Below are 272,146 nucleotides of genomic sequence, written 5' to 3' on the forward strand. Positions count from 1 at the left end.
AGGACAGTTCAGGCCTCTGAGTTTGCGAGCTGATGTCACTTTTGCAATAGGACTATCTTTCTCTAATACCCAATGAACTAAGGTCCACCATGGGGTTTTTGCTTAGAAAAATCACAGCAGGTTTTCCAGTAGCATTTTCTTAAACTGTATGTGCAAGCAGCTTATCTATTCTCTTTGCAAATAAATATATTTGGATCTTCTACAGGACCTAGAAAATGCCTTATACCATAGGTGCCTAACATAGGTTTGTTCATTTCCACAATTTAGATCTTCTTGTTGCTCCTTACCGTAGATGGATGAAAACCAGAAGCCACTATATGGGATAAGCCAAAAAAAAAAAAAAAAAAAAAAAAAAAAAGAGCTGTAATTAATTAATTCATTCATTCACCCAACATTTACCAAACATTCAGGACATACTAGGCTCTGTGGGCAGATATGGAGCTGGAACAATGTCACTCTGCATTCATCAGGAACCAGTTAGGAGACAGAATCCACACCATCATTACAATATGGAATGTTTAATATAAAGGATTAGTGTAACAAAGGGTTCACTAAAGAGAAGTAAAGATAATTCTAAAGAACACAGGAATAATGGACAGGGTAGCTTTAAATGCTGTGCTCGCCCCCTCCCACAATCACATCAAAATTAAAACTAAGTTATAAAATGACAATCACCTGAAGTCTAGCTGAACAGAAGTCCTACAACTAAAAATATAATGAAGAAGCTGCATCAAAACTGGTAGGAGGGGTGGAGATGCAGAAAAGACAGGTCCCATACCCACAATGTGGTGATTCAGAATTGGGAGGGATAGCTTGACTGCAGAGTTACCCTCTCAAGAGGGAGGGGTCCCAGCCCCACAATGGGCTCCCCAACCCATTCAGTGACAGGGCATCAGTAACAGGAAGAGGAGTCCCCATAATATTTGGCAGTGAAAACCAGTGGGGGTGGCATTGGAGATAGACAAAGGGCTGCTTAAGACTGAGGCACTCCTCTTGAGGGGGCCTGTGCACAGACTCACTCACTCACAAACCCACTAACTCTAGGCTCCAGTGCAGGAGCAGCAGCTCGAAAAGTGTTGTGACATATGGGGAGGAACTAAATTGACTAACTTCAGAGAGAGCCACTCTCTCTGGGGATGGAAATGCTGGCAAGAATCATTGTTCCTTTGTTGAGTCCTCCCCACACCCAGCTGGCCTGGTACACGCAGGTGCCAAATTTGTGCTCTCCATTAACCTGGCTAACAACATTTGTCCCATTCTGATGATTCACTGAGACCCTACCCCACCCAACTCACCCGTCTGGCCCAAGCCTCTTCCAGTGGCTCCTCCATATAAGTCACCTGCCTTGGCTTGTGCTGCAGACTCACTCCAAGGACCACAAACTCCACACGAGAAATGGCTGCTCTCAGCTTGCACTACAGACTCTCTCAAATGTTCACAAACCCCACACAAGCAGCTGCTGGCCTCAGTGTGCCTTGGAGCTCATGCCAAGTAGCCCCAAGCCAAGCACAAGTGGCAACAAGTCTCCACTTGCATTCTAACTCCCATCAGGTGGCTGCAAACCTGGCATAAGCAGCAGCCAATTTTGGCCTGTAATATAGTGCCAACTAAGTGGCCACAAGCCCAGCACAAGTGTTAGCTGGCCTCAGCTTGCACCATAGTACCCACCAAAGGATCCCAAGCCAAGAACAAGTGGCAGCCAACCTCAGGTCACAGTGTAGCCTCTCGCAAGCACCTCTAAATCCAGCACAAGGGGCAATCAACTCTAGTTCACTTTGTGCCTTCTACCAACTGGCCTCAAGCTTGGCACCAGTGGTGGCTCAGTTTGGCCTGCACTGGAACCACTTCCTAGAGGCTCCAGAACCAATACACCTGGTGGCTGGCTTCATACCACACCAGAATCACACCTAACCAGATCTGCAACCAACACACCCAAAGGACATCCCAGCTGGCTGTTTAAATTACTCCTGCTCCATGGAGTCAGGAGACACACAACAGCTCATCCACTGTAGCCTTGGCCATTCCTCACAGCCAGTAAGCCTGAGGGCCAACATTACCAATGGACATGCTGGCAGCAATCAAGGCCCAACTACAACAGGAGGGCACACACAACACATACAGGGGACACCCCTGGAACACCGGAACAAGTGACCAGGGAGACTGCACCACTGAGCTCCACAGGACACCTTCCACATAAGGCCAATCTATCAAGACTGGGAGATGTAGCAGATCTACATAATACATACAAACAAACACAAGGAATCAGCCAAATTAGGAGAAAAACAAACATGTCCCAAATAAAACAATAAGACAAAATTCCAGAAAAACGAAACAAAACAAAATGGAGACAAGCAATCTACCAGATACAAAGTTCAAAACACTGGTTATAAGGATACTTAATGAACTTGGGAGAAGAATAGATGAACTCAGTGAGAACTTCAACAAAGAGATAGAAAACATAGAAAAGGAGATAGAAAAAATAAAGAAAGAACAAATCAGAAATGAAGAATCTAGTAACTGAAATGAAGAATATACTCAAGGGAATCAATATCACATTAGATGGAGCAAAGGACTGAACAAGCAATCTGTAAGACAAAGTAGCAGAAAATACCTACTTGGAGTAGCACAAAGCAAAAATAATTTTAAAAATCAGGATAGTTTAAGGGATCTCTGGGACAAAATCAAGCATACCAACATTTTCATCATAGGGGTCTCAGAAGGAGAAGAGACTGAGAAAGGGATTGAAAATCTATTTGAAGAAATAATGACTGAAAACTTCCCTAACCTGGAGAAGAAAATAGACATACAAGTCTGGGAAGCACAGAGAGTCCCAAGCAAGATGAACCCAAAGAGGCCCACACCAAGACACATCACAATTAAAATGCCAAAAGTTAAACACAAAGAGAGAATCTTAAAAGTATCAAGAAAAGACAGTTAGCTATATACAAGGGAGTTCCCATAAGACTGTCAGCTGATTTTTCAACAGAAACTTTGCAGGTCAGAAAGGATTGACATGAAATATTCAAAGTGATAAAAGGCAGACACCTGCAACCAAGATTGCTCTACCCAGCAAGGCTATCATTTAGAATTGAAAGAGAGTTTCCCAGACAAGAAAAAGCTAAAGGAGTTCATTATCACTAAGCCAGCATTACAAGAAATGTTAAAGGAACTTATTTAAGAAGAAAAGAAGAAAATAAAAAATATGAATAAGAGAACAGGAAAGAAAAAAATTTTCACTGACAAAGGTAAACACTTAATAAAAACATTGGATCAACCAACTTTAAAGCTAGTCAAAATGCTAAAAGACAAAAAGTAGGATGCTCCTGTGTAATTACAACAATAAGTTAAGGGACACACACACACACACACACACACACACAAAGTAAAAAATAATGACCAAAACATAAATGTGGAGGAGTGAGTAAAAATTGTAGTGATTTTAGAATGCATTTGAACTTAAGTGACCATCAACTGAAAATAGACTGCTATAAACTTAGCTTGGTGTATAAGAACATGGTACCCACAAACCAAAAATCTACAAGATATATACAAGAAATAAAAAGAAAGTCATCCAAACACAACCCTATAGAAAGTCATCAACATATAAGAAAATAATAAAAAGGAACAGAGAAGAACTACAAAAACAATCAGAAAACAATTAATAAAATAACAATAACTACATGCTTATCAATAATTACTTTAAAAGCAAGTGGACTAAATACTTCAATCAAAAGACATAGTATGGCTCAATGGATAAAAAACAAGACCCGTACATATGCTGCCAACAAGAGACCCCCTGTAGATTGAAGGATACACACAGGCTGAAAGTAAAGGGATAGAAAAAGATATTTCATGCAAATAAAACTGAAAAGAAAGCTGGGATAACCATAATTTTATCAGACAAAATAGGCTTTGAAACAAAGGCTGCAACAAGGACAAAGAAGGACATTTCATAATAATAAAGTGTTTAATTCAACAAGAGGATATAACTCTGGTAAACATCTTTGCACCCAATGTAGGAGCACCTAAATATATAAAGCAAATATGGAAATAAAGGGAGAGATTGACAGTAATTCAGCAATAGTAGAGGACTTTAACATCCCATTGACATCAAAGGATACATCCTCTAGACAGAAAATCAAACAAGGAAACAGTGGCCTTAAATGACACATTAGACCACATGGATTTAATAAATATTTTTAGAACATTTCATCCCAAAGCAGTAGAATATACATTCTTTTCAAGTGCACATGGAACATTTTCCAGGATAGACCACATAATAGGCCACAAAATAGTCTTAATAAATTTAAGAAGATTAAAATCATATCAAGTGTCTTCTCCGACCATAATGGTATGAAACTAGAAATCAATTACAAGAACTGAAAAATACCCAAACACATTGAGGCTAAATAATATGCTACTATGCCATGAATGGGCTATCAACGAGATCAAGGAAGAAATCAAACAATACCTTAAGACAAATGAAAGTGCAAACACAATGTCAAAAATCTGTGGGACAAAGCCAAAGCAGTTCTAAGAGGGAAATTCATAGCAATACGGGCATACCTCAAGTAAAAAGAAAAATGTCAAATAAACAATCAAACAATACACCTAAAGGAATTAGAAAAATGAGAACAAACAAAGCCTAAAGTGAGTAGAAGAAAGGAAATAATAAAGTTCAGAGCAGAAATAAATAAATAGGGACTAAAAACAGAAATCGGAAAGATCAATGAAACCAAGTGCCAGTTCCTTGAAAAGAGAAACAAAATTGATAAACCCTTAGCCAGACTAATGGTTTAAGGAGAGAGAGAGAGAGAGAGAGAGAGAGAGAGAGAGAGAGAGAGAGAGAGAGAGAGAGAACAAATAATTTAAATTAAATAAGTGAAAAAAAGTGACAACAGACACCACAGAAATACAAAGGTTATAAGAAAACACAAAAACAATTATATGCCAACAAATTGGACAACCTGGAAGACAACCTGTTTCTAATAAATTCTAATAAATTCCTAGAAACATACCATCTTCTAAGCCCGAATCAAGAAGATACAGAAAATCTGAACAGACTGATAAATACCAATAAAACTGAATTAGTAATCAAAAACTCCCAACAAACAGAAGTCCTGAACCAGATGGCTTTACAGGTAAATTTTACTGAACAGTTGAAGAAGAATTTACACCTATTCCTCTCAAACTATTCCAAAAAATTGAAGAGGAGAGAAATCTCCTGAATTCATTTTATGAGGCCAGCCTTACCCTGATACCAAAACCAGACAAAGACACACACAGAGAGAGAGAGAGAGAGAGAGAGAGAGAGAGAGAGAGAGAGAGAGAGAGAGCCAATATCCATGATAAATATAGATGCAAAAGTCCTCAACAAAATATTAGCAAACCAAATTCAGCAATACATTGAAAGGTCATACACCATGATCAAGTGGGATGTATTTCTAAGATTTAATGTTGGTTCAAAATCCATAAATCAATTAATGTAATACACCAAACAATGTGAAGGATAAAAATCATATGATATCAAGTGATGCAGAAAAAGCATTTGACAAAATCCAACATTCATATATGATAAAAACTCTCAGCAAAGTGGGGATACAGGGAACATACCTCAACATAATAAAGGCCATGAATGACAAAAACACAGCTAAGATTATACTCAAAGGTGAAAAGCTGAAAGGTATTTCCTTAAGATCAGGAACAAGACAAGGATGCCCACTTTCACACTCTTATTCAACATAGTATTGCAAGTATTAACCACACCAACAGACAAGAAAAATAAATAAAAGGCATCCAAATTGGAAAGGAAGAAATAAAACTGTCATTCTTTGCAGATCACATGATGCTATATAGACAGAGCCTAAAGATTCCACCAAAAACTATTAGAACTGATAAATGAATTCAGTAAAGTAGCAGGATATAAAATTAATATCCAGAAATTGGTTGCATTTTATACACCAAAAATTATCAGAAAGAGAAATTAAGAAAACTATCCCCCATTTACATTTGCATCAAAAAATAAAATAAAATAAACTACCTAGAAATAAATTTAACCAAGTTGGTAAAAGACCTGTACTCAGAAAAGTATAAGACACTAAAGATAAAAACTGAAGATACAAACAAATGGAAGGATATATCGTGCTCCCATAGCATTATTAAAATGTCCATGCTACCCAAAGCAATCCACATATTCAACGCAATCCCTATCTGGGCATTTTCCCCAGAATTAAAACAAATAATCCTAAAATTTATCTGGAACCACAAAAGGCCTCAAATAGCCAAAGCAATCTTCAGAAACAAGAACAAAGTTGGATGTATCACAATACCTGATATCAAACATTACTACAAGGCCATAGTAATCAAAACAGCATGGTACTGGCATAAAAACAGATACATAGATCAATGGAAGAGAATAGAGAGCCCAGAAATAAACTCATGCCTATATGGTCAATTAATCTATGACAAAGGAGACAAGAACATACAATATGGTAAAGATAGTCTCTTCAATAAACGGTGTTGGGAAAACTGGACAGATATACACAAAAGAATGAAAATGGATCACTTTCTTACACCATATACATGAATAAACTCAAAATGGGTTAAAGATTTAAATGTAAGACCTAAAATCATAAAACTCCTAGAAGAAACCACAGGCAGTATACTCTTTGACACTGCTCTTAGTAATATATTTTTGGATATGTCTCATTGAGCAAGAGAAGCAGAAGCAAAAATAAACATATGGGACTACATCAAACTAAAAAGTATTTTGCACAGCAAAGGAAACCATCAACAATCTGAAGAAATCAACTTATTGAATGGAAGAAGTTATTCACCAATGATACATCTGAGGAGGGGTTAATATCAAAAATATATAAGACACTCATACAATACCAAAGAAAACAATCAAATTAAAAAATGGGCAGAGAGGGCATCCCAGTTTCAGGTGAGATAGCTGTACTTTCGCTTTAATAAAAATCTTTGCTCCTCTAAAAAAAATTTTTTTTTTTAAATAAAAAATAAAAAAAGAGGATCTGAATAGACGTTTCTCCAAAGAGGACATACAGATGGCCAATATATATATGAAAAGATGCTCAACATCACTAATCATCAGAGAAATACAAATCAAAATCACAAGGAGATACCACCTCACATCTGTCAGAATGGCTAGCATCAATAAATGAACAAACAAGTGTTGGTGAGGATGTGGAGAAAGGGAACCCTGTGAGCTGTTCATGGGATTATAAACTGGTGCAGCCACTAAGGAAAACAGCATGGATATTCCTCAAAAAAAAAAAAAAAAAAAAAAATAGAACTATCATATAACTCAGTAATTCCGCTTCTGGATATTTATCCAAGACATCCAAAGCACTAATTTGCAATTATATATGCACGCTGTGTTCATTGCAGGCATTATTTACACTAGCCAAGATATGGAAGCAACCTAAGAGTCCATTGATGGATAAATGGATAAAGCAGATATGGTACATATATACAATGGAATATTACTTAGCCATAAAAATAAATGAAATCTTGCCATGTGAAACAAGGTGGATGGACTTAGCAGGTATTACGCTAACTGAAATAAATCACACAGAGAAAAACAAATGCCATATGATTTCACTTCTATGTGGAATCTAAAAAACAAAATAAATGAACTGAAAAACAGAAAAAAACTCATAGCTATAGAGAGCAAATTGATGGTCGCCAGATGAGAGGGGTGTTGCTTGGTGGGTGAAAAAGATAAAAGGGATTAAGAAATACAAATTGGCAGTTATAAAAATAGTCACGGGATGTAAAGTACAGCATATAGTCAATAATATTGGAATAACCACGTATGGTGTCAGATGGGTATTGGACTTATCGGGGTTATCACATCCTAAGGAACATAAATGTCTCATCATTATTTTGTACACCTGAAAATAATATAATATTGCATGTTCCCTATAATTGCAAAATGAATTAAAGGTGTAGTCATATAACAGCCTAGCCAACTGTCCCCCGTGTCTTTCCTTAAGGAAAGAAGAGTCTGTGAGACTGTGCCTTCCTGGGACTCTGTTCCATCCTTGTGTTTACACCTTATGTCTCTCTGTCTGGTCCCCAAAAGATGGTTTGCAGCCAAAGACGGGTAAGATATCTCACGTGAGATACAACCTAAGTTAGGCGGAACCGAGTGGGGACCCCCAATGAGCTGCCTTAGAAAAATATGGGAAGGGGCCTTGCCTCCCCGTCCCCCTGCCTGGGAAAAGCTGTTGCCGGCTCTGGCTTTTCCCTGGCACCTGTTTGTGAGAGAAGTCACGAGGACAATAAAGGTCAGTTCTCTCTACTTGTCTCAACGGAACTGTTACAATATAGGAGACTTGACCCTGAGAAGGTACATACCTTAAGACATCATGGGACCTTATGCTTCGGCAGTTTACAGACAAAGGGTGATTGGAATAAACGTTTTTCTGCTATGATGTATGAGTCTCACAGACCGTGTAAGAAACAATGTTACTTTCTTGTATTTGTATACCTATCAATAAAAACCTCCAGTCGGCCTTATTCTGGGCTCCAGTCCTCTGAGACTGAGAGACCCCTGGCCTTCGGAGAGATTTAACTGCATTAAGTCTCTGTTTGTCTCTTCCTTAAAAACTTAACCCAAGCCGCCCCTTCTCGCACCCTCACTGCCCGTGTTGCGCTGGATGTGCGACATAAAGGAAAAAACAGACACAGGAATAGCAAAATAGGGAGCAGCCTCTACTCCCAGGGTGAGATGGAGCGTCCAAGGGAGACACCCTCCACCCCCGCCCCAGCCCAGACCTCACAGGAGAGGGCATGGTTGTGGCAAGCTGCTTGGCGGAGGAGTCACTGAGGGGCGTGCCAGCAGGACTTGCTGAAAATCCACCCTCTGGTTCACCAGCGGAAGCCAGCCACGGGGGGTGGGGTACCATGTCTCAACCACCTAATAAGCCACAGGAGGACTTGCGCTGTGTTTGCATACTGGATACCATGGTAAGGAAGAATCTTTCTGATGACTTGAAATTTGAGCAGAGACCTGAAAGAAGTGAGGAAATGCCCGTGTAGGTATTGAGAGGAAGAGCATTCTGAGCAGAGGGAACAACAATTGCAAAGGCCCCGAAGCAAGACCTGCCTGAAGCATTCAGGAAACTGCAAGTAGCTGTGGGTTGGGGTCCAGAGAGAGGGCAGATGTAGGAGATGTGCTCAGAGAGACAGTAGGGACAGATGAAGCACGGTCTTGATGACAACATGGGAATGTCGGCTTTTACTCTGAGTAATACACATGCATTTCAAAATAATACGTCACAAGTATGTGTAACAGGTTATGGGAGTTTAGAAGAAGGAAAGATCGCTTCTGGCTTGGGGAGGGGCTGATGAGAGGAGGAGGAAGGAGATTGGAGAAAAAGTATTGATAGGCCAAGAGGAGGGAAGACAGCATTCAGAGAGGCCAAGTCACTGCCTCTCTTGGCCTCTGTGAGCACAAAGGTTTCCTGAAGCCCTGTGTTGACCTTGGCAGGCTTGCGTTAATGAGATCAGTACCATTTGACAGAACTTTCTGCGCTGTCAGTGTGGTAGCCACTGGCCATGGTTGAAGCTATTGAGCACCTGAAGTGTGCCTAGTGGGACCAAGACACTGAATTCTAGTTGACTTTATTTAAAGTTATATTTAAATCACAGCAAGAGGGCAGTAGATACCACATTGGAAAGTGCAGTCTAGAGCCTCCCGGCTGCGCTGCATAAACCTGTCCAACCTGGTGGCTCCCCTTTGACTAGCTGTTTGGTCTGGGCCACCCAGAAACCCTCAAGGTCAGCTCATCACCACATCTCATTCTGTGTTAGCAATCAGCAGATCTTTCCATTCTATTTGAAAAATTATTTCTGTTTACACATAAATCTTGTTCTTTGCCTATGCAGTTAGCCATTTGGTCTCACAAACATCTGTTCCTCATGAGAACGGTCGGAAGGAGCAAGTCAAAACGAAAGCCCACGGCCCGCCGCAGATGGGCCTGTCTGAGATTAGTATCTACCTTTTCTACCAGGAGCTAAGAATACTTGGGTTGCTAATTTGAACCCAAATAGTGAAGTTCTCTCTCTCTCTGCTTTGAGTACATATTCTATCATTTCAGTTTTCAAAAACAAAACCCTTCTGTATGCAAAATTCTTAGAATGGTTGTGGTCTCCAGTAAGTTCCTTGTAAAACAAATGCACTTTGCTTGTGGTTGTACAAAGTTTCATGATCATCTCACGTAGGAGTTGGGCAGTTTTGAAGGAAGGCAGACACAAAGCTACACGTGAGAGGAGTCGGATATGGAGTATTTTAGATCAGGGACTAGTTGTAGATCAGAGCTTCTCAACATCAGCACTATTGGCATTTGGGGCTAGACAATTCTTTGTTGTGTGGCTGTCCTGTGCACTGTAGGATGTTTGACAGCATTCCTAGCTTCAAACCACCAGATGCCAGTAGCTATGGCCCCCTACTTACCCCACCACCTACACTACCATTGAGATGACCAGAAGGGCCTCCAGACATTGCCACGTGTTCGCTGGGGGGCAGAATTGCCTTGGTTGAGAACGCCACTGGTGTAGACAAAACCTGGATGAGAAGAGAAGAGGGAAGGCTAAGACCTCTGAAGTCACCCATCTTGGGGATAAAAGTGCAGACTCTGGACCCTCAGCAAGTGAGCATTTCATTAGACAGCATTGCCTGAGAGTTTGTAGGCCTTAAGCAGGAAGATTACATTCTGTGAGAGACTCGTGCCAGCATTCTTCTTTCACTCTTTCATATACATTCATTATTCTAAGTGTCAGGTACTAGGGATGTGGCGATGAATACACAGATAAGCTTATTAATTCATTCAACAAATATTTATTGCCTATTATGTGTCAGGCACTGTTGAAACACTGGGTGTATAAGTCAAAATTCTCCAGAGAACCTAGAATATCCAAAACAACTTTGAAAAAGAATGAAATTAGAGAACTAACACTAGCTGCAGTAATCAAGAGTGTGTAGAGCTAGACAAACAGATCAATGGAACAGAAGAGAGAATCTAGAAATAGAAACACATATTTGGATGGGTGAATTTCAACAAAAGTGCACAGACAATTCAGTGAAGAGAGGATAGTCTTTTAACAAACGGTACTAGAACAATTTGAAACCCGTATGCAAAAAAATTAACTCGAATCCATATACAAAAAATAACACAAAATATAGTTAACATGTCATATACAAAATTTAACCCAAAAGGGATCGTGGCCCTAAAGTTAAAACCTAAAGTATAAAACTTCTAGAAAAAATATTTGAGAAAACCTTGGTTAGGAAGCCTTCTTGGATATGACACCAAAATCATAATCCGTAAAAGAAAAAATTAATACATTGACTTTATTCATATTAAACACTTCTGCTCTTTAGTAGATGCTGATAAGAGAATGAAAAGACAAGCCACAGACTGGGAGGAAATATTTTCAAGTCATATATCTAATAAAATACTTGTATTCAAAATATATAAAGAACTCTCAAAACCCAATAATAAGAAAACAACCTAATTTTTTAAATGGGCAAGAGATTTGAACAGATACTTCATCAAGGAAGATATATGGACGACTAGTAAGCACATGAGAATATGCTCAACATTATTAGTCATAAGGGAAACGAGAGCTAAAACTATAACGAGATATTGCTACATGGCTATTAGAATGGCTCACATTAAAGACTCGCCATCCCAAGTACAGATGAGGATGTGGAGCCACTGGGACACTCATTCCCTGATGGTCAGAACATAGACCGTGAGACCATTCTGGAAAATAATACGGCAGGTTCTTGATATTTTAAACATGCACCTACAGTTCTACTTCTAGACATTTACTCAAGACAAATGAAAGAATATGTCCATGCAAACATGTACATGCATGCCTATAACAACTTTATGGAGAATTGCCCCAAACTGGAAATAACTGAGGTTTCCATCAACAGGCAAACTGATATACCCGTACAATGGACTATTACTCTACTAAAAAGGAACAAGACTATCCTGAAGGAATTGTATTCCTGAGAACCTTGTGGCCAGGATTTTAGAGATGGAATAGCCACGTCCCTCAAGGTTTCCCATGGCTCGCATCTCACCCAGGAAAAACTGACTTTCTCACCACTACCAAACAGCCCTCTGCACTGGATACTGTTTCCTCAGCTACCTCATCTTCTTCCACTCTTTCCCTCCTTCACTCCTCCCAGACCTGCCGGCCTGTCTGCTGTTCCTTACACTTGCCTGGCCTGTGCCCTTCGCACTTGCCGTTCTGGGATGTTCTTTCACAGAGAACCACGCAGCTCCCCTTCTTTCTGCTTCAGGTCTTTATTCAAACATTTTGCCATGAGGTCTCCTTTACTACCTATGGTAGATTAAATACGGACCCAAAGACATCCAGGGTCCTAATCCTTGGAATCTCTGAACGCTTCCTTAGATAACAAAGGGACTTCGCAGATGTGATGAAGGTCAGGGTCTTGAGATGGGGAGATGATCCTGGATGATCCAGGTGGGCCCTAAATGTCATCTCAAGTGTCCTCACAAGAGGAAGCGTGGACACAGAAGAAGCAGGTGATGTGACTGAAGCACAACGCTACACTGCTGGCTTTGAAGATGAAGGAAGGGGCCACGAGCCAAGGGATGCAAGGAACACAGTTGTAGAAGCTGAGAGAGGCACGATGGGCCTCCCCCGGAGGCTCCCGAACGGCCAGCCCTGCGACGCCCCGACTTTAGCCCAGTGAGAGTGGTTGTGGACTTCAGAACTTTAAAACCATGAAGGAATAAATGTGTGTTGTTTTAAATCACCAAGTTTTTTATTTCTCTGTTTATTTTTTACCATCGCAGCCATAGAAAATGAACATACTACCTTACTTCTAGTTTCCACACTTGGAATTTCTGTCTTCCTTCCCTGCCTCATTCTCCCTCGTGGCCTGTATGGGAAAAACCCTACTAACTCTTTCTTTCCTGCGAGTCTCATTTACTACTTACGCAAAACACTTCATTCTGACACTTCTGGTCACCAAATGTGTTGGAGGTGTTTGCCCACACTAAACAATTCTCTGTGACACCAGCTGGGTGTCCTAACATTTAACTCGATTCTGACACTACCCAGAGACAACGTCAGACCCCACAGGTTAAGGGCTGGGTCCCATAAGATTGCTGCTGCCTCCCCCCCCCCAAAAAAACACACATAAAGACACACTTCGGACACCAGTCACAAGTCCAGGTTGTCACCTGTGTTTCTGACCAATCAACTGTATATTGGAGGCTCCAACGACTGCTCCTTGGGTTCAATTAATTTGCCAGAGCGGCTCTCAGAACTCAGGGAAACACTTACGTTTGGCAGGTTTTAAAAAACTATGATAAAGGACACAGATGAACAGCCAGATGAAGAGATACATGGGGTGACATCTGGGGTGGGGGATCCCGAGCTCAGGGGCTTCTGTCCCCGTGGAGTTGGGGTGTGTCACCCCCCTGGTTCGTGGTTGTGTTCACCGACCTGGAAGCTCTCCGAACCCCATGCTGTTGGGATTTTACGGAGCTTCCTCACGTAGGCACGATCGATCATTAACTCCATTTCCAGCCCCCCGCTCCTCTGGAGAAATGGGGGGTGGGGCTGACAATTCCAGCTTCTAGTCTTGGCTTGGTCTCCTGGTGAGCAGCCCCCACCCAGGAGCCACCCAGAGTCACCTCATTAGAACAGGAGAAACACCTAGTGCTCCTATCACTTAGGAACTTACAAGGGTTTCAGGAGCCCTGTGCCAGGAACTGGGGACAGAAATCAAAATATATATTTTCAATCTAGTTGTGCCCTCCACAATGAGACTGAAACAACTACTTGACTTGGAGCTGATGGGTCCTGGAAATAAACACTTCAAAAATAAATTTAAAAAAAAAAAAAAAAAAAAAAAAATATATATATATATATATATATATATATATATATATATATCCCTATTATCTCACATGGCCCTAATCAGCCTCTGGCACACGATATATTTCATTTGTTTATCTTGCTTATTGCAAGTCTCTCCTGAGTAGATTGCAAACCCCCAGAGGGCAGGGATACTGGTCCGTTTCATCACGCTATATACACCAAATCCTGATATAGCATCAGGCTCTCCAAACTAAGTGATGGAATTCAATAGTTGAACAAATGCATAAACTATTTTAATATTCAGAACAGGGCAAGAAATAATTTACTAAACACCCAATGGGCCTTATTTACAACTGGTCGCGCTTGCTCCATGTTTTTCTGACACAAAGCATTGCGCTTAAAGTCACAGTCCCTTTGGACCAAGTCCACAAGCATCATTGCCTTTCTTGTGGGGAACAATTCTTGGGAGTGTAGTTGTGTGTTTCCAGTCCATTTTCTAATATTTTACGTATGTACATAAGTGTGCATGAATCATACCTAGTGCTGTTAGAGGCCTGAATTGACAATTCACACAAATGGAGCCACACTGTAACCTGCCTTCCTTCCCTCATCATCGTGTTTTTTCTGTTGTTGTTTTGTTTTGTTTTTTTAAGGAGGGCACAGCTCACAGTGGCCCATGCGGGGATCGAACCGGCAACCTTGGTGTTATCAGCACCACGCTCTAACCAACTGAGCTACCGGCCACCACATCATCGTGTTTTTGAGAGACCATGGTGGAGAGACACTCATGGATCTGGCTTATTTCCTTTTCCTGCTGCACAACGTTCCGCTGTAAGAACATATTACATTTTATTCATCCATTTCCCCATTGATGTGTCAAGCAGAGTCTGGGCAAGAAACAGATGGAGCTCAAAACAAAAAGGAACTGAATGAAGGAACTCTTTAGAAAGGTGTGGGCAGGGCCAGCGAAAGCAACACACTTATCTGTCCCATTGTCTGCTGCTTCAAACAGTGCTGTGGCAAATGGACAGAAGCTTCTCCAAAGTCTCTCATGAGGGACTGGTTTTTCTCAGACCCAATATTCCTCCAAATCGAGTTTTACCTAAGTACGTGGGAATGACTATTTTGATCTGCAAGTGAATGCACCTCACCAAAGAATGTACCCTGACTCACCTCCTCCTTCAGAGTCACCAAGGAGGACTCCCCCTGGGGCTTCGTTCCACAGTCGTTTCTACAGTTTTGTCAGCAAGACCTTATTGAACAAATTATTATTCACAGAACTAAGAATCCTGGGTCCAGCCTCAGCACATTCCTTGTTAGGTGTGACTGTGTACTTCTGTCTCTTCATCTGTCAGCAAAGCAGCTGGAGCCCTGCCTTGCCAACCGCACAGCGAGAAGCAGTGGTGGGTGGTGGGGGCCAGGGCTGTGCTGGGCCCTGGGGAGTGCCTGGCGGGTCACCTCAGAAACAGTTCTTTTCTGCAGAAAGAACAAAAGTGCCCGCCTTTCTCTCACTTCCTTTTTGGAGCCTGGGAGTGTTGGTCTAAGAGTGGCCAGCTGCTATTTACAAGCCTCAGCTGCTGTGTGTGAAACCCCAGTCCCTCCCGAGAGGAAAGAATGGTGGGAAGGGGGGTAGGGGAGGCACCAGGTGACCTTGCCTTTGGTCTGGGGTGCCACAGGCCTAGGTGCAGCAGTTACAGTCTCAAGGAAACCCGCCCTGGAAGTTCAGGGTGGTCCTGGCAAGGCAGGTTTCCTATTAGATAAGCACTGTGGCGTTCTCTTTATAGATGCTCAAGACATAGGATGGGGCTGCTTGTTGGATGACAACGTCCACTCTCCCTGATTCTGAGAGAAGGGGAAACTGAGGCCCAGGAGGTCAAATGCCTGGTCTAAGGTCACACACTTCCCCACCCCCCAACCATTCCAAGGGTCCTGGGTCTCCCGGGATTGTCTAGAGCCCCTGGTGGACAAGCAAAGAGGGGGAAGGGAAACATGGTTGGGAGAGGCAGAGAAGGGGCTGCCTGCACATGAGACTCACCTGCACTGTCCCTGGGGTCTCAGAACCTTCATCAGGGCGGAGGAATAGAGCTGTCCTCCCTCCCTTGCCCACCCCCACTCACGTTGGCCTTTTTGGGATTTTCTATTCGAACCATCTGGGTTGCTCTTTGATGTTCACTGTAGCCTGATTTCACTGGAATAAAAATGGCTGTGTGGCCTTCCTCCTTTGCTCCCTCCTTCTCCGCTTCCATCCCTGTGTCCTTCCTTCTCTCCTCTCTTCCCTCCTCCCTTCCTCCCTTCCTTCCCCATACTTATTGATCATGTATTATGAGCCAGACACCGTTATAGATGCGATCAGTGTTGTCCTCATTGACAAAGCAATATTTGAAAAAAGATTTGTAGGCGCTGATGTGTTACCCAAGCAGGTATCTGGGCAAAGAGCGTTGCAGGCAGAGAGAAGAGCAAGTGCAAAGGCCCTGAGGCAGGAGCACGATTGACATGCTTAGAGCTCAGAGGGGAAATCCCATGTCTGGGTTGGTGTAGCAGGCAGAGAGCAGCTGACAGCTGAGAGAGAGAAGGGCTGAGTTTAGTGACCTGCAACTGCTGTAAGGATTTGGGCTGTCACTCAGAGTAAGCTGGGACAGCAGAGGACTCTGCACAGAGGAAGGCAAAGCTGTGACTTTTAGGTTAACAGGTCACAGCGCCCTAGGAGGAGGTCACATTCCTGAGGGGTATGGGCAAAGGAGGAGAGGCTACCTGGCTTTACCAGCTAAGTGAGGGAGGTGGCTCAGACTAGGTGGGGCGGGGAGGACGTGAGACGTGGGAGTCTCAGAATGAGCGATTTGCTGGTGGGTTGGATGAGAGTGGCCTGTGGAAGGAAGAGGAAAGTCCAAGCTCACCGACCCGTGTGCAGGGGCCACACTGACCGGGCTGTGATGCCGGCCCTGCTCGCAGCTAGCTGTGACTCCACCGTGGCCGAGCCTCCCTGAGGTTCCGTTCACCACCTGTAAATGAACCAGAGCACCCCTCAGGCTCCAGGCCGCACATGTCCTTCCCTGAGGTGCGCGCGCCTGCACGCGGCAAGTGCTTGGCAGGCACCAGCTCTGATCACAACACCAGCAATTGGCATTCACTGTGACCTTGGTCAGTCCTCTCATTTCCAAGTCTGTCTGTTCCTTTGTGAAATGCACACAGCCGCTGGGCACTTCCAGAGCTTCTAGTCTCCCCTTCCTGGGAAACGTCAGCGAGCTAGAGCAGGTCCTTGCCCTCGGGCTAAATTCCCTCCTAGGAGACAGATGACGACCGCTTAGTGGCAGGAACAGGAAGGGTTGTAAGCTGTGAGGAGGGCATACAGGGGCTGGGAAATGGGGTGAGGGAGTGGGGTGCACTTAGAGAAGGTGGCCAGGAGAGGCCTCCCCAAGGGGGCACATTTGAGCTGAGGCACAAAGGAAGAGAAAGCGCCAGGCTGGCTGAGGATGGGAGGGACAGTGTTGCAGGCAGAAGCAACAACAAGGGCTCTGAGCCGGGTCAGGGCCCTGTGTGTGAGGAACTGAGAAGCATGTTTTGTAAGCGCTGGATGAAGGCACAGAAAGGAGTTTGTAGGCGGAGAGAAGTGCAGTCTGGGTGGGCCCAGTGGTTGTGACACAGAGGTGGGTGGTAGTTGTCACACACAAGTGGGCAATGTGTGTCCCTTGTCCCTAAAGTGGTTCAAAATAGGGTGGTTCCATGTTCCCATAAACACAGGTCAATGCAGGGCAGAGAGCAGGTGGGAGGGATACTGCATAGCTACAAGCTGTCCCCTGCCACCCACCTGGGGCAGCAGGTCTTTCCGGAGATGGGTGGTGCCACCGGGGGGAGGTGGCTGCGCTTCAGGGCCGGGTGGGGCAGGGCCCTGTGCCACTCTCATGTGGGACTAGCTGGGCTCCCAGTCACGTGGGAAGACGTGTACGTCTGGCAAACACAGCCCCTTCTCTGCATCTGGAGAAGTCCACGGGTGGGGAGGGAACATGAGCTCTGGGCAGCTCGGGACTGTCCTGATCCTAGAGGTGGTTGTTTCTGGAACAAAGATTCAAGGTTTATCATCCTGAGACAGGTGAGACCTGCCACCCCGAGTCCTTCCCAGGGTCTCCTTTCTGGGTGATTCTGAGGAAAGGCGGAGTCTGTCACTTGTGGTGATCAGCACTGGCTGAAGAGCCGGATGTGCTTCGTCTCATCCAGTCCTTACAACAGCCTTATGAGGTAAGGACCATCGTCATCCCATTTTGCAGATGAGAAAACTGAGGGTTGGAAAAATTACATGGCTTGCTCAAAGTGTCATAGTTACTAAGTGGCAGGGGCCTGTCTGATACAGCCCAAGATGTGTTGGAACATGCATGCACAGTTAGTGGCATAGGCCTTTGGGAAGTAGTTAAATGATTTGGCAGCATTCACTAAAGCTAGACATAGAACTCCCAGGAGCTAGCAACTTTACTCCTGGGTATATGCCCGACACAGATGTGTCAGTTCTCTCAGGTAAAAGAATGTTCACAGCAGCACTATTTGTAATAGCCCCAAACTAGAAACTTCCCAACTATCCATCAACAAGAGAACTGTGGTATATTTATGGAATGCAATATTATGCGGCAATGAAAATGGATGAATTACAGCTACATATCACAACACAAATGAATCTCAGACATAATGTTAAGTGAAAGGAGTTAGACCCACAAAATTAGACACCGTGTGATTCCATTTATATGAAGTAGAAGATCGGGCAAAACTAATCTTTAGTGATAGAGGTTACATGGCAGGAAGGGCAGGGCATTGAGCTTTCTGTGGGCTGGAATGCGTGTTCATGTGGGTGCTGGTTACATGGGTATATTCATATGTAACATGTCATCGAGCAGAACACTTACGATGTGTGCTCTCCACTGTATTTCAATCATCCTCAATAAAAAAGGAAACATCTGTACTCCTGACCACTCTCTCCCATTGTCCCAGTTGGGCTGGGACTCACACACATCATAGGAAAATGAATCCCGGGCCCAAGGTGAGTTGCTGACTCTCTAAAGATCCTCTACCGCTCCCCAGCTCCTCCCAGCACATACCCAGTGTGCCAATGGGGAGACCCGAGGTGGTAACCAGGGACCACAGGGCTAACATGCGGCTGCAGGAGAGGAGGGGTGCTTGGGGAAGGAATTCGAAGAGCTGAGTGTCTGGAACTTTCCAGAAAACCCACCTCAGGGGTGCAGAACCAGCCTGATGCAACTTTCAATTGTGTTCCCCTCTGTCACTTGACTGTATTTAGTAGCGAACCCTTCTTCTGTTCCTGGATGAAGACTTGAGCCACATATGGCTTTCTGGTCACTTTTTGATCATGGAAAGTCCTCCGGATACTTTAGTTAGGAAAAGTCCCGCCTCAGTAATTAACATGCTTAACTCCAAGCAGTGGTCACAGCTCAGGGCCTGACTCGACTTGGGTGGTCCATCACGGCCTCTTTCTGCAGGATACCTCCAGGGGGACACCGGGATCTTCACCTCTCCACCCTCTCCCTGACTTTCCTCTTGGCCTGCTCATCAGCCCCATAGGCGGGACATGGTGTCCACACACTCAAAGAAAACCCCGACCAGGCTCCCAGGAAACCCCTTTTGAGGAACAGGTGAGGGGCCAGGCACCTTCCAGCTGGCGTGGGGAGGAGGCAGAAGCCAGGTTATATGGCACAGCTTTCTGCAGAAGTGTCCTCCCACCTTGTCTGGGCCCTTTCTCACCTGCCCTCTCTCAGCCCCCACTGGCGGTAGGTCCTTGGCTCTCTGAGAGGCTGTGCGGCCATTTCCTTTGTCAATATGCTCACAGCCCCCCTCTGAAATCTTTCCTGTTGGTGACTCTGTGCTGCTCCCCAAAACTGTACAGGAGAAACAAGGAAAGACAGAGAACTGTCACAGATCAGAGGAGACAGGACAATTAAACTCAGTGTGTGGAATTCTGGATAGGATCCAGAGATAGACATTTAAGGATAAACTGGTGAAATCACATAAAGATGGCAGTCTTTACTATTTCGTTAATAACAGTTTCGCTAGTTAACAGTTAACTTATTATTTTACCAGCGGCGCTACACCAATGTTGACACCTTAGTTCTGACAATTGTACCATGGTTCTGTGAAATGTCAGTGTTAGGGGACGTTGCATGGATCTGGGTGAGAACTCTCCGTGGTATCTTTTCTGTAAATCTAAAATCATTCCAAAATGGAACTTTTGTTTAAAAGCAGAGGCGGTTACCATCGTGTTTATGTGCCGTGCCACACCAGGCCCGCCTATGGTTTGGAAGTCAGAACAGTGGCTGCCCTCGGGGAGGGCTGAGGCTGGGAGGGCTGGGCATACTCTGTGAGAGTCTGTGGGAGTCCTCTGAGCTGTACACTTACAATGTATTAAATCATAGCTTAATGAACTTTCACCATTTTAATTAACGAAAAACCTGCTTGGAAAGAGTCTGTTTTGACTGTGGGCCTCAAGACTTTTGCAGCTATAAGTCCTGGCCTGGGGCTGCCCACAGCAGCTCTGAAAACATGGGCCTCGACAGGGAGAGCATTAGCCCAGAGCCAAGGGCCGTGGGGACATCAGGAACTGTGGAACGGGCTTGGGAGGGGGGTGCCGTTTTAAATAGGAGGCCAAGGAAGAATCACCGAGAAGGGAACATTTGAGCAAAGGGCAAGAAAGGGAACTGAGACAGGTGTTGGACGAAGGGCATTCTGGGTAGAGGGACAGGCCAACATCAAGGCCCGGGCAGGAGAGTGGCTGGCCTGGTTCGGAAGCAGCAAAGAAGACGGTCTGGGTGGAAAAGAGAGAGTGAGGGGAAGTGAGTGGAGCAGTCAAGCTTATGGAGGGTCTGTGTGCTTTGCGAGCACCAGGCTTTGCCCCACGCAAGGTGAGCAACGTGGGGTGGGTTTCAACACCAGAGGGGCAAGATCTGACAATCTTTACAAGATGCTGCCCTACCAAGTGCTGAGCTGAGAGCAGCTGTGGCAGGAGGGGTGAAGGGCAAGTGGGGAGCTGGGAAGACCAGTGAGAATCCAACTGACATGATGCAGGGGTGAGATGAGAGTGGCTTGAAGCAAGCACAGAGCAGGTGGCGAGAAGAGGTCAGGTGATTCTGGGCATATTTTGAGAGCAAAGCCAATAGGGTTTCTTCCTAGATTGGTTGAAGGGATGGAGAAACAGAGAAAGAGAAGTCAAGGATGACTGCAAGGGTTTGGGGCCTGAGCAACCAGAAGTTCAGAACTACTGGTTACTGAGATGGGGCAGCCAGCTGGGGCAGGCCAAGGAGGTAGGGCTGAGGTACGTCTGAGAGGCCTGTTAGGAAGCGAAGAAGAGGCACAGAGGAGGCCAACAGGTACCCAAGTCTGGGTCTAGAGGGGAGGCTGGCTGCAGATGTGGATTTGGGTGCTGTCATTATTATTACATGCATTGAATACAAACCAAGTGTATTAGTCAGAGTTCTCTAGAGAAATAGAACCAATATTTGGGAGTGAAGGGTGGGGGAGAGGGAGATAGAGACAGTGAGAGATTTGTTTTAAGGAATTGATTCATGCAATTGTGAGGCTGGAAGTCCCAAATCTGCAGGGTAGCCAGCAGGCTGGAGACCCAAGGCAGAGCTGGTATTGCAGCTTGAGTCCAAAGGCTGTCAGGGTACCTGTGTCTTTTTCTCTCAAAGCCTTCCACTGATTGGATGAGGCCCATCCATATTGTGGAGGGTCATCTGCTTTACTCAAAGTCTGCTGATTTAATTGTTAGTCTCATCTAAAAATACCTTCACACAGCAACACCGGGACTAGTGTTTAACCAAATACCTGAGTACCGTGGTCCAGCCAAGTTGACGTGTAAAATGACCCACCAAAGTGGGCAGATTGGCAGGACAGAGGTGTCAGAGAGGCAGGTGATGCGTCCCAGGAACAGGCCCACTTTTCTTTTGGTTCTTTCCTGGGCTTATCAGGATCTCAATACAGGTATTAGACACTTCGAAATCCGACCAGGGCCTCTCATACAACAAGGCCCAAACACTGGATCAAGTGGAGCCCTTTGAAATACAACACTGTAAGACTGTACAGAAAAATCAAACTGAATTACCTTCTCTGCCTGAAACCCTCCTCCAACTTGATGGCCCACTGTGCGCTCTTGCAACCAGGAGTTGAATTTATGTATTTTTGTCCTGACTATTTCTACTTAGACCTGTTCTTTTTTTATCCAGCTCTATGCAGAATGATATCTTGTCCTCTCAAATGGACAGGGGAAGCTGTGAGGGTAAGGCCCATGTTTTCTTCGTGAAGAGCAGTGACGGGGAGCTCACTCCTTAGCTGGGGCAACCTTTGAATGGTGCTGACTGAAGGAGCTCTCCTCCCAGTTGTGCTGAAGACTTCTTGCCCCATGGAGTCTGCAGGATGACCCCCAGGGTGGCCCTGGGGTATGTGAAGGCTGTCACTGCACCTTCTGTTCTCCATTGGATAACAGTCTGGTTTTTCACGAGTACAGGCTCCAGGCTGTTGGGTGCCCTTCTCTGCTTACACACATTATGGAAAGCCCCTTTCCACCCTCTGTGCGGTCTCGCAACAACTGTCTTTAATAACACGGTGAGCCCATTAGGAGATCTAAGTCCCACACTGGCCAGAGTTCTAAAAGTTCTCATTCAACAGTATTTATTGACTTCCTCCTCCATGTCAGGCTCTGTGCTTGGGGCTGTGAATAAAATGTCCCCAAAGCAAACACAATCCTGTCAGTGTCCCTGGCAAATCCCTCTCAGGCCTTACTGCTTTATTGTGGCCCAGATAGCTTCCAACTGCTGGGGGTACATAGTTCTAGTTGTGGGGGCTGCTATGCCTGCTGCAGGGCACAGCAGACGTGCCAGGGAATAAATATCACTAGAAGAATCCCTCGGCCAATACAACTGTTGGGAATTGGTATGTTAATGACCCAGGCCCCTTGAAAATCTTTCACACCATTTTCCAGAATTTTCCCCATGGGTCCAAGCTGCAATTGTCCACAGTGGTAGCCGGCATAATAACATACCCTTTCTTGGCTGCCTCCCTTTCCTATTACCTGCAATTCCCAAACAAACAACCAGCGTGTAATCTTCAGGGTCTGCTTATGGAGGAGCCCAAACTATGATAAGCTCAAGCCCTTGCAGGACTTCCACCCAGTGGGAAGGCAGAGAGTCAGCAAGTAATCACAAATCAATATATAACTTAAAATTACAGGAAGAGGTGTAAAGGAAAGAACAGGATGGATAGATAGATCAATAGATAGATAGATAGATAGATAGATAGATAGATAGATAGATAGATAGATACAAAAAAATGTACACACATTTTAAGAAAAGAAAAAACTGTATTAAATTTGTAATATGATGAATGATGCTAGCATTCATTTGACTAACACCATCTTTTGAGTGAACATCGTACTACACATTGTTACCATAATTCAAGTTCAAAAAGTAATACATAGATAACTTCTCTTAAAATGTATACATTTTTTGGCACCCTCGGTACATCAGGTAGAGAGATATGAGTGTATGGCTTGAATGCGATAGAACGCAAAGTCAGGAAAAGCCTCTCAGAGGAACTGACATTTATTTATTTGTTTGTTTGTTTGGAACTGACTTTTAAACAGGGACCTGGAGAGTGAGGTAAAGGAAACGTTCTAGACAGAGGGGAGAGCACGTAAAATGGTCCTGGGGCATGAAGGAGCTTGTCATATTCGAGTTACATGAGAAAGCCCAACACCTCCCTACAGTACAGTGAGCGAGGGGGATGGTATGGCAGGAAGTCGGAGGGCTACGCAGCATCTAAGCCACGTATTGCCTGGCGGGCAGCACAAGAAGTGTTTCCTTTTCTCTGAAGATAATGGAGGGAGGGGCCTCCAGCAATGGTGGACTAGATTGTTTCTGCTGCTGAGAACACTAGAAAATTGGACAAAATCATAAAGAGAAATACATCTATTTGAAAATGTCATCGGGGCAGTGAGAATTTATGGGAATTATGGGGCCAAGATCTAGGAGAGAATGGGGGTCCAGAGAGGTGGAGCTGGTGGTGGACACCACTTTTCCCCTCGTGGTGATGACTGACTTGAAAGCAACATCTGAGAGGCCCGAAACTGAGTAGAGCTTTCATCAGACTCATGGAGCTTGGAGTTTAGAACCTGCCAAGGAAGAAGGGTTTATTAAATATCTAAGGCTTTGGTTTGGGACCCTTAAGGGCTGATATTAAGAATAAAGATGAACAAGAAATAAAACAGCCCTCACAGGGACTGACTCTGAGATTCAAGCCATTTCAATTCCTCACTGGATTAAGGTGATTTGGGACGGAAGGAAGATGACATCAAATTATCTCTACACATTTTCATACTCAGTGTCCAGGTTTACAAGAAAATAAGACTCAGCCAAATATCAGATGAAAAACACACAGACAAACAATAAAAACAGACTCAACGGAATACGGATAATGGAATTATCTAACATGAAATTTAAAATAACTGTGAGTAAATATTCAATGAATTAAAAGACAAGATGGAGAATTTTGATAATGAATGGGACTATAGAAAAGGGAATCATAAAACTAAACATATTCTTACTATATGATCCAGCAATCGTGTTCCTTGGTATTCACCCAAATGTGGCAAAAACTTATGTCCACACAAAACCTGCACGTGGATGTGCATAGCAGCCTTATTCATAATCACCAAAAACTTGGAAGTAACTAAGATGTCCCTAGGTAGGTGATGGATAAATGAATGAACATCCAGACAATGGAATGTTATTCAGTGCTAAGAAGAGTTATCAAGCAATGGAAAGACATGGAGGAACCTTAAATTCATATTACTATGTGAAAGAGACAATCTGAAAAGCCTACATACTGTATGATTCCAACTATACGACATTCTCTGGAAAAGGCAAAGTCATCAAAACAGTAAAAATGCCAGTGGTTGCCAGGAGTTAGGGTTCAGGGAGGGATGAACAAGCAAAGCCAGAGGATTTTTAGGGCAGTGAAACTATTCTGTACGATACCATCATGGGGGATACATGTCATTAGACATTTATCAAATCCCAGAGAATATGCAACACCAGGAGTGAGCCATAGTGGAAACAATGGATTTTAGGTGATGATAATGTGTCAATGTAGGTCCATCAATTGTAACAAATGTATTACTTTGATGTGGGATTTTTTTTTTTTTTTTTTAAGATTTTATTGGGGAGGGGGAACAGTGTGTACTTCCAGGACTTTTCCAAGTCAAGTTGTTGTCCTTTCAGTCTTAGTTGTGGAGGGCGCAGCTCAGCTCCAGGTCCAGTTGCCGTTGCTAGTTGCAAGGGGCACAGCCCACCATCCCTTGCAGGACTCGAGTTGTTGAACCGGCAACCTTGTGGTTGAGAGCCCACTGGCCCATGTGGGAATCAAACCGGCAGCCTTCGGAGTTAGGAGCACAGAGCTCCAACAGCCTGAGCCACCGGGCCGGCCCCTGATGTGGGATGTTGATAGGGGGATAGGCTATGTGTGTGTCGGGGGGACAGGGGATATGTGGGAAATCTCTCTACTTTCTGCTCAGTTTTGCTTTGAACCTAACCCTGTTCTAAAAAATAAAATCTATTATTGAAAAAAGAAGATTGGAAGAAAATAAACCATAAAGAAATAAAGAAGAAATGGGGGAGTCAAATGGAGATTGTGGACCTGCAAATTTCAGTAACTGAAATTAAGAACTCAAAATATAACTTTAATAGCTGATTAGATATGTGTGAAGAGAGATGTAAGGAATGAAAGGATAGGTCAGAGGAAGCTGTCCAGACTGAAGAGACAAAAGAGCACAAGAAATGTATGGATCATGGTGCAACAGGTCCAACATACGTATAAATGGAGTCCCAGAAGAAGAGGAGAAAGTATTAGGCAGTGGTAATAGTTTCAGAGATAATGACTAAGAATATTTTGAAATGAATAAAAGACATCAAGCACTGGACTTGAGAAGGACTATGAATCCTTAGCAGAATAAATATAAAGAAAAACACATCTAGGCACATAATATTACTGGAAATCAAAGAGAAAAATCTTAGAAGTAGGCAGAAAGAAAATAAGGTAAATGGGAAGCCATTAGAGAGTTTCCATGAGGGACTGTTGGGATATATGATTTATGTTTTGAAAAAATCATGTGCACCTGCTGGAGGAGGATGGGTGGTACAGGTGAGTGGCTCAGCAGAGAGATGATGGTGGGGACAAGGAGGGTAATAGCAACAACAAGTGGGGATGGGGAAGAAACAGTCATGTTGAGGATGGTCTATATTTTGGGTAAAGGGTAGGATGTGAGAGTGAGTAGAGGAAAGAATCAAGAGTTATCTCCAGGCTTCTGGTTTGAGGAATTTGGTAATGGTGGTGTCATTTACTGAAATGGGAAAGACTGGGAGAGGAAGTGGTTTTGAATGTTATGTTTAGGTGATTTCTTTTCACTGAGCCTCATTTTCCTCATCTCTAAAATGAACCCACCTCATAGCTTTATCGGCTATTATTATTATTATAGACATTCAAGTTGAAATGTCAAGTAAACAGTTCAGAGCAAGCAGCTGGAAGCAGGATCATACAATTTCTACTCTGCAGCCCCGGTGTCCCTGGCCACTTTGGATCCAGAGCCGAAACAACCAGGCCAGCCCTGCTGTGTGGCTTAGGGGCCCCAGAGCTGGTTTAGCCTCCTGTATCAGAGCCAACTTCTCACTTATCAGCAAAAAACGGGGAAATGAATTAGCCTTCAATAGTAGCAGGAGATTAAGCTCAAATCCTGCTACACGAAAGGTCTTAAGCACTTTTTTCTCCTTTACCCAGAACTTTTAAATTCTGCTTCTGCAATTTGAGACTTGCTAATCTGCCTTACTCCATCTGTGAATATTGTATTGGTTTGCTAAGCACTAAGAGATTAGCATTCACTCTCATTCTTCCTGGAGGGAATTTTTCTGTGACACAGGTTGCACCAGAAACTGTTTTTTGTTTTTTCCAAACAGAGCATTGATCTGATTCGATTAGATTCCGTTCGATTCGATTCAATTCAATTCAGATATTCCTGGAGGGTCTTCTCTGTGCCTGGCACTGAGGGAGCCCCAAATGAGAAGTCAATCATTCATTGGTTCAGTAAACATTTCTCCCTTGCCCCCCATGGCCACCACCATGGGCCTTTTTCCCATTTTGTTGATATGATGAATTCGCTCACTTCTAAGTGCACCAACTGCCTGCACTGCCCTTCACCCAGGCCTGTGCGAGCTGCCTGTCGACCCATCCAGGCTGCCCCAAACTGCCACTCCCAGACACTCCTGATCCTGTCACCCCATGTTACCCCAGCTCAGACTAGTGTCTGATCTTCTGTTATCAATTTACGGGTATGTTGTTGTCCTTCCTCTCCCCTAAACCTGGACGGTGAGCCCCAGGAGTGCAGGAACTTTGACTTATGCACTGCTGTATCCCCAGCACCCACCCCACCAACACACACAGTAAGGGCTCAATTAATGCTTGTGGACTGAATGAGAGAATAACTCTGCTTCTGGGCCCACACGTCCTCTCTGAGAGGGTTGGGGGTCACTGGGCAGGAGAATATCAGGGTCAGACAGGAGCTTGGGCTCAGATTTGGGACTTGATGAAAATTTGTAACAGCCCCAGCTGTTTCAGCACCCACTAGCAAGAACATGGTTCTGGGGTCAGACATTGTGGGAGAAAATCTCGGCTCTGTCACATACTAAACTACAGGCAAAATGCTCGGTCTCTCTAAGCCTTGACTCCCTTTGTTACAGGAAAAGAGGGCCCTTGGCTTCATGTAAGAAGAAATTTGAGTGTGAGCTGGTACATAGTTTACAGTGAAAGTAAGTTCATTTAGCAGAGAGTAGGTAAGGAAAGAAAGGAAAGGCTACCTCACAGACAGAGTGGCGGTCTCTAATCGCTAGTGGAAGAGAGACCCCCGTCCATCTGCTGGGCTAGGGTTTATATGTGTTTCTTGTTTCCAGGGAAGACTTCTTGGAGTGGGGAACTTCTGCAAGGCACAGAAGAATAGGGGCGGGTTTACCTTTAACTTTTGTAAGGTATAGCCTAGGGTTTCCAGGCGGGAATTCCCGCCCGTTCTCAGGACTTGTTTTCGCTTTCTCGTTCCCAAATCCCGAGATACAAACTGTTTTCTGTTCTCCACAATGAATCGTTTCCACAAAGTGACGGCCGATACTACCAACCACCTGGGTTCAAGGAGCTGATTTTCCCGATTTCCTGACCAACTTTTCTCGGGATTTGGGAATGGAAAAGTGAAAAAAATTCCTGTGAATAGGCGGGAATTCCCACCCGGAAACCCTAGAGATAAATAGGAAAAATGTCTAAGAGACACACTGTGAGTAGTACGTTTATTTCCCATTGTGGGTATTACTGGGTTTAGGAGCAGATTTTCCCAATTTCCTGACCAACTTTTCTTGGGATTCGGGAACGCAAAAGCAAAAAACATTCCTGAGAACAGGCGGGAATTCCCACCTGGAAACCCTACAGCCTGTGACCGTGTTACCTGAGAGCAGCCCTTCTCCACAGGGTGTCCAGGTTCTTGGCACCTCCAGCAAAGAACTGAATGAGACACAGAAATAGTGGTGAATGAGCAGCTTATTAGAAGCGAACGTACACTCCAAAGAGGTGGGATTGGGACTGAGCACAAAGAAGTGGCTCAAGGGCCCCGACTAATGGGGACTTGGTTTTCTTTTCTTTTCTCAAGAATGGGTTACTCTTCTCCAGGTATGGGGCCACTTGATTGGCTCCTGTGATTGACAAGAGGCTATTACCTCATCTTTTTAGACTGTGCATGTTCCTTCCCAGAATTCAGTCTGTTATAATGATATTAATGAACTTCCAGGCATATGCATGATATTATAATGATGGTATAATGAGGCTAAGGTGAAATGAGGGTAGTTGTAAACTTCACTGCGCATGTGTGACTGACCAGTCTAATCTAGTTAGGTAGTGTCTTCACAGTGGTTAATGGTTAAACCCTAACCCTAACCCTAACCCTAATATGGCAGATAAGAGAAAAATGTGGGTGTAGAGGGGAGTTTTGGGGAGGTCTCTGGGTGTTCGCTCTCCATAGGCCATGTTGAACATGCAGGAATGTCTGGAGACCCCATTACTATCTCCAACTCCTGCCTCATGTCCCCTGAGAGGCATTAACCCCCTAAATCTCTATGCAAAATTGAGGGACAGGAGATCTCTTCTGTATCTGCTTCCTGCTGAATGTGGCCATTGTCCCTGCCTATTGGGGATCCCTGGGACTCTCACCCTATCTGATCTTAGATGAGAGGAAGGGGTCTTGGCATCTTTGGCCTCCTTGGTTGGGGTGCACTAGGAGCCTTGCTGGGTCATCACTTGTATCCCGATGGCCCCTAAATGAGGAGAGATCAAGTTTGGTCAATAGATTAAAAGCGCTGGCCCGAGGAGCAGGACTCAGAGCTCCTGACGCAGGGTGGAGTCCATTTTAGCTGCACGGGACTTTAACTAGTTACTCGGGTGGTGTCCTTTACCCAGGAGTTGGGTCCAGAAAGGCCTGGAGAGAATGCGGGGCTACAGTGATTACAATCAACAAGCTTAAATCACAGCCTTCTGGGTAGTTATTTGAAGCAGGGGGTGAGAGACATTCTACGATTCAGGCTGGGAGCAATCTTTAAGATTAAGAAACTGATTTAATTTAAGATTAAGAAAGTGATTAAAACTAGAGATTAGGGAACTAAGAAACTAGGGGAAAGGAGACTTAAAATTTCTATAGTGGGGGGCTCTCCTGTATCAGCTAGTTTGTAATAGTTTTCGTTATGGGAATGGCCATAATGGAATCTCTTTGCTCAACAGGCTTCGGCTAATCTGTTCTGTGTGATTGATTAACGTCTGCCCAAGTTGGTGTCTGGCAGCTCGCAGGCAGCAGGCTTGGAATCCCCTCCTAGTTCCTTCTGTGAAACTAGTGCTCATGCTCCTTCCTGTACTATCTGATCTGTAATGAGGGGGTCGTGACAGCATCTACCTTATTCTGAGGTTGAAGTGCTTTAAAAGAGTCAACTAACTGTGGTCACTTATTAACCACCTAATGCTCACTCAACACACACACGTGCACTGTGGGGACAGAGCCCCAGAGAGCAGTTTCCAGGCTCTCGGCCTCACGTGGAAAGGTGCTGGCTCCGGTAGTAGATGGCCATCAGCTGTGGCTAGTTGGCCGTCAGCTGTAACCATTGAGTCATTGGCCACTAATATAACTGCTGCGGCTGCCGAGGAGAGTCGAGGAGAGTCGGTTGGTTGGCAGCAAAGCAGACAGCAGGTCGCACGTTGTGTGAACCCAGCCTCCAGCGAGACTATAGTGGTATGACTCCCTTACCTATGGCTCCGTGGGTGTGCCTTTTTGGCCTCACCATATCCTGCGTTCTTGTGTGGGGAGCAGGAGCAGAGATCCTGCAGGCCACCCCGCACGACATACACACACACAGTCATGCGGGAGACCCTGCTCGCTGCGCCATTTGTCGTGCGGGGAGGCCTGCAGGGTCTCTGGTCCCGCTCCCCACATAACGCAGGATATGGTGAGGCCAAAAAGGAACACCCACGGAGCCATAGGTAGGGGAGTCATACCACTATATTCTCTCTGGCGGCACTATACTCTCACTGGAGGCTGGATCCACACTGTCCACAAACCGCCATCCACACTTGCCAGCCCAGCCGCCATCTTCTTGCTAGCCCCCATTTTTTCTCTTTGACTCTCCTCCTAGCGTAGCCACAGCAGTTATATTAGTGGCCAATGGCTCACTGGTTACAGCTGACGGCCAACTAGCCACAGCTGATGGCCATGCAATCACAGTTGATGGCCATTTACTACCTGAGCCAGCACCTGTCTATGTGAGGCCGAGAGCCTGGAAACTACTTTCTGGGGCTCTCCCCCCCCCCCCCCCACACACACACCATGACCTTCACTGTGAGGCCCCAGCCCCTTTTCCAGCTTGGGCTCCTACTGCTTGCAGATACGAATGCCAGAGGCCTCAGCACAGAAACCAGTCCCTAACCCCCTTCTTTCTTTCATTCATGCGGCAATCTGTGAGGTGCCTTTCACGTGCCAGGCACAGCTCCAGGGGCCAAGGACATGGTGACATGAAGATGAAGCCCTTGGCCTCCTAGAGCTTATGTTCGAGTGAGGAAGCAGCTGACCTAGCAGTAAGCACACAGAGAAGCTCGCCCATTCTAAGCACAAGTGCTCAGAGGAAAGAAACCAGATCAAAGTGGTAGGGAGCGGTTAGGGGGGCACCTGGCCGCGGTGGATGGGAAGCCCTCTCTGAGAAGGTGCTGCTAGAGCTGAGACTCAGTCATGCAAAGAGCCTGCGGCTGAGTGTTTCTGGCCAGGGCAACAGCAGGGGGAGAGGCCCTGAGGTGGGACCATGTCTGGCACAGAGTAAACAGGAGAGAGGTGGGAAAGGAGAGCCGGGAGGCAGTGGAGCCAGGCCACGCGGGGCCTTGTCCAGATTTTGTTGCTGGCTTGGTACTTCTTTCTGCACAGGAGGTCTGTGAGTCAGTGGGTGGTGGGTGTGAATGCTCGCTGAGTCACTGATCGCTTCACTGCGGGGCTGGCCCCATCTTCTCATGAAGGACCTGGTTCATTGATTCTCCTTCCTCAATTGGTCACCTCAACCCAGTAGAATCCAAAGGAACCAAAAGCTTAAGGGTTTTGCTTATTTTTAATTTTCGACTTTCTCATCCATTCATTTATTCATTCAACAAGTGTTTTAAAATGTATATTGTCCACTCAATACTTCACTGGGCTCTGAGGAGAAGTCAGACATTTTGATGCCCTCGAGCCTCCCAGAGCCTAGAGGTTTCAATGCCTCAGCTTTCCCATCTGTAAAACGGGCAGGCTGGACCTGAAGTCTGTAAGATACTGCTCTTCTAGAGTCTTTTGGCAATGGAGAAGTCTGTGAATATGTCTGCTCAACATTACATGTACAAAAGAGGGCTTGGAGGTGAAAGAGAGAGAGGGAGAGAAAGAGACAGAGAAAGGAGAGAGAGAGAAGGAGAGAGAGAGAAGGAGAGAGAGAGAAGGAGAGAGAGAGAGATTCTTTTTAACCCAAATTTAAGATATAACTAGTTGTTAAGTCTTATAGCTCTATTCCCTACCCACCCTGGCTACAACCAATCCAAAAACTGTAATATATTAAGAGATCACTAACCCATCTGTCCTTCCTGAGAAGCAGTAAGAGAGAAATACTTTCAACGGCTTTCTCTGTCTCCTGATGCAGAAATTTGGGCCAGTGCGCTGGGAGTTATTTGCAAGGTTGCCCTTTTGATTAGTAATTTCTGTGCTCATAGCCAGAGGGGTGGGGCAGAAAAACCAGAACCTGACTTCTTCTTTCAGTAGGAGCCATTTTTCATTCTCTCTGGGAACTATCTGCGCACGTGGGAGGAGTGTGGAGAGGCAATGCTGTACAGAGGGAAGGGTTTGGGCACTGGAGGCACATCACTTACCAACTCTATGACCTTAAGCAAGTCAGTGTACCTCTCTGACCCTCAGTCTCCTCTTCAGCAAAATAGCAATAATACATGAATTCCTGGAAGGATTACATAAGATCTGTACAGTGCCTGGCACATGGTAAGCCAGCAAATAGGTGGCAAATATTATTATTAATAGAAAAGTAGGAACATTATAAATTGGGAATAATTACGTTCCCTCCATGATATCCACCTGAGGCCAGCTAATGTAACGCCTCTACTGGTGTAGGGTGGGCTTTAGGTTAGGGACACCAGACATCTCTAGAGAAGATTCTCAGAGCAGTACAACCCCTCATGTCTCTTGTTGTCACACACATTCCTTCCTGGTGAGTGACTGTAAGCCTTCAAGAAGCACCTCCTTTTCCCAGTGGCCAATAAACATCTGTTCACAGCTTCGCTAGCATTAGTGACATGTAAATTAAAGCAACACGATACCATTCCTCATCTATGAGATTGCCCCAAACCTGATACTAACTGAAAGAGTCTAATGCTGTCCTAAAAATATGGGGGAATGGGGATAATCACACGTTGTTAGTAGGAGTGAATATTGGTCTGGCCAGTTTAGCAATAGCTACTGAAACTGGGGAAGTGCAGTCCCCACAATTCAGAGTCCCATGTGAGGACATCCAGCCAAGAGAGACTCTCAAATGTTTGCACAAAGAGGCACAGCTCTGCCCAGAGCAGCATCACTCATGACAGCAAGGAATCAGAAACAATGTTTCTCAGCCGAGGAGGGAAGGAAGAGGGGCTGTGGAATACCACACAGCAGGTCAAAGGAGTGGACCAGCTATAAAGGAATTAATCTGCGTTGATCTCAACAATGCTTGGTGAAAACAGGAAGACGCATAATGATAACATACAATACACTATTTATACACAGAGTTTAAAATAACTCATGCAAATTAGTGCTAATTACTGTGTTGTTCATAGATAAACACATACTTATAAAGGTATAAAAATAAGCCTGGAAGACAGAGCTATTTCATGATGGTGGTTCCTTACAGTAAGGAGAGGAAAGGGCGGGGGTTTTCAGAGATTTCACTGTCATGTTTTCTTTCTTAAAAGAACAATTTGAAGGTGAATATGCCAACCTTTTAACTCAGTGATGAAAATAAGAGTTTTGTTATATTATTTGTGGTTATTTTCTGTATATTTTTACAAAAAAAGGAAATAAAAAAGTTCTCCTTTACAGAAAACACTGGCTAAGAAATGTAGAAGGAAAGATACATTTAGAAAGTCACCATCTTGCAAGTGTTATGCTTATTTCAGCTGAGAACCCTCAGTGAATGTGACAGCTATCTACCCAAAGGTGATTGGGGACCAGGATACGCAAGGTGCCACGTAGCACCTGCAGGTGACACTAACTGCAGAGGGGCAGGGTGCCTTTTCATGGGGACATGGGTGTGACCACCGTCACAGGTGATCCGATTTGGCATCACTGTGTTGGGATGAGCTGACATCAGATACCACTTGATGAGGTTCAATAGGAAGTCCACCCCAGCACCTCGGTGGTCCCCCCAAAGTGTGTAACGTGAGTCTGTGTGTAGACCCAGCATTTGGTTCTAGGAATCATGAGGCCAGAGGAACAAGTCATAAACCACACAAGGAGGAAATGGTCAGAGATGCATATGTGGGATATTCTATAAGCCAGAGGCTGAGTCCATGTCAAACAAAAGAAAGGAAAAGAAGAGAAAAGAAAAACAGAGCAGGGAGGGGACTATTCTAAAGGAAAAATGACTACAGAGACATAATAATATCAAATGTAATATGTAACCTGTGGCTGGATTCTGATTCAAAAGCTGCAGCCATGAAAAACTTCTTAGGACAACTGGGGAAATTGAAATATGGACTAGACATTAGGTGATGTTTCTGAATTGTTATTGATTTTCGTAGATGGGAGTTGGAAGTCCATGTGAGAGAATATGCATCTTAGAAGACGTCCGCTGCCGCCTTTCGGAGTGAAGAGTCCTGATGTCTGTGAGCACCTGCAGGTATCTCAGCAGAAAGGTGGATCGGGAGCTGTTGACGCCCTTGTGGATAGTTGTTGAGTCTTGGTGGAGGGGCCGTGGGTATTCATTTTACTTTACTTATAACCTTTCTATGTGTTTTGAAATTTTCGCAATAATAAGTTTTGAGGAAAAAAATTTAAATGGAAAAAGAAACTAGGTCTTCCTACAAAAGGTTGGGAGCTCTTACTGTAAAGAAACTACTCTTTGCATCTTTCAAGTGGGTTTTGCTAAAGTAATGCTATCTAGCATTTATGAGAAATGAGTACAAGCTGAGGGAACGGGTGTGTGAGCAATGTAGGAAATTCAGCAGATCTGAGTGGTATATGTAAATTACAATCATGAAAATCAGGGCTTTCACTGCAGTTCTAAGAAATGTCCTTTTTGAACGTGATTGGTTTTGTTTTACATCTTAGAGTCTGTGGGGACAAAGCCCCAGAGAGCAGTTTCCAGGCTCTCGGCCTCACGTGGAAAGGTGCTGGCTAGGGTAGTAGATGGCCATCAGCTGTGGCTAGTTGGCCATCAGGTGTAACCATTGAGCCATTGGCCACTAATATAACTGCCGCGGCTACGGAGGAGAGTCGAGGAGAGTCGGTTGGTTGGCAGCAAAGCAGACAGCAGGTCACACGTGGTGTGAACCCAGCCTCCAGTGAGACCATAGTGGTATGACTCCCCTACCTATGGCTCCGTGGGTGTCTAGCCATATCCTGCGTTCTTATTTGGGGAGCGGGAGCAGAGACCCCGCAGGCCGCCCCGCACAACAGGCTCTCAGAGAAGGTTCAATGGCATGACCTCAAGTGGGCCACAGTAGGGTGGCAGACAGCCCGTGAAGGAATCAAGCACTCCCTGCCTCAGAGAGACCACAACACCTAGCGTGGGCAGGAGCCTTGGGGCCAAAATGTCACAGACGCTCTTGTGTAGACTGGAATAGTCTCATTGGAAAATATGGATCAAGATAACACTGTTCCTTTTGACCAAGTAATTCCACTTAAGGAACGTAAGCCATCTGACGAGACATGAAGACAGAATATATGTGAAACGATGTGTGTGGAGTGTTTAGAACAGTACCTGGAACACTCGTAAGTGCCTGCTGTTATTATTCCTAATGAGCATTTAAAGAGCTCATTTACAAAGAGAAGGACTAGGGAGCATTTGATATCTTGCTCCCCAGCATGTGCTGTCAATTTGATTCAAATAAACTCTTATAAAAATAAAAAAAAAAGAGAGAGAAGGACTCATTGATAGGCTTTTTAAGTGAAAAAAGCAGCATGGCAACAGTGTGTTTAATCTATATAAGCCAGCAAGTGTGTAAAAAGAAAAACGAAAAACGGGGGAGGGGGATGAAGCAGTATCTATCATTCAATGACACACACATGCTGGGCTTTGCTGGAGGGCTGTGTGGACAGGATCAGCTGTCTTTGAGTATGGAGACAGCGGTCTAGGGTATCCAGATGGGAGAGAAAAGTACTTTGCTCTATTCCCTTTCACACTGCTGGAATTTGTCTTTAGCATGTGCTCATTGTAACTGTTTAAGCATACATATGTGAATGAACCAGTTCAAAAACCTTGAGGTATACAAGGTATCTCTATTCTGGGTTCCAAAGTAATTCTGTCACTTTGATTGTGGAACTTAAAATGAAAATCCTGTGTTCCCCTGGAGACAGCTCAGAAAGTGCTGTTTCAATGAGGTTCAGAAACTCCATCGCCTGTTCTGCTTGCAGCCGGGCAGCGCGGGAACAGGGTCACAGTGCTTTCACCTGTGCTGTCTTGTTTGATCTTCCTGTCCATCCATTTGGGGAGAAAATGAGGCCCACGAGACTACACAGCTTTCCCCCGAAGTGCTCCACAGTTTTGTTCTGCCTGGTTTAATAAAACCTAATGTCAATCAAAAGAAGCCAGAAGAAAGTAGATGATCCCATTTGTGTGTTCCCATTTATACAACGTTCAGAAACAGGCAAAAGGAATCTATGGCGACAGAAGTCAGAATAGTGGCTAATCTGGGGAGGGATGTCCCACCTGGAGGAAAGGATGAGGGGCTGCACATGTTCTAAGCCTAGATCTGGATAGTGTGGCCTGGGTATGCACATATATAAACATTCAGTGACCGGCTCACTTAAAATACGTGCATTTCACCGCAGGTAAATGACACCTTTAATTAAAGAAAACAGAAAGCAAGTAAAATCTATTATCTGTAAATGGTGTTTGAGTAAAAGCATTAACAAGCAATGGTCAGCAATGAGATGTTAGGGAATCCTACCATTCAATTCTCAGCCACCCCAAAAGTCAGGTTGCAGTTTGTTTTCCATTTCACACCCAACCTACGCTGGCTTCAGACTCCAAAGGGCTACCTCATTGGCCAAGATAATGCATGTGGCTTCACAGAGCAGCATTCAGCCTAGTGGGTCCGTTTAAGGACAGCACAGTCTGCTCAAAAGATGGAGATGAGCTTTCTAACGGTCAGAGCTAAACCTCCGGAAGCCAGCTGCTTTGTATGGTGGTCCTAAAAGGGGTATGCAAACAGAAGGCAAGGAGGGATTCAACAGTGACTCTGGGCTTGCCCTGTTTCAACAGGCAACAGAATCTATGATTGCCTGCCTCTGGCTCCCAAATCTACCTCACCAGCCCAGCTGTGGTTTCATTACTTTTCATTCACACAAGTAATACCTGATTATGTTCTCCGTGTGAAACATTAAAACATTACAAATAGGGCTAAGGTCCCCTCTACCGTCAACCCTAAGCCTGGGCCCCTTTTGCCCAACCTGGAGGCAGTCGGTGTCGTCATACCTATCCTTTCAGACCTCTGTACCACCTGCACAGGTACCGTGTGTCTCCAAAAATAAGCCCCAGTTAAGATCATCAGCCAGACGGACGCATTTAGTACGTTGTGACAATGTTCCAGAAGAAGAAGACATGACTGTATTTGAATAAACGTAGATTGTTGTACATGAAAAAATAAGACATCCCTGAAAATAAGCCCTAATGGAGCAAAAATTAATATGAGACCCGGTTTTATTTTTGGGGGAACATGGTAAGCGATCACAGACTATCCAGAGCAGCTTTGTGTGTATCCCTTTGTGTGTGTGTTTGTTTTACTTAAAGGCATCTTACTGTAAGTATCATGCTGGAAACTAGTTTTTTCAACTCAACAATCTGTCTTGACAATCTTTCCCATCTCAACAATTTTATAGATCTATCTCATTCTTCTTACCTGTTGCATAGGACTCCGGGGTATGATCTCTGTACCTTGCTTATTCAGCCATCCTCCGCTGGATGGGCATTTACATTGTTCGGGTTGCTCGGTATTGTTAACTGTGCTTCGGTGAACATTTGTGTGCATCTGTGGCGTATGGAGAAGAATTTCTGGGTCATGGGTTAGGGGTATGTTCACAGTTTAAGTGACCCTGGCAGATTGCCCTCCAAAATGGCGGTACCAACTCCTCCCCCCAGCAGGGTGTGAGTTCACATTTCCCTAGATTACCTCCGGCACTTAACATTATCAAATTGTAAGACTTTGCAAACCTACTGGATGAAAATTAGTTTTTCATTGTTGTTTAAATTGTATTTTTCTGAGTATTGATGAGTGATTTTCAGGTTTATCAACCATTTGTGTTTCCTTTCCTCCTGGGCTCATTGTCATCCAAATCAGCCTTCAGCTTTCCTCCGTCCTGCCCTCTCACCTGTCCCAAAACCTTCCCTCTTTTTCTCCACCTGCCTGAATCCTTCTTCCCATTCCTCAAAGTTTACTTCCTAAACTCCACATGCTGTCTATGACTTCTAAATTCATCTCACTCCAGCGTTAAGCTACTGGGCTTCCTATCCCTGCAGAGGTTTCAGAGGAGTCGGGGAAAATAGAATAGAAATAAAGTTACAACAGTGTAATAAGCCTTACAGTGCTAATGTCGTTTATTGAGAACTTACTATGTGCCAAGAACTTGCTCTAAGAATTTAACTGTTAGCTAATTTCATTCTCATAACAACCTGTGAGACAGGTACCGTTATTATACCCATTTTACAGAAGAGAAAATGGAGGCACAGAGAAGTTAAGTATATTGCCACCGAGACTGGTAAGTGGCAGAGCCAAGATTCAAACCCAGGCTGTCTGGCTCTAGTGTCAGCCTCTTGAGTTCTTTGATAGGGGTAAGAACAGGCCTTAGGAAGCACAGAATGGGCTCCTAACCTGGCCTGGAGCAGTCAGGGATGTCTTCCTGGAGGAGTTGGCACCTGAAGAAGAAACAGGAGAGTATCAGGCAATAAAATATGAAAAGGTTGTCCAGGAAGCGGGAAGGTGCCTGAGCAACGCTTGGAGGCTGCAGAACTGGTTCACCCTGGCTGCAGCGTGGGGTGCGTACACTGGAGCAGGAGACCCGGCCCAAATGATGGGCCAAGGCCAGATCTGGGCCAAACTAGAGTTTCAACCCCATCCTAAGGCCAAGCCAGCTCTTCCCCGGCTCTTTGCGTCCTTGTGGGCACCGTGAGTGCAGTGCGGCTTCAGCAAACAGCACCAGACCCAAGTCCTGGAGCGTCAAGTCCACCCACCTCAGCCCCTGAGACAGACTGCGCAGGCGTGGGGGTGGGAGTAGTTTCTGCTGATTTACATTTTACAGGTTGTGGGGAAAACCCAGGAAGTGCAGGCTAGGCACTAATCAAATCTAAGCCTAATAATAACATCCTGAGTAATGAGTGGCCTGGGCCGGAGCAGGCGAGGTGGCTGGAGCGGGGCAGGCCAGGAGGAGCCATGTGAGTAACTGCGGAGGCAGGCGAGTGGGCGCGAGGAGGGCTTGGCCTGGGGGCCGGGTGTGGGTTCAGTGGGGTTTGGTGGGCGTGGCGCCCACAGGAGGTAAGCAACCTCAGGCGGTCCAGGGGCCTCCCCACGCCCCCGCATGTGCAGAACCCCGAGTCTGGGCCTTTGGGGGTCTGCGCCTTGTATTCCAGGAAAGGAGTGGTGAGGCAGGAGGGTGAGCCACGCAGACAGGAATTCCCTCCGTGACCCCCACCCCACTCCAAGCTGGTCCCAGAACCCAGAGCCAAATTGATCAGGACATTTTAAAAGTATTTTCTTTTGAAGTTGACACTTAAGCAAAAGTAGAGAGGAGAGTCTAACACACCCTCTTGCATACATCAACCAGCTTCAACAATTATCAATATATGGTCAACCTTATAATATCCATGTCCCTCATTTACCGCCTTCGGCCCTACTGGGGGGCGGGGGGGCATCATTTCAAAGCAAATTCCAAACACCACGTTGTTTGATTTGTAGATACCTCAGGATTTATCTCTTAAAAACAAAAACTATTTAAAAAACAAAACCAAAAAAACTAACCGTCCATCATACCATGACCACTTCTGAAAAGAATGATTCCTTAGTGTCACCAAATAGCCAGTGGTCAGACTGTCTCAGTTGTCTTATCAATGTCTTTCCAAGTGATTTGTTCAAATTAGGATCCAAAGACAGCCCACACTATACATTCTGTTATATGTTTTAATCTATAACAATTACCATTCTGTCTCACTGTTCGTTTCCTTGCTTCTTATTTCTTGAAGAAACTGGATCATTTATCTTGAGGAATTTTGATCAGGGCAGGTTTTAAAGGTTTGTTCAGCACATAGGTTGCTAAAGCAGATGAGCAGGTTCAAGTCCGTCATCTTGCAGAGGGGACCCAAGGCCGGATTTGAGGATGTGTCGTGGCCATGAGTGGCATGGCCTGGATCTGTATGCCGCTCCCTGCTGCTTTGCCCCCTGCACCTTAGGCAGGGAGGGCATCTTTTCTCTGATTCCCTCGTATTTCCAGCGACCACAGAACCCCAGACATGTCCCCAAACTAAGGGCTCAAATATATAAAATATCTGAGAGTTGGACCAGGCAGTTTACAGAGATTGCCCGGGACCGTGAGTCAGGAAGCTGTGACCTGGTGCAGTAGAATCAGCCCTGGCTGGGAGTCAGGAGTTCCAGCTCCCGCTGTTCACAGATTTGCTGCATGACCTGGGGTGATCCCCTTTACCTCTCTGGGCTCTGTTTCCTCAGCTGTAAAATGAAGAAGGGCCTCTGTCACACTAGATGTTCCTCAAAAACATAAAAGCGTCTTGAACCTACCGGAGCCCCATTTAAAGATTCACAAGCAAAGGGTCTCAGAGGGGCTGCAGTTATAGTGCTTTGACCTTTAACCCAATGATTTTCAAATTGATTTGACCACAGAGGTCTTTCTTGATATAGCACCTATTAAGGGGCCAAATACGTGAGGAAATACAGGCCGGAGGCTCCAAGCCGTCTCTTCTGGCTGCTGTCTGGCCTCAGCGTGCAGGAGAGCCCAGGGTGTGAGCCGGGCCCACACAGGAGTTCTTCCCCATATGTTAATGGAGCTTCTTTCTTAAGCTTCTGTTCTGCCTGGCAGGTGTCAATTTGGGGGTGTTCCTGCCCCTCGTTGAGGCTGGATGATGGTTCTGGGATTTTATGTAGGTCCAGGTGGTGGTGGAAGAAGGGGGAGCAGGGACAGTACCCACTGGTCAGCGAGGTGTCTGCGATCTGGCCAGTTGGTACAGATGTCCCCTTTAGGGCCAGTGGCTTGGTTGCTTCCCGATGACGAACAGGTTTTGAAAGCTCTCTAAGGCTTCCCTTGTCCGAGCTAACCCACTGTCTACCCACCCATCGCTTCCCAGTTGGTTGGGGTGGGTGGCAGCTTTCTCCTTCTCCTCCCCCCAAATGAGGGGAGCGGTCGGGTTTCTTTTTAATTTTGTTTGATCCTCTTATTTTTAAAATTTGCTTGTTGAATATATAGTCGTTACATGTTGGAAGACCAGAAAATATAAAAAGTTATATAATAGAAAGCCTTCCCGCCTTGTCTTCTGTCTGCCCAGTTCCTGCCTCCCGTAGAATACACAGCTTTATTTAGTTATAATTTACATGTCATAAAGTTCACCTGTTTAAAGTATACAATTCCATTTCTTTAAGAAGATTGGCAGAGTGGTGTAACCATCACTATAATCTAATTTTAGAACATTTCAGTCATCCCCAGAAGAAACCTGGTCACTCCTCGTGCCTCCCCACCCCCAGCCCTAGGCTACCACTAATCTGCTTCCTGTCTCCATAGATGTAGGTATTTTGGACAAGTTATAAAAATGGAATGTGGTGTCTTGTGACCGGCTTCTTCTACTTAGCATAATGTTTTTGAGATTCATCCGTGTTGTAGTGTGTAGCAGTACTTCATTCCTTTTTATGGCCAAATATTCTATTTTAATGGATATGCCTCATTTTATTTATTCACTCGTCGGCTGAGGACATTTGGGTTGTTTGTACTTTTTTGTTATTATGAATAATGCTGCTATGAACGTTCCTGGACAAGTATTTGGGTGGATATGTTTTCATTCTCTTGGGAGTGGAATTGTTGGGTCATGTGGTAAGTCTGTGTTTAACATTTTGAGGAACTGCCAACCTATTTTCCAAAGTGGCTGCACTGTTTTATAATCTACTTACTGCCTGAGGGTTCCAGTTTCTCAACATTCTCGTCAACACTTGTCTTTGTCTGCCTTTTTCATTATAGCCATCCTAGTAGGTATCTCCGTGTGGTTTTGATTTGCATTTCTCTAATGACAAATGATGTTGAGTATCTTTTCTTGTGCTTCTTAGCCATTCATGTATTTTTTTTGGAGAAAATGTCTATTTAACTCCTTAACCCTGTTTTAAATTGGATTACTTGTCCTTTCATTATTCAGTTATACGAGTTCTTTACATGTTCTGATACAAACCCCTTATCACATACATGATTTGCAAACATTTCCTCCAAGTCTGTGGATTGTCCTTTTATTTTCTTGATGGTGTTCTGTAAAACATAAAAATTTTAATTTTGATGAAGTCCAATTGCTCAATCTTCTCTTTAATCATTTGTGCATTTGATGTCATTCCCTAACCCATGAGATTTCTGCCCCCCTTTTTAAAAAAGCGTTGTCTAGTTTTAGCTCTTACATTTAGGTCTATGGTCTACTGTGAGTTAGTTTTTGTGTATGGTGTGAGACGGGTCCAAATTCATTCTTTTGCGCTTGGCTATCCACTTGTCTCAGCACTATTTGTTGTAAAGACTATCCTGTCTCCCACTGAATTGTCTTGGTACCTTTGTTGAAAATCAATTGACCATAAATGTTAGGCTTTATTTTTGGACTCTCAATTTTATTCTGTTGATCTATGTCTATCGTTATGCCAGTGCCACACTGTCTTATTCACTGTTGTTTTGTAGTTAGTTTTGAAATTGGCAAGTGTGAGTCCTCCAACTTTATTTTTTCTTTTTCAAGATTGTTTTGGCTCTTCTGGGTCTCTTGCATTTCCATATAATTTTAGGATCAGCTTGTCAAATTCTGCAGAAAAGTCAGCTGGGATTTTTATTGGAATTGCATTAAAGCTGTAGAACAATTTGAGAAGTATTACCATCTTAGCCATATTCTTTAAATTAGGTCTGCTTTTATTTCTTTCAACAATGTTTTATAGTTTCCAATGTACAAGTTTTTAATTCTTTTGTTAAATTTATTCCTAAGTAATTTATTCAAAACACTGGTGTGTTTTTTTGGTTTTTGTTTCTTTACAGTGTTTCTTTATGTAAACACCAACACTTATGCATTTACAGATTAGAACTTTCCCTTTTGCAAGAAGGAAGGAAGGAAGAAAAAAAAAAAAGGAAGGAAGGAAGCCTATGAGCCATGCTGTTATATACCTTGTTTTGTATTTTTGTTTTTCCACTTAATATATCTTGGAGTTCTTTCCATAGCAATATATAAAGAGCTTCCTCATTTCTTTTTTTAATAGCTGCATAATAGTCCTGCGCATAAGCATACTATAATTCAGTCCGTCAGTCCCCTATTGATGGATATTTGGGTTATTTCCAGTCTTCTGCTATTACAAACATTGCTGCAATGAATTTGTTATTTGGCACTCTGGGATAAATCCCAGTTTAGTCACTGTATTAATGGGTAAATGCATCAGCAATATTGACAAGTGTTGCCAAATTGCTTTCCATGAGGGTTACTCTTACTTCCTTTCCTCCCATAATAAATGAGAATGCCACTTTCCTCATGACTGCCAATACCGTGTTTCCCCGGAAATAAGACCTAGCCATACCATTAGCTCTAATGCATCTTTTGGAGCAAAAATTAATATAAGACCTGGTCTTATTTTAATATAATATAAGACCGGGTCTTATATAATATAGTATAGTATAATATAATATAATATAATATAATGTAATGTAATGTAATGTAATGTAATATAATATAATACAATGTAATGTAATGTAATGTGATATAATACTAGGTCTTATATAATATAGTATGGTATAATATAATATAATACTGGGTCTTATATTAATATTTGCTCCACAAGACGCATTAGAGCTGATGGTCCGGCTAGGTCTTATTTTCGGGGAAACACGGTAGGTGCTATTAAGCTCTGGATTTTTAACAATTTATTAGGTGGGAGATGACATCAGCGTGGTTTGAATTTGCATGTCTCTTAGGAAAAGGACCAGGCGTCTTTATACTGTCTGTGAATTGTCTGTTCGTTGCCTTTTCCCAGTTCTCTGTTGGGTATCTACTCTTTTCCGTTCTGTTTACTCTTTAGATATGAGTTGCAAATGTTTTGTTCCCATTTTTCATTTGTCGTTGGACTTTCCTTAAGGTGTTTTTTATCACGCGGAAGTTTTTTGTTTGGGTGTTTTGTGTAGTCTATTTATCAATCTTTTATAGATTTTGGTTTTGGGGTCATAGTTAGAAAGGTCTTTCATACTCCAAAGTTATAAAGAAATTATCAGATGGTTTCTTCTCTAGAGCTTTTAATAATTTTATTCATTTTTCACATTTAAATCTTTAGGCTATGTTTTTCAATCTAGGAGAAATTATTTTCTGTGCTCGTTTCTGGCCCAGTCACTTTGTACCAAGAATCCTTTCCCCTAAGTTATGAAAGCAAAAGCCAGGATTTCTACTTTCCTCTCTCCCCACCCCCCAACCGGGACACCTCTCCCCGGAGTCCTACTTGAATAGAGGAAATGCAAGCAGCGGAGGGAGCAGAATAAAACTCAGATATTATCTCAGCCTAACTGTGTGTAACACAGTGCAAGAACCAAGACTGCTTTTCATTCTACAAGTCTTTACTGAGGGCAACTATGTATAAGATATTTGGTCATTTTTGAGCATTTGTCAAGGACCTACTATGTGCCTGGTATTATGGAAGTCAGTGGATTCAGAGATGAATGAGACCGTATAAGGAGGCAGAATGGCTACACCCTCCAATGTCGAATTTTAAAACAAGGAACATCAGCAGGTAGGGGTGCTCACGCCACATAATCATACTGGAAGGCTCAGAGGAGAGGCAAGGTGACAAGGCAGCTATGGGGACAAATGTCTGGAAAATTATGATGCTTGAGCTACAAGGTGAGGTTCTGGATAGCAGTTCTCAGGCCTGGAGTACTACTAATTTGATGTAATATAAATGATTATAAATAATCCCTTATATTTTATACCACTTATATCAGTACAATAACTACCATTTCGCGATCATGTCTTGGGCCAGTTATGTACTTGTCATGTCCTTGAAAAAACTTTCTCTGCAAAGGAGAGCCTATAATCCCCATTTTACAGGCCTTTTCCCAAGGCGATTCGGTGGTGGCTCAGGTGTGCTCTCCCCACCACAGGCACCTTTGCTCTCACTCACATTATGTCACTGAACTGTGGCAAATCCTTTTTTTTTTTTCTTTCTAAAATAAGTTTTTATTTTTAAATAATAGTTGACATATAATATTATATTAGTTTTAGGTGTACAACATAGTGATTAGACATTTATATAACTTATGAAGCGGTGACCCTGATAAGTTCAGCATCCATCTGACACCATACAGAGTTCTTCCAATATTATTGATTATAGTCCCTATGCTGCACTTTACATTCCCTGTGACTGTTTTTATAACTGGCAATTTGCATATCTTAATCCCTTCCCCTTTTTTGCCCACCCCTTCAATCCCCACCCCTCCCATCTGGCAACCATCAAAATGTTCTCTGTATCTATGAGTTTGTTTCCGTTTTGTTTGGTCATTTAATTTGCTTTTTACATTCCACATAGACGTGAAATCATATGGTATTTGTCTTTCTCTGTGTGACTTATTTCACTTAGCACAATACCCTCTAGTTTCATCCATGTTGTTGCAGATGGCAAGATTTCATATTTTGTTGTTGTTATGGCTAATATTCCATTATATACATGTACCACTTCTTCTTTATCCAGTTGTCCATTGATGGACATTTTGTTTATATCCATATCTTGGCAAGTGTAAGTAATGCTGCAGTGAACATAGAGATGCATACGAGGTATGATCACAAAATATAGTGAATGCTGCTGCCATCCAATGGAAAGGCAGGGATCTTCAATATGGGAAGCGACACGTAGAACCTTAGTAACAATGTGTGACAAGTTTCAACTTGTTTGGTGCAGTCAGTTCGGTGTGAGCTACGGTTGAGAGAAGAATGTTTTAAAATGTGCTGTAAATCATCCTCCATCATGACAATGCTCTGTGTCACACATTGCTTCTGGTATATGGCAATTTCTATCAAATAAAAACATTACGGAATGTCCTCATTCACCTTATTCACTGAATCTGGCACCATGCGACTTCTGGCTCTTCCCCATAGTCAAAATGATTCAGGACATCAAGGCAGCCATGACAGCACAACTAAAGACACTCATGAAAGAGGACTTCCAGAACTGCTTCAGAAAGTGGCAAGAACAATGGGATAAGTGTGTTTGAAGTAAGGGGGAGTATTTTGAGGGAAATTAATGGTAACATGTCTTTTACTGTAATAAATTTCTAAAATTTAAACATTCACCATATTTTTTTATCACACCTCGGATGTCTTTTCAAATTAGTATTTTGGGTTTCTTCAGATAAACACCCAGAAGTGGAATTACTGAGTCCTTCTTTGCCTCTTGTTATAGCCTTTGTTTTAAAGTCTATTTTATCTGATAGAACTATTGCTACTCCAGGTTTTTTTTTTCCAGTTCCATTTTCATGAAGTATCATTTTCCATATCTTTACTTTCAGTCTGTGTGTCTTCCAATCTGAAGTGGGTCTTTTGTAGGCAGCATACATAAGGGTTTTCTTATGCATTAAGACACCCTATGGCTTTTGATTGCAGCTTTTAATCCATTTACCTTTAAAGTAATTATTGATAGGTAAGTAGTCATTGTTACTTTATTATTCATTTTTTCTATCTTTTTTCTTCTTCTTAAAGAAGTCCCTTTAATATTTCTTGTAATACTGGTTTGATAATGATGAACTCCTTTAACTGTTTCTTGTCTGGGAAGCTCTTTATCTGTCCTTCCATTATAAATGATAGCTTTGCTGGGTAGAATAATCTTGGTTGTAGGTCCTGACTTTTCATCAATTTGAATATTTCCTGCTAATCCCTTCTGGCCTGTGAAGTTTCTTTTGAGAAACCAGCTGATAATCTAATGGGCGCTTCCTTATAGGTAACTAACTGCTTTTCTCTTGCTGTTTTTAAGGTTCTTTCTTTGTCTTTAAGCTTTGGCATTTTAATTTTGATGTGTCTTGATGTGGGCCTCTTCGGGTTCACCTTGTTTGGGACTCTCTGCACTTCCTAGACTTGTATGTCTATTTCCTTTGCCAGGTTAGGAAAGTTTTCTGTCATTATTTCTTCAAATAGCTTTTCAATTCCTTGCTCTCTGTATATTCCTTTGGATGCCTATATGATGTGAATCTTGGTATGCTTGATGTTGTCCCAGAGGCCCCTCAGTTTTTGAATTTTGTCCTAATTTTTTTTATTCTCTTTTATATTCTGGTTGGGCTTTTTCTGCCACCTTATCCTCCAAATTGCTGATTCGATCCTCTGCTTTATTTAATCTACTATTGATTCCCTCTAATCTATTCTTCATTTTGGTTATTGTATTCTTAATTTCCGTCTTTTAAAAAAATGTTTCCTGTCTCTATTTTTATGTTTCCTATCTCTTTGTTAAAGTTCTCCCTGAGTTCATCTACTCTTCTTCTAAGTTCATTGAGCATCCTTATAACCAGTGTTCTGAACTCTGCATCAGGTAGATTGCTTGTCTCCATTTTGTTTAGTTCTTCTGGAGTCTTGTTCTGTTCATTCATTTGAGACATATTTCTTTGTCTTCTCACTTTGGCTGCCTCCCTGTTTGTTTCTATGTATTAGGTAAAGCTGCTGTATCTCCTGGTCTTGGTAGTGTGGCCTTATGTAGCAGGTGTCCTGTGGGGCCCTGTAGTGCAGTATCTCTGGTCACCTGAACCAGGTGCTCCAGGTGTGTCCCTTGTGTTGGTTGTGTGTGCCCCCCTGTTGTAGTTGAGTCTTGATTGTTATTGGCATGTCAATGGGAGGGATTGACCCTCAGGCTGACTGGCTGTGAGGACTGGCTGTGACTACAACAGAGGAGCTATGTGCTGGGGCTGACCCCACGGAACAGGATTCATTTTAGTGGGGCTCTGGTGCCTGTCAAGTCCACCCTTTTGGTGTGTCATTTATGGAGGTGATTATCTGGTCCTCTGGTATGAGCTACAAAGTAATCTATAGATGGTTGCCACTTGTGCTGGGCTTCGAAGTGCCTGAGAGGGGCTAAGCTGTGAACTGAGGCTGGCTGTCACTAGTGCTGGGTTTGGGGCCACTTAGCAAGAGGTACAGGGTATGCCAAGGACGGATGCTATCTGTTTGGGGTTTGTGAACCTTTGAGACATTTTTGGGAAAGTCCCCAGTGCAAGCCAAGACAGGCTGTTTGAACATAAAAGCCACTGGAAGCAGCTTGGGTGGGCCTGCAAGTTGGGCGGGTCTGGGGTCTTAGGGAATCACCAGGGTGGGGCTAATGGTGATTAGTCAGGTTGATGGAGACTCAGATATGGCACCTGCCTGCATCTGCACACTGGTTGGAGGGGAGGGTTCTAAAAAGGAACAATGGCTTCTGTTAGGACTTTTGTCTGGGAGAAAACTGCCCCTCTAGCCCTCTCCCTGATGTCAGATAATTCAGTTCCTCCTCATATGTCCCTGACACGTTTCAAGCTGCTGCCCCACCTTGGAGCTCAGAGCAAGTGAGTCCATCAGCATATAAGTCTGTGCAGAGCCCTTTAAGAGGAATGTTTGGGACTCCAGCAGGCTTGTCTCACTCAGCCACAATCTCCACTGGTTTTCACAGCCAGAAATTATGGGGACTTCTCTCCCTGGTATTGGAACCCTGGGCTGGAGAGCCTGGCGTGGGGCTGTGACCCCGTATTCCTCAGGAGGGACTTCCACAAAATTTACCATTTTAGTCATTTTTAAGTGTACATGCCCTATCTTGTGCTACCATCACCACTGTCTATACCCAAAACTTTTTCATTACCCAAACAGAAATTCTGTAACCATTAAGCAATACCTCCCAAAATCCCCCAACCCGTAGCTCCTGGTAACTTCTAATCTACTTTCTAACTTCATTATTTTGACTATTCTAGTTACCTCATCTGAGTGGAATTATACAATATTTGGCCCTTTCTGTCTGGCTTATTTCACTTAGCATAATGTATTTAAATTTCACCCATGTTATAGCATGTATCAGTACTTAACTCATCTTAATAACTGAATAATATTCATATATATCACATTTTATTTATCCTTTCATCTGTTGATGAACACCTGGGTTTCCCACCATTTGGCTATTGTGAATAATAACTACTATGAATATTGGTGTACAAGTATCTGTTTGAATCACTGCTTTCAGTTCTTTTGGATTTGGAATTGCTGAGTCATATGGTAGTTCTATGTTTAAAGTTTTAAGGAACTGCCAAATTGTTTTCTGTAGCGGCTGCACCATTTTACATTCCCATGATCAATACATGAGGATTTGAATTTCCCCACATCCTCTCCAACCCTTGTTATTCCCCTCCCTTTATAAATAATAGTCATCCTAATGGATGTGGTATCTCATTATGGTTTTGCTTGAGCACTTTTTTTGTATGCTTATTGGCCATTTGTATATCTTCTATTGAGTAATGTTGATTCAAATCTTTTGTGCAGTTTTGATTTTAGTTGTTTTTTATCATTGAGTTTTGAGTTCTTCATATACGGTGGATATTAATCCCTTATCAAAGATACGATTTGTAAATATTTGCTCCCATTCTGTGAGTTGACTTTTCACTTTCTTGATAGTATCCTTTGATGCACAAAGGTTTTTTACTTTGATGAAGTCTAGGTGTCATATCCAAAATGTTATTGCCAAATTCAATGCATGAAGATTTCCCCTTGCCTTCTCCCAAAAGTTTTATTGTTTTAACCCCCACGTTTAGATCTTCCATACATTTTAAGATAATTTTTGTATATGTTTTCAGCTAAGAGTCCAACTTCATTCTTTTGCATGTGGATATACTGTTTTCTCAGCACCATTTAGTTTTGGCACCCCTGCTGAAAATCACTTGACTGTATATGTGAGAATTTATTCTTGGTTTTTATTCTATTTCACTGGTCTGTGTGTCTGTCTTTAGTCCAGTATCACACTGTTTACTTTAACTTTATAGTAAGTTTTGAAATCAAGAAGCGTAAGTCCACCAACTTTGTTCTTGTTATTCGTCAATACTTTTTGGCATGTTTGGGGTCTCTCACAATTCCATATGAATATTGAGAATTGGTTTTTCTGTGTAAAAAAATCATTGGGATTTTGTTAGGGATTACATTTATCCTATGGATCACTTTGGGTAGTATTAACATCATCACAATATTGTTATTATCATCTTCCGATCCATGCACATGGGATGTCTTTTATTTAAGTTTTCTTTAATTTCAGCAATGTTTTGTAGTTTTCAGGGTATACTTCTTTCATCACTTTGCTTAAATTCACACCTAAGTACTTTATTCTTTTTTTATGCTTTTGTAAATGGAATTGTTTCTTAATTTCCTTTTAGTATTGTTCATTGCAAATGCTTACATAAATGCAACTGATCTTTGTGTGTTGATTTTGTATCCTGCAGCATTGCTGAATTCTTTTATTAGTTCTAACAGGTTTTTTTGTGTGTGTAGGTTTTAGAGAGTTTACATATACGATCATGTTATCTGTGAACAGAGATCATTTTATTTTTTTCTTTCCAATTTGGATACCTTTATTTCTTGTCTAATTACTTTGGCTAGAATTTCCAATGCTATGTTGAATTAAAGTAGTAAAAGCAGGCACTCTTGTCTTGTTGCTCATCTTACGGGAGAAGCTTTCAGTCTTTCACCATTAAGTATAATGTCAACTGTGGGTTTTTCATACGTATATGGCTTTTTTCATGTTGAGGAAGTTCTCTTCTATTTCTATTTTACTGAGTGTTTTTATCATGAAAAGGTGTTAAATTTTGTCAAATGCTTTTTCTGAATCAATTGAGATAATTACTTAGTTTTTAATTCATTCTTTAATATGGTGTATTACACTGATTAATTTTCATATTTTGAACCATCATACAATTATGGGAATAAATCCCACTTGGTTATGGTGTATAACCCTTTTAATATGCTGTTGGATTTAATTTGCTAATATTTTGTTGAGGATTCATACATATATATTCATAAGGCATATTGGTCTGTGATTTTTTTTCTTTTGATGTCATTGTTAGGCTTTGGTATTAGTGTAATTAGCTGACCTCATAGAATGAGGTAGGAAGTATCTTTCTTCTCTTCAACTTTTTTTTTGAAGAGTCTGAGAAGGATTAATGCTAACTCTTCCTTATATGTTTGGCAGAATTCACCAGTGAAGCCATCTGTTCCTGGGCTTTTTGTTAGGAGGTTTCTGATTACTGATTCAATCTCCTTACTTGTTATAGGTGTATTCAGATATTCTTTCTTCATGTGTCAGTTTTTGTAGATTGTATGTTTCTGGGAATTTGTCCATTTATTTGCATTATTCAACTTGTTGGTGTATAATTGTTCATAGTACTTTCTCATAATCTATACCCTCACTTTCAATTCTGATTTTAGTAATTTTATGCTCCTCTCTTTTACTTAGTCAGTCTAGAAAAAGGTTTGTTAATTTTATTAAACTATTTAAAGAACCAACTTTTGGTTTTATTGATTTTCTCTTTTAGTTTTTATATTATCGATTTCATTTATCTCTTCTCTAATATTTATTAGTTCTTTCCTATGCTACTTTGGGTTTAATTTGCTCTCTTCTTTTTCTAGTTCCTCATGGTATACAGTTAGGTTATGATTTGAAAATGTCTTCTTTCTTAGTGTATGCATTCACAGCTACAAATGTGCCTCTTAGCATTACTTTCACTGTATCCCATTACTTTTGGTATGTTGTGTTTTTGTTTTCATTTATCTCAAGGTATTTTCTAATTTTCTTTGTGATTTGTTCTTTGACCCATTGGTTATTTAACAGTGTGGTGTTTAATTTCAACATATTTGTGAATTTTCCAGTTTTTCTTCTGTTACTGACTTTCAGTTCCATTCCATTTTGATCAGAAAAGATACTTTGAATGGTTTCAATCTTTTCAAAACTATTAAGACTTGTTTTGTGACCTGGTATGTTATCTATCCTGGAGAATGTTCTGTGTACACTTGAGAAGAATTTGTATTCTGCTGTTGAGTGTAGTGTTGTCCATATGTCTGTTATATGTAATTGGCTTATAGTGTTGTTATATGTAATTGGGTTATAGTGTTGTTCAAGTCCCCTCTTTTCTTATTGATTTTTTGTCTGGTTCTGCTATCTATTACTGAAAGTGGTGTATTGAAATATCCCAATATGATTGTAGATATTATTGTATTTTTCCCTTCAATTCTGTCATTTTACTTTCATGTTTTGGGGCTGTGTTGTTGTGTGCATATATGTTTATAATTGTTATATCTTCTTACTGTATCAAACCTTTTATCAATATATATTGTTCTTCTTTGACTCTTGTAACACCTTTTGATTTAAAGTCTATTTTGTCGACAATAATATAGCCACTTCAGCTCTTTTGGTTATTATTTGCATGGAATATATTTGTTCACTGTTTTATTTTCAACCTCTTCATGTCCTTTTATCTAAAGTAAGACTCTTGTAGACAGCATATTAGAGGGGTACTGTTTTCTTTTTAAATCCAATCTGACAATTTCTGCTTTTTAAAAGGGGAGCTTAGTTCATTTACAATAATGTGATTACTGATAAAGAAGGATTTACTTCTGTCATTTATCTATTTGTTTTCTGTATATCTTATATATTTTTTTTATTCCTCAATTTCTCCATTACTACCCTTTCTTCTATTTAGTTGATTACTTTTAGTGCACCATTTTGATTCCCTTTTTCTTTCCTTTTCTGTTTTCTGTTTTTGTTTGTTTGTTTGTTTGTTGTTATTTTCTTAGTGGTTACCTTGGGGATTACAATTAACATTTAAAAATTTTGAATAATACTAACTTAGTTTGAGTAGTATACAAACACTCTCCTCTTATATCTCTGTCCCTTCCCATTTATATTGTTGTCACAGATTGCCTCTTTATACATTTTATGCCCGGTTGCATAGGTTTATAATCATTGTTTTATGTACAGGCCCATTAAGTCATATAGGAAAAAAGAAGAGTTACAAACCACCTAAAAAGTACAATAATACTAGCTTTTATATTTACCTATGTAGTTACCTTTACCAGTGTTCCTTATTTTTTCTTATGGCTTCAAGTTATTGTCTACTGTACTTTCATTTAAGCATGAAGGACTCCCTTTAGCATTTCTTGTAGGGTAGGTCTACTGGTAATGAACTCTCTTAGCTTTTGGTTATCTAGAAATGTCTTAATTTCTCAATTTTTGAAAACTAGTTTTGCTGGATATACAATTTTTTTTATTAAAGTTTATTGGGGTGACAATTGTTAGTAAAGTTACATCAGTTTCAGGTGTACAATTCTGTAATACATCATCTATATATCACATTGTGTGTTCACCACCCAAAGTCAGTTCTCCTTCCATCATCATATATTTGATCACTTTTACCCTCATCTACCAACCCCCTCCCCACTTACCCTCTGGTAACCACTAAACTATTGTCTGTGTCTATGAGTTTTTGTTTCTTCATTTGTTTGTCTTGTTCCTTTGTTGTTTTCAATTTTATATCCCTCATATCAGTGAAACCATATGGTTCTTGGCTTTTTCTGTTTGACTTATTTCACTTAGCATAATAAGCTCAAGATCCATCAATGTTGTTGCAAATGGCATTATTTCATCTTTTCTTATGGCAGAATAGTACTCCATTGTAGATATATATACCACATCTTCTTTATCCAATCATCTATCAAAGGGCACTTTGATTATTTCCATGTCTTGGCTACTGTAAATAACGCTGCAATGAACATAGAAGCACATATATGTTTACAGATAAATGTTTTCAGATTTTTTGGATAGAGAGGGATTGTTGGGTCATATGGTAATTCTATTCTTAACTTTTTGAGGAACCTCCAAACTGCCTTCCATAGCTGCTGCACCAATCTGCATTCCCACTAACATTATATGAGGGTTACTTTTTCTCCACAGCCTCTCTAACACGTGCTATTATTTGTCTTGTTGATGATAGCCATTCTGACTGGGGTGAGGTGATATCTCATTGTGGTTTTTATTTGCATTTCTCTGATGATTAGTGATGTTGAGCATTTTTTCATGTGTCTACTGGCCATTTGTATGTCCTCCTTGGAGAAATGTCTCTTCAGGTCCTCTGCCCATTTTTCAATTCAGTTGTTTGTTTTTTTGTTGTTGTATTGTGTGAGTTCCCCTTATCAATCAACGCTTTCAATAATGGATATACAGTTCTTGGTTGACAGGTTTTTTCTTTTTTCTTTTAGGACTTTAAATATATCATCTTATCGCTTTCTGGCCTCCATGGTTTATGATGAGAAATCAGCTGTTAATTTTATTGAGGATCCCTTGTATATGGCAAGTTGCTGCTTTCATAATTCTCTCTTTGTCTTTGGGTTTTGACAATTTTATTACAATGTATCTCAGTGTGGGTCTCTTTGAGCTTATCCTATTTGGAGTTTGTTGAGATACTTGAAATTGTATATTCCTGACTTTCCTAAGATTTCATCCATTATTTCTTCTTATTATTAATTTTTGCCCCTTTCTCTCTCTCTTTTCCTTCTGGAACTCCTCTAAGCATATAGTGATATGATTACTGGGGTCCCACAAGTCCCTAAAGTTCTGTTCATTTTCCTTGTTCTTTTTTATTTCTGATTCTCAGACTAAATAATTTCAATAGTCTTATCTTTAGGTTCAATAATCCTTTCCTCTGCCTGCTCAAATCTACTGTTCAACCCCTTCAATGAGTTTTTCATTTCAGTTATTGGACTTTTAAATTCCAGAATTTATGTTTGTTTTCATTTTTAATAGACTATTTTTAGAGCAGTTTGGGGTTCACAGAAAAGTTGAGTGGAAAGTACAGAGATTCCCATATACTCCCCTACACCCTCACGTGCACAGCCTCCTTCACGATCAATGTGCTGCACCTTCTGGTACATTTGTTACAATCAATGAACCTACATTAATACTTCATATCGCCCATAGTCCATAGCTTACATTAAAGTTCAGTCGGTGCTGTACCTTCTATGGGATTTGACAAGTGTGTAATGACATGTATCTACCATGGTAGTATCATATAGAACAGTTTTACTGCCCTATGAAATCCCTTGTGCTCTGCCTTTATGTCTCCTCCCCTCAAACCCTGACAACCACTGATCTTTCTACTGTTTCCCTAGTTTTGCCTTTTCCAGAATGTTATATGTCTGGAATCATACAGTAGCCTTTTCAGCTTGGCTTCTTTCAGTTAATTATATGCATTTAAGGCTCTTCCATTTCTTTTTATAGCTTAATAACTCATTTCTTTTTAGTCAGAATAAATTCCATTGTTTGGATTTACCACAGTTTGCTTATCCATTCACCTACTGAAGGAAACCTTGGTTACTTCCAAGCTTTGGTTCCTTTCATACAACTTGTATCTCTCTATTCATATTCTCATTTTGTTCATTATTTTCCTGATTTCTTTTAGTTCTTTGTCCATGGTTTCCTTTAGCTCATCAAACATATTTAAGACAGTCGATACAACCTCTTTGACTAATATTTCCAGTGTATAGGTTTCCTTGGAGATAGCTTTTCTGTGAATGTGGCATGTTTTTCAGTTTTTTGTATGTTTTGTAGGTTTTTTGGGAACTGGGCATTTTGAGTATTATGTTGTAGAAACTTGGGAAATCTGGTTCTCCCACTCCTCAGGGGTTGCCGAATGTTGCTTTTGAGGGCTGAAGTCCATTTGTGACTTTTCCAAACTAATTTTACAAAGTATGTATTCCTTTTGTGTGGCCACTGAAGTTTCTGTTCCTTTATCTTTGCAGTCAACCAGTGACCTGACAAAAATTTCCTTAAATGTCTGGTTCCCAAAAGGTATGTGTGGGCAGAGAGTACTATTGCTTTAAATCCCTTGGACACGACATCAGCCCTTGGACCACCAACAATGGCCACCAACTTTTATGCTGGCCCCTTAGTGATCAAAAGCAGCAATTGGCAATCAGAACCCACAATCCCAATAGATGGTGGGCAAGGTCCTCATTGCCCATCCAAGTTCCAGCAAATTGCACCAGCAACATGAGCCACTGTCCACACTGCTGTCTACAGGGGGCTGGGGACTGGGGAGTGGTAGCAACTATGTTCAATAGGCTGAAATGCACCAAAATTTATCAACCTCTTCAACCAGCCCTCCCCTGTACAGCTCCAGAGTTCCAAAAATAATTACTTCAGAGAGTGGCTACCAGTTCAGAAAGTGAACGGGCAGATTACTGGAGCGGAAGCCGTCTTCCCTGATGTCGTTCTCATATCCTGGTTTTGATGTGATATTTACGCTGACTTCCTAACTAACAAAGCTCTGTGGGTAACCTGCTTGTTCTCAAGAAGATTTTAGAATTTGCTCGTACTCTCTAGTGCTCCACATCATTTCATGATGAGGGTGTTGGTTTGTGCCAGACACCAGATTGGCTCTTTGAATCCAGAAGCTAATGTTTTTCAAATCTGTTTTCTCAGAATTCCTCTTAGTCAACTTTTGGACTTCCTAAAATGATTCCATAATTTTCATATCTTTTTTCTCCCTATTTTCTGGGAAATTTCTTCAGTTACATCTTACAATCCTCCTACTGATGTTCTTACTTTGAGTATTATATTTTTAATTTCTAGTAATTTTTATTTTATGCCTATTATTTTCTTAAAAATAGTACACCATTCTTTTTCCTGAATGTAGGAATTCTCATATGTTCCTGAGGATATCAGTTGTCACTGTTTTTGTCTTTTTATTTTCTTCTGTTCCCTGCACTGTTTATATTGACTCCCATCGTGTTTCTTCTGCTTGCCGTGTTGGACTCTCTGGCATGTAGAGGTGGTGCTTCAATATTAAATGATCCTTGGCTGTTGGTTCACAATTCAGACTGAGACTCTAACAGCTTATTGGAAGTTCTGGGTAAATGAATGGGGTTGCTAATGTAGAAGCTTTGCTCTGGGATGGTCAGGCAGCAACGTGGTCATTTTCTTGAGAGAATCTCCCAGTCAGTGCCTCCAGGTCTTTTCCTTTGGGTCAATTTTCCTAGAGCAGAGTCTTCTAATTTCCTGCCAGTTGCAGGAAGAGAAAGGAGACATTTTTTAAAACCTGGCCACCACACTTTTTAGGTAGTGGCTGGAGGAGAGTGGATTTTAATGCTACCCTCAGCTGTGTCTGAGGAGACTCCTAGTTTTCTGCCTGGGTGGACAAGGGATTGTCACCTGTCAGAGTATGAAATTCTGGCTGGAGTTAAGCCCTCTTTGTATAAGTTCCAACAAGTTCTTTTTTTCATTGCTTTACCCTCCCATCCACAACTGTTAGAGATACCTGGTGTCTCCAGTCCTGGAAACTTACTGGGATTCTGTGGCTCAAATCAGTTTCCTTACCCCAATGGGTTTCAAAGTAGAGAGGTCTTAAACTGAAGTCACTCACTCTGGTCCACCTGCCTTTCATCTTCCAAAATGTTGCTGACGTCTGTCCCCTGTTACAGTAACTTCTTCCATTCTCTTATCTTTGAGGACAAATATCTTTTCCTGTTCTCTTAGTAGGGTTTCAAGAAGGAAGGAAGATAAATCCATGTATTTAAGCTGTGATGTTAAACTGGGAGCCACTGTTCTTTTCTAAGCTTGCTTTCATTAAAGAATAAATGAATGCCTTGCAGGACGTTTTAAGGGAGAAGTTGTCGGAGGAAGCAAATGTCATGAGATCAGACAGAAAAATATGGGCGATGAGATGCATTCATACAGTGGAAAACTCACCAATAAAAAACAAACTGCTGACAGACCTTAGCAGGGAAGCGTCTCGGGGAGCCAATGAAACCAGATGCAAAAGTTCAAGAATGGGCAATATGAACAACCTACAGTGATAAAAGTCAGAATAGAAGTTACCTGTGCGAGTGGGCGTTGGGTGGGAGGGGCCCCGAGAGAGTCTTTGGGGTGCAAGAAATGTTCTGTATCCTGATGTGGGTGGTAGTGACGCATAGCACAGCAGTGCCCCTTACATGGCTTCACTTCTTGTGGTTTCAGCTAGCCCCCCATCAACCAAGGTCCGAGAATATTAAATGAAAAATTCCAGAAACAATTCCTAAGTTTTAAATTGTGCACCATTCTGAGTGGCGTGATGCAATCTCACACTGTCCCTCTCCATCCTGCCAGACGTGAGTCCCTTTGTTCAGTGACTCCACGCTGTGCACACTCCTCGCCCATCTTAGTAGCGTCTCAGTTATCAGAGCAACTGTTTTGGTATCTCAGTGCTTGTGCTCAAGTCACCTTTATTTCACTTAATAATGGCTGCAAAGCACAAGGGTAGTGATCCTGCCAATTTGGACATGCCAAAGAGAAGCCAAGAAGTGCTCGCGTTAGGTGAAAAGGTGGGTACTGTGCATAAGACGTTTTGCGAGACAGAGAAACATTCACATAACTTTTATTACGGCATATTGTTATAATTGTTCTATTTTATTATTAGCTGCTGTTAATCTCTTACTGTGCCTAATTTATAAATTAGAGTTTATCATAGCTATGTGTGTATAAGAAAAAATAGTATATACAGGGTTCGGTGCTCTCCGCAGTTTCAGGCATCCACTGGGGGTCTTGAACATATTCCCTGTGGATAAAGGGGGACCACTGTATACATATGGAAAAATTCATCAAGCTATACACTTAGCATCTGTGTACACTACACATGACATTGCATGTGTCTCATACCTCAGTAAACAAGGAAAAACAGAAGGAAATTGCCAATTATTGAGTGCTTGCAATATGCTAGGCACTAGCTAGATCTGCTTTTCTTTTTATTCATTTAAAGAGCAACTACTGTGTCCTAGGCACTCTCTAGGTTCTCAGGACACAGCAGCAAACAAACCAAATTAGACAGAGCCCTGCCCACATGATGTTTATAGTTAATGGGGGAGACAACATCAAATTATCACACTCATGAGAGTAAAGTGACAACTAAAGGGCATATAAGCGTGCAGAAAACAGGGTGTCTCCTTGTCTGTGGGGAGAGTCAGAAAGGCTTCCCCAAGGAAATGACGTTGAAACAGAGATCTAAAGGATGAGGAGGAAATAACCAGCTGAGAAGGTGGGAAGAGGGCATTTTCTGCAAAGGGAACAGGATGTGCAAAGATCCTGTGGTGAGAAGAGGCGTGGCAGGGAAAGTGCCAAGCAGGGCGTGGCTGATGTGAGGGAGGGGCCTCAGATAGGCGTTTTCACAGATGGGGAAACTCGGGCTCAAGGAGGTGAGGTGGCTGCCCCAGGTCACTCAGCGGCTACAGCTGCGGTTGAAAGCCACTTTTGTCTGGTTCCCCCTCTGCTCACCGAGACAGAGTGGGAATATGAGCAGGAGAGCTGCCTGGGTTCCAACCTCCAGCGGGTGCCAGCTGCCCTCACACTCCCTGCCTCTCAGCTCCGCAGGGCCTGCACACGAGGGTGACCATGAAGCCATGCCCGGAAGAGCAATACTGGGATCATCTCCTGAACGACTGCCTATCCTGCAAATCCATCTGCAGCCGTAAGATTCCACAAACCTGTGCAGACTTCTGCAGTGAGTTCTGGGACCTGAGCCCAGGGGATGACTGGGTCACCTCCCTCCTTTCCTCCCAGAGGTCCCTCTGGCCCCACCGCACTTGGGTGCCTGAGGAGGGGGTGGTAGAAGGAGAGTTACAATGTGATACCCCATCACCCCTCGATCTTCTGCTCTAGCCACACTGGCCTCCTTGAAGTTTCTTGAATATGTTGTATTCTTTCCTGCCTCAGGGCCTTTGCACTTGTTGTACCCTCTGGATGGAAAGCACTTCCTCATTCTTCTTCCCTTGACTCCCTCCTACCCAACCTTAAGGTCTCAGCCCAAATGTCAGATGTCTTCTCTGACTGCCCAATCGAAATTAGGCCTTCTTTTATCCTCTGTTCTTACTTTCTATTAAAACTTTTTATCATATAAGTTATTAAACATAGACAGGATAGTATAATAAACCCCTGCCGACTCATCATTGGCTTTAAATTTCTGCCGTTTTATTCCCCCACCAATTTTTTTCTTGTGTATTTTAAAGCAAATTCAAGAACTCGTATCACTTTACCTGTAAATACTAGATCATGAATCCCTAACACACAAGGACCTTTAATATGTAACCTCAATATCTTATCACCCCCAGCAATAACCCCTTAACATCATCTCTACTCAGGCCCCCAATTTTCTCTGATTGTCCTGAAAAATACATTTTGCTTGCTATTCTTTTTCATAACTTGTTCTTGTCCTTAATGGAACTTATCCCAATTTGTATTATGTTCTTTTGTGGGGGTTTTTTGTTGTTTCATGTGTGTCTCAACCACCAGATTGTGAGCTCCTTTCCTTACCTGAGTTTAGCACAGTGCCTGTCACATAGTAAGTGCTTCATAAATACTGGTCAAGTGGAGCTCAGAGAGACTGAGTGACTTGCCCAAGATCACACAGCATAATAGTGGAAAGCTTAGGAACCAGAACTCTTTGATTCCAAAACCATGGCATTTATTGTGTCATTCTGCAAGTATTCATGGAACTCTCTAGCCCTTTGGAAATAAGAATCTCACATGACCCTTAAGGAAATTATCATCTAATGGGAGATTTCTCTACATTTCAAAGTAGAAAGGTAAAGTACCATAAAATGCCACAGTTGGGAAAGACTACATCCAGCTCTTGGGTTGGGGAACAGGGAAGTGTTCTTGGAGGAAGTGCCCCCTGAGATGAAGTGTTAAGAGTTGGTAGGTGAGGAAGTCAGCTGAGGAGGACGGCACTCCTAGGAACGGGACCAGTGTGATCAAAAGCAAGGCCCAGAGGAAGGTTTGTGAGGTCAGGCAGTAAGGGCCGGTGGCCAGGGGCGGTCAGGAACCAGCTGCGACAGCCACACTGTGGTCCCTGAGGAGGGGAGGAGATCACACAAAGCCCCAGGAGCACCACTGCCATTAGGTTACCTCTGCCTCGTGAGTGGCAGTCCAGTGGTCCTGAGCAACTCAGCGGAGCCCTGGGGCCAGGGCAGGGCCAGGACAGCGGGCGGTAGTTGGTTTTATAAGGGCCATCTGAGTCTTCCCTAAGGCTTCAGTTCCACCATCTTTCTGGCCTTTTTCTTTATTCTGTCGAGGACATAAGGATTGGTGTGCTGCTGTTGCAAAGAGGCACAAGTGAATATCCTACTGTGTTTCCCCCAAAATAAGACTGGATCTTATATTAAGGTTTGCTCCAAAACACGCATTAGGGCTTATGTTCAGGGGGTGTCATCCTGAAAAATCATGCTAGGGCTTATTTTCCGGTGAGGTCTTATTTTCGGGGAAACACAGTACTTAAACCTTCCATTAACTGATCATTTATTTATTATGTGCCAGGCACTGTGCTGGGTACTTCAAATCCTCAAAACAACCTTAAGAAGTAAATATTATTGCTCCTCTCTTTGAAATGAGGAAACCGAGACACAGAGAGGTTAAGACCCCACAACCTGCAAGTAGTAGAGCTAGGGGTACCCCAACCCCATTTGGCTTTGAAGTCTGTGGTGTTAACCTGTGTCTTGGCACCGCCTCTGAAATGTGCTCTTAGAATACCCTATGTGAGTCACATTTTCATGTAAATCGAATCTTATTTTAAAGACAAGAGAAGCTGCCCTGTAAAAGTATAGATTTCTGTTATGTGCTCAAAGTTGCTCTCTTAAGGCAAGTGTGGTTAGACTTTATTTTGCTTGCTTCTGCTCTTTGGCACTGATACCTGTTTAACCTCTGGTAATTCTCATTTATTATTAAGACAGAAGAAAATAATTTGAACTTTGCCACCTTTTTTACAGCCTCCTCTCCCAACTTTCCAAGGAAGATTTTGGCTTTCCCCTCCAATCCTTATGTTGACATGAAATATGTTTCTTCTTTCTGAGGCTTGAAAAATGCAAGTAAAGAAATTTAGTGACAATGTAATCACCTAGATATCAATTTTAAAAGATAACAAGAAAAATCCTTATATGTGTAGAAACTAAAGAATGTACTTTTAAATAATCTGTGAGGAAGAAATAATGAAAAGTAAAAACGTTTTAAACTAGATATAGAAAAAAGACTACATATCAAAGTGTGTGTGATGTGGCTAAACCAATACTTAGAGGACAATGTATAGCCTTACCATCGCATATTGGAAAAGGACTTGGATTACCCTGGAATTGATTTGGGGGAAGTAGATTGATTTTTTTAAAAACTTTGATGCTCTTTGAGGTTAGACACACCACTCCTACAGGTCTCTTTCACCCAGTAGCATCAATCATTTCTGTCTCCCAGAGTCACTCAGTTGCCGCAAGGAGCAAGGCAGGTACTATGACTTGCTCCTGAGGGACTGCATCAGCTGCGCCTCCATCTGTGGACGTCACCCCAAGCAATGCACATACTTCTGTGAGAACAAGTTCAGGAGCCAAGTGAACCTCCAGCCAGAGCTTAGAAGACAACAGATAGAAACCAGGTCAGACATCTTTGGAAGGTACCAAGGATCAGAGCAGAGAGGCTCGGAGGCAGGTCCAGGTAAGCCACCTGTGTGGTTTCTGAGTGAGTGGAAGGCCAAGCACCAGAGCTAAATAAGGAGGGTCTGCAAAGAGGAAAGTCCAGGGTCCAGGCAAATAGCCAGAAGAGTCAGGGAGTTCATCACAGGATAGGAAAAGATCCGGGCAAAATATCCAGAAACCTGTGGGCAGAAAGAAAGCAGGAAAAGAAAAGACTTGATTGTTGAGAGGCTTTTTCTAAATTAAAATCTTTTTTCAATTACAGTGACATACAATATTATATTAGTTTCCTATATGCAACATAGTGATTAGACATTTATATAACTTATGACGTGCTCTCTCCAATAAGTCTGACACAACACGCAGTTATTACAATATTATTGATGTTCTTTGTTCTGTACTTTACATCCCCATGACTGTTTTTATAACTGGCAATTTGCACATCTTAATACCTGCCCCCTTTTCATCCATCCTCCAAACACTCTCCCATCTGGCAACCATAAAAATGTTTTCTATATCTATGAGTTTGTTTCTGTTTTGTTCATTTATTTTGTTTTTTAGATTCCACAGAGAAGTAAAATCACATGTTTTTCTCTGTGTGACTTATTTCACTTAGCATAATACCCTATAGGTCCATCTATATTGTCTCAAATGGCAAGATTTCATTCATTTTTATGGCTAAGTAATATTCCATTGTATATATATATACCATATTTGCTTTATCCATTCATCCATCAATGGACACTTAGGTTGCTTCCATATCTTGGCTAGTGTAAATAATGCTTGCAATAAACACAGGGTGCATATATAATTGCAAATTAGTGCTTTGGGTGTCTTTGGATAAATATCCAGAAGTGGAATTGCTGAGTCATATGATAGCTCTATTTTTAATTTTTTGAGGAATATCCATGCTGTTTTCCATAGTGGCTGCACCAATGAACAATCCCATGAACAGCTCACAGGGTTCCCTTTCTCCACATCCTCGCCAACACTTACCTGTTGATTTATTGATGATGGCCATTCTGACAGGTGTGAGGTGATACCTCATTGTGATTTTGATCTGTATTTCCCTGATGATTAGTGATATTGAGCATCTTTTCATATGTGTACAAATACTGGCCTTCTGTATGTCCTCTTTGGAGAAATGTGTACTCAGATCCTCCGCCCATTTTTTAATTTGATTGTTTTCTTTGGTGTTAAGTTGTGTATGTTTCTTATATATTTTGAATATTAACTCCTTATCGAGTGTATCATTGTGAATATCGTCTCCCATTCAGTAGGTTGATTTTTTCAGTTTGTTGATGGTTTCCTTTGCTGTGCAAAATACTTTTTGTTTTGATGTAGTCCCATATGTTTATTTTTGCTTCTGTTTCCCTTGCTCAATGAGACATATCCAAAAAAGTATTACTAAGAGCAGTGTCAAAGAGTATACTGCCTGTGGTTTCTTCTAGGAGTTTTATGATTTTGGGTCTTACATCTAAGTCTTTAACCCATTTTGAGTTTATTCATGTGTATGGTGTAAGAAAGTGATCCATTTTAATTCTTTTGTGTATATCTGTCCAGTTTTCCCAACACCATTTATTGAAGAGACTGTCTTTATCCCATTATATGTTCTTGCCTCCTTTGTCATAGATTAATTGACCGTATAGCCATAGGTTTATTTTGGGGTACTCTATTCTGTTCCATTGATCAGTGTGTGTTTTTATGCCAGCACCATGTTGTTTTCATTACTATAGACCTGGTATACTTTGATATCAAATAGCATGATACCTCCAACTTTGTTGTTTCTCAAGATTGCTTTGGCTATTTGGGGTCTTTAGTGATTCCATATAAATATTAAGATTATTTGTTCTAGTTCTGTGAAAAATGCCATTGGTTTTTTTGATAAGGATTGCATTGAATATGTAGATTGCTTTGGGTGGTATGGACATTTTAACTATATTAATTCTTCCTATTCATGAATATGCTATAGCCTTCCATTTATTTGTATCTTCTTCAATTTCTTTTTTCAATTTCTTATAGTTTTCCAAGTACACGTCTTTTACCAACTTGGTTAAATTTATTCCTAGGTATATTTTATTCTTTTTAATGCAATTATAAATTGTTTTCCTAATTTCTCTTTCTGATAGTTTGTTATTAGTGTATAAAAATGCAACCAATTTCTGACTATTGATTTTATATCCTGATACTTTACTGAATTCATTTATTAGTTCTAATAGTTTTCTGGTGAAATCTTTATGGTTCTCTCTATATATAGTATAATGTGGTCTACAAATAATGACAGTTTTACATCTTCCTTTCCAATTTGGATTCCTTTTATTTCTTTTTCTTGTCTGATTGCTGTGGCTAGTACTTGCAATACTATGTTGAATAAGAGTGTGAAAGTAGACATCCTTTTCTTGTTCCTGATCTTAAGGAAATCCCTTTCAGCTTTGAGTAAGATCTTAGCTCATATGTGGTCTTTATTATGTTTAGGTATATTTTCTGTATCTCCACTTTGCTGAGAGTTTTTTATTATAAATGGATGTTGTATTTTGTCAAATGCTTTTCCTGCATCTATTGATATGATCATATGATTTTTATCCTTCACTTTGTTGTATCACATTCATTGATTTATGGATATTGAACCAACATTGCATCTCAGAAATAAATCCCATTTGATCATGATGTATGACCTTTTAATGTATTGCTGAATTTGGTTTGCTAATATTTTGTTGAGGGTTTTGGCATCTATGTTCATCAGGGAAATTGGTCAAGAATTTTTTATTTATTTATTTATTTTTTGGTGGTGGTTTCTTTGTCTGGTTTTGGAATCAGGGTAAGGCTGGCCTTGTAAAATGAATTTAGGAGCCATCTCTCTTCTTCAACTGTTTGGAATAGTTTGAGAAGGATAGGTATTAATTCTTTGAATTGGTAAAATTCATCTGTGAAGCTGTCTGGTCCAGGGCTTCTGTTTGTTGGGAGTTTTTTGATTACTGATTCAATTTTGTTAGTACTTATTGGTCTGAGTCAGCGTTGGAAAATTGTATGTTCCTAGGAATTTATCCACTTCTTCCAGGGTGTCCAATTTGTTGGCATATTATTGATCATAGTAATCCATTGTATTTCTGTGGTGCCGGTTGTCACTTCTCTTTCATTTCTGATTTTATTTATTTGGTCCCTCTTTTTTTTTTTTTTATGGGTCTGGCTAATGGTTTATAAATTTTATCTTTTCAAAGAACCATCTCTTGGTTTCACCGATCTTTTCTATTGTTGTCTTAGACTCTATTTCATTTATTTCCTCTCTGATCTGTATTATTTCCTTATTATTATTATTCACTTTCGGTCTTGTTTGTTCTTCTCTTCTAGTCCCTTTAGGTGTGAGGTTAGATTGTTTATTTGAGGTTTTTCTTGTTTCTTGAGGTAGGCCTGTATTGCTGTGAATTTCCCCCTTAGAACTGCTTTGACTGTGTCCTGTGGATTTTTGAGATGTTGTGTTTTTCACTTACATTTGTCTCAAGGTATCTTTTGATTTATTCCTTGATCTCATTGTTAAGCCATTCATTGTATAGTGGCATGTTATTTAGCCTCCATGTGTTTGGGTGTTCTTCATTTTTTTCTTGTAATTGATTTTTAGTTTCATACCATTGTGGTCAGAGAAGATGCTTAATATGATTTCAGTCTTCTTAAATTTATTAAGACTTGCTTTTTGGCCTAATGTGTTGACTATCCTGGAAAATGTTCCATATGCACTTGAAAAGAATGTACATTCGCTGCTTTGAGGTGAAATGTTCTAAAAATATCAATTAAGTCCATCTGCTCTAATGTGTCATTTAAGGCCCCTGTTTCCTTGCTGATTTTCTGTCTGAATGATCTATCCATCGATGTCAATAGGATTTTAAAGTCCTCTACTATTGCTTCATTACTGTTAATCTCTCCCTTTACGTTCATCAATATTTGCTTTATATATTTAGGTGTTCCTAAGTTGGGTGCATAGATGTCTGCAAGAGTTTTATTGTCTCTTTGGATTGAACCCTTTATCATTATGAAATGCCCTTCTTACAGCCTTTGTTTTAAAGCCTATTTTGTCTGATAAAATTATTGTTACCCCAGCTTTCTTTTCACTTTTATTTTCATGAAAAATATTTTTCTATCCCTTTACTTTCAACCTGTGTGTATCTTTCGATCTGAAGTGGGTCTTGCATTTCTTAAAATATGTACAGGTCTTGCATTTCTTAAAAATCAAATCAGCCACTCTGTGTCTTTTGATTGGAGCATTCAGTCCATTTACAGTTAAATAAATTATTGATAGGTATGTAGTTATTGCCATTTTGTTGTTTTCTGATTGTTCTTGTAGTTCTTATTTATTCCTTTCTTATTCTTTTCTCTCTTCTCTTGTATGTTGATGACTTTCTATAGTGTTATGTTTGGACGTCTTTCTTTTTTTTTTTCTTGTAGATTTTTGTTTTGTGGTTACCATGTGTTTCATGGTAGGTTTATTTTAAGGTGATCATCACTTAAGTTCAAACACATTCTAAAATCATTACAATTTTTACTCCCTGCCTCCATGTATACATTTTGATCGTTATTTTTAAATTTTTGTTCATGGGTGTATCCCTTAATTTATTGTTGTAATTACACATGCTCTTCCTACTTTTGCCTTTTAATATTTGTACTAGCTTTATAGTTGGTTGATCCACTGCTTTTACTAAGTGTTTCTCTTTGTCAATGAGAATTTTTTCTTTCCTGTTTTCTTATTCATATTTTTGATGTGTTTTTTTTTTCCCTAAAGAAGTCCCTTTATCATTTCTTATAATACTGGTTAAATGGTAATGAACTCCTGTAGTTTTTTCTTGTCTGGGAAACTCTTTATCTCTCTTTTGATTCCAAATGATAGTCTTGCTGGGTACAGTAATCTTGGTTGTCTGTCTTTGTCTTTTGTCATTTTGAATGTTTCCTGACAATCCCCTCTGGCCTGCAAAGTTTCTGTTGAGAAATCAGCTGATATAATCTTATGGGAGCTCCCTTGTACATAACTGCTTTTTAGATTCTTTCTTTTTCTTTAACCGTTGGGATTTTAATTATGATGTGTTCTAGTGTGGGCCTCTTTGAATTCATGTTGTTTGGGACTCCCTGCACTTTCTGGACTTGTATGTCTATTTCCTTTGCCAGGTTAAGGAAATTTCCAGTCATTATAGCTTCAACTAGGTTTTCAATTTCTTGATCTCTCTCTTCTCCTTCTGGTAACCCTATGATGTGAATGTTGGTATGCTTAAAGTTGTCCCAGAGGTCCCTTAAACTGTCCTCATTGAGTTTTGTTTTCTTTTTTCTGTCCTGATTGGATGCTTTCTGCTACCTTGTCTTCCCAATCACTGCTTTGATTCTCTGCTTTATCTAATCTGATGTTGATTCTTTCTACTGTCTTCTTCATTTCAGTTATTGGTATTTTTCAGTTCTGATTCTTTTTTATGTTTCCTGTCACTTTGTTGAAGTTCTCACTGAGTCTGTCTATTCTTCCTTTAAGTTCTTTGAGCATCCTTATAACCAGTGTTTTGAACTCTGTATCCCATATATTAATTGTCACCATTCATTTAGTTCTTTTTCTGGAGTTTTCTCATGTTCTGTCATTTGGGAAATGTTTCTTTGTCTCCTCATTTTGACTGTCTCCCTGTTTATTTCTATGTATTAGGTAGATCTGCTACATCTCTTGGTCTTGACTGAGTGGCCTTATGTAGTAGGTGTCCTGTGAGGTCTGTGTCACAGTCTCCCTTGTCACCTGAGCCAGGAACTCCAGGGGTGTCCCCTGTGTGGGTTGTGTGTGCCCTCCTGTTGTAGCTGGGCCTTGATTGCTGTTGGCATGTCAGTGTGTGGGAGTGACCCTCAGGCTGAGTGGCTGTGAGAGCTGGCTGTGACTACAGCAGACAAGCTGTTGTCCAGGGACTGATCCCACAGAGCAGGAGTGACTTTAGCAGGGTTCTGGGGCTAGTTGAGTTCACCCTTCTGGTGTGCCATTTGTGGAGCTGGTTAGATGGTCTTCTGGTGTGGTCTGAAGCTGGCCACCAGCTGTGTTCGTTCTGGAGCCTCTTGAAAGGGGCTTTGGTTCAGGCCACGTTCAGCTTCCTTTTGTGCCAGGCTTGGGCCTACCTGGTGGGAGCTACATGGTGACCTGTATGTCCCTCAGTCTTTTTGAGCTGCTGCCCCTGCTGGAGCCCAGAGCAAGTGAGTTTGTGAGCAAGCGAGTCTTTGTAAGGACCCCTCTAGAGGAATACCTGGGACTCTAGCAGCCCTCTGTCTCACTCAGATGCAATCTCACTGGTTTTCACAGCCAGATGTGATGGGGACTCCTCTTCTTGGCACTGGTGGCCCAGGCTGGGGAGCCTAGTCTGGGACTGTGACTCCTCAGGGGGGACCTCCACAGCCAAGATAGCCCTTCTAAATCTTAATTTACACTCTGTGGTATGGGACCTGCACATTCCATGTCTCTGCCCCTCCTACCAGTCTCGTTGTGGCTTCTTCTTTATATCCTTAGTTGTAGGACTTCTGTTCATCTAGTCTCCAGGTGCTTGTCAATGATGTTTGTTCTATAATAATTTTGATGCGATTGTGGGAGGAGGTAAGGATAGTGTTTACCTACTCCACCATCTTGACCATAATTCATTGAGAGCCTTGTAATGGAGGTTGACTGAGTTCTTAAAACACAGGCAGCAAGTTACCAGCAGAGCTGACTTTGTGAGCAAGATCTCTAATTCCATTCAGAGGCAATGGGGACTTCCTAAGAATGAGAAGGGAAAAGTATTGCAAAAAAGCTTATTGTTGGGTTTAGCCACTTTGGACATGGTGAGGATAGTCCTTTGGGAAGGGCATCTACCAAGTGCCATACATTGAAAGGATTTAGTTATCCGCCCAGAAAACACCTCTTGGCTCACCTACCATACTCTGTGGTGTCAGAAAGGATGGGAGGGGTATGTCTTATGGATCCATAAGCACTTGGTGTTTACTCTGCTCTTGGTTGGTCAGTGGAGAGACAATAGGCCTGAAGCTCCCAGGGTGCTGATTGGTTTCTTTCCTTTACTGTGACTTTCCTCGTGATAACATCAATTCTGTGAGGCCAGGCCCTAGTACCAAGATTCCGGAGGGCAGGCCTTATGTGCTCTGATAATGGAAGTTGCCCAGTTCCAAGTTCTATGCGGTTAGACTGTTGTCTCTTACTCTTATGCTCTCTTTTAGTGAGCTGTTGCCATGTAACAAACAGCACCAAAACTCAGTGGCTTACTATTCCTCATGAGTCTAGGATTTGGCTGGGGGTAGCTGTGTCCGGCTCTCTCAGCTGGAGGTGGCTCTGCTCCATGTTTCTCCTCCTCCTCCTGGGACCAGCAGACTGGCAAGGCTTATCCTTCTAATGATGATGGCAGGAGTATAAGAGCCAGAAAATACAAGGCCTCTTGATGCCTACGTTGGGAACTCGCATTATTACATCATTGCTTCTGCATTCTATTACTCAAGTTGCAAAGCCAGCCATATTCAAGGAAGGGCAAACAGATGCCACCTCTTGGTGGGAGGAGAGGCAAATAATTTGTGGCCATGGTGAGTTTGTGGCTGCCTCTCTCTCGTGAGGAGAACTGCAGACTCACATGCAGAGGGCATGGCTACAGAGGGGAGGACGAACCACACCGTAAAGATGGGGGCCACACCTGCTCCTCCAGTGTCTGGTGGCTTGTACGTCTGCCCTGCCGTTGGTGACATATGTGATTCTTCCAGCCAACCCGGATCCTTTCCCACTTCTGTTGCAATAGATTCCCCTTCAGATCAATCCTACCCAGATCAAGAACCTAAGTCTCAAAATTTGGAGTGACTCGCTGAGAGTTGCACAGCGAGTGCATGGCTGAGCTCAGATTCAGGCTCAGTCTGTGGGTTCTCAAATTTCTTTACGCCGCAAGAGCAAAAGTCCTCGAGCGGCGCCCATGGGATTGTCACTCCCTGAGGGTAACCTGCTGCCTGTGGGACACACTCAGCCTTTCCTGTTTGTGACCACCAGCCAAGCCCCATCCTTGGAGTGCTTTGGGGAGAAGCTGGGAGCCTCACCATGGCTTCAGGGATGGATCCCTCAGGATGAGTGGATGAGGGTGTGCAAGGACATGTCAGGGAGCCAGCCAGGTCAGCATGAGCACGCCTGGTTCTGCATTAGCTGTTGCATTCGTACCGTGGCACGGCTAAGGGCCACCACAGGCCTTCTCAGGGCCTCAGTGGCTCACTGTGCCCTACCCCTGCCCTGTGTGTCCCCAGTGGTCTGGGGTTTAGGTCAGTTCTGCTGTCTTCTCTGACACCTGTGTGTGCTGGCAGGGCAGGCGCTGGGCTTGGTGTGAATCGTAAACAGGAAGTACAGGGGTCACATGCCTAGGGCAGGGGCCAGGTGTGGACCTGTTTGAAGGCAGGGGCTGGAGGACACCATGTGACCAGGCCGCATCCAGCTGCACATAGTGGTGGAGCTTATCTATCCCCTGTCCCCAATGTGGGCTCGCCAGATCCTGCCATCCCCCCACTAACTCCCCATTCTGTCCAGGCCCCAGCTTAACCCCACTTCAGGTCTCTCATTCATCCCTCTCGGACTGTCATTTCTCTATTTGATGCATAGCTGTGCATGGGGGAGGCAGCATGAGCAAGGCAGATCCTATCTTGACCCCATGGAAGTCACAGTCTGATGGGAGGGAAGAGACTCATGCAAATGACAAATGAATCCCAGTGCATGGTGGCAACATAACCCAGCTAGGGGTGTTATGGGGAGCAAGGAAGGCTTATCTGAGGAGAGGCCTTTAAGGCAACTAGGGTGACGGTGTAGACTTTGGACTCAGACCCAGGTTCCATCCCTCACTAGCTGTGTGATCTTGAGCAAGTTACTTAACCTCTCTGAGCCTTGGTTCTGTAAGACTGAAATCATATGACTTCATGGACTTGTGAAGATTATAAGAGATCAGTCAGTGAGGATCAATGAGAACCCACTCAACATACGCATATAGTAACTGCTCATTTATAAAGAAAATACATGTTTAAGAGACAAGGTGGAGGAAGGCTGTTCCAGGCAGAGGGAATAGTACGTGCAAATGCTGTGAAGTGTAAGGGAACTGTGGAGGGGCTGGGAGGAGCTTTGTGCTAGCGACAGGTGACCTGAGGAAACCCCCTAGGCTGGACACCAGGGAGCTCCAGGCTGGGCCAGTGTGGTGGCCACTCTGCAGAGTCAGGGGGACCCCCACCTAAACTGTTGGAGGTTTTGGATGTTGAGACTGATGATGCCACACACTGGCCAAGAGGCTGTGGAAAGGCTTGGGACCCACATGATGAGGCTTTCAGGAGTGAGAGCAGGGCAGTCTCCCAAGCTTGTCTGAAAATGGCTGCGAGAGCGAGGAAGGAACCCAGTCTGGGTGTTATTGTGGTTGGGAGTTGGGTGGGTGAGTGTTCTCACATGTGGGAGGGATTTGCATAGTCGGGCTCTCCCACTGGCACCAAAGGAGGGAACACTTAGGCTTTCTTGCCAGCTTGCCCCGATGTGGGAAGGAGGGAAGCCTCAAACATCAGAATATGGAGTCTGACTGTTTACTCCAGGGAGGCAAACAGGTAGAAGACTCCAGGCCCACGAGATGAGCTCCCTGCCAGGGTCAGGGGCACAGTGGGGAAAGCCTCTGCCTCTCCCTAAGGAGACTGCACAGGGAGGGGCTGCATGGCCGCACCCCACAGCAGGAGGAGTGCCGTGGGCAGGCCGGTAGGCATCCTTGTGGGCAAGGTCGAAGGCCTAAGATGGGACAGCAAGCTCACAGGAGCGGTTGGAGAGGGCCCTGGGAGGGATCAGACAGCAGGTGACAGAGGGACCTGTCTGCCATACTGGGGAGAGTGACGGCTTCTGCAGGCAGGGCCAGCCTGAGCTGTAGGGAGGTTCTCCACGGCCCCCGGGGCACAGATAGTGGCTATGGCAGCAGGGACCCTGCCAGAGGCTGTTTCTGGCAATAACAGAAGCCACCAATGACAAGCACCTGGGATGGAGGCAGAGGGGTGGTACATTGGCACAAAATTGATGGGGTGGAAAGGCCCTCATGTTGGGTCAGCTATGGAGGCATCGCACACAGCAGGGTCACCCAGCCCCATTACACCTTGGCCCCAGGAGCCCATGAACCCCTTCTTGGAAGAGTGTTTTAAAGTGCATTAAACACAGCACATGGTTACAAAGAAACCAATGATGTGGAGAGATTGTCAAAATAGGATCTCAAAATATTAAACCAAATTAAATATTAAATAAATGTTACCCAAACATTGCACAAATGGTGACGCCAGAATGATTCTGCATGCCTCTCTATCAGTGCATTAAATAGCAAGGTGGATGGTGGGCTGGGTGGCGGCAGTGACTCCCGTGAGCACAGACGACACTTGGGGCTGTGTGACATCACTGCACTTAGGTATGGAAATGCCTGTGATTCTGCTCTCGACAAAGCCACCGTCGCTGCTCATATACTGGGGATGGTGGCCTCTGCGTACAGTGGAAGCGAAGGCTAAATTTCAGTGAAAATAAAGATTTGCTTTTCTTACCCAAGTCCACGGAGCCCCCACACTCTGTCCATGGCGCCCTGGAGTCCCAGTTTATGAGCTCTGGGGGTGTTGCAAGCCATCCTCGCCAGCCTGCCTGCACCTGGACTCCAGCGCCTCCTCCCCGGGGGACCTGGAAGTTTCCGGCCCACTCGTGCCTAACCATCCCCACAGGGCTCTCACGGGGCCCGAATCACTCTGGGTTCTGAGACATAGGACTGCACCTGGCATTTATGGGACGGTGGCTTCTGTGGCTGGGAAGAGCGGAACGAGACTGTCAGCTTCCCGCCGCTGCTGTAATACGCCACAAACTGGGGGACTTGAAACAGCACTAACATATCTCGCGGTTTTAGAGGCCGGAAGTCTGCTCTCAGGGTATCAGCAGAGCTGTGCTCCCACTGAAGCTCCAGGGGAGGGTTCTTCCTGCCTCTTCCAGCTCCTGGGGGCTCCCGGAGTTCCTTGGCCTGTGGTCGCACCCCTCCAGTCTCTGCTGCTCTTCACAGGGCTTCTCCTGTGTCTGCATCTGTCTTCTTTCCCTCTCTTCTAAGGACAGTTGTCATTGAAATTAGGGCCCACCCTAATCCAGGATGAGTTCATCTCCACACCATTAACTTAATTACACCCACAAAGGCTCTTTTTTTCAAAAAAGGCTGTATTTGCAGGTTACGAGGGGACATATCTTTGGGGCAGGGGGGCACCATTCAGCCCTTTACACGGGGTAAGGAGGAGGGAACCCAAGAGCTCTGAGTTGGGTCCCTCTATGGTGATGCCAACCTTGGGGACACGTGGGACCACCACATGGATGGGAGCTCAGGGGAGCATCTCACCCAGAGAACCTGGGTTTCATTGGCCTAGAAGATGGCAGTTGTGATCACAGGAACGGGAAAGGTTACCCAGGCACCCAGCAGGTATGAGGGGAGAAAGGACTGAGGTGGAAACACTACTTGGGGGAATCTGCATCCAAGGGGTCAGTAGAGTGTCCACAGCGATGCTGGGAAGGAGCAGAGCTTGAAGGGCTGTGTGTTCATGAAGACAAACAAGGAGGAAAGTTCTAGAAGGAGGTGGTCACACGACAGAGAAGGGTGCAAATGTCCACTAGCTCTGGCCATAAGGAGGCCGGGGACCCTATGAAGGGCCACTTTCAGGCATCCCCAGGTAGAGGTGGCCCTTGACCAGAGGAAATGGGCAGGGGCTGCAGGCTCTCCCACCCGTCTCTTACCGTCCTTGAGGCCAGCAAGCCAGGCCTCTTTCTCTCACTTCCCCATTTAGCCTCGTCACCTGTCATCAGTCCCATAACAGACTCAGGTCCATTTTAACTGATTTCCACCAGACAGGAATGTGCAGGGCAAGGCCCGTCAGGCCCCACTTGTCCCCCAAACAGCTCAGGGTGCCCAGCCTGGGCCCAGAGCCCCATGGGAAGATCTCAGATGGTGCAACTGAGGCCAGAGGAGGGCACGTGGAGGAGCCGGGAGCTGGCAGTGTCCCGTGCGGCAGGAGAGCACTGAGGCAGAGTGCCCACACCGAGCAGAGAGGGTGCAAGGCGGTCAGAGCTGGAGGACCAGCTCTCCAGACAGGAAGCACAACGGGCCTTTGAGGAAAAGAAACACAATGTCCAAGGTTAATCGGTTTGCAAGTCGTCTGTGCAGGGTGGGAAACAGCTGCTTTCTTGCCAAGGTCGTGTCCATAAAAGTCAGGGATCAGCACTGCAGGTTGGGATAACGCTGCTTTTGTCCCTGAAGTGCTTGTGGTTTCCTTTCTTCTGGGAGCTGGAGCTGAGCAGGCATCCCTGCTGTTGGCCGTAATTGTTGGATTTTTGCTTATTTATCGCTGGGTGTGCAGTGTTGTCTCTCTTGCCCCCTATCCTCTTAGACCCCCACGTGACTTCAGTGTGCGATGTCACAGTGGAGGCAGCCCCATGCCCCTCTGCCTCCCAGGGCTGAAGCCAAAGTCTCTGGGCCCAGGCCCCCAGTGAGACCGCCTGATAACATATTGGGGGCAGAAGACAGAGGAGAAAGTGCATGAGTGGAGGTGAAGTAAAGGAGGCAACTCTCTGGGGAAAGAAGGCTTTGAGGGGAGGAGAGCCACCGGCCGGAGCTGGAAGACTTGGGGCTGAGGGCACTTCCTTTGTTAACTGGAGAGACAAGCACGTGCAAAGGCTCATGGGACCGAGCCAAGTTCCCATGGGACTGAGCCAAGGCCAGGGAGAGGGCTGAAGCAGCCACAGCTGTGTAGGGGCCATGTCTCCTCCTTCCCTGTCCTGCTGCAGCCCTGAGTGCAGCTCCCAGGAGAGGTGGCACCAGAAAGAATGGGAACTTGGCCTCGATTGGGTGGTGAGTAGAGTGGAGGGTGGGGCATTCTGGAAACAGCCTTCTCCTCCTTTCCTGAACTTACCTCTAAGAATTATGCAGGCAAGTTTCTCTCTCTCTCTCTCTCTCTCACACACACACAGGAGATTGGGGAGGGGTCCTCTATGGGGAAAGGCCCACAGATACCGACATTTGGAGGCCCCCTGATGACCTGATAGTGAGGTTTGCACTCACTGCAGGAACACCCCTCTCAAGTGTGAACATTTGACTGAACAGCACTGTCGTGTGTGGAACTCAAGTCCACCTCCGTGTGGAGGTGGCCCACAAGCCATATGTGGAAATCTGTGTGGGAGGAGAAGCAGAAAGCCTTGCGTGCTGGGAGCCACCCCTGCGGCCTCACCACGCCCCCATGGACAGCTAGCTGAGCTGTGGGGGCCTGGGGATGCCTGGCCATTGGCCAGAAGGTTCCACCTGGGCCTAGCTGCCTCATGCAATTCACAGTATTCCTTCCAGATGTCAAGCACCTGCTGAGAGGTAGGAATATCCTGTGCCATTTTACAGAGAAGAAACTGAGGCCTGAAGAAGTTGAGTAAAATGTCCAAAGCCACATTCAACCCAAGCAGTGTGGCTGCAGGGCCCAGGATTAAAATTCTGCCTCCCTGCCCTGGGTTACACACAGCTGAGGCTGGGATGCCTCTGATTCTTGGCCCAGCCCTGTCCAAGACCACAAAGTCCGCTTTACTCTGCCCCTAAATGCAAGTTATAATGCTGCCCAGCTGGCCAGCCCAAGCCTGAGCTGGGGCAGCAGTAGTCCAGGGCAATTCTATTTTTAGGTGAGACAGGGCTTCGAAAACAGTACAGAAACAAAACAAAATAAAAAAAACAGCTTGGAAATAAACTGTCGGCTGGGGCTGGCTCTATTTTTAGGTGAGAGAGGGCTTTGAAAACAGTAAAGAAACAAAACAAAACAAAAACAAAAAAATAGCTGGGAAATAAACTGCCGGCGGGCTCCCAAGCAGTGAGAAGCTGTGCGTGATGCCCCCTGGTGGTGGTGATCGGGAATTGCACCCGCAGTCCAGGTGCTGTCTCCCCAGGACTTAATTTTCAGACAAGGGCAGAGAATGCCTCCTTCCTTTTCTGACAAAACTTGTGACTGTGCTCCTTTGCTCTTGGGGTCAGCAGACTGTGAAGCAAGTGACAAGACCTCTGTCCCGTGGGGGCCTGGTCACAGAGTTGACCACCCTCCCCTAGGAGAGTCTTGGCACTCATTGCCGCCAGAGCTAGCGAATGGGCCCCTCCAGGGCGTGTAGAAAGAAACATGGGGTCAGCTTTCCTGTTAGTGTCCCCACGACCACTGGGCCTTTGACTTCCTCATCCTCTGATCAGCCGCAACCCGAGCCTTTGCAAGTGTGAACTACCACAGCAGCTTTGAGGTGTTTTTCTGTTTTGAATATGTGATACACAGAGACCATTTTTAAAAGAAGGTATTTTTAAAAAGGTTTTGGAAAAGAGTCTCCATCCCACCTCCAGCCACCCAGTTTCTCTCCCCAGAAGCATGACTACTAGCAGTTTTTTGTCCTTTCACACATGTTCTTATCTAAGGCATATTTGCATTCGTATGTGTTTTATACCAATGGCAGCATTGAAATGCCCACCTCTCCGTTGTTACTCCGTATCTCTAGGGGATGGGTCCATCTTAGGCGCACGGACGTGCCGCACTCATTCTAGTGACCATGCTGTGCACATTCCACTAACGATGGGTGGCTAGGCCATCCCTGGCTTTTGCTGTTGCAAGCAGAGCTCCAACGAAAGCCTGTGTCTGTGAGGGGGTCATGTCCCTGGAATTGAAGTTAGTGAGTCCACAGGAGTCAGGAAGGTGCATTTTCAGTGTTGGTAGATGGGTCCAAATGGCCCTCGAAGGAGGCAATCCCTCACCCCCCACCAAGGAGTGAGGCCCCTGTTTTCCCATGCCTTTGTGAGATACGTGGAAAGTGACATCTTGTAATTTTAATTTGCTTTTCTCTTATTCCAAAGGTTTTGAAATGCATGTTTAGGGGCTGGTCACCAGGCAGAAACTAGTTGCATTTCCCACAGGAAACCTCAAATCACTAGTCTGGGCAGAGGGATGGAGAGAAGCTGGGACAAGCCCTTCACGCCTTCAGGAACAGAGAGTCTCTGCTCTGCTTGTCCACCAGGGCACCTGAAAGCCGCCCAAACTTAGTGGCCTGTGAAAGAATAACAACCATTTTATTGTCTCCCACGGTTCTGTGGGTGACTGGGCTCAGCTGCGTAGGTCTCCTGCTGGTGTTGCTTGCAGCCTCCGTGTAGTTGAAGGCAGACAGTGCTGGGGACACATCGCCTGGTGGCTTGGCTTGGATGGTGAGATGGCAGGCCTCACCGTTTTCCCCTCTAGTCTCAGGGCTGACCCCGCTCCATGGGCCTCTCCACGTGGCCTCTCCATGTGAACTCTCCAGCTGAACTTCTCATTTGGTGGCTCAGGGCTCTCAGGGGAGCAAAAGCAGAGGCTGCCAGGCCTTCTGAGGACATGGGCCAGGACTGGCACAGTGTCACCTCCACCTCATTCTACTGGTTGTGGTGAGGCCCAACCCAGCCTGGATTTGAAGGGCAGGAAATGGGGAAGTGGTTCTTTGGGGCCATCTCTGAACACTCACTGCCACAGTCTAAGAGCTGGTCTGGATGCTAGAAATCATGCTGAAAACATTTGAAATATCCAAATGTTTACTTTAGTCTGTCTCCTTGAATAGACACGACAGTTCATTTGTACTTCGCAACAAGCTGGTAGCTAGGCATCCCGTCTCTGGTGTGAAGACTGCTGGCCTCTCCCTGTTGATCTAGCCAAGGCGATGTTTTCATTTTATTCCAGAGGCAAGTACGAGGTGAAGAGATGGAGAAACCTGGGAGTAGGGAAACGTGGATGTCACTTTGCTCTGCACTATGGGGATCCTCTCACCTCTTAGGGTCTCAGTCTCCAGATCTGTAGCACCAGCATTCCGTGTGCTCCCTGGGGGGGGGGGTTGCTTCCCCCTCCCCATGGCCCTCGGAGCTCTGGGCGTGGGGCATGAAGGTCAGCTCTGCAGGCCTGGGGGTGGTGATATCAGCCCACCCAGAGCTCCTGTCCTCCCCATGAAACCTCAGGGTGACACCTGCCAATTCTGTCACTTTATCAAACTCCTGACCCTAGGAAGCTTGTGTAAGGAAGAAGGGCAGTGCCCACCCTCGCTGCCTCTGTGTGGCAGGCCCAGAGCACTGGCCGGGAGTACGTCAGACCAGTTCCCAGGTGCAGCTCTGTGACTGGGAACGTGGGACTTTGACACTTGGCTTTGTCATCTGTAAAATGCAGTGTAAAATGGTGTAGCCCCTGTGGAAAACAGTCTGGCAGTTCCTCAGAAAGTTAAACATAGGGTTAACTTATGACTCAGTAATTCTACTCCTAGGTATATATACATCACACAAGAACTTGTACACAAATGTCCATAGCAGCATTGTTCATAATAGCAAAAGGTGGAAACAACCCAAATGTCCATCGATAGATGAATGGATAAACAAATGAAGTATATTTACAATGAAGTATTATCTGACCGTAAAAAGGAGTGAAGTCCTGACCCATGCTGCATGGATGAGCCTTGAAGACATGCTAAGTAAAAGAAGCCAGACTCCCAAGGTCACCTGTAATCTGATTGCATTCATATGAAATGTCCAGAATAGGCAAATCCACAGAGACAGAGAGTAGAGTAGTCATTGCCAGGGCCTGGGGCGGGGGGTGGCGAGTGACTGCTAGTGGGTATCCAGGGGATGGAAATGCCTCAAATCAGGTAGTGGTGGTGGCCGCACAACCTCATGAAAGTAATAAAAGCCACTGAGTTGTATACTTTTAAATGGTGAATTGATGGCATATGGATTATGTCCATTTTTTAAAGGAGGTGATCAGTCCTCCTTCCTAGGAGCAGGAGAATTAAAGGACACACTATAGGAAGCGCCTGCACACAGAAAGGGCTCAGTAGGTGATCCACGGCACGAGTATATTACATACACATGCACGTGGGTTCCTCTGTTCTTCTACCCCGGGGCCTAAGGGAAAACTCCAGGACCCAGGAAAAGCTTGGAATGGGGAGAAGTTTCCAGGGGAGGGCTTTGGCCCTGGGCTGAGTCTTCTGCCGGCACCCAAACCAGAGGCTCGAGGCCCCGAGATGTACAGTGACTGGGGCCCCATTTCCCAAGGCCCTCCTGGTTTACACCTGCTGTCCCAGACTCATTAGCGGCCACACCTGACTCACTGTCAAAGTGTGCGCTCCCTCAGGAAGGCTTCTCCCTGGGGGAAGGCCCAGGTCAGGACAGACGGACACACCCACCCTGGACTATTGTCCATTCATTTGTCCACCCACCTTTGGCACTGTCCCCTTCTACATCCCCAGAGCAAGCAGAGACAGCAAAGAGGACCAGCTTGAGAAGTGTCCCGCTCTGAGGTCCTGGAAAAACTTGCTACCAGCCTCAGATAGCGGGACCTGGTTTCCTCCAGGGTGCAGAAAGCATGCCAGCCAGGCCTCAGGATGAGGAAGGGACCAGCTTCTCCTGGAGTCAGGCCCACAGCAAGCGGCAGCTGGGGCTCGGCCCTCTAGGAGGGTGGGGGGACGGCCATGCAGCTTGGTGGGGCCTAAGGAGGGGACACAAAGGCTATAGGGCAGCGGGCTGCTGGACTAAAGGGTGGGAGCACTTCAGAGAAGGGTCCTGGGCAGCGATGGGCCCCTCCTGAACTCAGGGCCTCACTGCTGTCTTGTAGCCCCTCCAGGGCTGAAGCTGAGCGCTGATCAGCTGGCCCTGGTCTACAGTACGCTGGGGCTGTGTCTTGGCACCGTCATCTGCTGCTTTCTCCTGGCCGTGGCCTGCTTCCTCAAGAGGAGAGGGGACCAGTTCTCCTGCCAGCTCCCCCCAGGGCCATGTCAGACCCGGGCCAAGTCCTCCAAGGGTGAGCATGAAACAGGGGTCCTCACCCTCCCACTACTTGTGGGACAAGCCGCCAGCCTTCCCTCTGTCGCCGCACTGCCGCTGCTTCTAAATGGAGAGCTGCTTCCTGGGAGAGGCTGGAGGCAAATCCCTGCAGTCTTTTTCCATGTTGGTGAGACGAGGTTCAAACATAAGAAGAGATGGGGCACCTGAGTAAGGGCAGGTGTAGGGTAACTGGAGTGTGCCGGGCTAAAATCGGAGGCGGTCTCTCCGGGTTTGGGGGGGCACAGGACGAGTGTCAGCCAAGGTGTGACAGCCTGCTCCTGCACAGGTTCCCCCAGGCGGAAGGGGAGCTGGCACGGGCAGCAGGCTGGGTGGAGGAGGGCACGGCAGGGTGCAGAGAGGTTTACGTCTGCGAGAAGCACCTCATTCTCCCGACAGTCCACAACCCAGCTGGCGGTTCCTGGGTGCAGGGCGGAGGAGGAGGGTCGGGACCAAGGCCAGCGCCCTCTCCCCTTTCCGTGCAGATCACTGGATGGAAGCTGGGAGCGCGGCGGACGTGGCGGACGGGCCGCCGGAGCCAGTGGAGACCTGCAGCTTCTGCTTCCCCGAGTGCAGGGTGCCCACCCAGGAGAGCACGGGCGCGCCGGGGACCCCCGGCCCTGCGTGCGCTGGGAGGTGGGGGTGCCCCGACCCGACGGTAGCCGGACAGCTCTGCGCGGTCCACCCAGACAGCAGCCTTGAGATCGTGTGCGCATCTGCCCAGGAGGGGGGCCCGGCCACATGAAACGGGTGGGGGTGGGGGGTGCGGGGGCAGGGAATGGGGGGGAGAAGACCTGGGGGAGGGAGAGAGGTGCCAGGGCAGCAGGCCAGCACTGCCCTTATCCCAGGTCTGGGTCATCATCACCTAAACATCAGAATAAAGTCGTCTGCATTTGCGGGACTCAGTCCCCAAGAGCCCTTCTATGGAAATAAAACCTTCCGTGGTTGTCTGCTCCTTTCTGTCACTGGTTTGGATCACGTGATGATTCTGGATAGTTCCACTGTCACGCTGCCTCCCTCGGCTGAAGGCTCCAACACAGCAGCCGCAGCCCCCTGGTTTCCCAGGACTTACATGCTGACTGTCCAGCAGGCTTGGGAGAGAGCTTGTTGACCTGTGGTGTCAGAAGCAGGGGTCCCCACTGGGACTGCCAAGAGGGAAAGCTAAAGCATGGCCCGTAGAAGTGCGTGCGTGTGGCCACACCTGAACTAGAGCTGGGCTTCCTTACATTTCATCTAGGAAGTAATTCCTCACCATGCCTCCTCAGGGAGGGCACAAAGCACATTGTGTGTGTGTGTGCGTGTGCGTGTGGAGTGGGCAGGAGGGGGCAGGCAGGCTGAGCCCAGGGATGTTCTTATTTGCACCCCTTTGGTCCCATCTAGCCACCAACCTGCACTAGCAGTTGCACAGTATTTTTCTTTCCCTTAATTCTCCTTTTCTTCTATTCCTATTTTAAATACCTCATGCTGAATTTTATGGACTCTGAGTGACAACACTAAGCAATTCAGTTTTAGATGTTACCTATACTGTACATTTTTATTAGCATTGAGATTTATTTTTAAATAGCATTTAAACCTTAAAATGCATGGTTCTTAGAAGCGTTGTTGCAGTAAGGTAAACACATGGTTATGTAAATTAAAATGATTCTTCCCATGCTATCCAATTACCTAGCGCACACCTACAGGCACAGAGGTTCACATACCGTATTTCCCTGAAAATGAGACCAAGTCTTTTACGTGTTTCCCCGAAAATAAGACTGAGTCTTATACCATATTTCCCTGAAAATAAGACCGGGTTGTATATTAATTTTTGCTCCAAAAGACGCATTAGGGCTTCTTTTCAGGGGATGTCTTATTTTTTCATGTACAACAATCTACATTTATTCAGATACAGTCATGTCATCTTCTTCTGGAACATCGTCATAACGTACTAAATGCATCCGTCTGGCTGACAATCTTAACTGGGGCTTATTTTCGGGGAAACACGGTACACACTGGGCGGTACAGACAGGAAGCCTGAGGATGCTCTGACCACAATCCACGGCTGCCAGGCTGTACCTGCTTCCTGGGGCTGCTGTAAGAAAGTACCACGACCTGTGTGGTTTAAACAACAGAATCTTCGCGTCTCACAGTTCTGGAGGTGAGCTATCTGAAACCAAGGTGAGGGCAGGACTAGTTCCCTGAGGGACTGAGGGAAGGACCCGTTCTGACCGTGTCCTCGGCCTGTCTTCTCCCAGTGCCTCTGCGCCCAGCTGATTTTTTTATAAGGACACCAGTCATACTGGATGAGGCCCCAGCCTAATGACCTCATTTTAACCTGATCACCTCTGTAAAGACTCTCTAAATAAGGTCACATTCTGAGGTGCTGGGGTTCGGACTTCATGTGAATGTTGGGGGACACAGTTCAGCCCCTAACACAGGCTGTCCCGAACCCACCCCTGCTTCATCTGTCTGCGGGTAAGCTGGATTCTAAGTGCCTGCCCAAGCAAGACGTGTGTCTGAGCCGCTCACCGTCAGCCTAACAGGCCAATGGGGACGTGTTGGCTGTAGTTTCCCACCGCCATGCCTAGTGCAAGAAGCTTCTGGTCTTACTGCAGGACTGGCACTAAAACCCCGTAACCACAGACAGCAGCTAGGCGCTGACAACATAATAGCACATTTAGGTACTGCCACAGTGCCCCTTGAATGCTAAGGCTTGTCTCAAAGGCGTGCAGTCTTCCATTCCTCTGTAGCGTTCAAATTCTGCTCACTGGACGCCAGGGGCTGAGCTGGGTGTTTCTGGCAGTGTGGGAGGGGTCGGGGACCGACTCCCCAACTCCAACTTCCGTCAGATAAAAGTAATCTGGGTTTTTGTCAGTCTTTCAATTGCTCTTTTATGTTTTTCTGTTTAAAACAGGGATCCCTTGCTAGAAAGACTATCTGAGACTCTAAATACTGTCCACTTCATCTATGCTCTGTCTCTTGGTTCTCTCTCCTAAATATATTGATTTCTGCCACTCACAGCCTCTTGAGGCTGAGCTCCCGTCACGTCTCACTTGGGTGACTGCACCAGCCCCCGGCAGCCTCCCTGTTGCCACCCTGTCCCCTAGCCCAGGGCTCAGCAGGCTGTTCTGAAAAGAACCAGATAGGAAGTGTCTTGGTCTCTGGTGACCACACAGTGCCTGTGGCGATGGCCACACACCTCGAGTCGGCTGTGGCGCACCAGCCTTTGATGACAAGTACACAAGCAGGACAACCGTGCTCTGGCCAAACGGCTTAGGAAAACCGGTGGCAGGCCGAATGTGGACCATGGGCCGTAGCTTGCCAAACCACCCTGCTTCATGGCAACACTGATCTTGTTTTTCCGAGCTTCGTTGAGACAAAATTGACATACAACATTGTGTCAGGTTACGCTGCTGATTTGGATACATTTCTGAGGGACATGATCACCGCCAGGCCAGTAACTACCACCTCCGTCCTCTCACATGATTACCGTCTTGTGGTGAGAACATTCAAGATCTAGTCACTTAGCAACTTTCAAGTATATACTACAGTATAAACAGCTATCATCACCATGCTGTACGTTACATCCCCAGAATTTGTTAATCTTCTAAAGGAGTTTCTACTCTTTGACCAACATCTCCCCATTCCCCCCACCCCCACCCCCAGTCCCTGGAACCACCACTGTACTCTTGTTTCTCCTAAAACTTACCTTTTATTTATGCCTCTTTCAAGTTTTTAATGGTTATTTATAATATACATCTTTAATCGCAGTCAACCCTCAAATAACATAACATTTCACAGAGTATAATAAACTTACAATATATTCCCAATTCCCCCCATCTTTTGTGCCACTGTTATACATTTCACTTTTCACATTCTATAAACTCACAATATATTGCTACTATTTTTGCTTCAGAAATTCAATACCTTTTAGAGTGATTTAAAGTAAGAAAAAATAACGTCTTTTATATTTATCTTCATTTCTGGAAATCCTCATTTTTTTTGTGTAGATCCAAGTCTCTGTCTGGTATAATATTGCTTCCACCTGTTTTTGTGGGGTTTTTTTGTTTGTTTGTTTTTAACATCTCTTATAGTGCAAGTCTGCAGGATCTGAATTCCCAGTTTGTATTTGAAAAGTCTTTCATTTTTGAAAGATTTTTTTCTGGGTATAGACTTTGGGGTTGCCAGTTTTTTCCCTTTCAGCATTTTAAATGGCTTGTGTAATTTCTGACAACACATCTGCTATAATTCCTATCTTTGTTCCTCTATAACCTGTGCCTTCAAAATTTTCTCTTTATCTTTTTAGCAGTTTGAATATGTTGTGTCTAGGAGTTTTTATTTTGGTTAGGTTTGTGATTTATCTGTTTGTTTTTAATATTTTATTAGTTTCAGGTGCACAAAACAATGTAATAGACATTTATCATTTATATCCCTCACACAGTGATAACCCCCCTCCCCCCAATCTACTACCCCTCTGACATTGCACACAGCCATTACATTTCCACTGTCTCTATTCCTATTGCTGCACTCCACTTCTTGTAACTATTATATATATATAAAAATTGTAGTTGATATTCATTATTGTTCAGCTTCAGTTTCAGGTGTACAGTGCAGTGATCAGACATCTACATCATCCCTGAGGTGGTCTCCTTAATGAGACAAGTGTCCATCGGGTACCCTACAAAATCTTTTACAACATTATTGATTACATTGCCCAAATTAACTTTCGTGACCCCGTGGCAAACTTGTGGTTACTGACTGTGCTTTCTAATCCCCCCACCTTCCCCCTTATCCCCACCCTCCTCCCATCTAGCAACCCTCAGTTTTTCCTCTATGTCTCTGAGACTGTTTCTGATCATTCATTTATTCTTTTCTTTAGATTCCACATGTAAGTGAGATCATATGGTATTTGTCTTTCTCTGTCTGACTTATTTCACTTAACGTAATGTTCTCTAGGTCCATCCATATCATTGCAAATGGTTAAGATTTCCTTCTTCTTTATGGCTGCGTAATACTCCATTGTATAAATGTACCCAGTTTCTTAATCCAGTCGTCTACCGATGGGCATTTTGGTTGTTTCCATGTCTGGGCTATTGTGTATAGTGCTGCAATAAACATTGGGGTGCATAAATTTTTTTGAATTAGTGTTTTGGATTTCTCCAGATAGATACCTAGGAGTGGAATTCCTGGGTCATAAGGTAGTTCCATTTTCAGATTTTTGAGATACCTCCATACTGTTTTCCACAGTGGCTGCACCAATCTGCAATCCCACCAACATGTGTTTTGTGATTTATCTTGCTTGGCATTCTTTGAGATTTCTGGATCTGTAGCTTGATGTTTTTCATTATTAAAAGAATATACTGCAAATATAGGGTGATGGAAAGAGAACTGACTCTGGGTGGTGAACACACAATGTGATATATATAGATGATGTAATACAGAATTGCACACCTGAAATCTATGTAACTTTACTAACCATTGTCACCCCAATAAACTTAAAAAAATACACACACACACACACACACACACACAGAGGCCATCTCTTCAAACTGTTTGATATTGTCCCGCAGCTCTGATGCCCTGTTATTTTGGGGATTTTCCCCATTCTTTCTTTTCTTTGTGTTTCAGTTTGGGTAAGTTCCATTGACCTTCAAGTTCACTGCTTCTTTCCTCAGTTGTGTTAGTTCACTGATGGGCCTGTGAAAAGGCATTCTTCATCTGTTATCGTGGGTGTTTCCTCTAGCCTCATGGTTTGACTCTTCCTTACAACTTCCCTCTCTCTGCTGAAGTCCCCCATCTATCCATGCAGTGGTCCACATTTTTCATGACAGCCTTCAACATATTAACCTGAAGTATTTAAAATTTCCTGCCTAATAGTTTCACCATGCGAGTCATCTCTGAAGCTGGCTCTGTTAATAGGTCTCTTGGCAGCGGGTTGTTTTACTTGCTCTTTTGAGTGTCTTGACATTTTTTATTGAATGCCAGATCTGAGTAGAGATTGAAGTAGGAAGTATTTATGCCTGGAAGTGGGCACACCTTTTTCCTGCCAGGCTGTGTGAGGGGTGGAGTCAACTGGGTGGTGAGCAGTGCTTGGTTTGGATTTTGTTGCTGTGATCACCTCAGGGTTCAAATTCCTGGAGTGTGGCCATGTTCTTAGGTGGGGGCTGGGTTCCCAATATTCCTGCTACACCTTCAGCTTGCTGACCTAGGTGGGGAGGCTGGCAGCCTCCATCTCAGCCTCGGACAGGCTCTGTGCTCCTGGGCTGCAGGCGGCTTTTGCAGTGGTCCTTTCCCGGGAGTTGGAGCTGGCTCATGGCTCAGGCCCAGGACAGCTTCCTGCCTTCCACTGCACGGAAGGGTTTTCCTTCCTCCCACCTTCACTGCGTTTCCACCTGTATTCTGAGGCCTACAGGTTTTTGCTGCCCTTTCCCCAGTAGCTTGTGGCTTTCGTTAGGGAAACAGTCTGAGTGGGGTTGTGTGTTCCTCTGCCACCATGGCTGCTCCCCTGCCCCAGGCCTGCATCCCTGGGGGAGGCACCCTTTGGTCTCCCACTCTTTGCCTGATATTTGTTGTTTTTATGAGGGTCCAAGGGAAGTCTGTGAAGAACCTGCTATGGTGTCAACCCCCCCTGTCTGCAGTTTCCAGCTCTACGCTCTCATGCTAACCGACACCCAGCCGTTAGCAATTCTGGGAAGCATCTGCGGAACTGCTCTCATCCCCTCGCATGGCCGCTCAGCCACAGGGCCGGGTGCACATCACCTCTCCTCGGAGGCACGTGCCTTCCTGAGACTTCAGGCTCACTGGCTGCCCTGCACCTTCACCACGCGGATGTATTCAGCAGAAGACATGATTCCGTAGACTACCCAGCTTTTTATTTCTAGGGGAGCAGTGGCCTGTCAAGCTTTCTACTCCTAGCTGGCAGTTGGAAGCCAGAGTGATCTTTTCAAAACATTGATCACATCATGTCTTTTCACTGCTTAAAACCTTCTGGTGTGTTCTTGATACAAAATAATCCAACATCTTACAAGGGAAACGACCAGTGTGGGCTAGACTCCACAGTAGGTTGGCGTGAGCACGCTCTGGCGCCCTCTCAGCCTCAAGTTTCAAGGGCAGACACGCTCGCTGTCCCTTACACCTGGAACGCTCCAGCTCTGATAGCTCACGCTGGGTCTGTCCTCATTCAGGTCGAAGGCGTCCGATTGGACAGCCTCCTCTGACCGCCCTGCGTGCGAAGCCTGGCACCGTGGCTGTGCGCTGGGGCTCCCTTGTCCCTTCGACACAGACTTACCACAATCTGATGCATACTTGTCCCCCACCAGGCTCTACCCTATGAGAACAGGACGTGGGTCTCTCGCCTCCCGGTGTCCAGCGCCGCACCTGCACGCTGTGGGGCTGCCAGATACTGCGGAAGGAACGACTCAGGAGCCTGGCTGATCATTCTCAGTCTCTTCTAGTTTTAACATTGTGCAGAAACTTACTTACATTTAGTCCTCCTCTGCTGGCTACTAACACTTGAATCCACTCATGGCTCACTGGCATGACCAGCAGAAGCAGCACAGAGGAAATAGCTTTACATTCATCCATGGCGGGGTTGGAAAGAGACTTTCCAGACCACCCATGTTAACCTCTCTCTCGTCCCATCTAACAGAATAAATGAGTATTGTCTGACCTGCTTAGCCTTAAGGGTGGGTGTGTGCAGCAGCCATAGTGCAGATGGCATGTACGAAGAGAGTTTGGACATGTCCAAGGAACAGGAAATGACATGAGCGGTGGCTCGCGCTTTCCCCAGACACTGGTTGCATGGCACCAAGCGTTCCTTGTGGCCAGATGACTGAGGATGGTCCTACAAGACCGTGGTGAGGAAATCCTGAGTGGAACTTGGAGGCAGACATCTGCTTACCCACCTTGTCTGGAGCGAGATGGGAGCAAACATGCTGAGCTACATCCATTTATGGGGAGTTGCTAACAGCTTGGCTGGATGGTCAGACTTGGAATACGGCTGGAAGATTCAGTGACAATATCTGGATGGGTACAGATCTCTCAAAATGGGCACAGGCTGTATGCCCATGAGAATCCCCCCCGAGGGTGCTCTTAATGACTGGGAGACAAAAGGCATGCCAAGTGGATGGCCTCAGCTTCCTGCCCCAGCCACCAGGCTTGCTCAGTGGAGTCAAGACAGGCTCAACGTCACAGACGTGCCCTGCCCAAGAATCGCCAGGCTGACGACGGGCAGCGTGCCTAACCGGCTAACAAGAGACCAGTAGCACTGACTCCCTGGAATGGCATTTCCTAGGGGGCCCAGGAAGCCACCTGCTTCTGGGCCTCTTCCATCATGGAGGGGTCAATCTGTCTTCACTGGGATAAACCAATATTCTGGCTATGGATTTGCCGACCGTGTCAGCGCCACCATCCACTAGTTCAACATTCCATGTAGTATCGCTTCTGATCAGGGAACCCAACTCGCAGCAAAGGCCATGCAGCACGGGGCTTGTGTCTATGGAACTGTTCTTCCTGTTACCACCCACCACCCGGAAGCAGCTGCGCTTCCTGAAGACTGTTCTGGTGAAGGGCTGGGGCTCTTCTCTCCTGGGATGACTTATGTTTTTAACCAGAGACCGTTAATGGTGCGCACTCCCCCACAGCCAGGACATACTGGTCCGAAGATCAAGGGGTGGGAGTGAGATGGCACTTTGCAGCATTATTACACTTAATAACCCCATTACACATTTTTCTTATTCCTGTTCTGGAAAACTTGGGCTTTGCTGACGTGAAGGTCTTAGACACCAAAGGGGGTGCTTCCCCTGGGGAAGACAACCCTGGTTCCATTTAATTTGAAAAGACTGCTGCACAAAGGGGCCAGGAGGACGAAGGCCGGAACCCCCAAGAAATGCTCTGGCGTCCCTTGGTGTTGCTATGTAAGAGAAGCAAACGAACTTGCACCAGTGGCATCCAGAAAAGGCCACTTCAGAAATGAAGGTTTGGCTCAACCAGGTGAAGAGCAGCTAAGGTTTTGAGGGCAAGGGAAGTGTGCAAGTGGGAGGAGAAGGCTGTCACAGATGTCAGCTGCAGCCCTGTGGCCAGTTACAGAATCAACTGCCTATCTTCTCGCTCCTTTATCTTAGATGCCGCCTCTCGCCCCTGCCGCCCCTCTGGCTGCTGGTATAGGAAGGGCAGAGACGGCCAGTTTTCAGAATAAAATGTAGCTTTATTATGACATAGGAAAGACTACAAGCCATTAAGGGAGGGCGAAGAGTCAAACAGTTCCTCAAAATGACAGGTAAAAGAGGTGTAAACATCTCGATAATTAATCCACAGCACGATCACTGGAATCTTCTTACAATTTTTGTTTTCAGTTACAGCAAATGAAACAGTCACTTCAAAGGTCAAAAAGGGGGCAGTTACACAAGGGAAGCATACACACCAAGCCGAACCACAAATGCTCGAGTTTATATGGTACAGGGGCCGCTGCGGAAGGTGAGTCCTGGCACGTTCTAGCACCCGACCAGAGAGGGGCCGCATGGGCCCGAGGAGGGCACGGCATGCAGCCCTCAGGCTGCTTACCGGGTTCGGGCCCTGAGCCACCGCTCACTACACTGCTCGGAACCCACTTCTGATATCTGAAGAGCGGAGGGCCACCGTTTCACTGTGAAGCGCTCAAGCGACGGTCAGCATCTGAGAAATACAGGTAATGTTCCGCACACTGGTGGGGGTGGGCTCATTCAGTGACTCCTTGGTGGTCAGACACACTAGGTAGTGATCTGAACACCTACCTAGGGTGTTTGTCAGCAAACAAGAAAACCATTTTCCTGGATCAGGAGCTTAAAAAAAAAGAAATTCCCAAACCTATTATGTACCAATTTGTTCCTAATGAGACAAATTCAAATGAGCACAGCAACAGCAGGGCCTATGGCTGAGCTGGCAGCGCAGGGACTGGGCAAACACCACGGTGGCAGAAACCCCCTCCACACTAGTTCTTTCAGTCGGAGGGGAGTTTCTCAGCAGCAGACAGAGAGAGGTACGTGCTTAGAACGCCAATGCCAAAGGGAATAAAGAGAACTACTTTGGATACAAAAGTTTAAAATAACGTCTACAAAAGATACACATGGCCCCACGGTGTTTCCCGGTCCTCGTGGCAGACTTCTTTGGGAAGCAGGCTGGCCATACCACAGGTAATCTGCCAGAAACTCCAAGGCCATTACAGCTGCTTTGTCCCCACACTGCATTTAGGACACTCCAGGAAAGCCAGGGGGTCACAGGTGGCAAAGCACAGGAAGACACTCCGTGGCTAAGAACTCTGCAGGCCAACTTCAGTCACTCTCCTTTCCATTAGTCTTTCCTTATGAAAGTCAACACCTCTTTCTAGAAGAAATCTTCATAGCAGAAAGACACACACACACACACACACACACACACACACACACACCCTGGGACACATGGGGCCATTTCTGAAAATCTGAGCCCATCTATATTTCTCTGGTAACGCCTGCTGTTTTAAAACCTATGCTCCTTAAATGCAGAAACATAAGAATGAACTGAGCAAATGAGCAAGTGCCTAAAACACCATCACTGCTGCACACTTGAAATTAATATAAAATAATACTGAATGTCAACTGAAGTTGGAAAAAAAAATCAGAACCCCTATCACTGGGATTTTTCCATATATGATGATTCTACAGTATGACTGTTTCTTTGCATAATCTAGCATTTTCCATACTGAGTAGTAACTACTCAACTACCTGCTGTGACTACCCTACCTCCTAACTTAGCTAATGAGCTAGATCTGGTCCACTGCCTGATTTTGTATGGCCTGTCAGCCAGGAATAGTTTACACATTTTTAAATAGTGAAAAAAATTTTCTTTCATGATATGTGAAAATGATATGAAATTCAAATTTCAGTGTCCATTAATCAAGTTGTATCGGAACACGGCCAGGCTCCTTTGGTTACGTATTAGCGCTGGCAAGACCATCTGGCCTACAAAGCCTAAAATATTTACCATCTGGCTCTTGATGAAAAAAGTCTGCTAACCCTGAAATAGATGATTCTACTCTTCTCCAGGAATGAATATTCATCAGTTCAGGCAGACTGGGCACCCAGGACGAGCACAGCTTGTTTCACAACTATACTAAAGCAACTTTCTCTCCCCTGTGTCTCCGGGTTGCAATTTCTCAGAAATGGACAAACCATGTAAGTTTGGGTTTCGATAGCTAGATACATGCAAGATATCTTACAAACAACAATGCATACTGTTCTAGCTCCTCAGTCAGCTCTTCCTACAAGCTCCTCACAGGCACTTTTTCCTGCTACAATTTCAACCACACTGAATGCAAAGCAGAGCACTCAGCAACGTAACACAGTCTCCACTGGAAGCTACTTCAGCTTCAAGCCCAGCGACAGGGACGGCAGGTGGGACAGGAGGCCAAGAAGAAAACAGGAAGGGAAGCAATGAAACCACCGAGAAATGCTTCACGTACTCAAACGATTAACGTCACAGAGACAGTGAGCTGCAGCCTGATTCTCCTTTGCTGGTCTGGCAGCTTTCACCAGGACACGCACGCTTCCGGGGGTGGGCTGGGGTGGGGTGGGGCTGCAGCGGTGCGCACGCAACCAAACAGCACCAAAAGCAAGAGTCACTCTCAAGAATAAAGGAAAAACTACCTAGATTTCAGTACGAACTCAATAATTCATTCACGTTACTATCATTACATTTATGAAATTCACCATTGTGGACAGAGAGGAAAAGGGAGGGGGATGAGAAAATGCCTATTCCTAGAAAACTGAGGGAGAACACCCAGGCTGATATTTCCACATGCAGTTTGATGCTACGTTATCTGCAGAACAGACGTGCTTGGAAACCCCAGTTAGTGTCTTCAGTTCCACAGGCTCTGGGGGTGGGGGCTGGGGGTGGGGGTGGGGGGGTCTTGATATCTGCAGACAAAAGAGAAGCTAAGAGTCCCACACTACACATACTCAATACTTTACCTCACAAAGATACTCGCAAAGTCCTCCTTGCACAGAATCTTTGACCTCTCTACTGCTTTAATGGACCCATAATTGTAAAACAGGCTGGCGCCTTTTAACTGTCATGCAACGGAACTGAAGCACCAGGGCAAGGCTGCTCCATGCTGTGGGGGGTACCCCCACCCCAACTGCTCACATATCTGCTTGAGGAGCAAAGGAGATACACTCATGAAATATCTACTTGGCCCCTTCCATGCAGAATACACCCCTCATGTGATATTTTGATTGTGCAGTTCCTGGAGCCACCTCCCACCGCAGCGCGTGTCCGTTCAGAGCCCGGTCCTGGGCCCAGGCCGCAGAAGAATCTGATGCTTTCGGGGCACTTCTGTGTGGGTGGTGGGCTCACGATGTCGGGGAGGTCGGGGTTCATTCTGTGGGGCTGCCAACTCATGGCCTTCATTTTCCAGACCAGCTGAGGGTAAGGCTACTCATATTCCAGGAACTGTTTGTGGTAGAACAGCAGGTATCTGAGTGGGCAAAGAAGAAGCATGGTTGTGTTCGATGTCACAAGAGGTCAGGCAAAACTGCCGCTCCCTCGCCAGAACCCTGGCACCATAGCCGTCTGCTTTCTTGGTTGGATGGGTGCTTAGTGAGGTAGTGGCAGTGCCCTACCAAACGCCCAAGGCCGAGCCCATCCGCCAGGACAGCGTGAATCCTGCCAGTCCGGCGTCTCCTGCGACTGCCACTGCCTGTGCCGGGGCCCGCTGGTAAGACAGCGAGGTTCGCTGGTAACAGATCCCGGCGAACCCCTCTGCTCTGGCCTCCTCAGCCACAAGGCCGTCCTCCCCAACACAAACTCCTCTCCACACTCTCCCAAGGGGGCTCCCCCACAGCTCAGAATACACCGTCCAGACGCGCCTCACAGACTCATGGCGGGTAGCTCGTCCCTGGGGCTAGGAACCTACTGACTGTCTGAAGACTAAGGATTTGGCAGAATTAAAGGTGGATGATAATGTGCCACAAAAGAAAAAAATGGGAAAGAAAAGAGGAGCCACCAAAGAACGTATGTGTCAGCTCACGACGCAACTGAAACACACCACACCACACCACACCACATTCCCTGGCATCAGGACTGTCCTGCCAGGTGCTATCTCGGCGCTGGCATCCCGTCCAGAATAAGCCGCCTTACTCCCGCCACCGCAAGTGAACCTCCTTGAACGGAACCAAGCGCAGACGCGGCTTTGGATTCCATGTAATCGAATCGGGGAAACAACCTGCACCCCAACATACCCTTCGCTGTCTAGCACGTCCTCAATGCTGGCCTTGGTGATGATGGCGTCATCACACTTGAACCACTGGTCCTTGTGCTGCCGGATGAAGCTGGTGTAGTGGCCGCTCTCCAGGGTCCCTTGGTGGTTAACAACTGCAAACAAGGAGTACCTGGTGTGGGAGGAAAGGAGTGGGGAGAAACACAGCTGGTGACTCCACTTTGCCACTAGCAGTCAGAAGCCTGCGTAGTGAGGCGTAGCTCACTGAGCCCAGGAACCAAAGCTGGTGCACAGAAGGCAGCGAGGAAAGCGCCCGTGAGGTCTCCTCTCAGCTCTCAAGCTCCTTCGCTGGAACCACATTTAGTGGAAGCGGTGAGAGCAACTGGTGTTGGGAGACATCGTAACCATTCTCTCTGCCATATCAATGGTAAGAAGGACGGCAAAAAAAAGAGCACAGGCCTTTCCAATGCCAGTGAAGGCAGATGCCGGGCTGCCGGACCCTCAGTTACACAGACGCCAGGAGAGAGGGGTCAGTCTCCTACAACAGGAGGGAGTGTTTATAATAAAGGTGTGAAAAATCCTTTCCTAACAGAAGGCCTACGTATTCTCAACAGAGATTAGTGGGCAGAAAGCAGGCCAGTGGTCAAAGGAAACGCTCTGCCACTGCCCCTCATAAATGCAGTCGTCTCCCCAGGAATGCAGGCGGGGCCCTCCCTGCAAGTGCCACCAAGAGCCCCAGGCTCCTGACCAGCCTGAGGTGCCCGGGGCACCCCCAGGGCACCACTTACTTGTTATCATTATTGAGACTATCCGCTGGCTGCTGGTACTGCCCATTCATCCTGCTTTCCTTGCTGTGACAAACAAAGGCAAAGCTCAGCATCATTTAAAATAAAGAACCAAACAGACGCACGGCTCGGATGACAACACGGACACTGCTGGGGCCTGTACGCCAGACACAGTCTGGACCTGTGCTGCAGACGCTTCCCAGTTCCTCCAACCATCCTTGTCAGGCAGAGACTCCCCAGCCCCACGCCAAGGTGAGGAAACTGAGGCCCAGGCTGCTGGAACGAGCTGCTCAGAGCACAAGTGCTGCAGTGTGGAGCCAGCCCAGACCTGCCTGGCACACCTCCCAGCAGGGAATGGAACCACCCTGGGTCCTTCCAAGGAAACAGACCTGCCAACACCTTCTTTGGTGGCTTGAAGCCACCAAGTTTGTGGTAATTTGTTACAGTGCCCCCCGGAAACTAACATGTGTCCAATATATTAGCAAGTGTCATGTTTTTGGAGGGGAGGATAAATTTTATGGACTGTACAACTGCAAAATCAACTATGTTTATCTGTATCCCAAAATCAGTTTGATCAGCTAAAATACTGTCTTCTCGCTGTGATCCTATCTTGATGAATATCCAGGTCTGAAAGGTGGTGATAAAGGATTGCTTGGGAAAAGCCAACGCTGAAACAGGACATCTGAGGAAAAACAACTCATTAAACTAAAATGTGTCTTGGGTTAAGGTCAGGTAATAATTCAGTTTAAGCAGGTGCAGTTACATCCATGTTCTGTCAACTGCTCATCAGGGAGCTGGTGCCAATCATAGACCTCACAAAGCCACACCCTCCAGACAACAGACACGGGGACAAACCCTTCCGCACCTGGACGCCATGAAGGGGGTCATGTCCAGCTCCAGGGGGAAGGACACATACGTGGTAATCTTCCGCCGCAGCTTGGCTGAGTGTTCAAATCGCTGCACAAACGGGGGAGAGAAGGCAGAGGAATGAAGCTGCCACGGGCTTCTCTGTGCACACCCCAAAGTGGGTTTTTCATTCCTGTTCTGATCACCTCCTGGCCATGTCTGGAGCTTACAGATTCAATAACACAGTAACAATCCCTAGGAACCTAATTTATGGGGTTCAAGTCAAGTCTTGAAATGATGTCATAAGTGTACAAAAAAGAAAACAAACCCAGCAAAGTACAAGATATAAAAGTAGAGACAAACACCCATAACCTCTGAAAGCAAAAAAACATACTGTCTCTTTCATTAGGTACGAGACATTCCTCTGACTAGATCAGGGGCCACCAAATCCAGTAAGCAGTTAGAAATGTTTTCTTTTTTTTTCTTTTAACATTTTTAAAGGGTCATAAAATAAAACAAACAAGAATATGAAACAGATCATATCGCTGCTAACCCTCCAATATTTACTACCTGACTCTTTTACAAGAAAGAGCTTGCTGACCCCTGGACTAGATCACAATACTAGGCATCTCTGTTTGCTGTTAAATAAAAGAAAAACTGAAGTTTTGAGGGAGGACGGAAGAATTTAGGCAGGAGTAGTGGAACCTTAACAACCTCCACCCCCAGAAGAGCAAGTCCCATCCTGTTTTCATTATGCAGCCATCACTACTTGATCACCACAGCAGACTTCTCGGCAACAGAAGACAGGGAGTTACAGCCTATTTCCCCCTTGTTTCTTTAGCGTTCCTTACAGAGTCACTGCAATTATAAAATGTACTCTGTACACCAAACCCACAGGCTGTACAGCTGTACTAGGAACTAAAAATTGAGTCTGCCGCAGAGTTTTGTTTCCTGGGAGCCTTACTTTGAGATGAAAACAGGCTACAATGGGCAGTTTCTTCATGGTGAGCTGTTTAGTAGACTCCTGGTAGCTATGGCAACCACTGCATTTGATCTTGGCACTGCTTCCCAGGTGCTCCGGTCTGGTAAATCTACAGGCATTTAAAATATATTTTTTTAAGAAAAAAAGATGGGAGAGGTTAAGAGGGAAAAGAGTTACTTCATCACTTTCAATAGATTAATTTCCTTACTGAAAATATACATACAGTTAGGGGTTTTTGTAATTTCACAAAGGAAGAAAACCTAAAACTACTTCCTCTACGTTCTCTCCTAATCACTTAAAAAAATATTTATCTTAAATTTTTTTAAATGCGACGTCTGATGAAATGCTAATAATTTTCTAAGTACTATTAAGACCCAACAAACAAATTTGTCCCAGAAAAATGAAAGTTTACATTCACACAAAACTGTACACAAATGGTTACAGCAGCTTTATTGTAAGAGCCCAAACCTGGAAGCAACGCAGCTGTCCTTCAAGGGGTGAGTGGTGACACCAACTGGTACATGACACCACGGGATACTCGTCAGCAATCAAAAGGAACAGACCATTGATAACCCAACCTGGATGAACCACCAACGGGCTGTGATGAGGGCAGGAAGCCAGTCCCCAAAGGTTACACGTCGTATGATTCATTCCTGAGAGGTGGAATCCATAGAAATGGGGAACAGATCGGGGGCTGCCAGGGGTGAGGCGGCAGGAGCGGAGGGAGGGCTCCTGCCATGATGGAGGGGCCCGCAGCTTGTCTGCACCGATGTCACTGTCCTGGCTGTGACACTGGGTGTCATTTTACAAGAAGTTACCACTGAGGGAACCTGGGTGACGATACACGGGCTCGCCATTGATCACTTCTTACACTGCGTGGGAAGCTACAATCATCTCAAAGTTAAAAAGTTTAATTAAAAAAATGAGACATTTGGGGAAATGGTAACTTTCTAACGATGAAAATAGGTCATGAGATAGAAAGGCTGCACCAGAGAGGTCGGCAAGCATTTCTGGCACAGGGTGGTAGCTACCAAAGATAAAAATCCATGAAACACACGTTTCAATATGGTTTATGCCCAACTTTTAAAGTTTAAAGCTGAAAAACAACCAGAAAATTCGACCTTTTCACAACCGGGTCTGGAAATCCTTGTTTATCCTTTGGAATTTCTGCCATCTCGCCCCGGGAAACACGAGGCCCCCTGCGCAGAGCTGGCCGTGTACTTGCTCACAAGGCGGCCGGGAATGAACTGTGAGAACAGTTACATCTCATGCAGGAGGGAGGGTGCAGCAGGCCTCCTAGCATATTCACGGCAACCTGCAAGAACCAGCCCACACGCGATCGGCAAGGTCCAGAGTGCGGGAAATTCTGTGCACAAATGACCAAGGGAAGAAAGGGGGGGAGCTGAAGCCTGGATTTATAGAGACTTAGGAGGTCATTCAACCAAATGTCATGTGTACACCTACTCTGGATCCTGATTTGAATAAACTGTAAAAAACATTAAAAGAAAAAAACCATCAGGGCAGTTTGACAAGGACTGGATCCTCGACAGCACTGGGAAGAATGTACCCAGGTACCAGTGAAGACTGGGGCACACACCGGCGCTGCCACATTACTCCATCACCCAACTCTCCAATTCAAAACACAGTTCTGTTCCACCCCAAGCGTACTGCTCAGGGGCCAGCGGCCGCGATGGCTTCCCTAAGGTCTCAGCAAGCTTCCTTCCGGTCTGTGGCAGCGGCAGCAGCAGGAACAAGCCCTCAGCTCGGTGTCCCTAGCAGGCAGAGGACTGTGCACAGAGGAAAAACACTTCATTTTAACTGAAGTCCAAGCCAACCGCAGCTAAAATGGGGCCTAGAACTCCTACGTCCCTCAAGCATTCCGAGTTCTGAGCAGGGGACAGAGGGTAGAATGCAGGTGCCTGAGGCAACGAACTTCCAAGCTAAAAGGAACACTTCCCTCAAGGAGCCCGAGGGCCTTCCTCCAGTGAGCAGACGGCAGGGCCCTGAGACCTGCTTCAGGACCGCCTTCCCAACAGGTTCGAGCTTCCTGAAGTCCGTTCTGGGGCTTGACAAGTCAGACTGGGGCTGCCGATATTCTACTTACCCTCGAATTGTGATTCACACGCTTCAGCCAATTATATCTGCATTGCTGACTATTATCAATGAAGCATCTGGTCAATAAGCAGACTACTTCTCATGATGATACACATTTAAAAAAATGTACACCAATGCAGTGCAAAGTGCTCAGCAGTCAAGTCATCTCTGGATGTTTTCTAACCTTTTATTCATCCCGAAGTTCCTGATAATTTGTCATTTTTCTTTCCATGTGCAGTGCCCGCCCCCAAATCACTGTCATCTCAGCCAAACTAACTTCCTGCCACGAAAGCTGCTTCAGTACCCCAAAAACATGCCGAACAAGTCCTACAACGTCAGACACGAAGAGAATTTGACTTCAAATTCATGTAGTTATATATACAGGAACTAGGGGAGGAAAATGGAGCCCAACTCACATACCTTCTCGGGTACCTAGCCACGCCTCCCTGGCCCCGTGCGGGGTTTCCAAGCCAGCGGGAGCAGGGCCCACCTTGCATCCGGGAAGGTGACCACAAGAGCCAGTACTTGCTCCTCCCACCCCAGCAATGCAGGCACCGACCCAGGCTCGGCCAGCTGCACACTCCTTATGGGGACTTTGTCCCTGGAATAACTTTTCTGAAGAAGCAGATGTGGGAAGATTTTTCAGGAGCGGCACGCTGACTGCACCGGGGCAGCCAGGTAGCGGGGGCTGCGTGTTGCTGGGTGTGGGTCCCAGGCCGCCCATGGTCACCACCAACTCGCTGAGCTGGGTTGTGGTAGCTTCCCCGCGGATTCTCTGAGCTACCCGATGTCCCCACCTGCTTGAGTTCACCAGGGCAGCGCCTGCCATTTGCAACCTTGCAACAATTCTGACAAGGTAAAGGCAGGTCCCAATAGCCGGTTAGTGCCGTGGGGACAGTTTGAGGCAGTCTCCTCCTCTGAATGCGTTGTATTTCAGTCCCGATTGAGAAAATACAACACACAAAAATAAAAGAGTTGAAACAGCAATGAGGCAACAAAGCTCGAAGGGTACACCACGGGGCCCATACAAAGAGGTGGGAGCACGGAACCCTGAGGGAGGCAACGCCTCGAGGAGCTTTGCCCTGTTACTAGGGCAGCGTTCTCAGGGCTGCCGAGTCCGTCTCCTCCACAAAGCGCTCCAGGCGCTGCCAACAGTGACAGCGCCCACCAGCCCTGCCGTCCTCACCCTGAGATACCCCAACACCTGGAGGTTCCAGAGCTACAGATCACACGTACCGTATGCTCCCTCCACCAGCTCTGGGATCTACCCTCAATATAACTTGAAAGGGACCCTTTGCTGTTGATAAAAACTAGACACAAACAAACCCCACCTTTTCTCAGCCAGTTCCACCCTGACACAGACAGCTTCCCAAGCATTTTAATGTCCCTCGTTACCTGCTTTGTGGGCAAACATGAAATTTAATTTTGTTGTCAATATTCTCTTGAAAAAACTCTTTTTTTTTTGGTTTTGATTATTTATATGCTTGTCTTCCAAATTAAAAATCTGATACCTCATTTACAACTGGATCTATCAGTGTAACAAAGTAAATTCTTTTTAAAACCTTAAACATGTACTTCTGGGCCTGCTGACTATGCAACAAGGTAAAAATCAAGAAGCGTATCCATCTCCATAAGGAATATTTCCACCAAACAAGGACTTGTCTGCAGCGGCCTTGAATTCATGAAAGTAAAAGAAAATAAAGGTCGTAAAACACTACACTCAAAATACAGTTTAGGAAGGGTTTCCGGCCCCCACCACAACTGTATGTAACAGCTATGTAAATACACTTTATAACAACTGCATCCTAAACCTAATCACTTCTCCAAATCAATGTTGTAGCAAATGCACGAATGTAAACACAAGTGTAAGTGCACCCAGCACATCACAGAGATGTTTTCATCACCTGCAGCAGGAGAGGCCAGCTGTTTTAGTGCCGTCTCTGGCATATGTTATTCGCCACAAAAGGTGAGGGAGCTTCCAAGTTTTGCTCTCTGTTAATTTACATGGGGGGTGGGGTGGAACAGTAGCTGTGATACAGACATCCTTCAGCGCAGAGCTGGGGAACAGAATAGCTAGTCACCTTGCAAAAATGTGACAAACTAGCATGAGCCACTGGCCACCACTGTAGCTATCAGTAGACTGTCGTATCTTTTCTCATGTCCTACACTGGACCTACTGGGACCCTGGGTGGTCCTGAATTTATTAGGGCTTCACTCTGATCAATCACTGCTCTGAACAGCCTAAGGCAAGGAGAGGCCACGGTCGCTGACAAGAAAAAACGTTTACTTTACTACAAAAGTGCTGGCAGGTTTCTCACCTTCTCAAGCAGTCCGTAAGCGTAGTGGTTCCTGATACGTGGCTTTCCCCGTTCACCACGCTGCCCTCACTCCCTGGGCTCAGGGGCCAGAACGGGGTGGAAGAGCCAGGCAGATCTAAACTGATGTCCCAGAAGGGGTCTATTGTGGTGGAGACTCCACTAGAAGCAAAAGACAGAAACACAGGAGAATTGACAACCACACACAGCTTCTGAGGTACCACCTTGTGAGTGTATCTCAACCTTCTTTCACAGCTCTGCCCTTTTATCCAAATGACATCCCAGCTCAGAAAAATATACGCTCACACCCAACACATCCTGGGCTCTCAAGGCCCCACGGAGGGGCCGTGTAAACCACCTCAGGCAAAGGCTGCTCCTAAAGCAATGGATTACACACCCGGAAGGTCAGCACCATCATTTCGGGCCTTTTTTCGGGGCCCCATGTCCAGAGGTTCTGAATCAATGGATTTACCTCAGCAGCACCTGGGAACCGGGAACTGCTGAGCCTAGGTGATCACCTAGACCTCTAAGCATATTTCACATACTGACTGCACCCCATCGGGGCAGAGCCCGCGCTGAACAGCAGCATTCTGCAGCTAACGAAGCCAGTTCTGTCTGGGAGATTTATTCTAAAATATACAAACAGGAAATTCCCAGATTGGGACATTTACTACAGAAATTTCCACAGGATGTAAACCTGAGACAATCTCCCGCTGAGGGAGTTCAGCAGTCCAGGGCCAACAAGGCAGTTATTTAAAGCCGTGGTCTAAACCGCTTAGAGTGATGGCCCATGACGATACGTGCTACTTAACAGAAAACTCATTTACGACACAGGCAAACTGACTCTTTTCCAATATCTGGTTTATTCTACAAAAATGACAAATGGTAATCTATTATAGGTTCTGAAATGTCAGTGGACAGTGACCAGGGTTTTTTTAAAAAGTTGTAGTGAAATAAAAACCAAGGGAGTGCACTGAGGGTGAATGAAATGGTTCCTCTAACCTCACCACCAATATACTCTCTTCCTGGTAATGAAAGCTTTGGGCTCTACGCACAGAACAAACCTGTGAAGAATTCAGGGACACTACTTTGAAGAAAATGGAAAGGAATCTGTGAAATAACTCAAACTGACACACTTTGGGGTACGTCTGTCCAGTATCTGAAGGGGGCTCATTCTTTGGCGCCTGGTGGCCGGGGCTCTCAGGAAAGCAAGCACGTGGCAGGGGCTTCAAAACACTGCTGGGTGTGGGCAGTGACAGATGCCTCACAACCCGTGGGGACACTGCCCCAGTGACCTTCACATCAGGGTGACCTGTTCTTTTTTCTTGTTTTTTCCATTGGAGCTATTTTATCCCAACGCATGCCAGCAGCTGTTTAAACAGAACTGCTTCCCATCTGGCTGTGCTGCCGATGCCCCACTGTAAGACTCACTCTACTGACACGTCAGGAAAAAGGCGTGACTAAATGTCATGTTGCCAGCATCTAAAAATTCTAAAATCTTCTCAGAACACAGCAGTCTGCTGACAGGCCGCACCCAGGGAGTCCATCTCTCTGACAGAACCCGGGGTCCCTCATTATGGTCTAGCTAGCGTGGCCCAGAAGGCACTCAGTGTCCACCGGAAGCCCCTACTTACTGGCAGACCTGGCAGGTGACGTCCGACTGCAGCCCGCCTGTGAAGATCTGGTCGATGATGCAGTTGCAGTGGTTGGGGTTGTTGGCCTTCTTCCCGTTATCATCACCTGGGGAGACCAGAGCTCTATGATGCCCAACTGCACCCACCCTCACCCTCCAATGTCAGCAAGTTTCCAAGAGCCACAGACCCAAGGCCTGAGGCCATTCACCCACAGAGGCATCATGGAAGCTGAGATGTCGACACTCGCACTAAGACGACACTAATCATTCAAACAACACACTTGGCGGGGAAAGTGAGGATGACCCAGCCAATTTGCCTTATTTTCTACTTTCTTCTTCTCCACGCCCTAAGAAATCCTTAGCTTCTATCTTGGCACCAAAAGGTATCAAATGCTCAGTAAATGGGAAAAGTTACTGATTCCTTTTGCATTTACAGAATAACTGAGTATTTTCTAGTGAGGTGGCCCGACATATGAGGTGTGATCAAACGATATGGTGAATGTTTAAATAAATAAAAAAATCATTACAGTAAAAGACACATTGCCATCAATTCTCCTCAAAACACTCCCCCTCGCTTTGAACACACTTATCCCATCATTCTTGCCACTTTCTGAAGCAGTTCTGGACGTCCTCTTTCGTGTGTTTAGTTGCGCTGTCGTGGCTGCCTCGATGTCCTGAATCAATTCAAAACGTTTACCTTTCAAGGCCATTTTGACTTTGGGGGAGAACCAGAAGTCACACGGTGCCAGATCTGGGGGATAAGGTGGGTGAGGAAACACTGTAATGTTTTTATTTGACAGAAATTGCCGTACCAGAAGCGATGTGTGACACAGAGCCGTTCCATTGTGATCACAAAATACAGTGAATGCTGCTGAGTGTCATCCAACGGAAAGGCAGGGATCTTCAATACAGGAAGTGGTGCATTGAACATTAGTAACAGTGTGTGACAAGTTTTAGCTTGTTCAGTGCAGTCGTTTGGGTGTGAACTACGGTTGACAGAAGGTGTGTTTTAAAGTGTGTCGTAAATCATCTTCCATCATGACAATGCTCCGTGTCACACATCGCTTCTGGTGCGGCAATTTCGGTCAAATAAAAACATGATGGTGTGTCCTCATCCACCTTATTCACAGATCTGGCCCGTGCGACTTCTGGCTCTTCCCCAAAGTCAAAGTGTGTTAGAAGTGACAGGGAGTATTTTGAGGGAATTAATGCAATGTGCCTTTTACTGTAATAAATTTTGTTTTACTTAAACATTCATCAATGTTTGACCACACCTCATACTATGGGTGGAATACTTCCAGGGAAGCCTCTACTCGCACTCCCTGGACTAAATGTGTCCTTACTGCAGAGAGCATCCCTGCAGGACTCCCGCTTGTCTGTTTTTCTCATCAGTTCCCACATTCTGGAACTTCAGGAACTGCTGTTTTCCAGTCAGTTGTATCTAGATAAGTATAGTTCCCATCCTTCGTAGTTCAACACACGTATGGTTTACAGTTGACCCTTGAACAAGGTGGGTTAGAACTGTGCAGATCCACTTATACGCAGATTTTTTTCAATTGACCTCGCAGTTCAAACCCACACTGTTCAAGGGTCAACTGTAACTGACGGTTAGGAACCCCAGTATATGGAGGGCCGACTTGAGTCATACCCAGAATTTTGACTGTGAAGGTGGTCGGTGCCCCCAAGTTATTCCAGGGTCAACTGTATAAATAATTTGGGTGTACATACGTGAATATAAAACTTATATGGTGAAATTAATATAATATATTCGCATGTATCCTATATACATTCCATAAAACTGTCATTCAAGTAGACATGGGAATAGAATGTGTGTGCCCACCTGTATATAAATTATATATCAAAAAAGTTAAATTATGACACAGGAATAAAGGGTGGCTACAGTCTTCTGACAGCAGTTGCTTAGAGAGATTAGGGAGAAAATGCCACCCAGAAGGATCTCAAATTCATTTATGGGACAAGAATGTTAGGATACAGGAAAATACATACAGGAAGACACAAAGAAAAATAAGCCACGAGATACCTGAGGGTACGTATCTTTGACGTTCACATACAAGAACACGTATGCACGTGCACAGTGGGCTTGGCTGAATGGCCTCCCCCATATGCTGTGAACTAGCGACCCTGATGAACTCAGGATTCAGAAAAATGCTGGTGACTGACTGTGTTTTTAAGAAGAGCCTTACATTTCTTCCCAGACATTTCAAAAGGAATTATGTCAGAGAATAGATCACAACGGTTTCTTCATTTTTTCTGTCATATGAACATTTTAACAGCAATGCATTTTCAAACAGAGGTCTCTTAATTATTCTCAAGTGCTTGGAGTAATAACTTAATAATCTCTAACATGGCTCTTTTCTGTTTGTATGTTATACTTTATACTAGGAAATTAAACCTTACCTAAGGTGTTAGGCAACTTTTATTTGATTCCCAGGGCAAATATTGAAAGGATCATGTGTACGTTTTCATGAGAAAGAAATTTAGGTACAAAAAAAGCTAGACCCCAAAGCCATGACAGTTGATCAGAACAAGCTGATTTATCTCACGTTTGGCTTGTCTCTGAGCTGTAATCTCAGATTCCACAGGGCATTTGTGAGAGCAGCTCAATGACCCGGGACACTGAAAGGCAGCAGCATGAAGGCCGTTCAACAAAGTGACCTGGAAAAACAGGACTTTGTTCTTGAAGGACCCCCATGTAAGGGGAAAGCGGCCAGGAGGAAATCACCCTTGACTAGCTGCACCAGCCTAGAGGCCACAGGTAAGCAGGTAACTTGTTACCTGAGCATGCTTCACCTACACTTGAAGAGTGTGCTTGCCGAACCAGCGGCATCGCCTAGGAACTCATTAGGAACGACAAATTCTGAACTCACTTCAGAGCCACCCAACAGAAAGGCCAACTGAGTGCTTTAAGGAGCCGTCCAGGTGATTCTGAGCCACACTCAGCCCTCAGCTGATACCTGTCAGTTATACTTCAGCACAGGGCCTTCAGACTGCGAGCCCCACAAGGGGCAGGGCGGGGGAGGAGCCCACCGTGCCTATTGCTCAGTCCTCAGCTCCTGCCTCCAAGTCCTAGGAGCTGCTGCCCGCGGCCCCTCCGCTAGACCATCGAAACCCACACACGTCAGAGAAGCCTATGCAACGGGAGGAGTCGAGTTCCAGGGAGATCGTGAGAGAGACTTGAAAATAAAAGGCCCTTGGTTGGACAGTGAACCTGCCTTAGGGCCAGGGAAGTACTGGCAAAAATGCAGGCTCAGCTCTGCGATCCTAGTCGCTCTGGCTGCTCTAGAGCAACGATGGTCTTTTGGAGATTCCCCAGGGAAGGGAGATGGTTAGGCTGTGTGCAGAGCACATTCAGAAGCTTCTGGCCTGACACAGCCGTGACAACCAGGAGGAGCTGCATGTGAGGCCCTCACATCTCAGGCCAAGAGGAAGCTGGCAGCAGAGGACTCAAGGCAGAGGCCCATCAAGGACAGAGAGCTCACTATTACGCTGTACAACACCAACTGCTACCCTGCTCCATTCCGGGAATGGTCAGAGAACAACACTAGAAACTGTTTCCCACTCGTAAGAACAAACCACGAAGAACCCGAGATAATTGCAGTGTTTATCTTACCAGGGAAAACCTACGATTATAACACAGCCCCAGTGTAGCTGTCAGGCGTGCGCACACCTGGCCCCCCCTTGTCCCCCTCCCTCCCGCCCCCCCCCCCGCCCCCCCCCCGCCGTCCCGACATGCACGCTGGGGGTGCAGGCGCACACCTTTGCAGTGCCGGTGCAGGACGTCCAGGGCTGCAATGAGGAACTCGTGGGCATCCTGCTGCTCATAGCCTGCGAGGTGCCGGGCGTGAGTCCACACCAGGTGCAGCAACTTGTACGGGATGTGGGGGGACCGGTGCCCAGAGTAAAACTGCTCAGAGGGAAGGCAAACAAAAATCACTTGTCAAGACGAAATGCTACCCGCTGAACACAAAGACACACGAGGAAGTTTACCAGCTGCCTTGTGGGGAGCCATGGTAGCAGTTAACTTTAAAGCCTTAACAGAATGGCTCAGTTTATGCTTAACCTATTTCCTCCCCCCTGAGGCAATTATCTCTGCCTGCATCTGAAGAGTGCTTGCATGCTGCTCAGGAATGTGGTGGGAGTGGCCAGTTCCCAGAACAGAAGGCTGATGCCTATCAGGGCTATTGATAAGATAATTACATTTGGGAGTTTCAGTAAATTTTGTGTCTCCTGTGTTAAAGTTAAAGATTCACTGTTAACTAGGTAATGCATTTTTGTACTTGTTAAACTGCACGTCCACAGAAGGTATAAATTCTGGGGACAGAATAAACTCAGCGTCTCCAGGAACACTGGGGTCCGCGATCACCATCATCAAAGTGTGAGTGTCTTTTTTTCATTCCCACTCCCCTTGTCAGGAACCGTTCGACTCGTGGCGGCAGGCCCGCTGCACTGCCTCGAATTTGGACTCACTGGGCTGAGTCTGCAGGTCCTCTCTCCCTTCCCACTGTCTAGTTTTCTACGCTAGGCTTACAGCATGAATCATGACATGCGTCTGTCAAGAGAAATGGATCTCTACGCTACAAGGTGAAGTCTACTCTTTGTAAGTTATACGTTAATAGACCCAAACCTATTTGAATTTATCACCCAATAGTGCCCAGTGAAAATGGCTGAAATCCATGCATGGAAGTGACACATCCACCCATTGGTTTTTCAATTGCACCTGCCTTTCTCCTTTAGGCCCAATGATTTTATTGAGCTTGCTCACTGCTGCAACCCCAGTAGTTCCTGGCATGCTGTGGGTATGAAGGAAATGGGTCAGGCTAGACTAGAGGTCGGCATACTTTTTCTGAAGAGGACCAGGTAGTCAGCGATTCTGGCTCTGCAGGCCAGGTGGGCTCTGTCGCAGTTGCTCAACCAGGCCTCACCTCCTCCACATCAATGCGAAAACAGCCTGTGCCCAACGTGTGGGCCAATGGGCGTGCGTAGACTGCCAGCAAAGGTTATCACTAGGACAGACCAGGCCGAGTCTGCAGGCTCCTGTACTGACACCTCACATATGCCCAGGACCTCTCAGCAACCTACGGGGCAGGTAGGGCAGGTAGCAGCCCCATTTTGTGGTAGGGATGGCTGAGCTGCTTCAGCTCTGAGAGGCTTTTCTGAGGTCACCGAGCTGAGTGCAGAGAGTCCAGCCCAAGGCTGCCTGAGCTGTCAGCGCTGGTTAGGACAGCCACGGACAGGACAGACACGAGTGTAGCCTACAGCCCATCCAGGGGAGCAGAACCTGATGCTCAGGACAGATGGTAACAGAGACACACGTGTGCAGCACTCAGCGGTCCAGCAACAGAAAGGAAGCTCCACGCTCCTTGGGACACACAGGGAAGTGGCCCAGGCACATCCACACACCCAGTGACTGCGGACAGCGGACAACAGGGAAGGCCGAACCCCACAGTATTCACGAACACTGCCCACCAGCTATGCCACTCTCTAAGGGCGCTGTCTCATCCTCCAAGTCACTTGTGTGCCTCGAAAAGTAATGCCAATAGTCTTCTAATGGTTCCTTTTGGAAAAAATGTGTTTCTTCCATAATAAATGTACATAATACATATTTACTCACTATGTAAGATTTTAGAAATTTGCCCCTTTATTATGTTGTAGTCAACTTATTTTTTTACGAAGGGGGGAGAAGCAAACATAGTTCCAGAAATGTTACACTGCAGAAGGCAACAGTGCTCACCTCCTGAAAAAGGGATGACATCTCACAGACCAGACAGGAGCTGGGGCTCTGCATTTCACACCTGTGCCTATCAGAGAGGAAGAAGTCTCGCAGGAGCGGCGTGTGGGTGAGCGCCTGGACGATGCAGTTCATGAAGCACGTGTTTCCAAGGTTGATGAGCCCTCGCAGACCTGGGAAGGAGGCAGACAGGAGAGCGGGGGTGACCCGACCCCGAGCGGGGATACCACTGAACCCCAATGGAATCACAGTGGTTCCTCTACATTTATGAGTCCATTTTGTTTTTATTCATTCATTCAAGAAGAAAAAAGAAGAAATATAATGCCGTCCTGATTTTTACACCACTTTTCCATAAACTGCACTGAGGAATGTTCATCACCACCCCTCCCCCCTGGTCCCACCATTCAAAACTTCAGCCATTGTTAAGTTTTGATAAAATGACCCAAAGATATTCTTTAACAACAGGCAACAGGACAGGTCAGAATGCAGCATCTCTAACAAACAAAAGTATCTTTAAAAAAGTTTTTAAAATGTCTTTCTTCAAGTCTTGGGAAACCCAGAGAACAGGCTCACACATATATTTCGCTCCCTAAAAATTACTGTACGCTGCCTCAACCTGGTGAGAATAAACTTGAGCCTTTTTACACAACTGGACTCTAAGGGACAGGGACTATTTCCACCCATCACTGCACCCCAAGCCTATCGCAGGTCCCCACAGAGAACAGGAGCTCGAGAAGTGGCTGGTAAGCAAACGGATGAATGAGCTATTCAGGGGCTTAGAGGACTATGTTAGGAAACCTACATTTTGACATCTACTCATTTTAAACCCTGAGAAATAAACCGACCAGGAACCAGCCCACAACTCCGAGCACTGCCACCCACCTACCTATGGTGCAGTTCGAGGTGATCTTTCGTCTTTTGGGGTTGTGTTTCAGCAGTTCAAGCTCCCGTTTGGTTGGTTCCCAAGTTGAAAACTTCTCTCCAACACCTAAGAAGATGAAAGACAATTCCAGGTGCTGTTAGCTAAATTTTCAACAAGTGAGTTTATAAATGAAAATGGTGGTGATACACTATTTATCAGGTTGTATTTCAAAGAGGGACATCTGTAACACAAGGTCTTTCTAAAACCCTACTATGCTATGACAGGCTAACAGAACACTTACAGGAATTTCCTTTAGAGAATGTGCTGTGAATAAGCTGTTTCCTGCAATAAGGAAAGCAGTACCTCCAATTAAAGCTACCCTGACATTAACGCCAAGATGGCTGTTTTCTCACAGCCTTTGATCCTTGAGGAGAGAGAGACTGTGGCATCAGCACCAATGGGAAGTACTTGGCGACTTAGACGACGCATTCTCTGGTGAATGAGTCAAGCTGACAGATAGAAAACGCATTGTTTTTGAAATATATTTTGAAAAATGTATCTTGTTGAGCAGTTGTCCCCATAAGAGATGTAAACCAGAGACAATAAGGCTATAAATGCTAATTAGTACCACATTTCATCCTAATACACACCCTATTCACTCTGAAGTGCTCGTTCCATGTTACCTAACATTTCTGCACCTTTCAATCAACTTTAATAGACTAGCATCTCACTGACAGGTGGAACTGCGGAAGGATTTTAGAAGAATTCTACTTGACTCTGGCACACACGTATCTTAGCCTTGTGGCGTAGTGTTCTGCACAAAGAAACAGTACACTCAGATCAATGTTACTAAATTTTTGAGGGAAAAAGAATATGAAGCTGAAGTCCAAGTGGTTGTTTTCCAGAAAAGATTTGTTAAACACAAACAGTTCTCATCACCGAGAGTAACTGTTTCTATTCTTCCTTTCTCAAAAAAAAAAAAAAAGGCATTGTTTTTAAAGCAGAACAATTAAGGCAAAAATGTGTAAAACAGATGCTTGGTTATATGTTCTCTTTGTAAACAGCGCCGGTTCTGCTAGTTGAGAAATGCTCAGGGTCACATGGGAGAAACTACACCTATCACTGTCGTAACAGCATGAGCACATGTGGAAATGAACTAAAAAAAAAAGGAAAACAAATCAGGGAAGCCAAACAGAACTACGTGAACGCTCAGGAAAGGGGTTGCACAATGTCTGTGTACACCCCTGACCATGTGCCGATGGTGGCAGCATGTGTGTGGAGGTGACAACAAAAAAGGAGCCACAATGGTCCCACGGCCACGGGGCGCTACACACAGGAGAGGGAAAGCCTAACCTCTTCACTGCATTAACTGATTTCAAATTAGTTCTCCAAAATGTGTCAAAAATAATTACAGTTTCTCTATTTTTCAGTAAATACAGTTAAGGTGCTACATTTTATTAAAATAAATGATTAAAGTATAAAAATTTCCTATTGTTCTTCATTCTTGAAAAACACAAACATATAGAAAAATGTACACTGCTTTCCGAAACTTCCTTTGTGGACCACTGAGCTCGTGGGGTCAAGGTGAACGCCGCAGTCAGCGGCATGGGAATCTCATTCGACTACACACGAACGTCACAGGGAAAGTGCTGAACTAGGGTGCTGAAGGGGTACTTCGTTCTGTTGACACAGATCAAACACAACCCAAGCAGTTAAGAGCTTTATAAGAGATTCTACAATAATGTAATCAGAAAAGTCTGCCTTCCTGGAAGGAACCAGGTGCATTTTAAATATTTTTTTTATATTTAATTTTTAAATATTTAACATTTTTAATATTACTGAGGAGAGACAGTTTTCTGGAACGCTGGAGAGCTCAGGGCAAACTATTCTTCAGGGACTAGATGGGGACGTGGCCTTGCTGCTGCGGTACCTACGAATAAGCCATTAAACGGGAGGACATTAAGTGCTGGTGCATCGTCTCTACCCCAGCAGAGCCCCCCACAGCAGCCATGGCCTGTGGGAGACATGCAGCAGAGGCAGCTCCGGGAAGCTGCGGGAAGCAACGGGCCTTTGCACCTGCCCGGCTAGTCCTCTAACCTGCCTGTCCTGGAGCCTAGGCTGGCTCCACTGGGAGCCTACAGGAGGGAGCCAGCAGGACTGTGGGGGGCTCTTCCTACCTTCCCCTACCTCCCTACACTGACTCTCTCCCTTAATATTGATCTTTCTTTCGGTGAGTTTTGCGCTTGACAAACATGAGGAAACGCAGGACTAAGAAACAAATCAGGCGCGTCAATCTAGGCAAAACCAAACCTTGCATTTTCCAAGCTTTCCGTTGTTCCTCTTTGGCAATGATTTCCATGTCTCTGTCGTATATGTAGTCCTGACACAAAAAGCAGTAGATACCTCCATACATAAGCTCTATGGCTAAAGAGACAAAGGAGGGAAGAGAGACAAAATGTAATTAAAATCGAAAAGGTAATGCTAAAGAACACAAATTAGACACGTACGTTTTTAAGACGTTGGACTGTTTGTACCATTTCTCTACTCTCAAATTATAGAACCCTGTTACTACAAAAGGCTTTCCTCCCTCTTCAGACAGTGTATCCTAAACAGAAGAGGTATGTATCTTTTCTCTGGAAGCTCACACCAAAGGCTGAGGAATCTGAGTGAGAACGAGGTGCCGCACCCCTATTTTACAAAAGACCAAACAAGTACCAGGGATGCTCGGCCTTTGAAAGAGCGACACTTAAAACAAGCGGAAACTTTCATTGAGTCAGATCCGTCCATAGTGCCCTGACGTACAGTTAACTATGTTTACCACGTCTACAATTCCTGGGACTGTTACCAGAAAGGAATGCAGTAGTTACTTGCCTACTCTTCCTGTAAGAACAGCAGGAAATTATCGTCTCACCAGATACCCTTGACTTCTTGATCCAGACTGCCTGCTGTCCACCTGTGAGTGGGTCTTACCTACTTTCTCAGCTGCATCATCTATAAAATAGGGCTGACAGCTGGCTCCTAATTACTTCATTATAAAGATAAATAAGATAAAGTCCTTTGAGCAATGGAAGAAAGGCACTATCTCAATCCAATAATTAAAAGTAATTTTTTGCGCTCAGAAATCACCAAGCATTATCAGATGTTTGAGAGGCAACGCAGCACAAAGGAAACAGCACGAACTTAGAATAAGTGATATTAATCCTAGCTCTGCCACTTGGTAGTTATGTACCTTTGATAAATTACTTCCTCTGAGCCTCAGTTTCCCTTTTGGTATAACAGTGACAATAACAGCCCTAATACCTCACAGTTTTGTGGGATGATTATATGAATATATATAACTACAGTACACAACGTGGTAAACAGTAATGTCTTAATAAATCACAGCTTTTATCATATTGCATGTCTTGTTACCATGACGACACAGATCAGTAATACTGTGGTGGGTCTGTCAAGTCCTCTAAAACAAGTCTATTAAGACTCAAATAGTGATTTAAGGATCCCATGTCTACCCCTTCCCCTCTCAAAAAACTGACAAGACTCCCAAATGCTCTGTGCAAGCCCCCGTCAGTGTCCCCACGAGCTCTGCCAGCTGCCCTTTGGCAGCACATACTCCTTAACGGCACAGCCATGGCACGGGGACATCAAAGAGAAATCCAGTCAGAGACAAGCCCGTAATGAGGATGAAGACAATTTCTGAGAAGCGCAGGCGTTCATGGAAACGGCGCCAGGCATACAGCCAATAGCAAAACTACCAGCCTGGGAAAGGTGTGCGCTTGTTCAGTGCGTGTTCAAGGTGAATCCTTCTTCGGGGCACTTTCCACAGCAACACTTCATCACAAAGGGGTGTCAAAAGTGGGGAAAGGACAGTCTTTTCAACCAGTGGTACTCGGACAAGTGGATAACCAGACACGAAAGAATGAAGCTGGACCCTTACCTTACACTATCTACAAAAATTAACTCAAAATGGATCAGCGACCTAAATCGAAGAGCTAAAGGTATAAAACTCTTAGAAGAAAATATGAGTAAATGTTCACAACCGTGGATTTGACAATGGATTCTTATATTTAACACGAAAAGCACAAGCATCAAAAGGAAAAAAAGGTAAACTGGACTTCACCAAAATTTAAAAACAAAAGATATTATTAAGAAAGTGAAAACACAACCTACAGAATGGGATAAAATATCTGCAAATCATGTATCTGATAAGGATTTACTATCTAGAATACGCCATTTAATTGCCAGGTATATATCCAAAATACAAAAAAACATGTCCACACAGAAACTTATACACGAACGTTTATAACAGCATTATTTATAAGAACCCAAAAGTAGAAACAACCCAATGTCTATCACCGGATGAATAAATAAAATGTGGTCAATCTCCAAACAGTATTATTCAGCCGTATGAAGGAATGAAATACTGACACGCAACGGCAGGGATGAATGTTGACGACATGCTAAGAGGAAGAAGCCACACAAAGGTCACAGACTGTGTGATTCCTTTTACATGAAATATTCAGAATATGTTCATAGAGACAAAAAGCAGATTAATGGTTGCGGGACTGGGTGCGGGAAGAACGGGGCGTTAACGGATATGGGGTTCTCTGAAGTGATGACGTTTTGAAGGTAGAGAAGGTGGTTGCACAACATCGTCAATGACTGAATGTCACGGACGTGTACACTTTAAAATGGTTAACTGTATGTTCTGCAAGTTTCACCTCAATATACAGTTTAAAAACGCAAAGCAACACCTACCATCAAGGTAGTTCATTTGGAAAATGATTTCATAGTCAAAAATCACTAGTCCAAGGACAAAGCCTGACTGCACCAAGACCAAGTGGTGAAGTACAATAAGCCAGCTGTCTGGATAAGAGCGAAATCAATGTGGAGACGGGCTCTCCTATTGGTTTTGTTTTTATACTGGCAATTCCCAAGCCATCAGCTGACACAGGCACCACACATGCATGAGCACATCTTTCTCCCTTTAGTCACAGGATGGCCTTGAGAATGGAAGGAGAACCCCACCAACTCAGAGGTGAGTTAACTGATATCCTGCACCCCCCCCCCCCACTCACACTCTTTTGTGCAACTGAAATCATTCTTCTAAGATGCATGGAACAAAGCTAGAAGCATTCCTTTTACACTGTTTGTAGCTCATACAGGCAAAATCCAAGCACCTTTGTGACTCAACATAAAACAAAAACTTATACGAAACTAAAAAGTAGGAAATCAAACAGCTCCAAATTTCTTTCTCTAGAGCAAAAACCTCAGTTACCTGGGATTCCAGCATTCAGTTTAGCGCACCTACAGGTACAGATGAAGCTGATCAGCAAATGTGACCGACTACACCAAATTAGAGTAAGTTCTTTTTTCAGACGTGTGTACTTTATCGCATGAAGGCAATTTTATAGGGCAGGATGGACAAAGGAAGTAGAATCTTTCATCAGAATGCAGACCCTCCTTGTTTCATGCCATACTTGTTCCTCTGTCCTTCCACAGGACCCTACTGCTTCTTACCTTCTATTTGTAAGTGCATCATCCCCAACATTCAGGCAAGACTGTGGGGACAGAGCCCCAGAAAGCAGTTTCCAGGATCTCGGCCTCACATAGACAGGTGCTGGCTCAGGTAGTAAATGGCCATCAGCTGTGGCTAGTTGGCTGTCAGCTGTAACCAGTGAGCCATTGGCCACTAATATAACTGCTGTGGCTACGCTAGCAGCAAATGGGGGCTAGCAAGAAGATGGTGGCTGGGCTGGCAAGAGAGGATTGCAGTTAGGATGGCGGGTTGCGGACAGTGTGGATCCAGCCTCCAGTGAGACTATAGTGCCGCCAGCTAGAATATACTAGTATGACTCCCCTACCTATGGCTCCGTGGGTGTTCCTTTTTGGCCTCGCCATATCCTGCGTTCTTATGTGGGGAGCGGGAGCACAGACCCCACCTGATGACTCCCCGCATGACAAAGACTCACCTTAGGCCTCTCAACTACTCTAGTTAAAAACCAGACGCCCAATGAGAAATTTCCTAACAATCCACTTCAGGTCCCATTATACTGTATTAGTGGATATTCCCGGGGGGTGGGGGGGGTACAAGAACTTGGCCACCAGGAAATCAGGGCTCCTTGCGTCTCCTCCATTCAACTGCTCCATTAAATGGCCACTGAACATTCTGCAAAGCACCCTTCATAAAATGACCACCCAAATATAACAGCCTATGAGGTGGGTGTGCAATGGGTCGCAGCAGCAGAGTGAGATGCACAGGTGGACACATGGATCTGCCCCTGGCCAGTCAGGAAAGACCAAGATGCACCCGAGGTCGGGGTCAGGGCTGTCGACCCCCCTTTTTCTTCTCTAGCAGTCACAAGTTTATACTTCGGCTGCTCTCTCCTGCTCCCTCTCCTCTGCCCCACCTGGACACATAAAACTAATTTCTAGCTTTGTTAACACAAACGTATGAAACCTTCAGTATCTTGGACTCAGCAAAGAGCTAGTAGATCTCCCTCCCAGCTCATGGTGTTGTTTCTTAAAGCAAACTTTATAAACACTCTTTCTAGCAAAAGTAGAGGCAGAGTGTGTCAATCAGGTTGACAAAATGAATTAACACAAATTTCTGAAATGAGTTTTTTTATAGATGATGCAGGGTAACAAGATTCTTTAGACAACTTTCTTAGATGAAAATCTATTTCCAGTCTTCCCAGTTTCCCATAACCCTTTAACCACCCCGAATCACAGCCCAGCTGCAATAGCGGCCTAAACAGGTCAGTTCTGAGACTCAGATGTGGCAGAAGTACCCTTCGTTTATATTATTAAAAGCACAGATCTACGTTAAGTAGCTACGTCAGAATTCTGTCGCATCCACACTGTCCCCTTCAGTGTCTTTTCCCTCTGGTTCCTCAGTGTAAGAAGCAGTCATTTGCTGCTCTGTCTCCCCCCCCCCCCCCCCCCGCCCCCCACAGGACCGGCTGTCTGCTCATCCACAGCTGTGAGCCCTATCAGGGCCATTAGCTCTCCCTCCAAAAAGGCCAGTTAGCTCACTGTCACAGTCTGAGCCCCAAATCCCAAGCAGCCATTGTGCAAATGCTATAGGTCATCAGTTCCAAATAAGTTGTGTCCAACTGGATACAGTCCATCTCTACTACCTTAAAAACAAACAGACAAACAAACAAAAAAACCCTAAAACTTGAGGTAATGAAGTGAGGAACAGAATTTGTTGTATAAATTTTCACGCTTTCTTTACTATGAACTAGCACAAGTCACCTAGACATTCCTGTTTCCATTGTAATTGTAGCTATTGCAAACAGCACAATACTGAGGTGACCGACTGCCTGCGTCTATAATAAAATAACTGGCGCATCAACACATCATATAAGACAGAGATTTGTTTTGCCTTAAATCAAAAAAAGATTAAGAAAAAAATAGACTTACTGTCAATCTCAGCTTTATCTTTCACTATGTGCACGGCTTACATGGAGCTTTAAGGGACATGGATTAACGCACTGATTTTATTATGTAACCTTGTGGAATACCATTTTCAATTAGGGCTTTTTAGGCTAATGTTTTCAAGAAAGCACCAGATTACAGAACTTTTTTTTTAAAAGGCCTAAAAATATCTTTAACTGGAATTGATAGGCCCACGTGAAGTATTTTCTAGAATAGGTTCTCTGGCTTACTACCTTTTGAAAGTGATTTTCTTAAGGATATCGTAACAACCTCACAATCATTTAACAGCAAACACTATTCTAAAGGAGACAAACACTTAACACTCAGAAAATAAAACCAAGAGCAGAACTTTGCTTTATGGTAACTTCCAGAATGTATGAGTTTAAATTTGTAAGTATATGAAAGGCAATTTTATCTTGATGCCACACCGTGTTGTTAGCTTTTTCATGAACCTGCATTACTGAAAATAACGAACTCCATTACTGAAAGCAATAACGATCACCTCCGCACACGCAACCCCATTTTGACATCCATAACCTAATACTGCATTTAAGAGATTCCTTTGCAAATTTTTGCCTAATCTATTTCTAACTATTTTTTTCCACAGGGAAATTGAGGCTCTGATATTCCACTAAAGAAAAAGCACTTTTCAAAGAAAGTTAGCTGAATATAAGGAGTAAGCCACCAGAATTTATCATTTAAGACTGCACAAAATATTGACACCAACTTAAATGCCGTAAGGCAAGGTGGGTACAATAATCCATCTGAGTTCAGTTTATCGCTTTCATTTCCCCTGTACAGTTTCACAAGGAGGCCACCAATTATTTTAGGTCAAAGAAGTGGACTTTTGGAAGAGTGGAACTGCACAGCTACATTCAAAGGACGCTGAGTCAGGGGCTCTGACCACTCCCGACGCCCAGCGGGACCTCTCAGGAGAGCGAGCCTTACCCAGGTTGTGCCGTTTCGACTTCGCATGTTCGTGAATATGTTTCTTTGTGAAACAGCCGAAGAAGACACAGTGGAGGCAAGAGTGAAGCCTGTTCAGGTGGATACCACAAACGTGACAGACGCACGACTTGGCCTGAAATTCAGAGAAGAGCATTAAAAACCAGCACGTGGTATGACAGAAGTTCCCAGAGAGAAACATTCGAGCAAGGTGATCCATCCACAAGGGGCACAGCTATGGGAGGGAAGGAAAGCAGGGAACTTCCTCTCAGTCTTACTACGCCAAATGATCTTTCTTTCAATTTAATCCTTTCAATTGGCCCAAAAGGTACTGAGTTCATTTAGCTCAACACTAGCTCCATGTAAGAAAAATCGGCCCACAATCACAATTACCAAAACCCGTGAGCTACCTGGATGGTCACCACATGCAGCTTTAGAAGCGAAGTCTGCATTCTGTTTTCCCCCCATCCTGACAAGCACCCCAACCCCAGCCCCCAGCCCCATTCCAGGCCAGCAACTCACAACCTACTCGCCCTGAACCTGGACATAATTTTAAATTTGATAATCCAGGTTCCCTAACCACAGCAAATTTAGAAGCAATAAATGAACAAATGGACAGATAAGGACATCAATTAGAACAAAATACAGGAACAAGTAAAAGGCACAGTTTATACAGCCAAGAACTAGATCACAGAAACCAAAATTTTGAGCACAGTAGTAAACAAGTCTTGTACCCGCACCACAAAAATGCCCGTTTTCTAGCACAGTGTGACAATCACACTTATTTTAACTGTAAATCCCCTGCAGGCTATTGGATTGAATTTCTAACCCGAGATGATACCACCTAACGGGGGGGTGAGGGGCAGAGATGAAGGAAGGTACAAAACAGGGTGTGGGGAAGGGAAGGTTAAACTGAAAGGGCCTCTGGAAACAACCGCTGGCAACACAAACATTACATACTACCTGCTGAACGCTTGCTCGACACTGGTGCCGGGGTCTTTCAATGTATCCCCCTCAGTCCTTACAAACGCCCCACGAAGGTTTTAAGCCCTTCTGACATACGAAGAAACTCACAGAGTACATGCTTGTGACACAGTTAGAACCCGCCTGACTCCAAGACCCCCCTCTCCCACTCAGTCAGAGGCTGCCCCTGAGCTTCACTCTGTGCACACAAGACCAAGGCAAGTGCCAAGTGTGGCGGTGACAGGCGGAGCATGCGCCTGTCATGCAGGGCAGGGCCTGGGCGCAGTCTCAAACCTGTATTCACAGAACGCACAGGGACACCAGTAACTTCTGAGGCCTCCAGAAGCAGCAGAACCGGACGGGAGGAGATGTGCGGGGAGGGCGTGTGGAGGTCCACTCCAGAAGGGGCGAGAGCCCAGAGCTGCAGCACTAGGTCAGGAGACAAACTAGACAAAGTAGAACCGCGCACACGCTGCGTCCAATCCCAGAGGCACCTTTGCATCGGCTCCGCAGAACGCACGGCCAACCTGGAGCTCGTAAGACGCGCCAGTCCCCCTCGCCACCGAGAGTGTAACAAGCCCCACACACGATTCTGATGCTCATTCTAGAACCACAGCCTTGCAAGAATGCCGGCATGCCCGGGTCCTCATCTTTCAACTGCATGTACAATTTTCTATCTCGAAACACAAATTCAAATACTTAATTATTTTTTTCAAACAATCTGAAGAGGTTATCTCTGCAAACCCCATAAGGTTTAGCCCCAATACAGGGCTTCTCCACAGCAGTACAATGGATATTGGGGGCCCGGCAATTCTGTGTGTGTAGAAGGGGAGGGTGAAGGGGGCGCACCGTGCACTGGAGGGTGCTTGGGAGCATCCCTCGCCTCTACCCACTAGATCACAGAGGTGCCCTCGTGCCAGGTGAGCACCAATGCTCTAACGCAAGGCCACAGGAGGCTGAGATTTATTTTAAAGAACTTCTAAAATGCGGTAGAAGTGGAAATAGTAATTGTATCATCTATTTACTCTTCCAGTGATAGACCAAAGGAATTAACTAACTATAATTGTTTTCAGTAACACGGGAAATTTTAGAATTACAAATACTGTTGTACTAGGTGTACAACAAATGATGTTTCCAAGAACCATGGGAAATTTCATTCCTTTAGTTATAAAAACTGTTGGGAACAGAACCCTGGAGATTCTTAGTTATAACCACCAACTAGAATTTATTTACTATTCAAAAACTGCAGCTATAAAGAAACAGAAAGATTAAGCGGTGCTTTTTATTTGTATCACTTTATTGTTAAAAACTCTTTCTTTTCCATTTTAATCACTATTTTAAAGGCATGACCATGACTTTCAAAAAAATTCCTCTCTGAGCTTAATAAACAAATAAAACCACCCCCCGTATATAGGTATATGAAAAAAAGAAATTAAAGGCTAGCATTACCTTGAAAATATAAACTCATGATTCTTAGCAAAGTATATAATTTTAATACTTACCACCATTATTTTCCCTTAAAACACAAAATGTTTTAAATATAGACACAAATTAAGCCCTGAATTTTAAGCTTTTTCACCTCTTTTGCAGAACTTCATGAAAGAAAAATCTACCTTAAAAAAAAAAGTGCTTCAAGAATTTTAGCTGCACAAAAAGGAACTGTAGTAATTAAACAAAGGCAGGTCAGGTACAACTAGAAACACAGAAATTGATCATGTCCCGATACTATCAGGTCAGAGAAAGAAAGCCTCAAATATAAATAAATGCCCACACAGTCACCATTCAACTAGAATTCTTTTTTTCTTTAAAATAAAGCCCATGTTCCATACTCATTTGAAGGCCAGGGAATCAGATTTCATAACTGGGGCTCCATGCTATGAGGTCCCAATCACACCAGTGACGTGTCACAAATCTATTACCATAAACACCAATTGTTTGCCTCATATGCCACACATAAACAATTCCTGAATTATTTGGTGCTTCCTAAATAAGAATAAACATAAATGGACACTTCCTATAAGCCACTGACTCAAACACTGATGGGGGAGTATAAGAAATGGGCGTCCGTCAGCCAATTCTAGCACAACTTGAGTATAAAAATGAATAATAACAAGAACAGATTACTATACACCAAATGAAAAACAATCCATGTAAGTCCATGCTGAAATTAATACTATACACACACACACACACACACACACACACACACACACACACATGTTAACAGTCTTCTTCACAAGAGAATTCTACCTAATACAGTATGAAAGACAAAATTACAACTCTTCATCTCATAATCATCACAGTATAGTAACGAATTCAGGCAAAAATCATCAATGATTGCTAAAACCATGCAGCAATAAAACATCAGGTCACTTACAATAGATGAAAGGTGGAAACTGCCTAAATATCTATCAGTGGATGAATGGATACACAAAACGTGTTATATTCATACAATGGAATATTATTCAGCCACAAAAAGAGATAAAATTCTGGAATGGAGAGCCCAGAAGTAAACCCATGCCTATATGGTCATTTAAACTATGACAAAAAAAGGAAGAATATAGATGGGGTAAAGACAGTCTATGCAATAAATGGTGTTGGGAAAACTGGATTGAACATGCAAAAAAATGAAACTGGCCCACCTTTGTACACCGTATTAAATAAACTCAAAATGGATTAAAGACTTAAATGTAAATCCCGAAACCACAAAACGCCTAGAAGAAAATACAGGAAGCAGACTCTCAGACATCACCCTTAGTAATATTTTCACTGCTACACTCATATCTTCTTGGGCAAGGGAAACAACAAAAGAAAAAATATAAACAAATGGGATTAAACATTTACACCCCTCACAAAATGCATCAAACTAAAAAGTTTTTGCACAGCAAAGGGAACCACCACCAAAATGAAAAGACATCCTACTGAATGGGAGACAATATTAGCCAATAACACATCTGATAAGGGATTAATATCAAAATTTATAAAAAAAACTCATACAGCTCAACACCAAAAAAACAAACAATCCAACTAAAACAATGGGCAGAGGACCTGAATAGACATTTCCCCAATGAGGACATACAGATGGCCAACAGACACATGAAAAAATGCTCTGCAGTCACTAATCAGAGAAATGCAAATAAAAACCACAGTGAAATATTACCTTACAGGTGTCAGAATGGCTATCATCAATAAATCAACAAACAAGTGCTGGCGAGGATGTGGAGAAAAGGGAACCCTCGTGCACTGTTGGTGGGATTGCAGATTGATGCAGCCACTGTGGAAAACAGTATGGAGGGTCCTCAAAAAATTAAAAATAGAACTACCTTATGACCCAGCAACTCCACTCCTGAGTATTTATCCAAAGAAATCCAAAACACTAACTTGAAAAAAATATATGCTCCCGTGTTCACTGCAGCATATTTATTATAGCCAAGATATGGTAACAACTGAAATGCCCATCAACAGACGATTGGATAAAGAAACTGGAGTATTCATTACTCTGCCATAAAAAAGAATAAAATCTTACCATTCGCAACGACATGGATGGTTCTAGAGAATATTATCCTAAGTGAAATAAATCAGACTGAGAAAGACAAAGACCATATGATCTCACTTATATGTGAAATCTAAAGAACAGAATAGATGAACAAAACAGAAATAGACTCATAGATACAGAGAACAGACTGATGGTTGCTGGATGAGAAGGGGTTGGGGGATGGATAAGAAAGGTGAAGGGGTCAGGAAGTACAACTTGGTAGTTACAAAATCGTCACAGGGATGTGAAATACAGGATGGGGTATACAGTCAATAATACTGTACAAACTATGTATAGTGCTGGGTGAGTACAAGACTTATCAGGGGAATCACTTCATAAATTATACAAATGCCTAACCACTACTTGACATTAATATAAAATAATATTGAATGTCAACTATTATTTTAAAAATTACATAGTCATGGAATGTCAAGTACAGCACAGGGAATACAGTCAATGGTACTTTAATAGCTATGTATGGTGTCAGATGGGTGGCAGATTTCTGGGGTTATCATTTTGTGAGGGGTGTAAATGTCTAATCACTATGTTGTTTTGTACACCTGACACTAACAATAAAAAAGGAAAAAGGAAAAAAGAGATGAAGTTCTGCTACATGCTACAACATGGGTGAACCTTGAAAGCATTATGCCGTGTGAGACACTGGACACAAAAGGTCACAGACTGTATAATTCCATTTATATGAAATATTCAGAAGCGGTAAATCCATAGAGACAGAATGGACATTGGAGGTTGCCAGGAGCCACAGAGAAAATGGGGAGCAGATGAAATGTTTTGAAACTTGATAGAGATGGGGTGGTGATTGTACATTTGTGAATACAGTGAATTGTTCACTTTAAAGTAATTTCACCTCAATACAAAAATACATTGTTATTTATATGCACACACATATGTGTATTAGCGCCCTGGATATTTCCAGTTACAAAGTGCTGACCCAGAGACTACTTTTGTTAACCGAAAGGAACTGTCTTCCTCCTACCAACAAGGCTTACCCTGAGTCTAATCGTGAAGAACACGGAGACCAGTCCAAACTGAGGGACTGTGCACAAAGCAACGGACCTGAGCTCTTTAAAAATATCTATGTAATGAAAGAGAACAGGTTGGGAACTCTTCTAGATGAACAGAATCTAAAGAAACATGAAAATAAATGCAATGCATGATCCTGGATTGAGTCCCAATCCATATATTTTTCTTAAGGCATAAAGGACATTACTGGAGTAAGTGGGGTTTTTAAATATGAACCATACATTATTAGATAATACTATTTCACCAACATTAAACTTTCTGAACGTGGTGACTGTGTTGTGGTTATGCAGGAGAATGGTCTAGGTCTTAGGGGTAAATTGCCATGATATCTACAACCAACTCTCAGATGATTCACAAAAAGAGGTAGAGAGAGATGTGAATTCATTTTAGTATTCTTGCTATTTTTGTAGGTTCCATGTTTTCAAAAATAAACTAAGGGAAAACAATGATTAAAGTACATGCCCTACAACTCAGTAATCCCACTCCTCGCTTTATACATAACAGACACAGGTACCACATATGCAACAGAAATGCATATATTCAGGACACCAAAAGACACGTAGAAGAATGACATAGTAATATTCTTTGTAATACCTCAAACCTAAAAACAAAAATGTTCATTAGTAGTAAAAAGAATAAACTGTCGCATAGTCATTCAGTGAAACAGCACAGTGATGAAGAGCGCTCACGGCACACGCAGGACCACAGTGCACCTCACCATGAACAAGCAGCGGGGAAGCTGGCCACAGACACATCCTGCACACCCCAGGCATGTAAAGTATGAAAGCAGGAAAGGGTGACTGGCGGGCACGTAAGGCCAGACAGCCGACAATCCTGAGGGCGGAGGGTGGGGCCCAGGGAGTGGCGCGAGGGGACTTCTGGCGTGCTGGGTGCTGCCCACTCACCTCTGCGCGCCAGACACACAAGCCTGTTCCTTTTTGAAAATTCACCAAGGTGTACGCTTTCTTTAGGAGGGATAAGAAGCCATAATGCAAAATAATAAACATACAGAGGTACTACACAGGGGCATGGTAAGGGAGATAAACGGAAATACTATCAAAATTAAAAGAACAATCATATCTAGAGAGTATTGGGGGACATCAGGAAAGTTTGTAAACAAGAGGTGGAATTTGAGCAGAGAGCTCAAAATTCTATGGAATTCTATGGAATGCTTCTTATAAGGGGTATGATCTCAATTCATAGGGAGTAAAGAGAATTAAAGCAAAGCAGAAAGCCCTGCTATCGAGGAGGAAAAAAGTGCTCATTCAGCGCGTAATTTCTTCCTCTGGGTGACATGTGTACAAACTTAGGACGCGCAGAGATAGTGGATTAGCACTCAGCAGTGAAGCGAGTTTACTGAGCTGACGGATTGAGCAGCTGAATTGGTGACAGTGCTTCTCTAATAATCAAGTACCTACCAATAGGCAATAAGCACTAAAAATTATTTCTCTGTATCAGCAGAATGCTCCATCATGGTGGAAACGTTCCGCATCTGTGCTGTCCGTTACAGTAACAGCAGCCACTGGCTACAGGTGGCTATCGAACTTGAAATGTGGGTAGTGCCACCAAGAAACTGGATTTTAAATTTTATTTCATTTTAATTAAAATTTAAACAGCACTTATAGCACAGTTCAAAATCCTAAAATAAGCAATTACTGAACTAGAGAGAATTTGTTTGATAATTATCTCCTGAGTTCATTTACCACAGAAGTTTCTAAAGCACAGAAACTAGAGCAGCTGGAATTAAACCTTGGATACCATAAGTAATATAGTATTAACATTTGTAGGTTTGAAAACAAAACTCAAGATATTCATACCAAGGCAAGTGATAAGTACCAAATACTAATGAAAATAGGTACTGATGTGAATGACCGTTGGCTTCTAGTTTAACTGCTTAGAAACCCTGCATTCAGTCATGCCGCAGAGCAGCAGCTACTGGGAATCACTCAACATCAGTTACAGGACACCTAAGACAGTTCACTTTCTGCTCCTGCCACTTTCTGGCTGTGCAACACTGAGTAAGTTACATAATTTCTCTTTGCCTTGGTTTCCTCACTTTTAAAATAGGTATATTTCTGCCTCCCAGAGCTACAGCGAAGATGAAATGAATTGCCACTTTTCAGGTACTGGGACGTTGCCTGCACACATCAGGGTCTATGGTGGGCTGATAGTGTCCCCCCCCCCAGTATGTCCTCGTCCTGATCTTCAGGACCTGTGAACATTATTTGAAAAACTATTTTTGCATATGTTATTAAGTTAAGGGTCTTGAGATGAGATTATACTCGATTATCTGGGTGGGCCCGAAATGCCATCATAAGTGTCCTCAGAGAGGGGCAGGCGAGACAGCTGAGTGAAGGCCACGTGAGACGGAGGCAGAGAATGAATGGAGTGACGGACGGGCCACAAGTCCTCCAGGGGCAGGAAGAGGCCGGGAACCGGTCCTCCCGCGGGGCCCCTGGAGAGGCGCGCGGCCCTGCCAACACCTTACTTGGGGCTCTGGCCTCCAGAACTTGTTCTAAACCACCCGGTTTGTAGTCCTTCGTTACAGCCCACAGGAAACTAATACAAGGTTCAGGTTAGCTTTAACTATTAGTATTCTAACTCCTTCCTAATGACACTGAAAAGGTTAGAAAGCGAATTCCCCAGACAGCCTGACGCTGCAGCTCAGAGTTGGTCCGGGAACCGGGGCGGTGGGGTGTGTTGCTTTCTGGAGCAGGTGGCTGCGGCAGCTTCCCCACTGGGGGGCGGCACAGCTTCCTGCGGGGGAGGCAGCGCGCAACCTTCCTGGTTCTACGCTGCAGGAGAAATCTGAAGGCTAGAGGAAATTCTCGGAAACTAAACCTAGAACCTATTGCTCCTAAAGCCCTTGAAATGATGTCTGTATTAAATCCCTTTTTCCTATACATTAATTCAAGAAGATTCAGTAACTTGCAAGGAAAACCCGAAACAGAAGTAAAATTTATATGGCATAGGCCCTTGAAATAAACACTTTGCGGCTCACACGAGGGAGACGACTCAGTTGTAGTGAATGCTGAGCTCAGCGCAAAGGGAAGTGCAAACCTGAGACAGCACGGGAGAGCTGATGCACATGTCGCACATTACCCAGAGCTTCCCACGGACGACTGATCTGGGGAAGCCTGACCACTGTAAAGGGAAGTGCAATTCTTGTGCATTCTCTTCCATGAATTTTTCAAGGGCTCAAAATACTTTTCTACCATCATGAATTTTGATACAAGCAAAGGGACAAGTATAAACATTCCATCATCTACATAAACTGTGACACTAAGAAGCAAAAGACTTGGCCAAAACTGGACAATCTCCACAAATAAATTCCCCAGACTCGGACCTTTGCATCTCAGAGCTAAAATAGATCTTAGGACCTATCTAGACCATCACCTTCAATTTACAAAAGTGGCAACATAATTGTGTAAGAACTAGGTATTTTGGTTTTACTCACTTCTGGGTTGCATCCGCATGCCAGGAGAGGGACACACACCCCCCAACTCCACAGGGACAAAGCTCCTCTGCTCTGGACCCCCGCCCCCAGACCTCACATTCACTGTACCTACCTCTTCATCTGGCTATTCATCTGTATCCTTTATAATATCCTTTAAAATAAACTGGTAAACGTAAGGAAATGTTTCCCCGAGAGATGAGTCATTCTAGCAAGTTACCAAACCCGAGGAGGGGATCACTCACGGTCAGTTGGAAGCACAGCTGACAACCTCGACTTGCGACTGGAGTCTGAACTGCGTGCAGTCTGTGGGGCTGAGCCCTGCATCTGTGCGATCTCCTTCTCTCTCCAGGTAGTTCAGAATTGAGTCAAATTAGTAGGACACCCCATCAGTGTCCGCCAAGATTGGAGAATTACTAAAAGTGACAGCACATCACAGAAAACGAAAATTTAGCTTTTACTTAAAATTATTAAGTTAGCTATTTTAAAAGCCGTGGCCTGTCACAAAGCAAACTATAGCTTCAGATTTAAAAACGAGGCTAGGCACGTCCGGGAGCCTGGAGACCCAAAACAGGTTTCAGGAACTATACTGCTTGAGACAAAAAAATGTAGCCTGTTAAGCCCAAGGTGAATTATCTTGTCTTTCAGCTCTTAAGGTCACATCACTGACTCACAATCCCACGGTGTGTTCCAGAATTCTGGTTTGTTTGGAAAGAAGAAGACCTCTCAACCCCAGTAACAAAGGACAGGATGACGCCAAGGGAAAAATAAATCATTAAGAAGATCATGCAAGCTAAAATCAAAACCGACCAATCAACACAGCCCACAACCCTAAACCCCTTACTCATGATTTTTGTCCTTAAAAAGAGGCCATTTGAAAACCATCAGGGAGTTCAGGTCTTTGAGCATCAGATGCCTATTTTCCTTTCACTGGTACCTTTGAGATATATGTTCTTTCCTTTCACTACAACCCAGTGTCAGTTTATTTGGCTGTCTAGATGCCGGACAAAAAGACTCTACTTCGGGGTCAACAATGTTACTTGGTGGTGTTGGAAAAACATTCCAGAATAATGTAATGGGAGCATGAACTGCAGAGTCAGATTAATCTAATTTCAAGGCCCACACATGCCATTTACAATCAGTGTCCCCTAAACAGGTTAGAAGACTTACCTGCCAACGCTACCTAAAAAGTGTATCAGGAGTACCAAAATGAAATTACATATGAAAAATGCTTTATAAAATGTAAAATGCTATATAAAGTACTGTTACCATAAACGAGAAATGAGTGAAGCTCCTGTGGGATTTGGGGATCTGCCCAAGGTCACACCTCAGGCAAAATCCCCATGGTATTGACCACCCTGGGCTATTTATTAATAATTTAAATTTTGTTATCACCTCCCAAATGGCAGTTATACATGTATAGAGAGAGCAATCAAATTTCCTAAAACATCATTTTAACCTGTTGTTCCCACTTTACTCCCCCAAATGTTTTACCAGAGCTGGTAAGAAGCAATAATAAAAGTTACTGACTCGATTCTGTTTTATGTTCGTCCTCTCTGCCACAAGTGCTGGCCAATATAAGAGGCATGAAAGACCTCAAATATCGGTCATTCCAGTTCCTGAAAACTAAGTTTACTCACTTTCTACCTAATCTTCTAAATGTCTGCTCTCCAGCTATCTCAGAGGGTCTGTGCGCTAAGACAGCAGAGTCTTCACAAAAGAATACTCAGCTCAGGTCTGAGGTAGCCTCTGCATCCGCTACTAATTTGCAGGAACTACAGAGAACAAAAGAACAAGTTGAACTTGCACCATGAGCATGCAGTCAGCAAAACTGGACTGTAAGAAAGTCAACAAGCTAAGGCCCAAGTTCTTCAACAGATAAACTCTAAGGGAAAGAAAGGTATGAAAGAACGTGTACATTGATTTAAAAGACATGACTACGGTCATACAATGAAACTCTACCGAATGATCAGGGGGAATGAGCCAGCATCCACACGTTACGTGCACACCGCTAAAGGAAAGATGTCAGTCTGAAAAGGCTACATGTTGTGTGACCCCATCTATCTGACATTCTGGAAATGGCAAAACCACAGAGCACAGGGGTTCCAGGGGATTTAGAGGGATGAGTAGGTAAAGCACGGGGATTTTAGGGCAACAGAAGTGTTTTGTATGGCACTGTAGTGGTACATGCATGACCCCACACAGCACGTCTGTCAAAACCCACTGAACTTGACAGCGTAAGAGCAAACCTTAATATGCAATATGCAATTTCTTAAATAACTGGTTCAGCAGTCAGATGCCCGGATGGAATGCGTGCTAAGAATATAGAACCTGACTGTATTATAAATATATGACAAAACCTTACTGAAAAGGGTGGAGAGAAAGTTACCTAAGTAACTTGGAAACGGGTGGAGTGTAAAACCAAACACAAAAGGAATCATACATGCTCTAGGTGACAGTTGTTTCCCAAGGGGTTAACAATTCAGAGACTGCTACATGTACACATTGAGATTAAACAGGTAAGTGCATGGATGACAGATGAGAGCCAGATTTCCCTGGTGGACACAGTTACTATAGATAAGCAAGAGGGGGAGGCCGGAATGACCCATGTAGTACTGAGTTAAGAGCTGGAGACTTCAGCATGAGCTCAGGTACAGTTTAAGATGGGTGGCGATGGATATATATATATGTATGTATGTATATGTATATATATATAACTATATTGAATTACAGTAGGTCCTTGAATAATATCGTTTCGTTCAATGGTCATTTCATTACGTTTGAGGGAAAAACCCTGATTCCCAGCCAGGACTACTGCCTGTACAGAGTTTGCACGTTCTCTCGTGTTTGTGTGCGTTTTCTCCGGGGACTCTGGATTCGTCCCACATCCCAAAGTGGTGCATGTGAGGTGAACTGGCGTGTCTAAGTCGTCCCAGGAAGAGTGATGGTGGGTGTGAGTGCGCTGCAACGAAGGGCCTCCTGTCTGGGTGGGTTCTGCCCTGCACCGAGCTGCTGACTATGATAAGCTCTGACTCCCTGCCAGCACTGGACTGGTGGGCTAGCAAATAATTCTCACTTGTTTTTATTAACCTTTCTCACGTGTACGTATGTATAGCTCACATTTATTACACTGTCTAAGTAATAAATGTCTAAGATCCAAGTGTTTTGGATCTTTATTTGGAAGTTTGGTGATATTTTTGTGACCAGAAATACAGCACAGGAACTCAACTCATTTAGATCAATTGGCCTATGGTAAAATTGATTTCAATAAGCGTTTCACTTAAAGTCGTAGTTTCCAAGAACCTACCGACAACAGTGAGTCAGTGAGGAATGCTGTACAGACGTGTATGTACACACACCTGTTTCCTAGCTCTGTCCTTGAACTTCAGGATTCACAAGCAGCAGAGCCTGGGCCCAGACCATATTTTCTCATTCCTTCTCCAATAAAAAGAACCAGGACTCCTTGGAGAAATGGCAGATTATAAAGTCGGGGGAGAACATATACAATGGGAGCCTCGAACATCTTACAATACCAGAAAGTAAAGAAGTGCTCAACACCAAAAACAAATGACGAAGGTATGTCAAAGGGACACAGAAGCCAAATGGAAGAGCTCCCAGTGGCTAAAGCTGGAACAATTTGAGCAAAAAACTAAATAACACAGTACTGTATTCTAACCTATAGTATAAAATAAATATCCACAAGTCCACACTGACATAAATGACTGAATACATGCATGAACGGGAGAGAAAGGGCAGTTCTTCCATAGAGAAAAATTCCAAATAATTTATGTATAGACACTCTGCCCTCAGGGAGACGGAGGGTAACTGCCCACTCCCTAAGTACCTGTGTAGAGGTGACTTCCCTCCCAAGAGGACAGTATGGAAAGGAAGGGAAAAAATCACTTCCCAACAGTGGAGCGATCTAACAGCCACGTGGTCAAGCTTCCCATCAACGGTGATTAAGTCGTGTGGACTGCGTCACCCTTGACGGAACCTGAGAAGGGCGCGTGGGCTCTGTGGTCTTCCTCCCCTAATCTGTAACCATGAGAAAAACAGACAAACCCAAATCGAGGGACATCCTACAAAACAAACGATCAATACTCCTCCAAACTGTTAAGGTCATCAAACATAAGGAAGGTTTGCGAAACTGTCACCATCTAGAGAAGCCTGAGACATGCCGACTAAACGTGATGTGGGACCCTGCATGGGGTCGTGGGGATAAAATTTCTGTAATTTTTTTTTTAATATATAGATGCATGAATTTTAATCTTCCTCCATAAAACTTATCAACATCTGAGCATCTAGAATTTAGGAGAAAATAAAATCTGAATAGAATGTGAAGTTTAATAATAATGTATCAAGCTCAGTCACTGGCTGTGAGAGACGGACCATGGTAAAGTAAGATGTTAACCAGGAAAACCAGGAGTGCGTGTCAGATATGGGAACGCTCTGTATTATATTTGTAACTTTTCTGTAAATCTATAACTATTATTAATTTGCATACAACCAAATACACACACAAATGGAAACTGGGGAAATCTGAGCGAGATGGGCAGATTGTATTAAAGATGGAGACTTCCCAGTTGTAACACTGTACCACAGGTTTGCAAGATCTTACCACTGGGGGAAACTAAGTAAAAAGTACATGGGACCTCTCTGTATTATTTTTTTACAACAGCATGTTAATCTACAATCATCCCAAAATAAAAACTTTAATTAAAAAAATAAAACCTTTTTCCCTTTTAGACTTTTTTAGTTGGAATGGCGTGTCCCCCACTCAGTATGAATGGTTTAATGTTTTGTTGTAATGATTTGAAAGATCCAGTAAATTAATAAAGAAAGCAAAAAGTTAATTCCTCAAAGCAAAGCAGTTAGAAAAGAAAAAAGTTTGCTTAAAAAAAAAAAGATATGTTCAAAAAAATGAATAGAAAAAGAAAAAAGAAAAAAGCCAGGAGAGAGCTCCCAGCAGCATTCTCACCATCGTCTCTAAGTACCTGACTCGTTTCCAACAAAGACTCATTTAGTCATTCGTGGAGCCAGTGACAGGTCCATTCCCGGCTCTTGGTCTACTACCGACCAGACCGTGTATCCTGTCAGTCCAGGTATTGTGTCTAAGCCAGTGATCGCAGAACTGTTCCCAACGATGATTTCTACTCAAAAGATCAACCGAGATTCATTCATGTCTCAATAGACGCATCTCAGACTCCAGACCTGAGACAGCGCTGATGAACAGATGACCAGTAGAGAGCCCTAGAGTAAATCCTTTTCTAAAACACAGGGCAAAGTACCACTGACTTGAGATAAATAATACAAGAGCAAGTTTCAACTGAAATGATCTCCCTTTCCCAGCACAATCCTGACACCACCTCTCTAGCTACTCTCTTCTTAGGTAAGTGTCCGTAACCTATAGTCACTTTGTAAAGGTACAAAACGGAAGTTAGGACATTACTTATACTCGATGAACCTATACTGTCTTTTCGTGTTTTACATTTGGTTTTTTTATTTCTCCCCTTTTAGCTACCTCCCTTGCTCCCTGCTTTTTCCTATATAAAACTGCACTTTTAAATTCATCTCAGGTCTGACGTCAAGTAGACAATCGCATTTGAATCCCTCGGCAAACCAAAACATATATAGTTAAAAACGTCTTGCCTAAGACAATTCCTTCCCTAAACTGATTACCAAGATTACGTTTTACAAATTCTTAAATTCCTCAAATTGAAAGCTTGTATTTTTTTTAAAAAAAGGAAAATATCCAATGCTGTTATCATTCAATGGACTATTGATTTCACAGCTAAAAAGAGTGAGATCTATATACATAGGCAACAAGTGAAAAAAGAAAACAATATACCCAACACGTATGTTTAAATAAAAACAAAAACATGTAACTTTGCTATATATGTACATACATACGGGCAATTTTTTAATAAGTCTAGAAGATGCAGCCAGCAAACAGATCTTAATAATGGTTCTCTGGGGCCAGGGAAGACTCACCTTGTATATTCTATAAGTCTCTAAGGTAGTTTCTTTTTACACATTGAGAGTACATTCATATTATCATTTCTGGTAATTATTGTTTTTAAAAGACATGGATTCATGAATTTTAAGCTTCCTCAGTAAAACTTACCCGCATCTGAGCATCTGGCATTATCTATGTATAGGCTAAAATTATCCTATGTTTAGGAATTTTCATTGGACAGCTACAAATACTCTAAATTTAAAGGCAGATATTATCTTGCTATGTGACACCTCCTGCTTAAATGGCCTTTTAACAATTATGATTTCAATTCCTCAAAACAGAAACCCGGAGGCAAGTGTTGACTCTGGTCTACAGAGAGAATGGGAAGTTAAAAAAAAAAGGAATCCTCCCACTGTCTTTCAAAGGGTGCCCATGCCACATTTCTTTAAATAGTGGTGTTAAAAACCACAAACGTAGAAAAAGAAAATAGTTTCAGTCAAGATGGCAGAGTAGGTAAATCCTGTTTGCCTCCTCTCATGACCACATGAAAATCACAAAGTACAGAACAACCATCGTTGAGGAGCACCTGAAGTCTAATTGAACCAAAGCCCTACAACTAAGAACATACAGAAGAAGCCACCTTCAGACTGGCAGGATGGGCAGAGACGCAGAATGAGCTGGTCCCACACCCATGTATGACCATTAAAAACCTGGAAGGATATTTCGGCTGTGAAGGTCTCCCCTGACGAGTGAGGGGTCCCAAACCCCACACCAAGCTCCCCAGTTTCCAATGCTGGGAAGAGAAGTTTGCACAATTTCTGGCTGTGAAAACCAGCAGAGATTATGGTTGAGTGAGGCAGAGGACAGCTAGAGTCCCAGGAGCTCCTCTTAAAGGTCCCACACACAGTCTTACTCACTGATGGACTCACTCACTCTGAGCTCCAGTGCTAGGGAAGCAGCTTGAAAGGCACCAGGGACATGTGGTGGGTAACTGAGTTGTTTGGCTTCAGGGCAAGAGCTTTCTCCCAGCAGAAGTGCTCGTAGAATGCATTGTTTCTTTGTTGAGCCCTCCCTACTACCAGTGTGCATACCCAGGCAGCTGCCATATCTGAATCTCCATCAACCTAGCTAACACCATTCATGCACCCTGCCCCAGTGATTCCGAGACTCCGCCCTGGTGATTCCAAGACCCCGCCACACCCAACTTGCAGACTCAACCACGCCGGTTCCAGTGGCTTTTCCATACAAACAGCCAATCTTGACTCGTGCTGTATGGACTTTCCTAAAATCTCTCAAAGGCTCACAAAACCCAAACAAGCTGCCTCTGGCTTCAGTGAGTCCCATACCTCTTGCTGAGCAGCCCCAAGCCTGGCACTAGCAGCAGCCAGCTCAGATCCCTGCTTGGCTTCTCCAAGCACCTCCAAACCCAGCGCAGGTGGGCAGCCATCTGTGGATTGCTTTCTGCTTCATGCCAGATGGCCCTGGACAGGGCACAGGCTGCAGCTGAACTTGGCCTGTGGGTGGGCCCCTTTCAGGAGGCCCAGGGGATGGCACTCCCAATGGTCAGCTTCAGACTGAGCCATAGCATCAACTGGCTGCCTCCAAGGACAACACACCCAAACGTCAGACTGGGCAGGAACCAGAACCCCGCTAAAGCAAATCCTGCGCTTTAGGGTCAGCCCCTGCACTACAGCTCCTCCACTGTGGTCACAGCCAGTCTTCGCAACCAATCAGTCTGAGGGTCAATCCCTCCCATTGATGTGCAAACACCAACCAAGGCTCAACTACAACAGAAGGGAACACACAACCCACATAAGGGATACACCTGGAGTACCCAGCTCAGGTGACCAAGGAGACTGTGCCACTGGGTCCCAGAGGACACCTGCTACATAAGGCCACTCTACTAAGGCCAGAAGACATAAAGGCTCTACCTAATGCATAGAAATAAACATAGGGAGGCAGCCAAAATTGGGAGACAAAGAAACACGTCCCAAATGATAAAACAAAACAAAGGTCCAAAGAACTGAACAAAATGGAGACAAGAACTCTACCAGATGCAGAGTTCCAAACACTGGTTATAAGGATGCTCAGTGATCTCAAGGAGATCTTCAACAAAGAGATAGGAAACCTAAAAATGGAGATGGAAAACAAAACAGAACCAGTCAGAAATAAAGAATACAACAACTGAAATGAAGAATACATTAGAGGAAATCAATAGAGGAAACAGAGGATCAAATCATCAATTTAGAAGATAAGGTCGCATAAAACACCCAAATCAGAACAGCAAAAAAAAAATTCAAAAAAATGAGGACAGTTTAAGGGTCCTCTGGGACAACATCAAGCATATGAACATATGCATTATAGGGGTACCAGAAGGAGAACGAGAGAGAGCACAAGGAATTAAAAACCTATTTGAAGAAATAATGACCGAAAACTTTCCTAACCTGGCAAAGGAAATAAACACAGAAGCCCAGGAAGTTCAGAGTCCCCAACAAGATGAACCCAAAGAGGCCCATACCAAGGTACAACATAATTAAAGTGCCACGGGTTAAAGACAAAGAAGGAATCTTAAAAGCAGCAAGAGAAAAGTGGTTAGTTACATACAAGGGAGCTCCCATGAGACTATCAGCTGATTTCTCAACGGAAGCTTTGCAGGCCAGAGGGATTGGCACAAAATATTGAAAGTGATGAAAAGCAAGGATCTACAATCAAGACTACTCTACCCAGCAAAGCTATCATTTAGAATCAAAAGACAAAGAGCTTCCCAGACAAGAAAAACCTAAAGGAGTTCATCAACACCAAACCAGTTTTACAAGGAATGTTAGAGGGACTTCTTTAAGACGACAAAAAGAAAATAGATAAAAAATATGAATAAGATGGCAATAACTATATATCTATCAACAATTACTTTAAATGTAAATGGATTAAATGCTCCAATCAAAATAAGGTGGCTAAATGGATAAGAAAACAAGACCCTCACATATGCTTCCTACAAGAGACTCATTTCAGATCAAAAGACACACACAGACTGAAAGAGATGGAAAAGAGATATTTCATGAAAATGGAAACAGCCAAAAATCTCGGGTAGCAAAATAGACATTAAAACAAGGCCTATAACAAGAAACCAAGAAGGACCCAGTAATCAGTAATCCCACTTCTGGGTATTTATCCGAAGAAACCCAACACACTACTCTGAGGGGACATGCGCACCCATATGTTCATTGCAGCATTGTTTACAATGGCCACGATGTGGGGGCAGCCTGGGTGTCCATTAATAGAAGAAGGATAAAGAGGAGATGGTACATGTACTGGGGATGCCAAAAAATTGTATACTCATGACTCGTATTCATCTTTTGTTATCGGTATATATTGAATATTACAATTTTAATAGTTTTTCCCTTTCTTAAAATGTGTATACATTTTTTGGCACCCTCTGTATACAGTGGAATATTGTTCTGCCAGGGAAGGGAATGGGTCCTTGCCATCTGCAGCAGCATGAATGGACCTGAAAGGTACTGTGCTCAGTGGATTGTGCCAGACAGAGAGAGACAGATGCAATGTGATTTGGCTTATATGTGGAATCTAAGTAACAAAATACACAAACAAAACAGAAACAAACTCATAGATACAGAGAACATTTTGATGGTTGCCAGATGGGAGGGGGGGCTGGGGGGGTAAGTGAAAATAGGGAAGGGATTAAGAAGTACAAATAGGTTGTTACACAGTAGTCATGGGGATGTAGGGTACAGCATAAGGAAAATGCTCAGTATTGTAATAACTATATACAGTGTCAGATGGGTACTATATTTATCTGGGTGATCGATGGGAGAGGGTTTGGGGCGCAGCATTAAAAACATAAAAGAATTAAGAAGTACAAACTGGTGGTTACAACACAGCCCTGGGGGTGTAAAGTAAAGCATAGGGAATATAGTCAATAATATGGTGGTAACTATGTATAGTGCCAGGTGGGTACTAGACTAGTCAGGGAGATCACTTCTTAAATTGTATAAATGTCTAACCACTAATGCTGTACACCTGTAATTAATATAAAATATTGAATGTCAAAAAAGGGCAAAATAATTCAATCATTTTTTGGTGTTATGCCTTAAAATTAAAAAAATTAAAAAAAAAAGCAAAGAAAGAAAAAGCATGCTAGAGTAAGGTATTACTTCTGGATCTTAGAGCCCTCTGGCCTCTTACCTATCACTTCCCTGATAGATATCCTTCTTTCTAGCCCCTTTCCCAAACAAAAAAAAATTTTCCTAAGAATTTCTACCCAAAGAGTTGCTTTAAGCCCTAAACTGTGCTTTAAAAAACTCAAAAGCAGTTTTCTGTCCTCCAGATTACTGCCCAAATTAAACCAGACTCAATGGTCTAAAATTACTAGCAGTATGTTTGACAGCTCTTCTTCACTTGTGGTAAAACATACAGGTACTTGGTAAAAGTATTTACTATAGCTACAAATAAGGCTCTGTGTTTTGAAAATTAAGTTGCTGTAAAATTTTAATCACAGAAATGGTTCAAAGAAAGAAATTATGTAAAAAACATTACCTGTACTCCAAAGTGTATGTTCAAAATATAGCATAGACTATGTTAAGTCATAACAGCCAACAGAACTGAAAATCATTGATATTTTTATTGCTAATTTCTACCTTCACATACAAACCCTTATGTGGGAAGACACTTGTTATATTTACCACATGTCAGAAATGCACAGGACAGGCCACCGTGGTAGCACTCAGTCCTGAATCATAGAAACATTTTTACAGTCAGTAGTGCAATTCAAGCCTAAAGCAGGCAGAAAGTTATAAAATCTGACCCTGTTCTTCTCACTCTCTGCCTGTGAAAAGAAGAATCAAAGTTTGGATACAAAAACCATAGCCCACCTGTACTTAGATAAGAAAACTTAACTCCTGTTCACCCAGGAATTCATTTCTGTAGTTACACTGTAGCAGAGTGTCAATCTCACACAGAACATTTGTTTACAAAGATTGTGACTTAAGTTGACGTATCTTTGTAGGAAACTTATGGTTAAAAACAAAAATGTATTAAACTTATAGATCTGCTGAGAATCCTGTGCAAACTTTAAATAAAACAGATTATTCACTGTTAATCATCAGGGTTAAACTATTTTTCAAACCAACTCTTCCACTAGAGTGCTAGAAATGCAGTTACACCGGACCCACAATGATACAAGAAAAAGATCCCCCTAAAATTCCGAGAACAGATGAAGGATGTTTTGGTTCATGGTTGGTATACTACCAAAAAGGTACTGCAATACTGACCTGAATTTTCAAAGAGATATTTATCACCACCTCTTGTCTGTCTATAGCTCAAGTTGTTTCTTCAACAGCTTTCAAACTAAGCAACTGACATTAAAAGACTAACCCAAGCCATAGACATAAAAAAAAAGTGGTTCCTTTCTTTAGAAAATTAGACAAAGGATGGGTTAAACCTGACTCCCAACTTTGTTAAAAATTACAGGGGAAGGGGCGGGGGAGTGAAGAAGGAAGAGAGCAGGGGATTCCCTACTTAAAACAGTAGAGCTGAATCTTGTATCACATAAATGTTGACCAAGCTGCAGCACAGTAACAAGATCATCACCTGGAGAGCACCGGTTTCAGCGGGATAGATTTTCTTTTTAAGGACACACAATTTCATTCGCAAGAATTCCGCTTCGATCCTAATGTAAATCTGTTTCATCTCTGATTTTAGTTCATTCTAAGAGGTACTGACTGCTTCCCAACACCACGACTGATAAAAAAAAAAGTTAAGTTTAACATTACCTCCAAATCAGCAAATGTTACTTTTCCCATTAAAAAACATGCTACTCCAGTGGAAATTGCCTAACGACTCCCAAACTCAGATGGTAAATTGCAAAACCGCGTTTAGTTGTAAAACCAAGGTTTATTCAGATTAAGGGGAAAGAATACCATTATTTCCTTATTTCCAAATGATTGATAAGTCTAATTGCTTGGATGGGATGTAGACCTGAAAAATAATTTAACACTAAACATTATTTCTTCGGTGTCTCACGGAAGCGATCAGGTTCTTGCTAAGACTCTCACGCGGTAGAAAGCACGCCAAGTCCCACCCTCCCCTCAGACCAACCTTTTCTTTTAAACCCACTCCTTCATCGCCGGGTACAAGCGCTTCCACCAACTATACGGTTGTGCTCAGAAGGATGCGGCTTTCCTAGATACGGCTCTCAAGGGCCATGACTCGCTACATTTCTAACTGCCACGCCCAAACCTGAAATGGCACACACACAAAAAAGCCATCTCCCTATATTCTTGTAGACCCTGGACCCGGTGGGGCGTTTCAGTCAAGCACAGTGGTAACCACACCCTAACAGCCCCAGCCCTGACACACGGTTCCGTTCCCTCGGCGCAGGTAATCCAAGGGGACACTCCGGTATGTAACGCAAACTCAAGATGGTGGCAGGGAACTGACCCGTCACAGACCACCACACTGGCCCCAGATAACCTTCGTCCCCTACTAGGTTTTCGTCTTATTTTTTCTCAGTGCACGCATCCCGACCCCGAACCCTCCCAGCCTAGAGGATTCCTCCGAGGGGCCTCGCGCTGGAACGTCGGGCCCCCGACTCCTCGGTACCACGATTCCAACGCAACTGGAAGAGAAAGCCGCCCCTTCCAGACCTGCACTCGCCCGTCCCCGAAATTGGACACGCTCCCGAGACCCCGCCCCTGCTCAGTTCCCAGCCCCGCGGCCAGAAGCGGAGGAACACGGGGGAAGGGAGAGGCGGCGGGGGAAGAAGGGGAGGGGGTGGGGGCGAGGGTGGGGGAGGGGAATGAAAAAAGAGAAGAATACGCTCGAGCCCACCCCACTCCCGGCGTGCGCGGCCCGGGGTGGGTACGCGGCAGGCTAACGAGCCATCCCTACCTCTCCCTCGCCCCCCACCCCCTCCCGCGCGTGCCAGGCAGCGCTGCAGAGAGGGGTCTCCTCCGGCCCCCGGCCCAGCCCGCAGGTCGGGACGCGGGGAGGGGCTCACCTTGCGCTTGCGGGCCTCCGCCGTGCCGCTCCACACGAAGCACTGGTAGATGGCCCGCAGGTTCTGCTTCCAGTTGTCCACCTTGAAGCTGCTCAGGTGCGAACAGCCCGGCGGCGTCACCACCAGCTCCGCGTCCATGGCCTCGCTCTCCGGCTCGGGCCGGGAAACCATGGGGGGCAAGGCCCGGCCGCGCGCGGGGGGCGGCGAGGGGGACGAGGACGACGCCAGCGCGGCGCGGGGGCTGCTCGGCGGCGGACCCCGGCAGGCCAAGGGTCTGGCGCGCGCACAAAGCACGGGCGGCGGACAAAGATGGTGCTGCACGGCCGCGGAGGGGGAGGTGACGGCTTGCCAGACGCCGCCCGCGCAGCGCTCCCCGGGTTCGCGGAGGGCGGGGCGGGGCGCGGACGCCGCGGGCTGAGACTACGTCATCCCGGGCCGGTCGCGGGCGCCACACTGCGCATGCTCCAGCCCGCTCAGGCCCCGCCCCACCCCCTTCTCCCGCCTCCTCCGGTGCCCGCAGGCTCCTGGACAAACCTCACCGCAGAGGGCCGCAGGAGGTTGGAGTTAACGAGGGCCCGCCCCCGCACTTATGCGATTGGTCGCCGAATGTCCAGTGGCACCAGCAGCCTTTTCGTTAGCTGTCAGTGTAGTCCATCTGGTTCAGAACCACCTCCCGGGACTGGGGCTAATTGACATTCCCGGTTTCCCACCGAGAAGTGGGGAGGTGGGGCCATGCAGATGATTGGGTGACGGGGGGTGTCCGTCAGGGCACTGGACCGGTTTGCACCGGCCTGAGCTCTGCTGCAGAGAGGCGGAGCGACGAGCTGAGCTGTCCAAATCCTTGCAGTGTCGCTGGGCCTTGATCTCCAACCGCACTTTGCCAGCTAAGGCAGTACTTCCGTGTTTCACTGTCTGTTCCGTTGACAACAGAAGTCCTTCATCTGGACGTTCTGCAGGGTTCTCCATCTTCGAAGCTAGCCCAGACATTACAGTGCTGTCACCGTGGATTGGAACTGCCACTACCTGCTTGGTTCTGCTTCCTTGAAGCAGACTGGGGTCCCTTCCCACCAGGAATCCAGCACTATCCAAAGAAATAGGATGCGAGCTGCATATCTAATTTTAAATTTTCTAATAGCCACATTTTAAAAAAATGATAAGTGAAATTATGTAATAAACTTTAATCCAATATAGCCAATATGTCATCTCAACATGTAAACAATATTGCAAAATTATTAAATATTTTAGTTTTGGGATGAATTCTTCAAGATCTGGTATTTTATACTTACAGTATATCCAATTTATACTAGCCATATTTCAAGTGCTCACGGTTACCGTATTGGACGGCACAGGTCTGATCAGCGCACAAATGACTGAACCAGGGCAGACTGTGAAAAGATCTTTAAAGACAAATGCAAACAGTGTCTTCCGGGAGTAAAGGTCCAAAGGATCTGGGAAAACTTGGAGGCCATGTGGTGCTACTAACTTATACTAACCCCACTGCTAACTGCTTTGCTACATTCTTGGACAGGTTAAGAAAGCAGCAATTGCTGTCCAGGTCAGTCCAAAGCAATCACAAGATTTCAAAAAATAAATAAGTGAGTAAAGATAATAATGGCGTAGCAATTAAGACTGCAGGGTTAAATGGACTGGGGACAGGAATAAAGCATTTGTGGTTAGAACAAATTGCCAAGCACACTTTTACCTTGGTCCTTGGTCCCCTCTACCTACAATGTGTCCCACCCGCATATTCCATGGCTTATGCGCCCTAACCTCCTGCTGGGCTTTGTCAGGCACTGCCTTCTCAGTGAGGCCTTCCACTACCACCCTACTAAAAATTATAACCCCCCCAAAATTCTCCATCCCCTTACCCTGCTTTGTTTTTCCCCAAAAAACTTTTTTACTTGTTTGTTATGTATTCCCTCAGTAGTATAAACACCCATGAGGGTAACGATTTTGTGTGTTTTATTTACTTATATACCCGCCAGTGCCCAGAACAGTATTGGTTGCATGCAGGTTCTCAAAATTACCTGTTGAATTTAATTAATTAACATAAACTTTTATAGGAGAATCTAACAAGATCATTCTCAGAATAAAGCACCGGTTAAGTAAGGCACCCTATGGATATATTAGAGAAAGGAATATCACTTTATTAAACAGTAAAATCATAAATAGTCAATAAGTTAGGAATTACAAATTATGTGATTCACCTCTATAAATATATGTAAGGAGTATTCCAATATTACTGGGCTTACACATATGATTTGATTTCAAGAATTGTTTGCTTAGAAATTGGTAGTTACAAAATAGCCATGGGGATGTAAAGTACAGCATAGGGAATATAGTCAATAATATAGGAATAACTATATGTAATACCAGATGTGTACTAGACTTATCAGGGGAATCACTTCATAAATTATATAAATGTCTAAGCACTATGCTGCACACTTGAAACTAATATAAAATAATATTGAATGTCAACTGTAATTTAAAAAAAAAGAATTTGTGCTTAGTTCAGGCCCCTAATATCTATAATAACGTTTTTACAGTACGTCATATGACCATGGAAGAGTTCCTATGCTCTCTACTTGAATTATAAATTATTATTTGAAATGTTCTGTAATCAGATAGCCTTACACATAAATAAATTAAAACAGAATATATTGGGGGCTGGCCCGGTGGCTCAGGTGGTTGGAGCTCCATGCTCCTAACTCCAAAGGCTGCCAGTTCGATTCCCACGTGGACCAGTGGGCTCTCAACCACAAGGTTGCTGGTTTGACTCCCGCAAGGGATGGTGGGCTGCGCCCCCTGCAACTAGAAATGGCAACTGGACCTGGAGCTGAGCTGCGCCCGCCACAACTAAGACTGAAAGGACAATAACTTGAAGCTGAATGGCACCCTCCACAACTAAGATTGAAGGGACAACAACTTGACTTGGAAAAAAGTCCTGGAAGTACACACTGTTCCCCAATAAAGTCCTGTTCCCCCTCCCCAATAAAGTCTTTATTTAAAAAAAAACAACACACAGAATATATCCTTCAGAAGCAATTTCCAAAAGAGGTGTGGACAAAGCTATTTAGTATAGCACTGGGGGTGGGAGGGGACTGCGCTGAAAACACCTTAAATGGCCATGAATAAGGAGAATGGTTGAATAAACTATGGGATAGCCATTCTAGGGAATATTATGCAGCTGTTTTAAAAAATGAAACAGATATATAAATACTAATATGGAAAGTCTGTAAGACATAAGTGAATAAAACAGACTGCATACATATACAGACAATATGCTAACATTTACAGGTAAATAATACTATATGTAGGTGTATATTAAAGGGCTGGAAGAAACAAACAAATCCATCAATCATAGTTAACTTTTGGTAAGGGATAACGTAGTCTATAACGTTTGAATTTTTTACATTACAAATCATATTATCTTTGACTAGAAAAAACATATTTTCTTACTTGAAAACTTAAAAAGAAATTACAAAATGTCAAGATACAAGGGGAGCATAAAGAAGCTCAGGCCCAGATAAAAGGGAACTTGCTCAAATGCATACATTCATACTATTCTACAACATGTAGAAAACAGTCAGGGGTCCAAAAATTTTATTTATTCATCTATCCAGGAAACAAGTTAGACTGCTAAATTAGAGTCCTGGCTCCACCGCTTACTGTCTGTGTAACCTAGGGCAGATTCCTTAATTTTCTAAGCCTGTTTACTTATCGGTTAAAATTGGGGCAATATCAGCTCAGTGCTCATATTAAAGGGTTGTAGAAAGAAAGAAATGAGGTAAGAGTAAAGCGTGTAGCACATGCCTGTCATTTATTAAAGACTCATGAAACATCAGCAATTATTGATCTGGTAACTTGCAGAGCATTGAGATGATTAAGACAACATCCCACTTTAAGAATCCTATGTCTCTGTAGTGGAGTAAACAGCAATGTTAACAGTCAGTTATAGTTATATGAAATTGCAGTGATAAAGGAAAGTCCAGGTAATTTCAAAACACTCCATGACACTTCTAACCCTAACCTCACGAGGTAGTAACAGTGGAGGAAATCCAGAAATGTTTCTATGTCTTGCCTAAGTATAGAAGGATGGGTAGGAGTTTGCCAATTTTTAAAAATGAGTGACATGAGGAGGGATTTGCCTCAAAAGGCATTTGAAACCATCCATGGAACTAACGTGGTCTAAAATGTATTCTCTATATTTATCTGTTAATTTTTTTGTTTTCAAATAAAAAATTTTTAAACACTGATAAAACTATGCTTCCAAGATAGCGCTGTAATATTCTAGACCAATCCTCCTTCAGACAACAACTCTGAACAGAATACAAACAACAAATCCCAGAATGCACTGGAGATTGAAACAAAGCAGGCAGACCTGGGAGGGAGTAGACACTTGGAAGATGGGATCTGCCCAGAACAAGTAATCTTTCTGGGGGTTTTTTATGGCTTGTAAGATAGGCTATACTTGGAGGAGATCAGGTGGTAGGCTGAAATGCTGATAAAAAATAAATAAATAAATAAATAAATAAATAAATAAATAAATAAAACAAAAAATCAACTGTCTTTCTGAACTGAAAAAGCAAAGAACAGAAAACAGAACAATTAAAGCCACTGAGAAGTGAGGAGAGTCAGAGAAGGGGAATCCCAGGGGCAGTGTATAAACTGTGTCCAAGTATCTAGTTGACCACTGAACCACTGTAGGGGAAATTTCAAGTAGTCCAATTAGAAGAAAGAAGTGAGCAGAGACTTAAGCTTCTACCCAAGAAATAGCTACATTTGAAGTCAACTGCTTGCTAAAAGAAAAATATCGACTCTCTTTGGAGATACATAACAAAACCCCTATTTTCAACAATATAACATTCAGGGTGCAATCTGTAAAAAGTAAAATAAAATAATATAAATGGAGTTGCAGCTGCCATGCCAGAACTGTCTTGCACCTCTCATGCCTCAAACCTTTGGAATGTTAACACACAACAAAATAACCTTTGGACTGGGTCTAAAGCATCATTATGTCCTAGAGAACTGTTTGCAAAAATAACAAGAAAGCAGATGTTATGACTACCACACTGCTGACTACTGGACTGAAAAATTAAAAACACTGTTGAGTATTAGCATCTCTATGTTAGCTTATCTACGCCAATAGAAGTGCCTTCCTTCTATTAATACAATTGTTCCCCTTCCCGTTCTCATAAATACCCTTTGCCTCTATCTCCTAGTTGAAACACTGCTTGGGTTTCTGCCTGAATCAGTGCTTCATGAATAACTGTTCTTTTTTCTAATCTCAAATAATTGCTTGTTGCCTCTTACTTTGAAAAGCCTTTTATTTTTAGGTTATCAAATCCAACATTATGATATATGAAGAATAAACAGGAAAACATAGTCCATTTTCAAGAGATAAAACAGTTTTAGATGAAACCCTAAAATATTTGGAAGTAGCATAGGAAGACTTCAAAGCAATTAAGACCACTGTGCTCAGTAATGTAAAGGAAAATATACTTGAAATGAATGAAAAGATAGGAAATAGAAGTGAAATAGAAACATATAAAAGAAACAAATAGAAGTCCTGGAATTGAATTATGCAATATCTGCTATAAAAAGATCACCAAGTGAGCTTAAGAGTAGAATAGAAATGACACAGGAAGGAATCAGTAAATTTGTAGATCAGTTGAAATTATCAAATCAGCAAAATAGAGAAAATATTTTGGAAAAAAGTGAACAGAGGTTCAGAGACCTGTGTGACAACATCAAAAGTCCTAATATATGTGTAATCAAAGTCCCAGAAGAAGAGGTGACAGAATATGAGAGAGAAAAATATATTTGAAGAAATAATGGTAAATCTCAAGTAGGATAACTATGAAGCAAACATGCCTAAACACAGCATAGTTTAACTACTAAAAACAAATAATAAAGGGCATATATAGATGAAGGTGTGAACAAGACCAACTCCATCTCTGTGTCCCAGAGTTCATTTCATTCGTAAGTTTCATACTGTGACTTTTGACCAACTTCACTGTTCTTAGCAAGCATATCAAAGCTTTCTAATTTATCATTACCTGTGTTCCTTAAAATGTAGCCATAAATATTTTCATTAGCAACAGCCAGAATGGCATAACAACCAAGATAAATATCAAACTGGTGATAATATTGATTATAAGCAATCAGTTATCAGAAGGCCACCAGAAGGGCCCTGGAACTACTGAATTCTTTTTCCTATTGTTTTGAAATTATTAGTCCCAAATTATACTACTAAAACAGTACTGTAACAGAGGTCTGGTAGCAGAGAATAATTCGTGCAAAACTGCTGGGCTGTCTGTTCACTCTGGCCCAATCTTCAACTAAGTAACTTACCCTATAATAAATTCTGTTCTATTTTATTGAGTTGTCTGCTATGTCTTTCGGTCTGAAGATATCTTCTCGTTATGGCAGCCATTACACCTTTGCCCCACCATTGGACTGAGCAAATCTTGATAGCAGCTAGAGAAAAACAAGACATCATATACTGGAAATTATATATATAAATTTATATCACAAACCATGGAAACCAAAAAACAGTGGAACAATATCTTGAAAATGCTGAAAGACAGAAGTTGCTAATCCCGATTTCTATATACAGTGAAAATGTCTATCAGTAATACAAGCTAAATAAATAAATCTCATATAAAAGAAATCTAAAAGATTTTTCTCCAGCAAATCTGTACTATGAGAAATGATAAGGAGAGGTAGGTCCAAGATGGCAGCATAGGGGGACACTGAGGTTGTCCCCTCCCAAGAACACATTGAATGTACAGCGATATTCAGAGCAATTCCTCCTGAGAGACAACTGAAAGACAGTTGAACAGCTTCTGCCCAACAAACAAGAGAGAGACTGCATAGAGAAGGTCGGGGAAGACGAGAGCTCTCTGGGAGCTGTAGGAATTATACAGGAACGAAGAAACTGGTGAGTACCTTGTTTACATCTCCAATGCACTTGGACAGCAGGCAGGAGCTCTATCCAGGTTCTCTGGCCAATCTTCGGGGCTTCTATAGTATGTTCCCAGCCACCCCTTCCTAAACTAGATCCAGCAGGAGCAGGAGGGCACCATAGCACACTTACAAGGGGCCCTTCCACCCGGAGATTGATCCAGCGGGTATGGAAGGGTGATATTCATGCATGTGGGGCCTCCCCCAGCTGGAGAGAGCACAGAGCTAGCAAAGAATTGAGGTACCCACAGGCAAGGCTGCCCACTGTGGAATGAGTAGGGTGTTATTTCGTGCTTATATGGGGCTGCCTCACCTGGAAAGGCTGTGGAACTAGCAAAGTGCGGGGTTATGTGCACACAGGGCTGTCCCAACTGAAGAAAGGGTGGAGCTATTAGGGTCTTGCCACACAAGCACATAAAACAGCCCTTCCCAGACCAGTTTGGGCAATATGCAATTAAAGTAACAGGGCAAGCAGAGCATGCACACACACGGGGCAGCCCTACCCACACCAGGCAGCCTCACCTGGATCAGAATGGCAAGGACACACTAGGCTGACTCACCAGAATCCACTCCTTCTGGCCATGCAGTGCACCAGGCAATGCATGCATCTGCCCTGATGACAACTGATGTGCCAAAACTATCTGGTACACAGATGCCATTTTTTTCAAGATTGGTATAGATAGATATTTCCTCTAACTCATAGGTGCACACACAGAAAGTCAAACAAAATGGGGAGACAGAAGAATTATCCCAAATGCAGAAACAAAGAAAAAAAAACAGAAAAACTAATGAAATGGAGCTAAGTAATTTGTCTGGTAAAAAAATTGAAAGTAATGTTCATAAGGGTGCTCAACAAACTTGAGAATAGAATAGAGGAGCTCAGAAAACACTTCAACAAAGATTTAGAAAATGTAAAAAAAGAACCAATTAGAGGTGAAGAATATAATAACTGAAATGAAAATACACTAGAAGGAATCTACAGCACAGTAATTAAGACAGAAGAACAGATGAGTAATCTGGAAGACAGAATAGTGGAAAACACCCAATCAGCACAGCAAAATGAAAAAAAAAAATTTTTTTAATGAGGATAGAATAGGAGACCTTTGGGATAACATCAGGCACTCTAACATTTGCTTTATAGGGATTCCAGGAGAAGATGAAAGAAAGAAAGAGACAGAAAGTATATTTGAAGAAATAATACTAAAAACGTTCTTAATCTGAGGAAGGAAACAGACATCCAGGTCCTGGAAGGACAGAGAGTTCCAAACAAGAAGAACCCAAAGAGGCCCACACCAAGACATATTGTAGTTAAAATGGCAAAAGTTAAGGGTAAAGAGACAATATTAAAGGCAGCCAAAAAAAAAAAGCAACAAGTCACATACGTGGCAACACCATAAGGCTATCAGCTGATTTTTCAGAAGCAAATTTAGAGGCCAGAAGGGAATGGCAGGATATATTTAAAGTGCTGAAAGAAAGGAACCTAAAGCTTAGAATACTATAATCCACAACGCTATCATTCAGAATTCAAAGAGAGATAAGGACTTTCCCAAGCAAGCAAAAAGTAAAGGACTTCACCACCACTAAACTGCCTTTATGAGAAGTATTAAAGGGACTTCTTTATGCAGAAAAGAAAAGGTCATAACTAGGAATAAGAAACTACAGGAAAGAAGAAAGCTTACTGGTAAAGGCAAATATATAATAAACACAGTGAATCAACCACTTAAAAAACTAATATTAAGGTTAAAAGACAAAAGCAGAAAATTAACTATAATTACAACAGACAGGAGACACACAAAACCAAAAGGTGTAAAACAAGGTGTCAAAAACACAAAGAGTTGAGGGTGTAGTAAAAATGTTGTGCTTTTAAAATATATTTGAACTTAAATGTGCATCAGCTTACAATAGACTGCTATAGATATAGATGGATATATGTGAACCTCATGGTAACCACAAAGCAAAAAACTACAAAAATATGCAAAAAAACAAAAAGAAAGGAACCCAATAAAAAACACTAAAGAAAAAGAACAAATCAAAAGGAGAGAAATCAAGAGAAGAAGAAAGAAAGAGAGAACAACAAAAACAACCAAAAACAATCAGCAAAATAGCAATAAACACATACTTATCAATAATTACTTTAAATGTAAGTGGACTAAATGCTCTAATCAAAAGAGGTAGGGTGGCACAATGGATAAAAAAACAAGACCCATCTATATGCTGCATACAAGACACTAATTTTACATTGAAAGATACAGACTCAAAGTGAAGGGATAGAAAAAGATATTCCATGCAAATATAAATGAGAAAGTTGGTATACTAATACTCATATCAGACAAAATTTGTCTTTAAAACAAAGTGTGTAAGAAAAAACAAAGAAGTACATCACATAATGATAAAACAGTTGATTCAAGAAGAGGCTATAACAATTGTAAGGATCTGCACACCCAATATAGGATCCCCCAAGTATATACAGTAAATATTAATGGATATAAAGGCAGAAATTAACAGTAATACAATAATAGTTGGGGACTTTAATGCTCCTCTTACCACAATGGATAGATCATCCAGACAGAAAACTAATAAGGAATTGATGACCTAAAATGCTACATTAGACCAAATCAACTTAATAGATATTTTTAGAACACATCATCCCAAAACTGCAGATTACACATTTTTCTCAAGAGTGCATGGGACATTTTTCAGGATAGACCACATATTAGGTCACAAAAGAAGCCTCAATAAATTAAAGATGATTGAAATTATATCAAGCATATTTTCTGACTATAATGGCATGAAACCAGAAATCAATTACAAGAAGAAAACTGGAAAAAATACAAATACATTGAGAGTAAAGAACATGATACTAAACAACCAATGGATCAAAGATCAAAGAAAAAACTCAAACAGGAATTCAAAAACTACTTTGAGACAAATGAAACTGAAAACACAACTTTACAAAATTTATGAGATGCAGCAAATGCAGTAATAAGAGGAAAGTTTATACATATACAGGCCTACCTCAAGAAGCAGGAAAAATCCCAAATAAGCAATCTAACTTTACACATAAGCAAATTAGAAAAGGAAGAACAAACAAAATCCAAAGTAAGTAGAAGGAAGGAAATAATAAAGATCAGAGCAGAAACAAATGAAATAGAGACTAGAAAAATAACATAAAATACCAGTGAAACCAAGAGCTAGTTCTTTGAAAGAATAAATAAAATTGACAAACTTCTAGCAAAACTCACCAAGAAAAGAGAGAGTCAAATAAATAAAATCAGAAATGAAAAAAGGAGAGATTACAACTGATACCACAGAAATACATAGGATCATTAAAGAATACTATGAACAGTTATATGCCAACAAATTCTATAATCTAAAAGAAATGGATAAATTTCTAGAAACAACCTTCTGAGACTAAACCAGGGGGAAAAAATCTGAACAGACTGATTAATAGCAATAAAATCAAACTAGTAATCAAAAATCACCCAACAAGCAAAAGCCCAGGACCAGGTGGTTTCACAGCTGAATTCTACCAGACATTTACAGAAGAAATAATACCTATACATCTCAAACTATTCCAAAAAATTGAAGAGGAAGGGATTCTTCCAAACTCATTCTACAAGGACAGTATTACCCTGATACCAAAACCAGACAAAGACACACACACACACACACACACACACACACACACACACACACACAGAGAGAGAATTATGGGCCAATATCCCTCATAAACATAGATGCAAAAGTTCTTAACAAAATACTAGCAAAACGAATTCAACAATACATTAAAAAGATTATACACCATGGTGAAGCGGGTTTTATATCAGGGATGCAAGGATGGTTCAACATCCACAAAACAATTAATGTGAATCATCACATAAACCAAATCAAGCATAAAAATCATATGATCATGTCAACAGATGTAGCAAAAGCAATTGACAGAATTCAACATCCATTTATGATAAAAACTATCAACAAAGTGGGGATGTAAGAAACATACCTCAATATGATAAAGGCCCACAGCTAACATCATACTCAGTGGTGAAAAGCTGAAAGCTGTTCCTCTAAGATCAGGAACAAGATAATGATGACAGCTCTCGCCACTAGTATTCAGTGTAATATTGGAGGTCCTAACCACAGCAATCAGACAAGAAAAAAATAAATAAAAGGCAGCCGAAATGTAAAAGAAGAAGTAAAACTGTCACTATTTGCAGATGACTTGATACTATATATAGAAAACCCTAAAGAATCCACCAAAAATTAATATAATTAATAAATGAATTCAGTACAGTAACAAGATACAAAATTAATATATAGAAATCAAGTTTCTATGCACTGATAATAAATTAATAGGAGTAATTAAGAAAACAATCCCATTTACAACTGCATCAAAAAGAATAAAATACATAGGAATACATTTAGCCAAGGAGGTGAAAGACCTGTACTCTGAACACTACAAGACATGGAAGAAAGAAAACTATAAGACACAGAAGAATGTACTCTGCTCATGGATTGAAAGGATTTAATATTATTAAAATGACCTGTGGGGAGCCATGGTTACAGGAAACTCTGAGCTTTGCAGAATGTCTCGGTTTATGCTACCTGTTTCCTCCCCCTGAGGCAATTGTCTCTGCCTGCACCTGAGGGGATCGTGTCTCACTCACCGTGCATCCATTGATTAGCTCTAATGAGCCGGGGCCCTTTCCACGCGGTGTTCCTCACTGTTACCTCCGTATTCGAGCCCCACGTTGGGCGCCAAGTGCGATGGGCCAGCCGTCACGAGTTGATGGGTTCCCGAATGGGGGAGTGGGAATGAATAAAAGACACTCTCACATATGATGGCGATCGCGGAACTTCAGTGATCCTGAAGACCCTAAGTTTATTTTACTGCACCCATATAAGCAGTTTGAGCACGTGCAAGTATGTATTAACATAACAAATGTAAATTCTTTAGCTTTCACATAGAGGATACAAAATTCACTGAAACTCACAAGTAATTATCTTATCAATTGCCCTGATAGGCATCAGCCTTCTGTGTCTGGGAACCGGCCGCTCCCACCAAATTCCTCAGCAGCTTACAAGCTCAAGCTCCCCTCAGGTGCAGGAAGAGATAATTGCCTCAGGGGGAGGAAACAGGTAGCATAAACTGAGCCATTCTGCAAAGCTCAGAGTTTCCTGTAACCATGGCTCCCCACAATGACCATACTACCCAAGGCAATATACAGATTCAATGGAATCCCTATCAAAATATCGATAGCAGTCTTCTCATAACTAGAACAAATAATCCTAAAATGTATATGGGTTCACAAAAGACCATGTATAGCCAACAATCTTGAGAAAGAAGAACAAAGTTGGAGGTATCACACTCCTTGGTTTCAAACTGTATTACAAAGCTATAGTAATCAAAACAGCATGGTACTGGCACAAAAACAGACACATAAATCAGTGGAATAGAACACAGAGCCCAGAAATAAACCCTCACTTATATGCTCAATTAAGTACAACAAAGGAAGCAAGGATATACAATGGAAAAATGACACTCTTCAACAAGTGGTGTTGTGAAAACTGGACAGATATATGCCAAAAAAAAAAAAAGAAAAAGAAAAAGAAAGAAACTGGACCACTCCCTCGTGCCATATACAAAAATAAACTCAAAATGGATTCAAGACTTAAACATAAGACTTGAAACCATAAAACTCCTAGAAATAAACATAGGTAGTAAATAATTTGACATCAGTCTTAGTATTTTATGGGTATGTCGCCTCAAGCAAGGGAAACAAAAGCAAAAATATATAGGTGGGACTTCATTAAACTAAAAAGCTTCTGCACAATGAAAGAAACCATAAACAAAAAAAAGGCAACCTACTGAATGGGAGAATATATTCACAAATGATATATACAATAAGGGTTGGTATCCAAAATATATAAGGAACTTATACAACTTAGTAACAAAAGAGTAATCAATATGATAAAGAACAAATGGGTAGAGGACATGAAGAGACATTTCTCCAAAGAAGACATACAGATGGCCAACAGATATGTGAAAAGATGCTCAACATCACTAATCATCAAGGAAATGCAAATCAAAACCACAATGAGATATCACCTTACATCTGTCAGAATAGCTATTATCAAAAATTCAGCAAATAACGTGCTGGTGAGGATGTGGAGAAAACAGAACCCTTGTGTACTGTTGGTGGTTCTGCAAATTGGTGCAGTCACTGTGGAAAACAGTTTGGAGATTCCTCAAATAACTAAAAATAGAACTACCATATAATCCAGCAATCCCACTTTCATTTATCCAAATATAACAAAAAACACTAATTCAAAAAGATGCATGCTATATAGTCCCAGGATGTGGAGTACAGCGTAAAGAATAGAGTCAGTGGAATTGTAACAGCTATATACGATGTCAGAGGGGTAGTAGATTGGGGGAGGGGGTTATCATTTTATAAATGTCTATTACATTATTTTGTACACTTGAAACTAAAATAATAATAATAATAATAATACCTGTCATGGAGGAAGGAAAACAAAAAGAAAGGAGAAGAATCATTCTTTTTCATCAAAATATAACCAAATTATTTTCTGGTTTTAGATATTGTACTGTAACCTGTAAAGTTTTTGTAGGCTAATGCTACTTAGGTGTAGTCCCAGAGTTTAACTTCAATGCATTTTATCGTATTTACACTTTATAAGAAGTTATAATTTAAATATTATTCATGGGTCACAGAAACTGAATAGCTCAGTCTTCTTTTAAGGCTAACTTATATTCAGTTGCTGCTTCACCATTATATCATTTTTTACAAATAAATAATTTTAGGATTATCAATTACAAATTTTCCTTTGAAAATCTTTTGCTAATTGTCAGACTTTTATTTATTGCAAAGAAGATGCCTATAAATTAGCATTGCCCCATTGATGCGACATAGGAATAATCTCAAATGTTGCGTAAGGTAGTGGTATAATTTCCAGATTCCCTCAAGGTAACCAGATGTGCTTGTGAAAAAGAATTAATGTATCTCTCCACTTATATTATTGAGAAAGGTATTGCTGGAATAAGTCTGGTATGTTGGCTTTTTTAGCATGTTTCAATGCTGGAATAATTTTACCACCATGTCGCGGCTTCTTCCTAGAAAGGCAAATCATTGTATTTTAAATGTCAAATGACACTCAGACTATAAAAACGGTTACTTGACTTTGAAACTAATGGCTTAAAGAAAGAGTGAATTCTGATTTTGAGCATGGAAACCAAAATCGATATTAGGCAGCAGGCATGCGTGAAACAAAGTTTACTTTTATAATTGTATTATGCAGGAAAAAATAAATATTTTGCCAGAAAAATAAAAGATATATGCACCTCTGTGTTCATTGCAGAATTATTTACAATAGCCAAGATATGGAAACAGCCGAAATGTTCATCAATAGATGAATGGATAAAGAGATGGTGTGTATATATTCAATGGTATATTACTCAGCAATAAAAAAAAATAATGAAACCTTGCCATTTGTGACATGGACAGACCTAGAGGGTATTATACCAAGTGAAATAAGTCAGACAGAGAAAGACAAATACCATATGATTTCACTTATATGTGGAATCTAAAAAAACAGACAAAACAAAACCAGACTCATAGAAATAGAGATCAAACTGATGGTTGCCAGAGGGGTGGGGGTGGGGAGAAATGAGTGGAAAAAGTGAGGGAAATATAGCCAATAAGATTGTGATAAGTTGCATGATGACAGACGATTACTAGACTTAGTGTGGTGATCACATTGTAAGGTATAAAAATGTTGACTCAGTACGTTGTATTCCTGAAACTAATATAATATTGTATACCAACTACACTTTAAAAAAATGATAAAGAAGCTCTGTGGGTCAAAGGGAAAATGTACCAAATGGAAACTTGGATATTCAGAAAGAAGTGATGAGCATGAGAAATGGCAATTTTCTGCTTAAAGATAAAAGATTTTCTTCTCTTAATTTATTTAAAAATACATATGGCTATTTAAACCAAAAATTATAACATTGACTGAATGTTTGTGTCCCCCACCCCAAATTCATATGTTGAAACCTAATCCCCAATGTGATGGAATTTGGAAGTGGGGCTTTTAGGAAGTGATTAGGACATTGGAGCAAAGCCCTCATAAATGAAATTAGTGTCCTTCTAAAAAGATCCCAGAAAGCCCCCTCCCACTTTCTGCCATCTGAGGACCCAGTGAGAAGTCTGCGTCTGAATCAGAAAGTGGGCTTTCACCAGGCACTGAATCTGCTGCTGCCTTGATCTTGGACTGCCCAGCCTCTAGAACTATGAGAAATACATTTCTCACATTCCACCCATGATGGTGATCCAGGAACAGCTTTGCCTTCTCTTGTAAACAACAAAAACCAGGCAAAATATAAGAAACGATGGTTTTCAAACCATGGAAAACAGGAAGCATAGAATGGTGATCTCTGACAGAAAGGAAACAAACGCGATGAGCTCTGACTGCCAAACCTTCCCGCCTGGAAAGCATCTGAGGCTCCAGCACAAGGAAAGGGAACCCAGAGTAGGGAACCTGGGATCTTCCCGGTGTTAGCACTGAAAGTCAGGGTCCTAGAAATCCCCTCAGCCCTGAGTACACTGGGAAGGTAGGCCACTCTACCAATCAGAGAGCAGTAACCTCTGTGAGTTAGGGAGGTAGGGAGTAAAGGTGGCTAGGCTTCACAGGACAGACCACCAGTGAAAGGGAGAGCTGCCGAGAGAGCATTCCAGAAATTTGCAGATGGTCCCCTTGAGTTTTCAGCTTACCAGCCAGTGTAGGTTTACCATGTCAGTAAACCTGAGGCAGGGAAAATAACTGCCAGAAAGCAGCAGGTAAAATCATTCCTAGAGTTCACCTATGGCTAAAAATAATTCACATTCCCAACAGCCAGAGCAGAGACATCTTATAATACATGGGGCATCAGGGAGAGTCCTCAGAAAGGTGTCACCTCTACCATGGGGGGGAAAAAGCCCTAGAGTAAGCCTGTCTGGTCATTCCTTATAGAATATAAAAACTTGAGAGGATCAAACTGCTTCCAGTAACTTCGCCATGATCCAAACAAAGGCAAAAAATATTTAAGGAATACAAAAATAAGAAAGAAAAAAAGGGAAGAAAAGAAGGGAAAAAGTAACAAACAAGGTAAAATTCACAATGTTTGCCATTCAATCAAAAATTGCCCTCTTAGAAATACTTTGGCCGTGTCCCCTACATTTTTATTTCTTCCTCGATCTCTTTCTTAACCCATTCATTATTTAGCAACATGTTATTTAGCCTCCACGTGTTTGTGTTTTTTTCAGTTTCCTTCTAGTAATTGACTTCATTGCCATTGTGATCAGAAAAGATGCTTGATATGATTTGCATCTTCTTAAATTTATTGAGACTTGTTTTGTGGCCTAACATGTGGTCTATTCTGCAAAATATTCCATGTGCACTTGAATAAAGTGTATATTATGCTGCTTTGGCTAAAATGTTCTAAAAATATCAATTAAATCCATATAGTCTAATGTGTCATTTAAGGCCACTGCTTTCTTGTTGATTTTCTGTCTAGAGGATGTATCCATGGATGTCAATGGAGTGTTAAAGTCCCCTACCATTACTGTATTACTAGTATCTCTCCCTTTATGTCCCTCAATATTTGCTTTATAGATTTGGGCCCTCTTACATTGGGTGCATAGATGTTTACAAGAGTTATATTCTCTTGTTAGAATGATCCCTTTATTATTATTAAATGTCCTCTTGGTCTGTTCTTTCAGCCCTTGTTTTAAAGAGTATTTTATCTGATATAAGTATTGATACCCCAATTTTTTTCCCTTCCATTTGCATGAAATATCTTTTTTCATCCCTTTACTTTCAGCCTGTATGTGTCTTTTGATCTGAAGTGGATCTCTTGTAAACAGCATACGATGACAGCTCTGATGGCCATTCCACAAAAAGAGTTCCAAAATTGCTTTGCAGGGTGGACTAGGTGCTGGCATTAGTGCATAGCTTCCCAAGGGGAGTACTTCAAAGGTGACCATAGTGATATTCAGCAACGAGACATGTAGCACTTTTGCTAGGATGAGTTCGCGAACTTCATAGTCAGACCTCATATGTGTGTTTGTGTGTATCCCTTAATTTACTGTAATTATACATGATCTTCCTACTTTTGTCTTTTAATCTTTTTACTGCCTTTATAGTTAGTTGATCCACTGCTTTTATTGTTTGCCTTCGTCAGTGAGTATTTTATTCCTTTCATATATTTTCTCATTCATATTTTTTATCGTTTCTTTCTATTTAAAGAAGACCCTTTAATACTTCATTTAATACTATTTTCATGGTGATGAATTCGTGTAGCCTTTTTTTTTTTTCTGGGAAATTCTTTATCTCTCCCTTGATTCTAAATGAGCCTTGCTGGTTAGAATAATCTTGATTGTAGGTATTTGCTTTTCATCTCCTTAAATACTTTGTGCCCATCCCTTCTGGCCTGCAAAGTTTCTTTTGAGAAATCAGCTGATAATATAATGGGAGCTCTCTTATAAGTAACTAACAGGTTTTCTCTTGCAGCTTTTAAGACTTTTTCTTTGTCTTTAACCTTTGGCATCTTAATTATGATGTGTCTTGGTGTGGGCCTCTTTGGGTTCATCTTGTTTGGGACTCTGCGCTTTCTGGACTTGTATGTCTATTTCCTTTGACAGGTTAGGGATGTTTTCTATCATTATTTCCTCAAATAGGTTTTCAAACCCCTGCTCTCTTTCTCTTCTCCTTCTGGTACCCCTATGATGGGAATGCTTAATGTTGTCCCTACCCTCAATTTTTGGATTCTTTTTCTTTTTGCTGTTCTCTTTCGACGTTTCCTGCGAGCTTATCATCTAAATCACTGATTCAGTCCTCTGTTTGATCTAATCTGCTGTCGATTTCCTCTAATTTTTCTTTATTTCAGTTGTTGTATTCTTCATTTCTGACTGGTTCTGTTTTATGGTTTTATCTCTCTTTTGAGGTTCTCCCTGAGCTCATCTATTCTTCCCTTAAGCTCATTGATCATTCTTACAACCTGTGTTTTGAATTCTACATCTGGTAGATTGCTTGTCTCTGTTTCATTTAGTTCTTTTTTCTGGAGATTTGTGCTGTTCTTTCATTTCAGACATGTTTCTTTGACTTCTCATTTTGGCTGACACCCTGTGTTTGTTTCTATGTATTAGATAAATCTGCTATGTATCCCAATCTTGGCAGAGTGGCCTTATGTAGTAGGTGTCCCGTAAGGTCCAATGGCATAGTCTCTCTGTTCACCCTGTGCTGGGTCCTTAATGGGTGTGCCTTGTGTGGGTTATGTTTTTCCTCCTGTTGTAGTTTAGTCTGGATTGCTGTTGGCATGTGAGTGGGTGGGATTGTCCCTCATGTTCACTGGCTGTAAAGCTGGATGTGACTATAGTGGACAAGATGTTGTGCAGATGCTGACCCCACAGAGGGAGAGTTGCTTATCAAGTGTGTCCTTCGGGTGTGCGATTTATGGGCCTAGTTGGGTGGTGCTCTGGTGTCATCTGAAGATGGGCACTGGGTATATTGGTTTTGGAGACTCGGGAGTGGTTCCAGTGCAGGCCAAGATTGGCCAGTGTTTGTGCCTAGCTTGGGACCACCTGGTGAGAGCTACAAGGTGATCTGCAGTTGGCTGCCACTTGTTCTAGGCTCGGAGGTATTTGGAGAGGCTAATCTGGGAACTGAGGATGGTTGCCACTAGTGCTAGGCTTGGGACACTTTGTTGGGCATAATGAGGTGAGCTGAGGCCAAGCACCTGCTGTGCCAAGCTTTTGGCTGCGTGCTTGAATCTGTGTTCCAAGCCAACAGTTGCCCCAGTGTACCCCACGTGATGAGATTTACAATGTAAATTGAGTCTGGTCACCACTTAGTCTGGGTTTGGTGTCACTTAGCAAGAGGTACAGAGCACGCTGAGTCCAGCCACCTCTTGTTTGCGGTTTGGGGACCTTTGAGAGATTTTACGAAAGTTCACAGCATAACAAGTCAAGGCAGCCTGCTTGTGTGAAAAAGCTGCGGCCGGGCACCAAAGTTGACTAGGGGTGGAGTCTCGGGGAATCATCAGGGTGGGGCTAACAGTGTTAGACAGGTTAATGGAGAACACAGATTTCATGCTGCCTGCACCAAATGGGTTAGGGGAGTGCACAACAAAGGAACAATGGCTCCTGCTAGTGCTTCCATCCCCAGAGAGAGCTTCCCTAATCCCTGCCCATTCAGCACTCTCCATGAAGGCAGTCAATTCAGTTCCTCCCTATTTGCCCCTGGTGTTTTTGAGCTGGGGTCCAAAGTAAGTTTGTGAAGGCACGAACCCCTGAAGAAGAATGCCTGGGACTGCAGCAGTCCTCTGTCTCACTCAGACACAGTCCTTGCTGTTTTTACAGCCACATGTTATCTCCCCGGCACCAATGCCTTGAGCTGGAGCCTGGTGTGGGGCTGGGACCCCTCTCTCCTCAGGGAAGACCTCTGCATCTGAAATATCCCACCTGATTCTTAATTGCCACACTATGAGACCTGTCCTCCATGTTAGTGCCTCTCCTACCAGTCTCAACTTGGCATCTTCTTCGTAACCTTAGTTATAGGAATTCTGTTCATCTAGTCTTCAGACAACTCTCAGTGATGATTGTTCGATAATTTAGTTGTAATTTTGATGTTGTCATGGGAGGTGATGAGCACACACTTTACCTATCCCACAATTTTGACCAAAAGTCTCAATGTACAAAAATTTTGCTTCTCATCCACATAACATTGGGCTCAGTTAGGTTAGAGGTCTTACTTCTAATGGAGGAATGCTTCCACAGGAGACACAATTATTGCATTTAACTGGAAGTTGAGATGTCTCCTAGCTATTTTCAGCTCTTCCAATGAACCAACAGGAAATTAAGGGAGTTAGTATACTGGCTTGGGCGGGGGGCGGCGGGGGGGAATCCTGATTACCAAAGGAAATAATGTTGCTATTGGATCAGGTGGGCCGGGAAGACCAAGTCTGCATCCTAGGAGATTGGGGATGGAAGTGGGGCTCTTGGTGCTTCTATGTCCAGTAGTAAAAGTCAATGGAAGATTACAACCCAATAAAAATGAGTACTAAGGGCTAAGGGCTTAGATCCTTCTGAGGATACAGAGCCCTAATCAGCTGAGATGATGGCAGAGGATAGAAATAATGTAGAATTGGTAGTGAAAGAAGTAGTTACAAGTATCGATTATGGCTTCTGACCAGTGATAGTAAACTATGTAGTAAATATACAATCTTTTGTTTTTGCTTGTCTTTTTGTATATTAATAAATTTTTGTTTTCTTAGTCACTCTTTCCCCTAGATACATTAGATAAGGAAAGTATGGTGATTAACCTCATCACCTTTAGGTACAGACTAGACTATCCAGAACTGTGACTGAAAGATAAGAGAAATTAACATCATGCAGAATTATATACAGTGATTGATTGGGATTTTTTTGTCTGCCCTTATAGGGAACAGGATGAAAACTTGTATGAAGCAGAGTTACATGTGTTGGACAGAAGCATAATGTTGTTATTGTCATTTAGAAAGTTAAATAAAGGTGTCCACTAAGAACTGCTAAACGATTTTCTTTTTTTAATTTATTTTTTATTAGTCTCAGGTGTACAAAGCAACATAATAGTTAGACATTTAAACCCCTCATAAAGTGATAACCCACCCCCTAAGCTACTACCCCTCTGACATCGTATATAGCTGTTACAGTACCAACGACTGTCTTCCCTATGTTGTACTCCACATCCCATGACTATATATACCTGTATATTTAGTTATAGTTGACATTCAGTATTATTCTACTTCAGCTCTTTAGGTGTATAGTGCATTGGTCAGGCATCTACACAGTCTATGACATGATCCCCCTGATAAGTCCAGTGCCCATCTGGCACCTTACATGATCTTTACAACATTGTTGATTATATTCCCCATACTGTATTAACTGTCAATTTGTATTTCTTAATGCCTTCACCTTTTTCACCCTGCCCCCAGCCCCACTCCCATCTATCGCCCTGATAGATCTAGTACCTATCTGGCACCATGCCTGGTTATTACAATATTGTTGACTATATTCCTTATGGTACACCCAACATCCCCTTGACTACTGTATAACAACCAATTTGTAATCCCTTCCCCTTTCACCAATCCTTAACCCACTTCCCATCTTAAAGAAGTCCTTCTAAGATTCCTTGTAATACTGGTTTGGTGGTGATGAACTCCTTCAGCTTTTTCTTGTCTGGTAAGCTTTTTATCTGTCCTTTAATTCTAAATGACAGCCTTGCTAGGTAGAGCAATCTTGGTTGTATGTAGTTGCTTTTCATCAGTTGAAATATTTCCTGCTACTTCCTTCTTGCTTGCAAAGTTTCTGTTGAGAAATCAGCTGACAGTCTTATGGGGGCTCCCTTGTAAGTAACTAACTGCTTTTCTCTTGCTGTTTTTAGGATTCTCCCCTTATATTTAACCTTTGGCATTTTAATTATGATGTGTCTTGGTGTTGGCCTCTTTGGGTTTATCTTGTTTGGGACTCTTTGTGCTCCCTGGACTTGTATGTCCATTTCCTTCACCAGGTTAGGGAATTTTTCTGTCATTGTTTCTTCAAATAGGTTTTCAATTCCTTGCTCTTGCTCTTCTCTTTCTGGTATCCCTGTAATGCGAATGTTGGTGCGCTTGATATTGTCCCAGAAGCTCCTTAAACTCTCCTCAATTTTTTGGATTCTTTTTTCTTTTTGCTGTTCTGGTTGGGTGTTTTTTGCTACCTTATCTTCTGATCACAGGTTGGATCCTTTGCTTCATCTAATCTTCTGTTGATTCCCTGTAATATAGTCTTCATTTCCATTATTGTATCCTTTATTTCTGACTCGTTCTTTTTTATGGTTTCCATCTCCATTTGTATGCTTCCTACCTCTCTGTTGATGTTCTCCCTAAGATCATTGAGGATTCTTATAACCAGTGTTTGGAACTCTGCGTCTGACAGATTGCTTATCTCTGTTTTGGTTAGTTCTTTTTCTGGAGCTTTGTTCTGTTCTTTTATTTGGGACATGTTTCTTTGTTTCCCCATTTTGACTGCCTCCTTGTGTCTGTTTCTATGTATTTGTTTCTATGTCTTCCAGTCTCAGTAAAGTGGCCTTATGTAGTAGGTGTGCTGTGGGGTTCAGTGGTACAGTGGTCACCTGAACCACACGCTCCAGGTGCGTCCCTTGTGTGGGTTGTGTGTGCCCTCTTCTTGTAGTTGAGCCTTGGTTGATAATTGCACATCAATGCGAGAGACTAACCCTTGGGCTCACTGGTTGTGAGGCCTGGCCTTGACTACAGTGAAAGAATTGTGGAGGGGCTGATCCTACTGAGCAGGATCTGCCTCAGCAGGACTCTGGTGGCTGCTCAATCCTCCCCTTGTGTGTGTTGTACTTGAAGGAAGCTGGGTGATGCTCCAGCTTGTTTTGAAGCTGGCCACTGTGGGTACCAGCCCCAGGACCACCTTGGAGGGGTTCTGCTGTAGGTCAAGTTCAGCCACAGACCATGCCCCACCCATGGCCACCCAGCAGGAGCCAGAAAGAAATCCACAGATGGCTGCCACCTGTGCTGTGCTTGGAAGCACCTTGAGAGGTCAAGCCATGAACCAAGGCTGGCTGCCACCAGTGATGGCTTAGGGCTGCTCAGCCTGAGGTACAGGACACGCTCAAGCCAGATACTGCTTGTCTGGGTTCCTCGAACCTTTGAGAGACCCTAGGAAAGTGCAGCTTGAAACCCTAGGAAAGGCAAGCGATCTGCATGAAAAGGCACTGAAAGCAACCTGGATGTGACCGAAAGTTGGGTGGGGCTAGGTCTCGAATTGCCAGGGCAGGGCGAACTAATGGCAGAGACTCAGAAATGGCAGCCGCCTGTGTTCATACAATGGGAAAGGGGAGGGCTCAACAAAAATACAGTGGCCTTCGCTAGCTCCCCCGTCCAGGAGAAAGCCACCTCTCCAGCCCCATCCCAAGCCAGACAACTCAATTCCCCATCATTTGCCCCTGCTGCCTTTCCAGTTGCTGCCCCAGCGCTGGAGCTCAGAGTGAGTGATTCCGTTGGAGGCTAAGTCTGTGTGCAAGTCCCTTTAAAAGGAGTGCAGCACTCAGTCTCACTCAGTCACAATCTCCGCTAATTTTCACAACCAAAAATTATGGGGATTTCTCTCCCCAGCATTGGAACCCTGGGTTGGGTTGGGGCTGGGATCGCTCCCTCTTTTAGGGGATGGGGGACCCCACAGTGGAAATAGCCCTCCCAATCTTTAATGGTCACACATAGTGTGGGACCAGCTCATTCCGCATCTCTGACCTACCTACCAGTCTGGAGGTGGCTTCTTCTGCATGTCCTTAGTTGAAAGGCTTCGGTTCAGCTTGATTTTAGGCGATTCTCAATAATGGTTGTTTTGTAGATTAGTTGTAATTTTAATGTAGTTGTGAGAGAAGGTAGACACAGCGTTTACCTACTGTGCCATCTTGGTTCTCTAAGCTATTTTCTTGATGACTTCAGGTGTTCATGTTTCTTATTGAAACAGCTCGTCTTTCTTTCCTCTCATTCTTACTCTTTCCTTTCTCCTGCCTTTCTCTGAAAAGTCCACAGCAGAATCCATTGATTCCTTTGAAGTAGGGAAAAGGCTTGTTTGAATTTATGAAAATGTTAAAATTTCACAAAATCATGTTATGACTTTCTAACAAGAATTGCTATCAAAGTAATTCCAAATGTAATATTTGATACCAGTCTGAAATTAGTAATGCCCACCATATTCAAACACTAAAAATCTGATGTCTTTAAAAACAGTGTTTTAGATGGAACAAGAGTCAACTTCTGTCCTGAGCAGATTGAATAATCACAATTGCTTAATCAGCAAAATTTGAAATCTTAAACTCTCAAACTCATTGTTAAGTAATAAACCTAGGAGCAGGGGATATTTTTCATTGTGCACGTAGGAAAAGAGAAAGGGGCCAATGATCCTCTTTGGAATGTCAGTGGTGCCAATTCAATGCTAACAGGAATCCCCAATTTGGGGTATGGTGAAGAAGGAATCTTCATTCAGTGCAAACATGTCAATAGTGATACATCACGGCTGTGGAACAACTCAGTAGTGTTACTGATCAATTATGAAGCAGCACAGCTATGAAACATTATAGCTGTGAGGATGTCCTGGATGGGGAGGCAACCCTGCAGGAGGCCCCTTTCTGGTTGGACAGCTCTACTCTGCTCCAGTCTGCTCCACCTGCTCCAGTCTGCTCCTCTTTGCTCCTGGTGAGACATCTTTGATGTTTCAGCTCCCGCCTGGGAAATGCATTCTTTAGTTTTCAGTGGAAAGGGAAAGTGCACTCTGGGAGTCAGAGGGGAGCTTACTTATATAGACAGAAGTCCCTGCCCCTGGTCCCTGATTGGTCCATCCTCATGCAAATGAGGGCTCCAAATCATTGCAGTTTGATTGGTCCAAAAAGCACTGTCCTGATTGATCAGAATGGAGCTGCTCTGATTGGTTGGTAAAGATGCTAATGGGGATATAACTGTGCAGCTCTCTTGGATGGGGAAAATCTCAGTTCTATCAGTTGGAATGCAATCCCAGGAGCTCCTTTATGAGGGCTGGCTCATATGGTAGGAACACAGTGCAGGCAGGCAGTTCAGTGCCAGAAGCAGGTGCTCAGAGCATGCTTCTCCCTGAAATGTGGTTTGCGGGAGAGGCCCCTATGTAGAAATGGCTGTTAGTCTCTGCTTTTAAATTTGAGCCCAGGTAGCTACCAAGTGTCCTTCTCGGGAGGTATCATCTTTCTCAGCATCCATAAGATTTAGCATATAAATCTTAAAAGCATCTATTAAGAACATGGAGACATTAATTACAAGACTATCCTCCAGAGCAACAAACTATCAACTAAGATAACCATGTAGAAATAATGTCCTTTTTGTCGGCTGTTTTGCAGAACAGGGCAGCAATTTCTAAAGCTTCTGTGTTCAAATAACACTTGCAAGGAAAATATTGTTTTATTCACAAACATAACAAGTTGGTGAGTATTATAACTAGTCACTGCCCTCTCCAGTTTGCAGCACAGGGTGGGATCTTGTGGCCACTCTCAACTTATTTTCTTATCAAATCAGATTATTTTTAATTGTTTATTATAATATATTATTTAACTAGTTTATTGAAAGTAAGCTATTTTAAATAATTTATGATGCAGAACAGTCTCTCTAACTTTTACATCTTCAGTGTTTTCTGAGACTCCCTTTGTTAATTCTTAAGCCTTTTGGTGTTTAAGGCCTGGCTCTGAAACACCACTACGCAGCATCCTATGCAGAGAACAGACCCACAGAGTGTCTTTTTGCTTGAAGAAATAGAGCACAGACTGAATACAAATTTTACATAATAACAAAGAAATTAAAATGAAGAATGTATGAAATTTTTCTTCTCAGAAACTAATTAGGCTATCCTGTAATTAGCTTTCGTTGGGAAAACATTCAAGATATTAATAGCCTCTTACACTTCTTAAAACAACCACTTTCCCATCTATGCTTTTGTGTAATTGTCACAACAGCCCTGTGAAGCAGGCATTAATTTCCGTTTTGCACATCAAGGACCTGAGGCTCAGAAGCCCAAACTCACACAGTTTCAGTGACAGAGTGAGGATTGGAAGCCTGGCTTTCTAAGGCTTAGATGATGGTGGTGATATCAGTAGCAATAACAGCAACTAATATTTATTGAGCACTTACTATGTACCAAGCACTGTTCTGTGATCAGTATAGTTTAATCCTCCTAACAGTCCAATGATGTACGTACTGAGTCTAGCTCTACCTCACACTGATGCATCAGACCTTTCAGCCCAGAAAGTGTTTACACTTCAAAAAGTAAAAAGGTTTATGTTTCTAAAAACCTTACATTCTGAGACAGGCCACAGGTATAGAAGCTTCCAGGAAGACCTGAAGTACAAATACCAAAACTTGTCATCGTTAGATGAATAAACCATGTCATTTTTTTTCATTAGTAAAAGACAGAAATTTCTGTTTTTCATCAAAAAGAATACATTCTCCAGTCAGAATTGATAACTTGCATATAATAATCTGAACAAAAAGGACCCTTTCTTTTCATATGCTAGGCAGTTGTCCTGAAAGCCAGGCTTCTCTATGTTTTACACAGAAAGTAACAACTTTCACTCAGTGCTCAAAGCTTGTCCGTGAGACTTTCTCTTTGATAGTATAATCACCATCGCCATATTCCGGAAATTTGGACTTGCCTGAGGTAACCCATCTGGGACAGGGAGCCAGACAGTCTGTCCCCTAATCCCTGCTATATCCCAGTCAGCACATGACTTTTGAGCCCTCGCTTGGCAGAAGAAATTGTTGGTTCCACATAATTTACTAGCCCATACTTTTTTCTAGCTCTGTCCTAGCTAGGAACAATACAGAAGATGAAAAATGCAGCACTGCCCATGCGAGTTTGAAGTTCTAAGTGGGAGAATTGGACAATTAGCTAGTGATAGGGCAGGGACGTAATAGAGGGGTGCACAGTAGACTGTGGAAGTCCAGGTGACGGCACCTCGCCTGGCCTTAGAAGTCAGAGAAGGCTTCCCAGAGGTGGGATACTGGAGCCAAGTCTTGAAAAAGAAGTAGAATTATCCAGATGGGGAAAGGGAAGGAGGAAGGATTGACCTGCTAAACTGTCCCAGTTATACACTGCTGTACGAGTATAATGAATCACCCCAAAACTTTGTGGCTTCAAACAACAAGAATCATTTCCTGGGCTGGCCCGGTGGCTCAGGCAGTTGGAGCTCCGTGCTCCTAACTCCGAAGGCTGCCGGTTCGATTCCCACATGGGCCAGTGGGCTCTCAACCACAAGGTTGCCAGTTCAATTCCTCGAGTCCCACAAGGGATGGTGGGCTGTGCCCCCTGCAGCTAGAAAACAACTAGAAAACGGCAACTAGAAAACGGCAACTGGACCTGGAGCCGAGCTGCACCCTCCACAACTAAGACTGGAAGGACAACAACTTGAAGCTGAACGGCACCCTCCACAACTAACATTGAAAGGACAACAACTTGACTTGGAAAAAAGTCCTGGAAGTGCACACTGTTCCCCAATAAAGTCCTGCTCCCCTTCCCCAATAAAATCTTTAAAAAAAAAAAAAAGAATCATTTCCTTACATTCTCTCATGGTTATGGGAGTTGGTTCTCTCTCAGAATCTCTCATGTGGTTACAGGGATGACTGGCACTACATTCGTCGTGAGGGCTCGCTCATTGAAATGTCTGACAGTTGATGCTGGCTGCTGGCTGGAGCCTCAGTTGGGGCTGTTGGAACTCCTCATGTTGCCTCTTCATATGCCGCAGCTGGATTGCAAAAGTGAGCCACCACTCCCCCCCACCCCCACTTTCTTTCTGTTTTTCCTTTTGTCTTCTGGCAAAAGACCTAGTGACGGAGACTAACTGACCCAGATGCAACGCATATGCCCACCCCTTGATTGACAGCCTTACCAATGTCTGGACTGAAGGACTCGCCAACTAAAGGGTGGACTGATGCCTGCATGCACACATGATGGGGAAGGGAAGGAGACAGCAATTCCTAGGGAGTGGATGGGAAAACACCACCCAGACCCAAATCAAAACCACCCATTTGTCTCCTGCAATGCACTTCCTAAAGCTCCCTGAGGCAATTTTAGAAACTGATTTGGGACCAGCTGGCTGGCAGGAGGAGTTGCCACCCATAATGGAAGCAGAATTGGCATCGCTCCTCTTTCAATTTTAGGTGGAAAGGAGAAAGTGAGTAACTTATCAGGATCGAAATTTGACATCAGATTCTCCTGTTCCATTTCACACAGAGCCAGAAACCTAGAGAGAGGAAAGAAAATAAAAATGTTAACGAATTTCAAGCAGCAAGAATTATCCTGTCCCCGGTTAAGAGGCTGCCACAATCTGCCTGCATTCAATCATGCACTAGTTGACATTTGGGCCCCATAGCACCTAACAACCTCAAAATAACTCTGAAGTATCATCCAGATTCACTTTATAGATAAGTACCTGTTAAAGAACAAACATTCAACCAAGTAAGTTTAAAGATCTAATTGCCTTTATTAAACGATTCATGAATTAGGCAACATGCCATCTAGTACATAGAATGTTGCTCTGAGGAGTTGTACAAAATGGAAGGTTTTTATAGGCAGAGAGCGGGTGGGGCAAGGAACTTAAAAGAATGGATTGTATTTGGCAAGGCTGCCTTCTTTCGGAGAAGCAGATGGGTTTATGAAGCAGATTACATCGCTAAGTACTGACCCGGGAAATTCCAGACTGATTGGCTTTAAAATTCCACTCGTGCATGAGGCTGAAACCCCAGTCAAGTTAGGTAGTAAGTCTTGGTGAGGCTTAGCACAAGTGACTCCATTTGTTTCTTTTTAATAATTATTCCCTCCTTTTGGTCAAGCCCTCAGCCTTACTGTGAGATATGATCAAAATTTAAGGCATTAGTGCCACTCTCAGCTACTGCTCTGCAGTTTCTGCAGCTTTCATTGGTTCTCTGCGTAATATTCAAAGGGCATGATGTTTTGTTTAATTCCTGTGATACTCACAGGTCATAGCTTCAGGATCATAATCTTTAAGTCAGTCATTCTCTTTATTCCTTTTCTGATGTTCCAGTCTTACGGAGATCATTTACTTGGTGGTTATCAGCTGTGAACAGGCATTTAAAACTGTTGAGAGAATTCAACATACCAGGGAGATATGACGTTAACTATAAGTGGAAAATGTCCCAATGTTTGGAGTGAAATTTGGAGCTATAGTTCCTGAGGCCCAAACTAATCAAAGAAAGACCCTGTTGAAGGAGCCACCCTTTTAAGCCAATTGGCTTTCTCAGTGAGCTCCTGTAACTGAGTTCAGCTTACCCAAAAGTGATAAACCAGGTGCAGCAGGTGGTGCTGACCACAGCATAGACACCTCCTTGCTCAGCTAAAGGATGATCTATGGTTATCGTATTCTCAAGAACTACTTTGGCCAGAGTCGATGGATTTTTGTTGGGCAGCCATTGCTTTAACAGCAGATTATTGTGATTTTTTTCAAGAACTAAGGACAGGTTCCTGATTAAAGCCTCATTTGTACTCATTCCTGACTAGGAAAATAGGGAATACCACCTGACAGGTCCTTCCTAGAACAATTTGGGACATAGTTAGATAACCTAAAGGTATTGTCTGGTTATGCACTAGCCATCTAGGTATTCATAGGCCCAAGGAGAATGATAATCACCATAGACAAAGATAAGTTCTGTTGGGTACAAACCACTTCTACTAAGGTGGCCCTGTGAATGGGTTCATTTGCAGGGAATTTTGCATTTACCATTCAAGCCAGGGGTCAGTTAAGTGTTCTCCTAGCCTGAAATAAAAGTTGTTCTAAATCCCAGAAGCTACCCCTCCTTTAGCAATGGCCTAGGAGATACAAGTGATGGTGTAAACTTTCCAGGCCAATGTCAGAGAGGAAGGAAGGAAGGAAGGAAGGAAGGAAGGAAGGAAGGAAGGAAGGAAGGAAGGAAGGAAGGAAAACAGAAAGGTTTCATATTTAGCTAACGTAGGAAATCTTGATCTAACGCCACGCGTGGACGCAGTCCAAATTGATGTCAGCTACTTCTCTTCCTAGTCAATTGCATTTGAAGGTCTCCAGCTGGTTTGTAGGATCAGATGTGAGGTGAATCTTTCTTCAGCCGTGAGATGTGTACCCAAGGCTTAATGTCCACCTGTTTCACAGCAGTGTCAGTGGTCAGGAGGGAGTGAGGCAGTGAAGAGGACCAGATATAGTCCCTTCAAAGGAGATTCAAGGGCAGTTTTTGTTCCAGTTTATTTTATGGTCTTAAAGCTATCAGAAACCCATGTTTGACAGTCATGTTCATGAACGTCCTTGAAGATGGAGCACTTTTGCAGGAACAATCTTGTAAAAGCATCTGAGTAAAACAATAATTGTCTGTAAATGACCAAAAACTTTAAAAAATGAACATGGTTAAAGATCTGAATAGAGTTCACAATAATGCAATTAACAAGGAAATGTTACTTCTGTGACACACAACACTTCAAGATACTAGAATTACAAAGGATAACAAACCATTACAGATCAGATTTCTAGGAATTTCATATAATTCCTGGAACACTTATGTGTGTTTTTTGTGTGCTTTTTTTAATTAAAGTTTATTGGGGTAACAATTGTTAGTAAAGTTACATAGATTTCAGGTGTACAATTCTGTATTACATCATCTATAAATCCCATTGTGTGTCCACCACCCAGAGTCAGTTGTCCTTCTATCACCATATATTTGATCCCCTTTACCCTCACCTACCACCCCTCTCCTTACCTTCTGGTAACCACTAACTTATTGTCCGTGCCTATGAGTTTTTGTTTCTCATTTGTTTGTCTTGTTCTTTTGTTGTTTTTGGTTTATACACCACATATCAGTGAAATCATATGGTTCTCTACTTTTTCTGTCTGACGTATTACGCTTAGCATTATAATCTCAAGATCCATCCATGATGTCACAAATGGTCCTATTTCATCTTTTCTTACTGCTGAATAGTATTCCATCCTGTATATATACCACAACTTCTTTATCCATTCGTCTATGTTTCCATGTCTTGGCTACCGTCAATAAAGCTGCAATGCACATTGGGCCACACTCGTCCTTATGGATAAATGTTTTCAGATTTTTTGGGTAGATACCCAGGAGAGGGATTGCTGGGTCATATGATAATTCTATTCATAATTTTTTGAGGAACCTCCACACTGCCTTCCATAGCGGCTACACCAGTCTGCATTCCCACCAACAGTGTATGAGGGTTCCTTTTTCGCCACAGCCTCTCCAACACTTGTTACTATTTGTCTTGTTGATGATACCCATTCTGACTGGGGTGAGGTGATATCTCATTGTGGTTTTGATTTGCATTTCTCTGATGATTAGTGATATTGAGCATCTTTCCATATGTTTATTTGCCATTTGTATGTCCTCTTTGGAGAAATGTCTCTTCAGGTCCTCTGCCCATTTTTTAATTGCATTGTTTGTTTTTTTGTTGTTGAGTTGTATGAGTTCCTTATATATTTTGGATATTAGCCCCTTATCGGAGGCATCGTTTGGTAAAATCTTCTCCCATTCGGTTGGTTGCCTCTTTATTTTGTCGATGGTTTCTTTTGCTGTGCAGAAGCTTTTTAGTTTGATATAGTCCCATTCGTTTATTTTAGCTTTTATTCCCCTTGCCTTTGAGGTCAAATTCGTAAAATCCTCTTTGAACCCAAGGTCCATAAGTTTAGTACCTATGTTTTCTTCTATGCAGTTTATTGTTTCAGGTCTTATGTTTAGGTCTTTGATCCATTTTGAGTTAATTTTGGTACAGGGTGACAGATAGCAGTCCAGTTTCATTCTTTTGCACATGGCTTTCCAGTTCTCAGTTCTATTCCAATGGACTGTGTGTCTGTTTTTCTGCCAATACCATACTGTTTTGATTATTGTTGCCCAGCAGTACAAGCTGATGTCAGGGAGTGTAACACTTTCAGCATTATTCTTTGTTCTTAGGATTGCTTTGGCTATTCGGGGTGTCGTGCGGGGGACCCTGCTCGCTGCGCCATTTGTCATGCGGGAGACCCTGCTCGGTCTCTGCTCCCGCTCCCCATACAAGAACGCAGGACATGGTGAGGCCAAAAAGGAACACCCACGGAGCCATAGGTAGGGGAGTCATACCACTATATTCTCTCTGGCAGCACTATACTCTCACTGGAGGCTGGATCCACACTGTCCACAAACCGCCATCCACGCTTGCCAGCCCAGCCACCATCTTCTTGCTAGCCCCCATTCTTTCTCTCTTCTCTTCTCCTCCTCGTAGCCACAGCAGTTATATTGTGGCCAATGGCTCACTGGTTACAGCTGACGGCCAACTAGCCACAGCTGATGGCCATGCAATCACAGTTGGCCATTTACTACCTGAGCCAGCACCTGTCTATGTGAGGCCGAGAGCCTGGAAACTACTCTCTGGGGCTCCGCCCCCACACTCCACCCCTACAGGCTCTCGCCTCACAATCTACGCGACAAGCGTCTTCCGCGAGGGGACCTGTGCGAGGAGCCTGGGGGTGAATGCAATATCCTGGACACAGCCAGGCTCTCTGGGCACAGCCAGGGTTTCTCAGGGCACCACCAGTGCTTCTGGGCACTGCCAGACTTCCTGGACTTCTTAGGGTACCACCTGTCTTCCCGGACACAGCCAGGGTTTCTCAGGGCACCACCAGTACTCCTGGGCACAGCCAGACTTCCTGGACTTCTTAGGGTACCACCTGTCTTCCCGGACACAGCCAGGGTTTCTCAAGGCACCACCAGTACTCCTGGGCACAGCCAGACTTCCTGGACTTCTTAGGGTACCACTAGTTTCCCCGGGCACAGCTAGGATTTCTCAGGGCACCACCAGTACTCCTGGGCACTGCCAGACTTCCTGGACTTCTTAGGGTACCACCTGTCTTCCCGGACACAGCCAGGGTTTCTCAGGGCACCACCAGTACTCCTGGGCACAGCCAGACTTCCTGGACTTCTTAGGGTACCACTAGTTTCCCCGGGCACAGCTAGGATTTCTCAGGGCACCACCAGTACTCCTGGGCACTGCCAGACTTCCTGGACTTCTTAGGGTACCACCTGTCTTCCCGGACACAGCCAGGGTTTCTCAGGGCACCACCAGTACTCCTGGGCACAGCCAGACTTCCTGGACTTCTTAGGGTACCACTAGTTTCCCCGGGCACAGCTAGGATTTCTCAGGGCACTGCCACTTTCTCTGGGAACAGCCACACTTCCTGGACACAGCCAGGGCTCTCAGGGCACTGCCACTCTCTCTGGGAACAGCCCGACTTCCTGGGCACAGCCAGGGTATCTTCAGGGCTCAGCCAGACTTCCTGGACTCAGCCAGGGCTCTCAGGGCACTGCCACTCTCTCTGGGAACAGCCCGACTTCCTGGGCACAGCCAGGGTATCTTCAGGGCTCAGCCAAACTTCCTGGACACAGCCAGGGCTCTCAGGGCACTGCCACTCTCTCTGGGAACAGCCCGACTTCCTGGGCACAGCCAGGGTATCTTCAGGGCTCAGCCAAACTTCCTGGACACAGCCAGGGCTCTCAGGGCACTGCCACTCTCTCTGGGAACAGCCCGACTTCCTGGGCACAGCCAGGGTATCTTCAGGGCTCAGCCAGACCTCTCAGCGCACTGCCACTCTCTCTGTGCCTCTCAGGGTACCCTGCTGGAACAACAGCGACTCACAATCAAGGTGCTTACATATTCTCAATGGCGGCCAGTCAAGAGACAAAAGCAAATATCCCCCAGTTCCACTAACAACAGTTCCCAAACAAACAGTCAAGCGGTCCATTAAATTAGGGATGGAAGGCAATTCCCCATAGTCCATAGTCATTCGCCAGGGCTGTCCTGGGGGTGAGGGACGACCTTGACCTCACCCTCATCTCCCACGGAGGACTCAGCAAGCGCTTCCTCCTGGGACTATAAGTCCTGCATCCGGGCTGCCTGAGCAGGAACCTCCCGGCCCACAGGGCTGCAACGACCTTCGCTTTCTCCGGCCTGTGCTGGTTGGGGAACCGTCCACATCTTTCCACCTCTCCACGGGGCTCCATCTCTCCAGCAGCTGCATGGCTTTTCCTGTGCTGGTGGGAGAACCGTCCACATCCTCCCACCCCTCCACGGCGGTCCAGCTCTCCGGCAGCTGCTCCTCCTGGTCTTCCTCAGACTGGGTGTTCACATGCACAAACTGCTCCACCGTCCTTTGGAGAGCTTTGGCCGGCACCGTACCCTGCTCGCTGCGCCATTTGTCGTTCGGGAGACCCTGCTCGCTGCGCCATTTGTCGTGCGGGACGGCCTGCGGGGTCTCCACTCCCGCTCCCCATACAAGAACGCAGGATATGGTGAGGCCAAAAAGGAACACCCACAGAGCCATAGGTAGGGGAGTCACACCACTATATTCTCTCTGGCAGCACTATACTCTCACTGGAGGCTGGATCCACACTGTCCGCAAACCGCCATCCACACTTGCCAGCCCAGCCGCCATCTTCTTGCTAGCCCCCATTCTTTCTCTCTTCTCTTCTCCTCCTCGTAGCCACAGCAGTTATATTGTGGCCAATGGCTCACTGGTTACAGCTGACGGCCAACTAGCCACAGCTGATGGCCATGCAATCACAGTTGGCCATTTACTACCTGAGCCAGCACCTGTCTATGTGAGGCCGAGAGCCTGGAAACTACTCTCTGGGGCTCCGCCCCCACACGGGGTCTTTTGTTGTTCCATACAAATCTGATGATTTTTTGTTCTATTTCTTTAAAACATGCCATTGAGATTTATTTTATTTTATTGGGGAACATTGGGGAACAATGTGTTTCTCCAGGGCCCATCGGTTCCAAGTAGTTGTCCTTCAATCTAGTTGTGGAGGGCGCAGCTCAGCTCCATGTCCAGTTGCTGTTTTCAATCTTTAGTTGCAGGGTGTACAGCCCACCATCCCATGTGGGAATTTAACCAGCAACCTTGTTGTTGAGAGCTCACGCTCTAACCAACTCAGCCATCCAGCTGCCGCCCCCCCCATTGGGATTTTGATGGGGATTGCATTAAATCTGTATATTGCTTTAGGTAATATGGCCATTTTAACTATGTTGATTCTTCCAATCCATGAACAGGGAATGTCTTTCCATTTCTTTGTGTCTTCTTCAATTTCTTTTTAAAATGTCTTAAAGGTTTTCAGTGTATAGGTCCTTCACATCCTTGGTTAAGTTTATTCCTAAGTATTTTATTATTCTTGTGGCAATGGCAAAAAGAATTGGTTTTGGTCAATTTCTTCCTTTAGATCTGTTAGTAGTTGCTTTTTATGTTTCGGTCCTCCCTGATTGGGGGCATAAATATTGATGACTGTTTTGTCTTCTCGTTTTGTAGTCCCCTTTACCATTATGAAATGTCCATCTTTGTCTCTTGTTACCTTTTGTTATCCTGAAATCTGTTTCATCTAACTATGGCTACACCTGTATGTCTCTGAATACCATTTGCTTGGAGTGTCAATTTCCCTTTGAGTCTGTATTTGTCCTTGTAGCTGAGATGTGTCTGTTGGAGGCAGCATATGGTTGGGTTTTGTTTTTTGATCCAGTCTGCTACTCTGTGCCTTTTTATTGGTGAGTTCAGTCCATTTACATTTAGGGTGGTTATTGATAAATGAGGATTTCCTGTCATTCCATCTTGTTTTCTGGTGGCTCAGTGTCTCCATTCTTAGCCTTTTTGTTGCTGTCTGTTATTTCAGTGTGCTGGTATTTTATGATTTTTCCCTCTGTTTCTTCTTTTTTTATGTTATATATTTCAGTTCTGGATTTTTTTTTGAATGGCTATCATTAAGTGTATGTAAATCATATTTACAATGGTAGTTTTTCTTGATCATGCTTCTTATATCCATTCCCCTTTGCAGGTTTAGACCTTTACTCTCTCCCCTTATTTTTTCGTTGTCACAAGTTATCCCTATTTATGCTGTGAGTTGATTTCTGAGTTGCAGTAGCAAGTTGTACTTTTCTTCTTTTTCTCTTTTTAGAAAAATGTGCTTTTTCTTCTTTACCCTGTATGTTATGCTTAAGTGCACAGTGCCATATTTTTTATAGGGGTTTCCATTTTCTTCTTCTGCCTGTCTGTTCATAATACTACTTATGGTTTTATATTTTTTTGTTTGTTTGTTTGTTTCAGGTTGAATAGCTTCCTTCAGTATTTCTTGTAATGCAGGTCATGTGTTAGAAAATTTCCTCAGCTTCTGTATGTCTGGAAAGGTCTTTATTCCTCCTTCATATCTGAAGGATATCTTTGCTGGGTATATTATTCTTGGCCCATAATTTCTCTATTTCAAAAGTTTGAATACTTGATTCCACTCCCTCCTGGATTGTAGAGTTTCTGCTGAAAATCTGATGATAATCTAATGGGCTCTCCTTGTAGGTTACCATTTTCTTTTCCCTGGCTGCCTTGAGGATTCTTTGTCATTAATTTTTGACAGCATTCAGAAAATGTGCCTTGGAGAAAGCCTGTTGGGATTGAGGTAATTAGGTGTTCTATTTGCTTCTTGGATTCGAGTATCCAGTTCTTTCCACAAGTTTGGGAAGTTCTCATTGACTATTTGTTTGAATATACTCTCTGTTCCCTTCTCCCTTTCTTCTCCTTCTGGTATGCCCATTATTCTTATGTTGCTCTGTCTGATTGAGTCAGAAAGTCTTTACAGAGTTCTTTCATTTCTTTTAACTCTCAAGTCTCTCTCTTCTTCCATCTGTGTCATTTCCAGATTTATATCTTCAATGTCACTGATTTCTTCCTCTATCTGGTCAGTTCTACTACCTAAGCTGGCTATTTCATTCTTCATTTCTTCTATTGAGTTCTTTATGTTCAGAAGTTCTATTTGGTTCCTTTCTTAAATTTCAATCTCTTTGGTAAAATGTTCATGTTATTCTTTGATTGTGTTTCTGAGTTCATTAAACTGCCTAACTGTGTTTTTTTCGCATCTCATTGAGTTTTTTCAGAACTGCAATCTTGAATTCTCTGTCATTTAGTTCACATATTTCCATGTCTTTAAGTTCATTTTCTGGAGACTTTTCATTTTCTTTCTGAGCTGCCTTGTTACCTTGGTTATTCATGGAAATTAATGAATTATTATTACTCTTCCTGGGCATCTACAGGAATGGGTTCTACAGCAGGTTGATATGAAGACGTCTTTCTTTTGCTTTCCAGTAGGTGTTGATGAAATGTTTTAGTTTCTCTCTTGCTGCAGCCTTTTATTCTCTCTCACACTGTAGTATTGTATTTTCTCTTTCACTGTTCTGGCTTCTCACATGATGGGGTGGTTCCTTAGAAGGTGGGCTTCTCCTCTGTGAGCAGGTCACCTGGGTCTCAAGGCACTGTCTTCGTGTGTGTGGGTGGTGCAGAAGGTGATAGACATCTGATCTTCTGAAGTTCCAATTCTCCCCCTGCAGCCCAATGCAGAGCCTGTGTGTCTCAGCGCTCTGGTTGCTCTTGCAGGGATCCACCCAGAAAGGTCGGGGCAAGGTGGCCTGTGAGCAGTGTCTCTGAGCAATGGTGACTACCAGTTCATAGCTGTCTTGCCCCACAATTCCTTCCCTTTCACTGGAATTAATTGTGCTGTGAGTCTGTGGCTGCAGGCCTGCAGTTCCCAGCATTGTAGATATTCTGTTCTTTAATCTGACACTGCTACTCTTTCTTCTGTAGCCAGCTTCTAACCCTGGAAGGGTCACGGTGGGGCAAACTCTGGGAGGGTGTGGGGGACGCAACTAGGCTCAGTTTCTGCCTGTTTTCTGCCTGGTAGTGAGGGCTTAAACCACTGTTCTCACCCTCCTGTATTCAGTCTTTGCTCCGAAGTCTCTGCCATCAGTGCTGGGTTCAGCAGTATTGTATGCTGATTCCTCAGGCAGGCCTGTGGGCATAGGGAGTGCACTCACCTGCACCCCCCCTCCTGCAACTAGTCCAGACTGCAACAGCTCTGGTCTGTGTCCTACGGCCTGCAGCCTGTGTCTCTGCACTTCCCTCCTCCCTGCTCCCCCACTCGCCCAATTTGTCCACCTTCAGGTGACTCGATTTGTGGGTCTCTTAGCTGTTCCTGTGTGCCGCGCAGAGAATCCTTTGTTGAATTATAGCTGTTCAATTTGTTGTATCTTCCAGGGGAGATTTCAAAAAGCACTCCTCATGCCGCCATTTCTGTGACGTTAAATATAGCTTTCACAAATTAATTTTGGCAATAGTGATGGGGAAACTGACCTTAGAATGGTTCCCTGCCACGTGGAACCGACCTAAAATGGTGGCCCGAGTGGAGAGAGAGGTCCCCAGCCTAAGCCCCAGCCCACTTCCACATAACCCCCTCCACGCCACACCTTGAGCCACTCACCAGACGACACCTACCCCTTCCCCAACTCAAGAAAGTCCCCAACCCATAAAAACCTGCTCAAAACCTTGCTAGGGGCTCAGTCTTTTGGGAAGGATCCCGCTGAGCCCGCCGGTATAATAAAGCTGACTCTCCTAACTCTCTGAGTGCTACTTGGGTTCTTTCCGGTCTTGGATTCTGCAACAATACTATCTGGAGTTAGAAGAAGATACGACACATCTACTATATATTGTAGTATATACAAGGTCAGCCAATTAGATTCATGAACTCATCCTAGAAAAAGTGCTCCATACCTCATTGCTGAATATCACTATGGTCACCTTCGAAGTCCTCCCCTTGGGAAACTATGAACCAATAGCAGTGCCTAGTCCACCCTTCAAAGCAATTTTGGAATTGTTTTTCTGGAATGGCCATCAGAGCTGTTGTCGTATTATCCTTGATGTCCTGAATGTCATCAAAATGTCTTCCTTTCAACATTTAATTTATCTTCAGGTAAAGAAAGAAGTCATTGGGAGCCAGATCAGGTGAGTAGGGAGGGTGTTCCAATACAGTTATTTGTTTACTGGCTAAAAAGTCCCTCACAGACAGTACCATGTGAGCTGGTGCATTATCGTGATGCAAGAGCCATGAATTGTGGCTAAAAAGCTCAGATCGTTTTTGTCTAACTTTGTCATACATCCTTTTCAACTACTTCCAAATAGTAAATTTTGTTAGCTGTTTGTCCAGTTGATAAAAATTCATACTGAATAATCCCTCCGATATAAAATAAAAAGGTTAGCAACATGGTAGCAACAAGTTCACGAACTTAATTGTCAGAATATATATATATATATATATATACACATATACACATATATATATACATATATATGTGTATATGTATATGCAGAAATGCAGACAAATGCAGAGACCTCATAGCTTCCATTTTAAAGATGTAACCATGAGATGGTACAATCATTCAAAACTCACTAATTTATAAAAGAAGTGGGATCTATTCAAATGACCTTTCCCCCTTTTATTCTCCTTCTGATGAGAATTACCTCCATGAAGTTTGTATTTTAAAGAGATGATCTAGATAAGAGTAAACATTTACATCTCAAAGACACAGGGAAAGAATGCAAATTCCTCCAAGAGGGACTTTGGTTTCCGAAGGCCAATATTTATAAGCCTTTTGAGATGGATAGTGGAGGTATGATGATTGGTAAAGAGGGTTGGTAGCTCTCGAATTGTTTCTGATCCAGACCTCTGGTCCTGTCAAGACTAGTTCTGTAAAACAAGGACAGCTGTTTTTAATTCCTTGAAAAAGTAGATTGGCATCTAAATGATATCAAAGAATTGACACACCCATCTGCTTATGTTGGAATATTTTTCTTTCCCTGTAGGTACTTTTGACTTAGAAGAGAGGGCTTAAAAAGGATTCCTGAATATCAGATTCCAATTTGGCCATTTTTAATCATAAATTTATTAAATCCTTTCAAATATTAAATCCTTGTCAGGTTTCAGCTGAAACAAACAGTAAATATTTCTGGCAGTATTAAACAACTCCATGGACTCAAGAGGCTTGCTCAAAGAGGGTACAAAAGATATTATCTTCACAAGCTCTAGAGTCACTTCCAAAAACAGTCAAAAGAAAGACCCTGACAACCTGCAAATCCCAAACGGGCAGAAAGCAAAGCCAATTTAAAAGGAGACAAGCAAGAAGGCAATAGCTATCCCTAGGAGAGAAAAGATTAATAATTAATTGGCCTGGATTTAAAAGAAAGGGAGAATGTGAAATTGTATTTCCCTCTGTCAACTGGGCTCAGGAAATAATCCATTTACAAAAACTTCTGAGAATCTTCCCTGGGTTTAAAAAATCTCCAAATATGGCCCTTAGTTTGGCCTTTGCCAAGGGAGTGAAAGATACCTGAAGGTTCACCTGTAGCGTTACGTGTTCTCATTTTCAAAGATAACTGGTCAATACTCTCTTCAGATTGGAAAGGCACTTCCGACAGATGATTACTAGAATGAGGACTTAAATAAAGGATGAAGGGGAGCAGTAGGAGTTACATTAGTCTTGTCGTCTTTTGTTTTAGGTACCTCTTGTGTCTTTAATTTTTATTAGCCTTTTGTAACAGGTCTTTTAGTGAAGCTAAGTGTTTTGGAATCTTGAAATGTTTTGAAAGCTTCTGCTTACTAATTAAAACAGTCATGCCGTTCTGTTTGTTCAATTTAGGATCAGTTGCTTTCAAGGACACTTCCTAAACAAATAATCTTGTCTAATTGGTAGATTCTCCATAATGGCCATTGTAATTCTAAGTTGTTTTTAAACTTAAACTTCTAAGTTGTTTTTAAATTTTTGCCATTTTGCTAGATGTTTGTAGCTTCCAGGAATACGGCACTTAGACATGAAATAAGCAGGTGGGCCAAAAGGCAGCACACTTATGGTAACTCTTTAGATTTTAAAGATCCTATTTCTATTAGCTAGGACTTCAAGTTTCTCAGAGCTAAACTAATACCTAAGAGGTTTTCTTGAGGTACCAACTTATCCTATCATGGGAGTCTCCTTGAGGTGACAAGCACTTGAACAGTCTTTAAATGCTCAACCCATGTCTACCAATATTTGTGGCTTTTTTAACTTCCAAGATTCCCATTAGCAACTAGCCTTTATTTAAAACAAAATTTCATTCATGTGAGGCCTCCCATAGGACCCAGTCCAATCAAATCAGACTCAGTCCAATCCTGGACCCTGTCCAGTATTTAAGTTGGAATCACTCCTATCCTGGATGGTAACATCAACAATTCCCAATGTGGAATTTGGGACACCTGCAGACCCCAAAGAATGGGAACTCTGACTGATTCTAAACATACGGGGAATTGCAGTCTGGAAGACAATCAGCGTAGGAGCTCACTGAAAAGTGAAGCTCAGAACGGAGAGGAACTCACCAGTGACCCTTGGTGATGGTGAGGAAGACAATGAACACAAACAGGGGGTTGTGGGTACCATGCCTGTATTTCTTCTTGTCCCCAAATGCTGTCAGAAGTCCACTTCAGATCCCACTGCTGCCACCAAACCTGTTCAAGAACAAAAATTCAACCAAGTAAATTTAAAGATCTAATTGACGTTGTGGAACAAGTCGTGTATCAGGCAGCATCCCACCTAGTAAATATAAAGGTGCTACAAGGAGTTGTACAAATGGAAGGTTTTTGTAGGCAGAACAAGGGTGGGACAAGGTAAGTTAAAAGTGTGGATTTGCCGTGCGGGGCAGTCTGTGGGGTCTCAGCTCCCACTCCCAACATAAGAACACAGGACATGGTGAGGCCAAAAAAGAACACCTACGGAGCCATAGATAGGGGAGTCATACATTCTCGCTAGCGGCTGGGTTGGAGACACAGGAAGCAGGAGCCACACGATCCGCAACCTGCTGTCCACTTCTCTCTGCTAACTGCAATCTGTGCTTGCCAGCACCATTTTCTTGCTAGCCCCCATTCTCTGCTAGCATAGCCATGGCAGTTATATCTACAGCCAATGGCTCACTGGTTACAGCTGACGGCCAACTAGCCACAGCTGATGGCCATCCAATCACAGTTGATGGCCATTTACCACCTGAGCCAGCACCTTTCCACGTGAGGCCGAGAGCCTGGAAACTGCACTCCTGGCTCTGTCCCCACAGGATTATTTCAGACAAAGCTATTTTTCCTTGGGGAAGTCATGGGTCTCATCAAGGCCATTACCTCACTAGTACTGATCAGGACATTCCAGAGTGATTGGTTTAAAATTCCACTCCTGGTAGAGGTGAAACTGCAGTCCTGCTAGGTATTAAGTCATGGTGGTGTTTAGCACGAGTGAGTCCTACTTTAGGCCTGTTGTTTCTTTCTAGCATAACCTAAAACTTCATACATCACATCTCAATTACAAGGGGTAGATTAACTACGTATAAACACAAAATGGAAGTAAGATGCTTTACAGTTTCATGTTAACTTTTCCTCTACAAAAGGTTATTAATAAGGGTGGAGAGCAAAAGGGATAAATAAGCAGAGCACAGAGGAGTTTTAGAGCAGTGCAAATACTTTGTATAATGATGGATATGTGTCATTATACTTTTGTCTAAACCAATAGAATGTGCAACACCAAAAGTGAACCGTGGGGTCAACTGCAGAATTTGGATGATTATGATATGTCATTGTAGGTTCATCCTTAGTTTAAAAAAAAGGTACCATTCTGGTGAGTGATGTTGGCAATGGGAGAGGCTACGCATGCGGAAAGCAGAAGGCATGTGGGAAATCTCTTTACCTTCCTCTTAATTTTGTTGTAAACCTAAACTCTTTTAAAAATAGTCTTTAAAAAGGCTATTAACACTTAATCTGTGCCAAAAGGGTGAGATAGAGAAATACAATTCCTGTCCTCAAGAACCTACCAGTTGAAGTAGGGGGAGGACCAAGGGTGATTTGGGTAATTAAGACAAATATGTGGCTCATTCTTTCCCCAAGGCTCCATGTGATTAGAGCTATGAGAACAGCAAAAAGTTCTCAGACGGGGGTAAGGTTGGGGAAGGCTTCATGGGAGAAGTGGCATATGAGGAAACATCATGATATAGTTGGCATTCATATATTGCATATGTTAAATTCCAGTATGAATAGCACATAGCTTTGCGGAACAACACAGCTCTCGCCTTCTAGAAGTTCACAATCAAAGTACCGGGGGTGCCCAAAAATGTATATATATGACTTGTATTCATATTTTGTTATCGGTATACTCGTATATTGAGTATTATAATTTTAATACAGGTTTTTCCTTTCTTGAAATGTATATACATTTTTTTGGCACAACGTGGATTTTTTTGTTATTTAAATTGTATTCAAAACATTAACTTCATACTTAAAAGGGCTTGTCGTGTGGGGAGGCCTGCAGGGTCTCTGCTCCCGCTCGCCACACAAGAACGCAGGATATGGTGAGGCCAAAAAGGAACACCCACGGAGCCATAGGTAGGGGAGTCACACCACTATATTCTCTCTGGCGGCACTATACTCTCACTGGAGGCTGGATCCACACTGTCCGCAAACCGCCATCCATGCTTGCCAGCCCAGCCGCCATCTTCTTGCTAGCCCCCATCTTTCTCTCTCTCTCCCCCTCCGTAGCCGCAGCAGTTATATTGGCGGCTAATTGGCTAACTGGCTACAGCTGACGGCCATCTACTACCCGAGCCAGCACTCCTCCACGTGAGGCCGAGAGCCTGTAAACTACTTTCTGGGGCTCTGCCCCCACAGGGCTCAACAAACAAAGTACAGAAAGTCACTCAGTGAGAGTGTTTTCTCTCACCCTTGTCCCCACCTGCTCCAGTTTCTGCACTCCTGTCCTTTTATTCCCCTCTGAGCTTAGCTTCATGTGCGTCTGTGCTTTGATTGGGCTGTTTCCCAGCAAATGTTCACTATCCTCATCTCTCCCCGTTATGGTAGGGTTTACTTCCTTTCCAATGACTTTGGACTTGGTCATAGACTTCCTTTGGCTAATGGGAGTTGGGCAGAAATGAAAGTGCACTATTATAAGTGGAGGCTTTAGGAATGTGTGGCAAGTTACCCCGGGACTCTTGCGTTCCTGCCATCTGCTTGCCCCAGGGAACGTCTATACCTTCAGATTGGGTGACAGAATAAAAAACACAAGAAATACACCTGAACCTGACTGGCAGCCTGAAGCAGTCTGACCTACAGATCCATGAGCAGCAAAAATAAATAAATAAATAAAAGTGTAGTATTGTTAGATTTTCGGAGATGGTGGGGATATTTGTTAGTGAGTATTATGGTCACAAAAATCTAGTCTCACTTTACTTTTTTTGTCACTGAGATATATAATGACTTCCAATATTGATACATAGAATTTCTTTGAGTTTTATGATATTCCAGGGTATGGCGGTGTGCCAATGTATTTAACCAACCTTCCATTAATGGATGCTTGTGTTGGTCCAAATTTTGCTATCACAAATAAAGACGCAATGAATAGCCTTGTACATATGTGGAAATATATCTACAGAATCATTGAATTGTTGGGATGGAGGGAATATGAAACGTGTAATATGAAAAGACATTGCTCAATTGCCCTACTTAGGAATTATACCAAGAATAATTACATTGATCCTTCGGCCAGGTCCTTGCTACAAAGCCAATCATGGCTCCCCACTGCCCACCGAACAGAGTCCAACTTAACCCTATCTGTTTTCCCAATTCTCATCCTCACCTCTCCTGCACAGCAGCCAAATCAAATGACTAACCATTCTCTGTGTGTTCCTCTGTGCCTTTGCTAATGTCACTAAGGGTGAAATGGACAGGCCCAAATATTCCCCAGCCTTCAAAGTCCCATGCAAATATCTACTCTTTCATGAAGCTTTGCTGGATGCCCATCCTTATTCCATCTCCTCCTAAATTTCCACAGCAGTGTGATGAAATTTTTCTATACTGCATGCCATGTCTCCTGTTACAGCTAAGTGTATACATGTCTTCTCTCTCTCTCCCAGATGGTGAGTTTCTGTGGGCTGGGGCTGTTCCTGCTTTATCCTTGTACTTCCACAGTACCCTGCACATAATGAATATTCCATAAGCATCTGTTGAATGAATACAAAGGAAACGGGAGGTGAAAAAAATGATGTGCATTTTTCCACAAATGACACTGGGATCCAGGAGAACGCCTTATCAGTACTTTCCTGAGCACTTACAATATAGTACTAAGCCCAAGCCTGAAGTTCTGGGCCCCAAGTACTTAACCCGCAGGCTCCTGGGCTCTCATTGTATGATTTTCAAGCACCCTCCTGGCAATCATGGCAATCGTGGGATCCCTCACTTCTCATGTCATCTTATAGATCAGAAAGGTTACGTTAACACAGAAATATCACAGACCCTGCTGAGTCATGGCTGTATGTGAGCAGTAGAGGTACAAATAGATTTTTATAGATCCTTAAACAGAATGTTTGAGAAGCACATTGTCATGCAGGGTGTCATGCAGGGATCTTTGCTCCCACTCCCCACACAAGAACGCAAGACATGGTGAGGCCAAAAAGGAACACCCACGGAGCCATAGACAGGGGAGTCATACCACTACAGTCTCGCTGGCAACTGGATTGGAGACACAAGAAGCAGGAGCCACACTATCTGCAACCTGCCATCCATGTCTCTTTCTGCCAACCAACCAACCCCTGCTAGCTGCAATCCGTGCTAACCGCAAGCCGCTCTTGCTTGCTCAGCCACCATCTTCTTGCTAGCCCCCATTTTTCTGCTAGCGTAGTCACGGCAATTATATTAGTGGCCAATGGCTCACTGATTACAGCTGACGGCCAACTAGCCACAGCTGATGGCCATCCAATCACAGTTGATGGCCATTTACTACCTAAGCCACCACCTTTCCACATGAGGCCGAGAGCCTGGAAACTGCACTCCTGGCTCTGTCCCCACAACATATATTTTCAAAAATTCAAAATGTGTTCTTGATTACAGAAAAGTCTCTAAGCAGCTAAATGGCAGATGCTGTAGCTTTTGAGGCCTGACAACGCAACCATTTCCTGGGAGAAACCTTGCGATCAAAGCTTGTCTCAGAGGTAGAACCTCCCTGCCTCGAAGAGGAGGGATGTGACCACCTCTGGAATACAAACATACTCAGAAATCCACACTCTCTTTTTCAGATACATCTGTGCTAAAAAAAATAAATAAATAAATAAATAAATAAATAAATAAATAAATAAATAAATAAATAAGGAACTGACCAGCTCTCTTTTTCTTTAGCCTCCCTTGAATGTCCTGTTATTAACAGTGAAAGGAAAATGAAATTGCTTTATGAAGCTGTTTCTTTAAAGGAATATAAAGAATGGGAGAAATTTATTCCACTTAGCCACAATTATTTATACACATTTCTAAAAAGAGTAACTTAATAGGTAGGGTAGCTGGCAAGCAGGGAAGCAAGGGACCGCGGTTAAGTCCCTCTTCTCGTTAGTACCAGCACAGACGCCTCCTGCTAAACCGGAGAAAATGGAAGCTGGGCGGGCAGCTCAAGATGTCTCCTCGGAGCCAGCGCGCCGGCCTGGCGCCACCTGCTGGGAGAGCGTGGAACACACCCTTCTGCGAGCGCCGCTTTCTCCACGTGGAAGGCGGGGAACCGCGGCCAGAAGGCCAGGCGTTTGTCCCGGCTTCCTATTCAAACAGGTCCTCACGTTTAGACTTCTGACTTTATTGCCTTGTGAGGCCACAAAGTCACCCAGAGACACTGTGGCCGGGAAAGAAAACAATGTTGTTCCTTATACTATTAATAGCTACACTCCTGTCCTGGCACCACCTCTGGGGCAGCTGTCAGTAGATTTTCCCATGAATCCTGGATTGTCTTGTAAACGACACAAATACGTCATATTGTATTTGCGTGTTAAAATTATTGACTTGTTACATGGAAGCTTTAAAAGATTCCATAGTTATTGTAATCCCATTTGGGACATTTTTAAAGTTTATTAAATACACCAGGCGCCTCAGAAAGTGGAAGCACTGATACTGAATATAGGATTAAGATGTAGCAACCATTAAATCGACATATTCTGATTCAAACAAAACTCAACAGTTCTTGGTGAACATATAATGGAATTGGTTTCTTAGGAGGTCTCCTACACTTTTTGCACATATTTGAGGCACGGTGTGTGTGTGTTCAGGGGCGCTTTTGTGTCCACTGGACCCCGAGTCACAGAACTTCTGGCTGGAGTGGGCGTGGAGACCAGCACATCCTGCCGCTGAGAGCCACTGAGTCACCCTGCTTGCTGGAAAGGCTGGGTGTGAAACTGTTTCCAAGGGTGCGCTCCGGAGCCAGATCCCCCAGGTTCGAATCTCAGTGTTTGAGAGCTGATTTTTTCCTATTTGACATCAGCTGTGTCTGACAAACTGAGGCCTTCCACAGAGGTAGTAATATTGGTGAAAATAGAGTGTAAGCAGGGCTGTCACTGTTAACCTTTATGGATAGTCCTCTTGAAAATAATATCTGATTAAGGATTGAAACAACTATAGTTTAGATACTGCTTGTTAGAATTGGCAATAGGACCCTAAAGAAAAATTTTATAAAATTTTTTATCAATCCTTATTCCAAGGGAAGAAGTATAGCCTTTCTTATTTCTGAGAGTCACAAATTCTGTCCAGCAACCACCAGCACTTGCTTTTAAGTTTCAGTGAGTATAAATAAAACTTCTCTTCCTACCAGAAAGCTGAACCTTTTCCAGGAACCACATATAACAGAACATGTCTGTGTGTCAGCTTTGTGTTCTCTGGTTTTACACTTGTAATGTACTAAAAATGGCATTAATTTTCTTCTGTTGTCACTTCCCAGTTGTACTTTTGATCATTTAGTAGCTTCTGCATAGCACTTATATTCACCAATACATCTCTGAGAGGAAGAGATGATATGCAAAAATACAGGCACCTGAGGAAGGTGGCAGTCTTTCCTTGCAGCTCAGTGATATCAGGCATCTCAGTAAAACCAATTCAGTGGAGGAGGTGTTGAGGGGTCCTTTGTATCATCCCCCAGCCTCCAAGCAGCATCATACAAAGCACACATTAGAAGGAAACAGATTTTATTTAAAGATCCCTGGGGTGGGGATGGGAGCATGTTAGAGCTTCTGTCACTAATAGAAAACTTCTTTTTAGAGCTATAAAAAAACTTCATATTATAGTTACCATGAAACATTTATTTCCTTTTCTGCCCTCATCAGAGGAAAGTATGGTTATGTATTCTAGTATTCTTGCAACAATTCCACCACCAACTGCAGTAAAAAAAACAGCTATAATTTATTGAGCACTAATTTATGTGGCACTTTACAAGCGTTATTGCCTTTGAGCTCACATTTTATTATCTTCGTTTTAAGGATGAGAAGGCTGAGGTTTGGAGGAGTTATGAAATTCAAAACACCTGTGTTTTTAAAAAAATTTGAACTCCATTTTATATGAATTATAGATTTGTAGGAAGTTCAAAGGTAGTATAGAGCACTGTAGAGCATAATTATAGACAGTATCAAAACCAGGAATTTGCCTGTGTGTGTGTGTGTGTGTGTGTGTGTGTGTGTGTGTGTGTATGCGCGTGCGCGCGCGCCCCGGTGGGGGGTGGGGGGTGTGCACACACACACATCAGCGTGCACATGTAGATCCATGTAGATTCCTGTAACCACCAGCGCAATCAAGGTACAGAACTATTCTTTTTTTTTTTTTTTTTTTTTTTTTTATTGGGGAAGGGGAACAGGACTTTATTGGGGAACAGTGTGTACTTCCAGGACTTTTTTTCCAAGTCAAGTTGTTGTCCTTTCAATCTTAGTTGTGGAGGGCACAGCTCAGCTCCAGGTCCAGTTGCTGTTGCTAGTTGCAGGGGGCATTGCCCACCATCCCTTGCAGGAGTCGAACCGGCAACCTTGTGGTTGAGAGGACGCACTCTAACCAACTGAGCCATCCAGGAGCTCAGCGGCAGCTCAGCTCAAGGTGCCGTGTTCAATTTTAGTTGCAGGGGGCGCTGCCCACCATCCTTTGCGGGAGTAGAGGAATTGAACTGGCAACCTTGTGGTTGAGGAGAGCCCACTGGACTGGCCCATGTGGGAAACAAACCGGGAGCCTTTGGAATTAGGAGGATGGAGCTCCAACAGCCTGAGCCACCGGGCCGGCCCCAGAACTATTCTATTACCACAGAGATCTCCCTCCTGCCAACCCTTTTTAATTGCACTCACTCCCCTCCCCCTATTCTTAACCCCTGACAACCATTAACCTGTCACTTCAACAATGTTACATAAATGGAATCATAAGCATGAGACCTTTAGAGATTGGCTTTTTTTCATTCAGCATAATGCCCCTGAGATTCATTCAAATTATTGCATGTATCAATAGTATAATACATTCTCTTTCCTTGCTGAGTAGTATTCTATGGTATGGATGAACCACAGTTTGTTTAACCATGAAGGACATTTTCATTGGTTCCAGTTTTTGTCTATTACAAATACAGGTTCTATAAGCAATTGTGTTTGCTATGTTGATTCTTCCAATCTATGAACTTGGTATATCTCCCCATTTAGTTAGAGCTTTGATTTCTTTCATCAATGTTTTGTAGTATTCAACACAGAAGTCCTGTACATGTTTTGTTATATTTACACCTAAGTATTTCCTTTTTTTAAGTAATTGTAGATGGTATTGTATTTTTAATTTTGGTTTTCACATGTTTGTTGAATGTATGTGGAAAATAATTGATTTTTGTATGTTGATGATATCTGGGACATTAAAGAAAAAATCTAGGAGGATTTTTTTGGGTGTTGTTGATTCCTTAGAGTTTCCTATGCAGACAGTCATGTCACCTGAAATAGGGAGAGTTTAATTTATTTATTTCTAATCTGTATGCCCTCTATTTCCTTGCCTTGCCTTATTGCACTGACTAGAACATCTAGGACTATACTGAACAGCATCAGTGAAAGTGGATATCCTTGCCTTGTCTAGTCTAAGGGGGAAAACTTTTGATTTTTCACCATTAGGTACAAGGATAGCTGTTTGGTTTATGTAGATGCTGTTTATCAGGTTGAGGAAGTTCCTTTATATTGCTAGGTTGTTGAGTGCTTTTATTATGAATCAGTGTTGGATTTTGTCAAAATGTATTTCTGCACCAATTCATACGATCATGTGATTTTCCTTCATTAGCCTCTTAATATCATAGATTACACTGATTGATTTTCAAATATTGAATCAGCCTTTCTTCCTCCCTAGGATACACTTTACTTAGTCATGGTGTATAATTCTTTTTATATATTACTGAATTCTAATTGCTAATGTTTTAAGAATGTTTGCCTCTATATTTGTAAGGATGCTGGTCTATAGTTTTTATTTTTTTTAATTTCTTTTTTGGGGCAGTGTCTTTGTCTAGTCTTGTTGTCAGGGTAATACTGACTTCATAGAATAAGTTGGGAAGTGCTCCCTCTTCTATTTTTCTGGAAGAATTTTGAAAAATTGGTGTTAATTCTTTTCTAAAGTTTGGTAGAACTTTCAATGAAACTATCTTTATTGTGGGGAGGCTTTTAATTATTTCTGTAATAGCCTTAAGCCTATTCAGTTTCTCTCATATTGGATGAGTTGCGGTAGTTTGTACTTTTTGAGGAATTGGTCCATTTCATCTAAGTCATCAAATCTTATGTATAAGTTGTTTGTAGTATCCCATTATTATCCTTCTGATGTCTGTGGGTCTGTAGTGATAGCCCCTCTTTCACTACTGATAGTAACAATTTGTGTCTTCTTTTTTGTCAGTCTTTTTAGAGGTTTATCAATTTTATTTATCTTTTTGTTTTATTAATTTTCTCTATTTTGTTTTAAACTTCACTGATTTCTATTATCTTTATGTTTTCCTTCCTTCTACATGCTTTGGGTTTATTTTGCTCTTTTTAAAATAATTTATTTTTAGCTCATTTGTTCTGAGACTATTCTCTTTTATAATGTAAGCATAATGCTATAAAGTTCCCTCTCAGTAAACACTATAGTTGTGTCCCACAAGTTTTGATATATTGTACTTTTGTTTTCATCCAGTTCAGTGTACTTTTTTAAAATTTACCTTTAGACTAACTTTTTGATTATTTAAAAGTGTTATCTAGCTTACAAGTATTTGGAGATTTTCTGGGATGTTCTACAAATATCAGTTAGATCCTGTTGGCTGATGGTTATTGTTGACCTCTTCCATATCTTTGCTGACTTTTTATTTGTTCTATCGAGTGTTGAGGAAGGAATATTTCTCTTTCAGTTCTATTAGTTTTTGCTTTGCATATTTTGCACTTCTGTTGTTTGGGTCATACAGATTTAGGATTGCTATGTTTTCTTGGTGGGTTGATTCTTCAAACATTATGTCATATACCCCTCTATCCCAGATAATTTTCTTTGCTCTGAAGTCTATTTTACCAGATATTAATATAGTACCTCCTGCTTTCTTTTGATTATTGTTTGCATGGTTTATCTCTTTCCATCCTTTTACTTTCAACCCACCTTTACAAGTGAGTTTCTTGTAGATAGCACAGTGTTGTATTATGTTATTTATCCACTCTACCAATCTGTCTTTTTTTATTTAGACCTCTTTCATTTAATGTAATTATTGAAATGTTAAGATTTAAGTCTATCATTTTAATTTTGTTTTCTGTTTGTTCTGTATTTTTTATATGTTTTCCTATTCCTGTCTTCCTGTGGGTTATTTGAACATTTTTAAAATTTCATTTCACTTATCAATAGTATTTTTGAGTATACATCTTTGCGTAATTTTTAGTGTGGTTGCTCTAGGGACTTCACTATACATACATAACTTATCACAGCCTACTGGTGTCTACCAGTTTGGGTGAAGTGTAGAAAGCTCCCTTTATGTCTCTCTATCCTCTCCCATTTATAAATGTCATAAATATTTCCTTTGCATTCATTGAGAACCATATTAGAAAGTGTTATACTTTTTGCCTCAACAAGTCAACATAATCTAGAAAATTTAAGGGAAATAAAGTCTGTTTAATTTACTCTTACAGTGTTCCTTCTGCATCTTAAAATGTGATGTTCTAAGATTCCTTCTTTTATCATTTCCTTTCTGTTTATAGCACTTCCTTTAGCCATTTTTGCAGAGTAGGTCTATTGGCAACAAATTATCTTAGTTTTCATTCATATGAGAATGTCTTTATATCCCTTTCATTCCTGAAGGACATTTTTGCTAGATATAGGTCTCTGGGTTAACAGTATTTTTCAGCACTTGAGAAATGTTGTGAACCTTTCTTCTGAACTTCTGATGAGAATTCTGCTGTTATTGGAATTGTTTTTCTCCCATAAGAAATAGTTTCTCTTTGGATGCTTTCAAGATTTTTTTCTTTGTCTTTAGTTTTCATAAGTTGACTATGATGTGTCTTGGCATGGCTTTCTTTGGTTTATCTCTTTTGGATTTGCTCAGCTTCTTAAATCTCTAGGATTATGTATATTGCCAAATTTGGGGAATTTTTAGACATTATTTCTTTCCATACATTTTCAGCCCCACTCTCTGTCTCCTATCCTTCTGGCACTCTAAAGACACAAATGTTAGATATTTTGTTATAGTCCCAGATATGCCTGACTGTCTAGTCATTTTATTTAATCTATTTCATCTCTGTTCAGATTGTGTAGTTTCTATTATTCTATCCTCAAGTTCTCACTCTTTCCTCTGTCTTCTTCATTCTGCTGTTGAATCCTTCATTAAGGTTTTTCTTTTGGCTATTGTATTTTTTTTTTTTTTTTAAGATTTTATTGGGGAAGGGGAACAGGACTTTATTGGGGAACAGTGTGCACTTCCAGGACTTTTATTTCCCGAGTCAAGTTGTTGTCCTTTCGATCTTAGTTGTGGAGGGCGCAGCTCAGCTCCAGGTCCAGCTGCCGCTGCTAGTTGCAGGGGGCGCAGCCCACCATCCCTTGCAGGAATCGAACCGGCAACCTTGTGGTTGAGAGCCCACCGGCCCATGTGGGAACCGAACCGGCAGCCTTTGGAGTTAGGAGCATGGAGCTCCAACGGCCTGAGCCACCGGGCCGGCGCAGCTATTGTATTTTTTAGTTCTAAAATTTTCATTTGGTTCTTCCTTGTCCTTCAATTTCTTTGATAAGACTTTCTATTTTTTTTCATCTGTTTCAAACATGTTTGTAATTTCTTATTGAAACATTTTTTATGATGACTGCTTTAAAATCCTTATCAGTTAATTCTAACATCTGTGTTATCTTTGTGTTGCCATTTGTTGATTGTGTTTTCTCATTCAAGCTTAGATCTTCCTATTTCTTGGTATAGTGAATGCTTTTTAGAACAGCTTTATTGAGCTATAATTGATGTCATACTGTTCACCCCATTTAAAGTTTACAATTCAATGGCGTTTAGCATATTCACAGATATGTGCAATCATCACATATTAGAATTAGTCGATTTTAGAACATTTTAATCAACTCATAAAGAAACCCATACCCTTTAGCTATTGCCACCACATATTCTCATTACCCCTCCCCATCCTAGCTCTAAACAACCACTAATGCAGTTTCTGCCTCTATAGGTTTATCTATTCTGGACATTTAACATCAATGAAATCGTATACGTGGCCTTTTGTGTCTGGCTTTTTTCATTTAGCATAATGTTTTTGAAGTTCATCCATGTTATAGCATGTATCAGAACTTCAATCCTTTTAATGGCTCAATAATATTTCATTATATGGATATACCACATTTTGTTTATCCATTCATCTGTTATGGTGGACACTTGGGTTGTTTCCACCTTTTGGCTCTTGTGAATAATGTTGGCATGAACATTTTGGCTTAAAAAAAATTTTTTTTTAATTTTTCAATTACAGTTGACTTACAATATTATATTAGTTACAGGTGTACAACATAGTGATTAGACATTTATATAACTTGCGAAGTGATCACCCCAATAAGTCTAGTACCCATCTGACACCACACATAGTTATTATATTATTGAGTATATTCTCTATGCTGTACTTTACATCTCGTAACTATTTTTATGACTGACAATTTGTGCATCTTAATCCCTTCACCTTTTCTACCCACCCCCTAGTTCCCCGAATCTGGCAACTTTCAATTTGTTCTGTGTATAATAAATGTTTCTGATGGAAACCTGGATTTTTGGGTATCATAAAACTCTGGATCTTACTTAAATCTTGTGGTTTAGCAGCTTTCCTCTCACGCCACTTTGTTATGCGAAAGGTTTCTCTTCATTATTGCCAGGTGGGAGTGGAAGTCCAGGTTTTCCGCTTGGCCTTCATTGACACTTGGAGGGAGTCCTTTTTACTTTTGGGTGCAAGTGAGAGTTCAGGCTCTCGCCAATAGGCTTCCACCGAGACCACCTGGCTGGGAAGGGGTGGAGTGCCTAGTTATTGCTTCTTACATGGTTTCCATTGACATGTAGGATTGGAGGTGGCCTTGTTGCCCCTTAGAGGTGGTGAAGGTCCTGACTCTCCACTTGGCTTCTTCTGACACCACCCCAGAGAGGAGGAGAATGGGGTGCCTTCTTACCATCAAGTGGGGTTGGAAGTACAGATACCCCTCATAGTTTCTACTAACACCATGTTGGGCAAGAGCCTCCTTACTGCCCAATGGGAATGAAAGCCCCAGTTCCTCACTTGGCCTTCTCTGACACCATACCAGTGGAGAAGGAAAAGGGTTACTGGTGTCTCTTTATAGCCTAACTTGGAGGAAGTCTAGGTTTTCCACTTTGCCTTAGCTGGCAGGGGTGGGTGTGGGGCTGAAGTTTCTCTGTGGTTTGGGATGGAGTAGAGCTGTTATTGCCTAAGTTTTCTGTTTTCCAAGGTTGCCCTTTTCCTTGTCCTCTAGCTAGAGAGCAGGATTTTCTTGGGGTTTTGTTCCTGCTGGCATTCCCAGATTGCCTGCTCCTCCAGTATTATCTGGGATCATGAGGTAAAAAGAAAACCCAGGGAACTCGCCCCATATTTGTCCTTGGGTCCCGAGATTATTAGCTAATCTACCTTCTCTCCATGTTTCAGAGTCTTCTTATGCTTGTTTTAAATATCATGTCTGTCCAGGGTTTTTCTTTGTACTTAGCAAGAGGAATAGGGGAAAGTATGTGTCATGCGGGGAGGCCTGCGGGGTCTCTGCTCCTGCTCCCCACACAAGAACGCAGGACATGGTGAGGCCAAAAAGGAACACCCACAGGGCCATAGGTAGGGGAGTCATACTACTATATTCTAGCTGGCGGCTGGGTTGGAGAAACAGGAAACAGGAGCCACACGATCCACAAGCCTCACTCTGCCGCTTGCTAGCTCAGCCACCATCTTCTTGCTAGCCCCCATTTTTTTCTTTTTGCTAGCATAGCCATAGCAATTATATTAGTGGCCAATGGCTCACTGGTTACAGCTGACGGCCAACTAGCCACAGCTGATGGCCATCCAATCACATTGATGGCCATTTACTACCTGAGCCAGCACCTGTCTATGTGAGGCCGAGAGCCTGGAAACTACTTTCTGGGGCTCTGCCCCCACAGTATGTCTATTCCATCTTCCTGGGAACAGAAGTTCCCTGTTCCATTTTTATTGAAGTCCATGGTACCGTGCTAACCAGTGAGGTCTATTTGTATAATATCCTGGCTGGGAAGTTAGACTTCTTACACTTGGATTTAACAGAAGATCCAACTCAAATTGGCTACAAACACATTGGAATTTATTGTATTGCTTCTAGAATGACTCCAAGAAAGACTGAAGTGTGGGGTGGCTAATGGGAGGGATGGTATGCCTGGAAAATAAACCCTAGGAAATTGGCTTAGGATCATATTGGGTTTGTTACTGAGATATTCACACTTTGTGAACTGGCAAGCACAGTGAACTCCTGTTTGGAGTTTCCAGAGTAATGGAAAGAAGCCAGGAGGGTATACAAACTCCTCTGAAAAATTCAGAAAAAACATGTTGAACACATTATTTTAAAAGGTGGCCAACAATTAAAAATAAAATTTCCGGTGTTACTAGATTTTGTGGATACCTGTGAGGATTTCCATGATATATTAAGTGACTAAAGTGAATAAAAGCAAAATATAGAGCAGTGTTGCAGTATGCTGTTTGTATAACAATGGATGGTGGGGATAATGCTGAGTAACTGCTTGTTTATGCATAAGATAGTTTCGAAAAGACACACATAGCTAATAGTGTTGTTACCTATGGGGAGGAGAATTGGGTGTCTGGAGAACAGGAAGGGAGATTTTTCAACTTACACACTTTTGCCATCTCTTGAATTTCGAACTATGAGAATCCCCCTCAGTTTCTCTCTCAACATCCTGTCCCATGCTTCCTCTTCTACCACTGCAGGTTTTTAAAAAATTGTTTCCAAGAATTACTTATATATTCTGAATAAAAGTTATTTCATTTTAAAATAAAAGCCACATATATATATGTGATACACACACATATATATATATATATATATATATATATATATATATATATAATGTTTTCCACTCTGTTGCTTGCCTTTTACGCTCTTAATGATGTCTTTCCACGTCTTAAATTTAATGACACCCAATCTGTCAGCCTTTCCCTTTGGTACTTTTTGTGTCCTGATAAGAATATTTTCCTATTCCATGGTCACAATACCCTGCTGTTATTTTCTAGAGTTGTACCTTTCATATTTAGGTACATCTTGAATTGATTTTTTTGTTTTTTTCTGGTCTGAGGTAGGAGTGAAGTTTCATCACCCCACCCACCCCAATTGACATCTGTCGTGCGGGGCGGCCTGCGAGGTCTCTGCTCCCGCTCCCCCCATAAGAACGCAGGATATGGGGAGGCCAAAAAGGAACACCCACGGAGCCATAGGTAGGGGAGTCATACCACTGCGGTCTCACTGGAGGCTGGGTTCACTGGACGTGCGACCTGCTGTCCGTTTTGTCTGCAACCCACCGACGACTTTCTTTCACTCTCCTCCACTCTCCTCGGCTCTCCTTCGTAGCCGCAGCAGTTATATTAGTGGCCAATGGCTCAATGGCTACAGCTGACGGCCAACCAGCCCCAGCTGATGGCCATCTACTACCCGAGCCAGCACCCCTCCACGTGAGGCCGAGAGCCTGTAAACTACTTTCTGGGGCTCTGCCCCCACAACATCCTATTGATCTAGCACTATTTATTGAAAAGAACTTTCCTATTAAATTACAGTGGCTCCTTCGTGGGGGGGAAATGTGATCATATACCTGTTGGTGTTTTTGGCCTCTTTCTTCCATTGTTTAAAAAACAAGTCCCAAATGGAGTCACTTGTACTATGCAAACCAAGACTTAATACTTAACCTTACTGCAGTTACCACTTCCCCCAGGAACGTAATCTTAACCATTCAGTTGGAATTTTCTGGTCATCACCAGTTAGGTAATCCTTTCCATCCCCCAAAGAAAGATGAGGTAATCCCGTTTCGTTCCCCAACTGATAGGTTACCTAAGGCTGAAAGAATCTTTTTTATGACTTCCTTGTCTTGCCTTTAAAAACCTTTCCCTTTCTGTAGCCTTTTGGAGCTCCTCTCTACTTGCTAGGTGGGATTCTTCCCCCATTTATGAATCACTTAATAATCAATAAATCTAATCAGATCTTCAAATTTACTCATTTAATTTTGTATTCTGATACCATTGTTCTTTTTATTTATCTGTGCGCCAGTATCATACTGTTTTAATAACTATGGCTTTCTAGTTAGTAAGTCTTCAGCACACATTCTCCAACTTTGTTCCCCCTACCCCTGCCTAGCGCCAAGTGCGCGGAACGCAAACCGTGATCTTCCCGATTTCCCTCCGGAAGATACAGGGAAGACACTCAGGCAGGAGGACGCCCTTCAGACCTCACCGTCCTGCTTAGCCTACCCACACCTTGACGGCAGCACATCCAATGCGCACGCGCGACCTAAAGGCTGGGATTGGACGGAGCCGGGCGAAGGGAGTTTACGTCACTTCCGAGGCGGGAGGATGAAGTTGATTGACCACGATGTCGGCGTCAACCAGGTAGGGGCAGGGGAGGAAGGAACCTGGGTGGCTGGGGGCACGGGGTCCCGCCCAGAGCTCGAGGCGCGTGGGCGTATTCCGACTCCGTGCGTTCTCGGCCGGCGCGAAGGGAGAGAAGCGGGTGTAGCGGCGGAGCGGGACTGCGGGCCCTGGGTGGCGCGCTGCGTCCCGGGGCCGGCCCCCCAACTGCAGGAGGACTCGGCTCAGGCACTTAACGCTCGAGTCTGGCTCTGGCGTTTTGTCTTTGGGGAGCCTGCGCCGTCGTTAACCTTCAGAGCCTCGATTTGCGCGGCGCGTAGTGGGCGTGGTGAGGCAGCGGGCCGCCCACGCATCGAAGGGGGCGAGATGTGTGCTCCCGGCGCGAGCCTGTCCATTCTGGACCAACGGGCGGGACCCCAAAGCGTATGCAGGTGGCGTGACCAAAGTCCAAGCACTGGAGGCTGGTTGCACTTCAGCTTGGTTTTGGAGAGTTAGGACTAGCCAGGGGGAGCCCGTTTTTCAGAGGCGGGGAGTGCTGACTCAGCACCCACGGGAATGGCTGTTTTAGATGCCTTACTCCTCCTCCTCGTTCTGCCGCTTTCTGGCTGTGCGACTGTGGGCACATGTCTTCCACTCCTATCGCCTGTGTCCTCAGCTGTAACTTTGGCGATAGTACGCCTGCTCATAAGGTGGTTGTGAAGCGTAAATGAGATTGCACGTGGAGGGTACTCAGTGTCTGGTACGTAGTAGTAGTTACTCAACAAATGGTACCCGTAGAATTCTCATTGTTGAGAAGTTACTTTTGAAGTACTTCTGGGCTTCATAACGTATATAGTTAGTGAGCATAATACTTGCTTCTCTTAGTGGAATTGCCAGGAAGTGCTTTTCACATTTTCCGAACGAACCTGTATGGGGTGAAAAAAAGAGGAAGTCAGTTTCTAGAAAACTGGCAGATGGAAAAAGGGATTCTTAGCTTGGTGATACAGAGATAGAATTAGCAAAACTGACGTAATTCTTCAGAAGGGCAGGGAGAGGAACTAGCTTTTTTGAGTACCCACCAGAATGGCTGTTTGAGATGTCTCTCTTACTCCTCAACACAACACAGTGAAGTGGGTGATAGCACCATATGTTTTCAGCAGAGTTATGGAAGCTGAGATTACCCACAGCAAAGAAGTGGGGGAGGCAGGCTTTTAGAAGTAGGCCTCTGTGTAAAACTGCCTTACTCTGTTACAGGGGTTGCCTTTGAAGAGGTTCTTGTTGAAGTTATATTTAAAAGGTAATCCGGAGCCTTGCCATAACGTAGCTTATCAACATATAGAAGTCCTCCAACTTTTTCCCAAGGTAATGCTTTTTATTTCTCCTGAAGCTTATGATGGGAGGGAGTGGAGCTTGAAGGGTAGGGTCATGACTGGGCCTTGGTCAGGGGTGACTGCCAAGACTGAGTGCTCCTCCCTGCTGGGATTCCCAAAGCAACGTGGTGGGGTTTCCAGTTGACTGACGTTTCTGTAGTCCTAACAGGGCTTACTTTAAAGGAGGCATTATAAAAATGTGTTTTGTTGAATTAATCTTTTTTAGGAAACAGAGGAGCAACTAATTCATTAAATTATTTTCCTTTGCAACATTTGGGACCTCGTTGGGATCATATATTTTATCCCAGTACCTTGGCTAATGGAGTAGTGAGGGGATCTTTTATTGTAGAAAACACAGACTCTGAGAAAAAACATTTGTGTTTTTGGTAGGGTCTTTGTTGTAATCTTTTTCTGGGTTGTATTACAGATTGATTAGGGATCTGGTAGAAACACTAGAACAAGAAGAACCATGTGCTAATGTATAGCATATACTGTATCACTTAGACAAGAAGGAAGCACTGTTTTAGTTCCATTTTTACAGGTGAAAAAATTGAGGCTTGGAGAAGTTAAATGATGTGTCCAAAGTTGGAAAATCTAAGAGGATCAAAAACAAAGTTAAAGGGGTGTATTGGGGTATGTGGAATGCACCAGGAAGGGGGAGGGAGGTGACCCTGGGATGCTGAGTGAAGAGTTATTTTCTCATTAAGGCATGGATTTTCCTACTGGGAGGGAAGGGCAGTTGTCTTAAAGGCAAAAGCGTGTTTTATCTACATGTCCTGGGCTAAAGTCAGCACAGCTGAACTGAGGTTCTATAGGTTTTGAAGCCAGATTTGGAACCCTGCTGCCCTGAAATAATGGATTCCTGACGTGCTTTGCTTTAAAAGAACCTGACACTGTACACAAGAGCTTGCAAACCATATACATGCATGGTCACTTCACATCCAAAAAGATTCTTTGTTTTATAGACAGATGTGTTTCAGGGTTCTTTTACATAATGCACTCCTATAGTACACTTAAAATGTTTGTTTTATTCAGATTTGTAACTGTTTGCATAAAAGAGCTCTGTTTGGGCCTTTGTCAAGAGCATGAAAAGTACCTTCCCTACCTTATACACTCCTCTTTTTGTCCATTCTTTAAGAACAATAATAATAGCTAATATTCACAGATTTGTTATGTGCTACTCACTACTCTAAGTATTTTATTGGATTATTCAATCCTCATAATAATCCTGTAAAATAGGAACAATTACCTTCATTTATAGAGGAAGAAATGGGCTCAGAGATGGTAAGAAATTTTTCCAAAGACATAGAGCTAGTAAGGGCAGAGCCAATTTCATGTCACTCCAAAAACTAGTGTTTATCTGTTTATTTCATTAATTCCTTCACTTAAGATATTTAATGAACACCTGCTCTGTACTAGCAATGTGCTAGGTGTTGGGGATACAGTGATGGCCAAAACAGACACAGCTCCTGACCTCAAGTTGCATATAAGTATAGCAAGATAGATAGACAGTAAATAGAAAATCTCAAACTAAGTATTAATTACTATTGTGGTACATGCTATAGAGGATGGTAGAGGATGCTATGAGAATATATAATGGGGTCATTGGCAGGGGGAGGAAGTGGGGAGAGACAGGAAAGGCTTTCCTGAGGAAAACGTATTTAACTGAGACCATAAGAACAGAGTTGGAGTTAAATTGGGCAAAGGGTGAAGAGCTACAAGGGAGAAGGAAGGACGAGTGTGAAACTTCGAGAATAGGAAGAGCTTCTGTCTTTGTTACATAGGTCTGTCTAAAGGATGGAGAATGTCGCAAAGTCACACACAAAGTATAGGTAGGGATCTTATCCGGAGAGCAATACTGCTCCCCCATCTTGGTTTATTTGCTTCTCAAAGCATATAATCAACTCCACAAACCATATCTGTTTTCCAGCTCTGTATTGGAGTCCAGCCTCTTCCTTCAAACATGTGGTTAGAACTCTGGTTGCTCACAGGACGGGGATTGGGGATTAGAGGAGGGATAAATACCTGAATATGAGACTTAATCAGCATTGGTAATTTGCGTTGCAAAGTTAATAGACACGGAGTGCCCATATTGCATTTCATATTTGTGTCTGGTTTGAAAAATGATTTAACAAACATTTTTTAGCCCCTTTATGGTCCAAGCCCCTGTTAGCCACCTAGGACAGAAACTTGTATAAAGACACTTTCCTTGCACCGTGCGTAATTTGTTATAGTTAATGTTTTAGTTGACCTTCCACTTAAGATGCTACAATTTTTTTTATCAATATTATTCTTCAACATATATTTATTCAGCACCTACTAGGTGCTACACACTGTTCCGGGAATATAACATCAGCTGATAGACATGGTGTCTGTCCTTATGGAGCTTAAGCTCCATTTGGGGCTGGAGGACAGAGAGGGAGGGAGAAAGTCAGGCAGATGAAGTTGGAGAGGTAGGCAGGAGGCAGATCATGCAGGCCTCATAGGTCATGCCAAGGATTTGGGACTTAATCCTAAGAATGGTGGAAAATCATTGATTTTCAGTCGGGAATAGTACCAACAGGTTTGAGTGTATAACAATTCATGCTGACTCCTCAGTGGAACCGAAGTTGATAAATTTGAGGACTATTTAGGAGTCAGGATCGGGGGCCATGGGGGTTGGTAATAGGTTCACTAGAGAGTGAAAAGGGAGAGGGAGGTGTCAGGGCTATTTCTTTCTTTTCTGGAAACTCGGGAGGAAGAGCATGAGTTCAGTTTTGAATAAAATGTCCTTGAAATAATCCAAGTAGAGATGTCACAAAGACAGTGATACGAGGTGTGATCAAAATATACAGTTAATGTTTAAAAAAAATTATTACAGTAAAAGACACATTGCCATTAATCCCCCTCAAAATACTCCCCTTCGCTTCTAACACACTTATCCCATCGTTCTTGCCACTTTCCGAAGCAGTTCTGGAAGTCCTCTTTCGTGAGTGTCTTTAGTTGTGCTGTCGTGGCTGCCTCAATATCCTGAACCATTTTGACTTTGGGGAAGAGCCAGAAGTCGCATGGTGCCAGGTCTGATGAATAATGTGGATGAGGACACACTGTAATGTTTTTATTTGACAGAAATTGCCATACCAGAAGCGATGTGTGACACTGAGCATTGTCATGATGGAGGATGATTTACAGCACACCTTCTCTCAACCATAGCTCACACCTGACTGGACCAAGCAAGTTGAAACTTGTCACATACTGTTACGAAGGTTCGACGTGCTGCTTCCCGTATTGAAGATCCCTGCCTTTCCATCGGATGGCACTCAGCAGCAGCATTCACTGTATTTTGTGATCACCATGGAAAGGATCTATGTCACACATTGCTTCTGGTACAGCAGTTTCTGTTAAATAGAAACATTACCATGTGTCCTCATCTGCCTTCTTCACCGGATGCGGCACTGTGCGACTTCTGGCTCTTCCCCAAAGTCAAATGACCATGAAAGGTAAACGTTTTGAATTGATTCAGGACGTGGAGGCAGCCATGACAGCACAACTAAAGACACTCATGAAAGAGGACTTCCAGAGCTGCTTCAGTAAGTGGAAAGAACGATGGAATAAGTGTGTGCTAAGCAAAGGGGGAGTGTTTTGAAGGGGAGTAATGGCAATGTGTCTTTTACTGTAATAAATTTTTAAAATTTAAACATTCACTGTTTTTTTGTTTGTTTGTTTTTTATCACACCTTGTGTAGAAGGATCTGACACTCAGGCAAGAATGGGCTAAGTCTCTAAAAATCTCTTGTCAGGGAGGAATATTTTTCCTGTTATTGAGGGAGCCATCATGGCAAAAAAGTGGCAGGAGATGATGGCCTAGTAGAAAGTGTAGAATGTTCTCCACATTTATGTGGGGGGAAAGTTTTAAAAAATCTGCCAATCTAGAAAATGGTTTCTACAAATGTGGAAAGACAGAAAATAGTCCTATTATTGAATAAACATTAACCCAATCTGGGATGCATTACAGGCAGTCTGCTAATGAGGTTACAAAACCAAAAAAGAAATCCCACCATTTGCAATCTATTACATACATAGTCTCCAGATTAATGGTAATTTGTGCTCTTTGTAAGAACACTTGACAGCACCATCTGCTATATGTGCTTTCATAGTTCACCCTAAATTGACCTGGTAATTGGGGTGGCCATCTGTGCTAGTTAATTGCCTTTATCTGAAATAAAAATAGAATATATCTCATCTCTATGAGCAGGTAGTTGGTAGTTGGGGTGCTAGGCTAACCTCCCAGGGTGAGAGGGACTTAGGGTGCTGTCTTCCTTGCTGTTTACGTTTAAAAGAGATGGCTCGAGGCCCTTCCGGAAAAAAAAAATTCCTGGGTTTTATCAATGGCTAGAGCTAGTTTATTTAGCCTTTAAAAAGATTTGCATATGTACCAAAGGGACAGAGGAAGGAATGACAAATACTAGGTTTTTCAAAGAAGTGCTCTAAGAAAAAGGAGGGAGGAAAAAAAGATCTTTTTTCCATTGGCAACAGGGAAAATTCAATTTTTAAAATTTACTTATAGTGCAATAAAGTGTTGGACTGGAGCGTGCAAAACATGGGGATTATTCTGGAGGTGATTTTTAAGTCAGTTCCCCATAGTTGTGCATGTTTCGGATGCCCTCAAGTGGTCAGATCTAGCCCATAATTTCTTGTACATTGATTTAAAGAAAAATGTTACCAGTAGTTGTAGATCCTGTTGGTTTCCACCCAAAACTCTTGTCTGGGATAGTTAACCTGTTCGGGACTTGTCTTGTCCTCCTGAATGTCAGTGATGTCATTTCCCACACTCACCCAGTTACACGCATATGAGACCTTTCTTTGGTCGCTGATTTTCTGACTTGAATGGAGAAATGAACTCTCCATTAATCTATTCTGGAAGGCCGTGTGCATGGGGGTGAAAACTGAGATTGAATGGCATGTAAATTTAGGTTGGAAGCTTCTTGCCACACCCCAAGGTAAGAAGTTCAACAAATTCCTTTGGATTCTATCTGGTCTCTCCTTCCCACCCACCTGCTTAAGTTCACAGGAACCTGAGACGTGGGCACTAAACTGCTCCGTGGAGGGAGCGGTCTGCTGATGGCAGCTGATTAACTGAACACTGCTTACCAGTAGTTTGAGCTTACTTGCTGCAGTTAGCTCTTAGTTTATTAAGTAAGGACATGTTTGTACTAGGAACACTAAGTTTTGAAGGGAAATGTAAATTTTTGCAGGTTTATGTGCATAGTACTTAGCAGTCATTAAATTAGAAATTATATTAGTAAACTGTTATTTCACGATTCTCTTTTAGTATGGTATTATTCTCCAGATTGGCTTAAGATATTAGCTAAACTAAGTCAAGGAAATTATACTGAGTTCCTGTTAAGCAGTTAGCTTGTTTACATTCAGTTATTTCTGTTTGGGTGATTGGAATTAGAACCATTCCTGTTTAAGGCTCCAACTAATTTCTTTTTTACATTACCCCCTATTTGATGCACTAAAGAGTTAAGAACGTGGGCTTCAGAGTCTGATGAATACCTGGTTCATATCTCTGTTTTGCCATTTGTTAGCTATGTGGCCAGGCGCTTTTCTCAGCGAGCAAGTGGAGATGACTATCATAGCTGCCTCACAGCATTGCTATGAGGGTGACATGCGATCATGGGTATGCAGTACGTAGCCCAGTGTCTTGGCACGTCGCAAACACTAAAAAAGGTAGTAATTGTTACTAATATTTTTCTTTCCATACTAGCCATATATGGTAACAGGCTAAATATTACTTTTTTTAGTATGCTTTTAAATCTGTGTAATGATGTTTCACTCAATTGTCATGTATGTGAGAAAAAGTTACAATACAGGCAAAAGATTAGTTTTTAATATTAATAGTAGACATAAAAATGTACTTCTGTTTTGAGGAGTTGGCATATAAATAGTACTTTTTGCTACATTCAAAGGAATGAAGGATTGTGACATTAGATCTCATAGCATTCTGTAATATATAAAAAGCACCTGAAAGCAGCACATTCCCTCTTTTCCTATCAGTTGTCAGGTCTTTACAGAGAATGAGGTTTTTGTCCCATCTCAACCTGGAGATTTACAAATGCTGACAAATAGTCGTTCTTACAGACCTGTGTGTGCACCTCCCAAGGGCCCGATCCACACTGCCACAAAAGATTTGCAGTTTTTGCTGGCTGCTGACACTTTGGCGTAGCAGTTGAGGCCCTGAAGTCCCAGTTCCTGAAAACTAGGAGATAGATGGACTGTGAGGGACCCAAAGGTGTTAAAGGTGTTCAGTTTGTTCATTTCTCATGCTCTTTGTTCATCATTCATTCAACATGTATTGAACATCACTTTGTGCCCTGCACAGCAAATGTAGAGATGAATCAAGCAGCTTTTCTTAGGCCACCAGAGAGAGACAACTTGTAACAGATCAAGGGCAACAAAGTATTCTGGGAGCTCTGGCAGGAGGCACTAGACAATGCTGGGCTTTCTCCTTGATCTTGTGGTAGAATATAGTACTGTGTTGAAGCATCTCAATGAATGAAAAAGGAAAAAAAGAGAGAAGGTCACTTTATTCATTGGTGGATAAGGAGAGAAAGAAAGTTAAACTAGTTAATTTGTCCATCCATTAGTGCTGGGCACATTGAGGAAGAAGAGTGATGTATTCGTTTTCTTTATTTCTTCCCTTTACTCTTTCTGACATTACCTACCGTGTTTTTAGATAGATAACCCAGCAGTTGTAGTGATGATTGCTGTCATTTATCTGGGCCATATACAAGGCTTCTCAACATACATAAGTCATCTGATTCTTCCTGCAACTGTGTAAGGCAGATATTAGACATATTTTACAGATGAGGAAACTGGTTGAAATATTAAGCAACTTGTCCAAAAACACTCACCTAGTGTTGATAAAAGTAAACTGGCATCTTAGGATGCTTGACCATGGAGTTGGGAGGACTATGGGTGGAGCTGGGTCCCCTTGTTGACTCTCTAGTCCTGACTTCTTGTGAAACTTTGTGGTAACTTCCGGGGGAGGGATGCTAATAAATAGAGTAGCCGTCTTGGAATCGAGGTTATTATTCTTCATGTGGGCAGCCGGCTGGATCCTCGGGTTGGAGCTGTGCGTTCGTTTCCTTTTCCGGAATAAACCGTTCTTTTGGTGAATTTTCAGGAGAGCTATTTTTGCCAGTCGACAGTGTGGTTATTGGTATTTGAACCAAGGTCTGCCTGGCTCTGCAGTTTGCTGTATCAATAAACAGTTGAAATTATCATTCACACCTGTCATTTATATCTCAATAGAAAAAATGGTAGCTGGCAACTTGATCTTAGTCAAAAAGCAAGACACTTAAATTTAAAGAGATATTACTTAGTGGAAAAAACACTGAATTGTAAGAAACAAAATTTGGTGGTTCTGTATTGTGTCAGACGGAAGATGTGGTTAGACAACTGTAGCAACTGCTCCCAGGCCAAGGGTACTGGATAAAGTTAGAATATGTGAGTTCTTCCAAGAAGAAGAAAGTTTTGCAATGATTACAATCTGCCCCCCTCCCAACTTGAAATAAAGGATAATTGCTTTTTTTCTCTCAACATTTTTAATTTAAGTCAACACAGATATATATGAACTATAACAATTGATTGGGTAGATGCAACCCACGTCTGGCTGTGGTTGCAGAGACCCAAAATGACTATTGTAATTTTTTAAACAGTTGAAAGAAATATTTTTGACACACACACAAAAAGATCCAACTATATGTTTGTCTATAACAAATCCCCTTTAAATGTAAAGACATGTAGATGAAAGGGATGGAGAAAGATACATCATGTTAACACTGATCAAAGGAAAGCAGTAGGAGCTATATTCATTTTAGACAGAGCAGACTTCAGAGTAAGGAGAGTGATCAGGAATAAAGAGGGGCGTTATTACATAATGATAAAGGGGTCAATACACCAAGAAGACATAATAACAGTGTCGAGATACATGAGGCAAAAACTAATAAAACTGCAGAGAGAAATAGATGAATCCATATAATTGGAGACTTCAACACTTCTCTGTCACAAATGGACAGGTCTAGCAGGCAGAAAGAAAATCAAAAAGGACAAAGAGGAAAGCAGATGGTTATAAGGAGGCGCCATGGGCGACGTCTGACAGGAGAGTCAAATCCGGGGCTTCAGGAGGAGCCGGACATTGTTGGAGCAGGGAGGCAAGGAGCCATTCAGAGCAGACGGTGAAGAGGAAGGGGATTTTGCTGATGACAGACCAAGAGGATCACAGGGTTTCAGAATAAAGGGGGGGTGGGAGACGGGGTCTGAAAAGGGAGTGTACGGGGTGGTTTGAGGTTTGGGAGCCAGGGGAGGTCTCAGGAGAGCTGGACTTCCTGTGGTGACTGACAGGGATCAAGTGCGTGATGAGATTGGGACCAGGCTGATGGGGTGGGAGGTTGGGCACTGGGGTAGGGGTGGGGATGGAGGGCCTTGCTGGGAGCTTCCACTGGACTCCCGCTGACAGAGGCTGGAGGAAAGGTGGTTACTTCTGACTGTGGATGCAGGTTGGCAGGTGGCCTTGTCACCCCCAGGGTGGCTCATTCTCTCTGGGTAGACTGTAGAGATCTTCGGGGTCTTCAAACTTTAGCACCCATTAAAATCAGCAGAGAAGGGTATTAAGAGTCCGTATTCTGAAGTCTCACCCTTTGTGGTATTGTCAATTTCAAAGGCCTGCACTTGAGGCCCTTGAGCTAAGGTTTAGCAGGTGCTTCTTCTAATGCAGGTGGTGACTGGACTACAAAGAGTAACATGGCTCTGAGTCAGCCTGTGTATAAAATATATCAGGAAGCCAGGCCTGGAAAGGCCGGTGACTTACTGTGCGGTCACCTGGCCTCAGGTCCCATGAAGGGTGCAGATCAAACCCACCGTGCTGCCCCATGTAGATGCCACTATAACTTGGCATTGGTCAGTTTGTTTCTCTAGGTGTTCTAGTTAGGGCATTTGTGAGCTAATTTTCTTTTACAATGTTGATACTTCTAGTATAGCGAATTATTTACTTTATCAACCTAATTTTAGCAAAGTTGAGCATGAAGGTGAAATTATACAAATTCTTAAAGATGCACAAAGTAGAATAGTGCAGCAAGCCCCCATATGCCCATTACCCAGTGTCAACAGCCATTAGCATCTTGCCATACTGGAGAAAAGGAACTTAAAGCTTTCATTTATAAATTTATGACTTATATATTTGATTTTAAAATTGGTATCCTTTCACCTCCTTCTGTGGCTAAGCTTATTAATGCTTGTATGACTGGCAACAAAGCTTTGTTATGTAACAGTGTGTGTTGCCTTTCTAGTTTAAATGCAGTTTTAAAAGATAGCTCTTAGGCTATTACACTCTGACAATGAATATAGTGAATGTATAAAAGACATTTTCAATTTATTGTATTTTTTTCTTTTTATATAGACTCTGGAATTTGGTAAATCTTTTTCAAAAATAAAACTGAAAAGGCTCAGAGAGAAATGGGGGGAAATGATGTATGGAGAAAAGTGGGAAATCTGCTAACGCTGGGTGAGATAGATGGATCGGCTGCTGCTGTGGGCCTGTCCTCACAAGACATCGCTGTGTCCTCAGGGAGATACTTGCTAGGACACTGGGAAAATAAACTGATTGGGCACTTACTGTGCTATTTTTAAATGAAAGCTTAGAAGTTGGCAATGGAAAAACCCTCTCAGGTTATTATGCTTTCTTTCTCCTTTAGTCCTTCCAGTCTGAAATTCCTTCCTGCGTGTTTTCTGGCATTAAAGTCAGTGCGCTACAAGTTTTAAGTAGGAGCGTTTAAAAAACTGTTTCACAGTACGTGCCATTTCCTAGTTAAATTTCACAATAATGTTTTTCAGGTCTAAAAATAACTTGGAATTCAGGCTGACCCATCATCCCAAATAAATTATAGTAAGGCTGTAATTTAGACAATATCCACTGTAAGAGAGAGACAGTGGATAGAGGCAGGTGATTTATCCAAATTCATGAGGCAACCAAATAGCAATTTGTTAGAATTCAAAATTATCTGATTTCAACCATGACCCTACTTAAAATTAGACAGTATTTTAATTAGACAGTATTTAATTAGACAGTATTTAATTCTTTGTGTGAATGACATACATTTTTTTCATTGTGATAAAATACACATAACATAAACTATCATCTTAACCATTTTTAAGTGTACAGTTTAGTGGTGTTAAATACATTCATAATGCTGTGCCACCATCACTGTCTGGCTCCAGAACTCTTCATCTTTCAGAATGTGAACTCTATACCCATTAAGAAATAAGTCCCCGTTCCCCTCGACCCCTGCCCCAATGCCTGGCAACCCCATTCTGCTTTCTATCTCTGTTTGGATTTGCTACTCTACATACCTCATATAAGTGGCTTCCTACAGCATTGGTACTTTTGTGACTTATTTCCCATAGCATGTCTTCAGGTTTCATCCACATTGTAGCATGTTGCAGAATTTCCTTCCTTTTTAAGAGGAAACTGTTTAATGTCATTTCATTTCACCCTTAAGGACTCCCATGAGCATTTTTTGCAGGGTAGGTCTAGTGATAACACAGCCTCACAGCTCTTGTTTATCTGGGAATGTCTTCATTTCTCTCCCACCTCTTTTATTGAGGTATAGCTGACATAATATATTAATTTCAGGTATACAACATAATGATTTGATATTTGTATACACTGCAAAATGATACCACAATAAGTCTAGTTAACATCTGTCATATGTAGTTATGAAATATTTTTTCTCGAAAAGAAAACTTTTAAGACTTACTCTCCTAGCAAATTTTAATTATGCAATACAGTATTAACTGTAGTCACCATGTTGTACATTACATCCTCAGAACTTACTTATTTTATAACTGGAAGTTGGTACCTTTTGACTGCCTTCACCCATTTTGCCCACCACTCACTGCCTACCTCTGGCAACCTTGCTTTTGTTTTGTTTGTTTTTAGATTCCACATATTGGGGGTACCAAAAAAATGTATACAAGTGGACACTTTGCTCAAGCAGTAGTTGCCATGATCAGAAGTGTCTGGACGCTGATGGTAACCACTTTGAGCACCTCTTGTAATTGCAGAAGTCAGACGTGACTTGTATTCATCTTTTGTTATCGGTACATATTGAGTATTACAATTTTAATACAATTTTCTTTTCTTAAAATGTGTATCCATTTTTTTGGCACCCTCTGTTTAAATGACGTCATACACTATTTGTCTTTCTCTAACTTATTTCGCTTACATAATGCTCTTGAGGTCCATCCATGTTGTCACAAATGGCAAATTTTATTCTTTTTTTATTGCTGAGTAATACTCCATTGTATATATACACGCCACATTTTCTTTCTTCACCTATCAATTAAACCTAGGCTGCTGCCATGTCTTGGCTGTTGTAAATAATGCAGCAGTGAACATGGGGGTGCAAATAGCTTTTTGAGTTAGTGTTTTTGTTTTCTTTGGATAACTACCCAGAAGTGGAATTGCTGGATCATATGCTGGTTCTATTTTTAATTTTTTGAGAAACCTTCATACTGATTTCCGTACTGGCTGCACCAATTTATATTCCCACCAAGAGTGCACAAATGTTCTTTTTTCTCCACATCCTGTCCAACACTTGTTATTTTTTGTCTTTTTGATAATGGCAGTTCTAACAGGTAACAGCTATTCTAACAGCCATTTAACAGGTGTGATATCTCATTGTCGTTTTAATGTGCATATCCCTGATAATGAGTGATGTTGAGAATCTTTTCATGTACCTGTTAGCCATCTCTGTGTCTTCCTTGGAAAAAAGTCTATTTCGTTCCCCTCCCCATTTTTAAATCTGGTTGTTTGAGGTATTTTGTTAATGAATTGTGTAAGTTCCTTATATTTTTTGGATACTAATCCTTTATCAGATACATGATTTGCAAATATTTTCTCCCATTCAGTAGGTTATCTTTCATTTTGTTGGTGATTTCCTTTGCTGTGCAGAAGCTTTTAGTTTGATGTAGTCCCACTTAACTTATTTTTGTTTTTAATTGCTTTTGCTTTTGGTGTCAAATCCAAAAAAATCATCACCTTGACCTATGTCAAGTAGCTTACTGCCTTTTTGTATATGGTGTAAGGTAGTGATCCAGTTTCATTTTTTTGCAGTTTTCCCAAAGCCATTGAAGAGACTGTCGTTTCCTGATTAAATATTCTTACCTCCTTTGTTGTACATTAATTGACCATGGACTTATTTCTGGGCTCTCTATTCTGTTCCATTGGTCTATGTTTGTTTTATGCCAATGCCATACTGTTTTGATAACTATAGCTTTGTAATACAGTTTGAAATCAGGGAGTGTGATGCCTCCAGCTTTGTTCTTCTCTCCCAAGATTGCTTTGGCTGCTCAGGGTCTTTTTTGGTTCCATACATATTTTAGGATTGTTTGTTGTAGTTCAGTGAAAAAATGCCATTGACATTTTGATAGGGTTGGCATTGAATCTGTAGATTGCTTTGGGTAGCATGAACATCTTATCAATATTTATTCTTCCAATTTGTGTTCAGATCTTTCACCTTGGTTAAATTTATTCTTAAGTATTTTATTCTTTTTTGATGCAATTGTAAATGGGATTGTTTTATTTCTCTTTCTGATAATTCGTTATTAGTACATGGAAAGGCAACAGATTTACTGTTTTTCTGTCCTGCAACTTTACTGAATTCACTTATTTTAACAGTTTTTTGGTGGAATCTTTAGGGTTTTCTATATATAATATGTCATCTGCAAATAGTGACAGTTTTACTTCTTCCTTTCCAATTTGGGGCCTTTTATTTCTTTTTCTTGCCTAATTGCTCTGGCTAAGACTTCCAACACTATATTGAATGAAAGCGGTGAGAGTGGGCAACCTTGCCTTGTTCCTGATCGTAGGAGAAAAGGTTTCAGCTGTTCACCATTAAGTATGATGTTAGCTGTGGGCTTGTCATGTATGACCTTTATTATGTTGACGTATGTTCCCTCCATATCCAATATGTTAAGAGTTTTTATCATAAATGGTTGTTAAATTTTGTCAAATGCTGTCTCTGCATCTATTAAGATGATGATGTGATTTTTATCCTTCATTTTCTTAGCATAGTATATCAAATTGATTTGCAGATGTTGAATCATCCTTGCATCCCTAGGATAAATGTCACCTGATCATGGTGTATGATTCTTATAACATGTTAATGAATTTGGTTTGCTAATATTTGTTCAGGATTTTTGCATCTGTGTTCATCAGGGATATTGGCCTGTGATTTTCTTTTCTTGTGGCAATCTTGCCTGGTTTTGGTGTTAGGGTAATGCTGCCCTTGTAAAATGAGTTTGGAAGCATTCCCTCCTTTTCTATTTTTTGGAAGAGTTTGAGAAAGTTTGGTCTTAAATCTTCTTTGACTATCTTGGTAGAATTCACCAGTGAAGCTGTCCAGTCCTGGACTTTTGTTTGTTGGGAGATTTTTGATTAGACTCAATCTTTTTAGTAGCATTTAGTCTGTTCAGATTTTCTATTCAAGTTTCAGTCCTGGTAGATTGTGTTTCTGGGAATTTATCCATTTGTTCTAGGTTATCAAATTTGTTGGTATAGAATTGTTAATAGTTGTCCTTTGTGTTTCTGTGATATCAGTTGTAATGTCTCCTCTTTCATTTCTGATATTATTTATCTGAGTCCTCTCTTATTCTTTGGCAAGTCTATCTAAACAATTTTGTTTATCTTATCAAAGAACCAGCTTTTAGTTACATCGATCTTTTCTGTTGTCTTTTTGTCTATATTAGATTTATGCCTCCTCTGATCTTTATTTTCTTCCTTCTACTAACTTTAGGCTTTATCTGTCTTTCTTTTTTTAGACCCTTGCAGAGTAAAGTTAGTTTGTTTATTTGAGACTTTTCTTGTTTCTTAAGGTAGGCATTTACCGCTATGAACTTCCTTCTTAGAACTGATTTTGCTGTGTACTCCACATTTTGGTATGTTGTTTTTCCATTCTTTTTTATTTCGAGGTATTTTTTTATTTCTCTTTTGATTTCTTCTTTGAGCCATTGATTGTTCAGTGGCATGTTGTTTAATTTCCACATATTTGTGTATTTTCCAGTTTTCTTCTTACAATTGATTTCTAGTTTTTTACCATTGTGGTAGGTAAATTTGCTTGATTTGATTTCCATCTTCTTAAATATTACTAACACTTGTTTTTTAGCCTAACAAATATATCTTGGAGAATGTTCCATGTGCACTCGAGAAGAATGTATATTCTCTTACTTTTGGATGGAATGTTCTGCACACATCTGCTAAGTCTATTTAGTCTAATGTATCATTTAAGGCCAGGGTTTCCTTATTGATTTTCTGCCTACATGACCTATCTACTGATGTACGCATGGTGTTAAGGTCCCGTATTATTATTATTGTAGTGCTGTCGATTTCTCCCTTTAGTTTGTTAATATTTGCTTTATTTATTTAGGTGGCCTTATGTTGGGTGTATAAATAATTACAAATGTTATATCCGCTTGTTGGATCCTTTATCGTTATGTAATGCCTTCCTCTGTCTCTTTTTATAGTCTTTATTTTAAAGTGTGTTTGTGTGATATAAGTATAGCTACCCCAGGTTTGTTTTGTTTTGTTTCTATTTACATGGAATATCTTTTCCTGTCCTTTCACTTTCAGTCTGTGTGTGCCCTTACATCTGACGTGGATGTCTTGTAGGTTAGCATATAGATGGGTCTCATTTTTTATCTATTTAGCCATTCTGTCTTTTGATTGGAGAATTTAGTCCAGTTACATTTAAAGTAATTATTGATAGGTGTATAGTTATTGCCATGTTTTAATTGATTTCTGGCTATTTTTGTAATTCTTTGTTTTTTCTTCTCTTGCAGTTGGATGACTTTCTTTAGTGGTTTGGTTTGCTTAGATTCCTTTCTCCGTTTCTTCTGTGTATCTACTACAGGATTTTGCTTTGTTATTCCATTAAGTTTGCATATAACAACTTATACCTGCTGGCCACCACAGCCAGGCCTTGTAAAGGTGTCCCCTCATGGCAGCCACACAAATCGAGGTGCTAGACAGTGTATAAGCTCTTTTGTGGGCGATATTGGCAAGCTGGAGTTAGGCAGAGGGAGAGTGCACAGACTGCATCCACCAGCCTCTGTTGTCTGCGAGTACTTCCATAGGCCACTAAATTGTATCAAACCAGAAGACTGCCCTTCACTGCAAAGCTCCCAGACCAACAAACAGGCCTCTTTCACAGAAAGACTGGGGGTGTGTTTCAGTCTCCTCTCTGTACAATGCTTGGGGAGTGTCTCTCCTATTGCTGCTGTTGCACAGGGCCCAGGAACACAGACTCCCCAGGTCTCCAGAGCCAGGCAATCAAGCATTGTCCCCTAGGTAGCAGTGGCAAAAAATTGGGGCACCAGATGTGTAAAAAGGCTACTTGCCAGGACATACTGGTGCTGTAAAGCCATCAGAGGGTGAGTGTGAAGGTGACACCAGCTGACGGTAACAAGGCAAGAGGGGGAGTATAATAATGGTGCCTGCTGAATAAAGAGGGAAATTTGGCCCCCCACCAGCTAGAGCAAGGCAGAGGGAAAATGCAAAAATGGTGCCTACCTGTCTCCATCTCCAGAGAGTATTCCAGCAGGCTCCTAGAGGTGTGTGTTAAGTTAGATGCCCTGCCCCTCAGGATGGTACTTTAAAATAAGCAAATGAGCCTCTTTCACTTAAAGTCTATGCTATATTGGCTACCCTGAGCTGGGTCTCAGGGTGGGTAAGTCCAAGCGTGTGGACCCTTCAAGAGCCGTTTCTCAGGTTGCTACCTACAGTCTTGTGGGTCTTGTGTATGCAGGCCCCAAGAAACCTTTGGTTTATAAAGGTAAATGTTTGGGGAGCTTTTCTCTCAGGTGCAGATCTTGACAGTTGGGGTGCCCAATGTGTGCTTCGGAACCTTCACTCCTCAAGGAGAAGCTCTTGGCTTTGAGTTCCCTCCTAAGTATGGGTTGCTGTTCTAGGCGGACAGGAGATGCAGTTTTTGGCGAGATTGTATCCCGGCCTTCCCCATCTACTTCAGTGTGGTTTTCTTCTTGGTGTCCAATGTGTAGTTATCACTCAGCCGGCCTTTAGGTTTTTATTAGAGGAAATTGTTTCATATGTAGCTGTAGACTTGTGGGTTCATGGGAGGAGGTGAGTTCAAGATCTTCCTATGTCACCATCATCTCTCCTTCACTTTTGAAGGTCATTTTTTTTTTTGCCAGATATAGGTTTCTTGCTTGATGGGATTTTGTTGTTGTTGTTAATTTTAGTACTTTGAATATATCAGCCTTCTAACTTCCAGAATTTGTGATAAGTCTGTTTATAGTGTAAACCAAAGGTTATTGTCACCAATTCAACGCCAACAGGAGTCCCCAATTTGGAATGCAGTGATGGAGGAGAGACTTCATTCAGTGCAAACAGCTCAATTGTGACCTGGCTTGGCTGTGGAACAGCCCAGGTGAAGTGGCCCTGGTGTTACAGCTCCAGCGTTACAGCTCTGCTCCAGTTGGGCAAGACAGCTCCGCTCTGGTCCAGTATTACACCTCCAGCCACAGGAAACGCTGTCTTCAGTGGAATATGAAAGTGCACTTCCCAAGCCAGAGGGGAGCTAACTTATACAGAGAGAAGTCCCCACTCCTGGTCCCTGATTGGTCTTTTCTCATGCAAATGAAGACTCTAAATCTTGGATTGGACCAAAAAGCACTGTCCTGATTGGTCAGAATGGAGCCGCTCTGATTGGTCGGTGAAAATGTTAATGAGGATATAACAGTGCATCTCCAATTGGATAGGGAAAGTCTCAGTCCCATTGGTTGAAGTATGATTCCAGGAACTCCTTTGAAAGGGTTGGTTCAGATGGCAGGAACACAGTGCAGACAGGCCGCTCAGTGCAGGCTTCTCCGTGAAGAATGGCTGCATGAAGCCCGCCCTGTTTAGCAATGGCTGCTAGGCTCTGTTTTTAAATTCGAGCCCAGTTAGCCATCAGGAACCCTTCTTAACAGGTACATTCATTCTCAGGGCCAACAGTAGTCTTATTGAGGATCCCTTGTATGTGATGACTCACTTCTCTTGCGGCTTTCAAGATTCTGTCTTTGCCTTTAGAAAGTTTGATTATGAAATGTCTCTGTATGGGTCTCTCTGAATTCATGTTACCTGGAGTTCATTGAGTTTCTTAGGTGTTTATTTCATGTCTCACCAAAGCTGGGAAGTTTTCAGCTGCTGTTACTTCAAAGATTCTCTGTGCAACTTTCCCTTTTCTCTTTTTGAGACTTATACAATACTTAATGTTGGTTTGCCTTATGTGTCCCACAAGTCCCTTGCGTTCTGTTTATTTTTCTTCAGTCTTTTTTCCTTAGATTCAATAATTTCCATTGTCCCATCTTTAAGTTCACTGTTCTTTCTTCTGCCTGCTCAATTCTGCCTTTGAATTCCTCTAGTATATCTTTCATTTCAGTTATTGTGCTTTTCAGCTCCAGTATTTTCTTTTGATTTCGTTTTAGGTTTTCTGTCTCATTATCGGTATTTCCTTTTTTTTTTTTTGTACATTAATTGCTTGACTTTCTATTTTTTGAGCATCGTTAGACAGCTGTTTTATACTTTTGTCTAGTAGCTCCACCTTCAGGTCTTTTTCAAGGATAATGTCTGTTGGTTTATTTTTCCTTTGAATGGGCCATAGTTTCTTGTTTCTTTACATACTTTTTGATTATTTTGTTGAAAACTGGACATTTAAATCTAATAATGTGGTGAACCTGGAAATCAGATTCTTTCCATCGTCTAGCATTTGCTTTTTTTTCCCTGTTATTGTCCTTATTTATTGTTTTTGATTTTTGTAGGGCTGTCTCTGTGCCAAGGCTCAGCTTGGTGTATAAACTTAAGTTCTTCTCAGGTCTTTTCTCAGCCTGTGCCTTTCCATGGGTATGCGTGGTCACTTTCAATTTTCTTCAAACATTTAGTTGCTTTTGAACGTCTTACTCTTTCCTTACTGGCTCCCAATAGGGAAACAGAGAAAAATGAAGGGAAGCTAAAATGATGCTGGCCCTTTAAATACCCTGGCAGTCACTTCAGGAGTGGTGGCTGCAACAATGGGGAATGTACACCACAACAGTGGCTGGCAGCTTCTTTGTCTGCATCTCTGTGAAAAGAAGCAGCAGTCAGAAATTAGAGCACAGATCCCCAATATTTGGAGGACAGGGTCCTCTTTGCCCACACTCCTTTCCTGTAGGCTGTGTGCAGGTTGCTCCAGGCTCTGGTGTACAGCTCCTGGGCACCGGGTGAGCCATCATAGCTGCTGCTGTGCTTATGGTTGAGATTGATTGAAATTAACCACAGTTTACCATCCAAGCCTCCTGGAATTTGCAAGCCTTCATTAGACTCGGAGTTCCAAAATAGCTGTGCAGATAGATTGTGCCAGTGTAATTGTTGTCTAAGTGGGGAGACAGATTCCTAGCACTTCCTACTTCACCGTCTCCCTGGAATGCTTCAAATGGACATTTTCTTTGTTTATCTTTCCTATTGTTGGTCTCTCTCATTGGAATGCCGTCTCCATGAGGACAGTGATTTATTTCCTGTTTTGTTTGTTACACCTCAGAGCCTGGAACAGTTGACACATGGGTCCTCAGTAACTATTTGTGGAATGAATCTGTACTATGTATAGCAGATGTAGTGGGTAATTGTGCCCAATCTGGAATATGAATATCGTGAGTTACTGTGTTTCATTCTTAAGTTTATGGAACTGATGTCTGTGCACAGCTCTTGTTGGGTACTCTGGTTTGAGCTCTAGCAGTTTCTTTGAAACACACTGGATTCCTGGTTTCACATTTACAGTCGCACCTTGTCTGTCTTGATGTTATTGTATGTAACTTTTTAAGGTAATAATCTTAGACTCGGGAGTCACAACTGGCGGCTGCCCCTGGGCCAGGTTGTGTGTTGTGTGGCCAGCACAGTGGTTTGAATTGTTTGGACTTTGAATTAAAGCCTCAAGTGAGGCCTGTCCTTTAGACAGGCCACCACTCTGTGGCTTTATAATTGTTTCTTTCATTATCACAATTATAATCATTTAACTTTTGTGTTTCTTTGTTTGTTATCAGTTTCCCCATCTAGCTGTGAGCTATGTGAGGTCAGGATCTGTGTCTACTTCGTTCATCACCATACGTCCCAATCCCAGTGCAGTGTCTGCTGCGATGGCTCGCGATACACGGTCGAGTGGATGAGCAGGTGCCAGGACCTGGCATAACCCACCGTGTATGAGGTGTGCGTGGAAAGTCCTAAGTTTGGTCTTTTTACCAAACATACTTCACACGAATAGCCCTTCAAGCTGCCAGGTTGGCACCAATTGCTCAGTTCATTTCTGAAATCCTTTCTGGAAATTGCGTTTTTTCAGTCAGTTTCTGAGTCAGCCGCACATTTGTTAGGATGCTAGTGTTTACAAAGGGCTTTCCTGTATGGTTTCTCGTTGGAATAGTCATCCCCATTTTGAAATTTAGACCACTTAGTTACAGAGAGTCAATTTGCCCACGTCACCCAGCAAGTGCACTGCAGGTGGCCTTGAACACAGCTCCCCAGTGCCAGCGTGGTGCCTTTCCTGCTTCACCCCACAATGAGCACCTTGTCTGGTTTCTGCGCAGGGGCCTGGGCCTCCTGTGTGTTATCTAGCGGAGAGGGCATTAACACTGGCATCTTCTAGTAACACCAGTAATGCCAAACCATTTAATAAAGCACGTTAGAAACTCAGAATTTAAATCAAGGCATCTAGGTAGCTACCATAAGTGCTGGGTTTTAGTTTGGTTTGGTTTTGAGGAGACTTCTGGTTTCCAATTATAAGTGCTGTTTTTAAAAACTGAACCAAGACTTTGACCCATAATGAAGGCTAGCCTCCAGCGCCCTGTCCTGTGTGGGTGGCCGGCATGGCAGCATCCAGAGCGGTGCTTGGCCGCTCTCTTCCCACCCTCCTTGGCTGGGGCTGCTGTGCAGCGTGTGCTCAGTGTCTTACTAGAGAGCAGTACTTGCTTCAGTGCAGTTGCTCTTCCCAGGACTGGACGTTCAGGAGCCTGGCGTGAAATATTCTCCAGCCTTCCTTTTGGTTTTAGTTTTGCTAATGCCAACCTGTATCCCTTTAAACTGGGGGACCTACAGCTGGCATCCCAGAATACAACCTATAGGCCACTCATCTGTGGCTTGTTCCAGCGTTCCAGGGAGGGCCTGCTGACAGGAAGTCCTCTGGTCTCTCGTCTAAGTCACTCTCCCCGGGGGGAAAGACCAGAGAAGAAAGACACTGGCACCAGGACCCGCCACTGGCACAGTAGCTGCCACCTGAGGTAGGAGATTGTTCTTTTTTTCCATCAGAGACAGCCTTAGCAACTGCTTCTTTTGTGCGTCATACCAAAAAAAACCAGTTTTACTCTGCTTTTACTTTCTGAAAATAGATACTTATTTTCAGAAATGGGTCATAAGTTTGACCCATAGCTTATTTCTCCATTAATAGATCAGCTGTTTCAAGCTGGCTGCCGGTTATGAAATCTAAGAGTGGGTGTAGGTGTGTGGGTGGGATCCTATCTGTTCTTGGTGATAATTGAGCCACTCCCAGCCGTCTGATTTCAGTGCCCTGCCTTCCAATTGGACACCCTCTCTGCCCTTTAGCCTGATTTTCTTGTGTGTAATATGGCAAATTATTTCATGACTAATCCTTCTTACAGACCTGAAATCAGCATTAGTTTTTAACTTTTGAGGGTTTTCAGATCCCCTCCTTTGATTTTCCGTTGTGGCTGTCAGTGGTTTGATCTCTGTGTGGTTCCTAAGTAGATTCCAACAATCTGTTTTTATTGATGGTTCATTTTTAAATTTTTTATAATTGCTTGAGAGAAGAAAGGAATCTTAGGAACAGATTCTATCCGTGAAATGTAATGTAGAATTTGGCTAACGGCTAAGGAATGGAAAAAATGACATAAAAGGTGATATTTCTGCTCAGTTAATTTCTTGGTGATAGTCTTGTTTTTAGTTTGAGGTTCTGAAAGCCCTTTTAAAGAACTTCTCCATGAAAAACAAGGGAGCAGCTGAATTCTCAAGTCACAGTAAGAACATGCAGTTTCTGGCTACCCCAGGCTCCAGTAACATTCACCTGTGAAGGGACTTTTTTCCTTTATACTCTTTTAACTTAGATCTATAGCCCCGTAGTCTTGCTATATGACGCCATAGCAGATGGCGTAGTCTGTGAATGCCTGAGCTCTCTAAGTTCCTCACAGTTGATGTGGCTCAGAGTGTCACGCGTCAGGTCACATCCTTGTCAGTTGAGAGAGTGGCCGTGAATGTGAGTGTGTCTGTTAGGCCATATGTAACCTGTGGTTCCTATGCTAGGGGAGCATCTCACCTTCTGCCTTTCTGACCTCCCTCCCTCCCTCATGTACCTGTCCTGCTTCCCACTGTGGCTCCCAAGTGGTGCTGGGCCGACTCTGTCCCTTCTTATTACGAGCTGATCTCCAAATGCTGGAAATCACAAGCAAGATTCCCCTACTCCATTTTTATACCATCTATCTTAGCTTCCCAGTTATATTGGAAACTAATGGTTTGGTACAAAATACAAAATTTACAAACATATTAAAGTCCTTCTTATATGCCATTTTCAGAGAAAACAGGCCTCCTTTGTACTTGCTTTATGTAGGAGATTTATTTCCTAATCTGAACTGGCCAGCCAGGGCACAGTTCCTTTCTTCTATTTTGGAACTGTCCATTTTGATTGAAGGCCCCCAGTCACCACAGCAAGGCAATGGGGCTGAGTCATCTCTGTGTCCAGCTCTCCTGGCCATCCTGACTGCCGAGGGGAACACAGGAAGGAGTTGACACTGCTGTCTCAGAGCCCAGGGAGGCCCAGCAGCCAGCAGGCCCATCAGTGTGGCCACAAGCACTTCAGAGTGGAATAAAAGTTGGGAGGTCTTTAAGAATTTAAAAAATTCCCAGGAAGAGTTGGGATTGCCAATATGACCAGCTTCACTTGGTCAAGAAAGTTACCCTGAAATTGAACCTGATTCTCAAATACATGGTTTGCTCTGGAGTGTCTTTTCCCACCATTGTCATCCTGAGTTAGGGAAAGTTGGTGCTGATTTCTAATTTCCTTTGCATTCAGATTCTTCTGTAACAACTTCCGGACTGAGTACAGATGTGCACTCTCCCCACAGAAAGCTGGCCCTTGGTCGGAGGATGGATCTCATTAACTTGGTGCCATATTTGCCTCGGGCAACGTGGTCCCCAGGGCCAGGAGACCAAGACTGGCGTGCAGTGTTGTGTCAGGTGCACAAGGAATCCCAGAAGTGTACAAGACGGTAGTTTTCTTTCTTGCCTTCATGTCATAAATTGGTGGCTTGAGTTTTAAATAGATGCATGACAATGCAGTTTGTTAGGAGCTTTAATTGTCTTCCAGTGGGGAGCCTTGCTGCCTGGGTGTATTTTCATCTTACTCCTCCCTGGGCGTGAAAAATGGTTGAAGGGACATTTCGGCATTTGTCTGCTCTCTTCTTGCTGTGTTGGCCTCAGTGACTGTTACGGTAGCCACGTTTTCTGATACCAACTTTGGGCTATAGGATCCTGACTTCTTCTGAAAAAGTTGGGGGTTTCCCCCCCATTTGTTAATTTAATTAAACTAAAAGTATGGATGTATACAAATTTAAAACTACGGTGAACTGTGTTGAATGAGTTTCCTCTATTTGGAAGAAACAAGTTTTCATACACTTGGACTCTTTCAGACAGCCTTGGAAATCTAATCACTATGAAACCAAGTCCTGGGCCTCAGTTCGTTGGGTTGTGATGATGCTGATGGCAGCTACATTCACTGAGCACTTGCCCTGCACCAGGGACCGTGCACACATTCCTTGTACTAGTTCATCTGACCTCATAACAAACCTGCGAGGTGGGTATTCACATGCCCTTTGTACAGATGAGGATACTGAAGCCCAAAGCGGTGAGATCCCTTAACCCAGGCTGCTAAGTGGCTCAACCTGGGTGGGAACCCACAGAGACTGGCCTGAGGGTCCGTCCTCATAAGCCCTGCATGTTGTCACCTTGCTGCACTTAGTTTGTATTTTTCAGGTCATCTCTGAAAGCTCTGAATTTTAGGAGTCAATAGGCTGAGTATTGGTGCCAGACTCCCCTGTCTCCCTGCCTTCGGGGGGTTCTGGCTCAGCCCCAGGTGATAGGTCTGAAACCAGCAGACTCCACGGGCCTGTGGTCTGGAGGAACGTGCAGAGTTTCCACCCAGCTGAGCTGATGGAGTTCTGAACCCCCACCTGAAGGCTGAGCCCTGCTGTCCTTTTTGTGAAGCGTATCCCTGCCACTGTGGTCATCCTAGAAAGTAGCTGGTCCCCAGGTGATTCTGGCCTGGGCAGGGTGGTCCACTTTGGGACCTGCCTGGTATAAGGATCTTGGGTTGCAGTGGGGGGAAGCTCTTCGTAAGCATCCATCCTGCTGAGTTTACCCCTCCCCGCCCAGTCCCAACCCCAGTTGTTACATAACAGTTTGAGCCAGAATTACCTTGGGGCCTGCCTGTGTTTTCTGTAATTGTTATAATTTTCTGGTGTAGTTACCCCAATAAACTGGTAATCATTTCTGCTCCTCTAGTAGCGACTCCTCCTGCCCCAGGAAATACCTGCATACCCTGCTGTTCTTCAGGGGCTGGGGGCCCTGTGAAGACCCCCAGGCAGCACCCACAGACCCACGCAATGGTACAGGTGCTGGTACCTGCTGGAAGCCAAATTTGTGAGGACTTCCTAGGTGCCAGACAAAGGATCCTTGGGTCTTGCTGTGTCCCCTGGGACTCAGCCTGGCTGGTAGGCCAACACCTGGCCTGAGAGGATTAGGACCTGCGTGAAGAGCCTGACACTTTAGAAACCACTTTAATTACAGTTCAACTACATGTAGTCTTTGCACAATGTAGGGAGAGAGGGAAATGTATCCACTTAGCAGACAGTAGCTGGGGTTTTTTCAGAAGTCAGTTAAGGCCAGCCCAGTGGCTCAGGTGGTTGGAGAGCAGCACTCCTAACACGGCATTCGCTGGTTCGATTCCCACATGGGCCAGTGAGCTGCACCCTCTACAGCTAAGGTTGTGAACAACAGCTCTCCCTGGAGCTGGGCTGCAGTGAGCAGCCGGAGGTTGGAGCTTGCTGGGAAATAGTAAATTTTACAGATGTTTGTTCCGAGAATGTTGTTGATTTTTTTTTATAGTGAATGCGAATTTAGGTGTATTTGGAAAAGCACGTAAAACATTAAACTAAATGCCAAACTAGTTGAGTCCTGGAGGTGGACAGTACGTGAGCCTTTGTGTAATAGACTCCGGCCCACTGTCAAGTGGCCTTATAGGGCATTTCTTTCAAAGTGACAGACATGGCATTGCTCCTCACTGGCTCGCCCTTGACCTTTATTTAACCCTGTGTCTCCCTCCCCTCCTAGCTGTTGGCTCTGGGCATAGGAGCATGGGTGAGTGATGAGGAACGGGGAGTCTTGGAGGAGTAAGGAAGTGAGAGGCAGTTGTGGGAGAAATGGGTATGTTTCCTAAGAATTGACTGCACCCTGTTGCATAAACACTCACGGGGCCTCTTGGTTTCACCTGCTGATGGCAGCTCACCAGTGACTGTTGAGTGACAACATGCTTCAGTGCCCTGCAGGGCAACCCGCTTAACAGCCGGTGTTGTTCCCCGGGCTTGGCAAAGGGCACTGCATTGTGCTGAATTCCCTTTGGGCGTCCGCGAGGCCTGTGGCCGGGAGTACCTTTGTGTGCTGTGGTGGATACCATCCAGGGGCTGCCTCACCCAGAAACATCCATCTGCTCAGGGAGGAGTATAAGGATTGATATGGTTTTCTTTTTTCCTTTTTTAAAAAAATTTTCTAGTTTCACAAATACCCAGGAATTGAACATGATAATGGGTATTACTTAAGTTCCTCAAAACAGAGCCCTGAAGGAGAATCAGGTGAGTACTGTTATGCTAGTGCCTCGCCAGGTAACTAACTGGTAACACTCACCAGCTAGCTGGGTCCTAAGCTACACGACTATCTCAGCTTGCCCTGCGTCACTGGACCCCTCGGAGAGGCACCGTGAGGCCTGTGGCTTTGCTGCCCGTGCGTGTCAGTGCAGAGTGAGAGGCAGTGAGTTCCGCAGTGCTCAATATTCCGCATGATGTACCGAGCCTGCAGAGACTTGATGGGCTCAGAGCTGGAGGCTGCACGAGAGACATCTGGGGGCCAGAGGGTTGGCAAGCTTCTGGAGTGCTCCTGTTCTGTCACTAACTTGGTTTGGGTTCTTCCAGGAAGAGTCTGCTGAAGCTGAGGATCATGGACTTCCTCACCTCCCCGGCCACCCTGCCCCTGCTGTTCGGCTGCGTGGGAATCTTCAGCCTCCTCAAGCTGCTGCAGCGCATGCGCATGAGGGCCTACCTACAGAACGCCGTGGTGGTCATCACGGGCGCCACCTCAGGCCTGGGGCGAGGTGGGTCCTTGCGGCAGTGCTGTTGGGGCTGGGGATGTGGGCCAGGCTGGAGGAGCCGTTCAGCCGCACAGGGGCTACCAGGCTGGGTGACTTAGGAACAAGATACATCGCTGTCGTTGGCCCAGTTGGGAAAAGCAAGAGCTTAATGCAGTGTTGGGAAGCAAAAGCCAAGGAGGAAGACCACGGCAAACTGGATACTGCATGTTCCATCTGAGGGGCAGCTTTACTCAGCTCCAGCTGGTTGTTCAAATGGGGATTTTTATGTGAAGGCTCCCAGTTTTCAAATATGGACAACTGATTACCTCTGTGAGGGCCGAGCAAAGCATGCCTTTTCCTGGATTCAGCCATCATCTTTGGTTTATGGCCTTGGTGTCACCTTCTCCATGCCTTCCCCTCACCGGGCCATGCCTCCACCTGTACCTGGGGCACAGCTGTGGCAGGGCTGGAAACAGAGTAAGTGAGGCCTCGGCTAACCAGGTGTCCGGTGTAGTTCCACTCTAATCCAATGACCATGCTGAGCTTCCAGGTCCCAGGAATTGTATGCTGCACACAGCTCTGCAGTCAGTCCCTCTCTCCCCTCCCCCACTGCCTTCTACAAATGAGTTTGTAGCACTGCCATCATTTCCCTTCCAAACAAGTATATTAACTTTGATAATGAAGGGGAACAATATATGTCACCCCAAAATATGCCCTTTTGGCATATTAATTATTTTGAATTAAGGTTACTTAAGAAACAACCCGTGTAAGAAGACATTCTGACCCTCCTTGTCTCCCTGAAAACAGGAAGTAAATCTCCCCTGTGAAAGGTACCCTCCTTGTACCAGGAGGTAGAAAGCATCCTTATCAGAGATGGGGAATTCAAGGTCAGGGAGGCTGTATAAACAAGCCTGTTACTTCTTCACCAATTTATTACCCAAAGCCCAAACCTCTTCGTCTTGTCAAATCTTCACAAATTCATTGTTTCTTCTAAAAGGTGTAAAAGCTGCCTCCTTTGGTCACTTAGAGCCTCCTATTTTGGGGGGCTCCCATGCACACAAAATTAATTTTTGTTCACCTGTTAACCTGTCTTACATTAATTTAATTATTAGACCAACCATAGAGCCTAGAAGGGAAGAAGGGAAGTTTTCCTCTCCTCCAGCAGAGTGGACAGAGGGATGTGGCATGGAGCCTCCTGCCTTCTCTCTCAGCTCCTGCACACACACCACACCACACCAGGGGGAGCCACGCTCGGGCTCAGGTCCATGGAAGGAGGCCGAGAGGGGCCCTGAATCGTGGCAAACCCACCATTGTTGCATCTTTTGGTTGGTGATAGTACAGGCAGTGCTGCTGCAGCATCTCCCATGTATTGGGACAAACAGATAGAAGACAGGGTCCTGTCCCTCCAGGAATTCCCGGTCTGACGGAGAGGGACAAGGACTCAGCTCAGCACATTGCCATTTCCGTCACGGTTGTTCCCAGCCGGGCCTCGTAGAGGGAAGGCACATTCATATGCGCTGCCTCGCGCTTTCTATCCTTCAACTCTTACAGCTAAGATTCAGAGAAGGTATGAATTGACCTAGGACTTCTAGTCAGAAAGTACAAAGCCAAGTTTCAACCCTACATCTCTCTGACACCAGAAGTCAGTCTTGTCTCACCTGAGGAGGAAAGGGCCAGGGGAAAGCACGGCTTGGCATTGCGGACAGGCCCACAGCTGGGAGCAGCACAGATGTGCAGGGGCCTGTAAGCGCTTGGGTGTTGCAGGAACACAAAGGAGCAGATGGGGCCCTGTCTGCAGGCTACATGGCTTGCAGTCGGCCTGGGAAGGCTTCGGGAAGCGTGGATTCATCTGTATGCCCCCATGATGCTTAGGTGAGGTCACCAGAGGTGAACCCTGGGTCTGTTAGTAGATAGCCAGACCTGCATGGGGACAGCTGCCTCCAGGCCCTTTGCCACAGTTGGTCCTCTGACCTTACTCAGATACTATATATAGGGTAGTCAGCAGCTGCTTCTCTGAATCTCAGAGAGAAACACTTTTTTAAGTCGTTGAGAGTTGGCTGAAATGGAAAGGTGTGGAGTCACAGGTGCTCCGGTTTGGGGACATTTGAGAAGGACACTGTTCTCTTCCTCATTCTACATTTCCTCTTCCGGACACCAAGACTGAAAAGAATAGAAAATGTAATTGGAAAAAGATAAAACCTGCTTATATATATTATGTCAGCCATTTCCTGATTTCCACACCACTCTGCTCATGTTGTGCCCCCTTTAACATCTTAGGGACAGGACTCCATATTTCTCTTTCCCGTCCAGCCAGATAAAATAGGAACAGATCGTTACCACGCTGTCTCAGGTACCAACACCCGCTGTTGGTGACTGCTAGGGAGTCGCTGCTCCTTAGCTTCCGAGAGGAGGAAGACCTTGTGTCGCCTTTGGTGGCTCTGCCCATTGTGTTTGCCACTCGCGAAGTTTGAGTTATGTGACGAGTTTTCAGATAGCTTTCTGTATTTCTCCTATCTTGTCTCCTGCTTTGTATATGTAAGTTACATGAACTTGTCCTGGTAAAACAGTCGGACCATTGACCAAAGGAATAGACTGTTCTGGATGCTACTGTAGCCAGCCTAAGCCCATGAACAGCGATCTTGGTTTAGAAGCCAGGAGTGTGGCGGCACAGGAGAGTCACCTGGCGCCCTCGCTGAGTGGTACCTGAGGACTCTTCCTTTTTCCCTGGGTCCTCCTGCCTCCCTGTATCAGCTTTTTCAAGAAATGAAAATGCAGTCCTTCTAATCTGCTGTTTTCTTTTGTGTCACTCCTACACAAACTTTCATTTCCTCCCTTTTTGGCTCTGCTACGAAGCAGAGCTTAAGCAGAATGTAGGTGACCATTTTCCAGAAGCTGTTTATACACCAGCCTGCCGCCGCCTCACCTTTGGTTCTACGTGTCTGCACCGTTTGGTGGCCCCTCAGAATGTCCATCGTGCTGGTCAGGACAGGATGAATGGGATGAGAAGCCGACGGGACCAGAAATTCCTAATCTTCGGGGATGATTCCGTAAACCGGATGAGCGTCCTAGCCTCAGGAGTACTGGCTTCTTGGTTTAAGAGCAACCACCCCACCCCCGCCACCCGCAGGAGGCCTTTGCTGCTCATTTCAGGACAGCAGGACGTGGGCAGGGCAGCGGCTGTGACACTGCCCTGCCCGCTCTCCTCCAGCCCCCGCCGAGGGACAGGCGGATGAGGGGCTGCAGCTCTGTCTGGGTTTGTGCCCTTTGTCCGATGAGTCAGTGAACAAACCAACCAGACCTTCAAGGAAGATGATTTTCTAGAAGGAGGTGCTAACTATACTAAATCAATGCCTGAAAGTGTATTGATTTAGTACACTTAGCACCTCCTTCTAGAAAACTCCATCAGGGGCTGTGCTGGCCTGGGGATGGCAAAGTAAAAGCTGTAAGAGAAGCTCGGGGAGGCGCTGCAGAGTGAAAAGGGAGGGCTTTGCTGCATAACGTGTCCAGACAGCTTTCCTGGAGGATCGTGGAATTTCTTCTCGTGTTTTGAACCCTTCCTCGCTTTAAGGAATTTTGACACTTCTGTGGGACGAAGGCTGTCAGACCAGTACACCCTGCTGGGACCCTACTACCTCCCTTCCCGGAGAGGAAGTGACAGCCTCGATCTCTCATCTCCCTGAGCTGCTGCCGGGACACGTCTGTCCTTTCTATGAGCCAGGAGAAACTGAGACACCACTTGACGGCCTTAGCCTCTGAGAATCGGCCTGGGACCCAGTCAGTAGTCAGCTGGGGCTGAGGGGTCTGTGCAGACTGGCTCGTGGGCATTTGAGGGACCAGACATTGGGTGAGGACAGGCAATGCTTCTTTAAACCATTGTATTTCAATCTTCACCAACAGTCAGTTTTTAGAACATTTTAGAAAGGCAACTTAGAAATATAAAATTACACTGTAGTACTTTTCTTTATAATGCTTTGTATCAACTACTGTATCTACTATAATGCATTCAGTTCCGGTACTGAAAGAGAAACAAAGAGGTTATAACATACCCCAAACCAGTAACTGTTCAAAGTTGGAGTCGAACACAGGAAGTGTTGATGTGAGCCCAAAGCTGCCTGCAGCCTCGTTCCATCGCGTGGAGAAGCCAGGCTGGGGGAATGAAGTAGAGCCTGGCTCCTGCTACCAGAGGCTCTGGACGCCCCACCCCTGTCCTTCCCAAGTCTTGGCCATTCAGCTTTTTCTCTTCGTTCTTGAACTAGCCCAAAGTCCTCCTGATAAATCTTTTCGCTTTGCTGTGATGTGAGTTGAGTCTCTTTTCCTGCCACCAACAGGATAGCGACTAATGGGGCCCAGCTAGTTCTGGTCTCTCCCTCGCCGTGGTCTTACTTGACGTCCTCACCCTTGCCCCCTGGAGTGCGCAGTGGGCTCAGTGCAGCCTGGTCTTCCCCAGTCCCCTTGCACCCGACGCAGGAGCTGGGAGCCCTTCACCACCCTTTGCTGTTGTCGGCACTCGGCATGCTTCAACTCCTCGTTCTCCAGGTGTATCGCTGCCCAGCCAGCAAGGCGGGTAGACTCCGCACTTCTGCGCCAGCCCCCCAGGCCTCCGCACGCCTTCTCAACAGAGTCCTGGGTCCCCAAAACTGTGTTTAGTACCCCAGTAGGTAGGTGCCTATCACATCCAAGTGGCTGGGGAGACAGCCTGGCTTATGCCGGAACGCGGGCCTCAGCAGATGCAGCCCCACAGTGGCTGACACTGCCCAGTCACGCGCACATCACTTGACCTTGCTGAGCTTCCTCCCTTGTGAAAATGAGGACCTTGCTCCCAAGAGTGTTCAGAGCTAGAGATGACTGGGGAGTTCTGAGCAGAGTGCCTAACCGAGCTGTCCACAGTCCCCGCCTGCTTGCCCTGTGGATGTCAGTCGCACCGCTGCACGTGAGCTCTCGTACGGCCACAACAGAGCTCACTGATCGCTGGACTGGTCCACAGCCAGGGCTCATGCGTATATGTTGAGTGCATGGAGAAACCAATACGTAGTCTGAAACACTGGGTACGTTTGAACTGTTTTGGGGAAGAACAGCGTGAATTTCCTCAGCTGTCACGGTTCTCTCTTCTTCCTTCAGAATGCGCCAAAGTCTTCCATGCTGCAGGGGCTAAGCTGGTGCTGTGTGGCCGGAACAGGGAGGCCCTAGAGGAGCTCACCAAAGAACTCACTGCTTCTCAGGTTACCAAGGTGAGCCCAGGGGCATGTTTTCCGTGGGGAAGGGGTACAGTCCATCCTCTGCTCAGCTAATGGCCCACTCCTGGGCTGCTGGCCACGCAGGGCCTCTGCATGGGCACACCGTCGGGAAGGCAGCAGGTCTCCACAGCCAACTGGCCGCTGGCCTGCGGAAGAAGCACTGTCATATGGTTCAAATTCCGACTCCACCACTTATTATAGCGCTGCAGGTTTAGTAAGCTCCCTCTGTGACTGCTCCCCTCTCCCTTTTTACCTGGCTAATACCTACTCATCTCTTTTTTGTCGGGGGGGGGGGGGGGGGGAGCGGGAAAGGGCGGGTTGGCAATGCCTTTTAAAATTTTAGTTGTGGAAAGATAGACATAACACAATATTTATCATTTCAACCATTTATAAGTGTACAACTCAGTGGCATTAAGTACACTCACAATGTGTGTAATTACCACCACTATCTATACCCAAAAGTTTGTCATCATCCCCAACAAAAATTTTGTACCCATTAAATAATAATTATTTCTTGCCCCCCTCTCCCCAGCCCCTGAAACCTCTCTTCTACTTTCTGTGTCTATGAATCTGCCTATTTTAGATACCTCATATAAGTGAAAAAATCCAATCTCTGTCCTTCTGTGTCTGGCTACTTCACTCAGCATAATATCTTCAGGGGTCATCTCTACTGTAGCCTGTATCAAAATTTCATTCCTTTTTATGACAATATCCCATTGTATGTATATGCCCCATTTTGTTTCTCCATTTGCTGGTGGAGACCATGGTTGTTTCCACCTTTTGGCTTTTGTAAATTATGCTGCTCTGAAGATTGATGTACGTGTATCTGAGTCTCTGCTTCTGATTTTTGTGATTATACACACCTAGGAGTGGAATTGCTGAGTCACATGGTCATTTTATGTTTATCTTTTGAGGAGCTACCAAACTGTCTTCCACAGCAACTGTACCATTTTATATTCCCACCATCAGTGCACAAGTGTTCCAGTTTCTCCCATTCTTGCCTATACTTGTTACTTTCTGTTTTGTTTGTTTTTTAAATTACACTCATCCTAAGAGATATGATGTAGCATCGCATTGTGGTTTTAATTTGCATTTCCCTAATTACAAGAGACGTTGATCATATTTTCATGTGCTTATTAACTGTTCATATACCTTCTTTGGAGAATGTCTGTTCAAGTCCTTTGCCCATTTGTTAATCAGGTTGTTTGTTTTTGTTGTTGTTTAGTTTAGGAGTTCTCAATATATTCTGAATATTAATGCCTTATCAGATATATGATTGGGAAATATTTTCTCCTATTCAGTAGATTGTCTTTTCACTTTCTTGATAGTGTCCTTTGATGCACATATGCATAAGTTTTTAATTTTGATAAAGCCCAGTTTATCTGGTTTTTCTTTTGTTGCGTGGGCTTTTGGTATCATATCCATGAGGTTGTTACCAAATCCAATGTTATGAAGATTTTCTCCAATGTTTTATTCTAAGAGTTCTATAGTTTTAGCTCTTACATTTAAGCTTTTGATACATTTTTAATTTTCATATATGGTGTTAGGTAAGGGTCCAACTTCATTCTTTTGCATATGAATATCCAGTTTTCCCAGGACCGGTTGTTGAAAAGATTGTCCTTTCCCCCTTGAATGGTCTTGGCACACTTGTCAAAAGTCAATTTATCATATATTTTGTGGGTATGTTTCTGGGCTCTCTATTCTGTTGCATTGGTTTATATGTCTGTCCTTATGTCCTAACATATGGTTTTAATTACTCTATCTTTGGAGTAAGTGTCCAAGTCAGGAAGTGTGGGTCCTCTACTTTGTAGTTTTCATGGTTGGTTATTCCTGAATAGCCATTGCAATTCCATATGAATTCTAGGACTTTTTTTTCTGTTTCTGCAAAAAATGCCTTCGGATTTTGATAGGGATTGCATAGTATCTGTAGATCACTTTGGGTAGTATTGACATCTTAACAATATTAAGTCTTTTAATCCATGAGCATGGGGTGTCTTTCCATGGATTTAGGCTTTTAATTTCTATCAGCAATGTTTTGTAGTCTTCAGCATACATATCTTTCACTTCCTTGGTTAGATTTATTCCTAAATATTTAATTCTTTTAGCTGCTATTGTAAATGGATTTGCTTTCCTAATTTCTTTTCAGATTATTCATTGCTGGTGTATAGAAACACAGCAGATTTTGTATGTTACTCTTGTATCCTGCAACTCTGCAACTCTGCTTTATTAGCTCTGATCACTTTCTGTGGATTCCTTGGGATGAAATTTCTATAAATGGAATCATGTCATCTGTGAATAGAGGTAGTTTTACTTCTTCCTTTCCAATTTGGGTGCCTTTTATATATTTTTCTTGTCTAACTGCTCTAATTAGAATTTCTGGTACTATGTTGAATAGCTGCAGTGAAAGCAGGCATCCTTGTTTTTTTCTTGATCATAGTGGGAACACTTTGAATCTTGCAGCATTGAACGTGATGATAGCTATAGGTTTTTCGTAAACACCCTTTACCACATTGAGGAATTCCCCCTCCATTCCTACTTTTCTGAGAGATTTTTATCATGAAAGGGTGTTAGATTTTATCAAATCTCTGTTCTGTATCAATTGAGATGATCATGGGGTTTTTATCCTTTGTTCTAATAACATGATGTATTACAAGTATATTGATTGATTTTCTTATGTTGAACCACACTTGCATTCCTAGGATGAATCCCACTTGGTTATGATGATAAAACCTTGTTTATTTATTGATTTACTTTTGTTTTGTAACTTTTATTTATTTTAAGTGTGTTTTTCCAGGACCCACCAGCTCCACGTCAAGTAGTTGTTTCAGTCTAGTTGTGGAGGGCGCAGCTCACAGTGGTCCATGTGGGGATCGAACTGTAACCTTGTTATTAAGAGCACCACATTCTAACCAACTGAGCTAACAGGCCGCCCCTAAACCTTTTAATATGCCATTGAATTTAATTTGCTAGTATTTTGTTGAGGATTTTAATTAGCATCTATATTCATAAAGAATAGTGGTCTGTAATTTTCTTGTGATGTCTTTATCTGGCCTTGGTATCAGAGTAGTGCTGGTCCAGGACCAGAGCCACCTGGTCCAGGATATTTCTTTGCCAGGAGGTTTTAGGTTACTGATTCAATCTCTTGACCTGTTATGTGCTTGCTGAGATTTTCTGCTTCTTCTTGAATCAGTTTAGGTAGTTTGTGTGTTTTTAGGAATTTGTTGATTTCTTCTAGGTTATCTAATTTGGTGGCATTCTCTTAGAATCTTTTATCTCTGTGAGGACCCACTTCCATTTCTAATATTTAGTTGTTTGCATTCTCTCTCTCTCTCTCTCTGTCTCTCTCTCTCTCCTTCCCTCCCTCCCTCTCCCCTTTGTCAAGCTAGCTACTGGGTTCTCAATTTTATTGATCCTTTCAAAAAACAACTTTTGGTTTAATTGGTTAATTGGTTTTCTTTATTGCTTTTCTATTCTCTGTTTTGATCATCTCCTCTCTAATCTCTGTTATTTCCTTCCTCTGCTAGCTTTGGGTTTAGTTTGCTCCTTTCTAGTTTCCTATGGTGTAAAGTTACATTACTGATTTGAAATCTTTCTTTTTTAATGTAGGCATTTACAGTTACAAATTTCCCTCTTAGCATTGCTTTCACTACTGTTCATAAATTTTGGTATGTTTTCATTTTCATTTGTGTGCAGAGATTTCTAATTTTCCTTGTGATTTCTTTTCTTTTTTTTTTTTTTTTGAGTCAATGTTGTTTAAAAGTGTGTTGTTTAATTTCCACTAAATTTCCTATTTGCCTTGTTACTGATTTCTAGCTTCATCACATTGTGGTTGGAGATGATTCTTTATATGATATCTGTTTTTTAAAATCTATTAAGACTTGTTTTGTGGCCTACGTGGAGAATGTTTCATGCATGCTTGAGAATAGTATGTATTGTGCTGTTGTTGGGTGGAATATTCTATATATGTCTCTTAGTTGTAATTGATTTATAGTGTTGATCAGATCATCTGTTGCCTTATTGCTCTTTTGTCTGGTTCCATCCATTATCGAGAGAGTGTTGAAATAAAAATATTACTGTAGCACTTTCTATTTCTCCCTTCAATTCTGTTGATTTTTGCTTCATATATTTTGAGAGTCTGTTATTAGGTATATAAATGTTTATAATTGTTATATCTTCTTTCTGTACTATGCCTTATATAATGTCCTTCTTTGTCTCTTGAAATCTTTTTTGATTTAAAGTCTATTTTGTCTGATATTAATGTTGCCACTGTAGCTCTCTCGGTTATTATTTATATTTTTTCGTCCTTTCACTTTCAACATATTTGTGTCTTTGGATCTAAAATGAGTCTCTTAAAGAGACTCTATATAGCTGGATTTTTTTTTTTATCCATTCTGCAATCTATCTTTTGATTAGAGGTTTTGAAATATTTGTATTTAAAGTAATTATTGTTAAAGAGGGACTTATTTCTGCCATTTTGTTATTTGTTTTCTATCTGCTTTATAGCTTTTTTTGTCCTTCATTTCCTGCATTGTTGTCTTTTGTGTTTAGTTGATTTTTCTGTAGTGAAATGCTTTGATTCCCTTCTCATTTTCTCATGTGTGTGTTCTACAGCTATGTTCTTTGTGGTTGCTATGGGGATTACATTGACTATCCTAAATTTATAACAATCTAATTTGAATTTATTCCAACTTAACTTCAATAACATACAAAAACTCTACTGCACAGCTCTGTCTTCCCCCCATCAGCTAGTCATGTTACAGATTTCATCATTATACATTGCTTATCCAATAACATAGATTAATAATATTTTTTAAATTGTTTTTTAAATTGTGTAGAAAATAAAAGGTAGTTACAAACCAAAATTACAATAATATTAGCTTTTAAAATTGCCCATGTATTGAGATCCAAGATGGCAGAGTAGATAAACACTGTGCCTGCTTCCTTCCATGAACACATTAAAATTAAAACTAAATTACAGAACAGTCAACCTGGAGAACCAGATGAAGTCTAGATGAATAGAAGTTTTAGAACTAAGGATATAAAGAAGCCACGTAGAGACTGGTAGAGGTGGCAGAGATGTGGAACGGCTGAGAATCAGCCGGTTGAGAATCAGGAGGCATACCTTGGCTGCAGAGGTTCCCCCCAGAAGAATGAGGGAGCCCCCACATCTGGCTGTGAAAAACAGTGGGGATTCCAACCATCCAGGTGGGATGGAAGGCTGCGGGAAACCCAGACATCTTCTTAAAGGGCCCATGCACAGACTCACTCACTCGCAGGTACTCACCCTGGGTTCTGGCAGGGGGATGATGACTCGGGGTGCCGGAAGCATACGGTCTGACTGAGGTGTGTGGATGCAAGATGAGGGCTGGAAGACAGTCACCATTTTCCCTATATGGGCTCCTTCTCCCATGCAGCTGGCAGGCGGGCACCATCTTTCCTGTGTTGAGCCCTCCCCCACAAGGTCAAATCTGAATCTGAATTAGCCTGGTGAGATCCACTGGGACCCCCACCCCACCCAATTTCCCCAACACTGGTTTCTTGAAATCTATCGGAATCCACAGGCCCCAGGTGGGCAGCAACTGGCCTCTGTGTGCTCAGAGATTTTTGCTAAGTAGCTCCAGGCTCAGCACTGACACCAAGCCAAAATCTACATTAACCTGGTAACCACAACTCTTCCTACTCTAGGGAGTCCCTGAGACCCTGCCTCACCTAACTTGCATACCACATGAGGCTTTATCAGTGGCTGAACCTTAAGGGAGCTGGCAGATGGCAGCAGGCCTCAGGGTGTCCTGGCTTTTTGTGGAGCTACCCTAGGCCTGGTACTAGTGGCAGATGTCCTCGGTTCACAGTGTGGCTTCTCCCATGTGCCTCCAAGTTTACCATAGGCAGTGAACAACTGCAGATCGCTTTGTAGCTCCTATCAGATACTTCCCACCAGTCACAGGCAGTGGGTAATCTGCGCCTGCACTGGAACCTGTCGCTAGAGGTCCCAGAACCAGCATACTTGGAGGTTGGCTTCAGACTACAGCAGAGCACTACCCAGTTAGCCCCAAAAGTGGTACACACAAAGGGCAGTCTCAACAAGCAGTTGAGCCCAATGGGGCAAATCCCACTCAGTGGGGCAAGCACCCTGCACAACAGCCTGTAAGCTGTGGATGTGGCCAAACCTCACAGCCAATCAACCTGAGGGTCAGTCTTACCCACTGATGTGCCAATAGCAATCAAGACTCAGTTATAACAGAAGGGCACACACAACCCACACAAGGGACACTCCTGGATCATCCACATAAGGTGACCAAGGAGACTGTGCCAAGGCCCTAAGGGCACCTACTACATGAGGCCACCTGGCCAAGACTAGGAGACATAGCAGATGTACCTAATACATAAAAACAAACAGAGGTAGCCAAAATGAAGAAAAAAACAATATATGTACCAAATGAGACAACAAGAAAAAAATACTGTAAAAGAACTAAACAAAATGGAGGCAAGCAATCTACTAGATACAGAGTTCAAAATAATGGTTATAAGGATGCTCAAGGAACTTGGTGAGAACCTCAACAAAGAGATAGCAAGCATAAAAAATGACATGGAAACCACAAAAACGAACCAGTCAGAAGGGAAGAATATAATAACTGAAATGGAGACTGCATAGAAGGAATCACCAGCAAACTAGATGAAACAGGATCAAATCAGTAATTGGGAAGACACGGCAGCAGAAAACACCCAATCACAACAGCAGAAAGAATAGAAATAAAAATGAGGATAGTTTAAGAGACCTCTGGGACAACATCATGCATAACATTCACATCATAGGGGTACCAGAAGGATAAGAGAGAAAGCAAAGGATTGAGAACCTATTTGAAGAAGTAATGACAGAAAACTTCCCTAACCTGGCAAAGGAAATAGACATACAAGTATAGGAAGCACAGAGTCCAAACAAGATGAAACCAAACAGGTCGATACCAAGACACATTGTAAGTAAAATGGCAATGGTTCAAGATAAAGAGAGAATCCTGAAAGCAGCGAGAAAAAGGCAATTACCGTGTTGCCCTGAAAATAAGACCTAATCGGAAAATAAGCCCTAGCATGATTTTTCAGGATGACATCCCTTAAACATAAGCCCTAATGCGTCTTTTAGAGCAAAATTTAATACAAGACCCGGTCTTATATTGTCAGCTGATTTCTCAACAGAAACTTTGCAGGCCAGAAAGGATTGGTGAGAAATATTCAACATGGTGAAAAGCAAAGACTTACAACCAAGGTTACTCAACCCAGCAAGGCTATCATTTAAAATCAAAAGACAGATAAACAGCTTACCAGACAAGAAAAAGCTAAAGGAATTCATCACCACCAAACCAGTATTACAAGGAATCTTAGAGGGACTTCTAATAGATAAAAAAAAAATAAAAAATCAGAATTATGAATAATAAAATGGCCATAGCTACATAGCTATCAACAATTACTTTCAATGTAAATGGACTAAATGTTCCAATCAAAAGATATAGGAGGGTTGAATGGATAAGAAAACAAAACCCTTACTTATGCTGCCTACAAGAGACACTTCATATTGAAAGACACACAGAGAAAGTAAAGGGATGGAAAAAGATATTTCATGAAAATGGAAACAAAACAAAACAAAAGAGCTGGGGTAGGAATACTAATACCAGACAAAGTAGACTTTAAAATAAAGATTATAACAAGAGACAAAGAAGGACCCAGTAATCCCACTTCTGGGTAATTATCTGAAGAAACCCAAAATGCTCCTTTGAGGGGGGCATGTGTATTTATATGTTCATTACAGCGTTGTTTACAATGGCCAAGATTTGGAGGCAGCCTGGGTGTCTTGATGGATGAATGGATAAAGAAGTAGTGGTACATACCGTGTTTCCCTGAAAATAAGATCTATCCCCAAAATAAGCCCCAGTTAAGATCGTCATCCAGACGGATGCAATTAGTACGTTATGACGATGTTCCAGAAGTTGACATAACTGTGTTTGAATAAATGTAGATTGTTGTACATGAAAAAATAAGACATCCCCTGAAAATATGCCCTAATGCGTCTTGGAGCAAAAATTAATATAAGACCCAGTCTTATTTTCAGGGAAACATGATATATACAAAGGGATATTGCTCAGCCATGGAAGGGAATGGGTTCTTGCCATCTGTGGCAGCACGGATGGACCTGGAAGGTATTGTGCTGAGTGGAGTGTCAGACAGAGAAAGATAGACACAATGTGATTTTGCATATCTATGGAATTTAAAGAACAAAATAAACAAAAACTGATAGATACAGAAAACATTTTGATGGTTTCCAGATGGGAGGGGGGTTGGCGGTGTGGGTGAAAGAAGGCGAAGGAATTAAGAAGTACAAATTGGTTTTCACAAAGTAGTTATGGGATGTAGGGTACAGCATAAAAAATACAGTCAATAATACTGTAATAACTGTGTATGGTATCATATGGGCACTAGATTTGATGGGAAGGGGTTGGAGGGCAGGTGAAAAAGGTGAAGGGATTAAGAAGTACAAGTTGGTAGTTACAAAATAGTCATGAGGATGTAAAGTAAAGCACAGGGAATATAGTCAATAATGTGGTCCTAACTATGTATAGTGCCAGGTGGGTACTAGACTAGTCGGGGGGAATCACTTCTTAAATCATATAAATATTTAACCATATGCTTTACACCTTAAATTAATATAAACTAATATTGAATATTAATTGTAATTGAAAAATTAAAAATCGGGCAAGGTGAAGGAATAGAATAAGAGATCCAAATGTCCAGGTATAAAACAAATAAATCATGGGGATGTAATATATGTATAAGTTTGGACAATTAAGTCCGTGAACTTGTTACGATGATGTTGCTAACTTTTTTTATCTCAAAGGGATTATTCATTATGAATTTGTACCAACTGAACAAACAGTTAACCAAGTTTACTATTTGGAAGTGCTGAAAAGGCTGCGTGAAAAAGTTAGACGACCTGAACTTTTCTCCAATTCATCTCTCTTGCATCACAACAGTGCACCAGCTCACACGGCACTGTCTGTGAGTTTTTAGCCAGTAAACAGATAACTGTATTGGAACACCCGCTCTACTTACCTGATCTGGCTCCCAATGACTTCTTTCTTTACCTGAAGATAAAGGAAATATTGAAAGGACATTTTGATGACATTCAGGACATCTAGGGTAATACAATGACAGCTCTGATGGCCATTCCAGAAAAAGTTCCAAAATTGCTTTGAAGAGTGGACTAGGCGCTGGCATCAGAGCATAGATTCCCAAGGGTGGTGACAGTAGGGATATTCAGCAACGAGGGATGTAGCACTTTTTCTAGGATGAGTTCGTGAACTTAATTTTCACACCTCATACAGCATAAGGAATATAGTCAATAATATACTTCTGTAGGTATATAAATATTGAATAATTATGGTGTACCCTTGAAACTAATACAATATTGTAAGTTAGCCATATTTTTAATAAAAATCTTTAAAAAATAAAATAAAATTGCCCATGTATTTACTTTACTGTTGATCTTTAGTTCTTCATGTATCTTTAAATTATACTGCCTAGCTTCCTTTCATTTCAAACCTAAAAGACTCCTTTTAGCATGTCTTGCAGGGCAGACCTAGTGGTAACAAACCCTCTCAGCTTTTGTTTGTCTGCAAATCTTAAATTTCTCTCTCATTTTTGTGGAAGGTATAGAATTGTGGCAGGTATAGAATTCTTGGTTGTCAGTCTTTTTTTCTTTCAGCACTTCTGGCCTTCAGGGTTTCTGATGAGAAGTCAACTGATGAATCTTATTGAAGATCTCTTTTATGTGAGGAGTAGGTTTTCTCTTGCTGTTTTCAGGATTCTCTTTGTCTTTTAACAGTGTTATTATAAAGTGTCTTAGTGTGGGTCCTGGAGTTTATCCTACTTGGTATTGAGCTTCTTGGATGTGCAGATTCATGTTTTTCATTGAATTTTTCAGCAATTATTTCTTCAAATATTCCTTCTACCCCTTTCCCTCTGTCTCCTCCTTCTCAGATTCCCACAGTGCCTATGTTGGTCCACTTGATGGTGTCCCACAGATCCCTTAGGCTCTGTTCAGTTTTCTTCATTCTTATTTTCTTTCTGTTCTCAGACTTGATAATTTCAATTGTTCTCCCTTCAAGTTCACTGATTCTTCTATTAGGCTGGTGCAAATGTAACTGCAGTTTAAAAGGTTAACAATTGCAAAAACCGCAATTACTTTTATACCAACCTAATACTTGCTCAAATCTTATTTTGAACCCCTCTAGTGTATTTTTCATTTCAGTTGTTATACTTTTGAGTTCCAGAATTTTAAATATAATTTCTATTTATTAATATTTTCATTTTGTTTATACATCAATACATGTTTTCTTTTAGCACTTTCAGCATCTTTAAGACAGTTGTCTTAAAGTCTTTGTCTAGTAAGAAACCCATCATCTGGGCTTCCTCAGGTATGTTTTCTGTGACTTCTTTGAATCAACTGAAAGCCACTTCAGCCAGTGGTGGTTAAAAAAATCCAGCCTGCCTCAGTGCTACACCTCGGTGATCAGAGCAGCAATCCACCATCAGAACAAAACCCAGATTTTTGAAAGACAAGGTCTCGTTGCCTCCCTGAGCTCCCTCAAGCTGCACCAGAAATGTGGGCTGCCTGCCACAGGGCTGGGTGGGTTGGGGATAGCTAGCTACCATTGAGCTGATGGCTGAAATTGACCAAAATTATCTATGATTTACCAGCTAAGCACTATCCTGAAAGCATCAAGCATTCAAATAGATTCCAGAGTTCCAAAATAGTCATTTCAAAGAGTTGCTGCCAGTACAGTTGTCCAGGTGGAGATAGATTCCTGGCACTTCCTACTCTGGCATCTTCTCTGATTTCAACCCCCCACCCCCACCCCTTTATCTTTTTGATCTCTTGTTAAACTCTAAATTAGATGGCTCAGTTATTCATTTCTGTAGCTTCTTATACTTCTTTATGGCATTCTTTATAGTTCATCTGTCTTCTCCACTAGACTGTATACTTCAGGAGGACAGGAACCATGTCTGTCTTGCTTTCTGCTCTGTCCCCACTGTCTGGTACATAGCGGGTATATAGAAAATGTTTCATGATCAAATAAAATTCAAGTGACTAAACCTGAGAAGGACAGCACCTCTCAACAAGACCACCGTTTAATTAGTTACATGTATAGCACGGTGCAGGCACAGGCAGGAAAGGGAGCTGTGATGACTAGCCCCTGTGGTCATCTATAACCTATACCTTACGGACCCTGTGGAATTGACTGTCTAGCTCGAATAATAATGTTCAGTTCGAGAGAAGAGTTGCCCAGGTCAGGTGTGAGCTCTGTGAGCATCCCCCAGGCCGCACCTCCTCAGAGGGTAGGTGCTGCAGCCTGTGTCATCTCATGCCTCATGGCCACTCCCAGGACTCTGAATGGTAGCAACCCATTGGTTCACATGGACTGTCACTCTGAAGGTGCATTTGGTTTCTGTCATACCTGACCAGGTGCAGATGCACAAGCCTTACGTGGTGACCTTCGACCTTGCAGACCCTGGGGCCATCGCTGCAGCCGCCTCCGAGATCCTGCGGTGCTTTGGCTTTGTGGATGTGCTCATCAACAACGCTGGGGTCAGCTACCGCGGCACCATCATGGACACCACCATGGACGTGGACAAGACAGTCATGGAGATAAACTACTTTGGCCCAGTTGCTCTAACGAAAGGTAGCAGTCTTGGATTGAAAGAAAAAAGAGCACTGATATGTTGGCGTTGTTTTTACTTCACTTGGTTCCTTGTTGGCTAAATGTTGCCTGTCGCCATCCTCTATTTTGCCCTGGAAAGGCGCTGTCATTACAGCTTGGGTGTTTGCTTTTCCCAGACTTATTTGCATTTTTTTAATCTGCTTTATAGCTTTAAATCAAGATGTTCTCCTCACTGACAGCTTCATTTATACAGCATGCCCCCATTTCCTCTTAGTGGTCTTTGCAAACCCCTACAAAGTGGAGATACTCTCATGTCGAGGCTCAGATTTCACTCCAGGGGAGGGGCTCTCCCTCGGAAAGGGAGCTGAGCTGGTTGTGACCTGTGATTAGGCTTCTGTCTGCCCCTCTGTCCACCCCCCCCCCCACACTCCCCACCCCCCCCACCCCCCGGCCTGCTGGAAGTCTGCTGGACGCAGGAGGCCTAAGAGTTCAAATAAAACGTGATCTTCCCCATTTCAGGGCTTTCACTGTTCACCTCCCTTGTTCCAACAATATGTGAGGCCACCTCCTCTGAGCGTTAGGTTCGGTAACGAGAAGAAAAGTCCTCTTCTAAAGTCTCTGACCTCTTTCCTTAGCACTCCTGCCCTCCATGATCAAACGGCAGCGGGGCCACGTCGTTGCCATCAGCAGCATCCAGGGCAAGGTCAGCATTCCTTTTCGATCAGCCTGTGAGTACCTGCTTCTCCCTCCCTCAGATGCTTTTCTTTTTGTTTTTTCCTGATTATAAAAGTACCACATTTACTACCCAGAATTCAGACATCAGAGAAATACTCATTGCAGAATGTGAAGGAACTTTAGCAGAATGTGTTTCCTGAGCAGAATGCCAGCTCTACTCCTTAGCCCCTATATGTGACCTTGTGCAGGTGTCCCCACAACTCTGTACCCCAATCCTCATCTGCAAAATGGAGACAGAGGCAGTCCTACTCTTGGAAAGCCACTAGAAAGGTGAGAAATCTGTTAGCTCTGTGAGGGAAGTGCCTGGCAGTGCCAAGCGTAAGTGCCATGCACGTGTTAGTCACGATTATCAATTACCCTTGTCCCATCACTTCATCACTTTGGATATAGGCCTCCAAATTTTTTCTCCATATGATCAAACATACAAAAATAGGGTTACATTATGCATAGTTGTGGCTCGCGTATTCCACTTGACAATATTTCTTTCTACATCAGTATACAATGGATTTACCTAATGCTTTTAAGTGGATATGTAGTAGTTCATTGAATGGATATATAACATAATTTATTTAGATATTTTCCTGGACATTTGAAGATTTTTTTTCCCTTCAGTCTCTGACCGTTAACAATGATGTGCTACATAGAACATCCTTACATATTTACATCTCCAGGCACTCATGGGAGGGTTTCAGTAAGGTACATTCCTCAAAGTGAAAATATTAGGTATTTTCCTAGAATTAAGGAAAATAATTGGCGGTATAATTAAACGCGCCAAATTGACTTCCAGTTCACAGTCTTACCTCCATGTATGCAATTGACTATGCCAGAATTTTGAGATATAATTTCACCTGTCTGCTGTCATGTTTCACCAGCGAGCAAACAGAATCTAGTTTTCTTTAGTTAAAAGATTTTAAAGGTAATTTCACAAACTGTCCTAGTAACTCCTTTCTTTGCTCCACCCTCTGGAAGCACACACTGCCTTTAATCAGCACGTTGGCATCTGCTCTCAGCACCTCCAAATGCTGGACTCAGCCACGCCCTGCTGACTTGGCAGGAGGGGAGAGCAGAGCTGCTTCAGCACTTTGAAAGGACAGGAACAGACATCCAGCTGGATGATACGGGTAGCCAACTGTCTGAACTGGAAACATAACAGAAACTTACTCCTCGCTGAACCCAGCTCTACCTTTTGGGTTTAGTTGTGTGTCCTCAGGCCAGTTGTTTAACTTGTCTGACCTTCCTTTTCCTTTCTTATAAAATGGGACTTACAATCATCTTACATGCTTCACAAAGCTGTTTTAAGTTGAAATGAGACAAATGGAGATGAAAAGTCCTTCGTAAATTGAGAAGCGCGGTATCTATGTTTGTTTCTATGATTATTTCTGTTTCAACTCCAACAGCATAGGACAGCCATCTAAGGCTGCTCAAATAAATGAGTGTGTGTGTGTGGTCACAAATGATAAAACAAATGAGGTAAACTGTTAATAATAAGTAAGTCAGGATAAAGGCTATATCATGTTCTTTGTACTAAATTACTTCCAAGCTTTACTGTGATTTAACCTAAGTTTTATTCTCCACTTGACCTGTGACTAAAGTAGGTCACACATGGTTGATCTGGGCTCTTTACAGTAACGGGACTGAGTGTGGCGATGCCTCCTGGGCACACTGGTAAATCCTGACAGAGATCTCCTCGTGTGTAAAATGAGAGCGCAGCTTTATCTTTCTCCCACGCTGTCCTGAGGACCAGGTGGTGTGTTTAACGCTGTGCCTTGCAGACAAGAGGCACTGAGTACCACACAGCCTGGCTGAGAACTGCCAGCCTGAGAGCTCTGGGAGACTGATTGTCAGGGTGAGCCTTCTATTCTGGGGACCCCCAGTATGACTCCCTCATCTCAGTCCTTGGTCCTGGGCAGCAGTCCTGGAATCACAGCTGACAGCAGATACCCACAAACTACTCATCCAGCCCCTAGCAACTTGGCCTGAACCAAAGGAGCTGGCCCCAGAAGGCACTGCAGCAAGTTCAGACACTTGAATTGCTCAGGTGACTTGCTGCACCACTTTCTGCGTTTTTCCCTTCCTGTTTTATTGGCTGACGGATTCCCCTTTGCTAAGGCCAAAACATTTAAAATCCTGAATGGGAGGAAACTGATTTTCCAGTGGAGATTCTGTGTGTTTCTTAAGAATGCCATGGTAGGGTCGCTGCGTCCCCCTTAGAGTACCTTTCATCATGTTGCGGCACCGTTGCTGAAGAACAGAGGTGGCTCTGTTTCTTGGAGGTGGCGCAGCTCAGTAGCTTCCAGATGAAAAGCGGCTTCATGGAAGTTTGCCAAATGAAATATGTAGGAGAACCAGTCTCAGATTTTATATCCCATGCATGCAAGGATGCTCACTAGTAGCACCATTTCAATGACGAAACCTGGAAACAACCCTTGAAGTTTCACTGATGGGGCCTGTTCTGTCATCTGGTGACCCATGGAGGAGCATCGTGGGTCTGCGTGGCTGGTGCAGATGCTGTCCTGTCTGTCACCAGGTGAAGAAAACTACTTGTAGGAATAATATGAACAGTATGAGCTCATTTCTGTAAATACATACAGTGGTACCTCGGTTTCCTAACGTAATCCGTTCCGGAAGCCCGGTCAAGTTCTGAAACGTTCGAAAACAGCCGACAGCTCGGCCTCAGGATCTTGTACTCAGCCGAAGCCACGTGACATGTATGACTTCCGAGGCGTGTTCGAAAACTGAAGCATTTCCTTCTGGGTTTACGGCGTTCGTAAACCGAAATGTTCGTCAATGGAGACGTTCGAAAACCGAGGTACCACTGTATACATATTAACTTACATGTAAAATCACATATATGTACATAGGGTATATAAAAAATAAATCCTGACAGACTGTTAACATTGGTTACCTCTGGAGAAGGAAATTGGCAGAAGGATTTTCCCTTTTTTACTTTATAGCCTTCTGTACTATTTGAATTATATGTTTTACCCATTAGGCTTTAAGTTGTTCTTTATTTTCTTAACTTTTAAAGTAGAATGATTTCTGACTTAAAGAAAAGTCGCAGGAATGGTACAAAGAACTTCTTCATGCAGAGTCCCCAGTTGTTAACATTTTACTGTATTTGCTTTATCATATTGTGTGTGCGGGGGTGGGGGGAGGAAAGCGTCCCAGAGAGCAGTTTCCAGGCTCCGCCTGGCGTGGGGAGGTGCAGGCGCGGGTGGTGAATGACCATCGACTGTGATTGGTTGGCCGTCAGCTGTAACCGGTTATCCAATTGGCTACTGATGTAACTGCCGGGACTGTGTTGATTGGTTGGTTGGTTGGTTGGCAGGCAGAGAAGTGAATGGCGGACTGCGGATCCTGTGGATCCTACTGTGTGTGTCTTGCCCGGCTGCCAGAGGGAATATAGTGGTATGACTCCCCTATCTATGGCTCCGTGGGTGTTCCTTTTTGGCCTCACCATGTCTTGCGTTCTTATTTGGGGAGCACGACCAGAGACCCCGCATGAGTCCCTGCATGACAGTGTATATATGCACATACATGTGTACATAAAATGTATAATTTTCCTTTCCTGAACCATTTGAAGAACATTGGAGATACAGTGCTCCTTTCCTATTAGGTGTTTGCCAAGAACAAGGATATGATGTACTTCTCTAAATCAGGAGGTGAACACTGCTGTGATGCTGTAGTAACCTTGAGTTATAAAACAAGTTTTTTAAATAAGAGAAAGAATGGGAGCGAATATGTGGGCTTGTCCCAGGCATGTCCCACACCAGCTCACTCACCGGCCTTTGCTCACCCGCCTTTGCAGATGCGGCCTCCAAACACGCAACCCAGGCATTCTTTGACTGTCTGCGCGCCGAGATGGAGCAGTATGAGATTGAGGTGACCGTTATCAGCCCCGGCTACATCCACACCAACCTCTCTCTAAATGCCCTCACTGCTGATGGCTCTAAATATGGAGGTGAGGCCTCTGTGCTTGAGAAATAACTGATTTCAGGGTACTCAAAGCAAAGAAGCCAGTCTTCTGGGGTGAGGCTGGGTGTACCAGTCTCAGAATCTCCATCTTGCTTTAGCCAAAGACAGTGCTGAGCTGACCTGCAGTCAGCGCTGGTGAGCCCAGGAGACTGGCCCAGCACGCAGGCTCAGGCCCAGCACGCAGGCTCAGGCCAAGCAGAAACCAATTAATTGGCTTTTGCCTCCCAGGTTAGTTGACCCACGTGTGCTATTGCTGTGGGAGCTAGCTCTGCCTTCCTGAGTTTGAGAGGGGCCTGCCCGCCCCAAGTCCTGGCCTCCATGCACCACCTCCCTGGATGTGATCTCTTGGGCCTGTGCCATGGCGTTCACCTGGTCTTACACCCCACCCCAGCCAGGTCTGAACCAAGACTACCTGTGCCCTGGGTGGCAGCTCAGAAAACCAATAGAAACCGGACAGAGGCATAGACTCAAAGAGATTCATATTTACCTTCTTTACACTTAGAAAAATCTTATTTTAAAAATTTCCTCTGTGGCATTTAAAAATCAGCAACAGTAAGAAACCCCCTATTCTTCTGTGTTAACAAAACCACAGCGAGAACAGATACCGGTGAGGATGCTTAGCAGTTTGGACAACTTACAAATGGTTTCAAATGGTCTGTCCTCTGCCTGCCACTGGTCCTACTTTGTTGGCAAAAGGGTCAGATTACTGGGGAAGAAGGAACATCAGTGGATGTTAACCAGCCTAACACCTCCCAACCTCCCCGCAGCTATCCCTAACGCCTCAAACAAACCAAGGTTTCTTCCTGCTCCCTATCCAGTTAACACGTGACGTGGGGAACTGTGACAGCTCTGCTGACTCCCTTCTTCACTTTCACGCCAGTGAGCTCATAGTGCATACGAGGCTGTAGTCTTCTCCCACCTCCTCTCTGGCAGACCTCAAGCCAGGTTACCCAAGATTCATTTGATGATACAACATCCTTAGTCAGTAGTTGTTTGAAAAGACAAAAATTCCCCAAGCCAGGAAGCTGCTCAGCTGTGGTGTGAGGGGCTACCTCTTGAGACCCCTTCTGGTCTGGTCTTATCCTTGGTCACAGACCACCAGCTCTGAGCACTGACTGGGGCGCCATCCACCTTAGTCCCATGTGCCACCCATGTCTCTCTTACCTCAACTCACACACACTGATGGGTGCTCATTTCCTGAAAGCACAAGGGAGCCGGGGTGGTGGCGTCCCACCTGCCTCCCGACAGACTGTGGGAGGAGCTTCATGATGGGAAATCCAGCAGCTGACCTGACGACAGTCCTCATCAGCTCAGCTCCTCAAGAGAGGGGCTTCCCAGCTCATGTGTTTCCTTTGTTTCAGTTATGGACAAGACCACGGCCCAGGGCCGAAGGCCTGTGGAGGTGGCCCGAGATGTTCTGGCTGCTGTGGGGAAGAAAAAGAAAGATGTGATCCTGGCAGACCTGCTGCCTTCCTTGGCCATTTATCTGCGAACTCTGGCTCCTGGGCTCTTCTTCAGCCTCATGGCCTCCCGAGCCAGAAAGGAGCAGAAATCCAAGAACTCCTAGTGCCACAACAGCTGGGCAGGAAGCAGCCCCCGCCTGGGAATGGCTGCCCTACAAGGGAGAGCTGCATTTGTGGAGACTTTATTGGATGTTTGTCTCACAGGAAGGAAAGACAGAGACACACTACTGCAGACCCCTGGCTAGACCCCTGCTAGAGAATGGGAAACGAAAAAGGCAGCAGGCTTCTCGGGGGTGAGGGGTAACCCTTAAGAATAAATGTGGAGCTGGATTTTAATGCTAAGAATATGAAATAAATGAATGGAATAATAAGAGTGGTAGTCCTCAAGGACTAGAAGAACCATGCCTCCTTTGAGTGCCAGCCTGCACCAGCTCCTAGAAAGTGTTTCAGTCTTGAAATCAGAAGACATCCTGACATCACCTTGACCCAGTTGTTTTCATATTTGACTTATCCAAGACCACTCACCTAATTGTTTTGGCAGAGTCCACTTCTAGCACTAAAGAGAGAAGGCTGTCTTTCCTGGTTCCTACACTATCTCATTCAACACAGCAGATGGGCTAATATGTGATCAATCATTTGACGCCTCCCGGCTTTAGTACCTACAAGAATTGCCCAGTTTCCCTGCTGACTCCCACTCAAAGCCCTGTAGGACCAGGCACCATTCCAAGCAGATGAATGTACTAAAGAGACAGCCAAAAGGGAGAGGAAAATCCGGCATGATCCCATTTATCCTCCAGAAAGTACAACTCAGAAACAGTCAGGTGGACAGGGCTTATAAAGCAGCATCCGGCCCCTGGCAGAAGCAGCCCGTTTGTTAGACGTGACAGTTGGAGTGTAGCCAGAAAAGGTGCCCATGTCCAAGTGCTGTCCTTTTCCTCTCCATTAAATAAAATGGTCAGCAACCGAGACTGATGCGATATACTGCCCTGTGAGGAATGCGAGTTTAGTAAGCGCGTACGCTGTTGCTGAGGTGGCTAGTTTGGGGGCCACTGTGATGGTGGCTGGAAGCCTCCCGAGCCCTGACTCCGCTGTGGGTTGCGACGTGGCGCTTGGAGCAGACACAAAGGATCTTTTAGCCTAGGTGTGACACTAGGCCATAGCCAAATGCCACTGAATATTTACCCAACATTTTTAAAAACTCAGCTCACTTTCTAAACTACTTTAGAAACTATATTCTACTGTATAAATAGGAACTAATATAATACAAACAGAACCATTAAAATCGAGCTGGATCCACTCTGCCAAAGGCTGCGTCTGAGGCCCAGCTGCTCCTGAGGAGATGGCCACATCCGGGGTATTACAGATGGGCTCGCACATGTGCTCTCACGGCCTCAGACCAGGAAGAGAACCACAAAGGGCCCACACGCGATTCAGGGTTCTCCAATGTCCACAGTGCGCCTCAAGCCATTTTGGTGCCCCTACAGTTACTCGCCCCTCCCTGGAGAACATGTCTGGGTAAAGTTGGCTTGTAGAGCCTGCTGGAGTTGTCGTGACTTAGACAGCAGCTCTTTCCTGAGGGCCAGTGCCCTGCACAAGAGCGCCCTGGAGAGCAGAGCTGGGCCAGGCCTGGCCTAGGCCTTTCACTTTCGGGGCCTCAAAGCCCCTTTGAATGTGAACGTCTGCCACCAGGGGTACTGGTTGTTGCTGCTACAGTTTTTGTTCCAGTTTCTCTCTTCTGCCCTCAGGTGGTTTTCCTGTCTCTTTCATCCTTGAATTCTACTGGGTAGGTTTGAAAAAGCATGATTCTGAATTAGTTCTGCCTTCAGATAAAGTTCAAAGGCACTTTCCGCTTTACTCTTCAAGACTGTGTTTCACTGGTCTGAGGGCAGAAGCAGGCTGTCCTGAGCTTCATGCCAAAATCAGTCTGAAAAACATGGGTTTCAAGAAACACTGCACGTCTGTGCACTGAGTGACCGCAGCTCATGCAGGGTCAGATGTACCGAGTGCACAGCTCCCCGGGCACGGGGCCTGGTTCCCAGCAGGCGCCCAGGAAGGAGCCTCCTGCCTCCCATCAGGGACCGACCACTGCAGCAGCAGATGTGAAGACTACTTTGGAGGGAACTGATAGACTGTAACAAGGAGAGACATAGCACGTCTGCCAGGACCGGCTCCTGCACGTTTCCTGACCTTGGCCTTTACCAAGGCTCGGCTCTGCTCTGAAGCTGGAGTGAGCCTGGCAGTTGAGACCCAGGTACTAGGTTAACTGCATGGTCCGTCACTGACGGTCTCCACAGGACTCACGTGTGTGGACTTTGCAGAGGACCCAGCTAACCTGGCCTCTGCTTTCTCTCAGTTGGCAGTTATTTCATGCTGTTTCAAGAGCGTTGTGGCAGGTTCCAGACAAGCACTGCCCACTTGTCAGTGACGTCTATGTAGAGGTGACAGAAATAGGAAAGTCAATGCCAATGGGAGGGCAGGCCGTCCAGATGCAGGGCTGGTTCTGCTGCTATTCTTCCCAGCCGACGGGGGAACTGCTCAAGTGGAGCAGTACCCTGGGATACAACACCCCTGCCCTGCAGCCTACAGCAGCACGACGTCCTCCCCGCCTTGCCATGGGACACGTAACGTACTAACGTGGCATTTCAGAGTCTGGGCTAGTCCACCAAACAAGAACCACTTTGTTCACTGCATGCAACTGGCTTCTATTTCTGGTGATGGCTTCTGCTCAGCTGTCCTGAGATGGCCACTGTGTGTCTAATTCTAGGCACCTCCCCACGAAATCTGCAGGCAGAGCACAGGGCTCCCTTTCCAAATCTGGGCTATTACAAAAATACCTACCATTCCTGCCTAGCAGGCTCAGGAGCCAGCAGTCAGACATCCGAAGGGGTCATAGGCACGTTCGAGATGTCTGTTTGGGATCACTACCAATTTACTGTTGTTCCAGATGGCTAGACTGCCATGTCAACAGGAGTTTTTACCCAACACCATTGGGGCCACCCAGCACTCAGCTGAGTCACTAGTGTCTCTAGGGCCCTTGGAATTAAATCAGTTTCTCAAACTCTGTGGGCCATGGGTACCCTTTGATTTTTTTTTTTTCTATTTTATTTACATATGTGTAAATAAGACCTTATATATATGGCCACTATTTCCAACAAGGAATACCAGGACAATTCAATAAGGAAAGTATTCTTTCCTTTTGAAATCTTTTTAAAGTTCTGAATCTCCCCCAACAAAAAATGGCCCAGTCACCCCGAATGCCTTCCTGTGCTCCCCTTCATTATTGTCTGGTATCAGATCTTCCTGATGGATCCTTTCAAAGGTGAAAAATCAACCTGTTGGCCTCTTAAAGATGGGCCCTTCAGAAGGAAATGCTATGTGACTCTTCAAGGTCAGCCAAGAACAGAGGGCTTAGGAACACTGCACCCAAGGCAGGGGCCCAACTTCTTTGTGGAGGGATAATTTTCCATTTCTCCAAAGCCTGAGAGGGAATGTGGAAGACAGTGCATAATACGCTCCTTGTCATGAGGGAGGAGCATGGGACCGGATCCTATGGAATGAGGGCACCAGGCTGGCGGGTGGGGGTGCTGCAGAGGCTGCGCTCAGGGCTCTTCCCTCATCCTAGGGCCATGGGTGGAACAGCTTCAGTGCTTTAAAAAAATGCAGATGTTAGTTTCTGTGTCCTCCTAAATCAGAATCTGGACAAGAAGTTCCTGGCCCCCGTTCCCCACGTGAATCCAAATGGAGACCCAGTGACCTCTAGGCCCGTCACCCTGTCCTACCATGTTCCTGAACAGCATTTTGCAGCCAGCCTTGGAAACAGGGCTATGGGAGGTGAGACTGCTCTGGGAGGGGTCTGGCCCCAGGACCAGAGTCTAAGCCTGCCTTGTTCAAAGGCCTGTTCTTGCTTCAAGAGGTGGCACCAGGCTGGAGCAGGCTGGCTTCCACGTTGCCCACTCCTTCCACGTGAAGCGGCCACCCAGAGCAGACTGTACAGCAGCAGCTGCACACCGTCACGGAAAGAGAAGACACCTGGAGTTGAAATTCTCATAATTTTAATGGTCAATAGCTTCTGGTTGGCTCTGGATGGTACAGTTAAACAATATACTTAAAGACACCCCCCCGCCCCCAAGCTTGTTCACACCCCTCAGTAGCAATGCCTCCAACATTCCACTGCCCAGTCAGACTTCCACAGCTCAGGCCCCTGTGGGTTACGGAAATCCACATCTTAGTGTGATGAGCTGAAACAACCCTTGGTACATTTGTAATCTGTGTTACTTTTTTTAAAAATAACATATTAAACCAAACAGGTTCCTGGGCTCCGCTGCCTCACAGAGCAAACATGTTACTGTGCAATCTGAATACTCTGTTGTCTCTTGTGGGCTGGGCTGTTTGCTTCTCCCCGTTCTATTGCAATCATACAGCGTAGAGTTCGTAAATCTTCTTTACACAGTACACCAGGGCAGCAAGTGCTATCGTGTTGTGCAGTCTCTTTCTGTGCAAGTCGTCCTTTCGGACCAGCACCACGGGGGTGGAGGAAGTGAGTGTGTGCAGGGGCAGGCGGGACAGTTTATAGGCGTCGTACTCCACTTGGTACTTGCAGCAAGGGTCAAACTGCCAGGAGATCCCGTACAGGCTGCAGCAGGCCAGGCTCAGCACACCAGCAGGCAGGGAGATGTAGTGGGAGTACTCTAAGGGCAGTGCCAACGGGGTGAAGAGGCAGGCGGTGCCCGCCAGCACGGTGGTCTTGTGCAGACAGTTGCCCACGGTGATCCAGCGGGCAGTCTCGTCACCAATGCGGGTGGGCTCGATCACGATGTACTTGTACTGGGCTTCCAGGGCCTGCTCCAGCTCGTACTCAAACTGGTCTTGCGCGTTCTCCCCATTGTAGATCTCGTGCACGATGTAACAGTCTGTGGCCGACAAGCTCACCCTTATGATGAAGGGGCGGGAGAAAGAGGAGATAGTCAGGTTGGAAGCACTTACTACGTTTCTTTGCTGAGACGCTGGGGGGAAGGCCAGGGAGGGGAAGTCTGGGCCTCAGGCTCAGCAGACCCTGAGCTCTTGAAGGTACCACACCCCACGTATGTTTTATCTCACTTAGAACCCAACAGTCAAGATAATCAGTAAAGAATTGTTTCTCTGAAAGAATCAAATAATGAAACACAAAAGATGCAGGAAAAGGACTACCCTGATCTCTGAGATGACAACCTACAACATGTACTGGGCCTAATGCAGTGAGTGCACTGACAGGTCTGTGAGTTAGTTAGCAGACGAGCCCCCAGGAAACGAGTTCAGCCTTGAATCACATGAGCACACAACAGAAGCCCAAGGTCAGCAAGATGAAATCTGCTCTTGGTTAGTCAGAACAATTGCAGCAGGATTGTTCGATGAAAACCAGCAGACCCCGGAGACGTAATGCCAAACACCCTGCCCTTTGCATGCTTCGAAAGCAGTCATCCTAGGCCTGCAGCACACACGGTAAATAGGGTCACCTTTGCCTTGAGTGACTGAGAACCAAACTCCTCTGACCCTTGCAGAACAAGCTGCATAAAGCTCCTCCCAAGGCCAGCAAGCCCAGGAACCCCAGCCCACTGCTTAGAAAAAGAAGCCCTTCAATTAGGAAAAGACAACATCTAAAGACAGTAAAGACTCTGAAATTTAGTGGACATAAGGATCCCTTGAGGGCCCCCAGATGTGCCCACCCTTTCTGATCCTGTAGGCCCAGGACTCTCTGTTTTGCCAGTAAATGCTTCTCACTCACATAAGAAACACCATTCACAAACGCCCACTTCACGGGCTGAGCCGATCTGACTTTCCCCCCGGGACTAGGGATGGCTAATAGGACCCTCACCGCAGAACCTTAAGGAAGGCTCAGCTCCGCATCAAGACCAAGACCAAGGAGCCCCGAGGGGCCTTCTAGGTAGTTTCAGGATTCTGTCTGAGGCCTCTGCAGTGCAAACTTCTTATCCAGAGCAGAATCTTCCCACACCCCCGATGGGCCTGTGCACACCTTGTCATTTTCATTTGGCTTGTTTCAGCCTGTCCAGGTCTTTCTAAAGCTCCATACTACCGTCCAGCACACAGTTTCTCCTAGTTTTCTGTTATCTGTTCATCTGATAATCCTTTAGCCCACCCCCTGAGGGACGCTGATAGACACAGCTCTTGAGGCTGCAGCAAGTGGCTTAACTTAACCCCTATTATTACCAGACTGTGCAGAACCATCTTCTTTCTGTCTCATGCCTCAGTGAAAAGTAGCCCCTTCCCTTCTGCAAGCCCTGGTCCCCCGTCAGAAAGGATGAGGCCCAGGGACCCTCATCTGGCTCCTCGTGATCACTGCCCCCCCCCCCAAGTCCATACGCCTGCAGCTTGGGCCCTGGATCAGTGTGCTGGGCCCCACCAGGGTGAACGTGGCCCACCCACCCGAGCTCCGATCGTCCGAGGAGAAGCACAGCCCTCAGTGCTCAGCGGGTCCGGCACGTGCACACCACAGGGCGTGCTGTTCGGAGTCACGCCAGGGGAGCTGGGCTCAGAGCGTCCTGGTCAGTGAGTACACGCATTAGGCCAGTGAAGGCTTTTAAACAAGGTCGCCCCCTAGGACCTCGGAGTTCAGCATTAAGGTAGTGCCAGCCCTCCTTCAAAGATGAAAACAATTCCATGTTAAGGGTGGTGGAAACTGGATTGTCAGGGGCAAACTTCAAGGAAAAGACGGGATCAGAGAGCGAGACCATAAAGACAGACCATCAGGAGCTCCTTCTTACTATTCATTCCCAGGCAGGATTCAGCACAGTAAAAGCTACTTTTAGCAAATAAGTAAGCAAATCTAGGAAGCAAGGTTTCACAAGGTTTCACTCTCACTCCTGTTGGATAAATGACTAATGCTCTCCTGTGGTCACATTAGAAACAAATTAGAAGTTGTTGGTAATGGACTGGTAGTGTCACCAAGTGCAGAGGAAGGAGTGTCCTCCAGAAAGGGCCTCCACTCACAAGTGGGGCCACTTTAACAAAAGGCACTGGCTGGGCTCAGGCGGCAGGAATTCTATCCTGAGAAGAGCACTGATTCGGCTGCTCAGGGAAGCCTCCTAATTAGATCCCAGGCCCTAATGAGACTGCACTTGGGAGTCATTCCCCAGGGGTCGGACAAGAAGCCTAAACATGGGCGCTGCCCACGCACCTGCTCTGCTGCCAGTGACCAGGCTGCCTTTCCGGGGTGAGTTCATGAGCCATTTCTGTAAGAACCCACCTGAAGTTTATGAAATGGGAAACGCCGGGTTTCCCCTTGGAAGACCTTTGTGGAGTTTTCTATTTGGTTTTAATTCAGAGGTAAGAGAGCAATCATTTCAGCGACTAGGCCCAGGCAGAATTCAGCACTTTAGAAACCACTTTAGCAAACCTAAGAGGAAGTCACAAGACACGAAAGTCACTGGTAACAGGCTGCCTGCCCCAGGCACATCATGCTTCCTGGAGCGCCATGTCTTCTGTGGGCAGCTCACCCCTCTCCTATCCATCTCTGGAAACCAACTCTCCATCGTGTGAAGACAAAAGCATCATCCGGACGTAACTGCCCAGGCACCTGCAGACAAGGCAGGCCCAGCTGCCAGCCCAGCCAGCAGTGCCGTCCGCTAAGCACCTCCTTACATAAAGCCAAACCCGCTACACCCAGTGCAGGAATGGGAGTCTTCCTTTCTACTGGGAAAGGCTGAAAACTTAAGTCTAGAGATTTCTAGGATTCCCTTGTCCAAGGGAACAGCAACATTGAGAACATGGACGCACAAATAGGGAGCCCCCTTTATCAGCACCCACCCTTCCACCTAGGCTGTGGCAGCCGGGGCGCCACCTGCCCCCGTCAGCACCCACCCCTTCCACCTAGGCTGTGGCAGCCGGGGCGCCACCTGCCCCCGTCAGCACCCACCCCTTCCACCTGGGCTGTGGCAGCCGGGGCGCCACCTGCCCCCGTCAGCACCCACCCCTTCCACTTGGGCTGTGGCAGCCGGGGCGCCACCTGCCCGTCAGCACCCACCCCTTCCACCTGGGCTGTGGCAGCCGGGGTGCCACGTGCCCCCGTCAGCACCCACCCCTTCCACCTGGGCTGTGGCAGCCGGGGCGCCACCTGCCCGTCAGCACCCACCCTTCCACCTGGGCTGTGGCAGCCGGGGCGCCACCTGCCTGTCAGCACCCACCCTTCCACCTGGGCTGTGGCAGCCGGGGCGCCACCTGCCCCTGCACATGGAGGTTTCCAGGCTGCCCAGACCAGCAGGTGCAGTTCTGCACGGGTGAGAAAAGCTGTTACTTCAGGAACCTGGGGGCCGAGGCTGCCCAGGAGAGCACCATATCTACAGCGGCCCTGCTACCCAGCGCCCACCCACATATGGCTTGCTTGTTTCTGGGTCAAATGAAACCCAACTAAGGAAACCCAGCCAACCCCCAATTTGAACCCTGGTACAAGAGATTTTTTAAAAAAGCTAATTGGAATCCTAAGGGACTATATTTTTAGGCTTCCTAAGGGACTATATTTTTGCTTTCACAGCAGGTGTGAAATGACCAGTAAAATAAAAAGTGTTTTTTTAAAAAAGAGAGCACTGATAATGGAAGTCTCTAAGAAATACAGTTGAGTGTCAAGGCAAGTTCAGAACAGTGTGTATGGTATGCTACCTTTAGTGTGTACGTGTGTGTGTGTGTGTGTGTATATTATATATATAGTTTTTGTTGTTGCTGACAGTAAATCAAATTTGTGCTCACAGATTTGGGCTTTTATATGTACAGGACACTTCTGGACATATATACAAAGACCTAAGAATGATGTCCCTGGGGAAGTAAGCGGCTCTGGAAGGAAAGGGGGTCCCTTTTTACCAAATGCTTGGAACCTGTAGTACTTACGGAACAAGGTTACTCTCCTGAACACCCTCTGCCAGCGCCGAGATCACTCTGCACGTTGAGCCCGTAACTAGCATGTGGAGCACAGCACCCACCCATCTGAGCGCCAGTTAACTGCTGCACACGCTGCTGCGCTCTGATCCTGCCTCCTCTTCTGCCTGAAACCCTCTTCTGCTTTGAATCTGCTCTGGTGGGCCTCAGGGAATACTCATTAAAGGACTCCCCTTAGAAACACCGGCTTTCCAGTGAAAAGGTGGCCATCATGAGGAATCACAGGGCAAACTCCATTTCCCCTGGGATCTGGGCACCTCTGGTACCCCGAACCATTGCAAAGAAGGTCTCAAAGGAATCTGTGATTACAGAAGTAGTTTCAAACATGGGATCCAAAGTCTGGAGACACCTCCCCAAAAGTCAGAGCTGCACGAAAATGTTCAGAGCAGCACTGTCCGGTGAGAGCAAAAAATGATGAGTGACCTGAGATAAACTGTGATGTCCTCCACAGAGTGAAAAATTCACAGCTGAATCCCTGCACGGAAGGTGAAGGGGAACACAGGTGCAGAACACACAGGGGTATTTCACATACACGATTCGAAAGCACACGGCACTAAAGGGTGTATTTAGGAATGTTTCCATGTACGGTAACTAGGAAGAAAAGCAAGGAAATGATAACTCAGGGGCAAGGCGGCGTCTGCCTGGCGGGGGGCGGGAGGCTGTGTGGGCCAAGATAACGCTAGTTTTCTACTTCTTAAGCTCAGTGGCGATGACACAAGTTTATTAATTTTTTAAATTATGGCAAAATACAACAAAGTTTACTGTCGTAACCGTTTTTAAGTGTCCAGGTCGATAATGCTAAGTAACTTACCCTGTTGAGCAGCCCGTCTCCAGAACGTTCTCGTCTTGCCAAACTAGAACTCCACCCATCAAACAACTTCCACCCTCATCATCTACTTTCTATCTCTGCATGTGACTGTTTTAGGTGCCTCATGTAAGAGGAATCGTGCAGTACTTGTCCTTTTGTGACTGGCTTATTTCACTTGGCATAATGTTTTCAAGGTTCATCCATGTTACAAGGCATGTGTCAGAATTTCCCTCCTTTTTAAAGATGAATAATATTCCAGTGTATGTATAAGCCACATTTTCTTTACCCCTTCATCCATTGATAGACACTTTTGAGTTATTTCTACCTTCTAGCTATTGTGAATAATACTATCAACACAGGTGTAAAAGTATCTGTTCAAGTCTCTGCCTTCAATTCCTTTGGATATAGACCTAGAAATGGAAACGTTGGATCACATGGTAGTTCTATTTTTCCTTTTTTTGAGGAACCACCGTACTGTTTTCCACAGCAGCTGCACCGTTTTACATTCCTACCAACAGTCTAATTTCTCCACACCCTCAGCAACACTGTTGTTTTTAATAGTAGCCATCCTGATAGGTGTGAGGTGGTCTCACTGTGATTTGTACTTTTTCTAATAACAGCTTTATTCAGTTAGTATTCACATACCATACAATTCACACATTTAAAATGTATGATTCAATGGCTCAGCACTTTCATCAAGTTATACAACAAACACCACAATTTTGGAACATTTTATCCCCAAAAGAAACCCTATCAATTCCCATTTTCTCCAGCTCTTCCGGCTGCTGGCAGCCACCAATCTACTTCCTGCTCTGTGGGTTTGCCTATTCTGGACATTTCACGTACATGTACCCACAAAGTACGGTGGCTTTTGTGACTGGCTTCTTTCATTTAGCATGTTCAACAGCCCTGTATCCCTGGGGGTGAAGAGACCAGAGAGCCATGGGCCCTGCACAGCCGAGGAGAGCAGGAGGCGCCCACTTCCACTCCAGCAGCTTCTGGGCACCTGCAGAAACGCCTGCACTTGCGGGGAGCAAGCCCCCAATCACAGCCAGGCAGCTTGTCATGGGTGAAGTGTCATCTGGCCTCCCAGCCCTGCAGTCCTCCCGGTGAGGATGAGGAGGATGATTCCCTCTCCACCTTGCACACCAGCAAGCACTGGCCAGGCTGCCCTGCAAGCCACCAGCCTTTTCTGGTCACACTGGAACGAGAACCAAACCCCCCTCAGTGGAAGCACTTGCTTCAGGCCCACTTCCTGGAGTGGCCCAGGGGCTCCCAGTCCGGACAGAGGTGTGAACTACACAAGGATGTCGATTCCGAGCTCCTCGAAAGCGAGAATGTGTTTTCATCACAGTATCCCCAGCACCCAGCCCGAATGTGACAGGTTCCCAACACGCATCAGTGGAAGTACATTTGAAATGAGTGACAGGAGAAGAAAAACAATTACAGTAATTAAAAGAACCAGTGGCTGAAAAATTAAACTGGGTCCATATGCACGTTGCATTCCACTCACCATGTTTCCCTGAATTAGGCCTTATGTTCAGGGGCTGTCCTCCTGAAAAATCATGCTAGGGCTCATTTTCCGGTTAGGTCTGATTTTGGGGAAACAACGGTAGTGAGCATGTGGTCCCTTGATCACCTGTGATCTGTGAGGTGCTGGAGTCTACCTGTACCCCAGGTGCAGGAAAACCCAGTCTGCGCTAACCAAAAACTGCTTCCTCGGGAGCCAGAGAGAGCAGTACAATACTATGCTGCAGATGTAAAGGCCAGTTAGGACAAAAAGGCACAGCATGTAGCCCCAAATATTGAGGACAGTTCCAAACAGGCCAAGGAACTTGCACAGGGCGCCTGGCATTTTCATGTTTCAGAGACAACCACATGCAAGAGAACCCTTTCCTCCCCTGCTGTGGGAACAACAGTCAAGTGGCCTGGATTCAAGTTCCCTCTCAGTCACTCACTGGCTTTGTATCCGAGGGCAAAACGCCTTGCTGCTCTCAGCCAGCCTCCCTGGTGTCAAATGGAGCAGAAGCGCTAGCTGTCCCGGAGGGCGGCAGTGAAGACAGGATGGGGGCTGGGTGTGCAAAGCAATGTGACAGCTGCAAAGCACCACCCAGTGTAAGGCCTATGCAGCTGTTGAAATTAATTAAAGTGAAGTAAAACCTAAACATGCAGTTCCTCAGACACAGGAGCCACATTTCAAATGCGTGCTCACCACACGTGGCTAACGGCTACTCCAGTGGACAGCCCTGTGACAGAACTGTTATGACTAGTAAGTGATTATTGGCTTTCCTAAGACCTCGCTGGCCCAGGAACTTGCTGCTGGTGCCAGAGACAGACGCAGTGGCAGCTGGGGGTTCCTGTGCGCACTCACTCCGTGGTACTGGCCACTCCTCCCACGGCCCTCACTGAGGGGCACGTCCGCACACGCACGCGTGCACACGCCCAGGCAGGGAAGCCCAACTCAGGCTTGGTCTCTGCCACCGCCTCACCTCCCTGGACATAAGACCATCCCTCTCTTCATCACAAAGTTGAGCCTGCACTGGAATGAGGCCTCAAGGACTAAACCACAGAGGCACAAGCTGAAATCCAGATTGCCTGAGTGAATCCAGGAAAACAAATTCACCACAGAAAGGATGAACCTTAGCGGATCCTAACCTACAATATCCAAGGTCTGGGATCATAAGCGTGCACAACTCCACCTTCTGGCAGCCAGCTAAGCAGACACACAAGCCTTGGGGCTGCACACCTACAGACTTGGCTGCAGAGGCTGTGCCTTCATGGCTCAGCCAGACCAGGAGGAAACAAACATTTCCACTACACACTACAGCAGAATGGGAGTCTTTCAAAAGAAATAAAATACCCCAAACTCTTAGGGGTCCTCACAAATAAAAGGACTAGATCAGAACAAGGGGAATGTGTGCCACCTGCCCACATGGCTCATGGACCATCTGTTCAGCTGGACTGAGAACGAAACCCTCCACCGGCCACCCAGGACCACATCTGTCACAGATTAAAGCAAAGCTGTCAAGGATCAAGTCCCGAGGAATAAAGCATGCTGCAGAAAGATGTGGAAGAACCCCCCAGAACTGGCTACCTGAAAATGCTGGAGCAGATGGCTGCGCACATCAGGGGAGGGTCAGGCCACAGCAAAATCATTTCACCCTAAAACCTGAACATTCAGTTCAGCAGCCAAGCCCTCTGACCACCCCAGGCCTTTCCAGAATCAGATCAAACACACCTTCACATGATAAAAACGGACTGAGAGCACATGGCTATACTCACATTCCAACAACACGGAGAACTCAGGGATGCTCAGGGGCCCTGAGGAAGTGCAGACAAGCACCCCAAGGGGCAGGTGGACTGTCTGTGAGCTGGTCCGGTTGCCACCCAAGTGGCAGAACACACAGATACCTGCACTGGGCCTTCCTAGATGGGCAAGTGTGTCTCAAAGACGCCGACAGGATAAGTGGCAATCTGTTTCGTGTGCTTGACGCCAGTGTGCTGAATTTTGGACAAGAATTCAGGTTACAGCTCAGAGTCTGATGTTCTTCATTACAAACACTGTTGAGTCCCTGGATTTAATGGAGTGGAGAGAAAAATCAACATGCAAGCAGCTTTCATTTTGCTATTTCCACCCCTTTCCTATTCTGGTCTAGAGCAGCATAGTCCTATCCCTACTGTACAGTGGATATGCTCTGTATCTGTGCTCTCCAACACTCACAGTCACGTGCGGTTACCAAGCGCTTGAAATGTGGCTAGTGTAACTGAGGAGCTTAATTTTTCATTTTATTTCATTTTAATTAATTTACATTTAATTGCCACACGTGACTAGAGGCTACTGAATTAACTCAGCTCTAAACTCAAGCACCAAGTAAAGAAAGAATCCACACACTGTATTCTAAACTCGACCCTCATTACCACACAGCTGACGACAGTAATTCTTGTGGACAGGCTGGCACCAGGAAGGGCCTTTAAATACAAGACATGCTTTGGAGTTCACAGCCACTGGCAAATCTGGAAAGTTTGCCCAAAGCACTGCTCTGCTCCAGCCCTTGCCCAAAAATCAGAAAATGTTTCCTTCAGTTTCAGCATAAAGCTGATTCCAACCAGGTGTGTACAGCAACTCAGGAAAGTGGTTTTACAATGTGGGGCTGAGATCTGAGTCAGCACAAATGTGACATGGAACAAAGTCATTTAAGAGAGCCATAAACAACCTACTTCAGTCATAAGAGCCAATAATATGCTCAGGCCTCATAATCTGTGGTGCCTGCCAATCAATTAATCCAACCTGCCCCACCCAGTCTTCCCGCCCCCTGAGCAGGACTGAAGAAGTGAGCTAGCTGTGGGAGATGGGGGACTGGCGGGGTTATGTTTCCATCGCCTGCCCAGCATGGGAAGCTCTTAGGGAAACCAGGCTTCTCCAACAGAGCCAAGCTAGGGCCTCACAGCAACGGCAAAAGGAATCCGGAATCCCCAAGCGTTACCTTGAGGGGAGACAGATGGTGCAAACAGAGAGGTACCCCTCTCCATGGTGCATTATCTGGGAGGAGAGGTGGGGTCGCCCAAACCACAAAACCAGATGGCCCGCTCCTGGCTAACACACAACATCTGCATGTGTGAGCAGAGCCTTCAGTTATAGGCTAAAGGCTGCAACCTGAACACCTAAGACCAGGCAGGAAACTGCAGTGAGTCAAGCTGTCATGTGAGGAATGATGAACTAGAAAGCACTTGTTCTGACCAAAAAAGTTGGTCACTACTCAGCTTTTCGGAGTTTTCTGTGAAATCTTTCAAATTATATGCATTTGCAAGTACGCTTATAAACTCTTAAAAACTTAGGTCAACAGTCAAGGACTGGACTCAGCCTATGGGCTGGTTTGCAAACTCAGTTTTGAATTAACGATTGTCTCAAACCAAGGAGGAAAAAATCCCCAGTATCTAATTTCTTAGATCGGTAAAAGCTGAACGACCACTTTATGATGTCTGGGGCATCCCCATTTGGCCCTTTGAGTTGTTTTTATCCAGTAAGGAGGATTGCCGTTGTCTCTGATACTCTTTAAGTTTTCTAACAGGTTATTTCCTATTTCTAAAGGATTAATATTTGCAATAAAGATCTTGAAAATGTTTGCTAGTTTTTAATGCCATCTGGAAATCATTGAGATCACTTCTTTATTTCTATGGTCTGATCTAAGAAATACAAGGTGGTGGTTGGAAAACAAAAACATCTGCTGGCTATTCAATGCTTTTCCAAGGAAGAGGAAATGCGGAAAGGACAATGATGGATAACTCAGAGCTCAAGAATAAAATACAAGTTCAAGGGGTCCGTCTGTAACAACTACCAAACACGAAGAATCTTCTGGGCTGGGAAAACCATCTACAGGCAACAGCAATAAATATGTGACAGAATCAGTCAAAGAAAGCAACAATGCAGAGTAGAGCAGTTGAGAGAAAGGGGATGAAGAGAGAAAGAGAACTTTTCTGTTTAACAGTCTTCACCAAAAAGACAAAAAAAGGAAACAACAAACTTTCCTTTCTTGCTGACCTCTGCTATGCCACTCATACCATAACAGAATCCACAGGACAACAATGCAGGGGACTCCACCAACACACATCCTTTCCCAAACTTCTAGTGGCTTCTACTAGCTGAAACTGCTTTCCAGAAGCAAAAACTAAATTCGACACGAAAAACTACTCCAATCTCATTTTCTAGAAATCATTTCTCCAAATCGAGATCCACTTGGAAGACACAAGCTTCCTGCTCCCTAGTCACACACCATTCATTAGGAAAGGTCACTTTAAAGGACTTCCAGGGCAGGGGCGCTGGCAGAAAACCCTCGAAAAGTCGTAAGAATCCCCCCTCGAGGAAGCGACGCCTCTCGGCCCGAGATACGAGCGGGGAAGGTTACAGCCCCTCCCCCGACCAACGTGCAGCCCACACTGCCCTTCCCGCAGGCCCGCTCCGCGAGGGCTCCCCTTCCTTCTCGCTCCCGGGGCCGATCCTCGCCACGTCAGGGGCCGCGGCCGAAACGGCCCGCGTGCGGCTTGGCAGGGAGGGAGCCTCGGACGCCGCTCGGCCCGCGGGCAGCGCGGCGGGTCCCTCGGGCCTGCGCGGGGCCCGAGTCCTGTCCACGCGGCCCGGCCTCGGCCCAGACCGTGCACGGCCGCGGCCCACCTCGCCCGGCCCCGCCATCGCCTCCTTCCCTGAGCCGTCCGCGGAGGCCGCTTCGGCCCGGCTCGAGGGGGCGCCGGTTCCCACCCGGATCCCGGATGGGCCAGGACTGGAACCCCGCGTGCCCAGCGCGGGGACGGGAGGGTGGGCGAGAAGGGGTGGCCCGGGAACTAAGGCAGGGAGAGCGCTGCAGCCCTGGGAGGCCTCACTGGCTCACCGGCTCCTAGGCCACATGCTCTGGGGAAGCAACAAGGTCCCGTATCTCACCTCTCTCGGGCGCTACCGCCACTGCTGCCCGGGCCAAGGCGCCTCCTTCCCCACGCGGCCATCTTGGAGACACTCTGCTCGCAAATGTCTCGCGCCAAGGCGGCCTCGGGATAGCAGGCGGGCGGAAGGGAAGTGTAGTTCGGGCCGCATCCAGGGCCAGCGGGGAAGGTGGGACGTGAGCCCACCCGGACTGCAATGCCCACAATGCACCGCGCGCGGGAAAGCCCCGCCTCCTCGAGGTTGTCTGGAAAATGTAGTCTTCACCCCGGGCGGAGTGCAAGGGGCAGTCCTGGGCAGGGTCCTATTGAGGGCTCAGTTTTAGAAGTTAAAATCCCCAAAGTTCACAGCGTGAGAATCACAGGCGCATACCTGTTTGTACGTCCTGGGGTTTCGAGAGCAAGGAGTTGAAGAAGAGTGGAAAGGAAGGTGCCTACAACTCCCAGAGCGCCGCGCGGGAGGCGTTCCGGTGTCGCCTGCTGCCATCGCCGAGGGGGCGCCGGTCTTTCTGTGAGGCAATCCCACCGCTTTCCAGCCCGGCGGGTTGCTGGAGCGTCCAGCCCTGCCCCTCGGCATCGCCCTCCGCGAAGGCGGCCGGACCTGCCCTTGACAGCTGCCTCTGACCGTTAAGGTCACCGAAGGGCGGGAGTCGCCCCCGGGTCCTCTAGGAGACAGTTGCTGCTCCGACTCCATTCCCCCAAAGTCTCTGGACTCCAGGGATACTTTGGAGACAAGACAGATGGGGTCCCTGCTGCATAGAGAGGTCCTTGCTTGCAAGCTGTTGGAAGAGAGTCTGAAAGCGAAGAAAGAAATATAACGTGATCATTGCCCTGAAAGAAATAGGGTTCTGCGTGAGAGAAAAGCCCATTTTCGATATGGTCGCTGAGACCCCTTTCCGTGCCTGCCGCACACCACACTCAGGTCCTGGCCGCAGTGACGTGAACATAATCTTGTATTTCGGTGTCTTTGAAGGCATGTGTTGGGCGAATCATCCCGCCTGACGAGAGCCCTGTCCAGGATCTGCAGTTTTCCTTCCTGGACGCTGCTGTAGATCAGTCAGCACGGACTAAGCGAACCCCGTGATTCCGAGATGCCGCTCCCTCAGACCTGAGGATCACTTGGGAGGATCATTTGCACCTTTTGAACTTCTAGTGCAGTACCTCTTCTCTGTTCTCTACAGGCAATGTTGCTAGACGTTAGTTGGTCCCATACATATGTGAGCAACTCATGCCAAAATCTGTTCCACATTCAGAAGGAGCACAGCAACTCTTCTCAACACCCAAATCTGGGGGAATTTGGCAAGCTAGGGCAGGAGGGCTGTCAGGTGCAGGTGCGATTCGTCACTGAGGATTCCTCAGCTCTCATTCTACAATAGTTTTAAATGTTTGAAATTCTCAGCCCCTCATTACCTACAAGACGAAATTTAAGCTCCTTAGCACAATCTGGAAGCCCCTCTGTAGTCTGGAGGTTGCTTACCTCTCCAGCTTCAACTGCCTCTCTTTCCTGCCTGAAAATTGCCAGGCTACACAATGTGGGGGGTTTGTAAGTCCCTAGATGTTCCATGCTTTGCCTAAAATGCCTTTTTCTCCCAGTCAACTATGCTTTTAGACCTTGGGCCTGTCTGACCCCTCAGAAGTACGTACTTGCTCTTCCTGTTGGGTAACAGAAGTGCCAATATGTAGCATGTGCTAGAGACCTCTGAACAATTACCATGTTGCCTTGTCACTGCATATAGATAGGTCTGTTTTCTCTGGACCAATGTCGTGATTAAGAGGGTTCCTAGGGATTCTAGAACAGCTGAGTTTGAAGCCTGGCTCCATACTCTGATCTGGGGCTGCTTATATGTAACCTCTGTTTCTCAGCTTCCTTGTTTGTAACATGGGGGTGATACCAGTACCTCTTTTTAGAGGACTGCTGTGAGTATTGCCTGAAATGACACATACATGGAACTTAGAACAGCACACACTGTAACAGTGAGAACTGATGGGCATATTGTGCCAAGCCCTTTTCTAAATATTTTAAGTAATTTAACTCTTTTGATCTTCAAAACAACCCTGTGACAGTGATATTGTTAATATCAACATTCTTATTTTGCAAATGAAGAAACCAAGTTCCAGAGAACCTGAGTGACTTGCCAAGGTCACACTGCCAGTCACGAATGGCACCAGCATTTGAACCCAAACTGTCTGGTAGTAGAGACTATGATATGCTATGGTGCCTCTCAGGAAGAGCTCGGAAATGCCATTGTCGCCATTAATGAGGACAGTCCATCTCATGCCAACATCTAGCGCACAGAGGAAATGTAAGTGCTCAAGTCAAATGTGGACCTAGGATAATCTTCCCATCTGCTAACTTCTAACATGTCATCTGCTTCCGGTCTGCTGACTTGAGCTGAGCTTTCCAGAAAGTTGCCTCTTGATCACTATTACTGCACAGACATCTTCTGGAAGATTCATAGGCAGGGTGATTCACTCAGCATGTAATAACTGAGCACCCATGGAGAGCAAAGCCTAAATGGTGGAAATTGGGACTCCCATGTGCTACCATGCAGTGGACACTCCTGACAAGACCCCTAAACTGCTAGCAAAGAGGCAGCCTGTGGGAAGACAGGTCCTGGCTGATCCTCAAAAACAATCTGCCCTTTTTCTTATTACCCTTTTCATTCATTCATTCTTCTAGCAAATAATTATTGAGTGCACACTCAGTGCCAGGCCCTCTTAGGCACAAGAGACACAGCAGTTAGTAAGACAAACACTGTTCCTGGTTTCATGGACTTTCTAGCCCAGTGGGATAAAAAGCTAAGTACATAAATATTTTCAGAGAATGACAATTAAGAAGAAATTAAGCAGGATTATGTAACAGAATGACCTGGAGATTACGGGTGGCTACAGAAGGTCTCTTTCAAGGGGTAACATTTTCATGGAACCTGAATGAAAAGAACGAGTGTGGACATGAAGAGCTGAAGACAGAATGTTCTGCACAGAGAGAATAGGTGTGAAGGCGCTGGAGGGTGAGTGAGTTTGATGTGTTTCAGGAATGGGAGCAGGGTGGCTGGAGCACAGTGAGGGAAGAGAGGTATGGGTTTGCCTTTGGTTAAGTCATTTCCTCTCTCTGCTCAATTTCCTCAACTGTAAAATGGGGGTAACTTTACTTATATTAGTCAGTTTCGATTTAGGGGAAAAAAAGGCCACCCTAGGTATTTCAAACAGAAGGAATTTAATGTAGAGATGTTGGGAGGCAGGAGAAGCAAGGAGTCAGTAAGGACACCCGCAGATCAGTAAATGGAGAGAGCAGCTCTGGCCCCTAAAGCTAGAGGAACAAAAAGAAAAATAGTATTTCCCAGAAACTGTGATTTCTGCTGCAGGAGCAGGAGCAGGAGCCACGCTTGCTGGGGCACTACTGATAGGCAGCTGCTGCCATCACTGCAACCTGAGATGCCACCAGAAGCTCAGCACTGGGATGGCTTTTCTCTCCTTCCCATCTTCCATATCCCTGCCAATGCCTCCCACTGGCAGAGTCAGCTGGCAAGTGGGTCTGGGAAATTTGCAGGCTTCCAGCACTTGCTATAGAAAAGAATCTAGAAAGGTAAGTGTGGGATGAAAGCAGCAGACACCATTCACATATCAGCTACCTTGCAAGGCTCTTTTGAAGAGCACAAATGAGTATGTGCTCAAAAAACTATGCCTATTCTTGTGCTTCACAGCATATAATAGGACTCAGAAAAAGGCTTGTCTTCCAAAAACATGTCTTTGGTATAATATTTCTACATAAAGTTTTGAACTTATGATTAAAAGCATCAAAACGAGCATTTTAAAAATAGAAATTTAAGCAGAAGGTCCAAGATGGTGGATTAGATAAATGCTATGCCTACTCCCTCCCAGGATCACACCAAAATTACAAATAAATTATAGAACAATCTACCTCAAAAGTCATCTGAAAAGAATGGAACAGAACCCTATAACTAAGCATCTAAGGAAGAGGCCACATTGAGACTTGTAGGAGGGGTGAAGACGCAAAACAGGCTGACCCCAAGCCCACAGGTAGTGGTTGAACACTGGGAGGGACCCTCCGTGGTGAAGGTAACCCTGGAAGAGGGAGGGGTCCCAACCCTACACTGGGCTTCCCAGCCCGGGGTCCTGTGCTGGGAAAAGGAGTTCCCACAACATCTGGCTGTGAAAATCAGCGAGGGCTCTCTCTGTCCATCCTGGTGAGACAGAAGAGGGCTGGAAACACAGATGCCCTCTTAAAGGGACTGCACACAAAAGCACTTACTTGCAGACATTTACCTGGTCTCCAGTAGAGGGGCAACAACTCAAGAGGTGCCACAGACATACAGGGAAGATTGAGTTGTATGGCTTCGAAGCAAGGGCTGGAGGGACCAAACATTGTCCCTGTGTGGAGTCTGTCTCACGTGTAGCCTGCAAGAAGGTGCATCTTTTCCATGTTGAACCATCCCCCAAAGAGCTAAATCTGAGACCACATTGGTCTGGTAAAATCCACACATGCGCACCACTTTGGTGACGCCCTGGGTTCCTGCCCTGCAAAGATACATCATTAGGGGCACTCTCACCTACTGAGCAGCCAGCCCCTCTTCCCACAGGCTGTGGAAGGCTTTTACACCAGCAGTGGCCTGTGGCGGCCAGAGGAACTTTCGGTGGTGAGCAGCAAGCCACAACCTGCACCGCAGCCTCTCTTGGGTGGCTCTTGGGTGACCTGCAGGTGAGATGAGCAGGCTGGCTGTGGTGTACTCAGGGCGTTTTTGGGAAGTGATCATGGGCCCAGCATTGGTGCAAGAACCAAAACTGCATTTACTTTGTAAAACCCACCGCCCACTCCGTAACTCCCTGGAACCCCACCCGGCCCACTTGCATTGCCAGAGTCACTCTCAACACCAGGCCAACCAGCCCGGCCCATGCACCTAAAAAGGCTCTTTCAATAGCTGAGATTTACAGGCAGCCGGCAGGTGGCAACAGCCATAGAGGCCCCTGGGCCTTCTGCTAAGCTGCCCCAGGCCCAATAGTGATGGCAACCGGCCTCAGTTCACAGCAAGGCCACCTCCACAGGCCTCCAGGTCCTCCAGGTGTGGCAGCAACCAACCACATATAGCTTTGTAGCTCCTACCGAGTAGCCTCAGGCCAGTTATAGGAAAGGCTAAAATAGGCCTGAACAGGAGCCCTTCCTAAGAAACACCACAAACAATACACCCAGAGGCCAGCTTCAGATGCCAGCACACTATCTGATTAGCCCCACAAGCTGCACACCCAAAGGGTGGTCTCAGCAGGCACAAGATCCCATAGGGGTGAACTGCACTCTGAAAGGTCATACACTGTGGGCATAGCCAATCCTCAGAGTCAGTCAGCCTAGGAGTCAGTCCCACCCACTGACGTGCCAAAAGGAATCTAGACTCAACTATAACAGGAGAATTACAACACACACAAGCAACACTCCTGGAACACACACACAGGAGATCAGGAAGACGGACCACACAGGACACACACTACATAAGGCCACTCAGCAAAGACTGAGAGACATAGGAGATCTGCCTAATACAGAGAGAGGCAGCCAAAATGAAGAAACAAAGTAGCATGTCTAAAATAAAAGAAAAAGAGAAACCTCCAGAAATAGAACTAAACAAAATGGAGGCAACCAACTTACCAGATACAGAGTTTAAAACACTGGTTGTAAGGAAGCTTAAGAAACTTAGTGAGAATTTCAACAAAGAGATAGTAAACATAAAAAGGACATAGAAACCATAAAACGAACCAGTCTGAAATAAAGGATACAACAACAGAAATGAAAAGTACAGTAGAAAGAATCAACAGCAGATTAGATGAAGCAGAGGATCGGGCCAGCGATTTAAAAGACAAAGTAGCTGAGAAAACCCAATCAGAACAGCAAAAAGAAAAGACAATGAAAAAAAATTAAGATAGTTTAAGGGACATTTAGGACAACATAAAAAAGTAACAACATTCGCATCATAGGAGTACCAGAAGGAAAAGAGAAGGAGAAAGGGAACGAGAACCTATTTGAAGAAATAATGACTGAAAACTTCCCTAACCTGGCAAGGGAAACAGACATACAAGCCTAGGAAGTGCAGAGTGTTCCAAACAGGCCCACACCAAGACACATGATAATTTACATGGCAAAGGTTAAAGACAAAGAGAGAATCCTAAAATCAGCAAGAGAAAGACAACTAGTTACTTACAAAGTAGCACCCATAAGATTGTCAGCTGATTTCTCAACAGAAACTTTGTAGGCCAGAAGAGAGTGGCAGGAAATATTCAAAGTGGTGAAAAACAAGGGCCTACAACCAAGACCACTATACCCAGCAAGGCTATCATTTAAAATTGAAGGAGAGCTAAAGAGCTTCCCAGATAAGAAAAAGCTAAAGGAATTCAATACTGGCCACCAAGCCAGTATTACAAGAAATGTTAGAAGGGCTTCTTTAAGCAGAAGAAAGGAGAAAACAAACAAACGAAGATCAAAAGTATGAATAATAAAATGGCAATGACTATGTACCTATCAATAATTACTTTAAATGTAAATGGATTAAATACTCCAATCAAAAGACATAGGGTAGCTGACTGGATAAGAAAACAAGAGCCATGCATATGCTGTCTGCAAGAGACTCACCTTAGATCAAAATACAGACATAGAGTGAAAGTAAAGGGATAAAAAAAAAAGATGTTTCATGCAAATGAAAACAAGAAAAAAACTGGATGTTGCAAGACATATAGCTGACAAAATAGACTTTAAAATGAAGACTATAATAGAAGACCAAGAAGGACATTACATAATAATTAAGGGATCAATCCAAAAAGAGGACATAACCCTAGTAAACATTTATACAACCAACATAGGAGCACCTAAATATATAAAACAACATAAAGGCAAATATCAACAGTAACACAATCTTAGTAGGTGACTTTAACACCCCACTGACACCAATAGATAGATCCTCCAGACAGACAATCAACACAGAAACCGCGACTTTAAATGACGCACTATACTACATGGATTTCATTTATATTTTTAGAACATTTCACCCCAAAGCAGCAGAATATACATTCTTTTCAAGTGCACATGGGACATTGTCCAAGATAGACTACATATTAGGCCAAAACAAGTCTCAATAAATTTAAGAAGATTGAAATCATATCAAGCGTCTTCTCTGACCACAGTGCGATGAAACTAGAAATCAACAACAAGAAAAAATCTGAAAAACACACAAATACATGGATACAAAATAACATGCTACTAAATAATGAATGGGTCAACAATGAGTTCATGGAAGAAATCAAAAGATACCTTGAGACAAACAAAAATGAAAGACCCAAAATCTATGGGACTCCTAAAAGAAAGCAGTCCAAAGAGGGAAATTCATAGTACTGCAGGTCTACCTAAAGAAATAAGAAAAATCTCAAATCAACAGTCTATCTTTACACCTAAGGGAACTGAAAAAAGAACAGCAAAATAAGCCAAAGTGTACAAAGAAGGAAATAATAAAGATTAGAGCAGAAATCAATGAAGTAGAGACAAAAACAAAAAACCCACAATACAAAAGATCAGTGAAACCATGAGCTGGTTTTTTGAAAAGATAAATAAAATTGACAAATACTTACCCAGACTCATCAAGAAAAAAAGAGAGAGGACTCAAATAAATAAAATCAGCACTGCAAGAGGAGGGGTGGCCGATAGCTCAGGTGGTTAGAGCATGATGCTAATAACACCAAGGTTGCCGGTTCGATCCCTGCATGGAGATCTGCGAGCTGTGCCCTCCTTAAAAAAAGAAAGGAAAAGAAATGCAAGAGGAGAAGTGACAATAGACACCACAGAAATACAGAAAAATTTAAGAAAATACTATGAGCAGCTATACGCCAACAAATTATACAATCTGGAAGAAATGGAAAAAAATCTAGAAGCATACCATCTTCCAAAGCTGAATCAAGAAGAAACAAAAAAATCTTAACTGATTACTAACAACAAAATTGAATCAGTAATCAACAAGCTCCCAACAAACAAAAGTCCTGGACTTTTGGGTTCATAGGTGATTTTTACCAAACATTCAAAAAACAATTAACACCTATTCTCCTCAAACAATTCCAAAAAATCCAGGAGGAGAGAAGACTCCCACATTCATTATGCAAGGCCACCATTACCCTGATCCCCAAACAAGACAAACACATTACAAAAAAGAAAACTATAGGCCAATATCCTTAATAAACATAGATGCAAAAATCTTCAACAAAATATTAGCAAACCGAATTCAGCAATATATTAAAAAGATCATACACTATACTATCAGGTGGGATTCATTCCTGGTATGTAAGGTTGGTTCAATATCTGCAAATAATTAATGTGATACACAACATAAAAAAATGAAAAAATAGAAAAAAAAAGATCATATCAATAGATGCAGAAAAAACATTTGACAAAATCTAACATTGATTTATGATAAAAACTCTCAGCAAAGTGGGAATAGAGGAAACATCTCAACATAATAAAGGCCATATATGACAAACACACAGCTAATATCATACTCTAATGAGGAAAAATTAAAAGCATTCCCATTAAGATCAGGAACAAGACAAGGATGCCCACTTTTATTCAACACAGTACTAGAAGTCCTATAGCCATAGTATTCAGACAAGAAAAAGACATAAAAGGCATCCAAACAAACAAAGATCAAAAATATGAATAATAAAATGGTAATGACTATGTACCTATCAATAATTACTTTAAATGTAAATGGATTAAGTACTCCAATCGAAAGACATGCAGTAGCTGACTGGATAAGAAGCTTATGTTCACTGCATATTGTTTTGTAATTTGAATTTCACAATGTGAATACATTACCCATTCAGAATAAAAATTCCATATTTAAAACTGGCACATTCTTATGCCATTTACAAGAATAAACTAAAAACTTATGCCATATACAAGAATAAACTCTTAAATGGAAGACCCAATACTATAAAACTCCGAGAAGAAAATATACATACAACTCAACACACACACACACACACACACACACACACACACACACACACACACACCACAAAACAATGCAATTAAACAATGGGCAGAGGACCTGAATAGACATTTCTCCAAAGAGGACATACAGATGGCCAACAGACATGTGAAAAGATGCTCAATGTCACTAATCATCAGAGAAATGCAAATAAAAACCACAATGAGATACCCTCACTCCTATTAGAATGGCTATCATCAATAAATCAACAAACAATAAGTGTTGGTGAGGATGTGAAGAAAGGGGATCCCTTGTGCACTGTTGGTGGGATTGCAAGTTGGTGCAGCCACTGTGGAAAATAGTATGGAGTTTCCTTTTAAAAAATTAAAAATAGAACTACTTTATGACCCATTAATTCCACTTTTGGGTATGTATCCAAAGAAATCCAAAACACTAATTCGAAAAAATATATGCACCCCTATGCTGAAACTAATAAAAAAACATTTTTAAAAGAATTTTAATTCTGAATGGGTAATATATTCACATTGGGAAATTCAAATTACAAAACAATATGCGGTGAACATATGTTTCTCTTACCCTGTCTTCCCATTACGTAGCCCTCAGTGCCT

At 43.9% G+C, this 272,146-nt stretch overlaps 4 protein-coding genes across 22 annotated transcripts; 2 read left to right on the plus strand and 2 right to left on the minus strand.

Annotated features, from left to right (window-relative positions):
- Window positions 1-17,851: 17,851 nt before the first annotated feature.
- TNFRSF13B (TNF receptor superfamily member 13B) lies at window positions 17,852-90,233 on the plus strand. Of its 10 annotated transcripts, none has more exons than XM_074319812.2 (6): window positions 17,852-18,129; window positions 34,303-34,400; window positions 59,345-59,449; window positions 62,218-62,454; window positions 80,085-80,270; window positions 80,776-90,233. In XM_074319812.2, the coding sequence occupies exons 3-6, from the start codon at window positions 59,374-59,376 to the stop codon at window positions 81,033-81,035; spliced, it is 759 nt and encodes a 252-aa protein (XP_074175913.1). In that variant the 5' UTR covers window positions 17,852-18,129; window positions 34,303-34,400; window positions 59,345-59,373; the 3' UTR covers window positions 81,036-90,233. The 10 variants fall into 10 exon arrangements, 9 of the variants coding, with proteins under 9 accessions (XP_074175913.1, XP_074175907.1, XP_074175910.1 ...); XM_074319806.2 differs by having other exon boundaries at window positions 17,861-18,129; window positions 59,345-59,482; XM_074319809.2 differs by having other exon boundaries at window positions 17,884-17,983; window positions 59,345-59,482.
- USP22 (ubiquitin specific peptidase 22) lies at window positions 89,454-139,664 on the minus strand. The gene is made up of 13 exons (XM_074320615.2): window positions 139,110-139,664; window positions 117,149-117,281; window positions 111,074-111,187; window positions 108,788-108,889; window positions 107,905-108,074; window positions 105,930-106,077; window positions 102,154-102,259; window positions 100,523-100,681; window positions 96,093-96,219; window positions 95,148-95,239; window positions 94,286-94,348; window positions 93,520-93,669; window positions 89,454-92,756 (listed from the first exon to the last, which is right to left on the minus strand). The coding sequence occupies exons 1-13, from the start codon at window positions 139,278-139,280 to the stop codon at window positions 92,714-92,716; spliced, it is 1,578 nt and encodes a 525-aa protein (XP_074176716.1). The 5' UTR covers window positions 139,281-139,664; the 3' UTR covers window positions 89,454-92,713.
- A 56,671-nt stretch (window positions 139,665-196,335) lies between these two features.
- DHRS7B (dehydrogenase/reductase 7B) lies at window positions 196,336-246,759 on the plus strand. 9 transcript variants are annotated; one of them, XM_088801883.1, is made up of 10 exons: window positions 196,344-196,478; window positions 197,691-197,798; window positions 218,015-218,145; window positions 220,000-220,143; window positions 223,117-223,295; window positions 228,390-228,499; window positions 240,018-240,234; window positions 240,849-240,941; window positions 244,757-244,909; window positions 246,285-246,759. In XM_088801883.1, exons 1-10 carry the CDS (start codon window positions 196,443-196,445, stop codon window positions 246,488-246,490), a joined length of 1,377 nt encoding a protein of 458 aa, XP_088658009.1. In that variant the 5' UTR covers window positions 196,344-196,442; the 3' UTR covers window positions 246,491-246,759. The 9 variants fall into 9 exon arrangements, with proteins under 9 accessions (XP_088658011.1, XP_088658009.1, XP_088658010.1 ...); XM_088801885.1 differs by lacking the exons at window positions 244,757-244,909; window positions 246,285-246,759 and adding an exon at window positions 244,277-244,750 and having other exon boundaries at window positions 196,336-196,478; XM_088801884.1 differs by lacking the exon at window positions 220,000-220,143 and having other exon boundaries at window positions 196,346-196,478.
- Window positions 246,760-250,421: 3,662 nt separating this feature from the next.
- TMEM11 (transmembrane protein 11) lies at window positions 250,422-262,706 on the minus strand. Of its 2 annotated transcripts, XM_019715971.3 has the most exons (3): window positions 262,550-262,701; window positions 259,399-259,688; window positions 250,422-251,316 (listed from the first exon to the last, which is right to left on the minus strand). In XM_019715971.3, coding segments are annotated over exons 2-3 (519 nt in total). In that variant the 5' UTR covers window positions 259,401-259,688; window positions 262,550-262,701; the 3' UTR covers window positions 250,422-250,799. The 2 variants fall into 2 exon arrangements, with proteins under 2 accessions (XP_019571530.1, XP_019571529.1); XM_019715970.2 differs by lacking the exon at window positions 259,399-259,688 and having other exon boundaries at window positions 262,550-262,706.
- Window positions 262,707-272,146: the final 9,440 nt, after the last annotated feature.

The sequence above is a fragment of the Rhinolophus sinicus genome, chromosome 12 (genome assembly GCF_057876585.1).
Source record: "Rhinolophus sinicus isolate RSI-liver-muscle chromosome 12, RSI-T2T, whole genome shotgun sequence".
Lineage (NCBI taxonomy): Eukaryota > Metazoa > Chordata > Mammalia > Chiroptera > Rhinolophidae > Rhinolophus > Rhinolophus sinicus.

Coding starts and splice junctions, on each gene's coding strand:
- DHRS7B (XM_088801883.1), top strand. CDS start 196,443: ATGAAGTTGATTGACCACGATGTCGGCGTCAACCAG. Junction 240,235..240,848: donor CCCAGTTGCTCTAACGAAAG/GTAGCAGTCTTG, acceptor CTCTTTCCTTAG/CACTCCTGCCCTCCATGATC. Junction 244,910..246,284: donor TGATGGCTCTAAATATGGAG/GTGAGGCCTCTG, acceptor CCTTTGTTTCAG/TTATGGACAAGACCACGGCC.
- USP22 (XM_074320615.2), bottom strand. CDS start 139,280: ATGGTTTCCCGGCCCGAGCCGGAGAGCGAGGCCATGGACGCGGAGCTG. Junction 102,260..105,929: donor CCTGCACCGGCACTGCAAAG/GTGTGCGCCTGC, acceptor TGGTCTCCCCAG/GTGATGATAACGGGAAGAAG. Junction 100,682..102,153: donor GTCACCTGCCAGGTCTGCCA/GTAAGTAGGGGC, acceptor TTTTGCTTCTAG/TGGAGTCTCCACCACAATAG.
- TMEM11 (XM_019715970.2), bottom strand. CDS start 262,611: ATGGCCGCGTGGGGAAGGAGGCGCCTTGGCCCGGGCAGCAGTGGCGGT. Junction 251,317..262,549: donor GGCGGTAGCGCCCGAGAGAG/GTGAGATACGGG, acceptor CTTCATCATAAG/GGTGAGCTTGTCGGCCACAG.
- TNFRSF13B (XM_074319804.2), top strand. CDS start 39,092: ATGAGTGGCCTGGGCCGGAGCAGGCGAGGTGGCTGGAGCGGGGCAGGC. Junction 39,153..59,344: donor GGCAGGCCAGGAGGAGCCAT/GTGAGTAACTGC, acceptor CCTGCCTCTCAG/CTCCGCAGGGCCTGCACACG. Junction 62,455..80,084: donor AGGCTCGGAGGCAGGTCCAG/GTAAGCCACCTG, acceptor GCTGTCTTGTAG/CCCCTCCAGGGCTGAAGCTG.